Here is a 220,134-nt window from a genome sequence, read left to right on the forward strand (position 1 = left end):
CACTTGAGGTCAGGAGTTCTAGACCAGACTGGCCAACATGGTGAAGAACTGCCACTACTAAAAATGCAAAAATTAGCCGGGCATCATGGTGGGCACCTGTAATCCCAATTACTTGGGAGGTTGAGGCGGGAGAATTGCTTGAACCTGAGAGGCGGAGGTTGCAGTGAGCTGAGATTGCACCACTGCACTCCAGCCTGGGAGACAGAGCGAGACTCCATCTCAAACAAACAAACAAACAAAAAATAGCTACAAAGGCCTTGGAAAAAGCGATGTTGAAAAAAGTTTTGAGTACATAAAAGTTTAACGTAAAAAGCACCCTGCATCCTGCCATATATTCAATAAACATCGAGTAAATCCTCACCGGAGGGTGGTTATGACCAGTCAGTGGCATTCACATTCAAAGGGAGGGACAGGCATTAGGTTAGCAATTTCCATTGTGCTGAAAGTTACACAAGGGTGAGTACAGGGTGTTCTGAGAGTCTTCTCCTTCCCAACTGGGTTAAGCCCTTCCAAGGAGGCCTGTATTTTCAGTCCCACATTCAGACCTGGGCAAGCCTTCGGACCCTTGCTGTTTGGAGTGACTTCTCAACATTTTCAAAGTCCCTCTCTACTGCCTGGGACAAGTTGGGGCTGGCAGTACTGTTCCCAGACCAAACCCAGGCCAGGTCTGGCTGCGTGTTCTCGTGGCTCAGTAACGAGAAGCAGATAAACTAGGAAAGGAAGTTTATTGCTGTCACCAGATACAGAGAGAAGGTCGGAGATAGTTTCACCAGACCAACTCAAAGTGTTACAATTTTCTCAGTGCTTACATGTGTGGGGGTTATATGGCTATGTGTGGTATCGCATTCGGCTAAGTCTATAGGTGACTAATTTTGTTCTAACTAGAAGGTTAGGAGCCAAAAATGCCTTCTAAGTTTAATGAATCTATGAGGACCCCAGTATCATCAAGGCCTGTCTCCCAAATTCTAATTAATGAGGACTGTGGTACTGAAGTGATTATTTCTATCTTCTCTCTTTTACGGTTTGGTTCGGAGAGCTGCCTTAGACCCTCCGATAAATCTGTTCACACAGCTGCCTTTTTTACCTTGACGCGTCCCAGATTTCATTGACCTGAGACGGGTCCTGGCACAAGGAATGTAAGGCCGTCTCCATTATCTTGACTTGCTCCAGGTTTGGGAGAAGCCTGTGCAAAGCTTCTCCTGAACGTGTTTCATTTCTGGCTTTGAGATCTGGGCATCGATTTCTCTGGGTTTAATTATTAGCTCAATGTTAAGGCAGTGCTGTGGAAATTTGTCTGTGTAACTGGGGTGCTTTGCAGGCCCGTCTGTGTTACTGTCAGGGAGAATTGGCCTGGCCCAGTACCTTCCTTGGGCAGAGCCTAGAGCAGGACTTTGAGGTCCTCAGCTCCAATTCTCCCTGTTGGGGGCACCCTCCAACTCTCTACCCCTACCCCCTGCACGTGGGGTGGACCAGATGCTCCCAGGAGCTTGGGGAAACTTGTACTGAGGGGCTTCTTTCAGAGCTGTGTGTCTGGCTCTGGTTCTAGGAAGGTAGGGTGGTGGGCTAATTCAGCTGACCAGTGAGCTATTTCTTTCTTTTGCAGAATTGCCTGAGATTGGACCACCAGCATGGTGTCTAGAAAATGACTTTGGGGTGTCTCAGGTTGCTTATATAGACAGGAATCCTGGCTCCCCCTCCTCCAAATTGCCAGTCACCCCTTCCCCTTCCCCTTCCCCTTCCCCGCAAGTATAGCCCTGCCTATAATTCTTTGTAGCATTCAACATGATTGTGACTGTTGTCTTCCTGCCTGGCTGCTTTCCTTCCTCTTTTCCTCCTTCCCCCACTATTCCCTTCCTTCCATTCATTCATTCAACCCAGACACCATTCAAGGTACTGGGGATGTGGGAATAAATGCATTTCTGCCTCAGAATATTCTGAGGCAGGAGCTGGGCAGTAAACAAGTAATTCAAAAAGCAGGATAAAGATAAATGCTATACACATAACACCAGAATGAGGTAAATTCATGGGGGTCTACTTGGCACCAGGGGGAGGTCAGATAATGTCTTCTCTCTGAGGAAACCACATTTGAGTGGAAACCTAAATGAGGAGTCAGCCTTGCAAAAATGAACCTTCCATTCTTTTCCATTGAGTAGAAAATTAAATGAGGAGTCAGCCTTGCGAAGTTTTGTTTCATTGTTCTAGCGAAGAAACGGTACCTGCAAAGGCCATGGGGTGTTTCCTGCTATTCATTCATTCATTCATTCATTCAACAGCAGGTTCCTGGAGTGTGGTGGGTGAGAGGAATAAGAGCCTGAGACAGGGCTGAAGAGATCAGCAACAGCAGATTGTGCAGAGCCCCGTAGACATGGCGACACAGAGTTTGAATATTATCTAAAAGCATGGGGGAAGCCATTTCAAGGTTTCTTTCTCTCTCTCTCTTTCCTTCTCTCTCTCTCTCTTTCTTTTCTTTCTTTTTTGACAGAGTCTCGCTCTGTCACCCAGGCTGGAGGGTAATGGCGTGATCTCGGTTCACTGCAACCTCTGCCTCCTGGGTTCAAGCAATTCTCCTGCCTCAGCCTCCCAAGTAGCTGGGATTGCAGGTGCCCACCACCACACCTGGCTAACTTTTGTATTTTTAGTAGAGACAGGGTTTCACCATGTTGGCCAGGCTGGTCTCGAACTCCTGACCTCAGGTGATCCCCCTGCCTCAGCCTCCCAAAATGCTGGGATTACAGGCGTGAGCCACCAGCCCCGGCCCCATTTCAAGGTTCTCAACAGGGTGGTGCAGTATCAGTTTTGCAGATGTGGGGACTACAGATTGGAGAAGGGCTGGTAGGGGAAGCAGGGAGATCAGTGTAACTCAGAGAATGAAGTTTGAGATCACGGCAGGTGGCAGTGGAGGTGGCTAGAGTCCAGGTGGGCTTGGAGACAAATGTGGTGGGGTGGGGTTTGCTCTTAGGTTGGATGTGGAGGTCCTGGAGGAAAGGATGGAAACAGGATGACTTCTAGGTTTCTGACTTGAACAAACAGAATGACAATACTGTTAGGTGGTTAGATGGACATTAGCAGCTGGGAGAGGGAGAGAGAAGAAAGCAGGAGGGCTGTCACTAAGACCAGCCCTAGCCCACCTAAGTTCAGCCCGAGACCGTCCTAACTCCACCCTAATGGATGGAATTTGTGGTAAAATCTGGGGCCAGCACATCCTGGAGAAAGAAAAACTGGGGCACAGATAATGATGGCCTAAAGCCACACGTGCCCAGTCCATGTAGGCCATAACCCCGGGAAAACCCATCCTCCTTATACAGTTATTATAATAAAATTTACATGTGGTTTTGCCTATCTGAGTGGGCTTTTCTTAATGAATTATGGGTAAAAACATGCGCAGTTTAACTTCAGGGATATAACCATAAACTGCCAATCAAATGATATCATCCTGTCACTCAAACACAGCCCAAGCCTCAACTCCTCCAACAAACCCCATAAAAGCACCTTGAGTTTTATAAAGAGGGGCTGATTTTACTTCCCAGAAATGAGCCTGCTTTCCCTCAGAGTGTTTTACTGTGTTGCAATAAATCTTGCTTTAAGCTTGCATTTCAGTTGTTAGTTTGCCTTTTTTTTTTTTTTTTGAGATGGAGTCTCGCTCTGTCGCGCAGGCTATTGTGCAGTGGCACAGTCTTGGCTCACTGCAAGCTCCACCCCCTGGGTTCATGCCATTCTCCTGCCTTAGCCTCCCGAGTAGCTGGGACTACAGGCACCCGCCACCATGCCCGGCTAATTTTTTTGTATTTTTAGTAGAGATGGGGTTTCACCGTGTTCGCCAGGATGGTCTCGATCTCCTGACCTCGTGATCCATCTGCCTTGGCCTCCCAAGGTGCTGGGATTACAGGTGTGAGCCTGGCCTAGTTTGTAATTCTTTGCTCACTATCACAAGAACTGAGATTGCTGATCCAGAGCTCCAGCTCTGTTGATCTTGGTTAAAGAATCCATTCCAACACAGGATGCCCAGTAATAATACCACTGGCAGAGATGAGGAAGCCTGGGGGCCAAGTGACAGATTTTGAGATGGGTGTCAGCAATTAGAAAGTTATTTGTGCTGGGCGCGGTGGCTCACGCCTGTAACCCCAGCACTTTGGGAGGCCGAGGCAGGCGGATGACCTGAGGTCGGGAGTTCGAGACCAGCCTGACCAACATGGAGAAACCCCGTCTCTACTGAAAATACAGAATTAGCCAGGCGTGGTGGCACATGCCTGTAATCCCAGCTACTTGAGAGGCTGAGGCAGGAGAATTGCTTGAACCCGGGAGGCAGATGTTGCGGTGAGCCAAGATCACGTCATTGCACTCTAGCCTGGGCAACAAGAGCAAAACTCCATCTCAAAAAAGAAAGAAAGAAAGTTATTTGTAATATGATAATAGATTTCAGGTGTAATACCTGAGTGGAGATAGTGAGTAGGCAGATGAATTTTTTTATCCTGGAGTTCTGGGTAGAATCTGACCTGTAACTACATACTTGGGAGGAGGGATCAGCATATACACATTATTCCAAGGCATGGAGAGAATGTGAAGAAGCCCAAAATTGAGCTCTGAGGAACACTAACTTTTCAATGTTGAGTGCAGGGGGAGGAATGTAGCAGAAACTAATTGAGTCCATATATATATACATATATACACACATATTTTAAATTAAGATGAGTTATACTAGAGCCTGTTTGTATGGTGTTAATGGTCCAGAACAGAAGGCTGACAATTTAGGAGAAGGATCAACAAAATATCAAAATTTCAGAAAATGCAGGTGGTAGCCAGGCGCTCACACCTTGTAATCTCAACACTTTGGGAGGCAGAGGTGGGAGGATCACTTGAGCCCGGGAGTTCAAGACCAGCCTGGGCAACATACGGAGACCATGTCGCTACACAAAAATAAAAAATAAAAATTAGCTGGTGTGGTAGCACATGCCTGCTGTGGTCCCAGCTACATGGGAGGCTGAGGTGGGAGGATTGCTTGAGGCCGGGAGGTCAAAGTTGCAATGAGTCGTGATGGTGAACTCCAACCCGGGCAACACAGCAAGACCCTGTCTCTTTAAAAAAACAAAAAAGAAAAAAAGCAGGGGGATGGGCTGCAGGAGCTTAGGTGTAGGGATCGGCCTAAGTGTGGCTGGAGGTAGGTTTGTCTGCTTGGTGGAGGGAGGAGGGAGCTTATGTCTTACGGCTTCACTTTCCTAAGTGGATTATACATGAGGCGGAAAGGGAGTGTGAGAGGGCTGACTGTGGACATGAGCTGATGTGGGGAAAAGCAAAGCAAGCCTACTAGAGATTCAGAGTAGGATCCTTTGGTAACATTGTGTCCATTTGAGCTTTATCATCATTAAAGTGAAATCTGCCAGCTCAGTTGTAGTTTTCTTCTGGGAATATTCAGCTCTTCAGTTGCAGGGAACAGGCAAAGGGAAGGGCTCACCCAGATCTGGTGTCTTAAACAAGGAAGCGCCTCAGGGGGAGAGAATGCCAGGATGGAGGGTGTTCAGGAAGCAGTGATTGTGGCAAGGGACCATGTGACAGCCTGGATAAGCTGGGAGTGAGCTGATGGCACCGAGGGAGGCTGAAGAATGCCTGCTCATGTATTTCAGGAAATAAACAGGAAATGGTGTTCAGGAAGTGCTCGACTGTGTAGCTTCCAAGAAAGCAGGCCCCAAGGCTGTACTGTCAATGCTTGTTTTTTTTTTTTTGAGATGGAGTCTCTGCCGCCCAGGCTGGAGTGCAGTGGCGGGATCTTGGCTCACTGCAACCTCTGCCTCCTGGGTTCAAGTGATTCTCCTGCTTCAGCCTCCCGAGTAGCTGGGATTACAGGCACACACCACCACGCCCAGCTAATTTTTGTATTTTTAGTAGAGACAGGGTTTCACCATGTTGGTCAGGCTCGTCTCGAACTCCTGACCTCCCGATCCTCCCACCTCGGCCTCCCAAAGTGCTGGGATTACAGGCGTGAGCCACCATGGTTGGCCTGTCAACGCTCGTCTTTTTAGCTCCTAACAGTACCTGGCTCACTGCAGGTGTTCACCAATGTTTGTTGAGCTGCACTTGTCAAAGTGAAGGTGGTGCTATGAAGTCAGTGGATGTCTTGGTCTGGCTAAGACACTAATTTCTGACCTACTTGATATCTGCCGTGCTGGGCCACTTTGTTGGGTAATGAAGTCCATCAGTGAAGACAAACAGCTGAAACACATGCCTAGGGACAAGGACAAAATGACCAAGAACTGAGCCAAGAACTCAAATAACGCATAGTCAAGCCTGTTTAAAAACAATTTTATGGGCCAGGCGCTGTGTGGCTCACACCTGTAATCCCAGCTACTCTCAGGAGGCTGAGGCAGGAGAATTGCTTGAACCCAGGAGGCGGAGGTTGTAGTGAGCCGAGATCACACCAATGCACTCCCGCCTGGGTGACAGAGTGAGACTCTGTCTCCAAAAAACAAACAAAAACAAAACCAATTGTACATGTTCCTCAGCCTTAGTTCTTGTGAGGTGGGTATTGTCTTTCTCTTTTTACCTTTGTTCGCTTTCTGAGTCACTTTCTTTAGTAAAAGGTGAGATTTATAGGATCTGAAACCAGAACATTGACTCACTTATGTTTTTTTTTTTTTTTGAGACAGAGTCTCACTCTGTCTCCAGGCTGGAGTGCAGTGGCATGATCTCAGCTCACTGGAACCTCCGCCTCCCAGGTTCAAGTGATTCTCCCACCTCAGCCTCCTGAGTAGCTGAGACTACAGGTGCAGACCACCATACCCGGCTAATTTTTGGTAGAGATGAGATTTCACTATGTTGGCCAGGCTGGTCTCCTGGCCTTGAGTGATCCACCCACCTCAGCCTCCCAAAGTGCTGGGATTACAGGCATGAGCCACCATGCCCAGCATCTGTTAATTTTGTTTTTTTTTTTTTGAGACAGGGTCTTACTCTGTCACCCAGGCTGGAGTGCAGTGGTGTGAGCTCACTGCAACCTCTGCCTCCCAGGTTCAAGCGATTCTTTTGCCTCAGCCTCCCAAGTAGCTGGAATTACAGACACACGCCACCATGCCCAGCTAATTTTTTTTTTTTTTTGTATTTTTTTTGGTAGAGATGGAGTTTCATCATGTTGGCCAGGCTGGTCTCGAACTCCTAACCTCAAGTCATCTGCCTGCCTTGGCCTCACAAAGTGCTAGGATTACAGGTGTGAGCCACCATGCCTGGCCTCTTCAGGCTTTGATGTATCTTACCAAATTGCCCTCCAAAAGGAACATAAAATTTATATTACGTTCTTCTCCATTTGAAATATCTCGGGTGGTTTTGCTTTCCTGATTGATGGAATAGCCCACCATTGAAATTATCTTTGAATATCCAACAGGAGTTGTGCATTGACACTGACACATTTTTTTTTCTTTCTTTTCTTTTTTTTTAGGAGTCTGGTCTGTCTCTGTTGCCCAGGCTGGAGTACATGGTACCATCATAGCTCACTGCAGCCTCAAACTCCTGAGCTCAAGTGACCCTCCCACCTCAGCCTCCTAAGTAGCTGAGACTATAGGCTGCACTACCACACCTGGCTAGCACCTTTCGATAAGTATAACAGAGTGTCCCCTCCCCTCCTCTCCCCCCACCCCTCCCTCCTTCCCTTCCTTCCTTTTTATAGAGACAAGGTCTCACCATGTTGCCAGGCTGGTCTCGAACTCCTGGGCTCAAGTGATACTCCTGCCTTGGCCTCCCAAAGTGCTGGGATTATAGACGTGAGCCACTGTGCCTGGCCTAAGTCAGTTTTTCTACAAGCAATGGAAGAGATTGCTGTTTTTTGTTTGTTTTCAGTTAAATACCAGGTAAGTTCAGTGACTTGCTTTGACAGGACATCTTATATGAAAAATACCTATCTTTGAACACTAGAATCAAACTCAGGAAGATGAGCTATGTACACTATGATAGGTACAAGGGAAAGAGACCAGTTTGAGAGAACAGCGGATTCACAACTTCATCTAACACGAATGTGATCCATATATACATGGAGAGCAGACATCTAAACAACTGGAAACACAGCAGAAGGGCATGCTTTTTCGAAATTGTTAACTTTCTCATTTTCGCTTAGTACCCATATAGCTGAACTCACGTAATGAAATGTTCATAGAATGTGACCCTATTCTCTGCTACAATTAGAGGGATTTGTGAAACTTTTGTCGTTTAATAAAACCATTAGTTGTAATTATTTATTAAATCAATTCATATGTTCCTCTTTCTTTTCACATTCAAATACATTTTAATATGAATGGCAATACATTTTAATGTTCCAGAGGAAAGAGTAGAACTCCGGCCATTGTACATTCTTTATTAAACATCAATACTGAAAACAGATTTACTGACATATGTATGTAAATATAATCAAACTGAGAAAAAGGGACAAGAAATAGTAATCTCTCTCTCTCATGCGGTGGTGCGATCTCGCTCACTGCAACCTCTGCCTCCTGGGTTCAAGCGATTCTCCTGCCTCAGCCTCCCAAGTAGTTGAAATTACAGGTGTGCACTACCACACCCGGCTAATTTTCGCATTTTTAATAGTGACATGTCTTCACCATGTTGGTCAGGCTGGTCTAGAACTCCTGACCTCAGATGATCCACCGGCCTTGGCCTCCCAAAGTGCTGGAATTACAGGCGTGAGCCATGGCGCCTGGCCTTCGCTTTCTTTTTCTATGTCCTCTCCTTCACTATCGTCTTCATAATAAAAGATGTCTCGAAACGGAAAAACTTGCTTGGGTGCTGCAGGAGTCTGGATTTTAGTGCCTTTTTTCTCCATCATTTTTTCTAACTTTTCCTTCAGCAAAGGTAGAGTCGTCTCATAAAGGTAGTCGATGATCTCTACAGAAAAGAAATTTAATTGTGCAGTTATCTGTCTGTACAAGGCCTCTTATCAAGGTCGAGGCGTACAGGAGACTGGTAATGAATATGAACTGCTCTTGTTATTGCTGTGTGTAAGGTCTGGTTCCAATTGGTTTACCCACATTCACTTCTTCAATCCTTGCAGAAATCCTATGAGGTAGGCCCTGTTTTTAACTTGTTTTTCAACCAAGGAAACCAAGGCATAAAGACATGAAGAGACTTGCCCAAGGCCATGGAGGTCATAAGGATTCAAACCCGGGTAGTGATGTCTGCTGAACGCAAAGACGCATTTCATCACAGCCCAGGGTACGATATCATCCAAATGGTGGGTCCAGGAGAAATACCAGTGCCGGGCAGACTGCATGAGGGAGTGCAGGCCTGCAAGCTCGTTAGTGAAAATCCAGGTTCTGGACTCGGTCTAGAGACTAGGAATTGGTACGTAGGTCTGAAATGAGGCCCAGAAATCTGTATCCTTCTTTTTTTTTGAAATTGGGTCTCGCTCTGTCACCCCAGCTGGAGTGCAGTGGTGCAATCACACTCACTGAAGCCTGGAACTCCCAGGCCCAAGCAATCCTCCCACCTCAGCCTCCCCCTCCCACCTCAGCCTCCCAAGTAGCTGGGAACACAGACAAGCACCACCATGCCTGGATACTTTTTGTATTTTTTGTAGAGATAGGTATGTGTGTGTGGGAGGGTCTCTCTATGCTGCCCAGAATGGTCTTGAACTCCTCGTCTTAGGTGATCCTCCCACCCTGGCCTCTCAGTGTTGGGATTGCAGGCATGAGCCACTGCATCTGGCCAGAAATGTGTGTTTTTAACAAGTTCCTCACATGGCTCTGATGATCTGAGTTTGGGACTTACATATCGAAACCAGCCATAAATGGCTACAAAGAAGGAACTGGGTGTCTTTTATTCTTTCTGGAATGTGTGTATGCTTCTGTGTGTGTATGTGTGTGCATGCATGTGTGTGTGCACGTGGTGTGTGTGAGAGCATGTGTGTGAGTGCATGTGGTGTGAGTGCATGTGGTGTGTGTGTGTGCATGTGGTGTGTGTGAGTGCATGTGGTATGAGTGCATGTGGTGTGTGTGACTGCATGCATGTGGTGTGGTGCACGGGCATGTCATGTGTGCATGTGCTGTGTGCACATGAGTGTGTGTGTGTGATGGCAACACCAGCAGGACTCAGTTATTTACAGAGTGGTCGCTAAGTGTCAAGCACTGGGATGACCACACCTTACACGTTCATGACCTCATTTAGGACTTCTGAAAGTCCTGTCAGATAGGGATTATAATCTGCCTGTTTCCACCATTTTGCAGCTGATGAAGCTGAGGCTCTAAGTCCACTCACCTGCCTAGGTGACTTTCATTACCAGCATGTGGCACCAAACGCCATGTTCTTAGCCATATAAATATTAAGAATACTAACCTGGAAAAGTCTTTTTCTGCCAAAATGGAACATAGACAGCTTTCAGCCTAGAAAATTTAGTTTGAACATAAGATGGAGGAACATCACTTTAGAAAAGGAAAGAAAAGATAAAAAGCAAGTTAGTTTAAAAATCTATCATTTCAATACAGTGTAGTAAGTACATTTATTCAGGTGAGGTTTATAGCTTTTTTATCATAAACATAAGATCGTCATACATGTGTGATACAAATATGACACAATTTTTGTGGAATATGGAAAGCTATTGTTTATTTGGTTTAAAAAACGTAAAGAGGAAAAAGAATCAGTAGTACAGAATGGATTCTGTTTAAATTAAAATAACTTATATCACTAGTCGAGAAGGCAAAGTATAATGCCGGCTAACGGGCTAACGCTTACCTTGTGCTCAGCCCTGCCCTAAGCACCTTAACTGCAGCAAAGATAGTCCTCACGACAACTCAAGGAGGGAGTTACCACTCTCTCCCTCGTGCTGGAGAGATGAGGAAACTGAGGCACAGAGAAGTTGCCCAAGCTCACTCGGCTAATCAGGGATAGAGCTGGGACTTCAGCAAGTAGTGTGACTCCAGACCCTACCCTCTTAACCATTACACTCAGGACACATACATATTGGTCACAATTCAAAGACAGATGTTCCCTGATGTTTATTTCACAAAGCTAAAAAAAGCAGATGCTTATGAGGTTTTGCTACGTTTTCAATTTACAATACATTTCAATTTACAATAAGTGGGTCAGAAATTATTCTTAAATTGTTTTTTAAAGTAAAAACCACTAACTTAACTTTTTGGGCACTTTTTCCTAATAAAAGGGGAACACTAAAAAACAATTAACTAATCCAGTTGTTAAAATGATTAGCATGAAGAATTTGATCTGCTAAGTATGTAGAGGTAAAAGATGATCAGATTCTTCCGACCTCTTCATCACAGCAACCACTAGCTGAGGACATATGTGCCAGGTACCAGACAATGTCTCTTTCTTGCATTATCTTCTTTTTTTTTTTGGATGGAGTCTTGCTCTGTCACTCAGGCTGGGGTGCAGAGGCACATTCTCAGTTCACTGCAACTTCTGCCTCCAGGGTTCAAGTTGTTCTCCTGGCTCAGCCTCCTGAGTAGGTGGGATTACAGGTGCCCGCCACCACGCCTGGCTAAATTTTTGTATTTTTGTATTTTTAGTAGAGATAGGGTTTCACCATGCTGGCCAGACTGGTCTTGAACTCCTGACTTCAGGTGACCCACCTGCTTTGGCCTCCCAAAGTGCTGGGACTACAGGCGTGAGCCACTGCACCTGGCCCATTATCTCCTTTAGCCTTCCTAACAGCCTATTAAACCATAATGCAGATGAGGAAACAAAGGCTCAGACAAATAGGGAACAATTGCCCACAGACTTTAAGTGGAGTCCCTGGACTCTATGCCAAATCTGTCTCACTCTGAAACCCCAGCTCTAAGGCAGCCTGTGCCTTTTCCCTTCCCACAATGCTGTGCGCCCAACATGCTGCAGACCCAAGCCCATGCTTCAAGAAGTAACAATAACTGATCTGAACATTTTAAAACTAAGCGAGTGTTACATCTCAGTAGGTGGAGATGCTATCCTTAAATCCTGCTTATATAATTCCCAAAGTCTTTAAGAATCTGAGAAGACTGAACCTTCAATATAATTTTTACCATTTTGTTATTAAAACTTTGAGAGTACGTAGTATTTCAAACAGTATTTGACTAGATGCCATAATCTCTATCTTAGAGTTTTCAGATTTGTAAATCTGAAATAGATAATCAGTTCATCAGTTACCCCCTACCTGGATTTTGTGGGGCCCGTTTATTTATTTTTATTTAATTTATTTTCTTGAGACAGGGTCTCACTCTGTCACCCAGGCTGGAATGCAGGGGCGTAATCTCGGGTCACTGCAGCTTCTGTCTCCCAGGCTCAAGCGATCCTCCCACTTCAGCCTCCAGAGTTGCTGGGACAACAGGCATGTGTCACCACATCCAGCTTAATAATCAGTTTTTAAACACGTAATTTTATTTAAAACCATAAAAACCCATTTTAATTTTAAAAATCATGTGATCTGAAGAAATGTCACAAAGTATACACAAATTTAATGGAAAAGTTGAATTTTTTTTTTTTGAGATGGAGTCTGGCTCTGTGGCCCAGGCTGGAGTGCAGTGACGCAATCTCGGCTCACTGCAACCTCCTCCTCCCGGGTTCAAGCAATTCTGCCTCAGCCTCCCCAGTAGCTGGGATTACAGGTGCCTGCCACCACGCCCAGCTAATTTTTGTGTTTTAGCAGAGATGGGGTTTCACCATGTTGGGCAGGTTGGTCTCAAACTCCTGACCTCAAGCAATCCACCTGCCTTGGCCTCCCAAAGTGCTGGGATTACAGGCGTGAACCACCACGCCCGGCCAAAAAGCTGAATTTTTAAAAAGTGGTTTGACATTATAAAGGGCTTTGTCAATGTAAGTCGTTCACAAGATGGGAGCTGATGGGGTGCACATCAGCATCACCTCCTTCAAAGCACCTGGCACCCTCCCTGCTTGGGGCCTACGATGCTGAAGAGTGGGCGCCCTGCCCCTCAGATGAGCTAGAAAAGAAAAGGCTTTGGGACCACGGCATGTATCTGTGAGTCCTGGCAGGGCCTGGACTAAGAGTTTCCAATTCTCCACATTCAAGAAGGAAGAGACGGATTGTCCTTTCTTGTTTGGTTATAATCCCAAACCATAAATAACTAACCACCAGAACCAGTTTAAACCCTCCCTAATGGTTCCGCAGAATATTGACTAGAAACAAAACAAAACCTTTCCTAATGGACCAATGGCGACCTCACACCAGTAGCCACACTTCTGGAAGTCAGCCAGGCTGCAGCAGCCTCACCCCACTGTCTACCTTCCAAAACCAAAGGCCAAACAATCCCTCAACATCCCTGCATCTGAAAGTCACTGATCCCCGAGCCCCATGATGCTTGGCAACACGTAGAGGGCCTGTGCTCTGCAGCCCAGCTCTCCCTTGCTTAGCAAGCAGTAAGTTCAGATATCGAGAGTGGTGGGCCTCTCCAATCGCAGGAACTGATTAAAATGCAAGAGCTATGTGCAGTGAAGGCTCACAGTGCAGGTAAAGAGAGACAGCTTATAAACACAAGAGCCATGTCCAATCTCACTTCTCACATGAGAAATGCAAATGAAAACCACAAGGAAACTGACAGAAGCTTAAAGAGGAACAGGATCTTTATATAGTCTTAAAATGTCTCCCCACAGCCATTTCTTACCACCAAAGGAAGAACCAGTATTTTTATACAGTGGGGAAAAGAGGCAGATGCTGCCTTAGCCAAATGATAAAAAAATAATCAAAAAGAGAATCATGTGCCTTGTGACGTAATGCAGTGATAGGAAACATCAGGAATATGCTGTATTCCTGCCCGAAGGACACAGCCTGAATCTCCTCAAGAGGAAATACCAGACAAGTGCCAACTAAGGACATTCTACAAAACACTTAGCCTGTATTCCTCCAAAATTTCACTACCATCAACAGCAAAGATGGACGATCTTCATAGATTAAAAGACAGTAAAGAAGGCCGGGCATGGTGGCTCATATCTGTAATCCCAGCACTTCGAGAGGGAGTAAGGCCAGGAGTTCGAGACTAGCCTGGACAACATGGCAAAACCCCCCATCTCTTCACTTAAGGCCAGGAGTTCAAGCCTAGCCTGGGCAACATGGCAAAACCCCATCTCTACTAAAAATACCAAAAAAAAAAAAAAAAAAAAAAAAAAAAAAGTCGGGTGTGGTGGCTCACGCCTGTAATCTCAGCAATTTGGGAGGCTGAGGTGGGTGGATCACTTGAGGTAAGGAGTTTGAGACCAGCCTGGCCAACATGGTGAAACCTTGTTTCTATTAAAAATACAAAAATTAGCCAGGTGTGGTGGCGGGTACCTGTAATCCCAGCTATTCAGAGGCTGAGACAGGAGAACTGCTAGAACCCGGAAGGTGGAGGTTGCAGGGAACCAAGATCACACTGTTGCACTCCAGCCTGGGTAACAAGAGTGAAAATCTGTCTCAAAAAAAAAAAAAAAAAAAAAAAAAAAAAAAAAAAAAACTAATTAAAAAAAAAAATTAGCCAGGCAGGGTGGTGCATGCCTCTAATTCCAGCTATTTAGGTGGCTGAGGCACAAGAACTGCTTGAACCTGGGAGGCAGAGGGTGCAGTGAGCTGAGATCACGCCATTGTAACTCCAGCCTGGGCAACAGAGTTAAGACTCCTGTCTTCAAAAAAAAAAAAAAAAAAAAGAACACTAAGGAAATGGAACAATTATTAAAGGGGGAAAATGCTATCAAGGACATCACTGGGACAACTCGTGAAATCTGAATGTGGACTATGTTTTAGAGGGTGTACTCTATCAATGTGAAGCTTCCTGATTCTCGATTGTATTATGGTTATGTAAAAAAACATCCTTGCTTGGGAAGTGGTATCTGCCACTAACTCTTGAATGGTTATGGGAAAAACCGTATTCCCTTGGAGGAGGGAGAGAGGGATGATAAAGTTGAATGTAGCAGAATGTTCAGAAGAGGCAACTATGGGTGAAGGGGATGCGGGGTTCTTTCTGTTATTCTTGCAACTTGTTTAGCTTTTTGAAGCCTTTAAGAGACTTTGCATACATTTCATTTGCCTTTCTTGGGTGTCTTCGGTGGCAGGTGGGCTGGAGGGAGGGCTGGTCTGATTTATTTGGTCCAGAGCACAGAGACTGGAAGTCTCGAATAAACACACACGGCAGCTTTCCTGTTCTGTGGCGCAGGCACGCCACCCTGCAACCCACACAGTGTTTCCTCGCCCAACACTGTATCTTGGCGCTCTCTGTGCCCCACGACCGAGGGGCTTTCTCATTATTTTTTGTAGCTATAAAGAATGTCACTATATGGGTAAAATACATATATGGCCAGTCCCCTATTAACAGGCATTTCGCAGTCAGTTACTCTGTATACAAGTCATTTCATGTATGTGTGAAGTTGTTTTGTAGAATGTATTTCTAGAAATGGAATTATTTGATTCCAAATGGAATTACTAGAATTATTTGAATTTTGAAAGGTACTAAGGCTGCAAAGTATGTAAAATTTACCAAAAAAGATAACAATAATTGGAGGGAGTGAATGTAGATGTTTAATAAGGATGGCTGGATTTTGACAGTTGCTGAACTGGGGTGATAGGTACATGAAGGTTCATTTATTTTGTATCTGTCTAAAATTTTCCTAATAAAGTTTCTGAAAAAAATAATTGGGCTTTGCTAATAAAGCAGTACTTAGAAGAAAACATATGGCCTTAAATGTACATTACAAAGAAAGAAAAATGGAAAATGAGCTAAGAACCCATCTCAAGAAGTTGAAAAACAACAGCGAAATAAACTCAAAGAGAGCTGAAGGGAGGGTATGATAAAGAGCTGACATTAGAATAATCACAAGATAGGGTCAACGCAATCAAAGCTGGTGCTTTGAAAAGACAATCTCTGGTAACTCCTATTCAAGGAGTGAAAAAACAGAGTAGGTATAAATAGCCAACGTTAGCCATCAGAACATCACTCAGATCCTGCAGACATTTTGCATAAACCATCTATGGAAAATAGACACTGGTTTCCTGCAGAGCTACGCGTGGCTGGTGAGTGGTAAGGGGACACTTTTCACTGTGTTTCCTTTCAGGTTTCTTTCTTTCTTTTCTTTTTTTTTTGAGATGCAGTCTTGCTCTGTTGCCCAGGCTGGAGCGCAATGGCACAATCTCAGCTTACTGCAACCTCCGCCTCCTGGGTTCAGGCGATTCTCCTGCCTCAGCCTCCTGAGTAGCTGGGACTACAGGCACCTGCCATCATGCCCGGCTAATTTTTGTATTTTTGTAGAGATGGAGTTGAACCATGTTGGCCAGGCTGGTCTTGAACTCCTGACCTCAGGTGATCTGCCCACCTCGGCCTCCCAAAGTGCTGGGATTACAGGCAAGAGCCACCGTGCCCAGCCTACGTTTCTTTAATTCTGGACTACGTAATCTATTACCTATTCCAAAAAAACGGCAAAATCAAACTGAACAGTCAAGTCCTTTTTCCTTATGGGTGGGGCGTGATATTCAGTTCTGTATTTGAATTGTTACAACTAAAACATTCTAACTGGGAACCGACCAAGTCATTTAACCAGCGCTAAAGCACGGGGTCTCGGCAGGGTAGCACATCAGAGTCACCTGGAGCTCTGAACAACCCTGACAGCCAGACCCCCCACCAGACCAATCCCATTCATGCGAAGCCAGACCCCGCACCAGACCAATCCCATTCATGCGGCACTGGTATTTTTTAAAAGTTCCCCAGATGATTTTGAAGTGAGAGCTGGGCTGAAAACCAGAGAATTGCTAGTGTTTACGAAGTTCCAAATTGGGTACACAAAGGTAACTGGAACTCCTGGATGTCTGTAACGTGTGCTGTGTTGTCAACTGTCTGAAGTCCCCTGAGGCATGGGAGTCTGGCCTGCAGACCCACCCAGCCCATCGCTGCCATCATTTTACTCAATGTCCTGGGCCACCTGGTCCCTTTTCAGTCCCTTGAATGTGCCCAGCCAGTGCCAGCTCAAGGTGTCTGTATTCACTACTCTGTGTCCGAACACCTTCAGTCTCATCCCCGCATGGCTACCCTGCCACCGCTTCTGTTTCCAAAGTCTTCCCTAACCACCCTATCTGATTGCCCCCCAGTCCCTTCTACTCTATTTTTGTTTTCTATTTGGTACCATGCTGTCTGAAATGAGCTTATTTGTTTACAGTCTCTTCCCAGAACTAAATGTGAGTTCCTAAAGTCCTTATTCATCACCACGTTTTGTGCCTGGCATACACAAGGTAGTCAATAATTATGAGTTTGCTATCATTATCATCAATGTAGTTTTTAGGTTAATTCTATACTATACAAAACTTGGTATTTGTGTCAGCAGAATGGACGCTCTACCAGGCAAGGAACTTGTCTTTTGTTCAATGCTGTATCCCCAGAGCCTAGAAAGATGCCTGGCATATAGGCACTCCTATTTGGTGGGTGAAGAGTAATTCTGAGCCTTTGATTTTTCATAATTGGAATTGATAAAATGTATGTACTGGGAAAATTCGCTCCATTATTACTAAAGTAGCTATAATATCACCTCCATTGCCTGCCAAGGTCAACTCGATTGTATGGTAATACTTCCTTACACAATTATTTTTCCACTGGAAAACTGAAATAGGAGGGAGGTGGGTGGGCCATAGGTACTAGCTAAAATCTGTAATCACAAAACACCTGAGGTGTGATGATCTATGTGACTCTGAAAAAAGGGAAGAAAAATGAAAAACATATCCAACTAATGACGTATTTAGTGTCATGAAAACCTGATCTACCTAGGAGCTCAGAGCCTTTACATATACACTGCTCCTAAAATTACTGTTTCCTCTGCACTAACAAATTGGTTTCCTAGCAAATACACTGAATTTTAACCACCACTTACACAAAATTCCAAATGCAGCATCATTATCAGCCCTGTAAGATGACAGGGAGTTATTATATTTATTAAGTCATCTCTATATTTTAATTAGTTTAATATTAAACAAATCGTCTTACCCTATGGCACTAGCAAGATCTTCCCAGTCTATTTCATTAGTATCTTCCACATTTATTTCATACAACCTGTGAGAAAAAATAAAAATTAAATTTTCAAGCCAAGTAATCATGATAGCCATCTTCATGGACGCGTGGAGTGTTGAGAGCTGGAAGGTATCTGTGCTTTCGCCCCATTCCAGCTCCCTCATTAAACATGCACAGTGAGGTCAGCATCCCAGCCCAAGGTTAATCCAGCTCAGTGAGTTGGTGGGCTACAGAGATGGGCTGAAAAAACCTCTCTCCTCCCTTTGAGCTCTTTGTGTCTCTCACCAAACCGTGTTGCTTTCTCACAGTAAAAAACACCACCTCATCATTCAACATAGACACACAGTAAGAGGACATCTGTACTATGTGACAGACACTGTGAAGGTCTTTTTTTCGATACAGGGTCTCGCTCTGTCACCCTGGCTGGACTGCAGTGGCATGATCGTGGCTCACTGGAGCCTCGACCACCTGGACTCAGCCAACTCTCCCACCTCAACCCCTCAAGAAGCTGGAACCATAAGCACGTGGCACCATGCCCGGCTAATTTTTTAGATTTTTTGTAGGGATGGAGTCTTGACATGTTGCTCAGGCTGGTCTCAAACTCCTGGGCTCCTCCTGCATTGGCCTCCCAGTGTTGGGATTATGGGCGTCAGGCACCACGCCGAGCCAGTTAAGACCTTAAAGTGCACAAATTCATTTATAGTAACCCTCCCCCCATCTACAGACAGGGAAATGGTGCCAACAGACTCAGTCACGGGCTCCAGATTGCATGACTAATAGGTGGGGTCAACACTGGAACCCAGGCCTGCTTGACTTGACATGCCCTTCTTGGATCTGGTAATCTATGCAGTCTCTCTAGCAGGGAAGACTGGACGGGGGCATAACTACCCCCCGATCCACCCCTAGGAAAGAGGATCAGGAAACCCACAGTGAGCCTTAGGCAGGGCTCACGTGTGAGGCAGAGGGAATGAAGGCGGACAGCAGGGCCAGAACCCACAGGCTTCTGCTGCTCTTTGCTGTTCCTCAGTTGACACGGGCCAGGTCCACTAGTCTCACAGGCATCACAAAAAGGGCCCATGTCTCCCTTTTCCTCGTCACCCTTTAACACTTTAGGGGGGACCCTGCATGGACCAGGAACTCAAAGACAAGCAAGGGTGACACCAACAAGCTCATGCTGGAGCACAGGAGGGCTCTGTCTGAGTCATTTACCCCCATTTTCCAATGGATGTAAATAATTTATATCCATATGAAATGCTTCAAAGACTAAAATAACTATATGGAGTACACAGTACGTTTCACATGTTATTTTCTTTTATCCTCCTGAAAGCACTAAGAGCTAGGTACGATTATCGTCATCCTCAGTAGATGAGTTAAGATGAGTAAACTGAGACTTAGAAGGGTAGGTCATATGCCCACAATACATGCGGAAAGTGCTGGAACAGGGATTTGGACCTTGGCAATCTCACTGCAGACTCTGCTGGGTTAACAACTTCTCTTTGGCTAGAGACAGAAACAGTTAAGAGGCATACGTTTCTATTTTTCGTACCTTTCAATAAGGCTGACCTTGGCCCGCAGGGCATTCATGCCATAGTATATGCGCTGACCATTAGTCATCCTCTTGGTTAGAATTTCTGTCCTACATTAAAAGGAAGAAAAACATAGTTTACTTTCAAGGGTAGAGTTTTCATTAAAATTTCCTATATTTTTCTCATCTAAATTGCTCTCATTCAGAACCAACTTCTAACTTTTCTTTTGAGACAGTCTCATTTTGTCACCTAGGCTGGAGTGCAGTGGCAGGTCTCAGCTCACTGCAACCTCCACCTTCTGGGTTCAAGCGATTCTCCTGCCTCAGCCTCCCCAGTAGCTGGGATTCCTTACAGGTGCGCACCACCACGCCCAGCTAATTTTTGTATTTTCAGTAGAGACACGGTTTCACCATGTTGGCCAGGCTGGTCTCAAACTCCTGGCCTCAAGTGATCCACCTGCCTAGGCCTCCCAAAGTGCTGGGATTACAGACATGAGCCACAGTACCTGGACCTCAATGTATTTTGACTATTTATGCACAGACAGGCATTGCTCTTATTACCACTACCAGCCTCGGAAACATCAAATAAGACAAATTTAGTAAAGTGAGAAATGATTTGATGATTCCTCTAATGCCAAAGCTAGTGGCTGCAGGCTGACTGAAGGTTCTAGCAAAGGCAGTGACCCAATTAAAAAGATTTTAAAAGTACTTATCTTGAATAGCAAAATTTGTCACAATCTGATAGACAGATCATTAGCTGTTATATTTACATTCTTGGCAACGGAGATACATGACACACACGCTGATCAACAACACTGTTGCTCTTAATGAGAGCCATCCATGTTTACAGGGTTGAAATGTACCAGTGGAGGTCATTTCAATGTTACACAAGGTAAATATACGTTCAGAGTTTAAGTTTCCTATTTTTATCTCAAATTAATAGCTAAATCTTGCATGTTATCTTAATTATGTTGATCCCGAACCAGTACTACCCTTAATGATCACCATGTCCTCTTTTTAACATTGGTATGTCATCCACTTGAGGCTTATAACTCACTCTTCCTTTTTCTTTTTTTTTTTTTTTTTTTGAGACAGAGTCTGGCACTGTTGCCGGGGCTGGAGTGCAATGGCATGATCTCGGCTCACTGCAACCTCTGCCTCTTGGGTTCAAGCGATTCTCCTGCCTCAGCCTACTGAGTAGCTGGTATTACAGATGCCCACCATCCCGCCGGCTAATTTTTTGTATTTTTAGTTGAGATGGGGTTTCACTATGTTGGCCAGGCTGGTCTTGAACTCCTGACCTTGTGATCCACCTGCCTCAGCCTCCCAAAGTGCTGGGATTACAGGTATGAGCCACCGTGCCCGGCCCTCACTCTTCCTTCTTTTAGCTAAAAATAGAGGTAAAAAGAGCTCTGGTTCCTCCAACATTCCCTGTTCTTTGGAGTTTATTCCCCTGGAGTTGTAAGGTATATAAGCAGTGTGATCTAGGAGTCTGCTTTTAACACAAAATATGTCTACTCTGGTTTTCACTCCTATTTATTAGTCAAGAGCCACTGAGTGCCCTTCATGTGCAAGGTTGGGGGGTCATGAGCATGCGGAACCACTGGTTTGAGGAGTTCGCTGCAGCTGGACATCCAGCTCCACGACTCTCCAGGTCTTGGAAAAGCTTTATCCAGCAAAGAATGTGTGGCAGAAGCAGGACTGAAACTGTCTCTATGTGACTGATGCAGCCAGGAGCATGCCCACCTCACTTCATCTGAGGAACCGCAGAAGCAGAAAGCACATTAGAAGGGTGGAGCTGCTACTGATCACTACACTTGTGATTTCTCTCTGTATGTTAGTTTTCTATCTTTTTTCTCTCTCTCTATATTTTTATTTTTATTTTGAGACAGAGCCTCACTCTGTTGCCCAGGCTGGAGTGCAATGGGGCGATCTCAGCTCACTGCAATCTCCACTTCCTGGGTTCAAGCGATTCTCCTGCCTCAGCCTCCTGAGTAGCTGGGACTAGTGGTGGCTGTGAGCCACCACACTTGGCTAATTTTCGTATTTTTGGTAGAGACAGGGTTTTGCCACATTGGCCAGGCTGGTCTTGAACTCCTGCCCTCAAGTGATCTGCCTGCCTCAGCCTCCCAAAGTGTTGGGATTACAGGCATGAGCCACTGCGCGCGGCCCCTTTTTTTCTGATGCTGCCAACAGATTGCTACCTTGTTTTATTAAAGACTTAGAAAGAGAGTAAAGAAATCAGAAGTCAATATTCAGTTTTAAAAAGGTTCAAGTTCTTTAGGAGGAAAGCATACACTCTTCAATGCATCAGGGCTAGTTACGTGCTAATTTAAATCAGACAGTGATATGGAAGCAGCGGGGGCAGCAGACTAGACACGATTGTTCTTGACACGTCAGCTTCCCCACAGCAGTTACACAGATATTCTTGGTAACCTCACCTCTCCACAGAAGCTGGAGAGATAGGGAAAGAGAGAGGGAAGAACTTACCACTTACTTTTACACTGCATCCAATTTCTGGTTTGCACTTTAGCTTCTACTTCTACCCAAGATATGCCCTTGTAGAGTTTTTCCCGAACAATTGATAGGCAACTTTCAGGATTTTCTTGGAGTTCGGAATCCACCTCTTTTAACTCCTGGGGAGACATTTTCTTTAGAATCACTTCTTCAACAGCCTTGATTAGTTTCTGGGTTTCAGACTTACTCCAAGCACCACGATTTCTTTCTGTAGATATAAAAAGATGGTCTTATAGTTGCTAATCTATTTGCTTTCAAACTCAATATTAAAAATGAAATGATAAATCAGGTACTTTTCAGAAAATAATGGGCATCTCAATTATATAGACATAAAACAAACATAATTATGTGCATATTAAAATGAAATTACTAACATGGTCATGGATTCTTTTTAAGAACTAAAGCCAGAAATTATTAAATAAGTCCTTTCTTAAAGCAATGTTTTATTTATTTATTTCAAAACAGCTGTTCATCCTGTTTCTGAGAACAATGTCTCCCGCATGAAACTGTGAGGTTCCCAAACATTTAACGGGGGAAAAAAAAGCCAGCCAAATGGCTTGTATGTTATGTACATGTCTCTTGGCCAAGAGTTCCTAGTGTAACAATAATAGCTACACTGATACCAACACAGTACTTGATGAAGGCACCTGAGAATTTCTGAAGCCAATTATCTATGGCGGATGCCCCAAAGTATCGACGGTTCACCCTTCTTCACTAGAGACATTCACGGTCATGCTAAGTAAGGAGCCTCACACTGGCAGCTGTTTGGCCGTACTTTTGGTCTGGCCCACAGAATGTTCCATTTTCCCCTCAATTACAATTTGGATGAATATTTAAAAATCAAGAGATTTCCAAGAAAGAAAAAAAGATATCTAGAGTTCACAAAATTAAAAAAAAAAACAAAACAATTCAAGATTTTCCTTTACTTCTTGGAAACTTGAAGAACTGGCTGCAAGGCACTACCTGTGTGGCCGGAGCATGTGAGCCCCTGTGCTAAACAGAAACCCGATAAGGACTGTCTTCTGAAAGGAAACCTTTTAGGAAAGAGGAGATAGAGACAGGAGGTCACCAACACTGGTTCTGAGAAAAGTCCCCGCCTGACAGGCACGAACTGCGTGCCTGCCTCCCTCCCAAGGTGTCCCGTGCCACCACGGGGAAGTGACCCTCCGCCCAGGTTCTCCCACCACCAGTTTATTGGGGTCCTGGTCCACTTGGCGGTTATATTTGCACGGACAGTTACTGAAGTGTGGTAAAAATCAGCCTAGTGGGTAAAGGTTACATAGCTTCACTGAATACACGAGGAAACCAAATAAATTAGTATAGAGAACAGCTTAAGAAACAAAGCTCTCGTGGAAGACAGGTCCGCGGTGATTTCTGGGCATTGGATCGGTTATGGCTGAACCAGGCCTGTCAGGGCTTATTTCTTCAGCGAGGTGGGCACTGGGGGCTGCCACTTACGACTGCTGATCTGTGAGAACTTGAGGGCCACAGAAAGGCTACTTCGGGCCACCATCTCACCAATCGTCTTCCAGTCATTCCCAAGGAGAGAATGGTACATCTTTAACTTCTCAGTATCTCTTTCGCTATACCTAGGAGAAAGGGAAAATGTTTTACAAGTTTAAACTAACTATCAGATTAAAAATGGTATTCTCATCCCAGTACGCAGCAATCGTGGGGAAAGCTAAATGGGGCAGGCTGTCAGGGAACCCGGTCACAGCTCTCTTCACTTCCTGTTGGCGTCTCAATGGTGGTCATCCTATCAATCAATCACTGAAGTCGAGACCAGAGGCCTGGCTCAACTGAACAGCAGCCAGAGCAATCACTTAGCCCTTCTTCAGCTCAGAGCCTCTGTCCCCGCATGCTTGCCAGTGCAGTTGAAAGGGTGCGTTTTCAGGGAGCGCCTCCCTGACCCCCTTAGCCTGAAGTCCCCCTGTTGATTGCTCCTGGAGAACACCGTGCTTCTCTTTCATAGCACTGGTCACAACCTGCACTCACACGTGCACAGTCTCCCTTATTCACGCCTCTTCCTCTAGACCAGCACTGCCCAACAGAAACATAATACGAGCCTCTTACGGAGTTTAAGTTTCCTAGCAGTCATAGGAAAATTCACTTTACCTAGTTTTAATAAAAGGAACTTTAAGAATATATTTCTTACATGGACATGTTGCGTGATGAAAAACAAAAACAAAAAATAATATATTTCATTGAACTCAATACATTCAAAATGCCTATCATTTCAACACGTCATCAATATCAAAAAATATCAACGATGTATTTCACATTCGGTTCTTCATCTTGAGCCTTCAAAACCCAGCATGTGTTTTACTCTGACAGCACATCTCAATGTGGACTAACTACATTTCAAATGTTCCACAGGCCCAGGAGGCTGCTGGTAACCATACTGGAAGACACAGCTCTAGAAGGGAAGTTCCATGAGGGCAGAGATCTTGTCAGTTTCGTATACTATGGTATCCATAATGCTTGACAGACAACAGACATTCCATAAACATGCAACAAATGGCTTTACTGTAAATATGTAACTACTTAAGAAATGTAAAGTGCATTCATCCTACATAAAAATTGGGAGCAAGCCCCCCAAAACTGGCCATAAACAGAATCTCTGCAGCACTGTGACACGTTCATGATGGCCGTGACGCCCACGCTGGAAGGTTGTGGGTTTAAGGGAATGAGGGCAAGGACACCCGGCCCGCCCAGGGCGGAAAACCGCTTAAAGGCATTCTTAAGCCACAAACAATAGCATGAGCGATCTGTGCCTTAAGGACCTGCTCCTGCTGCAGGTAACTAGCCCAACCTATTCCTTTAATCCGGCCCATCCCTTCGTTTCCCATAAGGGATACTTTTAGTTAATTTAATATCTATAGAAACAATGCTAATGACTGGCTTGCTGTTAATAAACACGTGGGTAAATCTCTGTTCAGGGCTCTCAGCTCTGAAGACTGTGAGACCCCTGATTTCCCACTTCACACCTCTATATTTCTGTGTGTGTGTCTTTAATTCCTCTAGCGCCGCTGGGTTAGGGTCTCCCTGACCGAGCTGGTCTCGGCAAATACATACATTAAAGTACTAAGAAAAGCACTATAATATTATAAATGGATTTTAAGATTAAACACCTAAATATTTAAGTAAATAAAAAGCAATCTTTATAACATCTTCAGATTCCTATCTGAGTAGGAATGGTGGTTTATGTCATCACTAAGAAGTCCTAAAAAATACAATTTCTTTTTTTTTTTTTTTTTTTCTTTGAGACAGGGTCTGGCTCTGTCACCCAGGCTGGAGCACAGTGGCATGATCATGGCTCACTGCAACCTCCACCTCCTGGGATCGAGCGATCCTCCCACCTCAGCCTCCCAAGTAGCTGGGACATGCCACCATACCAGGCTAATTTTTGTATTTTTTGTAGAGCCACGTTGCCCAAGCTGGTCTCAAACTCCTAATCCAGTGATCCGCCTGCCTCAGCCTCCCAAAGTGGTGGGATTACAGGCATGAGCCACTGCACCCAGCCAAAAACAAACAATAACATTGGAGCATTTTCAGACATTTGTCTGTAAATGCAGCATATGGTGAATAGAAACTGGTTATTCTTCACTATTTTTTTTGAGACGGAGTCTTGCTGTGTTTCCCAGGCTGGAGTGCACTGGCGCAATCTCGGTTAACAGCAACCTCTTCCTCACAGGTTCAAGCAATCTTCCTGCCTCAGCCTCCCAGGTAGCTGGGATTATAAGCGTTTGCCACCATGCCCAGCTAATTTTTGTATTTTTAGTAGAGATAAGGTTTCACTATGTTGGCCAGTCTGGTCTCGAACTTCTGACCTCAAGTGATCTGCCCACCTCAGCCTCTCAAAGTGCTGGGAATTACAGGCGTCAGCCACCATGCCTGGCCTATTTTTCACTATTAAGAATCATGGCTGTAAGCCATGTGTGGTGGCTCAAGCCTCTAATCCCAGCACTTTGGGAGGCCGAGGCAGGAGGATCACTTGAGGTCAGGAATTTGAGACTAGCCTGGTCAACATGGTGAAACCTCGTCTCCACTAAAAATATAAAAATCAGCTGGGTGTGGTGGCACATGCCTGTAGTCCCAGCCTCTTGGGAGGCTGAGGCAGGATAATCGCTTGAACCCAGGAGGTGGAGGTTCCATTGAGCCGAGTTCGCACCACTGCACTCCAGTCTGGGTGACCGAGTGAGACCCTGTTCCAAAACAAAACAAAACAAAAAAAATTGCCAGACACGGTATCTCACACCTGTAATCCCAGCACTGTGGGAGGCTGAGGCGGGTGGATCACCTGAGGTCAGGAGTTCCAGACCAGTCTGACCAATATGGTGAAACCCCGTCTCTACTAAAAACACAAAAATTAGCCAGGCGTGGTGGTGGGTGCCTGTAGTCCCAGCTACTCGGGAGGCTGAGGCAGGAGAATTGCTTGAATCTGGGAGGTGGAGGTTGCAGTGAGCCAAGATCGCACCATTGCACTCCAGCCTGAGGCAACAGACTGAGACTCCATTTCAAAAAAAAAAAAAACACAACAACAACAAATCAACAACAAAAATTAAAAATTAAAATAATAATAATTCTTTGATTTTTTACTTTCTGTTTTTTTCAGTCAGGAATTGCTTACGATAAAAATATTCTAAGGGTAAATGATCACCACAACACAAATAATATAGCACAAATAGATGAACTGTTAGATTATTAGAATGACTCTAAAAATTACTCTAAAAATTTCATTCCTCTATGTGTGTCACAGGTGGAAATATATTACCTCAGCTGCCACCATTAACCTGCCAAAAGCATTCTTGTAAGTCCCATTTAAAATGTTACCTTTAGTGGATTTTCTTAAAAGTTCTGTTCACAACTGTCTAACCTCAGGGTTGGGGAAAAACAGGCAGGGCAGATCTCAGTCTGTGTGTGAACTTTCCTCACTTAAGGCTGATTTCTTTCTGTAAAAATTTTAAAAAGGAAACTGAGGTCACATCAACGTTGAAAGTTTAGGTAATGACGTATGTCTCAGTTTACAATCACAGAGCTAAGCAGAACTCAACTGCCGCTGCCAGAAGATTTATGAAAGCTGCCTCTCACAGAGAGGTCAAGCAGCTGAGTAGAAGGTAGTTTTCGGGGGTCCTTGGAATCCGAGCTAACACCTTCCTGTTTCTCCTTCTGTCCTTGAGCAGAGTGCTAACGTGCTAACCTAAAAACTCGGTCTACGTTTGGTTTGTTTTTAAATGTGGAATGTTGGAAACAAATTATAATCGGATATTGTATTTGAGGAAAAGGAAGGAGAGAATGACAACCGGGTTAAGCACCCTGGGTTGATACCACTGAACTGCATTTAAGGGACCTAATCCCAGCACTTACCTCTACCTTCAAATAGTTACTAAAAACCCACAGCACTCTGCTAAGTGCTGAAGGGAACATGTGTCGAGATGGGATGTTTGGGTTCACAAGGAGCTTACGACGTAAGCAGAGAGCAGAGCAAACAGGAGTCACAGCACATGAGGCAGCGTCTGGGGAGTGCTAAAGAAAAAGTGGAGAGAAAGCTGCAGATGCAGGAAACAGAAGGCCACCACGGCTTCACTAAAGAGGTGGGAAAGGAAAAGGCCATGAAGACACACATTTGACAACAAATACGCCATCTGGTTTCACACACACAAATCTTCGTTATTCTTCCTGCTAATCCACTGCTGTGAATATTTTGATTTATGGTATCAGCAAAGACTAGAGAAATGTTCTGTCTCAAGCTGCCAAGACTTTTTTCTTACCTGCCTTTGTAATTGTTGACATCGAACATCTTCTTTGCTCGATAGTATATAAGTTTCCAGGGCCGGGCAATGTTCCTCCCTAAAGTCAGAAGAAAGGTGATCAGAGGGACTCACGTGAAATGAAGTCGCAATTGTAAAAGGAACCCAGAACAGCCCTCATAACAACATGAACTATTCTAAGCCCCGTGTTAAGGCTGGGATTTCCTATGTCCTGAAGAAAGCTGTCTTGTTTTTTTTGTTTTTTTTTTTTTTTTTGAGAGAGTCTCACTCTGTCGCTGAGGCTGGAGTGCAGTGGCACTGTGTCGGCTCACTGCAACCTCCGTCTCTTGGGTTCAAGCAATTCTCCTGCCTCAGCCTCCTGAGTAGCTGGGATTACAGGTGTCCACCACCACGCCTGGCTAGTTTTTATATTTTTAGTAGAGACAGGGTTTCACCATGTTGGCCAGGCTGGTCTTGAACTCCTGACCTCAGGTGATGCGCCCGCCTCGGCCTCCCAAAGTGCTGGGATTACAGGCATGAGCCACCGCGCCCGGCCTAAGAAAGCTGCCTTGAAGAGCAGATACACACAATCATCAGTTTCCTTGGAGATCTCCGAAAACTAAATGCTTAGTACCCTGAGGCTCCAGCTTCCAGTCTATGCAATTTGTGGAAAGAATCCTTAAGAGGCAAAGTAGTTTTAAGATAATTTGAATTAAGAGGAAGAGAACACTGCGGTGGAGAATACAGGGTTAACAGTTTTCCAGAAGATGACCAACAATCTTTCCCAAATCAGCTTTTCTCACTTTCCCACTCTAAGGTGAAATAATCCCTCAAATGGGGCGTACTAGCCTGTTTTTCTTCGTGGATTCCATAGAACACCTAAGAAATTATCCTCTTCAAATTCAAGAGATTTGCTTTCGCTCTGATCCTATATGACAGCATGACCTTCTAACTTCACAGGCAGCACCTCCAGTCGGAGGGTTCCAGTTACAAAGCACACATATGGCAACACTTAAAAAACATGGGAGACCACGGTGTGTATAAGGATGTGCTTTGTGCAGCGTACACAAAATATAAATAAGGAACAGGAGGAGAAACCAAAACCATAACTATTGCCAAGGAAGAAAGGTAAAAGTTGATCATTTAATTTTTCACACTGAACTTGGGAGACATGAACACATTCCAAATCCCAGAAAGTACAGACTGGCAATAAGAATACCATCAGGGCCGGGCGCGGTGGCTCATGCCTGTAATCCCAGCACTTTGGGAGGCCGAGGCGGGCGGATCATGAGGTCAGGAGATCGAGACCACCCTGGCTAACAAGGTGAAACCCCATCTCTACCAAAAATACAAAAAATTAGCCTGGTGTGGTGGCGGGTGCCTGTAGTCCCAGCTACTCAGGAGGCTGAGGCAGGAGAATCACTTGAACCCCAGAGGTGGAGGTTGCAGTGAGCCCAGATTGCACCACTGCACTCCAGCCTGGGCAACAGAACAAGACTCTGTCTCAAAAAAAAAAAAAAGAATATCAGCCATCACCGCAGTTAATGTGCGCCGCCTGCAAGCAATGGGCCAGGTACCATGCTAACGCTTACCATGGGTTATCTTGTTTATGGCTGGAAGGCTGTGGATGGTCAAAGAGTGATTGTTTCTAAACTTACCAATGTGTAATCTAAACGAGTATCTCCTTTTTAAGTTGGTGATCGCAGATTTTTCCTCAGGATATCTGTCTGTGTACAGCAGCTTGTCTGCACTCTCAATGCCTGTCAGGGCTAGAAAGTCTTCCACATTTTTCTCTAACTGCTTATTTTCCTTTACAGAAAACTTGCCAAATTTAATAGTGACACCTAGGATTGGGAAGGAATAGGGAGAAAGTGTGTATTGTTAATAATGAACAAAAGCAAACCTATGACTTGGTTTTTCATTAGCAACGACAGTACCTTGGGCCAACAGTCCCAACACCTGACATTCACCCTCCTGCCCGCACTTGCAGATTTGGCGTTTCCTTCAGGGTTCAGCCCAGGCCACACCTCTTCTGTCAGTGTCTTCCCGGGTCATCCTATTCCAAAGTGACCTTTCCTGTTTCATCTATCTTTTTTAAAATAGTTTTCAAATTTATTTATGCATTCTTTAGAGATAGGGTCTTGCTTTTTCACCCAGGCTGGAGTGCAGTGGCATGATCAAAGTTCACTGCAACCTTCAACTCCTGGGCTCAAGTGATTCTCCCGCCTCAGACTCCTGAGTAGCTGGGACTACAGGTGTGTGTGACACCTGGCTAATTTTTTATTTTTTGTAAGACGGGGTCTTGCTGTTTTGCCCAGACTGGTCTTAAACTCCAGGCCTCAAGCAATTCTCCTGCCTTGGCCTCCTAAAGTGCTGGGATTACAGGTGTGAGGCACCTCACTTGGCCTAGGTTTACTTTAAAAATATCTTATGGGCAAGGCACAGTGGCTCATGCCTGTAATCCCAGCACTTTGGGAGGCCGAGACAGGCGAATCATGAGGTCAGGAGTTTGAGACCAGCCTAGTCAATAATATGGTGAAACGCCATCTCTACTAAAAATATAAAAATTAGCTGGGCATGGTGGCAGGCGCCTGTAGTTCCAGCTACCTGGGAGGCTGAGGCAGGAGAACCACTTGAACCCGGGAAGCGTAGGTTGCAGTGAGCCGAGATCACGCCACTGCACTCCAGCCTGGGCTACAGAGCGAGACTCTCTCAAAAAAAAAAAAAAGGAAAAAAAAGGATTTTATAAAATACATACTCATAAAAATTTCAACACAATACACCAAAATGGGATTCTCTACCACTCTATAATTGTGTGTAAGTGGGTAGTGCTGTCTTTTTTGCTTAATTTGTTTTGTCTATTTTTCTGAATCTCTTCAATCCCATTAATTCTGGAAGGTTATGACTCCTCTTTTTACTTTTTTCAATGACCAGTTGTATTGGGTGTCACACAGCAGATACTCAGTAAATATTGCTCATTTGTAGTATACAGCCTTAAATTTGCAGTTTATTCTTAAGTCCAATAAGCTTTATTATTGGATTTAAGAATAATAAAGGTTATTTATTATTCTTAATAATAATAATTCTTAATAAGGGAGGTTCAGAAACAGTGAAATCAAGAAGGTGATCAAGTCTACTACAACTGGCTCACCATCAATTTAATATCTGGAGAAAGAAACGATCCCTCATTAAAGTTTATTTTGACAGCATTTTAATTTTATATAACTGTTGTATCATTTCCAGTGTCTCAACCAATTAATCTCTCGTCCCTTCTCTTCTTAGTGGGAATTAATTATCTGGTCTCTTTAGCCCCATTCTTCGTGGCCACCTTTACCAGAAACTGGGCAAGAAGAGGAAAAGCAAGTGCACTTCATTTTGCTAATTTTACAGCTTGGACAATTCTGGTAGGAGACAGAAGTGAAGGCAGAGAAAGAATGCTTCTTGTCGATCTATAAATCTGAATCATCCATAAAAGAAAGGCAGGTACTAGCTCTGCATACAGGAAGTTCAACAAACACTAAGGCCCCACAAGCTCACCTTGTGCTTTAAATTCCTTAAACCGTTCCAAGTCGTCCCGGTACATCCGCTTGATTGTGCTGGTGGCCCTATCCTTGATGTTAGGAATGAACTCCTGAAGCTGTCTCACGGCAGTACCCAAATCCGCATCTGAATCATCGGCATCTCCTGAATCTGCAGATAAACATCTTGTTTCGGAATCTTCAGCTGTTTCCACATTGTGTTCTTCATTGGCAGGTTCTAACCTAAGGGGTTAGAAAATTAGGTTGACTAACATTAACACATCACTTGACCTCATAACTTTTAAACTTTTCCTTCTTTTTTTTGGTGAGACAGAGTCTTCCTCTGTCGCCAGGCTGGAGTGCAATGGTGCGATCTCAGCTCACTGCAACTTCTGCCTCCGGTTCAAGCGATTCTCCTGCCTCGGCCTCCCGAGTAGCTGGGACTACAGGCACGCGCCACCATGCCCGGCTAACTTTTTATTTTTAGTAAAGACAGGGTTTCGCCATGTTGGCTTAGGCTGGTCTCGAACTCCTGGCCTCAAGTGACTCACCCACCTTGGCCTCCCAAAGTGCTGGGATTACAGGCATGAGCCACCACGCCTGGCCTTAAACTGCTCTTAAAATGGCTCTCACTTAGGCTACTAGAATATTAAAGCAAGATGAGATCTTGGAGTTGACTCAGTCCGTGATTTTCAAACTTTTTACTGGAACTTGAATTACTTGGATATATCTCAGAGGCAGCCTAGAAGCTAAACGTGCAGCCCTAAGCCCTATTTCCACTGGTTATTTGCTCAGACTATTTTTCAAAGGTAATTTGGGCTTTTAAATTTACTCAGGTTTTCTAGGGCTGGAATAGTTCTTAGTGAAAATCGAATCTGTCTTATTTCACACATGAAGAAATTAAACTACCTGCCAAGTTTACACTTGGCAGGTAGTTTAAAGATGTACGATATTCTGTATGTTGAGGGTCTACCTCTTGATGATTTTTGCCATTTAATATGTATGTGCTAAGGCCAGGCACGGTGGTTCATGCCTGTAATCCCAGCACTTTGGGAGGCTGAGGCAGGCAGATCACCTGAGGTCGGGAGTTCGAGACCAGCCTGACTAACAAGGACAAACCTCGTCTCTACTAAAAATACAAAATTAGCCAGGCATGGTGCATGCCTGTAATCTCAGCTACTCTGGAGGCTGAGGCTGGAGAATCTCTTGAACCCGGGAGGTGGAGGGTGTGGTGAGCCGAGATCACACCATTGCATTCCAGCCTGGGCAACAAGAGCAAATCTCCATTTCAAAAACAAAAACAAACAAATAAAAAAAAGTCTGTGCTAAATAAAGAGGCATGGGCAGCATCCATACAAAAGAAATATACCAGCAGCTGGAATACCACTCCCTCGTTACCTTGGCGCCTCTTGCACATGCTTGTTTGCTGAACAGGCCTGGGTTTTCTTTTGTCGGCGCCCGGGTTTCACACTTTCTTCCATCATGGTGCCATCACCTTCTACTGAATCAAAGAGTGTGCTCTCAGAGTTCTTACTGGGCACTGAAAAATCATCACCAGACGCTATGGCCCTTTTGACAGACGTAAGCTTCCTTTTCTTAGACTTCTTCTTTGTACTGTTGGATTCCTTGAACCCTTTAAGAGCCGTACTGCCTTCCACAGTCCCAACCTCACTGTCCACCTGTGATCCTTCAGGGTATGCACTCTCGAGGCTCTCAGGCATGGCCACTGCCTCAAATTCCTGGTGATTGGACTTTTTCTTTTTTTTCTTAGACTTGTTTTTATAAGCAGGTGCTGGTAGTTCTGCAGTTTCACCATGTACGCCCACAGCAGGCCGGGATTCCTGCATATCAGCCCCAACCTCACTGCCCACTTGTGATCCTTCAGGCATGGCCACTGCCTCAAATTCGTGGTGACTGGACTTTTTCTTCTTTTTTTTCTTAGACTTTTTTTTGTGAGCAGGTCCTAGCAGTTCTGGAGTTTCATCATCCAAGCCCACAGTAGGCCAAGATCCCTGCATATCAGTCCCAGCCTCTCTGCCTGCTTGCGATCCATCAGGCATGGCCAGTGTCTCATATTCCTGGTTACTGGACTTTTTCTTTTTTTTCTTAGACTTGTTTTTATGAGCAGATGCTGGTAGTTCTGTAATTTCACCCCCTGGACCCACAGAAAGCCAGGACTCCTCCTGGTGGGATTCTGACTGAGGCAGGGCGTCCCTTGCCCACTGGCTCTCCCAGGATGCAGCTTTCCTCTGATGCTTTTTATTCTTTTTCTCCCTAACTTTACTGTGCAGTGCTTCTGATTTATGTGTATGTGACTTAGCAAGTACCTGAAATTTGTCTGTTTTAGGCTTTCTTGGTAACTCCTGTTCCATGCTCATATCAACACAAACGACATCAACATCCTTTCTAAAATGCTTTGGTGTGTTGTTAATATTTTCTTTATCCACAAGGACAACTGTAACACCTGCTTCCTCGTCCACCTCCAAAGCACTATATCTTCTCTTTTTTCTCTTTTTGAGTGTAGAAGTGGCATTTTCAGTCTCATCACAGATTCTGGATTTTTTCAAAGGAGAAGAAATGAGATGCTGGAAATCTTTTTTCCTCTTTTTCCTCCTAGTTATTTGAGACTGTTCATTCGCCAGGGAGGAGTCTCTGAAAATTTTGTGGGAATGTTTCTGAGGTCTTTCCTTATGCATAGAACACTTTTTCTTTTTCTTGGCAGAAACTGGAGTGTGGATTTCAAATCTGCTTGATTCTCCTTCCATTTTATTCCTATACGGAAATGTGACAACAATGGTTTATTTTTGCTTTTTTTTTTGAGACGGAGTCTCACTCTGTCGCCCAGGCTGGAGTGCAGTGGCGCGATCTCGGCTCACTGCAAGCTCCGCCTCCTGGGTTCATGACATTTTCCTGCCTCAGCCTCCCGAATAGCTGGGACTACAGGCGCCCACCACCACGCCCGGCTAATTTTGTTTTTGTATTTTCAGTAGAGATGGGGTTTCACTGTGTTAGCCAGGATGGTCTAGATCTCTTGACCTTGTGATCCGCCCACCTCGGCCTCCCAAAGTGCTGGGATTACAGGCGTCAGCCATCGTGCCCGGCCTATTTTTGCATTTTAAACATAGCCTCAGCAGAAAAAATCACAGGAAAATGAAACTGTATGACAAATGACAAGCCTGTAGTCATGATTACAAATTTTAGATTATTCTAGATACACAGGGGGCTCACTGGAATTCTCTCTGTCTGGTCCCACTGCCTTTATGATGGAGAAAAAAATAGTTAACAGAGAACAACAGTGCCCTGCACCATAAGGCCCCTGTCCCCCGCAGCCTCACCTCTGAGCTCATCTTTCCAACTCTGCGTTTAAGCCACAAGCAGCTTCTTTTGCTTCCTCAAACGTGCCACAACCTTTCCCTCCCAGCTCTCCATGAAATTCTCCCCACAGCCTCCCCACCCTCCTTGCCTCCTGCCATCCTTCAGAGCTTGGTTTGAAGATCAGTTCTTCAAGAAAGTTTTCCCTGATTCCTTGGGCTTGGCCTGATTCCCAAGTAATATACTTTCATATTTAAAAAAGAAACACTTATTTAGTCATTTACAGGCTGTCTTCTCTGCTTTAAAAAAAAAAAAAAAAAGACAAAGAAAAAAGAAAACAAGGAAGAAACAGATGGTTTATCTGTCTTGTTCCCCTCTGTGTTTCTACCATGGAGAAGCCATTAGACTCCATTCGAGTGCAGGATCCACAAAAGGGCTTTGCAGTGGGGTATCAGGTATCCACTGACCTCAAACCAGAAGTCGGCCTCTTTGTGAAAGAAGTTGGATATGCCTTGTTAGTGTCCAACAAAGAGCGGACATTCTGCAATACACTGGAATAAATTTCACAAGCCACTAACGTTAATACTCACATATAGGGTGTGTGCACTTGGAATTAAAATACAGAAATATAAATGCACTTTCCAAAAGAGATGTTTAAAAATATAATTTTGCAAACATGTCTTATTGTTCTCTTTGCTCTGTATTGCTTCTGGGTTTCATTTTTTTTAGATTTATCTTTGGCTAAATAACACATTTATGTGGTACAAAAATAAAAATGATCTTCATACTTCCTCTCCTTTCTTACACAGAAGGTAACATCTATATATTGCGATCTGCATTTGCTATTTTCACCTAACAATAGATCCTGGAGCTCTCTCTGTATCAGCGGTCTTTAAAGTCTGAATGCTAAGCACATTTTCTACAGAAGCTACCTAATTTATCCTGGGTAGTAAATATCAGCTGTATTAGACAAGAAATATGTTACTCCCCCAAGTCTAACACACCTGCTTGCACTGCCACATCCTCTCTCTCTCTCTCGCTGCAACAAAGGAAGTGTCCCTTCTGTCAAAGGCTATTTCCTTCCGTTATAGGAAGGAAAATGTGTGCTGGCTCCCAACCCTCTCCTGCCTTCTCAGAGAGATGGTGGTCCCCCAGGTACCCCATCTCTCTCCTGTATCTTCAGCCTGTGTTTTCTAGCAAAACACCAACAATATTTAATCTCCTCTAACTTAAAAAAAAATGCAACTGTCGTCTAACCCTAAAGTCTCATCCAGCTGTTCTCTTTCTTCCCCTTCACAGCAACATTTCTTGATAGAGAAATCACTCTTTCCATTACCTCACCTTTCATCCACTTATTAACCCACATCCTTGTAGCTCCCACCCCACTACTCCACTGAGACCGTTCCAGCAAGAGTGCCTTTGTCCTTAAAGCCACTAACTTCAACAGACGCTTTTCAGGCCCATCTTTTAGGACCTCTTAATAAATCACGAACAGAGCAAAGCAGATTATTTCTTTTTTTTTCTTTTTCTTTTGAGACGGAGTCTCGCTCTGTCGTCCAGGCTGGAGTGCAGTGGCGCGATCTCGGCTCACTGCTAAGCTCCGCCTCCCGGGTTCACGCCATTCTCCTGCCTCAGCCTCCAGAATAGCTGGGACTACAGGCGCCCGCCACCACGCCTGGCTAATTTTTTTGTATTTTTTAGTAGAGACGGAGTTTCACCGTGTTAGCCAGGATGGTCTCGATCTCCTGACCTCGTGATCCGCCCGCCTCAGCCTCCCAAAGTGCTGGGATTACAGGCGTGAGCCACCGGCTTATTTCTTTTCTTTCTTTTTTTTTTTTTTTTTTGAAGACAGAATCTCGTTCTGTCACCCAGGCTGGAGTGCACTGGCGCGACCTCGGCTCACTGCAACCTCCGCCTCCTGGGTTCAAGCGATTCTCCTGCCTCAGCCTCCGGAGTAGCAGCTGGGATTACAGGAGCGCGCCACTAAGCCTGGCTAATCTTTGTATTTTTAGTAGAGACGGGGTTTTGCCATGTTGGCCAGGCTGGTCTTGAACTCCTGACCTCAGGTGACCCACCTGCCTCGGCCTCCCAAAGCGCTGGGATGACAGGCGTAAGCCACAGCGCCTGGCCTTGATTTCTTTAAATAACATTTCCCCTTCCAACAGTTCCTTTCCTTCTTTTTTGTAAATACTTCCTAGGCTGCTCTCTGGTCTCTGGAGCCCAGTACAACCTTCTAAATATATAGTCTCTCCCTGCTAAAAACTTTTTAGGGTTCCCCTGTTATTCTTTAGATAAAGTCAAAATCCTCACAGACCTGCAAGAGTCTTCATTTCTTCATAATCTAGCCTAGAGATGGAGAGAGGTAAGTCCATGCCTACCTCTCTACCTCTCACTTCTCTCTAGGTTTCAGAAACCCTGCTATTTTCAGTTCCTAGAATACACTACCTTCCTTTTCGTCTCAGGAAGTTTGCAAAAACAGCCCATTCCATCAGGAAAGCTCTTCCTCCGCATTACCATTCTGCCCTTTAACTCGTTCAAAGAATGAAAGCCACTTTCTCAAGAGGACCTCTCTAACTCCTTAGCAGGTCTCATCTTCCTGGTGAACAGTGTTTCCCAACAACCAGCTGCTTCCCATCGCACTTTTGGCAGTTATAATATGATCGGCTTCTTGAGGGCTGGAATCCTGGCCATCTTGCTCCCAAATGGCTCCCCAGTCAGTGCTCGATACATATCGAAAGAACCGATATGCATTTATCCCCCCTTACTCAGAACACACACTTCCCGCCCTGCAGGTACGTGCCCAAACCTGGTCCCGGATTCTCTCACCGCCTTTAGGGTGCGAGAGAGACCCCGCTCTGATCCCGGGTGGGCGCTCCGGGCCTGAGACGGGAGGAACTAACTAGATGTGAATTCTGTATCTTCTCACTCCCAAAGACCCAAGCCTCGGCCGGGCGCGGTGGCTCATGCCTGTAATCCTAGCACTTTGGGAGGCCGAGGCGGGTGGATCACCTGAGGTCAGGAGTTCGAGACCAGCCCGGCCAACATGATGAAACCCTGTCTCTACTAAAAATACAAAAATTAGCTAGGCGTGGTGGCCGGCGCCTATAATCCCAGCTACTCGGGAGGCTGAGATAGGAGAATCGCTTGAACCTAGGAGGCGGAGGTTGCAGTAAGCCGAGATAGCGCTACCGCACTCCAGCCTGGGCGACAAGGGCAAGACTCCATCTTTAAAAAAAAAATTAAAAAAAAAAGACCCGAGCCTCAGTTTCCCCGAGATAAGGCGTGGGGCGAACACCGCGGCCTGGAGACCTCTGGCCAAAAGGCGGGTCTCCCAGAAGAAGGGGAAACCCACCACCCCACGCTGGGTTTTTACGTGCGCATTTTGAAAAACAGAAACAACAAAGACGCTTTCAACTTACCCTCCGAAAGCGCTGCCACCTTTCTCCCAACCCGGAAGTACTGCTGTTGAGGAAGCGGAAGTAGTAATGCGTCGCCTTCCGGCCCCCTCGGCGTCACGCTGCCATGGTAACAAGGCCGCTGCTAGGCCATGGAGGCGCGCACAGTTGCCTACCCATTTTCCTTCTGGGTCCTTTAGAGGTCAGATGGGGTAGAGCGTGCTCCTAAAACGAAGAAAGTAGGACAGAATCGCCCTCCGTTGACGTACTAATGCATGCTTGCATTCCATTTATTCCAGTTTTTGGTGAACTACAGGAACAAATTGGGAAGACAGATGACAAATCAACTAAGATAATTTCAGATTATCTTGTAAGGAAAATAAAATAGGGTAACGTGATGGAGAGTGACTAGGGGACAGTGGGTGCTACTTTAGATGTAAGAGAGGGCTCACTGAGGAGTGACATTTGAACTGAGTTCTAAATGGAAAGGGCAGGCAAAAAATCTAGGCAGAAGAGTGTTCCAGGCTGGAAGTGAGTGCAAAAGTCCTGAACTTGGTTGCTGGAGGACCTGGGACCAGGCCAGAGCAGCTGGAGCACAGAGTGAAACCACACAGTGAACCCACACGGTGACAGACAGGTCGCACACGCCCAGCCTAAGTGAATGCATGTGACTGCAGGGGAGGGGGTGGGAGATGAAGTCAGAGGTCTGCAGGGGCTATCTGGTGCAGAGGCTGATGGATGTTAAGCTTGGATGAAGTCTCAGAAGCTTAGAGTTAGCAGGAGCTTTGGAGATCTATCCCAGTCTTCCCATTTCAACGGAGTCCTGAAGAGACTTAGCTAAAAGGGCAGCTTTAACCTGGCCATCAGTTCGAGGCCATTATATTTACCAACCAAACGTTTAACCTTTTTGGATAGTGAACATATACGATATAGGCAACAAGTTTTCTCACTTAATCCTTGTAATGAGGTATTATTAGCCCCACCTTGTGGATGAGAAACCTGGGTTTACAGTAACTTGTCCAAGGTGACTTAAATGGGCCAGCCGGAAATCAGACCTATGCTCTTTCTACTACTCCACTATCTTGCTCTTCACTGTTCCACCTGACTTCTGTGTGATCTGCCAAGTGGCTTTGATTAAAAAATGCACAACCTATGCTTCCGTGAAAGTCTGGAAGGGAAGCAGATTGGAGAAACGATGAGCCTATATATGCACTCATGTTGCCATGCAAGGGCTGCTCTGGGATGTGGATGTGCAGTTGGAGCTCCATCTGGAGAAGTCTGTAAATGTGGTGTTGTCCACTGTTGATATGTAAGGCCTTGAAGTCCAGGTTCATCATTGGTGTCATGTGTTCTGTGGTGACCCCACTTACCCAGAGCCTTGTGGTGCTAGTGATGCATAAATGAACCCACAAAAGGCTGGCGCTAGAGGAGAGATTAGATATCATCCAGGTTAGTGGTTTCCAATCCTCCTCCAACTGCACCAATCACCTGGGAAGCTTTTCTTTTTTAAAATGCAGATTCTCAACTTTGCAATGGATTTTATATTAAACACTATTGATCACATTAAAATCTTCGGACATGATAATGACATTGTAGTTATACATGGGAATGTCCTTGCTACATGATGAAGTACCTAGGGTTAAATATGGTGTTGACAGATATTTTTCAGGTGATTCTGTAATGTGTGTATGTGCATGCTCACACACTCACAGAGAGAGAGCAAGAAAATGTGGCCAGTGCTGGGGACGGGTGAATCTGTTAGTCCAAACTGCACCATTTTGTAGGCCCCCTGCCATTTTGCAGACCTTGGTTAAAGTGAAACATTCCACGGGGGTTCAGGCAGTGAGAAACAGCCTGCCTCCTATCATATTCTGCTGGGAGAAAGTGACAGGAACATCACATTCCACCAGAACAAGGGCCAAACTGCCTCATCATGGGAATACCTTATCAACATCTTCCCGGGCAGCAGGCCATACCCGCGGGCCCCTCCCCGCCCAGGCCTATAATTTCCCCAGCCTGTAAGCAGCGGTAGGCACTGGCATTAAGCTGGTCTTCCACCTCTGTAGGTCTCATACTGGACATAAAGTCTGAATTTGCTGTAGAGCCGCCACTCTTTCTTTAACCCTCCCCTTCCCTTCAAAATCTAACCGAATCTAGGTGAAGCCTATATGTATTTTCATTGTATTCTTCTTTTGACTTTCAACTTTTCTGTAGGTTTGAACTTTTTCACCAAGTTGGGGGTGGGTGGGTAAGGGGATTTTAAAAAATGCAGCATCTGGCCTGGTGAGGTGGCTCATGTCATTATCAGAGCAAGACTCTGTCTCTTAAAAAAAAAAAAAAAAAGGAGAGCCTCAGATGCCATTTCCGGATATTCTGATTCAGTGAGTCTGGGGTGAGTCCTGTGAATCTTCTTTATTCTTTTTTTGGCACATGGTCTCATTCTGTCGTCCAGACTGGAATGTAGTTGCCGAAACACGGCTCATTGTAGTCTCAACCTCCTCAAGCGATCCTCCTGCCTCAGCCTCCCCCATAGCTGGGACCACAGGTATGTGCCACCACACCTGGCTAATTTTTTTAAATTTTTGGTAGAGATGAGACCTCACCATGTTGCCCATGCTGGTCTCAAACTCCTGGGCTCAGGCCATCCTCCCTCCTAGGCTTCCCAAAGCAATGGGATTACATGGGTGAGCCACTGAGCCCAGCCCAAATCTATATTTTTCAATTTCCCTTCATTCCGTTGCTTAAATTTGGGAACCATTGATCTAATCCAACTCTAGCTTTTCCTTGTCACCCATCTCACAGGAAAAAAAGAAAAAAAGCCCTTAGGATCCAAGAGGGTGACTCACCCGAGTCCTCCCAGTGGGTCAGCATCAGCATCAGGCTTGGAATGCATTTCGTGCTCTGTCTCAGGTGTGTGTGTGGCGCAAAGAGCAGAGGTGGGGAGGGGTTGTGAGTGGAATGGGGGTGAGCGGAGGATGGAGTCTTCGACTTGGAAGACAAGTGTAAATGACCCTCTAAGAGCCACGCCGCTTTGAACGCAACCCACTGGAGATTCTCGGTTCTCCTGCATCGATTCAGGAAAACTCCAGACAAGTCCACACTGGTAGCCACCAAGAGTTTCTTGAAAGAAAAGTACAAGCCGAGCCGGGCTCTGTTGGCGTCCCGTCGCCAAGGAGACGGGCCGTTGCATTCGTCCTCCAGGGGTGGTCTTGGTTTTCTTTCCTCTCCCAGTCCGCAACGCGGGGCCCAGGAGACGCCCTGAGGATCCCGCGGGGCTCCTGCAGGGCTCCGGGGCTCTTTGCAATGAGGTGCCGGCACGAGCGGGGCGCGCCTGGCTCCAGAGGGGTCCTGGCATCTGAGTTTCCCCCTCAGGATCCCAGTGGTGCGGCCCGGGCCGCCCGGCAGGCACTTCGGAGATCCCGGCTGTGCCCGACTTGGGGAAGCGCGCCCAACCCAGCCCGCCGGCCGGCTCCCCGGCAACCCCAAGGATGCCAGAGGCCAGGAGCTCCGGCCCGGACCTCGCGCGATGGAGGAAGCAGCAGCAGCCTGTGCGCCGCACGGTCAGCCAGGTCTGCCCGCCCCCGCGGCGGCCCCTGACCGTGGCGGACATCCGTCCCGGCATGGAGAACGAGCGGCTGGGGGTCGTGCGGGACTCCATGTTTCAGAACCCGCTCATCGTCAAGGTGAGCACCCCACGCCCACCGCGCTTTCGCTGTCGCCGGCTCCGGGCACCCGCGCCGCCTGGGGTCCCCACCCGCAGCGCCCTGGCCCCGCGGCCCGGGGTCCGAGCGCAGCGTGAGAAGCTCCTGCTCTGGTCCAGACAGGCCTGGACCCCCGTGCAGGTCGCGTCGCCTCTCTGAGCCTCGGTTTCCCCATCCTCGCAGTGGGATGATAATGGCACCACTAAAGGGACTGATTGGGAAGATTGAATAGGGTAATTTCTGCGGGACCCCGGGACAGCGCCTGACATGGGGTAAGGCTGCAATGGGGGCTGCTGTGGTTTCCCACAGAGTGAACCCACAGGGTGACAGATAGGTCGCACACGCCCAGCCTAAGTCGTGGCTGCCAGCCCTCGCAGGGTAAAGGCCTCCTCTCCCGTTCCCCTGCACGCCTGGGGTACGTCTATGCAGCGGTAGCTCCGTGTCTGTCCTGGAAGCATCACGTCGAATGTTCATTTCCATCCGATCATACTAATTTCATACCCAAATTACAACCCTAAGAGAAAAAAAGCACAATCTTTGGCCTAGGAGGCTCCGCAGACAAGAATGAGGGAGCTGCGGTTTCGGGCTGATCACTTTCCCTTCCATTGCACTTCCCTCCTTCCCACCTTTAGCCTCGCTTCCCGCTGATGGGAAACCAACACTGCTGTGGCGGCCACACCTTCCCGGGGGCCGCTGGAGAAGTCAGGCTGAGGCTTGGGGTCGGGGAGCAAGCCTCGAGGCGAATTTATCTTGCGCCGCTGGAGGGCAGTGCGCCTTTAAAAATGCGCCCCGCGTCCCAAGTGCGGGAGTGGAAGGCGCAGGTGGTAACCATGGATTCAACAACAATTATTTGTGTGACCGCCAGGCGCTGAGTAGAGCCCAGAGGTGGTGGTGGCGGTTTGTTTTTGTTTTGGGGAAAAGGGAACCCGTACTAGAATTAACTGAGTTAATTGGCTCCTGGCAAAACATTGACTCCCTCCTCTTGCCTTCCCTAAACTCGGTCCTGCAGAGGAGGAAGGATACTGCCCAGGCGCAGGCTGCACCTGGGGGAGGCTGGCTTACCACACTCGTGCCTTTCCATCGAATAGGCCCCTTTCTTAGTCCTCTCAAAGTGGAACAAGGTCCTTCACTTACTTCTAGGTGAGAAGAGCCACTCTGAGTGGACAGGCAGGACAGGCAGGTGGGGCTCATTATTCTTGGTTGAAGGAGAGAATCACGTCCGCCACCTCTGACTACCTGCGTTAAGGTTAGGTCGTTGCTTTTGTTCCAGTAGTTAGTAGTGAGCCAACTTCTTCCTACTGAAGTGTAAAGTGAGGGCATATGGAGTTATTCTCCATGGTGAGTTAGTGTGTGGTGCCCACGCTGAGCAATATGTACATACACACACATACATGCATATGCATTTGTGTATGCACCCATATACATACAGTTTACATCTATCATGCATACATGTATGCATATGTATAATATACAGGTACATATGTGTAAAATGTATGTACATATATGTAAATTTCCCCCTTCTTTTCCTTTTTCCTTTTGCTTCCCCCACCCCACCCAGCTATATCAAGGACAACATTTGGCCTCTGGATGGCACTAGCTGAACAGCTTCTAGGACCAATTCAATCCCTGATTTCTGAACCCAAGCTTAGGGTCAGAAAATGTACAGGAGGTGACTCACCCACGACTGGGGTTCTGTCTTCAGGGCACGAGATGCAGAGCAGGTCTGCCCTGGCCCCTGGTGACCATGCTGGAGCAGCAGGGCCCCACGTCCAGGCTCGTGCTCTCTGATGACGGAGCTTGGGGTTCTCTTCTTCCATCAGGGACAGCCAGGGGGCAGCCTTTACCTCTGGCTTTCCTTCGTGGGTTCTTCAGGGTCTGTAAGGCCTTTTCTGGAGCAGTTAAGATGACGTCCTTTTCAGTATTTACCATATATAATATTAGAATATCTTATAACTTTAGAGGTCAAAACCTGACATAAATAAAAGTTGGCAGAGAAACGCCACAAAAGGGAACCTTGAGTGTTATCTTTTCCGGACCCTTTTTGCAAATGAGCACACTGAAGCCACCTCTGTTGTTTTTGTGTGTGTGTGTGTGTTTTTTTTTTGTTTTTTTTTTTTTGCTCAAGGTTTTGGCAGAGATTGGGTTTGCAGCTTCGTTTGCTAACTCCTAGCCCAGCATTATTTTTACCACTCCAAACAGCTTCCTGTATTAGTTTTTTTAAAAAAAAATATGAAACAACTTTGGTGTTTTTGACTAAAGAAAAAGAGAAAATGGAAAATATGTGAGGTTGTGGAGCTTTAAGTTTTTTTTCTTTTCATGTTATGGAAATGTCTGCTGAGCTTGGCTTGTGGATTTCTTCACTGTGGCATGTCAGTTTCACCATCATAGATTTTCAGCTTCCCATAATAGTGTATGCCTTCCTGCTATGTATGGTAGAGGCTGGAAGTGCACTCTGCCGTGGTGTCTTTAGGAGGGTGATTAGAACTAAAGTATATTTTGGTTTTGTCTAAGTCTGAACCTGAAAGTGTGCATCTATATTGGAAGACTATAGCACCTTAGAAATAGGCATTTATTCTACCGTATTGGAGGGTTGTTTCATGGGTTGTTTTCTCCAATGAACAGAATCAGAATTTTTTTTTCATTTAAAATGTAGAAACACTGACTGAACAAACTCAACAGTGTTATTTCACATCCATAAAATTTACCAAGATGTATACACATCAGTTATTCAAGAATACGTCTGCAAGATGCCACTGTAACCAAGTGAAAAGTGAAAAACTGAGACATCCAAGCAGGTATTTTATCTACAAATGCTCAACAACCATTTACCTCATTTAAAACCAAGTCAACTGGTTATTTAATAGGAGTGATTGAATCAAGTCAGTGTCTTACGTGGCCACAAAAGATGTAAATATTTTCCATTAGAAAGGGTTTCAACTCTAGTGTAGACAGTGATGTGCAGTTAGCCAGTTTTCCTTCAAATGTGACTCTCTGGGAAGAATAAAATTAAATAGAGAAAGAACCAAGCTTCTCCCTGCTTGGTTCTCATTTCCCCAGAATTCTGTGACTCCACATAGAATCCTGCTACAACAGCCTTCAAGACTCCTTCACAAAACCTGTCAGGGTTGCACCTTTCCTGCCGTCGGAACTCAGCTGATAACCTGTCAATACAATATAGGGATAGACTGCTTGGTTTGCTCCCCTGACAGCCTTGGATCTTCCGTCGCCCTGGAGAGGCTGCCTATGTACGGGGGTGGAATTTATGGAATCGAGCACCCTTAGAAAGTGCAAATGATCGTAGCCCCCGATTTTTTCATAATTTATTATTGACGTTGTTTTTCTGTGGGGTTTTATGTAACCAATAAGAAGTGCATGCATTTGTAAAATAGAGTCATAGAGCAGACACAACACTTGGGGCTGGAAGGCATGTTACAGACATCAAGTCCACCTCCTTTTTTGAGGAGATCAAGGCCCAGTGAGGGGAACAGACTCATCCGAAGTGCTATCCTCACCTGGTGGCAGAAGTGGGATGAGACTCAGGTCTCCTGGCTGCCAGCCCCACATTCTTTTGGCTACAACATATGATTAATTAACCAATGACAATCCAGATTGGTAACATCATGTATAGCAGGCAGTCAAAAAGTGTTCACAGATGAATCAGATTCCAATATCATTTCATTCAATGTTCCTTCCAAAGTGAGCTCTACTGATTTCTTAGGACTTGTTGACAGCCAAGAAATATTTGTTGAAGGTTTACCAAGTGCCCAGTGCCATCCTAAGCTTTCCTGGGGGCATAGAAACAAGTTTAGAATTCAGCATTGCTGAATTTCACAGGAGTTAACCATTTACTATTTAGCTGGGGAGATGGGATACATGCACACATTTATAAATGTACAGATAGAGATGAACGCGAAGAGGCAGGCAGCTTAGCACAGCACCTGCCGTAAGGAAAGCTCTTGGGAAATGTTAGCTCGTATTCTCTCTCTCTCTCTCTCTCACATACACACACACACACACACACACACACACACGCATGTATGCACAAATAAGACAGGCATTGTGATGGGTCCCCACCCCCATAAATTTTCAAGTGAGCTGCATTGCCCAGAAGAGTTCAGATTCGTGGGAAGGAAGCTCTGGGCAGGTCTCGGGGACCTGGAACCGGAACTTGAAAAGTGAAAAAGCAGATTTGGGAAAGTCATTCAGCTCCATTCCACCCTCCTCAGCTCCTAAATGCTTGTAGGTTTTCATCCCAAGTTGAGTCCTAGTTTACAAGACCCGGTGCTGCCGCTGGGATCATTATCATTATCATCACGAGGAAGCGTTTATTTAGAGCCAGTGTGTTCAAATTGGATGCTCTACAAAATTAGGCAAACACACCATGCCCACTAATAGCTTAACATCTCTAATAAATATTGATGCTGGCAAACATAAAGGCACGGAGAGAGACCAACACAAAGAAGGCAGGCAGACAAAAGCCCAGTTGTACAAATATCCCGGCGTGGGTCAGTATTTTTATTACATTTGAGTACAATCTGAAAATGTTACACGCAGCTTTATTGTTGAAGAGAATATACCCCTGATTGCTCCAGTCCGTTTACATTCAATTACAATGTAATAGGAGAAAATAAAACCTTGGGAAGGGATTAAAAAATGAGCTGCCCATCCTAATGGCCCCGTCTTGGAGGGCCAGTGGGTCAGTTTCATTTTTCTAGAGAGTGCCGTGGGTTGATCCATCCTTGCAACTCTCTCCATCATGGCCCTTTTTTCCTTTTTTCTTCTTTTTAAACCAAAGTCTCCCACTTCTGGGTGCCCAGGTACATCCTTCAGTGAGTCGGGCTGAGGCAGGAAACTAACCCCCCTGCCCAGCCCCGTGGCCATTTCAGAAAGCCGAGCTGCCCCCTTCACTGGCTCGTCACCACCCTGGGGCAGCTGCTGCCCTGCCGGAGGAGCCTGCTGTCCTCTTTGTCCCTCTGAAGAAGGTGTGCTTTGGCTTTGAAGCGTTAATTATAATTAAGCACAGACCTCAACACTCAGGTTCCTCCTGTTGAACTCAGCACTTTCCTATTAGGTGGCTCTCAGAACACTGCGGGGGCATGGCAGGAAGGCTGTTCCTCCAGGAAAAATTCTGAGGCTGGGGTGAACTAATCAGAGGTCTCTTCTCACACCTTCCAGAGCGTTCCAGGCTCAAGCGTTGCTCACTGTATAATCCTGCCTGCTTGTTCTTTATTTTGAAAGACAAAGTTTTCTTCATTTACAACTGACCCTGCGGACGAAATTTCAAAACCCCGTTTTCTATTGCAGTGCTTTGCAAACTGTTCTGTGGTCTTCAGGAGCATTGGAGGTCTCGTGAAATGTCTGATTCAAACAGCCTTTTAAGAAAATGCATCTTTATATTTAAAGTTTAATAAAAACATCAAGATAATTAAATGTATTTTATATCAAATGCTAACAATGGAGACCACCAACATGTTAGCTATGCTTGGAGTTTGCTAGCTTTGGGGTGTTAATTCTCTCTGTGTGTGTGTGTAATGCTTGTAAATGTGTCACAGACAATGAACATTGTAACCAGGCATAGGACTTTGGGCTGAGTGAATCCCTTTGAGTAGGACAGTGTGCTGAGGGCTTTGCAGTGGTCCCTGAGACCTGGGCTGTGTTAAACCTTAGACTCGTCTGCTGGGCTCTCACTCTTGCCTCAAGAATCTCAGGTTGGCTGGGCAAAAACAAGGGAGGCACACAGTCACACTCATCCAGTGTCTGGTTGATTTTTGGCATATGCTATAACTGTTGATATGCTGTAACTGTTGAGTGCTTCTTATCTGATATTTGTTTTTTTTTTTTTTTTTTTTGAGACAAAGTTTGGCTCTTGTTGCCCAGGCTGGAGTGCAATGGCACGATCTTGGCTCACCACAACCTCCATCTCCCCGGTTCAAGGGATTCTCCTGCCTCAGCCTCCCTAGTAGCTGGGATTACAGGCATGTGCCATCACGCCCAGCTAATTTTGTATTTTTTTAAATAGAGACAGGGTTTCTCCATTTTGGTCAGGCTGGTCTCGAACTCCCGACCTCAGGTGATCTGCCTGCCTCAGGCTCCCAAAGTGCTGGGATTACAGGCATGAACCACCACACCCAGCCTTTTTTTTTTTTTTTTTGAGACAGAATCTCACTCTGTTGCCCAGGCTGGAGTGCGGTGGTGCAATCTTGCTCACAGCAGCCTCCACCTCCGGGGTTCAAGTGATTCTCCTGCCTCAGCCACCCAAGTAGCTGGGATTACAGGTGTACACCACCATTTCTGGCTACTTTTTGTATTTTTAGTAGAGACAGGGTTTCACCATGTTGGCCAGGCTGGTCCGAACTCCTGACCTCAAGTGATCTGTCCGCTTCAGCCTCCCAAAGTTCTGGGATTACAGGTGTGAGCCACCGTGCCCGGCTGATCTTTTGTATTAGTTTTTTAAAATGCCAGCATTTGATGGTCATTGGTAATGATTCAACTTTAAATAAAATTGTCCTTGGAATCTTCCTTGAAGCTCCTGCATCAGTATGTGAAGACCACAGTATAAATGAGGAGGGCTGTTAAAATGATTCCAGACTGCAGCTTTTGTTTTCTCTTTTCTTTTCTTTTTTTTTTTTTTTTGAGACGGAGTCTCACTCTTTCGCCCAGGCTGGAGTGCACTGGCGCAGTCTTGGCTCACTGCAGCCTCCGCCTCCCAGGTTTAAGCAATTCTCTTGCCTCAGCCTCCCGAGTAGCTGGGATTACAGGTGCCCGCCACCATGCCCAGCTAATTTTTGTATTTTTAGTAGAAACGAGCTTTCACCATGTTGGCCAGGCTGGTCTCGAACCCCTGACCTCGTGATCCGCCCGCCTCGGCCTCCCAAATTGCTGGGATTACAGGCGTGAGCCACCATGCCTGGCCGCAGTTTTTCTTTTCACACAACCACAAAAGATATCGAAATAGGTTGGTTGCCCAGGCAGATAGAAAATTGCACCTACTTCAGCAGAGAGGAAGGCCAGCAGTGTGGTATAGATGCCAGGTTGGAGCCAGCAGATCTTAGAGTGAGTTCTGTCTCAGCCACTTACTGGCTCTGCCACCCATGAGACTACTTACCCTTTAATCCTCAGTTTCCCCTACTTTAAAATGGAATGGTAATAGCACCCCAGCATGGGAGAGTTTTGAGGATTCAGTGCCCAGGAAAGAGCTTAATAAGTGAGCATTTTGTTATTTTCCATTATCCCGAGTCCAAATATTTATGTTTCTCAAAGCTACCTTATTGTTCTCAGCAACTGACTTTAAGTCAACGTTAAATGTCTGAACTTATGAAGAAATGGAGAATGAGACAAATCCACCTAAGTGCTTACATTTTTCCCCCTTTCTGCTCTCACTGAAAAATACTGTCACCCACCTCATCTCGTGTTTCCTGTGGCCATGTGCCCTGGGGCAGATGGGTGTGCCCTAGTTGTGAGTGAAACCATCCAATTTCTAGCACTCATGCCGAGCTTACCCTTGAGGGTTCTTGGGCAAGTGGCTTAATTTCTCAGCCTGGGTTTCCTTATTTAGAGAGTTTGGGTACTAAGACCTACCCTTCCTACATCTCAAGGTTGTAACGTGGTTGGATTCAAATGAGATACTATATGATGGAAGAGATTATGGCAAAGTGGAACGAGGCCAGGAGTTCTTAATTGAGGGGGGCAGTTGTGCTCCCCAGGGAACACTGGGCCATGTCTGGAGACATTTTTGGTTATTACAGCTGGGGAGGGGGTGCTGGGGGCATCTGGTGGGCAGAGGACAGAGATGCTGCTCAGCATCCTGCTATACACAGGACAGCACCCCCCACCCCAAAACAAGGAATCCTCTGGCCCCAAATTTCAATAGTGCCAAGGCTGAGAAGCCCCAAAAACCAGGAGACATGAAGGAGACGGGGGAACTTCGTTGTCCTTCACCCGTGGTTCATGGTCTCTTGAAACCTAACGCAAAGACTCTAGAAATGAGCTGGTTTGGTTTCAATTGCTTCTCTATCCCTTGTTTGCTTCCGATTGTCTTCCTCTTATACATTTTATGGCTATTTAAAATCCCCCCCATTAAATCCGTTTCCTTTCCCGAGTGATGTAGCTTACATGAGTTTGCTCGCTTTTGTCTGAGACTTGTCAATCTCTAGCCTCACCCATGTTGTCGTTTAAAAAAATAAAAAGCATTTCCATCAATCCATACAGTGTGGCTCAATAATTCATTAGATAAACTAATTAGCAAAGGGGCTGATTGTTGAGTAATCACTGACCAGTAGACAAGCTTTGTTTCCCTGGTGCACCAACTTCCAAGGATTTTGTTTGGTTTGGTTTTGTTTTCCTCAGCGTGAACTAATCTAAGATTTAAAACAAAATTGATTTAGTACACCAGAAATTAAGCTCACAGTGGGCCAGGGCCCCATCACAGTCTCTATGCTCTCATTGTGGCACTAAATACAGCATTTCAGGGAAGCAAATAAATGTGCTTTATAAAGAAAACAGCTGTATTTTTCCACCCAATCATTTAAAGGCACATCAGGGTTCGGGCAAGAAACTGACAGACATGGGTCAATGAACAGAAAGGTCAACATGAGTAGCACACAGGAGGGAGAATGGCCACCAAAAGGATTGTGGAAAACACATAATGAGCCAAAAAGAGGGATTTTTGATCTTTTATATGGACCAAACAATACATATTTGGGAGACCAGCGAACTCAGAAGCATACAAGATAAATTTCTTTGTGTGGATCGAAATCTTTTGTGTTTGTGCAGAAGAATGAAAGTGGAGGCTCAGAACTCTTTGATTTCAAAGTATGTATGGCATTAGTGAGAGGCCACACCGCTGCCAGGTGGCTGGCTGTTTGTAACCAATAGCACAGCGTCTAAGCCGTGCCGTGGCATCAGAGAAGCAGCCCCAGGGAGCCAAAGCTCGGATGCCACAGCTTCCCACAAAGATGGGACACCCAAAAAGGCAACGAGAGAGGTGATCTTTCAGCCACAGCATTTCTGTTGAGGGAATTAGAAAATTTACTGGCAGCTTTATTCGTTAATTTTACTGGACAATAGTGAATTTGGCCATGCCACCCCATTAAAATGCCATCATAATATCCCCATTATGTAGAATCGCATTTATATTCTCCATCTGCTTCCCAGGAGATCTTTAAGAGCCAAGATATTGGCTTTTTTTTCCCTTCGTATGCATTTAAGACTGCTAACGAACCCATCAGCCAATGAGCAAATATTTATCGAACACCTACAATGTGCAAGGGACCGGAGGAAACACAAGAGGTTGAAGACTTTGTGTCCAAGAAGTTGTAGTCTGATCAGAGAGAACCAGACTTTGCACATTAAAACTCATAAGTTATTAAAAGTGGGTGGCTGGGGGCAGTGACTCACACCTGTAATCCCAGTATTTTGGGAGGCTGAGGCAGGAGGATTGCTTGAGCCCAGGAGTTCGAAACCAGCCTGGGCAACATCATGGGACCTGGCATCCACAAAATTTAAAAAAATTAGGCGGGTGTGATAGTGCGCACCTGTAGTCTCAGCTACTCAGGAAACTGAGGCAGAAGGATCACCTGAGGCCAGGAGGTTGAGGCTACAGTGAGCTATGATCACACCACTGCACTCTAGCCTGTATGACAGAGCAAGACCTTGACAAAAAAAAAAAAAAAAGGTGGAAGGAGAGGTGATGAGAGGCCAGAATGCCACGTTTAAGGATTGAGGCAGGAGCAGTATCGGGGCTTTCCAGGCAGCGCAGACAGCTGATGAGGTTGGGCTGGGCCTGTAGGATGGACTAGATTCCACTAGGGGAACAGGACAGGAAGGGGACACCTAGAGCAAAGGCACATCACCTGGAATGTGCAAGGTGTTTTCAGCAAGAATGGACATGCCTGTAATCCCAGCACTTTGGGAGGCCGAGGTGGGCGAATCACCTGAAGGTCAGGAGTTCGAGACCAGCCTGGCCAACATGGTAAAACCCTGTCTCTACTAAAAATACAAAAAAAAAAAAAAAATTATCTGGGCATGGTGGTGCACACCTGTAATCCTAGGTACTCGGGAGGCTGAGGCAGGAGAATTGCTTATTGCTTGAACCCAGGAGGTGGAGGTTGCAGTGAGCCGAGATCATGCCATTGCACTCCAGCCTGTAGCCTGGGTGACAGAGCGAGACTCCGTCTCAAAAAAAAAAAAGAACAGAACAACAACTCTATGATTCTATCATTCATTCACTCACTGCTTTAATTAACACTTTTTGAGCACATAATGTGTACCAGGCACAGTACCAGGCACCAAGGATACAGGGGTAAACCCACCTGGATATAGGCTTTGTCCTTGAAGAGCTTACAATCTAGCAGGCAGAAGCAGACATAGATGAAAATCAACAGCAAAGTGGTACAGATGTGGCCACAGCCATCTGGACGGGATCCATGCCAGCACTGAGGGCAGCTCCATCTTCACCTGGACGAAAGGAGATGAGGAAAGCTCTCATAGGCTGATGGCTTGGCTTGTGTCTTTTTTTTTTTTTTTTTTTTTTTGAGACAAGAGTCTTGCTTTGTCACCCAGGCTGGAGTGCAGTGGCGTGATCTCGGCTCACTGCAACCTCCACCTCCTGGGTTCAAGTGAATCTCCTGCCTCAGCCTCCCAAGTAGCTGGAATCACAGGCGCCTGCCACCATACCCAGCTGATTTTTGTATTTTTAGTAGAGACGGGGCTTGTTTCACCATTTTGGCCAAGCTGGCCTCAAACTCCTGACCTTAGGTGATCCACCTGGCTTAGCCTCCCAAAGTGACGGGATTACAGGCGTGAGCCACTGTGCCCGGCCTTGGGCTGAGTCTTGACACAAAGATTAGCAAGTATGTGGGGGGGAACTGAAGAGGTGGGGGCAGGGGGAGATCCAGGTTTTGCCGGGCTTAAAGTTTATGCAATTTTGGGATCCCCCTTTAAGAAACAGAATACAGAATTACAAATAATTTTGAAAATTAAGTCCAAGGCCTTGGAATGTGCTGGAGAGTGACCCTGAAGCTAAACTTCACTAGTTTCATGGTAAATCAACTTTGGAAAGAGAAAAAGCTTCCCAGGAAAAGGGATAGCGTGTTCAGCAGGGCTGGAGTTTGGAGGGATGCACACTAGACTATTAGACTTGAGAATCCTGGGTTCTTCTCCAGGCTTCGTGGCATTCAGTCATTCATTCATTTCTTCACTAAGCATTGCACAGTTCCCCTGGACCAGGCACACCGGGCGCTGGCACCGCCGTGAGGAGTTCACAGTCTACTGCACACTCTCATTGGCTCTGAAACCTTGAATGAGTCACTAGGTGTCTCTAAGCCTTGATTCTGTACACCTGAATGGCTTCTCTCCCATCCTTCATTTGCTCATTTGACCATTTGCAAAATGTTTATTGAGGAGCTGTTATGTGTGCTGGGCCTTGGGCACACCTCAGTGGATAAGACAGCCTTAGTCCCTGCCAGCAGGTGGCTTCTTTTTTTTTTTTTTTTGAGACGGAGTTTCACTCTTGTTGCCCAGGCTGGAGTGCAATGGCACAATCTCAGCTCATTGCAACCTCCGCCACCCAGGTTCAAGTGATTCTCCTGCCTCAGCCTCCCCAGTAGCTGGGATTACAGGCTCGCACGACCATGCCCAGCTAATTTTTGTATTTTTAGTAGAGAGGAGGTTTCACCATGTTGGCCAGACTGGTCTTGAACTCCCAACCTCAGGTGATCCGCCTGCCTCGGCCTCCCAAAGTGCTGGGATTACAGCCGTGAGCTACTGTGCCCAGCCCAGCAGGTGGCTTTCAAGGCCCTGCAGAAGACAGACAGTAAGCCAAGGACTCCTCACTCAGGGATACACATTGCGGAGGAGTGCAGGGTGCTCAGAGGCTAGGGAAGCCCCACCTGGAGGATACCACGGATGCTACATTTTAGCCCAGCCCTTCGAGCTGAGGGGTCCTGGTCAATGAAGAGGTACTGGAAGTAGAGTGTGTATGTGTCCGTGTTCAGGTGAGCAATGGGACGAGACTATTCCAGGCAAAATAAGAGATTTTACGAGAAGACCCAAAGCAAGGAGGAACCTGGAGCTTTGGGGAAAGAGGGCCGGGGGCTGCAGTGAAACAGCAGGGAAAGGCAGCACTGAGGTGAGGCTGGGCAGGAAGTCAGAGGCCAGGGACACCTGCAGGGGTCAAAGCAGGGGGAATACACAAAGGGCTGAGAGACAGGTCCAGAAACCAACAAGAGGCTGCAGCAACCACACCTCCTTCCCTCCACTGAAGGTGACAACAGGCCGACAAAGGGATACACTCCCAGCGGTAGCGTGCTGCGATGTGACAGCTGGGATGGACATGTTAGTTACATCCTGGTCCCCAACCAGGCCGGGCACAGATGGCAGGACGTGTGCCTCCAGGCTGGTTTAGGGTTAGTGACTATGATTTGTTTACTTTTTGTAAGTTACATAAGCCCAAGTCCTCCGCGCTCTGTATTTTCACCAAGTCGTTCGAGGGAACCTGCTGGAGCAATTCCGGGGGGACCCTTAGGGCTGAGTGTTGGGCTTCGCGCTGCCTCCAAAACCTTTACAAACCATCACTGAAGATTTTGCTGTCTCTGTAGGCACCCAGGGGGCATAAATTCGGAGGTTTAAGCAAGTCTTTTAAAAACTCCTCTTCTAAAAGGAAAGCGCCTGTTGGGCGAACCTGAAAGCTCTGTCTTTTCTTAGGCAGCAGCTTGCTTCTTGGGGAGATCTTCCCAGGATCACCTCGCGGGTTGCTCACGGGCCTGACTTCTCCTGGAGTGGGAGGATGAGGAGGAGGCTGAGCCTGGAGTCTGGGTTTCCAGGAGGCTCCTGGCTGTAGACCATTTGATCAGCTGACACTCCAGTGTGTCCACTGACAGCAGCTGCCCTCTGTGCAATGTGCTCACTGTGTGCCGGGCACTGTGCCTCTCCCTTACATCTTTGCAACAATCCTGAGACAGGATGACTATCATTCCCATTTTACAGATGGGGAAGCCGAGGCTTATAGAGGTCACACAAATTGCCCAGAGTCAGCCAGCTCATGCCTAGAGGAGCCAGGCTTCCAACCAGGTCTGTCATCCCAAAGCCTGAGGTTGTAACCGCTGTGCAGATCCAAAGAACTTAGTGACATCAGTGGCCATCACTTGTTGAGTACCTGGCCAAGTGCCAGATCTTTTACATATATTATCTCAACTCTGGAAGCTCCGTGTCTTGAGCCCAGAAAGGCTCAGAAACATGCCCAACGCCACATGAAGAGTAAATGGCAGGATTGGGGCTGGCAGTGTGTCCTGAGTGAGTCCATAGCTTGTCATGCTTCCTACGTGTTACGCCACACTGCCCGTTACCCTGGGAGACCCCTTTGTCCTGATGGGAGAGAAGAATCCAGTTAATCCATGTCCTTATCACCTGCGTCTGTATCTATCTGAAGGGTCAAGCTCATCTGGGGATGTGTTTTCTGTTCTCCAAGGACCTTACAGTCTAGTTGAGCAGAAAAGTCGCATCACACACGTGCACCTACGGCCAGAAGTTGACTGCACAAGGCTGAAACCAACGCAGCCAAGACATCCATGGCTGTTAAAAAAAGAGTTAGGAGGTCGGGCGCAGTGGCTCACGCCTGTAATCCCAGCACTTTGGGAGGCAGAGGCAGGCAGGTCATGAGGTCAGGAGATAGAGACCATCTTGGCTAACATGGTGAAACCCTGTCTCTACTAAAAATACAAAAATTAGCCGGCATGGTGGCGGGTGCCTGTAGTCCCAGCTACTCAGGAGGCTGAGGCAGGAGAATTGCTTGAACCCAGGGAGGCAGAAGTTGCAGTGAGCCGAGATCGTCGTGCACTGCACTCCAGCCTGGGCAACAGAGCGAGACTCCATCTCAAAAAAAAAAAGTTAGGAAGAGGGAGCAGCCCTAGCCTGGCCTGGTCCAGAAAGACCTGTGGAATTGCTGGAGGGCTGAGAAGAGGAGGGACAGGTGTAGACAATGGCTAGATGAGGTGAGAAATTGGCGGCCATGAGCTTGGGTACATCTTCAGGGGAAGTCTGGAGGGAGCACGCTACCAAGAAGGCGGCAGAGGGAGGTTCCTGGGAAAGGGACGCTGGGATCAGGTGAGGACCGCTCAAGGAGCCTTCACTTTGGGTGTCACCACTTGAAAGTTTAAAGAAGAGACTCAGGATAAAGACGCATAGATACCGGGTTTCCCACGGATGTCGGATTTCAGGTTATTCCAAACGTGCGCATCTGCCGGCCAGGGAGCCAGTATGGCTGGGGGCAAAACCTCCATCAAGGCTGAGCAGAGCGGCCTCCCCCTTTTCAAAGGAAAGGCGTCCCCTCCTCCTCTCCCAGCCACGGCTCCCTTCTTCTCCCCACCTCCCTAATCAGAGAGAGCAAATTGTTATCAGATTAGCGCCAGCAATGAAAAGCACAGTCCCGCTCACCCTCACAGTTAGTTAGCATTTAGATAGACTGGGACTGGGGCCCACACAATAGGCATCAAAGCCCGTCTCAGGGCGGCGGGAGGGATTAATTTCTTTAACCAACAGGCCTGATCTGGCCTAACTCATTACCCTGCCTTGTCAGTGTGGATGTTAGGTTCGATTGAAGATTATACCATTTAGGCCTTTCCCTTGTTTTCTGCCGAAATCTGGGCTATTGAATTGCACATTCTTGCTTCGCCCCCATCAATACTCAGCGGCCTGAGGTTCTAATTCTGCTTCATTTAAACTTCATCAACTTTTCCAATCAAGTGGAAGGATCCGAAATAGGCTCTGTGAGCAGAAAGGCCCGATTCCCTTTGTCAGATAATTTATTCTGTTTTCTCCTCCCCCACTCCTTTGCTCTCTTTCTCTCTCCAGCCTTGCTCCCCAATCCCCTCTCTCAATGCTCCCCCCTCCTTATCCCCATGCTGAAAATGAGATTACAGTATTTAAATGACTATGGTAATCAATCTAGGGACCCCGAGCTGAGATTGAGGTTAATTTTTCTTAGCAGAACAAAGAAGCGTGATGCCTTTGGGGATGTGAAGGTGCAATCTGGGTTTCTTGCTTGTGTTTCCCCCCGCCCCCGAAATTGCAGTTTTAGGAGTCTTTTCTTGTTACTAACTAGGCGCCGAGTGTGATTTTTAAAGGCAGCAGCCCCTAAGAGAGCAGAAATGTAATTTTGAGCTGATAAACAGCTAACGGCCTTCAATCAACAATTTTAATAGGAAAAAAAAGTCACTTACATGATATGGGTACAGATCTAATGAAAGGGTGATCATTTACCTTATTTATTTTTAAGCACACACGGAATAATTTCCCACTGTGTTAGAACTAGTAATTACAGCCACACGGTGTGCCCATAAACTTTTGAATGAAGAGCCTTGTCACTCAGACGGCCCTCTCCCTGGCAGCTTTTGCTGCTATAAAAGTTGAGATTTTGTCATGTTTTGGCTAATTGGAAACCGGGTCATTATACCATTGAAAATCTACATGAAAGTGACTTGTTCAATTGTTACCTGAAGCATTCACAAGCCGGCCAGTCATTCTGCTGAGAACCCCGCCCGCCTCCCCCAGCTTCTAAAACAGAGAGAATCAAAATATGTATATTTCTTTGTCTCCCTTTGCTATCTTGTCAGAGCTGTTTTACATGCTGCCACCCAATGTTATCTTTTATTTGTGTCAGGAGAAAGGATTTGACAAGTTCAGTATACAATGTTCATTTGGCAAGGCAAATTTTTCATACCAATTTTGAGTTAAGAAATGAAACTATCTTTCAACAGAATGAGCAACATCATTTTTGGACAGACTTATTATGAGAGAGAGGATTGCAGAACTTTATTTCCTTGCATGATCCCGAAAAGTCTAATACATTTTTTTAAAAGTAGGATCCTGTTTCCACTTGCAACCCAAGTTGGGGGAAATGAGAAACAACAGTAACGTCTTCAAACAGGGAGGCCTAATGTCACATTCCCCCCCCAACCCCCCCCCACCCCGTTCCCCGCCAGTTATTAAAAGGCTGGAATAAATTGTTCCTCTTCTATATTATAATGACTTTGCTTCAGACCCTTTAAACTGTGGGTGAGTTTCTGACAGTCATCCACATTTGCAAAGCAAAATATTTATTAACCATCATCGTCTAAAGCAGCAGTGGAACCTGAGGCAACCTTGTTTGTGCAGAGTGAGATTCCGCTGCCCCCGTACCCACTTTCCATCACTGTTTGCCTAAAAAAGAAGACTCTCTCACCCTCTGTGCTACCGAATTCATTTGGGGCAGTGGTTTATGGTGACATTTTTCTTTCTTAAAGCAAATATTGACTCACCATGGGGAAATTAAAACTCCATTAGGCATCGCTACATTGTCGAGCAGCCTGCATTACAGCAGTCAAGCTACTATTAATTGGTTTCTTCCTCAGGAATAATTCAGGGAGGGCAGAGGGAATGGAGAAAGAGAAGATGGATCTCAACCGTAATTCCTTAAAATGACACCATCTAAATCAGCAAAGATGATCATTATGTGGTTATTAATCTAAATATAAAGAAGACACTGCCTAATAACAGGATGAATTTATCCATATAAGAAGCCTGCAGCTGAGTTATTTCTGGGCTGGAGAGAATGCATTTTAAGACACAGGTGGGCCAGCCTTGGCCAGATTTGGGCCAGAACCGGCTTCCCCAGAGCACAAGAAGCCCCGATTCTTCTCTCCTGTATCTGGGTGAAGAAGTTTTTGTTTCCTGCAATAAGGTAATTAGCTGTTCCTGCAGCCCACTCACGACTTCTTTCTCAGCACCAACACTCTGCTTTTTCACCCTGACCATTCCCTCCTTGGCCATCCAGCAATTCCCGCCGTGCCCAGCCCATCCTATGTCCCACCCACCCCACTAAGACTTCTCCAGTCCTTCTCGGGTCTAGCGGCTTTGCCCTCTGTATTAGGGCCGCCTAATGAATGACCACACATCAAGTGGCTTAAAAACAGATATTTTGGCTGGGTACGGTGCAATCCCAGCTACGTGGGAGGCTGAGGCACGATAATCGCTTGAACCCGGGAGGCGGAGGTTGCAGTGAGCCGAGATCACGCAACTGCACTCCAGCCTGAGCAACAGAGTGAGACTCTATCTTAAAAAACAAAAAAAAACCAAAACAAACAAACAAAAAAAACCAACAACCAGGTATTTATTCTCTCAGAGTTCTGGAGGCCAAAGGCCTGGTTCCTCCTGAGAGCCGTGAGGGAAGGATCTATTCCAGGCCTCTCTCCTGGTTTGTAGATGGCCTCATGTTCCCATGACATTCTGCCTGTAAAGGTGTCTATGTCCAAATTTCCTCCTTTTATAGGGACAACTATCTCCTGCAGTATCACCTCATAATTAACAAATTATCTTGCCAATGACCCTATTACCAAATGAAGCCACATTCTCAGGTACTAGGAGTTAGGACTTCAGCGTATGAATTTTGAAGAGACAGAGTTCAACCTCTAACATTGTCCATTGACCCCATGGCTCAAGTTTGTTGAGCATTAGATTCTTTTTTTTTTTTTTTTTTCTTCAGAGACAGGGTCTTGCTTTGTCACCCAGGCTGGAGTTCAGTGGTACAATCATAGCTCACTGCAGCCTTGACCTCCTGGCTCAAGTGATTCTCCCACCTCAGCCTCTTGCATAGCTGGGACCACTGGGGCATGTGTCATCATGCCCAGCTAATTTTTAAGTTTTTTTTTTTTTTTTTTGTAGAGACGTGGGTCTCCCAGTGTTACCCAGTCTGGTCTCAAACTCCTGGGCTCAAGCAATCCTCCCGCATTGGCTTCTCAAAGCGCTGGGATTACAGGTGTAAGCCACTGCACCTGGCCAGAGCATTAGATTCTTAATAACTGCAAGGAGCCGGGCACAGTGGCTCACACCTGTAATCCCAGCACTTTGGGAGGCCGAGGCAGGCGGATCGCTTGAGGTCAGGAGTTCCAAATCAACCTGGCCAACATGGCAAAACCTCGTCTCTACTAAAAATACAAAAAATTAGCTGGGCATGGTGGTGGACACCTGTAATCCCAGCTACTTGGGAGGCTGAGACAGGAGAATCACTTGAACCCGGGAGGCAGAGGTTGTAGTGAGCCAAGATTGCACCATTGCACTCCAGCCTGAGCAACAGAGCGAGACTCCGTCTCAAAAAACAAACAAACAAACAAACACCCTGCAAGGGAAAAACACACCTAGATTACCCTGGAAATGAGGTTCCTTCCAAACAGCTGGGGAGATGCAGAGGTAGGGGCCATTCTCTTGCCATCCATAGTCTGGGTTTTGAGACTAGGGAACACACCCAGGTCCCAAGGCCTTCAGGGCACAGTCAGCACTTTGAAGACTCCCCTGCTCTGTTTACATTGGCATCACCAGGCTGCGATGGTGTTGGTCAGGGTCCCACCAGGCCCTCTCTGACCATTGGCTTCTGTCATATCTCATTCACATGTGACTGCTTTGGGCTTGGGTCCTGGTCTCTGGTCCCTGAGTTTTGGTAAGAGTAACAAGGTAATCACTAGAGTGTCACCCTGCATGTTGAACTGGGGACCTCTGTCTTGTTTTCTTTCTTTCATGATAATGGTTTTTCTCAAATGTTTGCCTATTCTTGGTTGGGTATTATATTTTTATTTGCCATTCCCTAAATATTTGCCTGTGGATGTTTTTTCTCTCACTGCTAGAGATTGCGGGGAGAGGCAGGCTAGATTGGAAAGTGAGATAAACTAGTGGTTTTTCTTCCGAGTATGGGAATAAAGAGCTACATGAGGGTACCTTTAATCTCTCCTTTCCGGCCAGGCACGGTGGCTCACACCTGTAATCCCAGCACTTTGGGAGGCCAAGGTGGGCAGATCACGAGGTCAGGAATTTGAGACCAGCCTGGCCAACATGGTGAAACCCTGTCTCTACTAAAAATACAAAAATTAGCCAGGGGTGGTGGCGGTGCCTGTAGTCCCAGCTACTTGGGAGGCTGAGGCAGGAGAATCGCTTGAACTCAGGAGGCAGAGGTTGCAGTGAGCCAAGATCGCACCACTGCACTCTAGCCCAGGTGACAGAACCAGACTTCAACTCAAAAAAAAAAAAAAAAAAAAAAGCCGGGTGCGGTGGCTCATGCCTGTAATCCCAGCACTTTGGGAGGCCAAGGCGGGTGGATCACAAGGTCAGGAGATCGAGACCATCCTGGCTAACACGGCGAAACGCCGTCTCTACTAACTAAATACAAAAAAAAAAAAAAAAAAATTAGCCGGGCGTGGTCGTGGGCGCCTGTAGTCCCAGCTACTTAGGAGGCTGAGGCAGGAGAATGGCGTGAACCCGGGAGGCGGACAGTGAGCCGAGATCGCGTCACTGCACTCCAGCCTGGGCGACAGAGCAAGACTCTGTCTCAAAAAAAAAAGTCTCTGCTTTTCATGATCATTGCTTTAGTCTGAATGCAAATGCCACCATTGCTTTCTGCTTGGTGAGAGGCTCAGTTAACCTTGGAGGGGAAGAGGTTCAGTTAACCCAACTGCTTCCAAAGCAGCTCCCCAGATAGTCCACGACTGCTGCCCCAGAGCCTTCTTTTCTCTGGTACAGGGGGTCTGCACTTGGCGGTCTCCTGGGCACTCCCTGGCTCCATGGCCGTCATCTCCTACACTTATTTCTGGTGGTGGTTTCCTCTGGTTTTGCTTTTCTGTTTGTCTGATTCTGTCTAATTTCTATCATTCATAAATTTTTTTAAATTTCTGGTTCAGTGATAGAGCTCTCTTTCTTATTTTCTACACTATTTTGGATATTTTGCCTTTTGGAAAATACTTTCTCTGTCCTTTCGTGGCATTTGTGGGATGGGGGGAGAAAAAGTAGACGAATAGCTTCAGTCCTCTGTTTTGATCCAATCTCCTCATTTCTCCTTCCTAAGATTTTTGCAAGCATTAGATCTCATAATAAACTAGTAAGGAACATTCCAAATCGTAGCCTGAAGATAGTTACGTTTATCCCCTACAAAAAGAGTTTTAGAAACTACCTTAGCATCTACTTATACTGCAGCCAAGAATGTTTCCATTTTTCCCAATGACCAGAGCTACCCTGTGAACTAGAAAACCACTTCTTTGTTGTGATCTGAAGAAAAGCCCTCCTGTCCCAGTCGTTCCTACCAGATTGCCAAGGTACCAGGAAATCTCAGCAGAATCCCTGTCTTATCTGACGCCTCTGGGACCTCAGTCAATATGTCGGAAGGAAGAAGCAGCACTTCAAGCTATTTTTACCCAGTAACAGAAAACTTGTTCCTCTTCTGTTCATGGCCAAGTAACCTCCTATCATATCAGCCCTCCCAGAGATAACATTTATATACTCCAGATAAAATGTAAAAAAAAAAAGAAGATACTAGGAAGTGAACAAATGCAGGCAGATACAGCAGGCAGATGAGGGAGTCAACACGTGGAGGAAGACAACAGCAGGAAATGACTTTCCTATTTTAAAAATGACCTTTATCCAAAGGCCAGGCTACAGTCAATGCTGCACAGCATGTCTACAGTTTGGATGGAAACCTGTGATTCTATTCAGCCTGCGGTCGAAGAACCAGAAGACAGAATTGGAGCAACCACTGTCACTGGAAGGTGAGGGAAGAATCCAGGAAAGGAGAGAGCCAGAGAAGGGAAGTCCAAATTCAGGGTCTCTGGATAATCCCTGAGCCCATACAAAACGGACAGATACTACAAAGCCCACATAAGGCTAAAATAACAGAACTTAGACATGAACTTCCGTCCACTGCAGAAGAGGCAAAGTTTGCACTTTGAGTTCAATCAAGTTAGCTTCTTGCAAACAAAACAAACAAACAAAAAATGTTTAAAAAGAACATAAATAATCCAGAGTCTCTACAATGGGTCAGTCACAATGTCCAAGGCACACCTCAGAAGTATATTTGACACACAAAGAAATAGGAAAATATGACTCATTCTCAAGTGAAAACATATAGAGTTGAGATAATTATCCAGAGTTAGAATCAGCAATCCTGAATTTAAAGTGGGTGCTCTGACTGCGCTCAAGATGTAAAGAAAAATATGTTCTCAATTAATGAAAAGATGGGACAAAAAGTAACCCACATGAATCTAGAAGTGAAAATACAATGTCTGAAGTAAAAATTCACTTAATGAGCCCAACAGCAGAATCTAGATAACAGATGACTCAGTGATCCTGAAGATATACCAATAAAAGTTATCCAATTGAGGAACAGAGAAAAAAGATTGAAAAAAGTGGGCAGATCCTCAGGGACCTGTGAGACGGTATCAAAAGGTCTAACATGTGTACCTGAAGGAATAGTAGCCCAAATTTCCCCAAATTTACCCAAAGACATATTAGGTTGGTGCAAAAGTAATTGCAGTTTTTGCCATTACTTTTGCACCAACCTAATACATCTCAGTGAATCCCAGAAAGATTTATTGAACTCCTGGCCTCAAGCAATTCTTCTGTCTTATCCTCCCGAGTAGCTGGGATTCCAGGTGTGAGCCACCACTCCTGGCTATTCAAACAAGATTCCTAAAAAATAACAAAACCACCCGTGTGCACATCATAGGCACATTGTGAAGAACCAAAAATAAAGAGAAAATCTTGAAATCAGACAGGGAAAAATAACACATTGCATATCAGGGAGCAACAGTTCAAATAATTACAGATGTCTCGCTGGAAACACGGAACCCAGGAACAGAGACCTTGGCCCAGAGTCTTCTTTTAGAACTTCTAGTTCTGTAAAAGGACATCAGGAAGCAGGACACAATATAACTGAGCCTGGATTTGGGGAAGGGCAAAAGGGTATTTTGTGGAAGAAATGTGTGGTTTCGGGGACAAAGTGGAGCAGAATCCCTAGCAAGATGTGAACAGAGTCTGAGGGCTTACATGGGAGGAGTTGGGTGGCTAGGAACCCATATTTGAGAATGTCAGCTTGACAGTCTTGTTGGGAGCCAGACCCATCCATAGACTGTAGCAAGGACTTTGGACTTGGACAGGTCTGCAGTTTACCCCTCCTTCTGCTGCTTGCTAGCTGCATAACCTCAGATAGCAAGAGGGTCCCTTCTTAGTCCTTGGTTCCTTTTTTTTTTTTTTTTTTTTTTAAGATGGAGCTCGCTTTCTCGCCCAAGCTGGAGTGCAGTGGTGCGATCTTAGCTCACTGCAACCTCTGCCTCCCAGGTTCAAGCAATTCTCCTGCCTCAGCCACCTGAGTAGCTGGGACTACAGGCATGCACTACCACGCCCAGCTAATTTTCATTTTTTGTTTCGTTTTGTTTTGTTTTTGAGACAGTCTCACTCTGTCACCCAGGCTGGAGTGCAGTGGCGCGATCTCGGCTCACTTCAAGCTCCGCCTCCTGGGTTCACACCATTCTCCTGCCTCAGCCTCCCAAATAGCTGGGACGACAGGCACCCGCCACCACGCCCGGCTAATTTTTTTTTGTATTTTTAGTAGAGATGGGGTTTCGCTATGTTGCCCAGGCTGGTCTCAAACCCCTGACTTCAAGTGACCCACCCCACCTTGGCCTCCCAAAGTGCTGGGATTACAGGCGTGAACCACCATGCCAGGCCCCTTGGTTCCTTTTCTATAAATGAGGGCTGATAATAGCACCTACTTCATGGGGCTGTTGCAAAGATGAAATGAGACAGATGTGTGTAAAGCTAAGTGCAGAGCTTGCTCAACGGTAAGGGCCTGAGAAATGGCACTTGCTCTGAGGGCTGCTGCTGTTCTGTTTGCCAGCCGTCCTCGTGTGTGAGCTCTTCTAGCCTTTTATGGCCCTTCTTCCCTCACCACTCTCTGTGAGTCGTGATTGCGCCAGGCAGTACACACCTTCTCACCTCTATGACAAAGGACAGCCCAGATGGCATAAACTAGCCACCTGCCTGTGGGCAGACTGTCCTCCACCCCGACCTGAGATGCCACTTCACTGCGCTCCCCACACTTCCCCTGTCCTCACGTGGCTATTCATTCATTTTTTTTTTTTTTGAGTCAGAGTCTCACTCTGTCACCCAGGCTGGAGTGCAGTGGCACAATCTTGGCTCACTGCAACCTCCACCTCCTGGGTTCAAGCAGTTCTCCTGCCTCAGCCTCCTGAGTAGCTGGGATTACAGGTGCGTGCCACCATGCCCAGCTAATTTTTGTATTTTTAGTAGAGACGGGGTTTCACCATGTCGGCCAGGCTGGTCTGGAACTCCTGACCTCGTGATCCACCCACCTCGGCCTCCCAAAGTGCTGTGATTACAGGTGTGAGCCACCTCTCCCGGCCTATTCATTCATCTTTTAAAACCCAGCTTTGGTCAGGTGCTCATGCCTGTAATTACAGTACTTTGGGATCACTTGAGTCCAGGAGTTAGAGACCAGCCTGGGCAACATAGGGAGACCCCATGTGTAAAAAAAGAAAACAAAAAATTAGCTGGGCATGGTGGCATGTGCCTGTAGTCCCAGCTACTTGGGAGGCTCAGGTGGGAGGATTGCTTGAGCCAAGGAGGCTGAGACTGCAGTGAGCCATGATTACACCACTGCACTCCAGCCTGGGTGATGGAGCAAGACCTTATCTCGAAAAAATAAAAATAAAATAAAATAAATAAGGCCCAGCTCTGGGTCCTCTCTTCTGGAAGTCTTTCCAGACCCCATCCCCGCTCTGAGATGTTTTACGTGGCCCCGCTCTTTGCCGCCTTTGTATCCTGTGTGTATTTCTGTCATTGTTCTTACCATGTATATGAAAATGTCTGTCCTTGTGGGTTCCTTGTGGCCAGGAACCAGGTCTTTTTAAATTTTTTCTATCCCCAGTGCCTGCAGTACTTGGCATAAAGTAGGTGTTCAATAAATGTTTGTCAAATGAGCAAATAAACAGTTTAATGAGGACCTGGGAGACTGTCTCCTAGTGAATAGTAACCTTGGCATTTCTACAAACATCTGATCTATTTTCGATCCAAACTTAAGACACTTTCATTTTAAGATTCAAAGACAGGCTTTTCTCCATGAAGGAAGGCACAGCTATATGCACAGGTGGGTGGAAGCTATGAATTTGCTATTTGGTTTCACCGAGAAGCAAAATATCTGTGCGTACAACTTTGTGTAATTGAAACACGACTCATATCACAACAACCTGTGTGTTATCAAGCCCCCAAGCGCCCACGAGCAGTGCAAACGGATATAGGAACCTGTAGGGGGGCAGAGGAATTGCTTCTGGTCTGGCTTTTGATTTGAGCATTTAACAAGTAAATCCAAATGGGCACTTTGAAACCGTGATCCCTTCCAGCATGGCCACTCTATTAGATGCACGCTCTGCCTGGGCCGCCCAGAGCACAAAAGCAAAAAGGAAGGAACACATGGCCAGTCCCAAGCCAGAAAGGGCCTTTCTGTGGCAGGATATTGAGCTGTTTGATAAAGCCCAATATTACGCTTGAATTATACTTGAATGCTTAGAGAAAGAACATTGTTCAAAGACGCTTAACATGGACTCAAGTGGATCCCTTTCTTCCGCCGCCTTGGAGGTGGCGTTGTGGGCTGTAATGATTTGGTATTGTATTTATAAGCTGACAGGGTAATCCTAGGAACAGCAGGAGGGAATGCAACCCAGGCAAGACTTTTCCACCCTGCTAATTAAAACAATCCTTCCTCTCCCCATGAAGGCTAATGAGACAGAAAGCGAGTGGACTAATGAAAATGTCACCACGAGATCGCCCACTTATTTTATTTATTTACTGAATGTTATAACTTCCATTTTGGGGTTCTAAGAGAGAGAAAAAGAGAGAGAGATTTTTAAAACTTTGCTAGAAAGCCCTCTCTCATTCATCACTGCTCTGCCCAGGATGAGATATCACCACGCGTAACTTTAGTGATCTGAGATTTTATCTCCAGTTATCAATAATAACGACATGCTAGGAAAAGACTGTGTTCACTTCAAACTAAATAAAAGTGAAGGAATCTGAATGCTTTTCAGAGTATTTCCTCCTGAATCCAAGAGGCCAGTTTTTTTATGAAAGGCTTGGCCCCTGGGGTGGCCGGTCGAGTTAAAGAAGCTTCATCGATACCGAGTGGTGTTTGGTAGACTGGAGCAGTGTGTCCAAGCAGACTTAATGTCTACACCAACAGTGTTTGGCACTGCCAAGATAGCAGGAACTCAATTAACACGGTATCAAATGGCATCCAGCATGACCTCACCCTTCAATACCATGAGGGCACCCCAGGGCCCTCCTTCATTTCAAACCCTTGCATTTTTCTAGAATGTTTGGTGATGTCAGCTTGTGACTTTATTGGCACCCACTGTACACTGGACCAGTGAAAGAAACACAGGGTTTACCTTTATGTAGATTCTGCTAAGTGGGATTTTTATGCTAATGAGTCTGAATGTTTGGTCACCAGAGTGCATTTGCTCAGTGAGTGAACTGAGATTGGCAGCAGGTGCGCATTCCCCAGGAGAACCCAGGGAATGAAGAGAGGATGATGGTCTGGTTATGGACTTGGCAGGTGTATTCATTTCCATGGCTGCCATCGCAAGTCACAACTTGGTGGCTTGAAATAATAAGAAATGTATTCTGTCACAGCTTCAGAGGTCAGAAGTCTGAAATCACAGGTGCTACCTGGGCCAAGCTCTCTCCAAATTCTCCAAGGGAGGGTCTTTCCTGGCCTCTCCCAGTTTCCAGTGGCTCCAGGTGTTCTTGACTTGTGGCCGCATCACTCTGATCGCTGCCTCTGTGGTCACGTGGCCTCTCTCCTGTGTCTTCTCATATTCTCTCTTACGAGGGCACTCTTCGTTGGATTTAGGACCCTCAAGGATCATCCAGGATGATCTCATCTCAAGATTCTTAATTGCATTTGCAATGATCCTTTTTCCAAATAAGGTCACATTCACAGGTTCTGGGAACATATCTTTTGCAACCCACTATAGTAGGGTTTGAAAAAAGTTGAGTTGGTCACTTGATCCAAGTCGGTTACACAAGCATTTTTCACTCTTGCTTCAATAAAGAATTTCTCTTCCTAGTTTTTCATGGCATGAAGATATATGCAGAGTGATCTTTAGGAAAAGAGCAGTCAGGAAAAAAAATACAACCTTTTGAAGACATTTAAGTGATATCTAGTGGCCATTCCACCATTCCACATTTGAAGTTGGAGACTTTAATGCTATGGCAATTCAAAGTGATAATTATGAATACTTCAAGTGAGATTCCTGATGGGGAAAATGCCCATGATAGGTTGATGAGTGGGGCAGTGAGGAGGAGGTGGAACACAAAATTATATATCTAGTGTGATTGCAGTTTTGCAAAAATTATCCTTGTCTGGATAGTGAACTTCTCTGGATAGTGCCAGGAAGTGAACTCTGGAAAATGAAAAGTGGTAAGTTATAGATAGGGGCTGGATTTTCCCCCCACCCCTACTTTACAATTTGTTATGAGGATCATTTTTAAAGTTACAGTAGAGCTTGCCTCTGTGGGGAGACAGGAACAGGAGGGAGACCTGCTCTTCATTTCACACCCTGTGTATCATCTGACTTCTGTGTCATGTGCATGTAATACCTATTGACCATGCCCGGCAGTCAATATTCTTAAATTAAGGCTTAGGAAGCAGTAGAACATGATGTTTCACTCTGCACTGCACCCAGCCCTGCGTCCTAAAGAACAAGACCTGGCTCATGTGGATAGAAGCTGCTAAGCCAGAGAGGAATTTCCTGGTAGGGGCGTGCAGGACCAGGGTTTCTTGTTCTTTCACCTGCTTAAATCACTGGCTTTGGCTTCCTTCCTCTGTGAGGCTCTGTGATTAAGCCAACCCAGGCAGCTGAAGCATCTTTCTGGTCACTCCCCGCTCTGAGCCCTGAGCCAATAGATCCAGCTCTCTGTGGTCTGATTTAGTCTTCCTGATTCATCTTCAGATAAATCAGCTACTGTTATAGTTTCAGCTCTTACTCTGGGTAAGATGCTCTAATCTGGCCGGGAGTGGTGGCTCACGCCTGTAATCCCAGCACTTTGGGAGGCCAAGGCAGGCAGATCGCGAGGTCAGGAGATCGAGACCATCCTGGCTAACATGGTGAAACCCTGTCTTTACTAAAAAATACAACAAAAATTAGCCGGGCATGGTGGTGGGTGCCTGTAGTCCCAGCTACTGGGAAGGCTGAGGCAGGAGAATGGCGTGAACCCGGGAGGCGGAGCTTGTAGTGAGCCGAGATTGTGCCACTGCACTCCAGCCTGGGAGACAGAGCGAGACTCCGTCTCAAAAAAAAAAAAAGATGCTCTAATCTACTTGTCCAGAGCAAACATCTCTCTTATTCCTCGATCCTATGGTGCAGTGATATAGATCACCACTCAGGGAGGAATGGAGGATATCACTCTTATCATAGATCATCATCATCAACATCAGCATAATGGCATCATCATCATTATCAACATCATAACATCATCCTCAGCGGCAGCAGCAGCAGCAGCAATAACAATAATAACTGCTCTGGGAGGCCGAGGCGAGGGGATCACTTGAACTCAGGAGTTTGAGACAGGCCTGGGCAACATCGCGAAGCCCCCTCTCTACAAAAATAAAAAATAAAAAAATTAGCTGGGCATTGTTGCACATGCCTGTAGTCCCAGCTACTTGAGAGGTCGAGGAGAGAAGATCGCTTGAACCCAGGAGGTCGTGGCTACAGTGAGCCATGATCACACCACTGCACTCCAGCCTGGGTGATAGAGTGAGACCCTGTCTCAAAATAATAATAATAATAGTAATAATAATAATAAACAACTCACATTGACCGAACAGTTTCTATGGGCCAAGGACTTGTTTAACAATGCATTCTCTCATCAAATCCTCTTAACAACCTGACCAGAGTAGATACTATTGGTATTCCCATTTTACAGATCAGAAAACCAAGGCTCAGAGAAATACAGAAACTTGCCTGAAGTCACACTGCTAGTGAGTGGTGAAACCAAGATCTGAACCTCCACTAGGCTGAATCCATAGCCCGTCCTCTTGTTAGTAACTCTGCTACAATGCCATTGACTAGCTATTGACAATTATGATTAACATCTAGATCATGTTTGAGGGTTTACAAAGTATCCTTGAATCTATCATCTCATCTGCTACCACCCTGGGAGGGCCATCATTATTTCTGTCGTCATTTGAGAGTCCAGGGAGCCGAGGCTCAGAGAGGTGTAGGGACTTTAAGAACCCATCAATGGTAGACAATGGTTCTGAACCTGGGTTGGACGCTGCAAGCTGTGCAGGCTACCCTATTTTACATAAACACTTTCTGGGGTCTGGACCATTCTTCTTCAGCAAACACCTCCCACATACAGGACTTTCGGATGCAACCTGTGTGTGTGTTCCCAAAATAGCTGTTGAGTGACAGTCTAGCCTCCTTGATTTGAAGCTTGCAAATACTACTATTTTCACCATCACCCCTCTCTCCTTGCCTCTTACTCTCTTTTCCTCCTTACTCCCTTTTCCTCCTCTCTGCATCCTAAACACACAATACCAGGGTCGGTGGGACCCGCAGCCTTTGTTTTCAAAGTAAAGTGTTGAGAATTTCACCCCACAAATCTGTCATTTGCATACTGTTTCTTTGGGAGTAGGGGGAAAAGGAGACTGTGGGCCAGATATTTTCATGCAATTCTACTCATTATTTACGCAGACAAGGAGATATTTCAGTAAAACTGCACTCAACTCTGAGTGACAAGGTATCTTTCTGCAGTGCAAGGTTCAGGGAAATTGTAGTGAAGTTGACAGCTTTTTAATGTACAGTTGCTATTCCACTGAAATACGGCATGTTTTTATTTTGAAAGTACAAGATGACCTATTTATTAGCTGTGATTCAAGCTGAGTTTACATGCTGGGAAACACAAAGGGAGAAGAATAGCATATTTCTTTTGAGGGCCACAGACACCCTTCCCGCTCCCCGCCAACCACACATAAGAAAACATTGAAACCGAGTGTTCTGAATTGGAGTGGACGTATTTTCCTTGAAATGACAGCCTACCTTGGAATCACGGGAAAAAGTTGCCAATTACCTTAATCATCCTCCTCAGGGTAACAACAACGAAGTGCTTAGGCTGCCTCGGTGCGAGGAGGCAGAGTGAGCAGTGAGTTCTGGGGAGACAAACAGCCCCAGGTTCAAATACCAGGAACCCGATCTTCTTCAGTGGCAAGGCTCGGGTCAGGCACGCCTGAGCTCCTGTTCCTCCAAGGGTGGCCGGCGTGTCTGCAGCATTCACAGCCCTGGGCACTTGCTGGAGACGCAGAGTCTCAGTCCCCACCCCAGACCTTCCTAATCATCAGAACCTACATTTCAACAAGGTCCCAGGTAATCTGTGTGCATATTCCAGTTTGAGAAGTGCTGGGCCAGCCCAGAGTATCTTCTACCCTTTGTGCAGCTTAGGGAGGTTCAGTTGTGCACTGTTCAGTTGTTCACTTATTTGGCACCTACTACTATGTGCCAGGAGCTGATCTAGGTACTAGGAATACAGGCAGTAAGACAGATATAGCCCCTGCCCTCCCTTGGGAGTTTCCAAGACAAGCAGCGATATGGAGCAAGGAATTGCAGTGGGGATGGATTATAAGACCATTTTCTCCTGGATAGAATGGCATTCGCGTCTTGATGGGATTGTAACTGGCAAAATTTATTCAATAAGAAAAACAGCCTGGGCACAGTGGCTCATACCTATAATCCCAGCACTTTGGGAGGCCAAGGCATGCAAATCGCTTGAGCACAGAAGTTCGAGACCAGCCTGAGTGACATGGCGAAAACCTGTCTCTACCCAAAATACAAAAAGATTAGCCAGGTATGGTGGTGTGCACCTGTGGTCCCTGCTACTCAGGAGGCTGAGGTGGGAGGATCGCTTGAGCCCCAGAGGCAGAGGGTGCAGTGAGCTGAGATCGAGCCGCTGCACTCCAGCCTGGGCAACACAGTGAGACCCCATCTCAAAAAAAAAATCTCTGTGTTATAATTTATGCTGCATCATTTTACATAATCTTATAAACCTTTTCTTATAGGTTATTTTGTACTCAGAGATAATCATGCCCATCTTTTTTTTTCATCGAGGCAAAATTCACATGATATTCAATCATTTTTATATATGTACTTATTTTTTGTAGAGATGGGATCTTGCTATTGCCCAGTCTGGTCTTAAACTCCTGGGCTCAAGTGATCCTCCCACTTCGGCCTCCCAAAGTTCTGGGATTACAGGTGTGAGCCACCACACACAGCCAAACCATTTTAGAGTGTACATTTCACTGGCAGTTGATGCATTCACAAAGTTGTACAACTAGCACCTCTGTTTTGAAAGTTTTTTCATCACCCCAGAAGAACACCCCAAAACCTTCCAGTAATCACTTTCCATTCCCCTCTGCCAACCCCTGCTAACCACTAACCTGCCTCTTGTCTCTATGGATTTGCCTATTTTGGATATTGTATATAAAAGGAATCATAACATGTGACTTTTTGTGTTAGGATTTTTAACATGTTTTCAAGGTTCATCCATGTTGTAGCAAGTATCAGTACTTCATTCCTTTTAATGGCTAAATAATATTCAATTGTATAGATATGCTGCAATGTATTTACCCATTCATTCATTGTTGGGCATTCATGCTCATTAAAATAAAAAAGTTTTGTTGTTGTTGTTGTTGTTTTTTTTGAGATGGAGTTTCGCTCTTGTTGCCCAGGCTGGAGTGCAATGGCGTGATCTCGGCTCACTGCAATCTCCGCCTCCCGGGTTCAAGTGATTCTCCTGCCTCAGCCTCCCTAGTAGCTGGGATTACAGGCATGTGCTACCACACCTGGCTAATTTTGTATTTTTAGTAGAGATGCGGTTTCTCCATGTTGGTCAGGCTGGTCTTGAACTCCCGAACTCAGATGATCCGCCTGCCTCAGCTTCCCAAAGTGCTGGGATTACAGGGGTGAGCCACTGCACCCAGCCAAAAAAGTATTTTAATTTAAAATAGGCCTGTGTTTATCTTAGGTAAAATGGACCATCTTGGTAAATGGCCCTTCGTGAAGCAACAATGCTCAGTTTGGATTATGTCAGTTATTGTCACTTACATATGTAGTAGCAGTTTTTCAAGATATTAACCCTAGACGTAGGAAGCATTCTTCCTGAGAAGGACAACACTATGGTCTGTAAGGCTAAAATTGGAGCATGACGTTGAAAATAGGATTCCAGATTCCATGCACGGGGCTTCTGGCCACGCTTGAATAGTAGACACTGGACTTGAAAATCACTTGTTTGGTTCTGCAAAGCATGCATTTTGCACCCACAACACTGCCCGGAATCAGTGTCAGTTCTGGGCCATTTTCCCATTTTATTCAATCAACCGTTGAGTTCACACCCCAGCCATTCCTTGAGTGTCAACTCTGAGCTGGGCCCTGGATAGATGACAGTGGCCCTCCGGGGCCCACAGGCCAGGCTTCTGGACATGCCCAAGATGAGAGCTGAGCAGCCACCAGGGCGAAGGCTCCACCTCGTCCTTCATTGGATTCTGAGAACACCCTTTCCTCTTCCACTTCCCGTTTCCTACAGAGGTGGCTTTGCAGCTCCGAGGGAAATCAGCGTGCACATGGAAGCCCTGGGCATTAGCAGAAGCAACGGAAGAAGGTATTTGTGAGGATAAGGCACTCAGATGGGGTTTTCCAGCCAAGCAAACCTAGAGCCACCTGCAGCATTGCCAGGGAGACAAATGCCACATCTGGAAAGATATCTGCATAATCCACAGCTTGTCATTTGGGCAGGAAGTATGCTCTCTCCTTTGAGGATCTGCCTTATTATGGGCTGGATCCATGCCAGGAAAGAGGAACGAAAAGGGAATGAAGCAGGAGCACATACACTCAGCACATTCATGCCATGGTTTGTCCTCTTGGCTCATGGCCCGCCTACAGGGCCCCACAGGTTCAGGAGGTGCTTGTGGTTAGATTTAAGAGAGACGGCCGCAGCAAGGCAGGAAGGCTGACCTGAGTCCTTCCGGCAGGCTGGCTGGGTCTTGGCTGTGGTCTCCCAAAATCGTGCAGTGTTTGGATCCATAGCGAGGGTGTTGTAAATCATTTGTCGCTACTGGTAAAATACTGACTTTTGCAGGTTATTGATCTTTTTTCTTTAAAATTTTTTTTAAAAAATTGTAGTAAAATATGTGTGACCTAAAATTTGCCATCTTACCCATTTTTAATTGTAGAGTTACGTGGCATTAAATGCTGAACTGCATTAGATACTGTGTCATTGTGCCACCATCACCACCATCCAGCTCCAGAACTCTTTTCATCTTGCAAAACTGAAACTCTGTCCCCATTAAACAACTCCTCATTCCCCCTCCACCAGCCCCTAGCAACACTGTCCTATTTTCTTTTCTTTCTTTTTTTTTTTTTTTATAAGACAGAGTCTCACTCTGTTGCCCAGGCTGGAGTGCAGTGGTGCAATCTTGGCTCACTGCAATCTCCGCCTCCTGGGTTCCAGCAATTCTCCTGCCTCAGTCTCCCAAGTAGCTGGGATAACAGGCACCCACCACCACGCCTGGCTAATTTTTGTATTTTTAGTAGACACAGGGTTTTGCCATGTTGGCCAGGCTGGTCTCAAACTCCCAACCTCAGATGATCTGCCCGCCTCGGCCTCCCAAAGTTCTGGGATTGCAGGTGTGAGCCACCGTGCCTGGCCTTACTGTTCTATTTTCTGTCTCTATGAATTTGACTACTCTAAGTACATCATAAAAGCAGAAGCCTACCATGTTTCTGTTTTCGTGTCTGGCCTATTTCACTTAGCCTCATCTTCATCCGTGTTGTAGCTTGTGTCAGAACTTTATTCCTTTTTAGGGATAAATACTATTCCACTGTATGGATAGACCACACTTTGTGTATTCATTCCTCTGTCGAAGGACACTGGAGTTGCTTCTACCTTTAGGCTATTGTGAATAGTGCTGCTATGAAGATGGGGGCACAGGTTATTGGCTTTTGAAAAACAAAATAAATATGCTGGGCGTGGTGGCTCACGCCTGTAATCCCAGCAATTTAGGAGGCCAAGGCAGGCAGATCACTTGAGGTCAGGAGTTCAAGACCAGCCTGGTCAACATGGTGAAGACCTGTCACTACCAAAAGTGCAAAAACTGGCCAGGTGTCATGGTGGGTGCCTGTAATCCCAGCTATTCAGGAGGCTGAGGCAGGAGAATCACTTGAACCTGGGAAGTGGAGGTTGCAGTGAGCCGAGATTGCACCACTGCACTCCAGCCTGGGCGACAGAGTGAGACTCAATCTCAAAAAATAAAAAAGAAAGAAAGAAAGAAAAAGAAAAACAAAACAAGAGAATTTCTCTGCTCTTGTGTTCTCTAGTGCTCTATTAGGGGAGGGGGCTTCCCACTGGGCAGGGTGCATTGGGTGCCGCTCTCCACCTGCCTCATCTCAGCCTGTAGTGACAGGCGTTTGCTGTTGACCCTTATGTAGCTGTTCCAATTATGGGTGCTCATTCTAATGTAATTGTCCTACAAATGACGCTGGTGGGGACTTTCCTCAGGATCTAGGTTTGCTCACAGGCATGGTGAGCACATGAGAACTGATCCATAAGATATTTTTCACTATGGAAAAAAAGTTCAGAAGAGCTTCCTTAAAATCTAGGAAATTAAAGAGTCTGCTCGGTCGCGCCAGAGAGCAGGGCTGAACCCTGATCCTGGAGCCCGAGGCTGTGGCCCTCAGACCTGGATCTCTGAGTCGTCTGGTCATGCGTGGTCCTGGTTTCTGTTTTCACCAAGAACACCAGCTTGAATGAAGCCCCGACAGATCGCATATAGTGCTTCACTCTTCACCTAATTACCGAGGGTGCCTGCCGAAGATATGGCTCTCAAGGTCGGGCGCGGTGGCTCACGCCTGTAATCCCAGCACTTTGGGAGGCCGAGGTGGGTGGATCACGAGGTCAGGAGTTCGAGATCAGCCTGGCCAACATGGTGAAACCCTGTCTCTACTAAAAATACAAAAATTAGCTGGGCATGGTGGCAAGTGCCTGTAGTCCCAGCTACTCAGGAGGTAGTCCCAGCTACTTGGGAGGCTAAGGCAGGAGAATCGCTCGAACCCGGGAGGTGGAGGTTGCAGTGAGCCGAGATCGCACCATTGCACTCCAGCCTGGATGATAGGGCAAGACTCCGTCTCAAAAAAAAAAAAAATATATGGCTCTCTGGGCCCCATATCTGGAGAGTCTGACTCAGAAGGGGGCCTAGGAATCTGCACTTTGCTGAGCTCCCAGGTGATTCCCATGTGGGCTGCCTCTGGGCCACACTGATCAGAGCCAGTCTGTGCAGTTGTGCTGTTGCTGGAAGGAGGAGAAGCTAACCCAGGCTCCCCTCCCCCCAGGCCTCCTGCCTGCTGCAGGGTGACTCATGCCAGGGATGAGTGGGGTGAGGGGAAGGAGAGGCATCATGAGCAGTCAGTGCCTTACCAGCAAATTTGGGGGTGGGGGAGTTGCTTACCTTGACTTCAGAATTTTTTTTCAGCTTTATTGAGGTACAATTAACAAATAAAAACAGTATATGTATGGTGTACAAGGTGATGTTTTAATATGTGTATATGTTGTGAAATGATGATCACAATCAGGCTAAGTAACACGCCCATTGCCGCACATAGTTTTTTCATTTCTTTTCATTTATTATTATTATTATTTTTTTTTTAGATGGAGTCTCACTCTGTCACCCAGGCTGGAGTGCAGTGGCACAATCTCAGCTCACTGTAACCTCTGCCTCCTGGGTTCAAGCTATTCTCCTGCCTTAGCCTCCCAAGTAGCTGAGATTATAGGCACCTGCCACCACACCCAGCTAATTTTTTGTATTTTTAGTAGAGATGGGGTTTTGCCATGTTGGCCAGGCTGGTCTCGAACTCCTGACCTTCAGGTGATCTGCCCCCCTTGGCCTCCCAAAGTGATGGGATTATAGGCATGGGCCACTGTGCCCAGCCACATAGTTGTTGTTGTTTTTTTAAATGGTGAGAACATTTGGCCGGGCGTGGTGGCTCACGCCTGTAATCCCAGCACTTTGGGAGGCTGAGGTGGGCAGATCATGAGGTCGGGAGATCGAGACCATCCTGGCTAACACCGTGAAACCCCGTCTCTACTAAAAAATACAAAAAATTAGCTGGGCATGGTGGTGGGTGCCTGTAGTCCCAGCTACTCAGGAGGCTGAGGCAGGAAAATAGTGTGAACCCAGGAGGCGGAGCTTGCAGTGAGCAGAGATCACACCACTGCACTCCAGCCTGGGCGACAGAGCAAGACTCCTCCGTCTCAAAAAAAAAAAGAGATAACATGTGGTTGGCTGACTGAGGGCTCTACTGTGTGGGAAAGCATGCCAAATGCTTTCAACATCATCTTATTTAAGTTAATCTTCCCAGCAGCCCTGTGAGATAGGAATCAGTTTCCCATTTTATTTTTACTTTTTAAAATTAATTTTAAAAACAAATACAGGTGTGGGGAGCGGGGGTCTCCCTATGTTGCCCAGGTTGGTCTCAAACTCCTGGACTCAATTTCTCCTCCCGCTTCGGCCTTCCAGAGTGCTGGGATTACAGGTGTGAGCCACTGGGCCTGCCCATTTCTCCCATTTTCCAGAGGTGAAGACTGAGGCTCAAGGAGGTTAGATGATTTGCCCCAAAGTCTTAGGGTAAAGCAGGACAGCCAGGATTCAGACCCCAGTCTGACTCTCTCCAGATTCTACACTCTGCCACTGATTCTGCATTTTATGTTTTCCCCCCTTAAAATCAACTAATGAGCAGAAGAAACTTGGTGCAGAATGCAGCTTCAGGTGCTGGGCTTCCATCTGTCAATTAGAAACTGCCTCTTTCTGGGGATGCAGAGAGTGAACTAGGTCAAATTAATTGATCATTGTTGGTGTTAGAGGACCCCTTCCAAGAAAAGAAAAGTCATATTATTCAAATTCCAGTTTCATTTGAAGCCTAGCAAATAATTGAAAGCAGACTTCAGACTAGTGTAAGGTGGCCCGCCCTGACTAGGCTGCCTGGGGTCTTGTCTTCACTCACCAGCTTGGACGTGATCCCTGCTCCTGCCACCAGGAGTGCGTGGCCTTTTCTTGGCCATCCCCATCCACAAAGCAGCATGCAGAGTGGCTGCGGTCCGCATAGATCAGCATGTCGGTTACACGCAGGGTGTCCGCTGTGTGTTCGGACCTAACACTCCTCTCAAATACACACTAAGCTGCTGACAGCGGCAAACGCGCAGACTTCAAACACCCAGCGCAATGTATATGTTGAAAGAGTGGTTTTCTAGAATACTAAAAGGTAGAACATACCAGAAAATTGGGCTGATTAAAGAACCAACCTGCTACTTCCTCTCTGTACTCAGCCCTAGAATATTTCTTAATATAACCACCCAACATTCAAAGGATATCCACTGGAGGAAAGACCTACTTAGGAGTGCAGTTTACAAGGCAGTGAGATTATTTGTTTTACAGCAGCCGCTGTATTATGCAGTTAGGGGCTGCCAGGGGAGGTACCCGTTGGTAATGTGGTGACAATGTTATGTGCTTTGTTTGGGAGTGTGGCTTAATTAGATGACAACTTGGAGGTGCTAGCTGTTTGCAAGGTAATACTGGTCTCCTGGGCTGAGGACTAATTTAGCTTTTTTGTTTAATTCAGAAATGGGGAGAGGGAAGAAGCTCAGGTTGTACTGGATCAAGACACACACACACACATGCACACACACACACACTGATACTATATGTACATCACAAAACTTTGGTTGCATGACCCTGGGAAGGATTGTGGCCTCAGACAGAGTAGGAGAAGAATGGAATGGCTCTCACATTCAATAAGGTTGATTAAAACACATCACTGCTGAGGCCTTTCTCGTCCCTCATGCACCATAGCAGGCAGTGTAATGTTGTGTTAAGGCACAGCTTTGGCTCAGGCAGACCAGACATTGGGCAGGTATTTACTGAACCTCTCTGAGCCTCCATTTCTTTATAAAACAGGGATGGTAACATTCACCTCCTGGGCTGGTTGTGAGGATCCAGCACTTGGCAGAGTTCTTAGAACACAGGAAATGCTCCCCAAATGAAGCCTCTGTTTTATTTGTTTGTTTGTTTTTGTTTTTTGAGACAGAGTTTCGCTCTTGTTGCCCAGGCTGGAGTGCAATGGCGCGATCTCGGCTCACTGCAACCTCCACTTCCTGGGTTCAAGTGATTCTCCTGCCTCAGCCTCCCGAGTAGCTGGGATTACAGGCACACGCCACCACGGCCAGCTAATTTTTGTATTTTTAGTAGAGACGGGGTTTCACCATGTTGGCCAGGCTGGTCTTGAACTCTTGACCTCAGGTGATCCATCCACCTCGGCCTCCCAAAGTGGTGAGACTATAGGATTGAGCCACCGTGCCTGCCTGAAGCCTCTGTTTATTATGAGTAGTCGGGGAGCAGAGATACATGAAGAGACCAAGGACCCTGCCTCTAGAATAATCGAGAGATTGGCACCTAAGACGTGGAGATGAGGTTATGGGAAAAGCCCAACAACTGGGCTGTGGACAAGGATAGGGCACCATGGAGGTGGGAAGTCAGAGAAAGCTTCACAGAGGGGGCCAGTCTGGAGGTCAGTTTACAAATGTCCTTTATGGTTCATGAAACTATGATATTTATGCCATAAAGCTGATCCATTTTAAGCATCCAGTTTGGTTGATTTGGCAGTTGTGTGCAATCACGTAACCTCCATCACAGTAGAAATAAAGAACAATTTCCCCACCCAAAGAAGCTCCCTTTTGCTCCCTTGCACTCACCTTCCTCTCCTACTCCTGGCCGCAGCAACCACTGATTGCTTTTTGTTGCTACAGTTTTGTTCTTCCTAGAATTTGATATAAATGGAGCCATAAAGTACACAGTTTGTTTGTTTTTTTATGTTTTACTTCTTTCATTAGCATAAGGCACCTGAGATTCATCCATGTTGTGGCCTATAGCAGTACTTCATTCCTTTTAATTGCCAAGAAGTTTTCCATCATATGGGCTACCACAATTCACTTATCCATTTGTTCAGTTGTTGAACATCTGGGTTGCTCTCAGTTTAAGGCTGCTATGAATAACCTGTGATTTCCAGACAGACACTTTTGTGGGCATATATTTTCATTCATCTTGGGCAAATACCCAGGAACAGGACTGTGGAGTTACATAGTAAACGTATGTTTAACTTTGCAAGGTTCTGTGCTATCATTTTCCAAAGTGGCTGGACATTTCACATTCCTACCAGCAGGGTATGAGCATCTCAGTTGCTCCCCATTCTCACCAATACTTGGTATTGTCAGTCTTTTTAAATTTAATGGTTGAATTTCCAGGGATGATTAAGAGTTTTTTTTGTTTGTTTGTTTTGTTTGTTTTTTTTTTGAGATGGAGTCTCGCTCTGTTGCCCAAGCTGGAGTGCAGTGGCACTATCTCAGCTTACTGCAAGCTCTGCCTCCCAGGTTCATGCCATTCTCCTGCTTCAGCCTCCTGAGTAGCTGGGACTACTGGTGCCCACCACCATGCCCAGCGAATTTTTTGTATTTTTTAGTAGAGACAGGGTTTCATCATGTTAGCTAGGATGGTCTCGATCTCCTGACCTCGTGATCCGCCCGCCTCGGCCTCCCAAAGTGCTGGGATTAGAGACGTGAGCCACCACGCCCGGCCGATTAAGAGTTCTGTAGGCAAATGAGGTAGGGAAGATATTCCAGGCCAAAAAAAAAAAGCATTTGGAGACAGGGAGAAGGATGCGATGTGTGAGAACTACAGGTCAGTCAGTGTTCCTGGGGCAAAAAGTGGGGGCCTGGCAGTGGAGAAGTTGGGAGAGCAATAGATGGCCTCAGGATGTGGACAGAGGCTGGACATGGGTCTAGACCGTTAATAATAAAAACAATGACTTCAAACATTCATTAAATTCTGCATATCAGCCACCAAACTTCTATGAGATAGGTCCTCCTATTATCCCTTTTCACAGATGAGGAAACTGAGGCATGGTTCATTAATGTGCCTACCTACATATAGCTGGTAAGCAGAAGAGCAGAGATTTGAACTCTGGTGGTCTGCCTAGACAGGCCATGAGCTTACGCATGGCACCACACTGCCCACCAGGAAATTGTGGTTCTGATACTGTAGGCCATGAGATGCTTTTAAAGATGTTAAATGGGGCAGTGAAATGAACAGACCTGTCTTTATGCAAGACCACGTGGCTGCAGAGTGAGCCTGGATTGGAGGGGGTAAGCCAGGAGGCTCAGAGACCCAGGAGGAGGCTATGGCAGTTGTGTGAGTGAGAGGTAAGCAGCAGAGGTCAAGAAACAAATGAATGGGTTGGAGAGCTACTTAGGAGACAGCCTGATTGAGTATGGAAGATGAGGAAGAGAAGCTAAGGATGGATGTCAGGATTTTGGCTTGAGCAATGGCAGTGCCTCCAATCAAGATGGAAAATTCCAGAATGGAAGCAGGTCTGTGGAAAGATCATGAATTGGACCGGGCGCGGTGCCTCACACCTGTAATCTCAGCACTCTGGGAGGCCGAGGCAGGTGGATCACTAGAGGTCAGGAGTTCAAGACCAGCCTGGCCAACATGGTGAAACCCCATCTCTACTATAAATACAAAAAATTAGCCGGGCATGGTGGCACGCACCTGTAATCCCAGCTACTTGGGAGGCTGAGACAGGAGAATTGCTTGAACCTGGGATCTGGAGGTTGCAGTGAGCTGAGATGGCGCCATTGCACTCCAGCCTGAGCAACAAGAACGAAACTCCATCTTAAAAAAAAAAAAAAAAAGAGAAAGATCATGAATTGGATGTGGGTAGTCGGTCTGCCACAAACAGTGGTCTTTTAATGCTGGTGGTTTTAACACTCAAGTGAGGGCCCCGAAGACCCATGATATTCGATGATTCATAGTTTTGCGAAGATTCAAATTTGAATATCCTGCACTGTGAGTTGTGTCTGTGTGTACAGGAGTCATTTGAACTAGTGAGTGTACGTCGTCAGCCACCCAGCATCTACACTGCCACCCTACTCCATAATTCTCTCCTCTTCACTGTGTGACACTCATGAAGATTCTTTGTCCCTTTCTCGATCCCCGCCACGCCCTCTAAGTTCAGGGCCATCACTGTTTGCTCCCCGAGCCAATCCCAGTTGCCTTCATTATGGCATCTCTCTACCAGCCCTCACCCCCTCCACTCTGCCTCCCACCCCGAGTCAAGGAGATTTTCTTTTTTCTTTTTCTTTTTCTTTTTTTTTTTTTTTTTAGGAGTCTCACTCTGTCGCCCAGGCTGGAGTGCAGTGGTGTGATCTCGGCTCACTGCAACCTCCGCCTCCTGGATTCAAGCGATTCTCCTGCCTTAGCCTCCTGAGTCGCTGGGACTACAGGTGCGTGCCACTGTGCCCGACTAATTTTTTGTATTTTTAGTAGAGACGGGGTTTCACTGTTAGCCAGGGTGGTCTCGATCTCCTTGACCTCATGATCTGCCCGTCTCGGTCTCCCAAAGTGCTGGGATTATAGGCGTGAGCCACCACGCCCAGCCTGAGATTTTCAAAAGAACAAATCTGGTCCCATCGCTCCCCCATTTCGAGCCCATTAGGGTTCCCCTTGCTGTCTGCAGGGTGGGTCACAATGCATGTGTCTTCTCCCAGTTGGTGTGCCCTTGCGGGGAAAGTCCAGGGCAGACAGAGCTCTTCTGCAGTTCGTGCCTTGACCAGAGCATCCACTGCCTTCTCCTAAGCGGAAAGTCAAGCCTGTTGAGAAGAACATTCTTACAGCAGCCAGGTGGTGTTGGTTTGGGCACTGATGTTATAAATAGGCAAGACCCCTTCCTGTGCCCCTGCTTTGCAAAGAGCACCTGGGCTCAGCTCTGATTACCTTGGGTACTGCGGCCTGAAGAGGAGGGGGCCAGGTTGGTGAGCAGTCTGGAAACCACAGGAGGACCAGTTGAAGGAGAAGAAAAGGCCAAAATAGAATTGGATCATGATTTTCAAGTCTCTGAAGAAGGTGGCTTTTCTGTTTTACTCCAGAGAGAACTACTGAACTGCCACTAACATTGGATCCTGCACCAGGAGTCAGGCCTGTGCCCAGCAACTAAGACTCAGGACTAGGACCTCAGTGGAAGCTCCAGGGAGGCAGACTCCAGTTGGATATAAAGAAGAGGTGCCCGAGAGTGTGACGGATCTGTCGTTGAGATGGGGTGCCTCAAGCAGCAGGGGTGCTCTGTCCCAGAAGGAACTAAACAGCCTGGAGACCCACTGATTCTGCAAGGAACATTTATTGGACCTGAGCAGGAGGGTGGACCAGATGACCCTTTCTGACTCTCAAATTCTTTGACTCTGAGAAGGAGTTCCATTCCTAATATACCTGAAAAGCTCTTAGTGGCGCTGCCATTAAGCAGAGTTAATGGCAATGAACTCTGCCATTGTATTTCTTGGCTAAGCAGAGAAAAACATTAGACTCATGGTGTGTGCTCAGTCAACGTGAACCACTTGGCTTTTCTTTTGCCAGGCATCAAGATAGTGAAGCTGGATGAACCTGGGGCATGGACCTGACACTCAGCCTTCACTCTTCCCCTCATGCCCTCAGTGAATCTCCATTTCCTCTTCTGTAAAAGGAAGGGAGTAACAGTGATTCCTAAAATCCTTCCCAAATTTAACGTTCAGCTTTTTAAAAAGCCAATATAGGCCGGGCGCAGTGGCTCACACCTGTAATCCTAGCACTTTGGGAGGCTGAGGCAGGTGGATTGCCTGAGCTCCGGAGTTCGAGACCAGCCTAGGCAACACAGTGAAACTCCATCTCTGCTAAAATACAGAAAAATTAGCTGGGCAAGACGGCATGCGCCTGTAATCCCAGTTACTTGGGAGGCTGAGGCAGGAGAATTGCTTGAACCCGGGAGGCAGAGGTTGCAGTGAGCTGAGATCACACCATTGCACTCCAGCCTGGGTGACAGAGTGAGACTCCGTCTCAAAAAATAAAATAAAATAAAATAAAATAAAGCCAATATAATTCATATATCTGGTAGAAGGAAATATATATAATGTTGGTTCCAATTGAAGCCAAAAGATTCATTAAAAAACCTCACAGAAACCGTTTGTTTTCATAAAAAGGGCTTCAGTGTTGGGGGCTGGAGCCAGGGGCACCAGGTAATGAACCCCAACCCTGTATCTTGCTGCCCACTCTTGTAGCGATTCCTGGATTCTTGGGTAGGATTCAGAAAGCTTGGATCATTCTGGATGTTTTCTCCCTTAATCATCTTTTGGTCTCTCACTTCTGAGTACGTAAGAGCCATTTGCTTTTCACATTTGCAATACTTTCTTTTGGAATGTTGTCCCTTACTGATTCAGAGAAAGGAGGACATTTGTTTTAATAGATTTGAATTTTATCAGCCTGTGTATTTGCACCAAAGCATAATAATAATAAATTACAGTCCTAATAAGTAGGTTGCCCAGAAGGAGGGCGGTGGCACCCCCAATAATTGATGTACATTCTTTGGAATTTAGGGGCATCATAATTTATCGGGTTTCATTTTTTTGTATCCAATTTGAAGAAAGGCAGCTGTGTTTTGTATGCAATAAACTCTGCCATTGTATTTCTTGGCTAAGCAGAGAAAAGCATTATAATTTTTTGCCTATTTCCCAGTTATTACTGCAGTATCTAGTAGCTTCTTTATGGGAAAGAGTTTATCAATATTTCAATTATAAACTCCAATTTTCAGGAGGGTTGTAACTCATCTATTTAAAAATCAGATCAGGCTGAAAACACAGCAAGTAGCTTGTCATCCCAGGAAACCGAGGGCTTTCTAAAATATTAAATAACCAGTGTAAGTCAGTTCGATTTCTTTGAACTTTTAGGGTAAAACTTTGGTTTTTCTTCCCCACATGAATAAAGTGGAACTAAGCTTCTTTTTCCATAAAATATGTTGAGGTGTTACTGAGGTTTCCATTTGCAAGTAAAGGGAACAGATGCTGAAATCGGCATCTCTGATATTGTTCATTGATTGGTGTGTTCTGGAAAAGCTGCCCACACATCACATCTTTTACCAATTGAGTGATAGTTTGATACAATGCCCTTTTGAATGGAACCACATGGTGAATCCTTCTCTAGAAGTGAAGACTACTTCAGGAAAGCAAGTAAGCACTCCTAATTATGCAACAGTATCCTAGCTTTGAGAAAGCAGACATACCTATAATGTAGCCAGGGGCCAGCATTGCCCTTGTCATTGAGTGGATGGGGACAGGCCAGCCGCCTAGTGGCCCAGCCCTCCTGGTAGACATGTGGACCTCAGGCACCTAAGGCCATCTGTTGACTTCAGTCAGTGACTTGAGCCAATTCTCCCCACCCAAACCACACACTGAGGCACTTCTTTCAAAGTCCCCTTAAGTCAGAGAGAGTAATCACTTAGAGCATCCCAGGATTACCTGAAGTGAGGACATCACAAAATGTTATAACATCCTACAAAAAAAAGAAAGAAAAGGCAATAAATTAGCCTACACAAAGAACTCCAGTCCATGGGAAGGCCCAGTGATATCTTGTGAAGTTTGTTCTACTCGCAGATCCTAGCTGGCCCTTTCCTAGGCCTTGTCAGGCCTGGGACCTTGTTGATGGCAATACCATCTGTCATTACAGCAGAGCCCAGTAGTGTGGGGTTCTTACCTTAAAAAGTGGAACTGGCTGGGCGCTGTGGCTCACACCTGTAATCCCAGCACTTTGGGAGGCCGAGGCGGGCGGATCACCTGAGGTCAGGAGTTCGAGATCAGCCTGGCCAACATGGCGAAACCTCATCTCTACTAAAAATACAAAAATTAGCCAGATGTGGTGGCGGGCACCTGATATCCCAGCTACTCAGGAGGCTGAGGCAGGGAGAACTGCTTGAAACCAGGAGGCGGAGGTTGCAGTGAGCTGAGATCGTGCCACTGTACTCTAGCCTGGGTGGCAGAGTGAGACTCCTGAAAAAAAAAAAAAAAAAAGCAAAACTTTGAGACCAGCCTGGGCAACATGGCGAGACCCTGTCTCTACTAAAAATACAAAAAAATAGCTATGTATGATGGTACATGCCTGTGGTCCCAGCTACTCAGGAGGCTGAGGTGGGAGGATCGCTTGAGCCTGGGAGGCGGAGGTTATAGTGAGCTGAGATCGCACTACTGCACTCTGGCCTGGGTGACAGAGCAAGACTGTCTCAAAAACAAAACAAAACAAAAAAGCAAAACGAACCCCAAATCTCTCTCCACTCAGCTCCCAACAGGAAGCAATTGTCAAGGAAAGGCTGTAACTCCTGACTGTGGGGTTTGGGGAGGCACAGAGTGTAGTGGCCAGGATGTGGGCTTTCAGGTCCACAGATACAGACCCAAGTTCTCATCCAGCGTCAGCCACTTATTAGCTATATAACCTTGAGCAAGTTATTTATCCACTCTTAGTTTTCCCTTCTCTAAAATGAGGACAATCACACATTCCTGGTGGCACTGCCGTGGCGATTCAATGAGGAAATGTGAGTGCTGGGCCTGGCACTCGTCCATCCATGAATATTTTATGAAGCGCCTGCCGAGTGTCGGGTACTATCCTAGGCTCCGTCGAATGAGATAGGTGAGCTGCCTGTCTCGTGCTTACATTTGAATGGGGAAAGACAGACAATAAATACACAGCCGAAAATTAGCACCGCTTATAGTAAGTGGCTGGGCGGGGAAGGCAGCTCGGAGTGGGTGACTGAGGAGGGGCTCTGTCCACAGTAGCTGTTGTCCTGCCCCCCATCTTGACATTTGCTGCCCCTCTCTCAGCCTCATGTGCCTTGTCACGTGCCTGTGCCTGTTCCCATTTGTACCCCATCTTCAGCCAGCGCTTGACTCATTCATCTTCATATTCCCTACAGCGCCTCCTTGGTATGGCACCAGGCATGTGGTCAGACTCCAGAAATGTGTTCAAATGAACCTTCTGAAAATACTAGACAGGGGCAGTGCCTTCTAGCCCTGAGGGTGCACAGAGTCCTGGCCCTGGAGCCATCTCTTATTCAGTCATGGACTTGAGTGCCCGTGCAGAATCCCATTAAGATTTCCATAGCCTGGCCCCACTCAGCTCCCTCAGTCCTAAGTCTGTTTCCTCTTCCTCTGGTCTCCATGGAAAACAGCATCTCAAAGAAACCATTCAGTTTGGGCAATAACCACCTGGGAGTTGGGAAGAGGCCACTGATCCAACTGGAGATTTAAAAAAAAATTTTTTTTTTTTTTTTTTTTGAGACAGGGTCATACTCTGTCACCCAGGCTGGAGTGCAGTGGTGCAATCTCAGCTCACCGCAACCTCCACCTCCTGGGCTCAAGCGATTCTCGTGCCTCAGCCTCCTGAGTAGCTGGGACTACAAGTGTGCACCACCATGTCTGGCTAATGTATGTAAAGATGGGGTCTCACCATGTTGTTGCCCAGGTTGGTCTTGAACTCCTGAGCTCAAGTGATCCACCCGCCTCAGCCTCCCAAAGTGCTGGGATTACAGGCATAAGCCACAGCACCTGGCCCCGGGCAGATCTTTAAAAAGACCCATGACTGGCCCCTACTGGGACAGCAACTCAGGGCAATCCTTCTTATGTGCCGCAGGAGCTGACTGAGCCCCCTAAACTGGTCACCCCCACCCCTGAAGATGAGGAAGATGAGGCCAAGGTTTGTGTATTCTCTGGATGAAGCCCTCGGCCCGGGTCCAGTTGTGTGATCCTGAGGACTCGCTCCCACGAAGGTCTGCCACACTCAGAGCCCTAGGAACTGACAGGCGGCCGCATCTTATGAGGGGGTGGGGGTGGGGTGGGGGGAGAAAGGATTAAAATCGAGATTTCGCTATTATTTTTCTCTGATAAAAGTGCAGCGAGGAATAGCTCGACTGTGTCACTGCCTAGTTTTTCATTTGTGTTTTTTGTTTCCTGCTTCAATATCTTCCTCCAGCTGCTCGTGTCTCCTTTTCTTTTCTCCTCACTTTGATCTATTCGTTTTCCCCAGAAATGGGGTTTATAAATCATTGTAATGCAGCCTTGGGAAAGATGGTGCTTAGTGCAGGGAGAAATACATCGCCGCTAACAGCCCCGGCAGGGAGAAAAACTCTCGCCTTGTTGCTGGGTTCTGGCGACAGGTTACTGATGGTATTTGCTTTTTATGTCTGCACGCGTGCCATCGGGGCAGGGCCGTGGGGAGCGTTCCGCACGCCACCTTGGTAATATTTCAAGTCTCCTCCGGCAGTCGAAAACAAACTGCTCCTGCCTGCTCTCAAGGAGGCAGAGAGAGAAAGGGAAGGGAGACGCGAAGGCAGGGAAGGAGCATAAAGACGCGTGCCTGCGATTCTCTGGATCCCACCCCAGATAAAATCAGCTCCTAAAACACCCCTTTCCCACCCTGAAACCCTCTGCACATTTGGATTGACTTAATTAATCTGGTGTCCCGGATCGTCAGGTCCGACTCTCCCAGCCACAGTTAGGAGCCTAACAGCCCCGATCCCTTATTTCCGAAGGCCCTAGGCCTCCCTCCCTCGTCATATTTTATGATCCTATTTTCTCTGCAGCTCAGAGCAGCAGAGAAGCGTGGGGCTTGAGATGTGGGCCTCCTTCTGACTCAGAGCGGCCTTGCGGTGCGTGTGAGATCCGGGGCGAAGCAATGAAAATCTTGCGAGGCCTTAAATCAGAACATAAAGAGGGACCCCGTTATCGTGGAGCCAGGCGCGCTTGCACAGATCCGGGCCCCTGGGCGGGCCTGAGATGCTCGGAAGTGCAGCTTACAGTCGCAGCGACAAGCTTTTGATTTCTTCTTCACCGACAGGCCTCTCCACCTTTGTCTCCCTGGCGTGGGGGGGGGGGGGTGGGGGGGGTGGAAGGCCCAGCTCATCCCCACTTTCCCGCATCTTCTTTTCTCCACTTACGGAATTTCGACTGAATTTTCCCATCGTTGCTGCATCTGTCCACTTCATCTTGCCTGTGTGGGCTACGTTTCGTCCTAACAATGATCAGCAGAAGAAAATGTTTATTCCTCTTCATAGGTCAGGTCCGCACAGGACAGAGTGAAATGGAGACAGTGAGTTGGGGAATTAACATTGGGTAGCTCAGCACTGTCCGGTGGAATTTTCTGGAGGGAGCTCTCTCTGCTGTGTCCAGTAGGGTCACTACAAGTCGCATGGCTAGTGAGACTGAAGACTAAATATCTAACTTGACTTAATTATAATTAATTTAAATCTAAATAGCACTTGCGGCTGGCAGGTGTCGTATTAGGCGGCACAGATGCAGCCAGGCACGCTGGAAAATTCAGAGGGGACGCTTCTTTTGGTGATGTCTTGTTATACCTGGAACCACTGTTTCCAGCAGGCTAACACTAAAACACTGAGGCATGTGCAAGGAAATAAAAGGGTGAAAGAAGCATGAAATGGTTGAATCCTTTTGAAGTCACACTCTTCCTCCAAGTACACCCAGGGGTGGGGATAGTCACAGACTTGATAACCAGACCAGATTGTGGGAGAAAATTTCCTTCGGGGTAAAAATGAAAAGATAGTCCGGGTAAATTGTGACTTGCCTTTCTGGTGGAAGCCCAGTCTACAGCCCTGAAACTAATTTTTTTTTTTTTTTTTGAGACAGAGTCTTGCTCTGTTGCCCAGGCTGGAGTGCAGTGGCGTTATCTCGGCTCACTGCAAGCTCCGCCTCCCAGGTTCATGCCATTCTCCTGCCTTAGCCTCCCGAGTAGCTGGGACTACAGGCGCCCGCCACCAAGCCTGGCTAATTTTTTGTATTTTTAGTAGAGACAGGATTTCACCGTGTTAGCCAGGATGGTCTCGATCTCCTGACCTCGTGATCCGCCCGCCTCGGCCTCCAAAAGTGCTGGGATTACAGGCGTGAGCCACTGCGCCCGGCCACCCTGGAACTAATTTATCCCATGCATCTAATGTGGCCTGGATGAATAGGGTGTGTGTGTGTGTGTATGTGTGAGTGTATGTATATGTATTTGTCAGTATATATGTGTGTATATGTATGCCTCTGTTTAGGTGTGTGTATGTGTAAGTGTGTGTAGGTGTGTGTGTATGTGTGTGAGCATGTGTGCATGTATATGTATGTATATATGCCTGTATATGTGTGAGTGCGTGTATGTATATGTGTGTTTATACATGTGTATGTGTGTATGTATGCGTGTATGTCTGTCTCATGTGTGCATATTTATGTGTATATGTGTGCGTATGTGTATGTGTTTGTGTATGTGTGTTTACCTGTATGTATGTGTATATGTGTGTGAGTGTATGTGTGTGTATGTGAGTGTGTGTATGAGTGTGTGTGTGTGTGCATGTGTGTATGTGTTTGTGTATGTGTGGGAGTATGTGTGAGTCTATGTGTGTGAGTGTGTGTATGTGTGTATGTGTGAGTGTATGTGGGTGTGAGTGTGCTAGTGTGTGAGTGTGAGTTCGTATGAGTGTGTGCGTGTGTGTGAGTCTGAGTGCGTGAGTGTGTGCATGTATACTTCTTAAAGACCTTCAAGACACTTCTCCTGACATCCCGGTCTTCATGCCTCCTTCCATGCAGGGCGTCGCACCCTGAGGACTTTGTAAGCAGGAGGGCTTCCTGACCAGCCCCTTTGGAGTGAATGGAAGAGTGTTTATGGATGTACCAGGGGATGGTTCAGAAAAGCTACTCCATCCGTTTCCTGCTGCTGCTCCCTCTGCCTTTGCTCTTGCTCCAGCCCTTCCCCAGTTCCCGGGCAGTTCAGCGGTCAGACTGCCTGGCCACCTCCCACCTCCTCCGCTTTATGAGGCACAGGGCCTTGGGTAAGTGACTTGACTTCCCAAAGCCACTGTGTCCTCCTCTGCGGAGTGGAAATGATAATAGCACCCACCTCAAAAATGTTTGAACGTCCATCAGATGATGAATGGATATAAAATATGGCCTATCCATATGGTGGAATATTACTTGGCCATTAAAAAGGAATGAAGTACTGATCCATGCTGCAACATGGACAAAGCTTGAAAACATTATACTAAGGGAAAGAAGCCAGACCCAAAGGACACATGTTAGATGATTCCATTTACAGGAAATATCTAGAATAGGCAAATCCATAGAAAATGGATCAAATAGACCAGTGGCTGCTAAGACTGGGGAGATGGGGGTGTGAGGAGTGGCTGCTCAATGGGTATGAGATAACCTTTTGGGGTGATGAAAAAGTGTTGGCACTAGATAGAGGTGATGGTTGTGCGACATTGTGAATCTACTAAATACCACTGGATTGTGCACTTTAAAAGGGTCAATTTTTTTTTTTTTTTTTTTTTTTTTGGTGATACCTTGCTCTGTCGTCCAGGCTGGAGTGCAGTGGTGCAATCTCGGCTCACTGCAACCTCCGCCTCCTGGGTTCAAACGATCCTCCTGCCTTAGCCTCCTGAGTAGCTGGGATTACTACTCAGCCCGCCACCACGCCTGACTAATTTTTGTATTTTAAGTAGAGACAGGGTTTCACCATGTTGGCCAGGCTGGCCTCAAACTCCTGACCTCAGGTGAGCCACCTGCCTCAGTTTCCCAAAGTGCTGGGATTACAGGTGTGAGCCAGTGTGCCTGGCCAAAAGGGTCAATTTTATATTATGTAATTTTCACCTAAATTAAAAAAATAGTAATGTAAAAAATGTATGCTCATTTATTTACTCAAAGCCCTCCACACAGTGCCTGGCACGATAGCAAGTGCTGAATGAAGGTTGGCTCTTAAGAACAGTAACAGTGACACAACTCACCTCCAATCTCTGGAAATCACACTTCTTACAGATGGAACATGAGAGGAGGAACTGGGCAAAGCGCCCCTCGTTTTGGGGTTAGACAAAACCCACGCATTGGATGAGGTGTGTGGCCAAGGGTGTGCCCGGGTTCCGGGACTGCTTTTGCAGGTCTCTCTGTCTTACGCCAGAATGAGTTAAAGACCCCTGGTACAGCCCAGTGCTGCCAACTACAATTTGGCTAATGCGTTAATTGCATCTGCTTCAGCAGCCTTCCTTCCGGTTCGGGGACCATGTCTATTTCCCTGCTCCCTGGTCCCCAGCAGCCAACTAGGGCAGGCCCCAGCAGCAGAGCAGCTTGATTCCTTGAGCCCAAGGAAGCTATAAATCTAGAGCCTTAATCACGTCTTCATGATCATTCAGCAAAGAGTGACCGAGGATTTATTCTACTGGGACGGCCAAGGGAAGACTGCGGGGGTTTGTCGTGGGGGATATTGGTTTAGCAAAGGCAGAACTGCTCCCCTGGGCCCTTCCCAGGCCTGGCCGATGAACGATGACACCAATGGCCATAACAAGGCAATTACAGTGTGTGCGGGCAATGCTTTGTTAAAGACAGACAGGCTTCCCAGCCAAGGCCTTTGGTGTGCCACTTCATCCGCCTCACAGAGTGGCTGCGATTTCCCCCCGTTTCTGCTCTAGAGCCTGAGTCCTTGAGAATGCAGTAAGCATTTTTTAAAAGCCCCAAGGGCCCTTTCCAGTTTTCTCTGCAAATGTTAAGGAGGAGGAGAAATCAAGGAAATCCAGAGAGGACTCTGTGGTCCCTTGCACACGGCAGGCACTTAATATCTACCTATTGAACATCTCCGCTCCTTCATTTTATGGGCGAGAAGAAAGAGGCCCAGAGAGGTAGCGATTAGTAACTGTCACACAGCTGGTCCCCCAATTCCCAGTGTGAGGTGGCTGCTTCAGTGCGTGGCCTTGTTTACAAACTGCAGTCTTGGAGTCGCAGAAAGGGAGTGGGTTCCCCTGGGATGGAGGGAAGAAAGCCAGCCCCAGTGCCTGCGGCTGATCTCTAGGACGTGTTTCTTCTGAGTTACTCTGGAATAATTCTAAGTACGTGCAAGTGGTCCTGCTCCTCCGTTTGTTTGCTTGTTTTGTTTTTCCACGATGAGATGCTGCTTCACTCATTTATCTGCCAGGCACAGATTGGGACATTTTCTTAGCAGAAGGTGTTGGTTTCCCTCCTTTTTAAAATGGCTATGACTCGTTCCATTCAATAGATGTCCCATAAATATAGGCTTCTGTGCCCCCACCCCAACAGCACCTCCAGCAATGGCCATTTCTATCATCTCCAGGTTTTCAACATCATAAAACTCCACTGCAAGAACACGTTTGTCTTTGGGAGGCCGAGGTGGGTGGATCACCTGAGGTCAGGAGTTTGAGACCAGCCTGGCCAACATGGTGAAACCCTGTCTCTACTAAAAATACAAAACAATTAGCCAGGCATGGTGGCAGGCGCCTGTAATCCCAGCTACTCAGGAGGCTGAGCCAAGAGAATTGCTTGAACCTGGGAGGCAGAGGTTGCAGTGAGCCAAGGTCGTGCCACTGCACTCCAGCTTGGGCAACAAGAGCAAAACTCCATCTCAGAATAAAAAATAAATAAATAAAGAACACGTTTGTATATACATGCACTTTGTATATAAGTTTATATATATTTTTTAGTTTATATATATTTTACAGAGTGAACTCCATGAAGATAGGCCTGGGTCTGTCTCCCCAGCACCAGATCCAAGGCCTGGCACATAGTGGATGCTCTGGGATTCATAGACGTGTGTGTTATTGCGGAGCACCTAGCTGCTATCCAGCAGTCCAGTGTGGGCTGGATAGCAGGACGGGGAGAGGCAATGAGTCAGGAGCATACAGAAAAAGTATATAAGCCAAATAGAGGAGGAAAGGGTGGCTGGGCAGGCTGGGAACGAATGGAAGGTGGCCACTCTCGGGTGCTGTGGATGACATCGCAAGTCAGCCAATCTTTGCGAAAGGCACTTTTCAGCACCAATGACATTTTAAAATGTGAGTACCCTTTGGCCCAGAAACTCCCCAGTTAAGATTTAAGCTCCAGAATTATGTGCACATATATACAAACATGTTCTTGCAGTGTGGTTTTAGAGTGTAGAAAACCCAGAAACAAGAGAAATGGCCATTGCCTAGGATGCTATCTGGGGGCAGAAGCTTATTTTACGGTACATCTGGGTAATGGAAAGAGTTGCAGGCATTTAAAAAGTCAGGAAGCTGGGACGAATTGCTGAATGAGATCGGAAGCTTGCTGTCCCCTGGGCCACCCACCTGGATACCTGAATGAAGTGGTCTTTCCCCAGGTGTCCACCACACAACAGAGGTTACTCACACTAGAGGAGGGAGCCTGGCCCCGGTGGAAGACCCCCAGTGACACAGCAGGAAAGGGGGCACCAGGCTAATGACACTAAGGGGGAGGGGATGCTGCCATACCTGGGGACCAGCAGAGATGGTGGAGAGTGGTGACCCCAGCGGGCACCGTCTCCTCCCATTCAGCCCAAACACCCAGGGCTTCAGAAGCAGGCCTGGGCCTGGAGGCAAGGGGGAAGCCAGGCCCAAGGACAGCAGTGGAGGCCCCTGGTGTCCCTGCTGTCTGTGCATGGGGCTGCTGACAGGAAGGATGCAAACACTCACCTGGCTTGGCCTGGAAGGGCCCTGAACTCGGCCCAGGTTGCACAAGTGAAAGTGGATTCCACTCCAAAGATACCTGGGCTGGGATCCGCCTGATGGTTTTAGTTCCTGGTTGTGGCTGGGTGGCAGGCAAAGGGGTCGGGTGGGAATCACAGAAAGAGGCTGGTTTCCCTCATTCTGCATCACAACCTGCTGTGCTTACAGTGAACGTCTCCATAGAGAAAACCGGTTTCTTAGTAACTGACAACAAAGTTCAGGTATTTCCCAGCAAATGGCACCTAAAACCACTGCAAGCACTGTATCCTTTCATATTTTAGGGAAACATGCAAATCTTCCCATCAGTAGCGAGTGTATTGACAGCCCTGATAACTGAGTGTGCCCTAGGCCAGATACAGGGCTCAGTCTCTGCCGCCTCCTCCCAGAACTCTCCCAGCATCTGCCATTTTACAAGCGAGGATACCAAGGCTTGGAGAGGTAAAATTGTTCACCCCAATTTAAAAAAAAAACAGGACAAGGCAGAACTGTGCTGTCTTCAGAGCCTGTTCCTGCAGGCCACACAGCTGTGGAACAGCATAGGCCCAAAGGGTAACAATGCAAGCCTTGTGCAAGCCCCCTAGGTGGTTAAGTGTTCTGGAAGCCACATTCAATATATAAAAAATAAACAAGGGAAATTAATTTTAATGACATATTATTTAACCCACTATGTCCAAAATATTATCAGTGCAATGTGTAATCAATATAAAATTATTAATGAGTCCGTTTTCCATTCCTTTTTTGGCCTGACATCTTGGAAGCCTGGAGTGTACTTTACACTCACTGCATATCTCGATTCCGGCCTGCCGTGTTTCAAGTGCTTAGTGGCCACACTTGGGCTGTGGCTATTGTATTGAAGAGCATCACTCAAGAGAAAGAATGGTGACTGTTTAATTGACTTGGAAATGCTGGGCCGGGCGCAGTGACTCATGCCTGTAATCCTAGCACTTTGGGAGGCCGAGGTGGGTGGATCACCTGAGGTCAGGAGTTCGAGACCACCCTGGCCAACTAAAAATACAAAAATTAGCCGGGTGTGCTGGTGCATGCCTATAATAATCCCAGCTACTCGGGAGGTTGAGGCAGGAGAATTACTTGAACCTGGGAGGTGGAGGTTGCAGTGAGCCAAGATTGTGCCACTACACTCCAGCCTGGGCGACAGAGCGAGACTCTGTCTCAAAAAAAACTCGGGAGGTTGAGGCAGGAGAATTACTTGAACCTGGGAGGTGGAGGTTGCAGTGAGCCAAGATTGTGCCACTACACTCCAGCCTGGGCGACAGAGCGAGACTCTGTCTCAAAAAAAAAAAAAAAAAAAAAAGAAAGAAAGAAAAAGAAAAGAAAATGCTGGCTAGACAGTTCCCTTCACTTCCCAGTGCTTTTGTGGCAAGTTGTCTGAAGGACTCTCTTAAAAGTCGAATTCACATATTCTTGTGCTTAATTCTCCAGCTTTTGGGGATCTTTACTATGGAGTTCTATTTTGGGTACTCTTTTCTACTGAAATTCATTAGTCATGGAATTAAGTGTAAGAGTGTTTCCTGAAGTCTTGTTTGCATTGCAGCAGCAAAAAACAAAAATAAAAAACAAGAAACACCCGGTCATGAATGTGGTGTTGGGGGAACAGTAAATCTACCCTGTGGAGTATGATACAGCCAGGAAAAAGCACAAGTTAGACCTAGACGTGGGCCCTTGATCTATGTTTGAGGGAGTGGCAAGGTGCAGATCCCACGTGTGCAGGGGAAATGCCTGCACTTGCAGCCATTGGTATGTGTGCACAAGTTCAGGTGAGGGAGGCACAGAAAGACACACCCTGGTGTTCACTTGGGGGACCTCAGTGGGTGAGATGGAAAAAAAGGGGTTGTTTATTTTGCCTTTATACACATCTGATTGACTTGTACAACAAGCATGAATTAACTTAAAATAGACTACCCATAACGTTTTCTAAAAAGTCTCTTAGTTCTGCCAAACTCTGCCTGAGTCCTCAAAGCAGAACAGGCAATTCTCTGCTCCTTGTCCCCAACACTTCGTGGGAGCTGTTAGCTTTTAGAAACAAACAGGTTGAGCTGGGCTGATGGCACGAGGAGACATAAAAACTTAACGGAGGCAAGTGGTTCAAAATAAGGCAGCGATGAACTGGCAGGAGGAAGGGCCTGCACCAGAAACCTGAGAACATTTTGGTCTGCCTTTACCTGTGGATAGCTGACAGTAATACCATTTGAACTTGAAAATCCATGGCGGGGAGCTTAAGCTATGTCACAGAGGATTCTTGACTGCAGAATGTCTAGGGGTGGGATGCAGACATGAGCACTTTTTTTTTAAGACGTGGTCTTGCTCTGTTGCCCAGGCTGGGGTGCAGTGGCTCCCTGCAGCCTCGATCTTCCAGGCTCAAGCAATCCTCACTCCTAAGCCTCCTGAGTAGTTGGGTTTATATACGTAAGCCTGGCTGACATGAGCATTTTTTAAATGCCCCTTCATGATTCTAGAGAGCAGCTGGGGTTGAGAATGTCCACTTTACTCTCACGACAGGACCCATCCCAGGATGCCTTTAGACAATGCTTTGATTGACACACATTCAAGTCAGCTGCAGTTAGCAGGACTATGTCTCCACTGCATGAAGCCAGGCACCCTTGTACACCAAGCCCCAGGAGGAACACAGTTCCTGGAACTTGTGGTCAGGGGATGGGGACATTCTGCAAAGCCAGATGCCGGAGAACAAATGTCGCATTGCCCTCTGCACTGTATCGGCAGTTGGTACTCTCTTCACAAGGACCTGATGTCAGGTAATTTCCTGCACCTCCAGTCCTTGGGAAAGAAAGACTAGATCGGCATGGGGACACCTGGCAGAGATGCCCCAAAGAACTATTTTTCCTCTTCAAGAAAATAGCTCTGGGTTAGTTCTCCCGACCTCCCAGCTTCCTCCAGAAGCCTGTCTGGCTCCTCCTCACCACATCCCAAGGACTTGCCCAGTAGAAGGGGCTGGCAGAGATGACCTCTGGGCTCCTCCAGCTGCTCTAATTCTTTGATTCAGATCAATCAATGACATTGGTCACAGCCAGGTGTCCTGGGGCTGGGAATAGCCTTTGTTTTCATTTGAAATTGTAAAATACAGGCCGGGTGCGGTGGCTCACACCTGTAATCCCAGCACTTTGGGAGGCCGAGGTGGGTGGATCACCTGAGGTCAGGAGTTTGAGACCAGCTCGGACAACATGGTGAAACCCCGTCTCTATTAAAAATACAAAAATTAGGCAGGCGCGGTGGCATACGCCTGTAATCCCAGCTTTTGGGGAGGCTGAAGCGGGAGAATCGTTTGAATCTGGGAGCTGGAAGTTGAAGTGAGCCAAGATCGCAGTACTGCACTCCAGCCTGGGCAACAGAGTGAGACTCCATCTCCATAAATAAATAAATAAATAAATCATAAAATATACATAACAAAATTTACCATCTTAACTATTTTAGGGTGTGCCGTTCCACAGTGTTAAGTGCCTTCACATCGTTTGTGTAATCGATCTCTAAAACTCTTTTTCATCTTGCAAAACTGAAACCTTGTCCCCATTAAACAACATCTCCCCATCCCCCTCCTCCCCCTCAGCCCCTGGCAATCACCATTCTCCTTTCTGTCTCTGTGAATTTGACTGTTTTAGGTACTTCATATAAGTGGAATCATACTTTGTCCTTTTGTGACTGGCTTCTTTCACTTAGCACACTGCCCTGAAGGTTCATCCACATTGTAGTGTGTGTCAGAATTTCCTTCCTTTTTAAGGCTGAGTAATATTCCCTTGTATGGAGGGACTATATTTTGTTTGTTCATTCTTCCATCGATGGACACTTGGGTTGTTTCCACCTTTTGGCTATTGTGAATTATTCTGCCATGAACATGAAGATGAAAATATCTTTTTGAGTTTCTACTGTCACTTCTTTTTGGTATCTACCCAAAAATGGAATGGTAGAATCACACGGTAACTCTATATTTAATTTTTTGGGGAACGACCATTCTGTTTTCCACAGCAGCTGTATCATTTGGCCTTCCCACCAATGGTGCACAAGGGTTCCAATTTCTCCACATCCTTGCCAGCACTTGTTATTTTCTGGGTTTGGTGTTTTTTTTTTTTTAATAGTCACCATCCTAACAGGTGTGAGATGGGGGGAACATCCTTGTCAAAGCTCTGTTCATGAAGTGTGCTGGGATAAGGGGCACACAAGCAGATGTGGATCTGATGAGCTCACTTCCCCTCCTGCATCCAACCCTTCAAAGGTCCCTTGCCTTAGAACGGTAGATTAGGGCCGGGTGCGGTGGCTCACACCTGTAATCTCAGCACTTTGGGAGGCCGAGGCAGGTGGGTCACTTGGGGTCAGGAGTTCGAGACCAGCCTGGTCAACATGGCGAAACCCCGTCTCTACTAAAAAATACAAAAAAATTAGCAGGGCGTGGTGGTGCACACCAGTAGTCCTAGCTACTCAGGAGGCTGAGCAGGGAGGATTGCTTGAGCCAAGGAGGCCGAGGTTGCAGGGAGCTGAGATTGCGCCACTGCCTCCAGCCTGGGCAACAGAGTGAGACTCCATCTCAAAAAACAAAAAACCACAGATTAGAACCCTTCAAACAGGCCACAGTCCTCCCTTTTCCACTCCAGCACTTTCTACTCCAGCCTCATTCCAGGATGCTTTCTCTGGAACAGGGAACCTCCCATGCCCCACCTTGCCAGCCCCTGCCCTGGGCCCACCTCGTACTCACCCAGCACTTCCTTACTCTCCATTTAGTTCTCAACTCAAATGCCCCTCCCTCCAGGAAGCCTTCCCTGACCACTCAAGAGCAGGCCACAGCCCTTGCTACGCATTTTCTAACAATTGTCACAGGGGTCATTCAATGCTTCGTCCTGTGATATCTGTGTTTCCAGATGGGATGTAAGCATCATGAAGGACTATGATGTCTCTTTTGCTCACTGTTATATCCCAGGGCCTTTCACATTGTAGGTGCTCAGTTGATATCTTTTGAAAGAATAAGTACACACACACGCGCGCACACACACACACGCACACACACACGGCACCCATGTGGTCAAGTTTAACTCTCAGCCTATGTATACAAACCAGGACAGCCCTTTTCAAATGGGAAGAATCAAAATAACTATGACATGTGTCCTATTAAAAGAACATTTTCCAGCCCCCAGACCTGGAAAATGATCTGGAGAAAGAGACCTGAAGAAAGAGAAGAAAGTCTCTTTTCTTTCTCCAATAGGTATAAATGCACTCATCTTGGCCACTTCCATCTTTGTAATGGAGCCAAGGAGCTCTCTAAGAAGAAAAAAAAAAAGCATGCTCCCTTGTTAGCAAAAGGGGTGGTGGTGGGGGAACACAGCACTTGCCAGGGTAGAACGAGCTCTCTGTGAGAAGCCGGAGTACCAGGGGCAGAGACCCAGCCATGAGAAGGGCTGGAGGACCAGCTTGTGCAATCACAGAGATATTTTCCCCCAAGCGCCTTAGAAAAGCAGATAAAGGCATGATAAAGATACCTTCCATTTCCCCCCTAATTTGTAGTTTTCTGGTGTTAGCAAGGCTTATAAGACACATGCTCCCAATTAGCTGCTCCTCTTAATTTAAATGCTTCATAAATTATCTCCTGCGCGTGTGGATTATCACTTCATAATGCGAGTTAGCATTTAAATAAATAGCTGTGGTGCAGAAAATTAGAGAGGTTTACTTCTGAGGCGCTGGCATAATGAAGGAAAATACCACGGCAGCTGAACAGGGGCAGAGGGAGGAGGCGAGGGGACATAGAGGCACATCCGTGCTTCCCAGAAAAGGGGAGTTATCTGCAAAGTCCATGCATCACTTATGGGCTTCAACATTCTCTTTCAAAAAAAGTATTTCATTTGCTCACCTTTTTAAAAAAACTTTCAATTTTGAAATAATTACAGACTCACAGAGAGGTCTCACTTACCCCGACCCCTGTGCCCCACCCCGGTGGTGACATCTTAAACATCTAAGAAATAGTGAAACTGGGAAATGGACAACAGTCCATCCGCAGGCCTTATTCAGACTCTGCCAGTTGCTCCGTGACTTTTTTTTTTTTGAGATGGAGTTTTGCTCTTGTTGCCCAGGCTGGAGTGCAATGTTGCGACCTCGGCTCACCACAACCTCTGCCTCCCGGGTTCAAGCGATTCTCCTGCCTCAGCCTCCCAAGTAGCTGGGATTACAGGCACGTGCCACCACACCCGGCTAATTTTGTGTTTTTAGTAGAGACGGGGTTTCTCCATGTTGGTCAGGCTGGTCTTGAACGCCCGACCTCAAGTGATCCGCCCGCCTCAGCCTCCCAAAGTGCTGGGATTACAGGCCTGAGCCACCACACCTGGTCTTTGCTCCATGATCTTTTAAAGAGTGGTCTTTTCGAAGCCATCTCTGTGTGCAGCAGTGACAATCACAACAGTCATTGGGTGAACACTTATGCGCCAAGTCCAGGTAACTCCCAACCAGTGTCTCGCTGAGTCATTACAGCAATGCTAGGAGGGAAGTACCCTGGTTATTCCCATTTTACACATGAGGGAGCTGAGGCTCAGCAGGTTGCCCCTTAGTGGAGACCCACAGCTTGCAAGTGATGAAGGCAGGATGAGGACCCAAGTGACAGTCATTGTGGATCCTGAGTCCTCAGCCCTCAGTGGCTACTGAGGTGGTGGTGACAGTGGTGGGAAAAGGTGGAGTCCAGTTGGCCTCGCATCCCAGTGTTCTCTCTGCTGGCATGTGTGGTGCCCCCTGGGCAGTAGGGTCCTGAAATCTGGATGGTTATTCTTTTTTTGAGAAAGACATGTGGGCTGTTTCCCAAGCGAGTCCAATGCTTGGAATATTTGCTGATGTGTGATGGACACAGCAGCAGGCCCACAGTAGAGCCATTACAGGCTCTGGGCACTTCTGCCTTTGTGCGCCTGTTTAAAAGATTTTTTAATGTGGCCGGGCACGGTGGCTCACGCCTGTGATCCTAGCACTTTGGGATGCCAAGGTGGGTGGATCACTTGAGGCCAGGAGTTCCAGACCAGCCTGGCCAACATAAACATAGTGAAACCCCATCTCTACTGAAAGTACAAAAATTAGCTTACTCTGGAGGCTAAGGCACGAGAATCACTTGAATCCAGGAGGTGGAGGTTGCAGTGAGCCAAGATCACACCACTGCACTCCAGCCTGAGCGACAGAGTGAGACTCTGTCTCAAAAATTTTTTTAAATGATATTTTATAAATGGATATGTTTATTTTTTTTCCTTATGCTTGGAAAATAAATTAAAACACTCATGTGGGCCCCTGTAAGGACGGTGGGCCCGGGGCACTGTGTCCCACTGCCTGATGGATGAGTTGGCCTCACATGCAAGGCGTATGATCCAGAGGTTCAGAGAAGCAGTTAGAGCAATGTAATCAGTCCGGAGAACCACAGACCTCAGAGGATTCAGCCCTGGAAGCTGTGACCCAAAGCCCACTGGGAAGTGATGCTGAATGAGAGGCAGAAGTTGAGAAGGTCCCATAGAATAATCTGGAGAAGGTAGCTATGAACCCAGCTCCCCAGAACTCCGTTGCAGGAGCCCCAGAGCCTCAGAGTCATCTTGGGGCACCCTGCCTGCCCACAACTCTCCGGTGGGAGAGAACTGGGGTCCACCCACTTCTTCCTATTCCTTATGGACCCCCGCCCGCACACACACATCAAGTGAATGGCCACACACTCAGGTCCTGCACAGACTTCTAAAGCCACTTCTCAGAGTTTCACGTTTCTTTCATTTTGGGATCTTTTTATGTTGTGCTATAAACATAATCAGGTAGGTTGGTGATAGGAGAGACTTGGCCAGCCCCAGGTTACAGCTAACCCAGCTGTTACAGGATTTTTCTGTGCAGGAGCATTGTGAGGGAGGAGGGTTGTTTGTTTTGTTTTGTTTTGTTTTGTTTTGTAGAGACAGGGTCTCACTCTGTTGCCCAAGCTGGAGTGCAGTGGTGCTATCATGACTCACTGCAGCCTCGAACCCCTGGGCTCAAGCTATCCTCCCACCTCAGCCTCTGGAATAGATAGGACTATAGGCATGTGCCTGCTACCACGCCTGGTGAATTTTTGTATTATTATTATTATTATTATTATTATTTTTGTAGACACAGGATTTCACCATGTTGCCCAGGCTAGTCTCAAACTCCTGGACTCAAACAATCTGCCTGCCTTAGGCTCCCAAAGTGCTTGGATTACAGGTGTGAGCCGCTGCACCTGGCTTCACTGGGCATTTTTATTTGCGAAATCTGGCAGACTAGCTGGCAGCCCAGCACCTGTGCAGACCTTTGCAGATCCCCCCACCGCCCCCATGACTCCATCCCACGACCACATGTTTTCTCCTGTTACTCAGAAAACGTCAAGTTTTAGGGACCAGGAATTGTGTCTCTCACTTCAATATTCCCAGCACCGGGCAAAATCTCTGGCACACATCTGACACTGGATATCATCTGTCAAATATGTGTTGAGTGCTGGCACTCAGAGAGGTCTTTGTGAAGAGATGGACCGGTCGTTTAGGAAGTAATTTGCAAGACTCTTTATTGTAGAATGCAAAAGCCATTCTATAATTAGCTGCATTGTCAAGGCTGCAGTGAGCCATGACTGCACCACTGCACTCCAGCCTGGGTGACAAAGTGAGATCCTGTCTCTAAAAGAAACAAACACATGACTGTTTCCGCTGTCTACTGAGGCATAGCACAGTGATAAGTGCGCTCATGGTGCAGGTAGGTGTGAACACAAACATAACCACAATCGTTGGACAGGTGCATTGGCTTACGCCTGTAATCCCAATGCTTTGAGAGGCCGAGGTGGGAGGATGGATTGAGGCCAGGATTTCAAAACCAGCCTGGGCAGCATAGTGAGACCCCCATCTCTACAAACAAAATTTAAAAATTAGCTGGGCGTGGTGCAGCTATAGTGGTGCCTGTAGTCCCAGCTATGCAGGAGGCTGTGGCAGGAGGATCACTTGAATCAAGGAGGTCAAGGCTGCAGTGAGCCATGACGGCACCACTGCACTCCAGCCTGGGTGACAAAGTGAGATCCTGTCTCTAAAACAAACAAACAAACAAACAAAAAACAATGGCTCGGATTAACTCAGTGTTTGCCGTGTGCCCGGCTCTGGGAAAGCGTTTTGTATTGAACCGTATGAAATTGCTTCTTTTTCCAGTCAGGGCCATGTCTTAGTCCATTTTGTGTTGCTGTAAGTTAACACCTGAGGCAGAGTGACTGATAAAGAAAAGAGGTTTATTTGGCTCTGCAGGCTGTACAAGAAGCATGGCACCGGCATCTGCTCAGCTTCTGGTGAGAACCTCAGGCTGCTTCCACTCACAGCGGGAAGCAAAGGGGAGCTGGGCTGTGCAGGGACTCCTCCGTGAGAGGGAGTCAGGGGTTGGGGGAGGGAGGTGCCAGGCTATTTTTAAGAAACAGCTTCCAAGAAACTAACAGAGTGAGAATTCATTCACCCCTAAGGGACGCATTAATCTATTCGTGAGGGATCTGCCCTCTACCCAAACACCTCCAATGTCATTCAGGATCAACTTTTAACATGAGGCTTGGGGAAGCAACCATCCAAACTATAGCAACCCACAAAGTGGGCACTGTGGTATGGATGCCAGGCATTCCCTCATCTGATCCCCAGACACACCTTCAGAGGCACTTACTATTTGGCCTCCCTATTTTACAGCTGGGGAGACTGAGGCAAAGAACAGTGATGTAACTTGATCCAGATCGTCCTGATGATGAGTAACAGAGCTTGGATTTCAACCCAGGCAGTTGTAGTTCTCAAGTCTGGACACGGATTCCCTTACAGACTGTATACTCATCAGGATACCTTCCTGTCTGTGGAGAGGGTGTTTCCAGGCCAAACCAGATGTGTGAAAGCCAGACGATCCCTAATTGTATCCCTGGAGCCTTCCCCAGTGTAGGCGAAGGGCAGCTCCTAGTCTCAACCAGAGCTGTCGCTGACCTTGGAGTTCTATTTTTTTTTTTTGAGACAGAGTTTCACTCTTGTCACCCAGACTGGAGTGCTATGGTGCGATCTCAGCTCACTACAACCTCTGCCTCCCAGGTTCAAATGATTCTCCTGCCTCAGCCTCCCAAGTAGCTGGGATTACAGGCATGCACCACCACGCCCGGCTAATTTTGTATTTTTAGTAGAGACGGGGTTTCACCATGTTGGCCAGGCTGGTCTCAAACTCCTGACTTCAGGTGATCCACCTGCCTCGGCCTCCCAAAGTGCCGGGATTACAGGCGTGAGCCACCGCGCCCGGCCTGATCTTGGCGTTCTGAACACAGACTTCCCATTGATCACGTTGCGTCCTCTCCTCACATACCCAAGAGTCTATTGCCAGCCCTGGAGATGTAGCTGGGGTGCCCTGCATGTGTCAAAAACTGCTTTATAGATTTTGGGTTGTCTCTTGTAAGGGTTTGCATCTAGAAAAAAATCTTGCTTGATTAAAAACAAAGCTGTCTTGTAAGGGTTTGCATCTAGAAAAAATCTTGCTTGATTAAAAACAAAGCTCATTGTGCATTTTCACATCTGTATCTTTTTGCTTTGAGTAGAGAATACACGTGGTCTGGTGGGTGTCTTGCTCTGGAAGAGTGTGGTTTTCCAAGCCTCTGTTCTGTTTGGCTTTCTGTTGGATAGTCATACACTTACGAACGCCTCAGGACATCATTCATTTATTGACTCACTCACTCATTCACCCAAACACGTAATTATCAAACTGCGACTCCAGATCCCTTCATCCCAGGAAGGAGCGTGACTCAAGTGAAATGGGATAAATGCGGGGGCTGGCGGGGTGCAGGGATGCGGCTGGTTCACATTGCTCAAGTATGCAGGGATCAAAGGCCACCGTTGGAATGTTCCAAGACCTTTGAAGCTTGCAACAAAGGGATTTCTAAGAAAGTTCAGTCCTTAGGACCAGGGGGGCAGTGCACAGATGGAGCTGCTGGGGGTTGGTGACAGGGCAACTCAGGTTGGGTGGCGGCGGTAGAGAATGATTAGGGAATTACCAAGTTATTGACCACCAGGCACACAGGGCAAAAGGTTGAGAAGAAGGCAGGCAAAATGGTGCACGTGACTCAGGGCAGGTTGTTTGGGGGGTATCAGAAATGCCTGGAGGAAGTTTTCTCTGAAATAGTCAAAATTGGATCCGACGGCTTATGTCTTTCCAACTGATCTACTAATCATATTTCTTCAAATTTTATATCCCTGACCCTTGTAAAAGGATTGCATTGAAGGCGTGTTTTAAGCTGCATTTTAATAAGTCAATAAGAAAGCTCAAAATTATTTAAAGCTTCTTAAAGAGGATTATATTTGATTTCTTGTGGGAATTCTGGGTTGTGGAAGAGAAAGAGGCTCAGTCCTTCTGAGGTTGTTTAACGTGAAGGAAATGCACCATTTCAGACAAAAACTTTTAACTGTTTTGTTGTTCCAATAGAGACGATTTAGGACAAGGAGACTTTCATTATCTGCTGGCGGCATTAACCGAACCTGAGGTCTTCCAGCGAGAAGAAATTGCATTTTAAACTTTCCAGCAAATGTGAGGCCCTCCTTTGCAGTTTATTCCCTAACCTTTAAAATGAGAGTTTTCTGATATTCTGAAAAGGGCAGTCGGATTCCCCAGGTATCTGGAAGAGCCCAGCCTGGGTATCATGCATCTTGGGAAATAGACACTGGGCCCGAGCAGATGTTGAATTCCTGCTTTCCATGGCTGCGTCTACCACTAGGCCCCTTCGCTGAGGCTGGTCTGCAGCTGGGAGCATTATAGAACCCAGGCTGGTTCCAGGCCACAGTCTCCCTGCTAAGGGGATGCGGAGCCCACTTTGGGACTGAGCAGATAATCCTCTCTGAATTGCCTCCGTTTTTGCCAGTCTTGAATGCGTCAGTCAAGGGAGAAATCCACAGGAGTTAGGCAGGGAGAAGTGACTCGGTTACAGGAAGAACAAGGAAGCCACATGAAATTGGGCTGGCAGCTTTCTCTACATCCAATCAGCTTTGAAGATATTTGGGTCTGAAGAGCTCAAGCATCTTGCATTTGCCACAGAGGCCTGAGAATTGCTCTCCTAGTTCAGACTCTTGTCACCTCCACCTGGAGTGCAGAACCAGACTTCTGTGTACCCCCACCCTCTGCTTTCTCCTCTACCCCCTCCTGTGCCGACTACCAGTCCAGCTTTCCCAAACTGCAGTGCTGATCCTACCATGGCCATGGAACCACAGCCATCCATGGCTCCCTATTACCTCTCAAAGAAGATAGCCTGGCACAGACTGGCCCCATGACTCACCTTCCCTCTGGTCTGCTGGATCATTGGCCACTGCCTGCATTTCTGTCCAGGCTTTTCTGCCATCTTGGCCTGCGCTGTGAAATGTTGCACCATAGCACTGCGCTCAGCATTCCAAGTCTTTCTCGAATGCCACCTCTTCTGGGAGGTCTGCCCCGAGCCTGGCAGGCAGATGAGCTTGCTTCTCAGAGTTCTCGTGGCCTGTAAGACTTCCCTTGTGGCATTCCTCTATGCCCAGCTGTTCTGTAAGTGTCTATCCTCTGCTTGGTCCTGGGGTTGGATGCTTCCAGGAACACCCTCATGATTGACTATCAGAAAAGTCTAACTCGACTCTCACTCACTGCGTCCCATACCACACGCTCTGAGAAACCTTCCCCAAGTGACCCACCCTCCTCCTGGCGGGCTGGATGGTGAGCTGTCTTCAGTCTCTGGGTTCCCAGAACCTTGCTTATGTGTGTCTTCAAGCTCTGATCTTCCATCTCCCCACAAGCGGTAACAGGGGCACACACGTGGTGTCTGTCCAAGCAGATGGGTGTGGCTCATCTAGATGCAGCGTTTGGTACTGGGATGGTTCCCACAAGGTGCTGGCTAATGAGTGCTGTGACCTTACTTGGAAATAGGGTCTTTGCAGAGGTGATCAAGTTAAGGCTTTCAAGATGATACCATACTGGATGTAGGGTGGGCCCTAAAACCAGTGACTGGTGTTTCTGACAAGAGAAAGGGGAGGGAGATTTGAGGCACAGAGACACACAGGGGCGAAGGCCATTTGGAAACAGAGGCAGAGATCGGAGTGATACAGCCATGAGCCAAGGAGCACCACAGACCGCCAGCAGCCACCAGCAGCCGGGAGAGAGGCCTGGAATGAGTCCCCCCTCGGAGCCCCAGAAGGAACCACTGCTACTAACACCTTCATTTCAGACTTCTGGCTTCCGGAGCTGTGAGATTTCTGCTGCCTTCAGCCACTAAGTTGGTGGCGATTTGTTGTAGCAGCCACAAGAAATGGATACAGAGGCGATGGTTTGGGGCCAGGAGTGCATGATCAGGTCTTCCCAGCCGCCGGTGCTGTGACGCCAACCTCCTCTGGTCTTGGGGCCGCCGGAGCTGCAAGCAGCCTCGTACATCTGCCTCCGTGTCTCGTGCCAGGCTGACTGGTTTCTCTGTGTGCCAGGATGCTCAGAAGGCTGGGAGGCACCAACAGTGGGGCCAGCATGAGGGACACCTAGTTGATTACTGAGCTCTGCCTCTGGCTATTAGCGAGGTGACCCTGGGCACATGTCACCTCTCTGACTAATCTGTAAACTCGGCACAAGAGTAGACCTGCTTCACAGGTCATGATGACGAGCCTTCTGTTCATTCATTCAGCAAAGATGCATTGAGCACCTACAACGTGCCAAGAACTACTCCAGGCCCTGGAGACAGCGCAGTGAGCAAACCAGCCACCAAACCCCATCCCACAGAGCTTGCTTTAGGGAGAAGAGAACGATGATGACCCAAATTCATCAGTAGAATACATAGTGAGTTGTTGATTGGTGCTGCAAAGAAACACAAAGCCAGGCAGGGGTGCAGTTCCCAGTGGGAGGTCGGGTCAGGAAGGGTCAGGGGTCAGCAGGGGTCAAGCGCCTAGCCCTGGGCAAGGCATTGGGTACATAGTAATTGCTCAGCGCACATGAGCTGTCTGCACTCCAGGCTGGAGGCCTCTTCCATTTCTCTCCACAGGATGCTCTTGCCTTCTCTTGCCCTGCATTGGGTTCCGGTGCTGCCTCCTGGCTCCCTTTCTTGAGCATCTGAATGCCAAGCAGGTGTCTGGGGGGTGAGTAGGGAACTGGGCCAAACTCTGATGGAGACGTGGGAGGCCGTAGGCTCAGACGGGCAGCCTAGGAGTCCAGACCGTCTGAGTCTGGACCAGCATTCAAGAGGGAGGAGCCACTGAGACAACCAATCTGGGGGCAGCCGGGCCCTGCCACAGCTGCCTGCTCTCTCAGTCATTCTACTTGCTTTTGTTTAGAAGATGAGAAAGTCCAAATGTTTGCAATTTCTTTGAAAACTAAGACAGGAGATTAAGGAGTCAGTGTGGTGGAATTTTTTTTCCTTCTCGTCTACCCAACCTAACCAGGTGATACGGTTTGGCTCTGTGTCCCCACCCAAATCTCATGTGGAATTGTAATCCCCACATGTTGAAGATGGGGCCTGGTGGGCGGTGACTGGATCATGGGGGTGGTTTCTGTCCCACGCACCTCTTCGCTTTGCTGATTTTAGCAGCTTTTTACTATCATAAACCGTATCTGTGAGTGTAGTGGCTTTTCTGAGTTCTGTGGATCCTTCTGGCAAATTCCTGAAGCTCAGGGTGGTGTTGGGGAGTCCTGAATGGCAGCCAAGCCTCAGCCTCTGCTTACCCTGCACGAGGCTCACAGGTGAAGACGCGGCACTGGTTTCCCCCCTTTTTGTTCTGTCAGTGCCAATGGCTCCGGGTGTGCATTCAACCCTCCAGACTTCAGAGGCTGTACTCGCCGAGGACGGGAGCGAGTTCCTCTAATAATCAGCCTCCCCTTGGCTTTTATTACTTTGGGCAAAATAAAATTTGCTCCCGAATAAGCAAAAGCTCCCTGACAGCCCTGTCGGCGCGAGGTGTCCTATTTGAAAAGATATGAGAGGCCAGGGACAAAAAACACGAGGCTCCTCCAAGGCAGATGGGGCCCGGCGTGGGCTGGAGGTGACGAGGAGGGGACTCAGAATCTAATGAAGAGGAGAGGGCTGGGCCGGAGACGCTCATCTCAGCCTAGCCCTTTAAAACCAAAATGATGGAGTTCATTTGCATTTAGATCTCCTTGGCTCCCTGTTTTCATCTAAAGACAAATCCTCACAAAAGGCTGCTTAATTAGACCAAATTAGATTTCCGCACTGCAGCTTGTCATTCATTACAAAATGCTGTTCTTTTTCTATTTTGGTAATTATAGGCTGGTCTATAACCAGTTTGTAAGCATTCACTCCAGCCATTGAATATGACTAGCATTCCTGATTTTGTGCAGAGAGGAGGAAAATTATTCAGTTGCACCAAATCTGTCTATTTTATAAGTTGGATCAAGACCATCGCTGGAATCTTTTACAATAATGGGTATTCTCACTCCTAATTCTTTAATGATTAATTATAGGAGCAGCACAGGGCTTGGTAATTTTCAAGACTAAAAGCTAAGTACAAATAGATTTTCACATGTAGCAATTATGCCACATACTCAGAATCTTTACCTTAGTGATGCAACCCCATTGCATCTAAGAAGCCACCCATTAAAGCATTTGTAGCACAACCCCTCATGCTCAGCTCACAGTGCTCAGCCATCTTTTGCCCTGGGCACCCTCAGGGAGCTCAGACCTTTTCCCCCATAGTTCATCCCACCATCGTTCATCCCATCCTCCCAACCACAGAGCCACAGAGTTTCCAGTTTTCAGTTTCAGACACAGACACAGCTGGGTGGGTGCATGGGGGAAGGCCTTGGGGGGATGGGCCTGGTTTGGTTGAGCCAAGGTCCTCCTTGTGGCATTCTTGAAATACTCTTCATTCATCGAAACTGCTGCAGCGAATCGAACCTGCTGATCCAATCACCTCCCACCAGTGATGCTCCTCCAAGTGGCTGGAGGGATGTGCTGCAGAGCCACGGCCTGAGTTCCCTCCAAGGGTGGCCCCGTTGGCTTTGCTCAGGCCATTCTGGTTGAAAGCATGTGGGCAGGTGGGCCGAGCTGGCCACCAGGGACAGATGTTGCCGATGGAGTTTGGACACGTAGCATCAACTCCCTCTAATAATAGTGGCCACACTTTCCTGCTGCAGATATTTAGGATGGCCTACTACATGAGATGCAGTGAATATTCTCATCTGACACCAAGCCTATGAATTGGGTGGTGTCTAGAGACAGGCTCAAGGGTGAGGTCCTTGGCGAAAGTGACGCAGCTATCAAGCAGGAGAGTGGCAGTGGAACCCAGGTGAGGCTGGCTCTGGGCTCTCCACTGTGCGCCTCTGCCTCCCTGAGCAAGAGAAGCAGATGATGCGGATCTGGACGACACGGATGGAGACGCGCTCCAGATAGGAAATGGCAGGGCTGCTGGGGGTGACCCTGGAAATCAACCAGCTCAGCCCCCTCATTTTGCAGATGGGACCACTGAGGCCAGAGAAGAGGAGAGTGGGCCTCCTCGGCTGCTCTCCTGGACCGCCCTCCCCAGGAGCCACCAGACTCCCTCTCGCTCCTGGTCCCTGCCCACCTGCCAGAGTCATAAGGTGGGAAACTGCTCAGCTCCACTGCCCACCCGCCCTGCTCTGGGTCCAGAGACTCCAGTTCTGTGGGGTCAACAGCAGGGCAGGACAGGGCTTTCCCACTTTTCGCGCTCATAGCTCAACTCCCTAGATAGTTTGAGAACAGATTCCAGACCCTGTTCTGGAAGACCTGCCCCAGATGGCCCAGGCCTGGGAGGAGTAAGCTTCCATAGCATCGCGTGTGTGCCCCACCCCTTGGTGCTCAGTCACGTGAGCATCCCAGAGCATGTGCTGAAGACCTACTGTGTGCCGGGCACGGGAGACGCCGCAGTAAATGAGACAGGTCTGCCCTGTGCTCACCCAGCTGATCTGCCGCGGAGTGAGACGTGGCAGAAACCACCATTTGAATGATCCATTCATCTCAAAGACGTGGGTCCGGGAAGGAAAATGTGTGAGATCCTGTGGCTGGGGTTTCCCACGGAGGCTACAGAGTCTGGGGGCTTCTCCAAGGAGGTGACATTTCAGCTAGGAGTTAGCGGGGCCAAGAGCCGGTGAGGAGAGGGAGGTGTCAGCCTGAGCACAGACTTCATGCGGGAAGGAGCCTGAAAGCTCCAGGCGCCGAAAGAAGGCCCAGGGCAGAAAGTGGAGAGTGAGCGAGAGGGCACAAGATGAGGCCAAGGCTAGGAGCAGAGGTGCCCCCCTTGTGGTCCAGGGGCCCCTGTTATCGAAACAAGCCACAGACAGTCCCCATGTATCCACCTCGGGTTGCTTATCTCTTCACAGCAGGCTGAGACCTGTTAGCTCGAAAGCGCACTAGCACCAAACAAAATCTTACACATCCAGTTGTTTTAAAACATCTCCAACAAGCAGAATTTTAGCCATTTAGAGCCCACCTGCTTTGCACATCCACAAAGCTACGCTCGTGTCTGCCTGCCATGGATACGACAGAGCCTGGTGACTGTAAGACCCCAAGCTGCTGCTGCCCTTGGGAGCTCTCTGGGCCCGAGACTCCCTGCCGCGCTGCTAGACGCTTCAGCCCTGTCCCCCCAGAGAGGCCTCGCCCTCCTCCTTTCTGGATAGTGGCCCCTCACTGTCACCTCTGGACAGTCTCACAGACATCCCTCCTTGGGGACTTCTCCTCTCCTGAAACCCCATCCAAGCCCTGCCCACTAAAGCTTTTGTATTCCTACTTTTTTTCCCTTTGACTAGCCCCCTAATCCTTGAACTCACTCTTTACACTCCTCCCTCCCCAGCAAGATTGCATCCATCTTTGTGTGCTCAAGGTACCCAGCACAATGGCTTGCACCCCGTCGGTCGCTGCTGCCTCCGCTCCTTCTAGAGGAGGAGAAGCATTGCTGCTGAGGTCTCTGCATCATCTGCCCTAGGAAATGTCAACCCAGAACCAGTCATAAAGCAACCCCAGAGGCTGTGAAGAGGAGGGGGTGGGAGGACCCTGTCCTCCAGCCTCCCAGCTTTGTGCTGAAATCAAGAGCCGCCGCTTCCTCTCCCAGCCGACCCCAGCCTTATTAACAGGCTTCGTTTTAGGGACACCTCCTCCGCCTCTGCTATCTGCTATGCTAACAGGTCAGCTGCCATTTTGTGTTAAACTCCTTCTCATTTATTACAATACCACTTTTTATTGACATGGAAATAAAACTTACAATCAATAAGGTATTATGAAATATACATCAAAACAAAAGTCACTGGAGCGGGCGTTTTCATCTGTTCTCAGGAAGGAACAAGGGTTTATGGTGGAGGGGGCGGAACACTGAACATTTTTCTTCCCTATTACATGATGCGATTTTCAATGAATCTATAAAGAAAATGAAAACATAAATAGAGTAACCAAACAGAATGATCCCTGCAGCTGTCAAAACTTAAAACAGTTCAGTTTTCCTTTGATTTCTGTTTTAAGTTTTGAAAAGTACATAGATCATTCTCTGCTTTTTCCTTTTCTCTCTTTCTTTCTTTTTTTTCTTTTCATAGGGAGCCTTTTTCTTAAATCTGCTCACTCAGGGTCTGCTGGCTGTGACCCTTGACAGCTAAACTGACCAAATGATCAAGTGGACTCTGCATTTCTTTCTTAGGCCGCCGACCCTGCCTCAGGGGAACCTCTTATTCTGTTTATGACTCCTTAGCGGTGCAGAAAGTTATTCCTTCCCTTGCTGGACACCACATCAAAGGAGGCCCACAGGTGTTTCTTCCTTCTGCTAAAATAGTGTCACCCTGGAGAAAAAGGGGAAAAGAGGGGCCTCTCCTGGCTTCCGCACACCTACTGCGTGCTGGGCACCCGTGGCGCTTCACCTCCGTGGTCTCGTCTAAATCTTGTCATTACGCCATGGGGTGGGGACAGTTATTCCCTGTTTAATGAGTGATGAGAAACTGAGACTCCAAGAGGCCAAGTAACTTGCTCAAAGTCACACAGCAAAGAAGGATCAGAGTGTGGTTCCAATCCTGTCTGTCGACATTGGGTGGGCGCTGGCGAGGGCTGCCAAGGCAGCCTAGTTGGATTCTCATTTTTTTTTTCTTAAGAACTTACCCTTCCAGGCTGGGTGAGGTGGTTCACGCCTATAATCCCAGCACTTTGGGAGGCCAAGGCAGGCGGATCACTTGAGGTCAGGAGTTCGAGACCAGCCTGACCAACGTGGAGAAACTCCATCTCTACTAAAAATACAAAATTAACCGGGCGTGGTGGTGCGTGCCTGTAATCCCAGCTACTCAGGAGGCTGAGGCAGGACAATCGCTTGAACCCAGGAGACGGAGGCTGCAGTGAGCCAAGGTCACGCCATTGCACTCCAGCCTGGGCAACAACAACAAAACTCCGTCTCAAAACAAAAAAACAAAACAACAACAACAGAAAAAACTCACCCTTCCAAAGAGGCCTGACTTGGAGACCCCCATACATAAAGCATATATTAGAGTGGCCACCCAGCTGGTTCAGGACAAGGGGCGTCGAGCCCCTGAGCTCCTCTGACCCACAAGGGGTTGTGGGGACCTGCAGCAGCCACCCATCTTCTCCCGTGTCCCCGGTGCAGACGAGGCTGACGCGGACTGACACCTGGGTCTCCAGACTCACAGTCCAGCACGCTCCTCCTTCCCCCACCGCAGCCTTTCAACAGTGAGGCCACGGCAAGCAAAGGGGGCCACACTGTGAAATGGGATCCATCCAGTTTCATGATTTCAGACGTGCTTCCCCAGCTCCCACCATACCGACTGTCAGAACAGCGAGACTCGGGTGGAAACGGCCTTCACTATCCTTCCCAGCCCAGGGCCCACTCCCCACCCCAAGCCCACCTCAGTACGGTCTCAGAAGAGAGCACAGTCTCCTCAGGACTAAGCCATGTTTTCGAAGCACGTGTCCTACTGTGAGCAGTGGCCACTTTGTCTGCATGTCTTTCCTCTCCCGTCCTCCCATCCTTAAGGGAGAAAGAGTTTCCTAAATTGCTCGACAGGAACCATGGCATCTCCTTCCTGTGGAGGTAGTGTCTTTTTTTTTTTTTTTTTTTTTTTGAGACAGATTCTCACTCTGTTGCCCAGGCTGGAGTGCAGTGGAGGGATCTCGGCTCACTACAACCCCCATCTCCCGGGTTCAAGAGATTCTCCTGCCTCAGCCTCCTGAGTAGCTGGAATTACAAGTTTCCACCACCACACCCGGCTAATTTTTTTGTATTTTAATAGAGACAGGGATTCTCCATGTTGGCCAGGCTAGTCTCAAACTCCTGATCTCAAGTGATCTGCCCGCCTCAGCCTCCCAAAGTGTTGGGATTACAGGCGTGAGCCACTGCACCCGGCCTAATTTTTCTTTTTATATGAGATTCACATAAAATCAACCATCAGCCATTTTTAAGTGTGCAGTTCAGTGGCATTGACTATATTCGCAATTTCATACAACCATCACCCCTCTCTAGTTCCAAGACATTTCATCACCCCAACAGGAAGCTCTGTACCCACGAGCAGTCACTTCCCCTTCTCTCCCTCCAGCTGCAGGCAACCACCAATCTGCTTTCTGTCTCTTCGGATTGACCTATTTGGACATTTTAAATGGGTTCATACACGTGGCCTTTTGTGCCTGTGTGGATTCTTTTCCTTAGCATAATGCTTTCAGGATCCATCCACATTGTAACATGGATCAGTGCTTCATTCCCAGCTATGGCTGAATAATATTCCATTGTGCGGATGTGCCAGGCTTGGTTTATTCATTCATCAGGACATTGTGTGGTTTCCGTCTGTTGGCTATTGTGAATAACGCTGCTATGAACATGCAGGTACATGTGTTTGAATGCCTGTTTTCTTTTTTTTTTTTTAATTTTTGTGGGTACATAGTAGCTGTAAATATGAACACCTGTTTTCAATTCCCTTGGTATATCACTAGAAGTGGCATTGCTGGGTCATGTAGGGTAATTTCATCTTTAACTTTCTTTCTTTCTTTTTTTTTTTTTAGATGGAGTCTCGCTCTGTCACCCAGGCTGGAGTGCAGTGGCATGCTTTTGGGTCACTGCAACCTCTGCCTCCCGGGTTCAAGCGATTATCCTGCCTCAACCTCCCCTGTAGCTGGGACTACAGGCATGCGCCAGCACACCCAGTTAATTTTTTTATTTTTAGTAGAGACAGGGTTTCACCATTTTGGCCGGGCTAGTCTCGAACTGAGAGCCACGGCACCCGGCCCTCATCTTTAACTTTTTGAGGAACCATCAAGCAGATGTGTTAATTGTATAACTAGTTCTCTATTCATACAAATGGAGATGGAGCTGCTGATAATTCAAAATAGCAGAGTCTAAGAGTGGCCAGTAGCTGGTATGACTACTTTTTATTAAGAAGCTTCCAGGCCCTCTGCTGAGAACTTTGCCTACATTGTGAAATGCTCTGCCACCTTCCAAGCTGGAGGCTCTCATGATACCTATTTTCTAGGTAAGAAAACTGAGACTCGGAGGTTAAGCATTATAAGTTGCCCAAGGTCACGCAGAGTTGAGAAGCCAGAGTTCCAACTCGGGTGGCTTGGCCCCCAAGCTCATGTTCTTAATCACTAAACTGTCATGTCCCAATCATGCGCCAAATGGTTTCTGTTTGGATTGCAGTGTGACACGGTAGAGGCTGGCAGCGGCAGATCTCTGCTCCTAATTATGCCAGGCTCGGACTGTTATGAAAATGAGTTTGCCTTCCTTGAGCACGCCCCAGCTGTGAGCAGCGGGAGCTGGCCGGCAGGTGGCTGGAATGAAACCCCACGCAGTGGATAACCCACCAAACAGACAAGTGACACTTCACTGCAAAGTACGACGTCAAGTGATTGCACTCCATCGCGGTGGTGAGCTTCATCCCTCCGTTCCTTCAGAAAACAGCCTATTGTCCCCATAACAGTTCCCATTTATTGGGCACTTACTCCATGTCCACCAAAGTGCAGAGTCATCTGACCACAGACCGAAGAGGGGGTATTGTTTTCCCATTTTACAGACAAGGAATCGGGGCCCAGGTAATTTTGGTAAACAGGTGACGAGCATACAAGTGTCATTCACCGAGCTGGTGTCAATCCAGGTGCTGGGATTTGAGAACACACACATGTGTATACATATATATATATATATATATATATATATATATATTTTTTTTTTTTTTTTTTTTTTTTTTGAGACGGAGTCTTGCTCTGTCGCCCAGGCTGGAGTGCGGTGGCGCAATCTCGGCTCACTGCAACCTCGGCCTCCCGGGTTCGTGCCATTCTCCTGCCTCAGCCTCCCGAGTAGCTGGGACTATAAGCGCCCGCCACCGCGCCTGGCTAATTTTTTGTATTTTTAGTAGAGACGGCGTTTCACCGTGTTAGCCAGGATGGTCTCGATCTCCTGACCTCGTGATCCGCCCGCCTCGGCCTCCCAAAGTGCTGGGATTACAGGTGTGAGCCACCGCGCCCGGCCGACACACCTCCTCTTAATCAGAGGCATCATCGCTTTTAGGGACTTCAGATTTTGCCCGGGAGGAAAACTTTCTAGGAGTTCCTTCCCCAAGACGATGAGCTGCTTCCTGCGAGTGACTTGGCTTTGTTCGTAATCTCAGATGATACCTAGCTAGTTTTTATTGCTCTTTAAAAAAATATATCCAATCAAGGTATTAGTTCCTTCCAACCTCTGACGTTCGCCTTTTGTCAAAACGCTGCGCGTTTCCCCCTCATTCCCCTAAACCTGCTGTTGAGTTACCGGCCCCCAGAGGCCGTGGACTCTGAACGGATGCATCCCCACACCTCGCTGCTCGCTGCCTTCTCCGAGTGTAATCAAACATCAAGCTAAGTAGCAAATAAATCTCTCGATCTCATAAGCTGCACAGCGAGATCATGTAAATGCAAATGAAGGACCTGATTTCAAGCTGTCGAGGGGGAGGGGAGGGAACAGTGGGGCCCTGTCACCGTGACCGCCTCACACGGCAAGGGCCATACGTCAGCCGCCAGAACAGAGCAGGCCGCGGGAAGGGAGGCCGGGCTGCCCCGGGGAGCGGGGACCAGGCAGGCGGCAGAGCGCAGGCAGCCCCGGGCCGTGGGAACCAGACAGGGCTGGACTGGGTGGCGGGGCAGGCCTGAGGACGCCTGGAGGGGCTCCCCACGGTCAGCGGCTCCCTTTGGACCCGAGCTGGGAGCTGCTATGGCAGTCTTAACAATAAGACAGCAGTAATAGAAGCCATTGTTTACTGAGCAACCTCCTGGGCCAGGTGCCAGGAAACACTCTACATACAACCTCGGGAGGTTTTGCAGGGGAGGAAAGAGAAGGCCAGATGAGGTGAGGGACTTACCCAAGGTCACACGGGAAGTGGCAGAGCTGGGAGTCCAACTCAGCTCTGAGTGAATTAGTACGCCAGCTACCAAACTCTCCTCCGTGACCCCCCGCCCCCCAGCCACCAGCCGTCATCTTAGTCCCCATGATAAACCAGAGCAGAATTGCAATGACACAGAAGAGACTTTTTCATAGATAAAGTAGAAACATATAACTTAACTCTGTTGTGTGGCTTTTTAAATTATAAAAGTAAAACCTCAATATCGAAAAAAGGGCCCCCATCAGTAACCACACATCCTCACACATCACAGTTATGGGGCTGGGTTTCCTTCCAGTATTTTTTTCAATGCATTTTTTTTTTTAACTTGGTCGTAACAGTAGTCTATGTAGAATTTTGAATCCGGCTGTGTTTTTTTTTTTTCACTTGACATTATTTTATATGCCTTTGATCACACATGGATGTGGTCTTCTCATGCATGGCTTTTTCGTATCATTATGCGATGTTCAACTGACACACACAATGCACAGGGTTCAAAGCATCGGGCTTCTAAGAGGATGCCTGAGCCCTTTGATGCATAATGCACCTTATTTTACATGATTGTTTATCTGAGGTTCTCATTATGGAAATAAATAAATATCCTCTATGCTAATAATGATCACAATTTGCATTTATATTGTGCTTTTCATTCGAGGATCTTAAGTTGTTTTACAATAATGAACTACCCCTCCATGAGCAAAATGGTATGCATGTGCATATGTATGCATGGGTCTAGCTATATACAGATATTTATTTAATAACTACCAGGCAACGGGATTTCACATAACTGCGCTTTAACAGAATGCAGGAGGGTGAGTGGAGGCTTTTCAGCTGTCGAACAAACATTCATTTAGTTTAGACGCAGGGCTAGAGGGTTAATGAGCTACGCTATATGTGGTTGTCAGGAAGTGGAGAGTGATTGATTCCTTTGAGGGGCTAGCTCGTGATGGAATGAACGTCTTTGGTGGGTCTGAAACTCAGGCATTGAGCCCCCTGACAGAAAACCTGCCACTTTGGAAGTGACCACTGGCCCGTTTGTCTGGACTAAGTTCAAGGCTGTCTCAGCAACAAAGCCAGCTGGCTTCCCCCCCTTTCACCTCTTCATTTCTTATGTCTGGATTTTTAAGATATCTCATGCAAAATCCACAAGGTCTTTTAAGAGGTACACCTGTTTTGCAATAAGAAACGAGGGCTAGTTAAGGGAAAAAAAAAGTAGATTGGGTGGGAAATGATTAGACTTGAGTTGCAAAGCTGAGTCACTTGTTTTGAAGAGGTTGTGCCATGCAAACGGGCTTTGGTGAAGCTCCAGGTCTAGAGACCTTCGTTCCTGGGTCCCAGGTAGCTTCAGATCAAAGCAACAGCCTGTGGGAAATGCTACCTGCACCAGCCTCTAGCTAGCCCCAGTAGTTCTCACGGCGACGGGCTGCTCCAAGGGGGCTTCCAGGCACTGCGGCTGCCAGCCTGGCTTGGTTCCCAGCATGGGTTTCCAGGGCCTGGTCCTTCATGATGGGGAGTGGAGGGAGCTGATATTGCAGGAGGAGCCCAGAGAATCCCAGGACCCCCTGGGACGGGGAGAGAGATGGTTTTAATTAGAGCTGAGAGATGGGAAATAAGGCAGAGAGGGATGACATCTTAATGAGGTTTAATGAAGCTGTCTGCTGATGGGGACAGCTGTCACCCAGAGCTGTATTCCAGCCAAGCCACTTTGTGATGGAGGAAACTCGGAAAAAGGCAGTTTGAGGGCAGCTGAGGAGGGAGGGGTGGTCAGACTCGGAGCTGGGATTTTTCTCCATTTGCCTCTTAATTCCAACACCTCATTGACAAGGGATTCCAGCTAGTGCCATATTAAAATAGCCTCCAACATTTCAAAATTCCTTGTTGTGCAAAACTAAGGTGTGCCTCTTAAAAGACCTTGTGGATTTTGCATGAGATGTCTTAAAAATTCAGACACAAGAAATGAGAAGCGCAAGGATTTTGAGGGCTGAAAGGCGTCTCTTCCTTTTTTGAGCCTTGACTCCTTGCTTGTTCAGTGGGGATACCATGGCCTCCCTTGTAGAGTTGTTGTGAGAATTGGGGGGTGGCTGGGAGTTAAGCTCAGAGGTGTGATGTCCAGGAGAGGTGAGTTTAACCCCAGCTCTTCTATTGACTACCTGGGTGGCATTGGACAAGTGTGAACCTCTTTAAGCTTCAGTTTTCCCATCTGTAAAATGGGAAAACCTACTTGACAGTGAAGTTGGCAGAGTTCAGGGAGAAGCAAAAACACTCTCAGCACATGCTCAGCACATAGTAAGCGCTCAATAAATAGGGCACAGGACATCCCATGTGCCCTGCACGGAGGAGGTGCAAAACAAACGTTGATCCTCTTCCTTGTTTCTTTCTTCGGTGCATGGTGGTTCTAAGGGATCCCTGTGCGGGGAGGGTGATCTCAGCCTCAACATGGCCCAATAGCCAGGCCACGCCAGCTGTCCCAGGACCTTTGCACATTCCAGTTTGAGACCTGTCTGGGATACCCCTTTTGTCTCTGCAAATGGCCACCTCTCATCCTGGCCTGGGCTGGTGGGGCAGGCTGATGGGGCCCCGGGTGGCTGATCAGAGCTGAGATTTGGGACCAAGTCTCGTCAATTTCACGGATGTCAGAGTGAGGTTACCAAACGTCCTAGTGTGTTTTTGCTGCTGTAACAGAATACCTGACATGGGGCAATATAGAAAGCATAGAAATTTGTTTCTCACTGTTCTAGGGGCTGGGAGTTCCAGATCAATGTGCCGGTCGTTTCTGTCTGGTGAGAGCCTAGTCTTTGCTTCCAAGATGGTGCCTTGGTGCTGTATCCCCCGGGATGGGGACGAATGCCGTATCCTCGCCTGACAGACCGACAGAAGGGGATAAAAAGGGCGAACTCCCTCCATCAAGGCCTTTTATAAGGGCACCTATTCCCCCATGAGTGCAGAGCCCTCATGACTCAACCACCCCCTAAAGGCCACACCCCTGAATACTGTTGCATTGGGATTAAGTTTCAGCATGAGTTTGGAGGCGATAAAAACATTCAGACCATAGCACCATGGAAAAGCAGGTGACCGTCAAGCCTCAGGTGGCCCCTGTGTTTTGATGGCAGCTGAACTCAGATGTCTATCACAACCTGCTTGCCTGTGTCTGAAAGTTTGGGGTCAGGAGCTCCTCTGAGTGCCTCTCTCTGTAGGTTCTTAACAGGCTTCACACAGCCCTCCTGAGGTGCCCAGAGACCGCCACCCCTCTGTCAAACAGCTTTTCTCTGTAGGCTTCTAGAAGGCCCCACTGGACAAGCTGGGGAAGGAGGCCAAGGGTCAGCGCTGGGCCCTCCCACCTCTGGCTCCATGCCGCTCCCTGCTCTAAGTCCCCTTGGCTCTCTTGCCCTCCCTGGCTACTCCTGGAACCTTCCTCAGGTCAGTTCTTCCCAAAATGCCAATTCAAGATCTGTATGTGTCCTTCTTTTCCTCACTATCCCCCAATGCAGTCAAGCCAGCTGTCCTGGGTCCCAGTCGCTTTAGTCCTGAACAGCAGCTCTTCCGTCATTTTGTTCAACATTGTTATAATGTTGATGAGAAAAGAAATCAATGTCCAGGCGGGGCCACTGTCTACGTGGCATCTGCATGTCCTCCCCACGTCTGCGTGGGTTTTTCTCCTGGCACTCTGGTTTCCGTCCACATCCCAGAGATGTGCACATTAGGTAAACTGGCGTGTCTAATGGTCCCAGTGTGAGTGAGCATGGGTGTGTGTGTGGGTGCGCCCTGCGAGGGTGTGTGTTGGTGCTATCCTGTCCAGGGTCGGTGCCTGCCTGGTGCCCTGAGCTGCTGGGACAGGTTCCCGCCACTCAGAACTCTGAACTGAAGTAAGTGGATTGGAAAAATGAATGAACGAATAAGTACAAAGTATTAAAAATAAAAATCTGTGGCTGGACATGATGGCTCACTCCTGTAATCCCAGCACTTTGGGAGGCCGAGGCGGGCAGATCACTTGAGGTCAGGAGTTCCAAACCAGCCTGACCAACATGGAGAAACCCCATCTCTACCAAAAATACAAAATTAGCTGGGTGTGGTGGTGCACGCCTGTATTCCCAGCTACTCGGGAGGCCGAGGCAAGAGAATCGCTTGAACTTGGGAGGTGGAGTTTGCAGTGAGCCGAGATTGTGCCATCGCACTCCAGCCTGGGCAACAAGAGCGAAACTCCATCTCAAAATCTGTAAAGTTCCTTATGTGATCATTATACAAATGCATGACTGTGGACAAAGCGTAGAAAAGTGCTCAGCAAGCCCTTCGGATTGATGATGTTTGTTTCTTACCTGCACAGTCGGAGGACGGGCTCTTGGCAATTTTGGCTTTGCAAACATTTATTCCTTGATTTAACCCATTACCACTCTGACTGCTGTCACTCATAGATTCCCCCCAAATTGGGTAAATAATGATCTTATTTGTTTTTATTAATCTTTCTTAAATGTATGGATAACTCACATTTACATCAATATTTAATATTAGAAGTATTTTGGTGTTTATCGAGAAGTTTGGTGATGTTTTTGTGACCAGACTGTGCCATAGGAACTGAATTCTTGTTATCTATTAGCCTATGGTAAAATTGGTTTTCTTATATGTTGTTTTGCTTAAAGTTGCAATTTCCAAAAACATACTCGTGATGTTCAGTGAGGACTTACTGTTATGTTTTCTGAAGTGATAGCTCTTCCCATAAACCTCAGTCTATATATTGAACAGTAGACTTTTGCCAGGCACAGTGGCTCACTCCCATAATCTCAGCACTTTGGGAGGCCAAGGCAGGAGGATTGCTTGAGGCCAGGAGTTTGAGACCTGCCTGGGCAACATAGTGAGACCCCATCTCTACAAATAATTTAAACATTATCTGGGAGTGGTGATTCAGGCCTGTAGTTCTAGATACTCTGGAGGCTGAGGTGGGAGGATCACTTGAGCCTGGAATGTCGAGGCTGTAGCAAGCTGTGATCGTGCCCTTGCACTCCAGCCTAGGCAATGGAGCAAGACTCTGTCTCAAAAAAGAACCCCCCCAAAACAAAAAACAAAACAACAACAAAAACAGCAGACTTTACCTGGGGTTCTCCTGTGTGTAAGGCACTGTGCTGTGCACCATTGTGTGGGGCAGAGAAGGCCAGGAAGTCAAGACTCACCTGTTCCATAAGAGCCAAACCCCACCTGTAGAGATGAGGTCTGTGCACATGAAAATACAATCCAGCCCAGGCCATCTATGCTAAATGCCAGCTCGTGAAGTAGGAGGCAGCAAAGACCGTGGAGTCAGATGTGGGTTCAGACCCACCTTGGCCACTCAGCCGTGCAGCTTTGGGCAATCAGGACCCTCCGGCTGTCCATGCCTTCTTTTCCATACCTGTGAAATCGGCACAGTGGTTACACCACGTTACAGGATTGTTTTATAAATTGGCAGTAACAGGGGAGCCAGGCATGTGGATGCCAGGATTATAGATGTTTGATGAGCACATGGGCAGGTGGGTGTCCAGTTAGCCTGTCTTGTGGGGCAGATGAGCTGGTAATGGGTGGATGTGCTGCTCCTCTTGGGCATTTGCACGTGAACAAAGGGACTCTGAGACACACCGTACTTGCACCTAAAGGGCTGGATGGTGGACAGTGGGATTTCAGGCCTTGGAGGTATCCGGGGCCAGGTGGAATACAGGGGAAGGTTGCCGAGGACTCCCGCGGCTCCAGCCTGGGCGGACACAGCCATGCTCATTTGATCGTGCTTTGCTTTATTGCGCTTTGCATGTAGGAGTCCTCACAAAGCCCCATGGGTGGCCTCTGGCTGCGCCCAAGTGAGGCCCAGGAACCCCTGGGGTTTCCTACCCATGACCCTCTCTGACACTGTGGTGTAGTGTAGCCTGCCCAAGAAGGAAGGAAGTCCAGGTGCCAGGGCGGAAGATTGAGGAGTTGACGGGGCTTCTCTGAGTGTCCAAATCTGCTTCTTGGCTGAATTCCTGGGAAGTTCTGCTTCATCCTTCCAGGTGATGCTACGGTCAGGAAAAGTCCTGAGAAATGAGAAAGCCACTGCTATGGGCATTCTTGGGGATTTCAGGATGAGACTGTCTAGTCTAAGAAACATAGACCAGAGAATCCATTTGGAAAAAAAAAAGTCACTGTGTTGTTGTTGCTGTGGTTTATCTGGTGCCTGTGTTCATGCAGTTCTCATGTGAAGCTGGGTCTCCGGTGTGGACAGAGAGCACGTTGCTCCATCAGCAGGGAGTTGGGGGAAAGGGCTGACAGACACAGTCATGGATGAATGGCTCCTGGGGGAGGGCAGCAGGCTGCAGGTACAGTGTGAAGGGCACACATTGGGTCAACAACATCATGACCCCTAAAGCCCCTGGTGCTATCTTCGGTTACTGCCCCCACCCAGGGGTCCTGCACTCCTGACTTCTAAACCCAGAGACAAGTTCTGCTGGTGTGTGGCTACATCCGTGTGGAGCAGCGCACCCCTTGTGTGTCTGGCTTCTTTCACTCCACACTTTGTGTGAGGACCACACATGTGGTTGCCCACAGTAAATGTTCTTTCATTCTCAGAGTTTTTTTCTTTCCATTCTTTTCTTTTCTTTCCTTTCTTCCTTCCTTCCTTCCTTCCTTCCTTCCTTTCTCTCTCTCTTTCTTTCTTTTTTTTAACAGGGTTTCTCTCTGTCACCCAGGCTGGAGTACAGTGGTTCAATCACGGCTCACTGCAGCCTCCACCTCCCGGGTTCAAGTGGTTCTCCCACCTCAGCCTCCCAAGTAGCTGGAACCACAGGCACTCGTCACCATACCCAGCTAATTTTAACATTTTTTGTAGAGATGGGGTTTTGCCATATTGCCCAGGCTGGTCTCAAATTCCTGGGCTCAAATTATCTGCTTGTCTTGGCCTCCCAAAGGGCTGGGATTACAGGGGTGAGCCACCACACCTGGCTCATTCTGAGTTTCTTAATCTCTGTGGGCACTGTTGGCATCAAGGGACAGATAGCTCCTTGATGTAGTGGGGTTGTCTGGTGCATTGTAGGATGCCTGGCAGCATTCTTGGCCTTTACCCACTAGATGGAGGATAGCGCCCCTTCCCAAGCCATGACGACCAAAAATATGTCCAGACATGGCCAGATGTCCTCTAGGGCACATTATCACCCCTGATTGAGGACCACTACTGTAGGGCATTCTGTGTTATGAATATGTCACGAATTTTTTATCCACCTATGATGGCCACTTGGGTTGTTTCTAGCAGTTGGCTATCATGAATTGAGCTGCTATGTGCATTCTTAGACATGTTCTTGGGTGGATGTACATACTCATTTCTGCTGGATGTCCAGGATAGAATTGTTGGGTTATGGGGCAGGCATATATTTAGCTTTAAGAGATACTGCCAAACAGCTTTCCACAGTGGTTGTAGCAGTTTATACCTTCACCAAGTGCATGAGTATACCAGTTGCCCCACATCCTTACCAGTAACATTGAATTTTTTCTTTGCATTTCCCAGAGGTTGACACCTTGACATATGGGTCTTGGCCACTGGGACATCCTCTTCAATAAGTTCCTATTCAAGTATTTTGCTCATTTTTTTCTGTAGGACTATCTGCCTCTTTCTTATTGATTTGTAGTAACTCTTTATATATGATGGATAAGACTCCTTTGTTATATATATATATATATATACAGATATCTTCTCTCACTCTTTAAACTCACAAACTTTTAGAACCAAGGGCACTCTGCTTCCCACATCAAATACCCTGGTGAACATGACTGCCGTTGCTTAACTGTACTTTTTGCAAGACAGTGAATTTCGTAAGAGCAGGGCTGTGTGTCTGATCTGTTCACCCTAGAACTCCCAGCACAGAGGGCTTAGCGCCGAGTGGGTACAAAATAAATATTTGTGGAATGAAAGTATGAGCAAACCTCCCATTGGGATTTTTTTTTTTTGTAGTCTAAAGCTTCCACGTTTCAGCAGTTATTGATTCCCAGGCAACCACACTAAAAAGCAGAGATTGAGGCACATGCCTGCTCCTTGCTCCCTGCCTGAGGGTGGCAGCCAGCTCCTGAGTCTGTCTGTCGTTCCCCTGCCAGCTGGAAATCTGCCCACCTGCACCTGCCCTGAGGGAGGCGGGGTCTCTCCCGGAGAAGTCACATTTTAATTAACTTATCCAGCAGTCACTGGAGAGGCCGGATCATTTTCATAAACAAATGGGAGGCCAGAGCTTTGTCTGTAACTCAGAGAGCATATTATGGAAGGAATTCAAAACAAGCCACCCTGCAGGGTCCCCATGCACCTGCCTGAAACTCAGAGCTCCATCACTCTTGAGGGACATTGGGGTCTGGGATTTGAGATGGAAAAGAAGAGGGAGAAAAATGATCAACTGCTGTGTAGAGAAGAGTCAATGTTCTCAAAGTAGGCTGTATGAACTGCATGTCTGTGTACCCCTAAAATTCAAAACCTAACTTTGGATGGGATGGCGTTAGCAGGTGGGTCTTTTAGGAGATGCTTAGGTCATGAAAACAGAGCCCTCATGATGGAATTTGTGCCCTTAGACGAAGAGGAAGAAAGCTAACTCTATCTCTGCTCTCTGCCATGTGAAGATACAACAAGAAGGCGGCCATCTGCAAACCAAGAAGAGAGTCCTCACCAAGACACTGGGTCTGTTGGTGTCTAGATCTTGGACTTCCCAGACTCCAGAACTTTGAGAAATAAATGTCTATTGTTGAAGCCACCCAGTCAATGATAATTTGCTATGGCAGCCTAAGCTGACTAAGACAGTATTTTACCCACTCATTTATTCAACCCCTATTTATTAGCATCTATTCTACACTGAGGCCTGGGAAAAGAAGAGTGAGAATAAAGATTCATGGAGTATACAAAAAAGTCTCCATACCTTCTGCTCACTTTTGTTGTGAACCTAAAACTGCTATAAAATATAAAGTCTATTTTAAAAAAAAAAACCTTAAAAAATAAAGATTGGATCCCTTTCCTTGCGGGGCACACAGGCTCATGAGGGAAGACAGATATTAAACTGATTGTTATGCAATGAATGACTTAAGTATACTACTTTGTAATTTTATTTGAGATGTAATTCACATTCCCTACAATTCACCCATTTAAAATGTAGAATTCAATGGCTTTTAATATATTCACAGAGTTGTGCAACCATCACCACAATCAATTTTAAAACATTTTCATCACTCCCCAAAGAACGCCCCTTAGCCATCACGGCTACAATCATTCCATCTGACCTGTCCCCAGCCCTGGCAACCACGAAGCTACTTTCTGTCTCTGGATTTGCCTGTTCTGGACATTTCATGTAGATGGAATCATGCAGGATGCGGCAGCCCTCTGTGTCTGGCTTCTCAGCATGATGTTGCCAACTCCATCCATGCTACCGCGGGTACAACCCTGTCATTTTGTAAGTGCCATGAAGGCAGGCTGAGGCTGCTGTGGTGCCACCATATAATAAGGAGGCTTGTCTAGGACTGATGCCAATCCAGGAAGGCTTCCCAGAGGAAGTGGCTTTTAATATCAGGCATTTATTGTGCACCTGCTCTGTGCCAACAGGAAAAAGAAGGTAATAGGAGCCATGGCTCCGGCTGGATAGGAGTGTGTAATCCAGGCAGGGGGGTCTGCATGTGCATTCATGGAAATCATGAGGGTGGCAAGTTTTAAGCCCCAAATGAGCAGAACAGATAGTAAGAGTCACTGGCTTTCAGACGAGGGTAAGCCATGGTGAACCCAGGGGTCCTGAGAGCTTCTGGCAGAGACAGGGCTTGAAGAATAAGGACCAGTAAGGGTGGGCCTTGAGCAAAGAGCAATGGAGGTGGCTGGGATGCCTGCGGTCCTTCAGACAAGGGGGAGTGTGTTCGTCTGTCTCAACAGGGGGGCTGTGGGGGAGCCTGGGAGGCAAAGCTGCAGGGCTGGGTGGGGTTGGAGGGTGCAGGGCCTGACCTGCCAGCAGAGGGAAGGGTTTATTCCAGAGGCAGTGACGAGCCACGCTGGGTGGTCCTTGACCATCTGTCTACCTCTCAGCACCCAACCTGTGGGAGCTGGAGAGACGGGGATATAGATGAGATGGCAGGAGACAGCGAGGCCAGAGCCCACCAGACCCTCTGGACAGTCTTTGGTGCAGCCAGAGTGGAGAGATCCCGGGAAATGTAACACCCTGTGATTTCGAATCCACGGGCTGTGGCCTGTGGCCTGTGGCCTGTGGATAGTGGAAGGAGCAGCTGCACCCACTGTTCTCAGTAATGGCCCCGGGGACTGCTGGCACCAGGGAGCCACAAGAAGCTGGGGCTGTGGGGATTTCTTTGGCTTGTGGATCTGAGCATGAGCTGGGGGCAGCCAGCCTGGGTTCCAGTCCCAGCTCTGCTACTTCCTACTGCTTGACCTGAGGCAACCTGTTGGACCTCTCTGTGCCTCAGCTTCCCCCTGAGAAACGGGGATGGTAATGAGACCTGCCTCACTGGGCAGCTGTGCAGACGGCATGAGGGAAGGCCAGGGAGCCCCAGACATTGTGCCTGGGATGCAGTCAGAACCCAGCAAGTGCCCACTGATGCAGCAGATGCGATGGTGTTCGAAGCACTGTCCAGGACAGGGCCTCTGACCTCGAGGAGCTGCTGTGCTAAAGGGAGACCGCGTGGCAGGATGATCAAGAGCGCCAGCCAAGAGGACAGGCACACCTCCATGCGATGCCCTGCCCGGCCCTTGGGGGCCAGGAATATCGACCCTGCCTCTCTAGGCCTCAGTTTCTATAGCTATAAATGGGTGGTGGCGGCAGGGTGGGGGCAGCTAATGTGGTTGATGACAGGGCAATTTCATTTGTACAAACCACCTCTGAGAGGCCAAGGAGTTCCCTAGAGTCCCAGGGAGTAAGGACATCTGGCCAGGTGCGGATGGGTGGCAGTGGCCCTGTCACTGTGTCTTCCCCAGGTGAGGATTCGAGGAAGTAACTCCCTTGTGTGCTACAGTGACGATGGTTTGAGTGGTCCCTGGTGTGAGAAAGGTGGGAATGAAGGTAGGAGAGATGTCTCCTTCCCTCGACGGGGCCTCCGGATGAGGCCTCCTGAACTGGCTCTTTCATTTCCAGCTTGAGCCAGCCAGGTCTAGGCTCCACCCCAAACACAGCTGCTCAGCTCGGGGACTGTGCCTCCCCACTCCAACAATACAGATGTGCCGAGAGGCCTCCCATCTCTGATGTCCTCATTTGCCTTCAACACAGATATGTGGACCCGCTTCTGCTGTGTGACCCTGTGCCAGCTGCAGCCTGCGCTCCTCTCAGGGAGGGCTCTGCCACCCACTCCTGTGCCGCCCTGAAGGCCGTGGCAGGGCCTGGGGCAACGCAGGCATCTGGTGCCTCCCTGCTGCTGGATTACAATACAGTTGGTCTGAGACTCCACTCCTCACCTCTGCTCTCTGTCCTTCCCCCGACAGGCTGAACTCGGCAAGCCCCGGGAAAGAAGCTACAGTCTGCCCGGCATTAATTTTAATTATGGACTGTACATCCGAGGGCTTGATGGAGGAGTCCCTGAAGGTGAGCTTTGGAGCATGAGGGCAGAGGAGTGGGCGGGAGGCTCACCTCTCTTCACAGAGCCCTTGACCTAGCTTGCTGCTTGGCAGCTGGTTGGGTGCTGGAGAAAGACCCAGGGACCGCCAGCCTGGGCAGCTGAGTGGTAAAACCCAGGAAGTGGCCCAGACGGGAAGGGCCAAGCAGAGCCCCGGTGTGCGGTGTCAGGGAACTAGCACGGGCACCCCCCCACCGGCCGGGACTGTGTGCGCTGTGCTGCTCAGGTTACAAGCACAGAATGAGCCCAGGACCAACCCTCTGCCTGCCCAGAGGAAGTCAAGGGCCAGGCCAGCCCAGCTCCAGGGAAGATCCTTGGCTTGGGTACCCTCGGGATCTCTGGGAGCCCTGATCCCGCCCTTTTGGGCTACCATGCTTTCTGGGGGCCAGGCAGGGTTGTCACCCAGCAGGCTCAGGTAAATGGGAAGGCCGAGGACCCGCGTGCCCCTGTTTCTTCTCGATCAGCTGCCTCAGGGTGCTTACTCCCAAGCTGACCACTGCCCCGTGGGTCTCTCCCTGCCCTCAGCCATCGGACGCTGGAACGTGTTTAAGCAGCAGCCCACCTGCCCCCACGAGCTGACTCGGAATTATATCGCAATGAACCGCGGGGCGGTAAAAGCTGGCTTGGTAACTGCCCGGGAGAACTTGCTCTACCGTCGGCTCAACGACATCCGCATCAGTGACCAGGATGACCGGCGCATGAAGAAGGAGCCACCCCCTCTCCCTCCAAACATGACATTTGGGATCCGGGCACGGTAAGGTGGCTGGCAGCCAGGGCTTCATCCCTTGAGGGGGTGGGGGTACCAACTGAATCAGGGACAAGGTCGGAGGGTGACAGGGAAGTGGAGCATCCTCCCAGCCCCACTGTCCTCTCTCCAATGACTCTCTCTTGTGTGACTTCTGTAGCCACACCCTGAATCCTGCTGAGCTGGGTCCTGGCCTTATAGCAGGGTACCCTGTAGGGCTGTGCACAGGTCACCCACTTTCCCTTGATCAACAAACAGTGAATGAGACCTGTCCCTGGGCCAGGCCCAGTGACTTATCTCTGTAATCCTAGAACTTTGGGAGGCCCATGTGGGAGGATCGCTTGAGTCCAGGAATTCGAGGCCAGGCTGGGCAATGTGGCAAAACCCCGTCTCTACAAAAAAATTTTAAAAATTAGCTGGGCATTGTGACATGTGCTTATAGTACCAGTTACTTGAGGACTGAGGCGGGAGGATTGCTTGAGCCCAGGAGGTCGAGGCTGCAGTGAATGGTGATCGCACCACTGCACTCCAGCCTGGGCAACAGAGTGAGACCCTGTCTCAAAAAACAAACAAACAAACAAAACCTGTCTCTGTCTTCATGGAGTGAGAGACGGAAGAGCCTGCCAAGTTACCCAGGCTCTAGAGCCTGGGCTCAAACCTGGACTCTGGCCATAACTGGCCATGGGATCTTTGCCCCAGCTTCCACATCTGCAGAAGGGAGATAAGAGTAGCACCTGTTTCACCGTATGCTGAGGTTTCGGTGATGTAATGCATACAAAAACCTGAGCACAGGGCCTGGCCTACAGAGGGCGCTCAACAAATGTTAGCTACTGTTCATGTTAAGATATGATGTAATGTGAGTTGTAGATCCAAGAGCTATGAAATTTTTTAAATTTTTTATTGAGGTTTCACTTATACATAGTAAAATGCACAAATCGTGAAGTGTTCAGCTTAATGCAATTTTACAAATGGACACACTCAAGTAACTACCACTGAGATAAAGATATAGAATAAGTCTTGCATCCCAGAAACCTCCCACACTCCCCCTGAGAAATAGCAGTTCTATTCTATTCTTCCATCCCCTGAGAAATGACTGCCCAGTGGCCCCACTGTCACCACAGTTTAGATGACTGTCATGCACGTCCCAATGGGTCCACATCCTCACCATTGTCAACAAGGGCACGACCGGCCTGGTGCTTAGATCAGCCCCCTGGTGCTAATGAGGGTCCACAGGCCACACATAAGTAGGGAGGGAGGTGGGGGGACACCAACAGAAGAGCCATGCATCCCATCCAGTCAACGCCCCATCTTCTTCTGACTGTCCTTCTACGGAAACCAGCTAACTGCTCTCTCTTCTTCCAGAATTGGCCCTTGCCAAGCCACCTTCCACATTACTCCAGAGTTATCTTGCTAACACACAGATGAAATGAGCCAGACGTGACCCATGTCCCAACCCTGGCACACATGACATTCTATAAAAGCAGAATGTAGTTGCGTTTAATCGAAACTCACTCATGGCTCACATGATTGGAAAGTGCGGGGATAGCTTCAGGCATAGCAGGATCTAGGCAGTCAGGCAAAGCCATCAGCATCAGGTCTCTCTGTTTCTTGGCTGTGCTTCCTGATTTTGGCTCCATTCTCTGAGAAGCTTCTTCCTCACCTGCAAATGGCCAGCAGCAGTTCTATTCTGTTTTTCTCTTAACAGCCCAGTGCAAAGGGCGTTGGTGCTACAGACACCTTGAGTTCAAGACTCTTTGGGCCAGCTCAGGTTATATGACTATCTTCTTTTTTTTTTTTTTTTTTTTGGACAGTGTCTCTGTCTGTCCCCCAGGCTGGAGTGCAGTGGCGCAGTCTCAGCTCACTGCAACCTCTGTCTCCCTTCCAGGTTCCAGCGATTCTCCTGCCTCAGCCTCCCAAGGAGCTGGGACTACAGGTGTGCACCACCACACCTGGCTAATTTTTGTATTTATAGTAGAGATGGGGTTTCACCATGTTGGCCAGGCTGGTCTTGAACTCCTGGCCTCAGGTGATCCACCCGCCTTGGCCTCCCAAAGTGCTGGGATGACAGGTGTGAGCCACTGCACCTGGTTCATGACTATCTTCTACTCAGCCGCTGTGGTCAGGGCTGAGATGCCAGGCCTGGGTCATGTGTCTGCCTCTGAGCCAATGGCTGAGGCCAGGGGAATCTGAAGCCTGGCTGGCCTGGTCTGATGATGCGCCCTTCCCTGGAGTCAGGGGTGAAATCAGTCCCTGCAATATACGTGGGCTGATGGTGGAAAAGACGTACAGACTAGGGTTGTGTTCCAGGAGGGGAATGGACGCCAGGCAGGCAGCAGGACTTCCCAGCCCTTTCTACCTCACTGCACAAGCTGGTCATTAGTACAAAAATGACCAATATTTGTGCATTGCACTGAACAAATAAATAGAAGCGGCTGCTCCCAGACAGTAGTGGACTTCTTGCTATCTGGAGCCCCGTTCAGTGACCTGTGACTGACAAAGCCAATATCTCAGCCCATCTGCGTGGCAGCATCCTGCCCGGCCCTCATTCAAGGCCATTGACATTCCATCCCTAGCTTATCTTTCCAATCTCCCCTCTTGCCTCTTCTGGACTAGGTGCCTTCCTTTGACTGTGCCCTCATATATATATATATATATATATTTTTTTTTTTTGGGGTAGTCGTTCCTTCTTTATTTTTTATTTTTTTCTAATTTTTTATTGTGGTAAAATATACATAAGATTTATCATCTGCACCATTTTTAAGTATACAACTCAGTGGGAATCATTACATTCACGTTGTTGTGTGACCATCACCACCATCCATCTCAAGAATTTTTTCATCATCCCAAACCGAAACTCTTTCCCTATTAAACACCAACCCCCCAGCCCCTGGCACCCACCATTCTACTTTCTGTTCCTATGAATTTGACTACTCTAGAGATCTCATATGCATGGAATCATACAATGTTTGGCTTTTTGTGTCTGGCTTATTTCATGTATGTAATATCCTCGTGGTTCATCCATGTTATAGCATGCATGCGAATTTCATTCCTTTTCAGGGCTGAGTAATGTTCCCTGTATGTGTAGACCACATTTGGTTGACTCGTTCATCTGCTGATGGACATTTAAGTTGTCTCCACCTTCTGGCTATTGTGAATAATGCTGCTGTGGATGTGGATGGACACGTATCTGTTCTAGTCTTGCTTTCAGTTCTTTTGGGTGTAGACCCCATAGTGGGATTGCGGGATCAGGTGGTAATTGTGTTTTAAGTTTTTGGGAACCCGCCACACTGCTGTCCACAGCATGTGCTGTGTATGCTTTTGTATACTTTTCCCACCATCCTACTCATGGGAAAGAACCCTGAGGAATTAGTCGGTGGGAAAACCTACTCATTCTTCAAAGTTCAGCTCAGCATTGCCTCTTTGGTAAGTTTTCCCACCTCTCATGGCCTCAAATACCAGGCACATCTCTCCCCAGAAATGCATTTCTATTCACCAGCCCTGAAACCAGGAAGGTGACACTAGAGACATCTTGGAAAGTCACTTCGGGGCTGGATTAATGAATTCCTGTACATCATCCTGCCTGTACCTTTGAAATCATCCCCCAAGTGGGTCCCCCAAGGCATCCCCTGTGACTTTTGCTGCTGATCCAGCTCCTCTTCTCAGCTCCCAACACATGTGCCCTCCTTTGCCCTGTTCTCACAGGCTGCCTGGGGCAGAGAGGAGCCCCTGTTCCTGGTCTGTGCTGTGCACTAGGTCACTAGATCAGTCCATGCTGGTGACCAAGTGTCTCAAAGACAGCGTTGTGGCAGGAGAGGGGCCCTGGGTCAGGAGTTGGCCTGGGATGCTAGTTCCAGCTTTGTCCCCAGCTCTCCATGTCACATTCCCCCCAGGGCTTCTGTTTCCCCATCTGTAGATAGGGGGCTGAACTAGTAACACATATACTAATCACAGCACTCTGTGATTCTCAGGCTATGTTTTGCCTCCTCAGCTTGGCTCTAAACCTTCATGCCAATTTATTTTCATGGTCATAAAAACCTTGTGCCAGAGGTGGGCAGGATTACTATCCAACTGAGGCAGGCAGAGGTTAATTGACCTCCCCAAGTTTACACAACCTCTCCATGGCAGGGCTTGGCCTGGATTCTCAACCCTTAGTATGTTTATATTTAAAAATGGAGCCGGGCGCAGTGGCTCACACCTGTAATCCCAGCAGTTTGGGAGGCTGAGGCGGGTGGATCATCTGAGGTCAGGAGTTCGAGACCAGCCTGGCCAATATGGTGAAACCTCATCTCTACTAAAAATACAAAAATGAGTCCGGCGTGGTGGCATGCATCTGTAATCAGTAGGCTGAGGCATGAGAATTGCTTGAACCTGGGCAGTGGAGGTTGCAGCGAACCAAGATCGCACCACTGCACTGCAGCCTGGGTGACAGAGTGAGACTCCATCTCAAAAAAAAAAAAAAAAAAAAAGAAAAGATTAGAACACAAAGGACACTTGTGATCACCTGGTTCAAAGCCCTTATTTAAAACAGGAGAAAATAGAAAGAAGTTCAGAGAGATGAAGAGAGCTTCCCAAGGTTGCACAGCAATTTGTTAACTGAGCCAGTTCTGGACTCCAGTTGTCAGGCTCCCCATCCAGTGCTCCTCACTCTGTGTGCTACTTCCTTGGAACCGATGTGCAGCCGGAACACCCACAGCTTCTCATCCTAGTGCCGGGGTTTTCCACGGCATCACTGAAGTCAACTGGGCTCAGAAAGGACAAGCATTATCATCCAGCTTTCAATATAGAATCTTAAATTGCTATAAAACCAAGTGGCCACAATTCCAGGGAAAGGACGTGATGAAATGCTGGCTGTATCTTCTGTGATGGTAAATGGGCTTTGCATATGCAAATTGAATGGATTTTAAAATGGTATTTAATGACAATTTTCGTAGCAGACATTAACATTAATTGCACAAAAATGAAAATGCTGCATTAGGTTGCTGTTAGCAGCAAATATCGTGGCCATAAAGCTTTATCTTTATCAACAGCAGCCCTTTCTGATGTGACGGGCAGCTCCACAAATTGCAGGCAAAAGGGCTTTTATGGAGCAGAAATATCCCCCAAAGCAGGCCCAAATCAGCATCAGTTTCGCTTTATTTCTTCGTAAATGGAGGTTAAATGGCTGCTGGAAAAGCTTTTACTGAGATGCCCAACCTGCGTGGGAAACCTCCACCTTGCAGCACAAATGTGGAGGAAACAGTGACAAAATCATTGCCCCGCTCCCTAATGGGGCTATTACTTTAAAGTTATGGGGCCAAGGCCCATTATCTAATGATCACCTTTTACAAGCCTCAACTGTATTTATTTCTTTACTTTAAAAGCATGTTAAAACACCAAATCCGTTTACACCCGACAGAGGAGGTGTTGGGGCGGTTTGGTCCAATAAATAAATAAACAAAACAAAACAAAAACAAAATGAGTGTTATTTACTCACAATTACGCACGTGTTAAAAAATAAATAAAGTCCCACCTCAGACTGAATCCACTAACGCTCCCTCTAAGCTAGGATGCTAATGAGCAGAGGGGTTGTGACTGCCACCCTGTGAGCTACAATTCTGACCACAGCCAGCCCCCCAACCCCCATCCATGTCTAGATTTGCAGTGGGCAAATGAATTGTGGTGAGGGGTGCACCCCCTCTTCTCCACACGTCTCTGAATCTGCCCATTCAGCCTCAATACCAGATGGGATGCAAAGCCGAATTTAGATTATTCAATTACTTCCTTCCCAGTTATCCTATTTGGTTCCCAATCCACATCGATTTGCTGCGGGTTGTCACTAAATCGGACAGGTGCATTTCAATCCAAAAGCCTGTGTGGCTCGCAGGAAGTGGAGACCTAAGGAGTTATCTGGAAAATGGGGGTCGTGTAGACATGGGGGCAGACTGGGGGCCGTGTAGACATAGGGTCAGTCCTGGGGCTGTGGCTAAATCAACCCACAGAGGAGTTTGGCTGGTACAGTAATTAAAGAAAAAAAAAAAGATTGAGTTGCCACATGTTAAAAAAGTCAGGAGATTTCATATAAATACCTGAATTTTCCATTTCCCTTGAACAAACAGAAGCCTGGGCAAGTGGATCCGCGCTCTGCCTGGCTCCTGGGGCTGGGGCTGAGGGACAGCGTCCCTTTGGACAGAATCCATGGGCTGTTTATCCCAGTCCTCACCCAGACTGGCTTCTCTCATTTTTGTTACCTGCCTAGTCCAGGTAGGCACTGAGTTTGGAACCACTGGTATAGGCGGATGGTCTCGATCCCTCAGCTAACTGTGGCCTCCTTTTGTCCTCTGATAACAGTATGAGCCACCACTAACAAAAGCTGCTCTGCATCGATCTTAAACATGGCAGGCATTTTGCACACATAATTGCTAACCCTTATGTCCTTCCTATGAGACAGGTATCATTCTGCACACTTCACAGGCCGAGGTGTTACGGTGCAGAGCCTGGATTTCTACCCAGTCTGGCGGCTGGCTTTGAAGACCACACCTCTGGGATCAGGCAGCTGGAAAGAGCCCCAGCATTCTCTCACTGCTGTTTCACTGTCAAATCCCAGAATTCAAGTCAGGGAAGAATTGTAAATTCTCATTACCAGTGCGCAGGGCCCTAACACAGATCTTAAAGCATGCCGCCACCCAAGGTCCGGAAACAGATATGTCTGGAGGCCAGAAATGTAACTATTAAAGACACGCTTAATTATTGATGCATTTTAATAAGTGTTTGCAAATGTTCGCATGCCCTCGGCACATCTTAATTGTTACTGCTCCTAATTGGCCCAGCGTTGTCCATTATGATGAGTCAGGGATGGTGGAGAGGGGAGGAGCAGGGAGGGCCCGGCGGCAGCTGGTGCTCTTGGTGGACTCTGGGCACCCTGGGCTCTGCCGCTGTTCTGCTCGGGAGCCTGTGCCACACTCAAGACACAGATGCCAGCAGGAACATCCATCACTCAGTCAACCAGCAAGCAGCCCCTCGTGCATCAGTGTCTGACATGGCCAGATGGAAGGTGAGAAGACCCCACTTTGCACTAACAATGGCAACTATGTGTTATTTTTACTACCTCAGGTCAGACACTGCCGAGGTCCTCGGGAGCATCCTCATTAACTAACTCTGAATAGCTCAGTGAGTACGAAGTTAGCTCAAGTGAGTACAAGGTTGGAATGCTTCTATCCCCATTTTACAGAAGAAGAGACAGAGGGTCTGAGAGGTCAAGTCATTTGGCTGCTCTGCAGTGCGAGGAGGATTAGTGTGGCCTAAATGCCTATGACAGTGACCAAGGGTGTGATCTGCCTCCCTAACAAACATAGGGGTGGAGGTGACATGGGCAGGGATTCTGCTTATGTTTTTCCAGCACTAGAAGGGGGATGAGACAGGATTCTGTGTAAGGCCATCCTGTCTGGATTTTTCTTAAAGCTTTAGAACTTAATCTGAACAGACCCAAAGAGCCTGTTGAGCTTTCCCTTTCTGCGTCACTTCCTTCCCTTTCACATTCAGCGGCAACCACTTCCTGATAAACTCAAACTTCTTGTCAGGGCATCCAGAACCTTTGCCACACTGGATGCTCCGGGCCTGCTTTTCTCATCCCAGGATCTCTGGTGCTGACCACAGTGCCTTTGCGGAAGAGGCCCTCGTGGAGTTGCTGAATGAGTGCGTGAACAAATGGCCACATTGGGGTCCAGATATAAAGCCAGTTGCCACGTGCAACCTCAGTAGCATCCTTAGATCAGCACTAATTAGCCTGGTTTACACCCCCAATCCTGGTGCTAAAAGCCTTCAGACCCTGGAAACATAAGAAACATCAGATAAGCGGGAAATGCAGCTGGCCCAGCCTTCTGTCTGCAGCCGCTGCTGGTCCTGCTATCAGATGCATCATCAGCCTGACGCTGACAAATGTGAAGGATGCAGGAAATTTTACAGGCTGTTAAAAAAATGTTTGCTGCCTGACAGGTTTTTTGAATCTCTCTGCCAAGCTGATTTATTTTACAAATTTACAATGGGCCCATCAATCACTCTGGGTTATTTTGTTTCTCCTGGATCCGATGGCCAAAAAAATCCAAGCCACCCACCCAAGCTCCTATAAAATAATAATAAGCCCTTTCCCCAGCAGCCATCCCAGAAATCCGAGGCAGTTTCTGAAGGGCGAGACCACGTCTACATTTATTGGTGTCCTGAAACCCGGCTGAATGAAACCTGGTCTGACCACAAGGGGGAGCATGTGGCTCTCGCAAAGATCCTCGGGCCTCGGAGAGGGCCTGAAATGTACATTGCCCCCTGCAAAGCCAGGTTTTTCCTGTCCCCCGCATAATCTGCTCCCTGGCACGGACTGCGACTGTCGTTAATACTCCTCTGCTGTATGCCAGGTCCCAGAGCGCAGGAAGAATGTCAGTTTCATCCATCACTGCATCTTCAGCGTCCAACACAATGCCTGGCACATAGTGAGCACTCGAATATGGTCTGGGGCCCTTTAAGACTTTGAGACAGTTATCAGAAGCAAAGAGAGAGTCCATCTGAGACCCAGAGAGGGGACGTTAAAGCCAGAGATGACACTTAATAGACTCCGCTGTGTTTCCCCCCCCCGACCCCGACTGATGTCATGAGTCTGCAGTGCAGTGATGCTGCCTCAAAGAATGAATGTGTCCTCTGTGTTTCCCCCCCCGACCCCGACTGATGTCATGAGTCTGCAGTGCAGTGATGCTGCCTCAAAGAATGAATGTGTCCGCTGTGTTTCCCCCCCCCGACCCCGACTGATGTCATGAGTCTGCAGTGCAGTGATGCTGCCTCAAAGAATGAATGTGTCCGCTGTGTTTCCCCCCCCGACCCCGACTGATGTCATGAGTCTGCAGTGCAGTGACGCTGCCTCAAAGAATGAATGTGTCCGCTGTGTTTCCCCCCCCGACCCCGACTGATGTCATGAGTCTGCAGTGCAGTGACGCTGCCTCAAAGAATGAATGTGTTCCTCGGCCATGTTAATAGACGTAGCAAGTTCAGAACAAAGGAGGTGACCTCCTTGCTCTTTTCTGCTGCTCAGGCCATACTTGTAGTATCAAGCTGAAGAATGCAGGACATCATACATTCAAGGGAAGGTTCATAAACAGGAAGTCGTCTAGAAGGGAGCCATCAGGATGATGGGTGGGAGAGGGGGAGGGTGTCCACTGTGTACAAAGAACAGGAGAAGAGATGAGGTCCTCCTAGCTGGACGTGAAAAGATGCGGCAGAGACACAGCAGCTGTCCATAACCATCTGAAGCCCTGGGATTAGGACAGTGGAGGGGTTTTGCTCTCAGAGGCTTCAGAGAACAAAATGAGGACCAGAGTGTGTGTTGGAAGGGGGCAGTCCTCATAGCTGACAGTTTCCGGGCCCCCACTGAGTGACTGCTGCACGCAACACTGAGCCCCTGTACCTCATCTCATTAAATACAACTCTATCAAGTAGAGACTATCATCCCTATTCTACAGATGGGGAAACTGAGGCTCAGAGAGAGTCACTTGCCCAAAGTCTCCGGGCTAGTTGGAGGCAGCACCAGGATTTGAGCCGACTCTCCTTCCAGGGCGGCTGTTCATATCCACAGGCCGCATGCTTCCAGGAGGCAGAGCAAGGCCCTGGGCGAGGAAGTCATTTCTCATCCTGAGCTCCGTCCACGTTGATGCCAGTGGCCTGGTGCGGAGGCAAGTCCTCAGCAGCGAGATGGCGGCTATGAACAACAGTTACAGCAATGAACGGCCAATGCTGATGAGCACCTACTGGGGCCTGGCTTTCCACAGAGCAACTGGATTAATCCTCACTGTAGCCCTGTGCAGTGGACGCCCATCACCTCTATTTATCCATGAGAAAAGGGAGGCATGGTGAGGTTCTGTCCCTCAGCAAGAGGTCGCAGGTGGTGAATGGAGGTGTGGGGACTCTGTCCAGGCAGCTGACACCAGGACCCTAGCCCTTAGCGGCCTGAACAGGTTCTTTTGGGAGGTGGAGGCATTGGCTGGCTGCCCAGCCCGGGCTACCTCTGCCAGGGCTTTGGGAGCCCCCTGCACTGAGTCCAACAGGGGTCCCCTCCTCCTCAAGGCCTGCCTGCTTCCATGGGCCTGGATCTCCAAGGAATTTTGTTAAAAGGGGCCCAGGCTGAGGGCCAGGCTTGCTCGGTGGCTCACACCTGTAATCCCAGCACTTTGGGAGGCCAAGGCAAGTAGATCACTTGAGGTCAGGAGTTTGAGACCAGCCTGGGCAACATGATGAAACCTCGTCTCTACTAAAAATACAAAAATTAGCCAGGCATGGTGGTGGGTGCCTGTAATCCCAGCTACTTGGGAGGCTGAGGCACGAGAATCACTTGATCCCGGGAGATGGAAGTTGCAGTGAGTCAAGATTGCACCACTACACCCCAGCCTGGGCGACAGAGCAAAACTTTGTCTCAAAAAACAAACAAACAAAAAAGGTAGGGGACAGGCAGGGAGCCATAACTGGGAGGAGGTAGCAGCCTGAGGCCCCCATCTTTTCCCCCTTCCACTCCCAGGAAGCCCAGCCTCCCCGGGGCCCCAGCCTGGCTGCTCCTGATCCACCCTTTCTCCCTCCCCAAACTCCTGCTGCTCCTTCCTCCTTCGTGGGGGCTTTGTCGCCAGAGCCAGAACAGAGACATTTTTCATGCTTTGCCTTGTTTCCCTTTCGGCTCTCCTGTGGCCCGGACAGAGATTTATTCGCGGCCTGACACTCGTGGCATCCCAAGCAGGGAGGGCTCAGGGAGGCACTGATGGGCCCATAATGGATGGGGCCGCCACTCCCCCGGGGCCTGGCCAGGCCCGAACCCCATCCATCAGGAGCAGCTCGGTGCCAAGGTCAGCGCTAACGAGGCTGGCCCGGCTGGTCCCCCTCGGGGCCTCCCAGGTTGCATCGCACATGCTCCGTTCTGCCTTTGATTTTTCCAGAGCTGGGCCTCGCCTGTGTCGGGAGAGGGGCACAGCGAAAGCCCTTCTGGGAGCCAACGCTGGAGTCCAGAGTCAGGAGTCCGGCTCGGTGCCTGGCCCGGCCGTGGGCCTCTTATCGCTTCCACAGCCTCCAGCTCATGACACAGAGGGGTTGCTGGGGTGAGGTTGGTTTAGCTCTTTCCGGGACACAGAGGAGATGGTGCTGCTGTGAGCCAGCCGGCACCTCCCTGGCACTGCATGAAGAACCAGGAGTCAAGCCCAACACATCAGCCCACATCCCACTGTGGCAAGGGACCCGCAAGCAAAAGTAGACACAGAATGAGCGCGTCATGCAGAGCAGCGGTGAGCCCAGCCAGGACGAGCTGCAGGCAGGCCCCGATCAAACCCGTCAGAGGCCAGATCATCTCATCGTGCGGAGGAGCAGTGAGCTCACATGACGGAGCTGCAGGCTGGGCCCCATCAGTCCCGTCGGAGGCCAGATGGGAGTGGCTGTTCGGGCTAGAAACCGCTGGAGCCTTGCATTCATTTTGATGAATAATAGTGCCAGCTTCCGGGGCCAGACACCATGCTGGGTGCCTCATACACATCAACTCAAGAGATCCCCAGACGGGCCCTAAGGTAGCAACTGACTCTCTTATCCCCATTTTATAGACAAGGAAACCAAGGCCCAGAGACACTTGTACACAATCATGTGGTTGCAAAGGGGTCACGCTGGGATCTGATCTCAGAACCCACATTCGTTCCGTCTGGCCTATGCTGAGAGTTCATTTAGTGCCCACCTGTGCTGGGCATTGTGGTGCTGGGTGTTTGGGATACAGAGAAAATAAAACACAAAACAAACCAATATGCAACCAACAGGTATGACAGCAAGGCAGTGCACACTGCTTCTAGTGGGCAGAGGACCCAGGAGAGAGGGCACAAGGGTACCTTTGGGTCTGCTGAGACTTGACTCTGACTCCCCCAAGCTAAACCTCCTTCAGTCCGAACTCCCTCCCTCCCCAAGTTTCTCTGGACTTACAGGTGCTTTTCCCTCTGCCAGGGATGCTCGTCCCTACCTTGCCTGGCTGAGGCCTCACCGTCCTTCAGACACTCCTGTGTCTCTTGCCTAGACAGGCCACCCTGTGTGGCCACTGCCTGCAGACCTGACCATCTCCCCCACCAGACTCAGTGGGGCAAGTTTGGTGTTGCTCACTCCTCCTTCCCCAGTGCCTAGCATGTGCCTGCCTGGAATGTTGTAGGTGCTCAGTAAACGCTTGTTGACTGACTGCACGAGAGGGAACAGATTGCTCAAATGCAGTGCATCCTGGATATTGGGAACAGGCAATATTCTAGTGCCAAGAGCACATGAGACGGCTAACTCTTTCCCGGGCACGACTCTTGCAGGGCACTGAGCTTCAGCTACAGGAGCTGTTGAAAATCATCTTTTGTTAATTTCCTGGGGTTTCTGAAACAAATTACCACACACCTGATGGCTTAAAATAACAAAAATGAAACGGCCAGGTGCAGTGGCTCACGCCTGTAATCCCAGCACTCCGGGAGGCTGAGGCGGGCAGATCACCTGAGGTCAGGAGTTCGACACCAGCCTGACCAACATTATGAAATCCCGTCTCTACCAAAAATACAAAAATTAGCTGGGTGTGGTGGCTTGAACCTGGGAGGCGGAGGTTGCAGTGAGCCGAGATCATGCCACTGCACTCCAGCCTGGGCAACAAGAGCAAAACTGTTTAAAAAAAAAAAAAAAGTAACAAAAATGGATCCTTTCCTAGCTCTGGAAGCCAGAAGTCTGAAATCAAGGAGTTGGCAGGGCCACGCTCCCTCTGCAGGCTCTAGGGGAGGGTCTCCCGCCTCCTCCAGCTCCTGGTGGCCCCAGGTGTTCCTTGGCATTCCTTCAGCTCCTGCTGCCTCAAACTTCACGTGGCTGTCTCTCCTGCATCTCTGTCTTCTCCTCTTCTGTCTCTTACAAAGATATTTATCATTGGGTTTAGGGCTCAGCCGAATATCCCCAGATGATCTTATCTCAAGATCTTTAATGTAATTACATCTGCAAAGACCTCTTTTCCAAATAAGGTCAAATTTACAGGCTGGAGAGGGGTTAGGATATGGACACATCTTTTGGTGGTGGAGGGGGGACCATTCAGCCCACTCTAATCTTCGAAGCATCTTAACACAAATCAAGTCAGAGTGTCCTGCATTTTAGGTGTCATTGGGTTTTGAGAAAACAATCTTTAGAATTATAATTTTACAATGGCTTCCCCCGGAGTCTTGCTACCTGTTGGCCCCTTACATTTTTGTGAAAAATACAGAAGGGGTTTGTAATCAGTCAAAAGATGATAGGTATAGGCCGAGTGCGGTGGCTTATACCTGTAATCCCAGCACTTTGGGAGGCCGAGGCGGGCAGATCACATGATGTCAGGAGTTTGAAACCAGCCTGGCCAACATGGCGAAACCTTGTCTCTACTAAAAATATAAAAATTAGCCGAGCGTGGTGGCAGGTGCCTGCAATCCCAGCTACTTGGGAGGCTGAGGCAGGAGAATCACTTGAACCTGGGAGGTAGACGTTGCAGTGAGCTGAGATAGTGCCTCTGCACTCCAGCCTTGATGACAAGGGTGAAACTCCATTTCAAATAAATAAATAAATAAATAGAGATGATAGATATAAATGCTTTTATGAGGAGCAAGTATTTTATTTTTTTAATTTAAAAAAAATTTAATTTTTGTGGGTACATAGTAGGTGTATATGTTTATGGGGTACATGGGATGTTTCGATACTGGCATGTAATGCATAATAATCACATGGTGGAGAATGGGGTCTCCAGCTCCTCAAGCACACAATCCAATTCTACTCTTTTAGTTATTTTTAAATGTGCAATTAAGTTATTATTGACTCTAGTCACCCTGTGGTGCTATCAAGGGAGCAAAACATTTTAACCAATCCTTTCTTTTGTGTTTATTAGAAAACTTTCCAAACAAATAGAAAAGTTCAGAAGCAACATGACTAACTCCTGTGAACCCACTACCTGGATTTAGCACGTTAACCATCTGGCCGCTTTCGCTTCTGATCCTTTCCTTTAATATTAAAGAAATAAAACGTGTCAAACACAATCTGAAGCCCCTGGGCGCACCTTCCTAGCCTCAGCCCCTCCCCGTCTTCCCTGAGGACCCTCCCGAGGTTGGAGCACGCATGCTTTCCACCCAGTGTGCACAGTTTTGCTCTGTCGTTAGCGATCCATAAATCATAGGGACTACTGAGTGGGGTCCTGTGCCCTGGAAGTCACTCTGCACATGACTCGCTCATCTCATGACACACGTTTGCAACATCACCGTGTCCCACTGTCTGAATAGTCTGCCACAGGTGTACCCATCTCTCTACTGCTAAGGGGTTTCTCGTGTCCCCCCATGACAAGGCCCCCACAAGCACCCTGGCACACCTGGTGCCCCTGTGCGAGGGTCCTCGGGGTTGATGTCCACGAGCAGAGCTGCTGGCTGGAGGGAGACCTCCTCTGCCTGTGCCGACAACCCTAGTTGTCCTTCCAGGTGCTGGCCCCATCTGCCCTCCCATCTTCTCAACTTTTTCTGCCTCCTCTGTGTCATTGACCACGGGTGACGGTGAGGAGATGACCCTTCCCCTGTATCCCTGACCACGGGTGACAGTGAGGAGATCCCCCTCCCCTGTGTCCCTGACCATGGGTGACAGTGAGGAGACGCCCCCTCCCCTGTGTCACTGACCACGGGTGACAGTGAGGAGACGACCCTTCCCCTGTGTCATTGATCATGGGTGACAGTGAGGAGACACCCCCTCCCCTGTGTCACTGACCACGGGTGACAGTGAGGAGATGACCCTTCCCCTGTGTCATTGACCAAGGGTGACAGTGAGGAGACGCCCCTCCCCTGTGTCCCTGACCACGGGTGACAGTGAGGAGACGCCCCCTTCCCTGTGTTATTGACCACGGTGACAGTGAGGAGATGCCCCTCCCCTGTGTCCCTGACCACAGGTGACAGTGAGGAGACGCCCCCTTCCCTGTGTTATTGACCACGGTGACAGTGAGGAGACGCCCCTCCCCTGGGTCCCTGACCCCGGGTGACAGTGAGGAGACGCCCCCTTCCCTGTGTCCCTGACCACGGGTGACAGTGAGGAGACGCCCCCTTCCCTGTGTTATTGACCACGGTGACAGTGAGGAGACGCCCCCTCCCCTGTGTCACTGACCACGGGTGACAGTGAGGAGATCCCCCTCCCCTGTGTCCCTGACCACGGGTGACAGTGAGGAGATGACTCTTCTCCTGTGTCATTGACCACGGGTGACAGTGAGGAGACGCCCCTCCCCTGTGTCCCTGACCACGGGTGACAGTGAGGAGACGCCCCCTTCCCTGTGTTATTGACCATGGTGACAGTGAGGAGACGCCCCCTCCCCTGTGTCCCTGACCACGGGTAACAGTGAGGAGATGACCCTTCCCCTGTGTCCCTGACTACGGGTGACAGTGAGGAGACGCCCCTCCCCTGTGTCATTGACCACGGGTGACAGTGAGGAGACGCCCCTCCCCTGTGTCATTGACCACAGGTGACAGGAGATGCCCCTTCCCTGTGTCATTGGTAGTGAGGAGATGCTCTCTGTCCTCCTGGTCAGGCAAAGGATGGGTATCAATGATCACCTTGGAAAAGGGGTAACTGAGGCCCACAGGTGAGGCTGTCCGCTGAGTTACACACACTTGTTGAGAATCCAGTCTCCTAACACCCGGTCCGTGGCCTCTGCCATCCTCCCTACCTCCCGGCAGAGGTGCCCACCTGGGACTCACCTTTCCCCCCGGTCCAGGATCCCCCTGCCCAGTCAGTTTCTGAGTGGCCTGGTGGATCTCTCGTTCTCAGCCCTTTCCATTTTGGCTTCACAGAGCGCTGCCTTCCTTGCCGCCTGCTGCCTGCACCGGTGCCGGAACTGCTAATTGAATTCATCCTTGTGAAAAATGTTAGCACATTGCAAATGACCTCTCATTCAGATTTAGAAGTCAGGTGTGTGCTGCTAACCAAGCCTCCCGGCGTCATTAGCTTTTATGTTGGATCCACAAACAATTAAAAAGTAGCCACAAGCCCAGAGGTCCTCTTCTCTAATTAGTTCTAAGAGTCCTGCTAGGGAGACAGGCAGGGCCTCAGTTCCACCCCTGTTCCTAGAAGAAAGAGGCCCTGGCACCAAGGGGTCAATTAAGAAAAAGGCAATGAGGGGATGAGGGTGGGCCAAGGGGTGCAGCAGCCCCCAGGGGGCCAGAGCTCAGCCCCCAGCCCTCCCCAGCTCTCTGCTGGGAGGACAGAAGTGCTGGTGGCCGGCAAGTGGAGGGTCCCCTGCCCGGGAAGGGCTCAGAGTTGGGACCCTCAAAGGGTGCCAGGGAACACGTGTGCCAGAACCACTTGGTGGGGGTGGGGGAGGCACCCTTGTTAAAATGCAGATTCCTTGCCACCACCCCACCCCCAGGCCCAGAGAGCCAGAATGTTTGGGGGTGGAAGGTGACATCTCTACTTTTACTAAGCTCTCTAGGTGACTGTTATTCACTCTTCAGACACAGAACCCCAGCTCGACATTATGAGGGAAGGAGAGACTGTGTCAAATGCAACTTCTTATTCAGGTGGAGGCCTGTGTCTTTGGGTCCAGAGCAGCTGGACCTGAGGGCTGGCACCTCCCTCCCAGGGCTGCAGGAGGACTCTGGCACCCCTGGGCACAATTGCCTTCCTGTGTCCCTTCCTCTATTTAAAAAAATCTATTTTATGGTTATGTTAGTATAAAGATGAATATAATCCAGGCTGAATTATTTTTATTTTTTTCTGATTTTAAAAGAAATTTAAATATTTTATGAGTCCCTAACAGTGTCTTGGGCCCAGGCACGGGGCCTTCTGGGCCTAATGGGTGGGCTGGTCCTAGTTCTGCCTTTCAGGCCTCATTACTCTCTTCCCTCCTGGAAAGGAGGAATTCTCTCTTCTCTCTCCCCTCCTTGCCTCTCCTGGCACCCCTTTCTGCAGCGAGCAGAGATGAAGGCAGAGAGAGGATAGAGAACTTGCCTTGAAGCCTGAAGACTCGAGACTCAACACAGACCTCTCCCATTTCCATGATGAGGAACTTTGAGCAGGCCACACACTCTCCATGGGCCTCCGTTTCTCCCTCGATCAGTGGGATTAACACTCCTTCCACTACAGGAAAAAAATTGTGTCCAATCCATCAGTGAATAGTTCCTTGGGCTCTTGGGAAGAGAGAGAGGCACCAAGTATTTTTGTTGTTTAATTGGCATAGAACCAATTAAACAAATTCATGAGCCTGCAGAGGCCTGGCAGGTAAAAGGGGAAGCTGGCCCTGTGTAAGGCTATAGGGGGTGGTGGGGACTGCGGCAAACTGGGGCACATACCTGGTCTAAAGTTGGCAGCTCCAGCCAGTTGTGGACACATAGGAATGTGTACCAGTGTTACCAGATCATCTAACATCTCAGTAAACAAAGCCAGGCATTTGGACTTTTATGTGAATCTTCTGATTTTTTTAAAAAAAATATATTGGTTACTTAAGATTTCAAAATGCTACAGGCCAAACTAAGCATGTCTGCAGGCCAGACATGGCCTAGAGTCTGCTATTTGCAACCGTTTTAGGGCAGTAGTCACCCAACGCTGACCCTGAGTGAGTTATTTAATCTTGTTGAACTCCAGTTTGTTTATACATAAAGTGGGGCTGACATAATAGTAGTTTCCTGTCTAGTAGGTTTCTTGTCGGGATGAAATGACGCGGTCTCTGGAACATGAGCGCAGTGTGGAAGGGAGGTGCGTGTGGTTCCAAAGGACAAGAGGAGGGAGTCTTGTGGGGATGGAATGTTCTGTGTCTTGACTATGGTTGTGGATACATAAAACAACACAGGATGAAACCACACAGAAATACACGCACACACACACACACACACACACACACGAGTATGGGCGAAATCAGGGAACTCTGAATGACGTTGTTGGACTGTATCAATGACATTATCCTGGCTGTGATTTTATTCTACAGTTACCATTGGGGGAAACTGGGTAAGGGGCACGTGGGATCTCTCTGCATCATTTCGTACAAGTGAATCTACAATGATCTCCATAAAAGTTTCAGTTTTAAAAAAAATGGATTTAGCGGTAGCTTTGGTACCCACGGGCAATGTTATAATCACTTGTTAGAAAAAAACCGCGGTGAAACTGTAGGCACAAGCAAAGTGCTCAGTAAACAGCCATGCAAGTCACTTGACACTCGGACAGCCAAGCCATTCAGGAAGCCCTGGGTGCCAAGGAAAAAGGGAGACACCCCAGCCCTGCAGCATGCAGCTCGGGGCTGTGCGAGAACACGAGGGCAGTCTTCGGAAACCCCACCCGGCCGGTGGAGAAGGTGGGGCTCCCTAGACGGCTCCACTTCTGGGTGTCCCTCATGGATCAGGTGTCGATTTTGTATCGTGGAGAGAAGCCCAGCCCTCCAGCCTTCTCCCTCCTCCCAAACCAGCCATCCACGGTCTCAGGCCCAGCCTCAGAGGCCACCATCCGCCCCTCCGTCCCTTCTCAGCTGCGAGGGTGCCAGCACCTCTCCGGCCCCCAGGAGCAGCAGACTGCTGGCATATTAGAGATGGATTTTAATTTTATTTTAACAAAATAGCTGTCTCCACTGGAAGAAGCATCAAGAGCCAAATAAGGACCCGTCTTGAGCAGAATCACGTTGAACAGACCTCCGCGCTGTCATTGATTTTCCAGGAAGAAAAAAATCGCCTCTGGCTACTAAACCGAATTAGTAGTCACTGATGACCAATTATTTTAGCCCGCTGTGAACGGAGAGCCGTACTAAAATCCAGTTTGTCAGACCCAAGTCTCCCTTCTGAAACACCTTTCAACAAATGTGTACCTAAAGTCCCTCAGAAGGCTCCTCCAGCTTCCTCTCTTCCGCCAAGTTCTCCAGCTCCACAAAGTTTTAATGAGCAGCGAAGATGAAGATGGGTTGCCATGAAAGGGCCCCTCTAATCCACAGAGCACTCCTGGCAGAGCAGAGCCGCACCGGCAAATCAGAGCTGTCAGCCCTCATCCCCCGCACACACAAAGTGTCAGCCTAATGTTTGCAAATGATAGTTTCCATTTCCCCTGCACATCCCCTGTGCCTGCATCGGAGATCAACCCCTGGTCTGGGGTATCAATTGCGGAGCAGTCAGGATGGGTTTGATGGAACTAATTTGAAGTTTCTGGGAGGCCTACCCCAAGTAGGAGCTGATTTCATTTCATTCCCCCTTTTCTGCTTTATGGGACTGAGTTTTGAGACGGTTTTGTTGCCAGTGGGCGTGTCCGGTGGTGAGAAACTTTTCTGGGGGGTTCCTGCCAGGTTATCAGCAAATAATTTGTCGAAGCTCTTAGCAGGGGCCCTGTCATCACGACACAGGCTGTTCAGGAGTCCACAGGCAAGCCCAAAGCCCGGCTTTCCAAACAGTAGAAACAGCAGCTTGGAAGCCCTCACAACCCGAGTGTGAGGGCCTGAGACCCCTGGATGGGGCCCAGCGTGGAAGTCAGGACAAATCAGACTCCTTTGTGTAGGGGAAACACTCGCTCGGGAGTCCAGGCAAGCAAATTGCCAACAAGCACAACTTGACCAAGCCACCTCCACCTGGACGAGATGACTGGATCATTCAGACGCGCCTTGGAGCCGCTCAGCACACAGCTTAACCATTACGGGCAAAAAGCCTCAGGACCGGGGGAGCCTGGATTCAGATCCTGGCTCTCCTGCCTGGCTACTCTGCATCCCTGAGCATCACACGGGCAACTTGCTCCATTTCTCTGAGCCTCAATTTCCCCTTCTGAAAGCCAGGAGTCTCCATCCGCCCTTCCAGAATTGTGAGGACTCAGTGAGCTTTGCACATGGAGGGCTTGGTATAGAAAGTGCTCATTAGGATGGGAGGCATTTTGAATCGCTGTTATTCTTCAGGGCGGATCAGGCCCATCTCCAGCTGGGAGTCCTGCCTGTATTCACCCTGTTCCCTGTCTGGAGCTCCCCTGCCCGGTCACCTTCCGCCCATCCCCAGAGATCTGTCCAAAGCCTCAGAGGAGATGTCCCTCATCCCACGCCCTTGCTGGATTAACCTTTCTCTCCTCTGAGCTCCAGCCACCCTGCAGGTGGCTGTCTACACTGGCATTGGCCCTTGGCACTGCAGGGTGATAGGGCTGCAGCGTGGCTGCCCCCACAGGCTTACGATTCGAACGACTACTGCGTGGTCTTGAGCAAGGCAGTGGCATTCCCTGGGCCTCAGATTTCTCATCTGTAAAGTGAGGATATCGATATCAGTCTCTCGAGTTGTTGTCCCAAGGATTGAGGAGGCAGGCAGGGAGTGTGAGCTGTGAGGATGGTTATTTCTGCTGCATGCTCTGTGACCCCCGAGGGCAGGGAGCCACCCCCATGTTCAGACATACCATTAATGCTCCTAGATGGGCCAGATGGGTGGATGGATAGGTGGGTGGGTGGGTGAATGAATGGATGGATGGGTGGGTGGGTAGGTGAGTGGGTGGATGGTCGGGTGGATGGATGGATAGGTGGATGGATGAGTGAGTGGGTGGGTGGATGGATGAACGGATGGATGGGTGGGTGAATGAATGGATGGATGGATGGGTGGGTAGGTAAGTGGGTGGATGGTTGGGTGGATGGATGGATAGGTGGATGGATGGGTAGGCGGGTGGGTAGATTGATGGATGGATGAGTGGGTGGGTGGATGCATGGATGGATGGGTGGGTGGGTAGATGGATGGATGGATGAGTGGGTGGATGCATGGATGGATGGGTGGATGGATGGGTGGGTCGGTGGATGGATGGATGGATGGATGAATGGATGGATGGGTGGGTGAATGGATGGATGGATGGGTGCGTGGGCAAGTGGGTGGATGGTTGGGTGGATGGATGGTTAGGTGGACGGATGGGTGGGTGGATGGGTAGATGGATGGATGGATGAGTGGGTGGGTGGATGCATGGATGGATGAGTGGATGGATGGGTGGGTGGGTGGGTGGGTAGATGGATGGATGGATGGATGGATGGATGGATGAGTGGGTGGGTGAGTGGGTGGGTGGATGAATGGATGGATGGATGGATGGATAGATGGATGGATGGATGGACAGATGGATGGATGGATGGATGGATGGATGGTTGGGTGGGTGGGTAGGTGGATGGGTGGATGGATGGATAGATGGATGGATGGATGGATGGATGGATGAGTGGGTGGGTGGATGGATGGGTGGGTGGATGGGTGGGTGGGTAGATGGATGAATGGATGGATGGATGGATGGATGAATGGATGGGTGGGTGGATGGATGGATGGATGGATGGATGGATGGATGGATGGATGGATGGATGGATGAGTGGGTGGGTGAGTGGGTGGGTGGATGAATGGATGGATGGATGGATAGGTGGATGGATGGGTGGGTGGATGGGAGGATGGGTGGATAGATGGATGAACGGGTGGGTGGATGGGTGGATGGATGGACTAACGAGCGAGTGAACGTAGAGTTGAGATCTCATTCACAAGGTGCACCGCCCTTCTGCTGTCTCCTTCCTCCCCCTGAAATGTCCTTGGGCCCTCAAATCCTGTACCATTCCCCCTCCCCCATGTTAATCCACTCTGCTACACCGCAACAGTGTCTGGCATCGTGCCCCCTCCCCTCTCCTCTCACTCAGAAACCATCTCTAGTACAGTCATAAAGCCTTTCTTCTGCTATAACTCCTGCCTCAGCCATTTACTCCTCAATCTCGTCTTTTTAGTTTTTCTTTTGAAACAGCCTTATTGAGGTGTAATTTTCAGACAATACAATGATCCATGCACAATTCGATGAGTTTTGACAAATTTATACACCTGGGTATCCAATGAAGATATAGTACATTTCCAGGCCAGGCACAGCGGCTCACACCTGTAATCCCAGGACTTCAGGAGGCCAAAGTGGGAAGATTGCTTGAGGCCAGGTGTTCAATATCAGCCTGGGCAACATAGTGAGACTCCCACCTCTACAAAAATTTAAAAATTAGCCAGTTATGGTGGTGAGCGTTGTAGTCCCAGCTACTCAGGAGGCTGAGGCGAGAGGATTGCTTGAGCCTGGAAGATTAAAGCTGTAGTGAGCTAGGATCGCACCACCGCACACCAGCCAGTTTCTAAGTAAATTAATTAATTAAAAGATACAGCACATTTCCATATCCCAGAAGTCCCTCATGTCCCTTCTCAGTCAGTGCCTTCCCCTGCCTCCAGGAGGATCCCCAGCCCTCACCAAGCTCCCGGCCTCAGGTCTGGTGTGGACCTGACCCAATTTCTTCTGCCCCCCAGCCCAGGAGCCCCTCCCCAGACACTGGCTCAGGGCCAGCCCTCCATTCCTCTGTCTCTGGGCTCTGAAGAGCCTCGAAGGCCAGGAGGGCCGTCCTGCCTCGGAGCAGCCCGCAGTCCTGCATCCCCACCCCAGTGCCCGGGCAGACCCTTTCAGTATCACACAGAAGCACAGACGTTCTCAAGCCTGAATTACTTCTGAACACAGTCCTGAAGATTCATAAGGAACAGGTCTGAGAGCAGCAGATCTCCCTGGCTCCTCCAGCCCGTTCCTCGGCTTCAGGAACCTCCTCTCATTCGTCTTCAGGAAAGGGTTGCTTCCACGGCGTCTGCCGGCCTGGCTGGGCTCTCTGTTCTCCAGGGCTGTGAGGATCCAGGATCGGCTCTGACATGCCGACTTAACGGCTGATCTTCCCATGAGAGAGAGAGAAGGGAATCAAGAGGCCACGTGTCCTCGGTGCTTGCACCCGTTCTGAAGGATATTGGGGCCACCCCACCCTTCACTAGGTTCCCCAAGGAAAAGCCCATTTCTTCCAAAGATCTCTTCCTGGGCATTGCAGTTGAGGCCACAGGTCCTCAGGAAAGGAGTTTCCAAAGGCTTACAGAGTCACTCGGCTTCTCTACTGAGTGCAGACAGTCCAGGCCTGGAGATTTGGAGAGGACAACACAGCACTATCCCTGCTAGGTGGAGCTCAGACCCTGGTGGGAAAGGTGGACCCTGAGCCAACTATTACAAAGAACTTCAAACACCTTCGCATGTGCAAAGTGCAGGCATGGCAGAGTGGGCAGAGCTAAGGGAGGTCTCGAGAGGGGTCCGCCAGGTGAAGGAGAGGAGTCCAGGAGGAGGTGTGGGAGGACTCTACATTTGGGAGGGGGTAGGAGAGGGACTGAGCTGGAGACCCTCGAGAATCATGCACTCCCAGGGGCAATGGGAAGCCACCAGTTGTGCTAAGAAAGACAGAAACAGACATGCTTTTTTTTTTTTTTTTTTTTTTTGAGATGAAGTCTCACTCTGTCACCCAGGCTGGAGTATAGTGGCAAAATCTCAGCTCGCTGCAACCTCCGCCTCCCGGGTTCAAGCGACTCCCCTGCCTCAGCCTCCCAAGTAGACTACAGGTGCACGCCACCATGCCGAGCTAATTTTTGCATTTTTAGTAGACACAGGGTTTCACCTTTTTGGCTAGGCTGGTCTTGAACTCCTGACCTCAAGTGATCCACCTGCCTCGGCCTCCCAAAGTGGTGGGATTACAGGAGTGAGTCACTGCACCTGGCCCCAGACTTGCATTTTTTTAAAAAGCCCTGGCTCCTATGAGGAGCAGGGGGCCAGGGGATGGGGGCTGTTGCAGGGTACAGGGACAAAGGATGGTGTCTGGGAAAGTCTGGGGTCCTATATGAAAATAGCCAGGGCCCCTGGACTTGGCTTCTATCTGCAGCTGGCTTGCTGGCAGTGTTGTTCAGCCTTAACTGCCCTCTCTTTTGTGAAAATTGATTCGAATTCTCTTGGCTGGAGACACGGCAGCCAGAAGGGTGGGAGTCCAGGCTTTGCTACTGGAGTGTGCTGTGTGACCCTGGGCAAGCCATTTGACCTCTCTGGGCCTCGCTTCCCATTTCCACCTTTTCCGTGCTCATTTAGTGAGGATAAATAATTAAGATCCTCCATGTGAACCCCTTCAGTGCCTCAAAAGAAAGCTGCAGAAAGGACGGCTGTAATTGTTACCACAGGGGCTCTCCGCCTGGGGCAAAAATCGTTCATTCTGGGGGTGGGAAAAATGCCTATATTTTACCGTAAAGAACTACATTTACTTAAAAAACTGAACGTGTTGTAAGGTAACATCAAAAAATGGTTATGGAAGACAACAGGAAAAACGACTCCTAAAGCTGCATTCTAGAAAGGTCAAGTACACAGGGAAATGCTAGATGTCCCCAGTGCATGGTGGGGTAGGGCTGGGCTCTCCCCATGGCTCCAGGAAGGCAGGATCACCCCCGGGTGCTTTGTGGTGGAAAACAAGCGGCCTGGAGAGTTCTAATCTGATGTTCGGTGTGGACCTGTGCATGGCAGGTGGAGCTGGGAATGCGTCCTGACCCCGAGTCTGGAGACTGGAATCCATCACCCTCACCACCGGCCACACAGCCTCAGCCGACTCTCAGGAGTCTTTTTTTTTTCCGTTTTTTCCTCTATTCTTTGCAGAAGGATCATATACAACCACTAAGTAAGCTGAAAGATGAAAGTCTCCCTTACCCCATCCCTAGTTCTGCTCCCCTGCCTCGGGCCTCGCTGTGGACATCACTGGTAGGCTTCTTTCTTCTTTCTTTTTTTTTCTTTTTTTTGAGACAGGGTTTCACTCTGTTGTCCAGGCTGGAGTGCCGTGGCATGATCTCAGTTCACTGTAACCTCCGTCTCCCGGGTTCAAGCGATTCTCCTGCCTCAGCCTCCCGAATAGCTCGGATTACAGGCACCTGCCACCATGCCCGGTTAATTTTTGTATTTTTTAGTAGAGACAGGGTTTCACCACATTGGCCAGGCTGGTCTGGAACTCCTGACCTCAAGTGATCCACCCACCTCGGCCTCCCAAAGTGCTGGGATTACAGATATGAGCCACTGCGCCTGGCCTCTCAGTCTTTTTTTCCTATCCACCCACGTTTGTGCAGAGGCACCTGTACTGTATGTCTCCTCCCCTGACTTCTTGTTTTACGCATGACATGTCTCAGGGATCTCTCTGGCTCATTACACACAGAGCCACTTCATTCTTTTTGGCAGCTGCATAATATTTCATCATGAAGGCCGTCACTTTTACAAATGTGACCAGCTCAGTGAACAACTGGGAGGCACAGGGGGGTCCGAGAACACCTGAGCCCTTGACTGAGGGGCCTGTTCACACCTGCTCTAAGGGTCGACTTCTTTCCCGGTCCCTTAGGTGAAACCTCAGGCTTCCTTGGCTTCTCTGGTCACTTCTAATTACAAAAGGCAATCTCCATGCTCTAATTAATATGCCCAGGCTCAGGTAGCATCAATACTCCCAATTTCATTGGAAGATGAATTTCTTTCCTCCCCTGGCTGGCTGCTTGGTGAGAAGTGGCAGGGAGTGAGCTGTGTCCATGTGTCTGGTTTCTGCGCCGCCACCCCCACTCCCAGGCTCCAGGATGAATGCAAGATATTACAAGGGGCCTTTGCTGTTAATGCATTAGCCTATTTGATTTGGTGCTATTTTACATAGCATCCTTTTTTATATTTTCTAATTTTTTTTAGAGACAAGGTCTTGCCATGTTGCCCAGGCTGGTCTTGAACTCCTGAGCTCAAGAGATCCACACACCTTGGCCTCCCAAAGTGCTGGGATTATAGGCATGAGCCACTGCACCCACCCTACTTTACTTTTTATTCTTTGATTTGTGTTTATAATTGAGGCTGACCAGTAGCGTGTATATTCTCCTTGTCTCGGTTTGTGATCATAAATGATTTGGGAAGCTGTTTTGGAAAAAGTTCTGCAAAGTTCTGGAATAGTTTCTATAGCACAATTGGGAGAGCTTGTGTGTAAAAGTACCTGGAGTCAGGCACTGTGGTTCATGCCTGCAATCCCAGCACTTTGGGAGGCCAAGAGGGGCAGATCACTTGAGGTCAGGAGTTTGGATCAGCCTGGCCAACATGGCGAAACCCTGTCTCTACTTAAAAAATAAATAAATAAATACAAAAATGAGCCGGGCGTGGCAGCGTGAGCCTGTAATCTCAGCTACTCAGGAGGCTGAGGCAGGAGAATCACTGGAGCTGGGGAGTTGGAGGTTATAGTGAGCAGAGATCATGCCACTGCACTCCAGCCTAGGCGACAGAGCAAGACTCCGTCTCAAAAATAAATAAATAAAAGTACCCAGGCCTGGTTTCCAAGGCTCTACTAAAGTTTTGTATAAGCACTTCAGTCAACTTTGATCTTTTATATTTTCCTGGAAGAATTGCCTAATTTATTTCATTTATTGGCACAAAATTGTACATGATATTCTCTCAGGCTAATTAAAAAATCAAAATCTTCCCTGCATTCAGGACAGCTCCAGGTTTTGTGGGATAATAAGCCTGGAGCTTATTCAAGCTTGGGGGCCCTCTTTCAGAAAAAAAATTCAAAATCATGAATACAAATTCAGGCACAAAACTGAATAATTAATTAGGACGAGAAAAGAAATCAGAACAAATTGCAAATTGAAATTAGCTGACCAATACCACAAACCACAAAAATCCGGGAAAATAACATACTTAAAAAAATTAAAGACGGGCGCGGTAGCTCATGCCTGTAATCCCAGCACTTTGGGAGGCCAAGATGGGCAGATCACTTGAGGCCAGGAGTTGGAGACTAGCCTGGCCAATATGGTAAAACCCCGTCTCTACTAAAAATACAAAAATTAGCCAACACGGTGGTGCACACCTGTAATACCATCTACTCAGGGGGCTGAGGCACGAGAATTGAACCTGGGAGGCGGATGTTGCAGTGAGCAGGGATTGTGCCACTGCACTTCAGCCTGGGCAACAGAGCAAGACTGTCTCAAAAAAAAAAAAAAATTAATCGACACACGCCATATTTATTTATTTATTTATTCATTTTTTGAGGTGGAGTCTTGCTCTGTCGCCCAGGCTGGAGTGCAGTGGCGAGATCTCGGCTCACTTCGAGCTCCGCCTTCCGGGTTCACACCATTCTCCTGCCTCAGCTTCCCGAGTAGCTGGGACTACAGGCGCCCGCCACCACGCCCAGCTAATTTTTTGTATTTTTAGTAGAGACAGGGTTTCACCGAGTTAGCCAAGATGGTCTCTATCTCCTGACCTCATGATCCACCCGCCTCGGCCTCCCAAAGTGCTGAGATTACAGGCGTGAGCCACTGCGCCTGACCGATACACCCCATATTTATTTTTACCCTATATTTTTTGGCCCTATACTCTTTGATTACCTCTTTATATGATAGTAATTTTTTTTTTGAGATGGAGCCTCATTGTGATGCCCAGGTTGGAGTGCAATGGCACAATCTCGGCTCACTGCAACCTCTGCTTCCTGAGTTCAAGTGATTCTCCTGCATCAGTCTCCTGAGTAGCCGGGACTACAGGCATGCGCCACCACGCCTGGCTAATTTTTGTGTTTTTAGTAGAGACCAGGTTTCACCATATTGGCCAGGCTTGTCTCAGACTCCTGACATCAAATGATCCACCTGCGATGGCCTCCCAAATTGCTGGGATTACAGGTGTGAGCCACCATGTTTGGCCCCCATATATGATAGTAATTTTTAAATATTTTTCTATAAAAGTATAAAGCTATTTCAGTCTTTCTGCTAGCATGCTTGATTGCATTTAAAAAATATTTTACTTTGAAATGATTGTAAATCCACAGAAAGTTTTAAAGAGAAAGTTTGTACAGAGAAAGCCCACGTCCTCTTCACCCAGTTCCCCACAATGACAAAATTTCACATAACTAGATTGCAAAATGAAAACCAAACACTTGACATTGGTACTATGCACAGATTCCATTCAGCTGCCAGTTTTATATGCCCTCATCTGCATGTGTGCATGTGTGTATGTGTGTGTGTGTGATGTATTTAGTTCTTGCCGTTTTATCACATGTGTAGATTTGTGTGACACAATCAAGACACAAAACTGTTCTTTCATCCAAAGATCTTCCTCACACCCCCTATAGTGAACCCTGCTTCCCTCTATTTCTCAATGCCTGGAAAATTTCAAGAATGTTAAATATATGGAATCACACAGCGTGTAACCTTTTGAGGTTGGCCTTTTTTGCTCAGCATAAGGCCTAGAGTTCATCCAAGATGTTGCATGTAGGGAGAGTTCATTCTTTTTCATTGCTGAGTGGTATTCCATGGTATGGATGGAACTGGATGTTCTCCTGGTCTATAGCTTGTCTTTTCATCCTCTCCTTTTCATTCATTCATTGAAGGACGTTTTTGTTTTCCAGTTTTGCGCTGTTACAGCTAAAGCCACTATGTATTCTTCAATTACATCTTTAAAGAAAAAAAAATTAAACAAACAAATAATAAAGTAAAGCTGCTATGAACATTTGTGAATAAGTTTTTAGGTCAACCTAAGCTTTCATTTCTCTGGAATAAATGCCCAGGAGAGCAATTGCCGGGCCATCTGGTAAGTATGTGTTTAGTATTTTTTTTGTTTTTTTGGTTTTTTTTTTTGAGACGGAGTCTCACTCTGTCACCCAGGCTGGAGTGCAATGGTGCGATCTCAGCTCACTGCAACCTCCACCTCCCGGGTTCATGCCATTCTCCTGCCTCAGCCTCCCGAGTAGCTGGGACTACAGGTGCCCGCCACCACGCCTGGCTAATTTTTTTGTATTTTTAGTAGAGACGGGGTTTCACCGTGTTAGCCAGGATGGTCTCGATCTTCTGACCTCATGATCCGTCCGCTTCGGCTTCCCAAAATGCTGGGATTACAGACATGAACCACCGCGTCCGGCCGGCAGTTTCTTAAAAAACTAAACATGTACTTGGCCGGGCGCGGTGGCTCACGCCTGTAATCCCAGCATTTTGGGAGGCCGAGGCGGACGGATCACGAGGTCAGGAGATCGAGACCATCCTGGCTAACACGGTGAAACCCCGTCTCTACTAAAAATGCAAAATATTAGCTGGGTGTGGTGGCAGGCACCTGTAATCCCAGCTACTCGGGAGGCTGACGCAGGAGAGTTGCTTGAACCTGGGAGGCGGAGGTTGCAGTGAGCTGAGATCGCACCACTGCACTCCAGCCTGGCGACAGAGCAAGACTCTGTCTCAAAAAAAAAAAAAAAAAGAAAAGAAAAAGAAAAGAAAAGAAAAAGAAACTGCCAAACAGTTTTCTGGAGTGGCTGTGCCATTTTCCATCCTCACCAGCAGTGCATGGGAGCTGTAGTTTCTGTGCATCCTCATTTGGTAGTGTCATTATGCCCTCTTATTTTAGCTGTACTAATGGGGGCATAGTGATATCATAGTCTTCATTTGCATTTCTCTAATGGCTACAGATGTTGACTATTCTTTCATGTGTTTGTTTGCCATCCATATATTCTCTTTGATGAAATGTTTCTTCATGTCTTTTGCCTATTTTCTTTCTTTCTTTCTTTTCTTTCTTTTTTTTTTTTTTTTTTTTTTTTTTTGGTTTTTGTAGAGAGGGTTTTGCCATGTTTCCCAGGCTGGTCTCAAACTCTTGGGCTCAAGGAATCCTCCCACCTTGGACTCCCAACATGGGGGGATTACAGGCCTGAGCCACCGGGCTAGGCTTTGCCAATTTTCTTTTTTTTTTTTGAGACAGAGTCTCTCTCTCTCTGTCACCCATCCTGGAGTGCAGTGGTGCAATCTCGGCTCACTGCAACTTCCATCTGCCAGGTTCAAGCGATTCTTGTGTCTCAGCCTCTTGATTAGCTGGGATTACAAGCACCCACCACCATGCCCGGCTAATTTTTGTATTTTTAGTAGAGACAAGGTTTCACCATGTTGGCCAGGCTGGTCTCGAACTCCTGACCTCAGGTGATCTGCCCCCCCTCGGCCTCCCAAACTGCTGGGATTACAGCGTGAGCCATCATGCCTGGCCATCAATTTTCTAATGGGATTGTTTGGGGGTTTTTTTGGTTTTGATTTGTGTTGAGTTTTGGGAGTTTTTTATTCTAGATACGAGTCCTTTGCCAGATATATGGTTTACAGATGTGTTCTCCCTGTCTATAGCTTGTCTCTCCATCCTCTGAACCAGATCTCCCACGGAGCAAACATTTTTAATTCTGAGGAAGCCCAGTAGTTTTTTTCTTTCATGGGTTATATTTTTGGTGTTGAGTCTAAGAAACTCTTTACGTAGCCTTAGATCCCAAACATTTTCTCCTGTGTTTTCTTCTAGAAGTTGTATAGTTTAGTGTTTTGTATTTAAATCTGTGATCCATTTGAGTTAATTCTTGTATCAGGTGTGAGACTTAGGTTGAGTTTGTTATGTTTGTTTGCTTCGTTGTTTGTTTTGTCCAAGATGTCCAAGGCTCCAGCACCATTTGTTGAAAAGACTATCCTTCCTCCATTGAGTTGCAATTTCCCTCCATTCGCTTCTTTTGGTTTATTATAACTCATATATAGCCGAATTTACAATATCCTGAATTATGAAAAGTGTATCTCCTAAAATTCTGCCTAGTCTTTCTCTCTGTCTCCTTCCCCCCCTTCCCTCCCCCGTGTGTCCTCTCTTTCTCTCTCAGTCTTTTTCAACAAGAAATAATTACTGAGAGCAGCACTGTGCCAGTTCACACCAGATATAAACCATCCCCGCCCTCGTGATGTTGGTGGCCAATGGCCAAGACCTGCTGTAAATCAGCAAACAAACGAATGAATGAGCGCCCCGCGTGGGAGGGCGCCAGACCAGGGCTGTCCTGGGATGGGCTGGTTGGGGAGGTGGCCTCACTACTGGGACCTGAAAGCAAAGGGGAAGCTGAGTGTGTGCTGAGCGAGAGAAAGAGGATTCCAGGGCTTGGAAGATGAGGTGAGGGGTGGCATGAATGTCAGGAAGGAGCTGGAGAAGGAGGCAGGAGCCGCTGGAAGGGCCCTGTGGCCCGGGCAATGAGTCTGGGCTTAGGCTAAGACATGGGGGGGCCACAGAAGGCATTTTAAACAAGGGGCGATATGATCTGACTTATATCCTAGGTTCTTCCCATGTCAGACCAGCTTCTCCACCTTTGTATCCAAGGTAATGAGCCAGAGCAGAAGCGAGCACAGCCTGCTGGTCTCCTTCAGAGAACCGAGGCTGGGGCTGTTGGGACTCCCAGGGTTTGTCGGTTACTCTCATGCCCCAAGCCCCTTTCCCGATAATAAGAGCTGCTGGCCGGAGCAAGACACGAGGATGTCAGCCGAGCCCGCAGGAGGGCTGAGGGTGCCTTTGTGGTGGCGATGGATGTGCCGGAGACTGCTGAGAAGAGAGCTTTTCTGTTGAGAACGGCCTCTTGGGGTAGATATTTTCAGATTACGAGTCTAGTGTCATTAGAAAACACAGCGATAAATTAGGCTGCTCAGAAGCATGGGGTGTGTAATAATTAAGTAATAAAAGTCACCGCAGGGGTAAAAGAACTGGAAAACAAAGAAGCACCGTTTGTAGCTGCACCACGGGCTGCTGTCTGAAGGACCTCTGAGCAGGGGCGGCAGCTTGAAGCTGCTGAACCTTTGCTCAGACAGAATCCCAGCTCAGCCCCGGCCCAAAGAGAGCTGCGTGGAGGGGAGGCAGACTGGCCTAGGAGCATGGTCAGGGCCCAGGGAGTGGATATTTAGGGTCTGGTTTAGCTCTACAGCTGTCTCTGGGCCATAAGCTGAAACACGTGGAGGAGCCCGGCAGAGAGTGGAGCCAGCCTGGTTGGGCGACACGGCAGGGTGAGGCCTGGGGCGGAAGGGGAGCTTTTACTCAGCGCCGGCCAATTGCTGCAGCCAGGAGTGCAGTCCAGCACGGGCAGAACTTACAAAATGTCAAGACACTCCAGGAAGCTGTTTTTTGAATGGAAAAAATTTTAATTTTTAAGTGTTGACAATGATTTCAAAGTTGAAGACCACCATGCAGGCCACCTAAAACGCAGAGTGAGAGGCTCGAGGTCTGCCATCTCCGGTCCTGAGCTGTGTGACCCTGGGAGACGCTTCCCCTCTCAGCACCTCCATTTCCTCATTCTTTTTTTCTGTGAAATTAAGTCACGGGGTAAGTTCTGAGGTTCTGACCCCTTCCTGGGGCATTTGCATCTTTGAAAAACACATAAACCAGGCGCGGTGGCTCACGCCTGTAATCCCAACATTTTGGGAGGCAGAGGCAGGAGGATCACTTCAACTCAGGAGTTGGAGACCAGCCTGGGCAACATAGTGAGACCCCTATCTCTACAAAAAATAAACAAAAATTAGCCAGATATGGTGGCACACGCCTGAGGTCCCAGCCACTTGGGAGGCCGAGAATATCGGATAAAAACTGCGGATTCTCTCCCTAGACGAAAGTCTTTCCATAGCTGCACAGAAATAATCACCTGCACCTTCATAGGACTTTGGGAGGCTCACAGCCTGGGGTTAGATCATCTCCAGGTCCTTAAGCCTTGAAGCATGAGGCCTGGATGCAGCGCCTCTAGCTGCCCCACGTGACTGAACCAGAGGTGCCCTGACCGAGATCCCAAGGTGACCCAGGTGCATAGTTTGAGAAACGCTGCTCAAAGGGCCCTTCAGCTGCCGAAGACTCTTCATGTTCCAGTCACTGGCCGTGTTCTGGATACCGCTCATGGGAAAGGTGGTTCCCATCGATGTTTCCCAGCGTGTAGGCTGAGGAACCCCTGTGTATGAGTGCCCTGTGGCCGGTGTCACAAATTACCACGAGGTTGGTGGCTTACACAATAGGAAATGATTCTCTCACAATTCTGGAGGCCAGAAGCATGAAACAGGAGTCAGCAGGCCCCGCTCCCTCCCAGGGCTCTAGCCGAGGACCCTTCCTGCCTCTTCCAGCTGCTGGTGGCTCCAGGCGTTCCTTGGTTTGGGGTGGGTTACAGGGTAGCTCACGTTATATTAGGTTGGTACAAAAGTAATTGCAGTTTTTTTCTATTGAAAGTAATTTGATGCCAGGTGCAGTGGCTCACGCTTGTAATACCAGCACTTTGGGAGGCCAAGGTGGGTGGATCACCTGAGGTCAACAGTTCGAGACCAGCCTGGCCAAATGGCCAAACTCCATCTCTTCTAAAAATGCAAAAATTAGCTGGGCATGGTGGTGGGTGCCTGTAGTCCCAGCTACTCAGGAGGTTGAGGCAGGAGAGTCACTTGAACCCAGGAGGTGGAGGTTGCAGTGAGCCGAGATCCTGCCACTACACTCCAGCCTGGGCAGCAGAGTGAGACTCTGTCTCAAAAAGAAAAAAAAAAGGAAAAGAAAAAGAGGTAATTTGACAACGCTGGTCTAGAGGCTTGACTACCTTCCAGTTTACTTTGGGTTTTTCCCCCCGAACATATTTGGTAGGCAGCCCAGCATCCCTCCTAGCATATCACTTCTGGCAGAGTATCTATATGTCACTGTCAGTGATGTCAAGATTGATAACTGGGGTCAATTTTATGTTGTGTATATTTACCACAATAATAAAATGATGATCATATAAAGCGCTGGTCATTCAGTTCAGCTGCTGCAGCATGACCCATCTGCTGGGAAGCTCCCCATCAGCCTCCACCTAATCATTTTAGCAGCCACAGATGAATGTTCCCTAGATCCATTATTTCATTAGGAGTCGCAAAACACTGATTTCCCCACTAATTCTGTCATTCCTCCTGCATTTATGAGCTCTGGTTTTTCTATAAAGAACTTTTCCGGCCAGGCGCGGTGGCTCATGCCTGTAATCCCAGCACTTTGGCAGGCCAAGGCGGGCGGATCACGAGGTCAGGAGATCGAGACCATCCTGGCTAACACGGTGAAACCCCATCTCTACTAAAAATACAAAAAATTAGCTGGGCATGGTGGCGGGCACCTGTAGTCCCAGCTACCCGGGAGGCCGAGGCAGGAGAATGGCGTGAACCCAGGAGGCGGAGCTTGCAGTGACCTGAGATAGCACCACTGGCTATCCAACATGGGCGACAGAGCGAGACTCCATCTCAAAAAAAAAGAACTTTCCCTTATCACCTATTTGGTTACCCCAAGATGCAGTTTTTACAGGAAAGGCAGGGAAATGCTCTGTTATTTATTTTCAGAATAATGGTTTTGTGGCCTAGCAACCTCCAAACTGCACAACGAGGTTTTCCTTTTTTCCCCACCAGAATTATACATATATCTCCACATGTCATATAGAGAGTGCTATATGATGGATTTCAACTCACGGCCATTGTTATTCTGTCTAATGCTCAAATCGTCCTGTCTTTGGCCAATTTGGGCTGGCCCCTGTGGTCCATTACCATGTCTCCTAGTAGCCTCTAACAGCTTTCTTGCTTCTGGCATGGGGACCTCCTGGGCACAGAGATCAGCCATTTCTCCAGTGATCCCTGGTTCTTTTGAGCGGAGAACGGCACTTAGAGACCACAGTCTGGGCACTAGGGGTGCTCACTGCTACTGAGTTGTTGTCACTTCTAGACTTTTACAGTGGACAGAGATAGGGATAGGAAACATGTTACTTTTTATCAAGAGGAAAACTAACCAGTTCATAATGATATTTACAATTCAAATTTAAAATTACAGAGGTTTTTTTTCTACTTCTTTGATTTTATATAGGTATTTGTTTTCTCCTAATGGCATGTATATAATTACTAATTTGCTTTATCCTGGAATGTATACATAATAGTTTCAAACTGACAATATCAACATTATTATTAGCAACAAGGACATGGCTTCAGATTTCCTCATGGTTCTTTTTATCCTCAGGATATCTTACACTAGGGATATTCTACTCAAATCTCTTTTAAAGTCACTTGAAGCAGGGTGAGGTGGCTCACGCCTGTAATCCCAGCACTTTAGGAAGCCAAGGTGGGCAGATCACTTGAGGTCAGGAGTTTGAGACCAGCCTGGTCAACACAGCAAAACTCTGTCTCTACTAAAAATACAAAAAATTAGCTGGGCGTGGTGGCTGGTGCCTATGATCCCAGCTGCTCAGTAGGCTGAGGTGGGAGAATCACTTGAACCTGGGAGGCAAGGTTGCAGTGAGCTGAGATTGCATCACTGTACTCCAGCCTGGGTGACAGCATGAGACTCCACCTCAATAAATAAAGTCACTTGAAATCATCTGTGGTTATGCCACAACTTGACATACAATTAGGTTCATTTGCTTTCTCCTATTGTTATTTGGGGTAAATGCTAATCCTTTCTCTTTAATTTTTTCATAATTAGCAAAAACCCATTTTTTATGTTTCCAAAGTCAAAACTAGAACACAAAATCTATTCAAAAAGTTCCAGCTTTCCTTTCTGTCATTTCCTTCCTGTTCTCTCCCTCATTCTACAGGTGGCTTCTTAGTTAATAAGTTTGGTTTATCTTCTCATTTTCTTCCTCATGAAAATAGAAATATATGTATATGCATCATATATGTGATATACATCATAAATTCTAGATATCTATCTTATATATATGGGGGCATCCTATGGGACTGGTTAGGGGTGCTCATTTAGTTTTCTCTGGTTAGTTCTAAGCTACAAGTGGATACAAAACTTAGGGGAGCCGGGAGTTATTAACCAAGTCCTGGACATTCTGGGTTGGCTGTTTCAAGGTTATTGTTTGGCTTCCTGGCCTGCTGGTAGAGACCACAGTCTGACTTCCTACAAGTCTGGCATAGCAGGTGGCTTCCTGGGCTGGTTACTGTACAAAACGGGCTGGTTTCCTGGCCTAGATGCTGCAGATTGTGGCTCATAGTTCTTTTTTTTTTGAGACAGAGTCTTGCTATGTTGCCCAGGCTGGAGTGCAGTGACATGATCTTGGCTCACTGCAACCTTCATCTCCCAGGTGCAAGCAATTCTCCTGCCTCAGCCTTCCTAGTAGTTGGGATTACAGGTACACGCCACCACACCCAGCTAATGTTTGTATTTTTAGTAGAGACAGGGCTTCACCATGTTGGCCAGGCTGGTGGCAAACTCCTGACCTCAGGTGATCCACCTGCCTCGGCCTCCCAAAGTGCTGGGATTACAGGCGTGAGCCACCACGCCCAGCCCATAGTTCTACTTTTATATGTGGTTTGGCCATTGTCCATTTGGATATTCCATCTCTCAACCTGTTTAGAGATTAGGTCCCACCTGGGAGCAGTTGGCCATTCGCTGCTTGTGGCACAGAGGCTTGTGGCTGAGTGGGTCTGCCTTGCGGTGCTTCCATGCTGCTCTGGGATCTTACCCTTCTCATCTATAAGATGGGAATAATACTAGTATCCATTTTCGTGTTGGGAAGGGGTGGAGCATACAAAACGCCTAGGGTAAGTGCTCCTTGGCTGGAAATCATTGTCAAAGAGAACCAGAGCGAGACACTGATTAAAGGTGGTAAAGACATTTTATTCAATACTATTGCAAAAGGGGAGAGGCTTCAGTATAGAACTGAGTTCAATTCCAGATACAACAGAAGTGGGAATGTTTAGCGGAGGGGCGGGGTCAGTGGATGGAAAATTACTAAGAGGAGACGTCAAGGCAGGAAGATCCTTGCTAAAGGCAGGCCAAGGTCATCAGATATCAGGGGTGCGGGTGAGGAACTTAATCAGCTGTCAAGTGTAATCAGATGTGAAAGGGTGGGGAAATCAACGTAGCGGGACTCTTGGCTAAAACTGGCTTCAGCAGATCAAGGGCCCAGGGATGAGGCCTAGTGAGAAAGAGAGCTCAGAGGACCAGACCTCTAACGTCTGGTCAAGGAGGGAGTCTTACCACCATCCCAGGTCCAGCACTCATAAGCCATGTGAGGGACCTGTTTCGTGGCTTTTGAGCGCTGGGAGAGAGGTTTTCACAGCGGTGGGAGTGATGTGCCCCACAGCCCCTGACGTTTAGGAGGCTCCCGGGGGCGGGGAGTGTGGAGCGGGTGCCTCTGGTCTTTCCGGGGCCTCAAACTCTGTCTGGACTTCTTCCCTCCAGGCCTTCCACACCCTTCTTTGATCTGCTGCAGCACCGGTACCTGCAGCTGTGGGTACAGGAACAAAAGGCCGCCCAGAAAGCCATCAAACTGGAGAAGAAGCAGAAGGTAAATGCAGCCCTCGCTCCCAAGTTGCCAGCTGATGGGGTGGAGAAGAGAGAAGGGCTGGCCAGGGCCAAGCATCGAGATGACACTTGTGTATGTTTGTCATTGGGGGTGAGTGGGAAATCAGGTTGCATCTTCTGACCAGCATCAGAGAATCTAGCGCTGAAAGCATCTTGGTGATTATCCAGTTCAGACCCTACCTAAGCTCAGAGTGTAGAGGAGATGGGTCCGGGGCATCAGTCAGTACGCCCCGTGTGACCCTGAGCGGGGATGAGAACCCAGCTGTCCTGACTCCTACCTGGGGACCCTTCCCACCAAACCTCTGCACAACTTCACACACCCAAAATCAGATTTTAGACTAATCCAACCTGGCCCACACAGAAGTATGTCCTGTACAATCTATAGAGAAAAGGCCAATAAGGCAAAGTTGAAAAGGAAACCACTTCTGAAAGGGTGCCTTAAAGAACACATTATATTAAACTTTGTAACATTTTATTACAAATTAACCAGGAAGCAGCATTCCAAACACCTCCCGTGCATGATGTGCATCCTCTCATCTATGCTACCAAAGCCGCAAGGCAGGCATTGTAATCCCTGCTTCCCATGAGTGGAAGTCGAGGCTTGGGGAGGCAGTGCCTGCACAGGGAAGTTTGAGCTGAGGTCCCAAGGATGTCCAGACACTGCCGATTGCTGGTGATAGGAGTCCCTAGCAACGAGCAGGACGTCAGGTTAGTGAGGTTTTTAGCAGGAAGGAAAACCATCTTTAACTGTTCGTTTGTGTTGTCATACACATGTGAAAATACTCAAGGCTGGGCGCGGTGGCTCACACCTGTAATCCCAGCACTTTGGGAGGCCGAGGTGGGTGGATCACCTGGTTTGAGACCAGCCTGGCCAACATGGTGAAACTCCTGTCTCTCCTAAAAATACAAAAATTAGCTGGGCATGGTAGTGGGCACCTGTAATCCTGAGGCAGGAGAATCGCTTGAACCCGGGAGGCAGAGGTTGCAGTGAGCTGAGACTGCACCACTTCACTCCAGCCTGGGCGACAAAGTGAGACTCTCTCAAAATAAAAGATACTAAAATGGTACTTCCTGGCTGGGCGCGGTGACTCACGCCTGTAATCCCAGCACTTTGAGAGGTCAAGGCGGGCGGATCACGATGTCCAGAGATCGAGACCATCCTGGCTAACACGGTGAAACCCCGTCTCTACTAAAAATACAAAAAATTAGCTGGGCGTGGTGGCATGTGCCTGTAGTCCCAGCTACTCGGGAGGCTGAGGCAGGAGAGTTGCTTGAACCCAGGAGGTGGAGGTTGCAGTGAGCCAAGATCGTGCCACCGCACTCCAGCCTGGGCAACAGAGCAAGACTCCATCTCGATAAAAAAAAATAATAATAAATAAATAAATAAAATAGTACTTCCTTTAAAATATTCTGAAACTCGAGCTTTCAGAGAGATCAGATTGGCCTCCTCCGCAGTAGGTCCAGACTGATGATGGTAAAATCAGAATCACTCTATGTTCACACGGTACTTTATAGACTTCATCAAGGGCATGGCTCCAGTGTGGCTAGTTGTCATGACAATCACAACCAGCACCCTCCCCAAGCCTCTGAGCTGAGGGCTGGGCTGAGTATGCACCCTGAGTTTCTGCATTTAGTTCTCTGAGAATGCCCTGAGGTCAGTCTCTCCTCCTATCATCTCAGTTTGGTTTATTTCACGGGGAAACTAGGGCTCCGAGAGATGAAGTGATTTGCCAACAGTGTCAGACCTAGGTGTGTCCAGCCTGAGAGTCCAGGCTCTTCCTGAAGAAGAGGTCCCACTCCTGCTGTTTACGGAAAAGCCTGGGGCTCAGTGACAGCGCCTGTGATGTTCTAGGGCCAACCAGGGGATCGGAGGAGTCTTTCTAGAAATCCTGGTACCCTCAGGAGGGGCCAGGAGGGGTGCACGAGGTGGGAGGCTGAGGATTTCCAGGCGTGGTGGGTGCCAGGGCCTCTCCTGGCTCTTCTCAGCAGTCTGCAGAATGCCAGACACCTCATTAAAGAGTTCAGCGTTGTAATAACATTTTAAGAGCAACCCATGACTAGTTTATTTGTTAATGGCTCAAGCAAGAGTCCACTTGCTGTGGTAATGGCTGGTTTCAGAGGGAGCATTACCAGCACAAACTGCTTTCTAGCCCCGCATTAGAGCTGGGAGTTTTTTTGTTTGTTTGTTTGTTTGTTTTTGAGACAGAGTTTCGCTCTTGTTGCCCAGGCTGGAGTGCAATGGGGCAATCTCAACTCACTGCAACCTCCACCTCCTGGGTTCAAGTGATTCTCCAGCCTTGCCTCCTGAGTAGCTGGGATTACAGGCGCCTGTCACCAGGCCCAGCTAATTTTGTATTTTTAGTAGAGACGGGGGTCTCACCATGTTAGCCAGGCTGGTCTCAAACTCCTGACCTCAGGTGATCCACCCACCTCAGCCTCCCAAAGTGCTGGGATTACAGGCATGAGCCACTGTGCCCAGCTTAGAGCTGGGAGTTTTAATTAGCAGGTATTTCACGCAACCCAGAGTGTTGGTAAACCCACCCCATCTTCCTGCTCTAGGAGAGAGCCCCTCTTTTTCAAGCAGAGCCTCCTGAAACAGCTTGTGTGGTTTGGAGCAGGTACCAGCTCTGCATGTGTGGCTGAGTGAGTCTCTCTTTGTTGGGGTCTTGGTTTCTGCATTGGGTGCGGAAAGGGGTCTGATTAAATGAGGGCCCACCATACTGTGCCTGTGGGGGGAGGAAAATGTCTTTCCTTCTACCCATTCTAGACTTATGGCTGAGGGCCCTATCTCAAAAGACAGATTTGCAAGAGAAAAGCATTCAAATGTCTTTCAGTTTTATGTGACACATGAGGCTCCGTAAGGAAATGAAGGCCCAAAGAAATGGTTAAATGCATGTATTTTTATGCTGGATTTGGTGAAGAAGGGGACAGTTGTGGAGAAACAGGATTGGATGAATAGTGTGATCTTTTGGTGATAAACTGGGGGAAACTTCACAAGTCCTGTTTGTTCAGATTATCAGGATGTTCTTTACCTGTAGGTTTTGGGGGGCACCTCTCGAATGAGGGTCTCATAACCTGCTTGAGGGGAGAAGGGCAGGGGATGTGAGAGAGACGTCCTACTTCTGCCTTTTTCAGTATGCCAAGGGGGCATATTTGGAGGTATTGTGAACTCCATCACTTAGCGTGTAGCAGGCACTCAGAAAACACTTGTACCAACCTCGTAATCTTGCTCCAAGATTCTCTGTGGCTGCTATATTGTCCTACAAATGGCTACAAACCCACCAAACATGGGAGGCTGTGGTCTGGGGTTGATAGACAATTTACCAGACTTGCTTAGATGGTCAGTTTGCAAGGCCCCATCCCCACCACCACAGACCTCAGTGTCCTCCTTAAGCCTGTAAGCATCGGGGTATGTCCTGATTTGGATGGTGATGACCCCAGATGAAATTCGTGGCAACAGCTACCAATAAGTGAGCTATCATCTTGGCCAGCCACCCTGCTCAGAGCTCAATTCAGCAAACCCTGCAAGAACCCTGCTCAGTGGGCGTTGGCACCCTATTTCCAGCAGAGGGAACCGAGGCTCAGACAGGTGACATGACTGCTTGCCTCTAATTCCAAAGCCTGGCTCCATAACCCCCAACTAGACAGCCTCCCTGCTTTGGTTCAAAGATAGTTTCAAAACCTTCTAGATATGACCAGGTGCGGTGGCTCACGCCTGAAATCCCAGCACTTTGGGAGGCCTACGCCATTGAATCACTTGAGGCCAGGAATTTGAGACCAGACTGGCCAACACGGCAAAACCCTGTCTCTACTAAAAACACAAAAATTAGCTGGGCGTGGTGGCGGTTGCCTGTAATCCCAGCTACTCGGGAGGCTGAGGCAGGAGAATTGCTTGAATCCGGGAGCCTAGATCACGGCACTGCACTTCAGCCTGGGCAACAGTGACACTCCGTCTCAAAAAAAAAAAAAAAAAAAAAAGGGTAGAGGGGCTTGTAAGTGATCCACAGATACTTTCAGTAATATTAATACAATAAAATCAGTAAAGGGGGTTTACTGGGGTGGTAGCATCTTGGATTAAACTCAGTTCAGTCTTTATTTGTCAACTGTGCTGTCTGTATGCTTCACACCATGCGAGGAGACGCCGAAGGTTTACTGGGCCCCGCCCTTGGAAGACAGTTGCCTTTAGGGAAAGAGGAAACATAAGCCTGGTGAACCCCAGGGCAGATCCATGTTCTGTAGGGCTTGAAAGGTCCACAGTTTGGAATCCCAATTTAAGAGAAAATACACAAAGGAAACCTGAGACCCTGTGAGCTCATGCACAGGGCCCCTCCTAACTGAGCCCTGAGATAAAGGACTTGGCAGCATTGATGGCTTCAGGGCTATTCCGCCAGGCCTCTGTCCCCAACACTCCCCGGGGGCTGCCCTGAGCCAGGTCTGTGGCTCTGGCCACAGCCAGTACTGACGACTCCCAGACCAGGGCCTCCAGCCCATCCCCAGCTGCCTACGCCCCATCCCCTCGCACATCTTAGGACATGACACAGTCGAAGCCAAGTGCCAAGTCTGTTGGGTCAGTCCAGAACAGACCTTTTGAGCTACGTGGCTCTAACAGTGGACTTGCTGGCACCTGTTAGTGGGCACAGGCACGCAGGTCAGGAGCAGAGGGGCTTCCACTGTATCTCTGAAATCACACCTGCAGAGACACCGTGGTGGGGGATCCCTGGGTCCCCTGAAGAAGCTCTCACTCCTGCATGAGCAGGCCATGGAGGACCTGCTCTAAGAGACTCTAACCCCTGGAATCATGCACTTCTTCATCCAAACACCATGGAGTCCTGGGGACCCACTGGGGCTGCGTGAGCCACGGAGGACAAGTTCAAGGATGACTGAGACACTATGCATGCCCTGAGGGTGGCTGCACGCTGGAATCCCACATGTTCCAGAGACTGGAATGCTCCGGGTGTCCTGGGGTCCCACCCCCCCAGTCTCCTGAGCTGTGGCCAGAGACAGGACCATGGAGGCAGGTGGTGTGAAACAGCCTTGGAGAAGGGCTGGGGCCAGAAGGAAAGTGACCGAGGATCTTGCTACGCCAAGAATCCCAGCCCTCTGTCTCTATATCCCTTCAGTACGGCCTTCTCCAAGTAGCCGGGCAACCGTCTCACCTTTGCCTTTCCCTGGCCTGCAGGTGGTCCTTGGGAAGCTGTATGAGACCCGGAGCAGTCAGCTGAGGAAGTACAAGCCGCCTGTGAAGCTGGACACCCTCTGGCACATGCCTCACTTCCAGAAGGTCAGTGTCACCTTCATCCACACCCCTCCCTGCACCTTGCTGGCTGCCACTCACCTTGCCAGGTCCTTACCTGCTGTCTCTAAGTTCTGTGGGCTTCTCACCATCTAATAGCACAACAGCAGCAGCAGCAATCGTAACAGCTAATGTTTCTTGAGCACTTCCTAAGGCCCGGAGCTGAGGCCTTGTGACTTTTTACATTCACTGAAGGGGGCAGCTGCTGCTACCAGGCCTATTTTCCAGACAGGAAACATGGTGGATGCTGCGGAGTGGCAGAGTCTTGGACTGAACCCAGACCATCTGGGTGCAGAGGCTGGGTGGCTGTCCACCTAAGGCAGAGGTGGTCTACCTGTAGAGGAGGCTGTCCACCCGAGGCAGAGACTGTCCACCCGAGGCAGGGGCTGTCTACCTAAAGGAGGCTGTCATCTGTAGAGGAGGCTGTCCACCTGGGGCGGAGGCTGTCCACCTGTAGAGGAGGCTGTCCACCTGGAGGAGGCTGTCTACCTGGGGAAGGAGGCTGTCCACCTGGGGAGAGGGCTGTCCCCCTTGAGGAAGGAGGCTGTCCACCTGAGGCAGAGGCTGTTCACCAGGGGAGAAGGCTGTCTCCCTGGGGTGGAGACTGTCTCCCTGGGGCAGGGGCTGTCTGGGCCAAACCTCCCTCCAGGGAAGGGGTAGTTGACGCATGACATCCTGCGCTGGGAATTTTGAGGTACAAGACAGATGTATGCCAACCAGCATGAACTTCCCACAGAGTGATGTCCCTGGGGAGAGAGGAGCAAAGGTCTACCAAGGACTGGGGCAAGTGTGCAACGTGTACCCAGACTGACCTAGATAAAGACCCAGGGAACGTGCCACGTTCTGGCCTCAGAACTCAACTGGTGTTTGCTCAGCCATGTAGCCCTGTAGCACCCAGACAGGGATTCATCTTCAACAGCTTTTGGCAGGGAAAGAACAATGTAAGAGCCGGGGGCGCTGTATGGAGAAAGGGAAGTGAGAGATTTGGGAACGGTGGCTTCAGGATGGGGCCGGGGGAGCTGCGTGTGCCCAGCTCGGCAGAGGTAGCCTTTCTAGGAGGCCACAAGGCAGTCGCCTGGCCCCGAGAAGACAGCTGCACAAAGCAATGTTCCTGGGCGCTAGGCCCGGCTGCTGTGCCGCATTAAACTGCAATTTAAACAATGAAGGGGCCGGTGCCTTTCTGAGCCTAATGCACTGGAACAGGCTGTAGAGCTTCACGGGAGAAACCTGCTCTGCCCCCCTTGACGCGGCCTCTCATGTCCTGCCCAAGTGGCCTCTGCCAGCATATGTCAATGACCACGCGCCCCGCCGCCCATCAGCGCGCTGCCTCCGTGCACAGCAGACGTCAAGGGAGGAACAGGGCGGAGCACGTTTGGGAGGTGGTGAGAGTCAGTGCAGCTCCGCAGCTCCTCTCACCGCTCCTGCCCTCGACAGCTCGGCTCATCTCTAGCTTCTCTGCCTTTTCCAGCCATGTCGCTTCCTCTGCTTCTCCTGCTCTCTCACTCACTCAGCGGATTCTGTCCACAGCCTCCATCCTGGCCGTGGCTGTGGTCTTTCCTCACTGCCTATTTTTTTTTTTTTTTTAAGGCAGGGTCTCACTCTGTCACCCAGGCTGGAGTGCAGTGGTGCAATCGCCTTCACTGCAGCCTCAACTTCCCAGGCTCAGGTGTTCCTCCTGCCTCAGCTTCTTGAGTAGCTGGAACCACAGGTTTGCACCACCATGCCCAGCTAATTTTTGTATTTTTTGCAGAGATGAGGTTTCACCATGTTGGACAGGCTGGTCTCCAACTCCTGGGCTCAAGTGATCCTCCTGCCTGGGCCTCCCAAAGTGCTGGGATTACAGGCGTGAGTTACCACGCCCAGCCACCTCCCTGCTCTTTTCTCTGTAAGAATCCCTGTGGTCCGTGGGGACGCTGCCTGAGGAGGGACTGGGACCCAGCGTTCTACTGGCATGGGCTGCCCTCTGCAACACTCTGCTTTAGGCCTTGACTCCTAGCCCCACTCAGCCCCCTCCTCTCTGATTTAGAGCTCAAGACCATGGACACAGGAGGCTCAGGTGTTCTCCCCTCAGCAGAGCAAGGAAAGGGCTCCAGTAACAGTGCTGCACCTGTGCTGGGAGCTCCGGTCTTACTCACCTGTGTCCCATGGCGCCTGGCCCAGAGAAGGAGCTAAATGCATATAGAATGAGTTTCCATTTTCAAAAGAGGGGATTTGACTCAGCTGACCACGGGTCTGCCAGTCTTGAGACTGTTGTTCTGAAATATGATTATGAACAATAGCAAACCAGGAATGATGGCCTCCTGTTCCGTGCCAGGCACTGTGTGAGGTCCTGTGTGCATAGTACTTCATTTGAGCCTCAGAACAAGAGTCCTGACCAGGTGGTGCAGATGAGAGGCAGAGGGGGAGCACCTTCCTTGCCCAGAGAGTGGTGGGGCTGGGAACCCAGGTGTGTCTGATGGCAGGGCCCAAGCCGAGACACATGACCTATTGGGCCATAAAACTCATGAGAAAGAAAATCAACATGCAAGCCACAGTATCTACTGAGTATTCTCCTTTCCGAGGATATTCGCAGGATGCTGGGAGTTAAAGCTGCAGGCTGTCTCCCTATCCTCCTGGCCGGAAACTGGGGCCAAGGGAAATGGGGAATTGTGCTGGGTTCATCCCTGGATGCCGCCCTGTCCGACCCAGCAGAGACCCTTAGACCCACAGAGTGCTGCCGTTATGGGTGTCACATGCAGTCCCCTCCTTGTCAGGAAGTAACACCAACAAAAAGTATTTACTGAGCCCTTAGAATACACCTGGGGCTGAGCATGCCTCATCTCATAGATATCATGCCGCATTCTACTGACATGGAAACTGAGGCTTGGAGAGGTGAGAAGTGGAGTCTGGGTCCAATCCGGGGTTTCCTAGCCCCAGGGCCTCCCGAGGACCCCTTCCCTCACCTCCAGGCCCCACCCACAGGTCCCCATTCTCACCACCAACGGATCCTTTCTTCCCCTTCACGGCACTTAACTCTGCATTTAATTAACTGGGCAGTTTTTTTCATCTTGCTCAGTAAAATGTGAGCCCCCCAGGACCGTGCCTATCAGTTCCACACCTTGTCCCCAGAGGGCAGCAGGGTGCCTGGCACAGAGTAGGGGGTCAGTAAACATCTGTGGAATGAATGAATGAGGGGATGAAAGACTTAACCGCCAGTACAGCCCAGAGTGACAGAATTTAAAAGCCTGTTACAGACCTGCTGAGCCTCCCCTTTCTCCCCTTCCCAAACCAAGCACCCACCATCCTGGCAGCCACCAACTGGGCCTGGACTCAGGGGTCCGGGCGGGCGGCCAGGGCCACTCCCCCCTCCCCCGGCGGAGCTGCTGTCTGTGGTGTCTGTCTCGTGTGAAGCCCCGGGAGGGCCTTTGTCTGCGCCTGGCGTTGCCGCTGATCTGCTGCCCCCACCCCAGCCCCATTATGAAGGGAAAAGCGCTTCCAAAAAAGTTGAACCTGTCACGGTGATGGATAACCTAAATGGACTCTCCCCGCTCACGAACAGATGTTGACGCTGAACTCTGTCAGAAATAATTAAACACCTTTCACACTGAAAAGCAGCAGGCAGGGCGCGGCTGCTGCACCGACCCCGCCAGCCACGAGGGGGCTGCCCTGCCAGAGGGGCTGCCGAGACCCCCGCCCTGGATGACCCGGGCCACTTACAGGGTCGAGAGAGGAGAGGGAACAAAGAGGGAAAAGGACACATCCCCCACTGTGCATTCCCTCCAGGCAGGGCAGTACAGAGATGTCTTCTTTCTGGTCTGTGCCACCAGCAACTGCCCCCGGTGGCCGGGGCCCAGAAGGGGGTTCAGCCAGCAGCTGGCGAGGGGCCCTCATACCAGGACAGTTATGCCTGGGCTCTCCAGACCTCTGTTTCCTCATCTGACAATAAGTGGGTGGAACTAGTTCTTGAGGGTTCCTGCCAATCCAAGATTCTGTGATCCCCAGTTCACTGGCCCAGGAGCCATGCGGGAGGGGATGGGGGTCCCTTGGAGGTGCAGACCCCAAACCCAGGGTGAGCCAGCAGGGGGAGCAGCTCAGATCCTTCTCAGGTGTCCATTTTGGGGATGGGACATGAACTCATTGTCTCCCATCCCTGAATGGAGGAGCTGCTGGGCTGGGGCTGATGCCCTCTGTGCCCTGGGGGGGATAGAGACGCTCCTCTGCCCTTTGGCCGGGTGTTCTAGGTCTCCAGGGCAGACAGCGAGGCCAACAGGGAGTAATGTGGTACATCTGTGTGCACGCATGACTCCAGGGAGAGCCAGACGGGGTCAAGTGGTGACCCTGCCACACCCACCTGTCAGGTGGCTTTACCTGTCTGTCACCCACTTCCTCTTCCATAAAATGGGCTAACAAATGCTCCCCTGGCCAGGCTGCTGGGAGGATCCAGAGAGAACATGTGTGCACCATGCTCAGCAGAACGCCTGACCCATGTTAACTGCCTATAAGTGGCAGCTGCCATGAGGATGGTTGTGGAGAACATTCATTCATTCATTCATTCACCCGCTTATTCACAAATCTTTTCCACCTGCGCCTTTGTGCCGGGCCCTGTTCCCCACACTGATGCTATGCTGGTGAACAGGCCAGACTCGGGTGTGACTGCCACCGTTGGGCTGCTGGCCGCTGGCTTGGGGTGACATGGACAGACAGACCGACACACAGGCAGCTGCACAGCTGGGCTCCTGGGCCGGGAAGTCTGGAGAAGTTCTGCCCTAGGTGTCCTCGGGTGTCCCCAGGTGCGCTGTGTCTGCAGCCTGAAATGGTCCAGAGACACCAACCTTGCTTGAAGGGTGGAGGCCACTCCCATAACAATAGCCCCGTTAAACATAGCCCTGCGTGGGCCAGCCCACCCCACTTCCGTGCCTTTTGCAGAAACCTCCTCAGGGCTCTCCAGGCAGGGTCCAGACACCACCACTTGCCTAGGCAGCCCTCCCTGGGGCCCTGGCTAACAGTGCTTCCTCCGGTTCTCAACCAGCCACTCGTGCACGGCCACACAAAGCAGACGGTACATCCTTCTACCCAAAGACGGGAAGCGAGTGCCCCCAAAAGCTTATGGCCGATGACAATGGTGAAAGACTGGATGCCACTGATGAAGAGATGGCTCAAGTACACGTTAGGAGACCTTGAAAACCATGGCTTTGATCTGTACTTATTGACACTTTAATAACATATTGTTGGGCAAAACAGTCCATGCCACAGGACCCCGTCTGGAGAGAAGCACCCGAGCATCTCTGAGTGTCTGCACAATGCCTACAGACGTTCAGCAGGAGGGCCCCCCAAATGGTAGCAGTGGTGATCTTTGGGGTGGGGGGGTGGGGGGTGAAGCTGATTTTCCTTTCTCGGATGCTCTTTTGTATATGTTTTGCATTTTTTTCAATGAGTAGATGTAGCTTTTCCAAAACCAGTAAGGCTATTTTTCTAAATGTTTTTAAAAGATGGAGATTCTGAGTTCTTCCCCAGGTGTTCATCCCAGTGTTCGACCCCCAGCTTTGAGCTCAGTTCTTCCTGATGTCACACCAAACGCTCGCATGCTGCTGGCCAAGTCTGGTTTTGCATATTCGGCTTCCCTCAGGCATGAAGGTCAGGGCTGTGCCCCAGCAGCGAAGCCTGCTGACTTCCGGAGCCTGGATCTTTATTACAAAGTCTATGGTATAATTAGAGACCCAACATCTATTTTAGAAGGGGGCTTGCCCAAGCATCTGGGGGGGGTCTTCACGTTCCCCTCCCGCCCCCACCCCCGAACACCCGCCCCTCCCCCCACAGTCCTTGTCTCTCTGCACCGCCAATACCCACCAACATTACATAGTCGTTCAGTCACTAAAGTATGAACAAATTGACTATATTTTCATTTGGCTTTTGGTTTCAGCCCCACTGCTTTAGAATAATGGCCCAAGCTATTAAGCTAACAGTTTGATTTACAAGCTTTTGTGCTCTGAACGCTGGGATCAGACTCCTCTGTTCGTGGAAGACTAACCCTGCCTCGGGTCTCCTGGGCCCCTGGCTCCCTAATAGAACAGGAGATGGAGAGAAAAAAATATATCTCAGCAGCCAGCCAAGCAGTGACACCCAGAGATGCAGCTGATTAGTGAAAGCTGCTGAATCTAAGAAAAGGATTTTCTTTCCCACCTTTAAGCTCTTTTACAAATCATAGCTGGCTGGAAAGTTAACTCGCTGCTAAACCCCTCAAGCGGGCTCCTAGTCTGTCCACCCTGCCGCCTCTGCCTCTCCACAAGGCTTGCCGGTTAAAATGAAGACGGGCCGACCTCCACAAAGGTGTATCCGACCCCAGGAAGGACAGATGCCAGATCTACAGCCCCTCCCAAGGGTCTCTGCACCAGTGATGTATTTTAAGAATCCTGTCGCTTCCTTGCATCGGAATAAGAATCATCTTATGTCACTGTGTAGGGCACCAAGTGCAGGAATGGAATGTGTCACATGCAGAAACAGGGCAATGGGAAGAATGATTCAGAGGCCCTGATGGAGTTGACACTTCCTCTGTAAATGCAGATACCCCCCATTCTACATGGATCAGTATGCCAACGAGCTGACTTGCTACAGGGATGAAAGCAGGAGCTTGGCCGGGTGCAGTGGCTCATGCCTGCAATCCCAGCACTTTGGGAGGCTGAGGCGGGTGGATCACCTGAGGTCAGGAGTTTGAGACCAGCCTGGTCAACATGGTGAAACTCTGTTTCTACTAAAAATGCAAAAATTAGCCAGGCGTGATGGCCGGCACCTGTAATCACCGCTACTCGGTGGGGCTGAGGCAGAAGAATCGCTTGAGCCCCGGAGGTGGAGGTTGCAGTGAGCAGAGATTGTGCCACTACACTCCAGCCTGGGTGACAGAGCAAGACTCTGTCTCAAAAAACAAACAGAAAAGCAGGAGCTTAATTGGTTTTACATAATCTGGCACCTCAGAGGTGTAGAATTTTTAGGCACCTGCTCGTGAGGTGGCATTGCTGCTCAAATACTGGCAAGCCACAAATAGCCAGAGCTGAAGTTCTGGGGCAGAGACAAGAGGAATGGAGGTGTTCGTGTATGTGGGGAGTGATGGGGGAATAGTGGCCAAGCTCCTAGAGCAGCACTCAGAGTCTGGGAGTGTCTGTGGTGGGGCCTGGAGAGGCCAACAGTGAAGGGATGACCGAAGCTGACACTTCCAACAGGATCAGTCCTGCAACCTGGGAACCCCCAGTCTGGCTGCCCCCTTCATCCTAGAGCTCCAGAGCCTTTTCTGTCTAATCCAGAAAGTTTTTTTCCCTGATTATATGCAAAAATATTTTACTTTTTTGTTGAAAATCACCAGAATCAATGAGTAAGACAGCTGGCTTGGGCATCAGTTACATCTTTCTAATTTCTAGAGGCAGCAAGAGTCTCATGTTGAATTTTGGGAGTTGATGGAATTTGGGGGGGTCCCTAATTTCTTCTTCTGACTTCTAGCTCATCTCCAGAATAATAAGTCTCCAATGATCTAGAGAGAATCCCACTAGCTTGGGAAGGATTTGGGGAGCAGCATCTTCCTCAACGTCTCCCTTGAAGCTTTTTTTCTTTTGAGACAGGGTCTCACTCTGTTGCCCAGGCTGGGGTGCAATGGTACAATTATGGCTCAATGCAGCCTCTACCTCCCAGTCTCAAGTGATTCTCCTACCCCAGCCTCCTAAGTAGCTGGGACTACAGGTGCACAGCTAATTTTTAATTTTTTTTGTAGAGACAGAGTCTCACTATGTTGCCCAGGTTCCTTCTGGTTTCTGAGTGTCCCCACTTGTCAGCCTCCATCCCCTGGCCCCAGCGATGTTGGTGGGGTGGGGACCCAAAGCCACCTAACTTGGTGCCATCTGATATGGGGCTGGCAGCAGGTTCTTGCCCATAAATGGCATCAGATGATTTCCTGGGATAAACTCAGGGTTCATTCAAACTGAACTCTGGCAAAAGTGCAGGTGAAATGGATTAAGATGCTGCAAACGCAGCCTGACTGGCTACCCTCAGAGATGCAAAGCGCATGGCGTCAGTGAACACATTTGGGGTAGGGGGAAAGTAAGACAATGGGGAGGTTTTATGAAGACCGACTCTGTCTTCTTCCCCTCCTCTCCTCAAAGAAGTCCTAGGAAATGATGCCTTAGGGTGGTGCAAAAAAAAAAAAAAAAAAAAAAAATGTGGGCAGTTTGACCAAAGTCCAGTGGCTGGGAGAGTGGAGGGGAGAAGTTATGCTAAAGATAAGAGTTCCCAGACAGCAGCAATGATAACATCAACAGCTCACACATCCTGACTCCTTCTTGGGTGCCAGCCTGGGTGCCCTTTTTCTTTTTATAACGTGTTTTATTTTTTTAAGATGGAGTCTCACTCTGTTGCCCAGGCTGGAGTGCAGTGGCACAATCTTGGCTCACTGCATCCTCCGCCTCCTGGGTTCAAGCAATTCTTCTGCCTCAGCCTTCTGAGTAGCTGGGATTACAGGCATCTGCCACCACGCCCGGCTAATTTTTGTATTTTTAGTAGAGACAGGGTTTTGCCATGTTGGCCAGGCTGGTCTCGAACTCCTGGCCTCAAGTGATCCGCCCTCCTTGGCCTCCCAAAGTGCTGGGATTACAGGCATGAGCCACCACGCCTGGCCCAAGCCTGGGTGCTTTTGTGAGTTATCCCATTTCATGTCAATACTCTCAATAACCCCACATGGTAGAGATGAGTCGCCCTGTCTCTGAGGCAAGGCGGCTAAGGCTCGGAAGCTTAAAGTCACGTGCCCAAGGTTAATAGCTAGCATGTGGCCAGGTGGGGACTTGGACTCTGGCTGGCTGCCTCCAAGCCTCAGGCCCTGAAAGAGCTGATAAATACTAAAGACCTGCAACTGAGGTCGGGGGCCAGTGCGGGGCTAAATGCGGGGCCCGGGAAGGAAAGTGCAGGGCGGTCAGGAATGAGGGATTTTATGAGTGTCCAGAGTGTCGTGGCCGGGCCTGCTCTGGCTGATTTAAGCCCTGGCAATAAACCAAACTTCCCACTGCCCCAAAAGCCTCTAGACCTTGATAAAACCTCGGGCATCTTTTAAATTGCAGTTTGGCCCCAAGGCTAAAAAGGAAAGAGGCGGCTGATCCCGGATTCAGGCTTACTGCATTAAAAGTGGGAGGCTAAGGCCGAGCCCAGCAGGAGGGCTGTGTCTGTCTGTGGGCTGGGCAGCCATGCAGAGCGGCTCCAGGTCCCAGCCTGCCTCATGCCCGCCCCAGGTCTGCATCTGTGAAGTGCGGACGGCAACAGAGAGGACCAAGTGCAATCACGCACGTGAAGCGCGTGGCACAGGCCTGGCTAGGGGAGGGTCATGGGGTAACAAAGCCTCTGGGAGGGACGAGGCCCTGGAAGCTGCTCCTTTAGATGAGTTATTCGAAAACTTGGCTATGCCTGGGATCCTCTGAGGAGATGTTTAAAATGCAGAGTCTAAGGCCCAGTGCGGTGGCTCATGCCTGTAATCTCCCAGCACTTTGGGAGGCCAAGGCGGGAGGATCACTTCAGCTCAGGAGTTTGAGACCAGCCTGGCCAATATGGTGAAACCCTGTCTCTAGCAAAAATACAAAACTTGGCTGGGCATGGTGGTGTGCTCCTGTAATCCCAGCTACCCGGCAGGCTGAGGCAGGAGAATTGCTTGAACCTGGGAGGTCGAGGTTGCTGTGAGCCGAGATCGCGCCACTGCACTCCAGCCCAGGTGACAGGGTGAGACTCCATCTCAAAAAAAAAAAAAAAAAAAGCAGAGTCCAGGGCCCCTCCAGGACTCTGATCCAGTGGGTCTGGGACAGCCACCAAACCTGTATTTTCAGCAAGCCAGCTGCCCCAGTTCTCAGGGTCGGTGTCAACTCCACTCTTACAGTTACATTCAAATATGTGTTTACTGTGGCAGGCGGATGTATTTTCATATATTTGACATGAAGCATGATGGAGCTTTCAAAGGGAAATGTGCAGTTGGAGACCGCCTCTGTCTGTTAAACAGCCCTAAAGCTTATGAACTTCTGTCTTAGTCAGGCTGCTCTAACAAAATTCCATAGACTGGGGAGCTTAAACAACAGATGTTTATTTCTCCTAGATCTGGAGACTATAAGTCCAAGGCCAGGGTGCCAGCATGATCAGGTTCTGGTGAGGGTCCTCTTCCTGGCTTATAGCCAAGGCACCTTCTCACCGAGTCCTCACTTGCTGGAGAGAGAGATTGGAAGCACACACTCTGGTGTCTCTTCTTATAAGGATGCTAATCCTATCATGGGGGCCCCACCCTCACGACCCCATTTAAACCTAATCAACTCCCCAAGAGCCTCATCTCCAATGCCATCACACTGGGGGTCAGGGATTCACATATGCATTTTGTTGGCTGAGCATGATGGCTCCCACTTGTAATCCCAGCACTTTGCGAGGCTGAGGTGGGAGGATCATTTGAGGCCAGGAGTTCAAGACCAGCCTGGGCAACTAAGTGAGACTCTGTCTCTACAAACAAACAAGCAAACAAACAAACACCATATGCGAATTTTGGGTGGACACATTCAGTCCATAGCAAGCTCTTTTTCAAGTGCAGTGGAAATCTGCCTTCTACCTTCCACCTCCTTGTTGTGTTTCTTGCTTCTGGATCCCCATGGAATCACCTTCTCTCCCTTCTACATGACAGCCCTGCAAATTCCCAAAGTCAGATACCATTTCTTCATAGACAACCAGGGCCTCGACTGCACCCCAGGGCAGAGTTCTGAATGTTGGAAGGGGGAACCCTGCGTTGCAACAACAGTGGACGGCCCAGGCTCCACGGTCTCCACCAGTCCATGCTGCATTCTCTACCTTTAGCCACATGCATGGAAGATTTGTCAAGCTGCACTGCATTTCTATATATTTTTAAATAAAATTGTGGCTGAAGCTGTCTATCAACGCCACTTGAGTCACTTAATACAAGAACCTCCATGAAAATTCCCTGCTGGAGGGCAATTTCAAGAAGAAGCTTAGTCGGATTCGTGTACTACTAATAATAGTAATAACAGTACAAGCCACTGTATCTTCAGTGCCTACACCGTGTGCCAGGCACCATTCCAGGGGCTTGGCAATGACCCCACGGGATGGGTAGTATGACCCTTACTTTGCAGGTGAGAAACTGAGGCCCCTGGTCACACAGCTGGAAAGCGATAGGACCAGGATTGAAACTCAGATCTGTGGAACTCAAAGCCCTATGTCCCTAATCATCGAGTGCACTGTCATCCCTTCTGTTGTGGATAAAACATGCTCGACATGATGGAATGTGCTCCATTTGGCTTCATGTGGCAGAAATTGAGCAAGAGTTAGAGTCTGTTTAAACCAGGGGCCTGAGAGTTGCTACACTTTTCTTCAGACTATGCTTTATGCAACCCTTAATTTTTTATTTATTTATTTTTTTTGAGACAGGCTCTCACTCTGTCACTCAGGCTGGAGTGCAGTGGCACAATCATAGCCTCGACTTCCTAGGCTCAGGTGATCCCCCACCTCAGCCTCCCAAGTAGTTGGGACTACAGGTGCACACTACCATGCCCGGCTAATTTTTTTGTATGTTTTGTAGAGATGGGGTTTTACCATGTTGCCTAGGCTGGTCTTGAACTCCTGGGCTCAAGAGATCTGCCCGCCTTGGCCTCCCAAAGTGTTAGGATCACAGGCATGAGCCACTGTGCCCAGCCCTTAAATACCTTGTTTCACCTTGCATGCAATCCGCCAGATACCTTCAAATCACTTGGAAGGAGACAGGGTACAAATATTGAAGAAAGTAAAACACTTCTTCCACTTAGAGTTTAAGCTGAGCAAAGCAGAGATCTTCAGGGTGCCTGAATCTTGGATGCATTCCTAAGGGCTATGTTGCCTCATCCCCAGGCTCCTGATCTCATCTGTCCATCCATCCATCCATCCATCCATCCATCTGTCCATTCATTCATCTATCCAACCATCTATCTATCCATCCATCTATGCATGCGTGCATGCATCCATCCATCCATCCATCCATCCATCCACCCATCCATCCATCCACCCATCCATCCATCCATCCATCCATCCATCCATCCATCCATCCATCCTCAGCCATCTGTCCATCTGTTTGTTCATCCAACCATCCAGCCAAGATTTGTTTGTGTCTACTGGGTGCCTCTAAAAGTAGAGTTACCCCGAGACCTTTGAAGGCCTCCTGTCTGCTGACATTTCCCTAGAACCATGCCCACAATGTGGCATTAACATCTTTGCTATCTAGCTGAGGACACTTAGCTCTAATAGTCCTATTTGTGACTTGTCAGGCTTAGCCTCGTCAACCACAGAAAGGTTCTGCTCCTTCTTAAAAGATACCAGAAAAAAATCCTTCCTGGTCATTATTCCAATAAGATAAAAGGGGAATAACAACACCAAACCTCGCTGCAGTACACTCCACCCCCATGGGTCGAGGACACCAAACATCTGAGTATGTCCCCAGCTTCCCTGGCAGTAACGCAGAAGTTGTTCAACAGCCTATATTAATGAGCAATAAAGTCCTGATGGGCACTGCATGGACGGCTCAGCAAAGGACTTAATTTGCAACCGAGCACAAAATCAAAGACTGTCAACCGAGGAACCATGTGGCTGCATAAGCACCTTGTGCTACCTGAGAAAGCACTGTCAGGTAAATTTCCAGAGAAAGTAATTAAGGAATCCCCATTGTCTAAATTCAGCAGTAAAATTTGGAGCTCTGGAATTTGATGCTCACCAGGGAGCTGGTGTCTCCTCCCAGCACAATCCTTCATCAGAATGAACAGTGGAGGCTTAGGAAGGGATCAGCTGGCGTGCCTCCCGCCCTTTCCCTAACACGCCCCCCAGCCCTGTGTGGTCCTGCGTGTGTTGTCTTGTCAGAGAAGCAGAAAGCAGCAAATGAGATCTCCGCGTTGTGAGATGGGGGTGAGATTAATATACAAACATATAGACCTGAGATCTGGCAAGTGCCAATTAATATTTATCAAGCACCCACGGCGTACATGATACCGAGAATCAACATGCAAAACATACAGTCCCTGGCATCAGGCAATCTCCACTCCGAGTCACACTCAGGTTCCGCGCACAGATAGATGATCCGTGTGCTTGGAGGCACCTGCCCCGGTGGGAGAACCCAGCAGGAGTTTAAGTTAATATTGATAGAAGCGCCCTCTTCATACAGAGACAATGAAGGATTCTCAAGCAGGCATCGTCAGCACCCTGGCCTCCACTGGGGGAACCCTGGTGAGACACCACCCCAGATCTGTAGGGGCTGTCCCGTTCACAAAGACACCTCAGCAGGGTCTCCGTCAACACAGTCCCTTCACTAACTTCTTCTTAGTCCTCATGATAAAAGAAAAAGTCCTCCTCCCCACTGAAGATGAGGCTGTGCTGTGACCTCCCCGTCCTGATATTTCTAAGCAGGGGTGGGCAGGTTGTGGCAGGACCCCTCCAGAAGAGAGAGCTGAGCAGCCTCCCATCATCTGGGTTCTGCAAAGAAAAGGGAGGACCCCCTCCCCGGTGGCTCAGCTTGTCACGGCCTTTGTTGACAACCCCATTGAAAGCGGCCTCACTGTCGCTGTGAAGCTCCCTCCGTCTCCCATTCACTCCTTTCTCAGACAGTTGTTGAAAGGCGAAAAGTCTGGAAAACACACACACACTCTCCCACCCCACCCCCCGAGCCCCATCACACAGAGGGAGAGGGGGCCGCAGCTTGGGGGAGCCGGGCTGACGAGCCTCTCACCTGGCCCCGCGGTGCACCGCCTCCAATTAAATCAAAATGGTTTGTTTTTAATGGTCTTTTACACTGACAAGTGGGCGATCATTTTGGGCCCACGAGCTGTCAGGCAACTGAGGCAAATCCTCCGTTGATAATGCCCAATGCTTCCAATTAGGAGCCGAGGCCGCTCCTGGCGCGCTAACGATTCCCCAGCCAGCCCCCAGGCCCCTTTGGCGCTGGCTGTTTCTTCTGCCTCCTCCACCGCAAATTACTGACACAAAACGGAAGGCCCCGCGTCTCCTCCGCCACGCCAGGCCCGGGCCCTGTTGGGTTTAATGAGCCGATGGAAGTTTCGTGGCTCCGGCGCTAAATTCTTTTCTTGTTTGACAGCTGCTCGGCTAAGGCAAGTGTTGACCTTATAAAAGATTTAGTGTTTCTCATTATTTTCTGTCAAGCTTCACAAGCGATGGTGCGGTGGTTATCATTTGCATCCTGGGGTGTGTGTGTGCAGGGTGTGTGTTGGGTGCGTGTGTTGGACAGGGGCTCCAAGGTGCAGATGGGAAACGGGAAGGGGTCTTTCCCTCTCCCCAAGTTGTCCCTGGCCCCTGCACAGCAGCTGCCAATGTGAGGTTCTTGCTGGGCCCCAGCACAGCCAGGGATGAGTGCTGGGCAGCAGGACAGTCCCAGCCAGACTTAAGGCTGAGGACGGTTTTAGGGTCATGCTCAAGATTTAATCAGGGACCTCACTCTTGCCTCACAGGCCCTGGTTAAGGCAGTTTCCCAAAAGCTTCCTCCTTCTGCTCTACACCCAGAGAACTGATTTTTTCATAGTGGCTGGCATTCTCCCCAAGCTGACTATGGGAACTTTGTTAGTCCTTACTTTGTTCCGGCACCCCATGCAAATTGAGGCCACTCAGTAACTCACAAGGCTGCAGGGAGTCCATGGGTCACCTTCCCCAGCCCCTACTGGCCTCCTCATTTCTTTTCTTTCCATCTCTCCATCCTCCCCTTGCTCCAACCTACCCGCTGGCTACCCCAGGAACGGGTGACCTGAGGTTGCATAAAGAGTGAGAGAGTTAAGGGCAGAGGAACGTGTAGATGTCTCCTCCCCCGGTTCTGAGTTTATAAGCATCACTGTTACCATGGGAGACTCCACGTTGATCTTTTAGAGTGAAAACATGGCACTCTACCTCCCGCCTGTGCCCATGGCAGACCTTACTAATCAATCGTTGTGTACTTTTTTCACCTACCTAGGTTCAGCCTTAGAATATTTTGTAACAAAGGATGGCTATCAGCTACCACCAGTCTATTAGAGCTAAGTGAAATGAAACAGTACTGCCATCCCTGCCTTAGAGAGGTCATGAAAATAAATTGCTATAGGTATTCCTAAAATTGCTTATCTTTTTATGCTACATTAAGATGATATTTATAGAAAAGGAAATAAAATATATAGCCCACTACATAAAAATAAATAAATTAGACTTCACCAAACTTTGAAAGCTTTTGTGCTTCAAACGATACTATCAAGAAAATAAAAAGACAACCAGCAGAATGGGAGAAAATATTTGTAAATCATTTGTCTGACAAGAGACTTGTGTTGATGAATATATAAATTACTCTTATAAGCCAGTAATAAAATCCAGGTGCGGTGGCTCATGCCTGTAATCCCAGCACTTTGGAAGGCAGAGGTGGGAGGATCACCTGAGGTCAGGAGTTCGAGACTAGCCTGGCCAACATGGTGAAACCCCATCTCTACTAAAAATATAAAAATCAACCAGGTGTGGTGGCGGGCACCTGTAATCCCAGCTACTCAGGAGGCTGAGGCAGGAGAATCACTTGAACCCAGGAGGCAGAGGTTGCAGTGAGCCGAGATTGCACCATTGTACTCCAGCCTGGGTGACAAGAGTGAAACTCTGTCTGAAAATAAATAAATAAATAAATAAAAATAAGGACGGTGTGGTGGCTCACGCCTGTAATCCCAGCATTTTGGGAGGCCGAGGTGGGCAGATCACCTGAGGTCAGGAGTTCGAGACCAGCCTGACTAACATGGTGAAACCCCGTCTCAACTAAAAATATAAAAATTAGCCAGGCGTGATGGCATGCACCTGTAATCCCAGCTACTCAGGAGGCTGAGGCAGGAGAATCACTTGAACCCAGGAGGCAGAGGTTGCAGTGAGCTGAGATTGTGCCATTGCACTCCAGCCTAGGTGACAGAACAAGACTCTGTCTCAAAAAAAAAAATCAGTAATAAAAAGATAAATAACTCAATTCAAAAATGGGTGGCCGGGCGCAGTGGTTCACGCCTGTAATCTAAGCACTTTGGGAGGCTGAGGTGGGTGGATCATGAGGTCAGGAGATTGAGACCATCCTGGCTAACACGGTGAAACCCCATTTCTACTAAAAATACAAAAAAATTAGCCGGGTATGGTGGCGGGCGTCTGTAGTCCCAGCTACTCAGGAGGCTGAGGCAGGAGAATGGCATGAACCCGGGAGGCGGAGGTTGAAGTGAGCTGAGATTGTGCCACTGCACTCCAGCCTGGGTGACAGAGTGAGACTCTGTCTCAAAAAAAAAAAAAAAAAAAAAAGGCAAAAGATAGGAACAGACATTTCTCCAAAGGAGATAAACAAATAAACACATGAAAAGATGCTCAACAACATCATGAACCATCACGGAAACACAAATCAAAATCACAATGAGATGGGACTTCACATCCCCTAGGTTGGCTAGAATAAAAATGACAGACAACAACAAGTGTTGGTGAGGATATGGAGAAATTGGAACACCCATACGTGCTGGTGGGAATCAAAAATGGTGCAGCCAAGTTGGAAACACTTTGGCAGTTCTCCAAAAGGCTAAACATAGAGCTCCCGTATCACCCAGAAATTCTACTCTAAGGTATACACCCAAGAGAAATAAAAACATATATCCACACAAAAACTGTACATGAATGTTCTAGCAGCATTACTCATAATAGTCAAAAATGGAAACAACCCAAGGTCCATCAACTGATGAATGGGTAACAAAAATGTGGTCCGTCCATACAAAGGAATACTATTCCCTGGAAAGGAATGAAGCGGTCCTCTGTGCTGTAACGTAGATGAATCTTGAAAACATGATGCTAAGGGAATGAAAGCAGCCAGTCACAAAAGACCTCACATTGTATAATTCCATTTATGTGAAGAGTCCAAAATAGGGAAAGCCACACCAACAGGAAATAGATTAGTGGTTGCCAGAGGCTAAGGAAGAGGAATAGGAGTGACTTCTAATGGCTATAAAGTTTCTTTTGGGGGTGATGAAATGTTCTAAACTTAGAGTGTGGAGGTGGTTTGTACAATCCTAAGAACAGGTTAAAATTGGTGAAGTTTATGGTATGTGAATTATATCTCAATAAAGCTGTTTTTAAAGAGTCACTTTAAAAAATAGCCCAGTTGGATCAGATGAGTGATCATCGCCTAGATTCTGACTTTATGGGCCAGAACAGGGTGATAATTGGCCACCAAGGTCTGGCCTCAGACGAGGGGAGTCTGCTGTGTCATCTACTACAACTCTCATTCACCTGCAGCCTATTGAACTTACAAGCTGAAGAAGCTTAGGAGCTGACCCGAGGTTTATGGAAAGTTCACACACACACCCCACCTTGGGACTGGCATTGCCCAATTATTTTGCTCCTAGCGTCGAGCAAACAGCTTCATTGTTCAATTTTGATTTCAACTGCTGCTGACTGGCCTTCGCTAATCCTTGCGAATGACCTGGAGCCATTGGTATGGCTTCTCGAAGGAGCAAATCAATTCTCATTTTCAAAGGCACAAATGCCTAGCTTTCCTTCTGCTCCGGTAAGTCCCACAGTCCTGCAATCAGTCCATGGAGCACAGCTCTGGATTCCAGTTGGGGCTCTGTCACTTAGTAGCTGAGTGTCCTTGGGCCGGTGTCCTACCCCTCCCGAGCTTCAGTCTCCTCCTTTGTCAAACGAATGGTCCCCCGCCCCATCCCCTCAAGGTCGCTGCTCCTCCCCATTCCCCGGGCATGGTTCACCCAGACCTTGCAGGAAGGCAGGAGGTTTGTTTTCCAAGCGGAGCTTGGCTGTTCTTTGAAATCGCAGCATGTGTCAGCAGGGAGGGTCGGGTCCTGTGTCCTTGCTCATCTATTTTTGGACCACAGAGAAATGAGAGCCAGTGGCAGAATAACAATCTAGGGGACCAGATGTCTCAGGAGAGATTGTTACCCTTGTTAATTACTTAAACGACAACCTGCTACATCAGAGCTGAGGACCCAGCCTGCTCTCCCACGATGTCCTACATGAATCTGTGTTCTACCGGGGCCTCTGACCTCCAGCTGCCCCGAACTTGACAGGAATTACTGACCTGGGACTGATCCATAATTTTCAAGTGCCTCTCATTAGAGGAGACAGCCTCTCAATCTTTTAAAGCAAAATCTCTCTCCCAGTCACCTGAGCAGTTGTCACTTAAAAACTAATCTAAAATCTCTATGCCTGTCATTATTTTTTTTTTAGCTCTTTGGCAGATTTTATTTTTTTTAATCTGTTTTTTCCCCCCAAATCCTCCCTTTTGCCTTGTTAGTCTCCAGACCTGGCACTGGAAGCTTGGTGTCTAGTTAGGGCACCTTCGTGTGGCCAGTGCATGGGGAGGGGGCATCTGCTGGCTCAGCTGCCCTGGCAGTGGGACTGGGTCGGGGACCTGGACTCAGAAAGTGCTGTGGAAAAGCTGATTGACCTGTAAATTTGTACAGCGCCGGATTTGGTTTCTTCTGGCCATTGTGGTGCATGTACACATACACACACACACACACACACACACACACACACACACACACACACACACACACACACACCTTCCATGTGTCTCTGGGATGGCTTCGCAAGCAACAGCAAGGCATAACACTGGACAGGAGGCTCAAGACAAAACACACAGCTCCTGCCCTGCCAACATGAAAAGCCCCAGGGCTGTGGCTGCCTGAACCCCCCACCTGTGGCAGAGGCGTCGGGTGGACAGAGTAAGAAGGCAAAGAAAGAGGGAAGGGGAAGAAGGCAAAGGCAGCCCGCTTTTCAGCTTGTGGACCGGAGCCATTCAACCCAGCAGAAGGCTGGTGCTGCCCCGCAAGGAGGAACGGCCACCGCCTCATCTCCAGGTAGAGCCTCTGCATCTTGGATATTTTCTCAGGCATGGAGGTGAATTTAAGCCCCCATGAAGCTGGATAAGCCCAACAGGAAGGGCCATTGGGAAGTCACATATGTAAGCCAACGTCACCCACCACTGGTGGCTACGGTTCCTATGGCAAAACTTTGTATCCAAATTTGGAATCCTACCCATATCTCCAATAAGTGAAACTCATAAAACAGAGTTACTCTTTCTAAACTGTGTGTGGCACGGGGAGGCCCTCCCTCACCCCAGGTCACCTCCCACAAACGCAGTTTGAACCCACATTTGTGTTTTCATATGAAAAAGAGGAAAAGGCAATAGTCCCACAGAAATAAAACTGAAATCCTCTCTGCTTCCCTCCCTGGGCTCACTCCCCTCCCTCCCAGAGGCAGAGCCTGGCGTAACCTCTGAGAACATTCTTTTCCTTCCACCCCTTTCTGTCTAAGCAGATTCACGCATATGCTGGAACGAAACAGGGAAGCGTTTTGTATGTTTTTTATTTTTTTCATATCAAGGAAATCATGCTTAGGTTTCATTCTGTAAATTTTTTTTCATGCAATGTTGGGTTTTTGAGATTTATGCACATTGGTTCTGATAGACCTGGAACAACACTGTCTAATATAACTTTCTGATAAAAATGTTCTACATCCACTTGTCCACTGCAGTAGCCACTGGCCACTCAGGGCCATTGACCACTTGTTTTTGTTGTTGTTGTTGTTGTTGTTTTATTTTTTTTTTTTGGAGACGGAGTCTCGCTCAGTCTCCCAGGCTGGAGTGCAGTGGCGCAATCTCGGCTCACTGCAACCTCCGCCTCCCAGGTTCAAGCGATTCTCCTGCCTCAGCCTCCTGAGTAGCTGGGATTGCAGACACGCACCACCACACCCAGCTAATTTTTGTATTTTTAGTAGAGACAGGGTTTCATCATGTTGGTCAGGATGGTCTCAAACTCCTGACCTCGTGATCTGCCTGCCTCAGCCTCCCAAAGTGCTGGGATTACAGGTGTGAGCCACCCCACCTGGCCGCAGTTGGGGTTTTTTTGGCTTTTTGTTTGTTTGTTTTTAGAGATAGCGCCTCACTCTGTCACCTAGGCTGGAGTGCAGGGGTGAGATCGTGGATCACTGCAGCCTCCACCTCCTGGGCTCAAGCAATCCTCCCCGTCAATCTCCTGAGTACCTGGGACCACAGGTGGGTGCAACCATGCCCTGCTAAAATTTTTTTTGTAGAGACGGGGTCTTGCTATGTTGTCCAGGCTGGTCTCGAACTTCGAGCTTAAGCGATCCTCCTGCCTCAGCCTCCCAAAAAGCTGAAGTTACAAGTGTGAGCCGCTGCACCTGGCCTATTGAGCACTTGGTATGTGGTTAGTGCAACTGAGGAACTAAGTTTTAGATTTTGTTTAATTTTAGTCCATTGACATTGAAATAGCTGCATGTGGCTGGGGGCTGCCATGTTGGGCAGGGCCTCTCTGGAGTGTCCACTGTAGTGGATACAAGGTGTTCCACCGTCTGAATTCACCACCCTTCATCCGAGCAGGCCCCACTGATGGACATGCAATTGTTTCCGGCATTTATTGACATGGTACTACAGTGAGGATTCCTTATGCACATCTCTTAGTGGACATTTTTGAGAATTTCTGCAGGGCATGTATGTAAACATGGACTCGTTGGTTTGTAGGGTGTGCACGTGGCCAGCCATTCTGGCTATGCCAAGTCCCTCTAAAGAGGTTGTACGGATGAACACACTTGCTAGTAGTGCATGCAAGTTCCCGTTTCTCATGTCAGACTCATTCCCATTATTACCAATCCGATGTGTGTGGAATGCTTATTCTCTTGCTTAATGTGCTATTCCCTGATGATGCACTGGGTTGAGCATACTGTCCTGTTTTTTGGCCACTCACATTTCCCCTCTGGAAACCACGTGTTCCTTTCTTCTGCCCTTTCTTCAGCTGTGGGACCCCATCACGAGCTACTCTTTCTCTTTGAGTATCTGCTTGTGTGCTATTTCCTCAGGGAAGCCTTCTCTGGCCTCAATCAGAGTTGGAGTCTCTGTATCATAAGCTCTTACAGAACCTGGAACTTCTTTTAATGCTGAACACAATTCTAATTGAAGAATTCATTGTGTGATTTTATTTTTATTAGTGGTTTCTCACTGTATCTCGGGGACTAACCCCATCTCTGACACACAGTGGATGGTCAATAAATAAGCATTGAATAAAATCATGAATACATAAATACAAGGACAAGGGCCACATCTTAGTCCCAACCCAGGTCCCATGGATATCTTCTCTAGGATAGCACCAGTTCATTCCACATGGGGATTTTTTCATTGAAAGTAGAACAGATTTTTCAAGCAAGAATACAAAACCTCAATAAATACCAAAGGGTCTGACTTGTGAGGATTACTTTAGCAACAAAGAAATTGAATTAGAAATCAGTAACAAACCTAACTGATAAAATTGCCTGGAAATGTAAAATCACGCTTATAAATAACTTAGCGATCAAAGGAGAAATCCAAACAGAAATTAGATAGAAATTAGATTAAAAGAGAACTGAGCAAAAACAAATATACTCAAAACTTGTGAGATGAGCTAAAAGAGAATTTAGAGGGAACACAGTTGCTAATGCTGTGTTATATAGATGTTAATATTGGAGAAAAAAAGAAAGATGAAAGGTAATTAGCTAAGCCAACGACTCTAGATGCTAGAAAAAGAACAACAGAGTAAACATTAGTGAAATGTCAAAGGTACAATTAAGGATATCAATCAAATGAAAAGTTGGTTCATTGCAAGTGGATTGGAAAAGCACAGATGCTTTCAAATGAGTTAGAAAATGGGGCCCAGCGCTCTAGATGCGGGAGGCAAAGTGAGACCTCGGTTCAGGGACTGCGGTGCTGAGGAAGGGGCCTGCTGTCTGGCGGCTGGTCTCAGCTCTGCCCAGGACTCACGGGAGACCTGGGAGGGTCACTTCTCACCTTCGGGCCTTGGGTTTTCCATCTGTAGTACGGGACAGTTAGATTCAATATCACTAAGGTCTCTTCCAAACCTAACTCTCTGGGAATATTTTATTCTGATCCAGTAGCAGAGAGGAAAAGGATGTTATCCCAGGAGGGAACTATGATTCCTAGGCACATGGAGTAGAAATCTCTTCTAGGATCTAGTAGCTGCTCATCTCCCCCACCACATCCTGCTGCCCATAACAGCAATGGCTCACTTTTATTTCCTGGAATTCACCCCCATTCCTCCTTTGCCCCTTCCTTTGCCCCTGGCTTGCTCCTTCATCCTTCCCAGAGAGCTCTTCCTGAGCCCCAGATGGAGGTAGATCTCCCCAGTCCGCAATCTTATTAAATAGCTCTTGTCGGCCGGGCGCCGTGGCTCACGCCTGTAATCCCAGCACTTTGGGAGGCTGAGGCGAGTGGATCACCTGAGGTCAGGAGTTCGAGACCAGCCTGGCTAACATGGTAAAACCTCGTCTCTACTAAAAATATAAAAAATTAGTTGGGCGTGGTGGCAGACACCTGTAATCCCAGCTACTCAGGAGGCTGAGGAAGGAGAATCGCTTGAACCCGGGAGGCAGAGTTTGCAGTGAGCTGAGGTCGCACCACTGCACTCCAGCCTGGGCAACAAGAACGAAACCCCTTCTTAAAAGAAAAAAGAAAAAAAAAAGCTGTTGTCTAAATGTCACAAACAATCACATGTACAGTGTGTTTAGTGACCGCTTCCCAAGATGTCTCCCTGGGTCCATGTGGGCTCTGCCTTCCTCACCGGTGTGTTTCCAGGGCACTGCATGGCAGCACTCCGTCCTTATTTCTGCGATGCTATTTAGATTTGTGCAATGCTCCCCATTTGAACAGGACCAGCTCTTTCACCAATCGGGATAAAGCCTCCCGCCCGCCTGGCTCCCAGGGCTGCTGGCGGCTATGGCACTTGCCTCTTATTTACCTGCGTTGACCTTAGAGCGGCTCAGAGCTCCATTCAGCAAAGCTGTCTCCTGCCAAAGCCGTTACAATTTCTTAGCTCCAGGCAGAGACAGACCGCAGATGGCTTAATTTAGAAGCATCTCAGAAGGAATTCCTTGCTCCATAGCTCTTCATCCTTTGACTCCAGGGGTCCACAGGGTCGTGACCACACAAGGGCTTGAGGCCTGACTTGTAATCAGGCTCCTCATGTGTGGCTGGGCTGCTTGGAGAGCGGGGAGTGTGCATGTGGGGCAGAGCCATGACCTTGCAGCCAGCGACTTTTGTTTCATGGACTCCATGAGCATTTAATAAGAGGCAATGGAGCTCATGACGAAGGGCTTGGGGCCTTGAGTCTTGCAGCCCTGGGTTCAATCGCTGAAATTAGGCAAATGACTTAACCTTCTGGGACCTCCACTTTCCCATCTGTAAAATGGAGACAACGATGGTGCCGGCCTCCTCCGAGCGTTCCAAGGCTTGTGTGAAATAAATGCACAGCTCCCAGCAAATAGCAGGTCTGTTCTTGTTCTAGCATTGCTGTTGACAAGGGGCTGAACATGCCAGTTCTGGCCTCCAGGACAAATTTTGCAGAGAGGCACCCAGCTACGAGGCCCGTTGAGGACTGGAACTCCCCTCTCCACAGACAACTGTTTTTTTGGTTAGGGATTTGGAGACTTCGTGGATACAGAATAGGCCCCATCTCCCTTCTCTTTCTAAAGGGCCCATCCCACCTGAGGTGGATACTTTCGCTTGAGTTCGCTTTCAGTAGTGTCTGCCAGGCCCAGGCACTAAGCATCTCCTTTGGTTTTCGCCTCCAGACTCCACCTTGCTGGGCCCCCTCTGGCCTCTGTGGATCTGTTTCCCTTCTGTTCTCTCCCTTCCCACCTCCCTCATCACAGTCCTTCCAGGGCACGTTCAAGTTCCTCCTGGCATGAGAAGCCCTTGCTGGCCGCCAGAGGCCAGACAGAGTCTCTCGATTTCCTTCACTCATCATTCATTCATACATTTGGGCGCCCACCCGACCTTGTTTAAACACTTCTCAAATGCCAGGTTCTGTGCCAGGCACTGGGGGTCCCTCAGGGAACAGGCCAGGAGCAGACCCTGCTTCGTAGAGGATGAGCCCTTCCTTGAGCTCCCTTCTGGGATAAATTCACTGCGTGAGATTCCAGTTGGAATGGGAAGTCATCCACATCAGACACCACAGGTGACATGCGCTCTGCCTCTCCCAATGTCAGCGCGCAGCAGGTGCCAAAATGTGTGTGGTTAGTCATCGGGAGGAGCCTCTTGTGCCCAAACACCCCTTTAGAAAACAAAGGGGAGTATGGAACTTGGAACTGTGAAGTGCAAGGGGTGTGTGCTTAGCAGCTGCTGGCACACAGTAGGTACTTAATAAATATTTTTTAGACGTATGGATGGGTGAATGCTTCTGCTTCAGCGAAGTTTCTAAGTAAATGGCGATTGCGAAAAAGAAAATTTCTCATCAGGGTTCTCCTTTTGTCCTTGTGTGGTTAGACTGAGCAGCTCCTTAGGGCTTCAATCCTCCAGCCACCTTCTTGGGGTATGAGATGAGTGGGTGCTGGTGAGCCTCCTGCCACCAGCAGGGCCAGCCACAGCCCCGCCCACCATCGCTGCATGCTGATTTGCCCAGAGAATGGCTTGAGGGCTGTATTAGCTTCTAGAGGCTGCTATAACAAATTGTCACAAACCTTGGTGGCTTAAAACCATAGAAATGTTTGTTTTCACAGTTCTGGAGTCCAGACCAACAAAATAAAAGTGTCGTCAGGGCCACATTCCCTGGGAGGCTCTAGGGACAATCCTCCCTACCTCCTCCAGCTCCAGTGGGCTCCTGATGCTCCTTGATTGTGGCCACATCGCTCTCATCTCTGCCTCTGTCTTCACATGTCTCCTCTGTGTCTTCTGTTGCTATTAAGATGCTTGTGATTGGATTTAGGGCCCACCTGAATAATCTAGGATGGTCTCATCTCGAGATCTTTAATTATATCTGCAAAGACCCTGTTTCCAAATAAGGCCACATTCTCAAGTTCTGGGGGTTAGTACATGGACCTATCTTTCTGGGAGTCATGGTTCAGCTCACTACAAGGGCCAAGGAGGAAGGAATGGACATGGCCAAGAGGTGGTCTGCAGAGCTGTGCTCCCCTGTGAAGAGCCATGGGCACCCAGAGAAGCAGAGAGAAGAAAGGTGGCTGCCAGGGACTTGGAAATGGGAGCTGCTATTCAAAGGGTATAGTTTCATTTATGCAAAATGAATACTCTCTAGAGACCTGCTGTACAACACTGTGCCTAGAGTTAACAATAGTGCATACACAGCCGGGCGCTGTGGCTAACGCCTGTAATCCCAGCACTTTGGGAGGCCGAGGCGGGTGGATCACATGAGGTCAGGAGTTCCAGACCAGCCTGGCCAACATGGAGAAACCCCGTTTCTACTAAAAATACAAAAAATTAGCTGGTCGTGGTGGCAGGAGCCTGTAATCCCAGCTACTTGGGAGGCTGAGGCAGAAGAATCGCTTGAACCTGGGAGGTGGAGGTTGCAGTGAGCCGAGATCACACCATTGCACTCCAGCCTGCAACAAGAGTGAAACTCCGTCTCAAAAAAAAAATATATATATATATGTGTATATATATATATATATATAGTGCATATACTAAACTGTGCACTTGAAAATGCTGCTAAGAGATCAGATCTCATGTTAAGGGTTCTCACCAAAAAAATCTCCAAAAAACAAAACAACAAAAAACCAACTGGGCATGAGGAAGCTTTGGAATTGATTTTTTTTTTTTGGAGACAGAGTCTCTGTCCCATAGTCTGGAGTGCAGTGGCATGACAGTGCTCACTGCAGCCTTGACCTCCCAGGCTCAATCAATCCTCCCATCTCAGCCTCCCAAGTAGCTGGGACTATAGGCATATGCCACCATGCCTGGCTAATTTTTGTATTATTTGTAGAGACAGTTTCGCCATGTTGCCTAGGCTGGTCTCTAACTCCTGGGCTCAAGCAATCCACTTACCTTGGCCTCCCAAAGTGCTTGGATTTCAGGTGTGAGTCACCTTGTCTGGCCATTGATGGCTATTTTTTATTGTAGTGATGCTATTCAGGGCTATTTGCATATGCCCAAACTCATCAAATTTTACACATTAAATGCAGGTTTTGCAGGTTAGGTAGATCAATCATACCTCAACAAGGCTGTTACAAATATCTTTCAAAAAAGTAAAATTAACTTTGGGAGGCCAAGGGAGGAGGATCACTTGAGGCTAGGGGTTCCAGACCACCCTGGTCAACATATTGAGTCCCCCCCATCTCTACAAAAAATTACAGAAATTAGCTGGGCATGGTGGCGCACAGCTGTAGTCCTAGCTACTTGGAGGCAAGGCAGGAAGATCCCTTGAGCCCAAGAGTTTGAGGCTGCAGTGAGCTGTGGTTGTGCCACTGCACTCCAGCCTGGGTGACAGAGTGAGAACCTGATGGGGGGGTGGTAGGGGGGAAAAGGAGAATTCTTATAGTGACATTGTAACAACATGGATAGTTGTTTTCACATGCTAGACATTTTGCAAAGCCGAATATAAATAGTTATTATTACTGTTTGAAAAATATGCCTGTGTTCTAAAAAACAAACAAAAAGACACCATTGGTGACTGGCCACCAGAGACAGCACGATTGCCAATCTGGATGCCACTGAAGGCCAGGGATGCCTCAGGTCCAAGCCGGCTGGACACCAGGGTGGCTGCATGCCGCCAAGGTCTGATGCACCTGTCTTCCTAAGGGTCTCTAGCTGCCTTTTTTTTTTTTTTGAGACAGAATCTCGCTCTGTTGTCCAGGCTGGAGTGCAGTGGCACAATCTCAGCTCACTGCAACCTCCGCCTCCCGGGTTCAGGTGATTCTCCTGCCTTAGCCTTTCCAGTAGCTGAGACTACAGGCACCCACCACCACACCCAGCCAATTTTTGTATTTTTAGTAGAGATGGGGTCTCACCATGTTGGCCAGGCTGGTCTCAAACTCCTGACAAGTGATCCGCCTGCCTTGGCCTCCCAAAGCACTGGGAGTACACGTGTGAGCCACTGCGCCCAGCCTCTAGCTATCTTTTAGGAGCCACTGGTCTCAGGAAGATCATGTCACAGTGTAAACATCAGGCCACCGCTTGCCAGAAGGTCACAAAGGTGTTACTAGAAGCCCTTTGTCCACGGACTATTTTCCTCCTGCACACTGTGCAAGGCCTTCTCTCTTCTCAGTGTGTCTTGTGAGGCTACTTGGAAATTTTTCTGAAACATTGAGATTGAGGTGAGGACACAATCATGGTTTGATTGATGGAGATCAGTTGCACAGCAGACATGCAGCCCTGGGTCCAGGTGGGCACTGGGTGACTGTGCTACGTGCCCTGACCTGAGGGGCTCAGTAGCTTTTGGGCTGGGCTCAGGCCTCTCCCTTGGTTGCAAGAGCCCCAAGGTGATTCTGAGGCAAAACCAAAAAATCTGAAACCCAAGGCTGGGGCTGGGACTAGGACTGGTGCTGTGGCTGGGCTGAGGCTGGACAGCTCTGAGAAATGCTGCCATGGAGGGTCCCTAGAGGGACTTGCAAAGGGCCCTGAAACCTCCTAAATTGCCTGCACGGTTTTTTATGTAAGCACTTGTGGGCATTTTTTTTTTTCCCAGAGGAAGAGGGCCCATGGCTTTCCAAAGAGCATCCCCAAGGGGTCCACATCCACTAGAAGGTGAAGAACATGGTTATTCCTGGAAGAATGGAGTCTCCAGTCACCATTTGATTTTTATGGGTTTCTAACAACCCTCCACAGCCCCCTGCCTCCTTTCACCTCGCAAGTGAGGTGTAGGGAGCACCCTAGACACAGTACGAGTGGCAGCTGTGACACAATATTCTAGAAAGAATCCAGAACTTAGAGTCCAGAGGTTGGAGGTCACCAATTCCCTGTGGGGGCAGCCCTGAACCACACTCTGCCCTGGGCCTCTGTTCCCTCATCTGTGAAATGATAAACACAGTCCGAGGGGGATTCCACCGGGCCCCGAGCACACAGACGTTCCCCACAAGCCCCTCCTTATCTTCCCTCTACCCCCTTTTAATATTTCATCCTCTCTCCCCACATTTTTCTTTTTCTGTCACCTTTCTTCGCCCTAACCTGCAGCACTGTGGGCTTAGCTAACCACTCCGGGGTGGTCAACCCTGGCCTGGATTCTTGACAAGCACCCTGTGGCTGTCCTAGGCATGGGTCCTGCTTTATCCTGAACCCACTGCAGAGCCTTTGGCTGCTCCTGCAAATCCAAACAGGACCTGCCCTGCCCACCCTCCACCAGGCCGCCGCATCCCCTCACAAACTTGAGCTCTCTTGGACGCTAGGGCCAGCATGCACGCTACCCCCTTTGCCCTGGAATCCCAACCCATCCTTCAAGACCCCCTGTATGCATCTCTTCCCCAGGACCCACCCAATTTGTTCTCACTGCGCACTCCCCAGCCCTTTGTCCATTGTAATGAAATAGCTGTGTAGTTACTGCTGGATGTCTGCTCTCCCTCTAGATTAAAAGCTCCATGAGGGTAGAGCCGAGTCTCTGGTTTACTGCCATATCCCCCACATCTGACACAGAGTTGTATACAATAAACATGCATTTCATGAATTAACAGATGGATAGAAGCCCAGATGCAGGAATGACTACGTGAGCCCAAACCCTTTCTGCCCTGTGCTGCCCTTAGGTTATGCCAAAGGAGAAATGCCGAGGCAGGAGGATGTTGTGCTCAGTTAATGGGATGGATTTTGTGGCACTTGGAGGTGATGTAACAAACACAGTGGACACCAGGAGACGAGGTGGGGTCTTCACCCACCACCATTTCTTGAGAAGAAAGGGCGGGCTGAGATACCGATTGCACAAAATCTTAACTGAAGAGGCTCCCACTCCTTGAATCTGTCCCCCTTGCATTTTTTTTTTTTTCTGATTTATTCTTGAGCTCTGGTTCTAGTGATGTTGAAGTTCAGCTCTTGACTCCTATGGTGGCTGCCACCGGACAGGAGGGAAGTGATCTAATTCCCAGCAAGGGAGTGCAGACAGGGTCAGGTGGTCCCCCTTGGAGAGGGTGGCTTGTTTGGGGCTTTTAATGGTGGAAAAGTAGTGTGTGAAGGACACTGGCTACTAGGTCCCATTGCACAGTCGTCTGCTCATGGCCTGGCAACTTTTGTTCTGCCTGCATCTTCCCCAGCAGGGAGGCGGACAGAAGGATGAACAGTTCCCCCAGGCAGCCCCTGCTCTCTGCCTCACAGCTCAGTACCAGGAGGCTCACAGCACTTACTGTGACTTCCTCCCTCTTACAGCTATTTTTATCATTACTCTAAGATTAAAGTGGGGGGGGGGCAAGGGGAGCAACTGGAATGAGCTGCACCGACGTCTCCCCTCACCCACCCACTCTTCCCTTCTATCCACAGGTGGGCCGCCACCTTGATACATTCCCCACTGAGGCCGATCGCCAGAGAGCATTAAAAGCCCACCAGGAAGAGTGTGCCGTGCGCCAGGGGACCCTGCGGATGGGCAACTACACCCACCCTTAGCCCCTCCCTCCCCTGCCACGAGAAGTCATCTTGACATAGTGGAAAATTCCCAGAAGGACTCCCTATCTTGCCCCAACCCTGACATTCCCCCATTTTTATGCAGATTCTGCTTCAGGGAGCTCAGATTCGTCTTAGGTTAATTGTTTTTGGTAAAAGTCCCCCCTTTTAGGTTAGCCAACATTAGTCTCCACTTAGCCCTAGTGACCCTCTACCTGGAGCCTCCTCCTCCTCCTCCTCCTCCTTCTCCTCCTCCTCCTCCTCCTTCTCCTCCTCCTCCTCCTCCTTCTCCTCCTCCTCCTCCTTCTCCTCCAGGGCAGGCTCACCCTGCCTCTTCTCAAGCCCTCACCTGCCAAGACAAGCCCAAATTACAAGACAATTTTTTAGACTCCAGGCTAAGGGTCGATTCCATGGCTCTGCCCATTAAGTGTTAAGAACGACCTGTGTATTTGCTGCAGAAAGCATGACAGTGACGTGCTTTGAAAGCCCTCATTTTCTATTCCAAACATGAGTTTTAATTGCTCTTTTTGGGATGCCTGATGTCTCATCACGGCAGTATTATCTCTCTGGGACCTCTGACAGCAGGAAGAGCCAATGGTTCATTACTCTAGCCTGCCCCCACCTCCTCAGTGCTGGGGTCCCGTCAATCAAGCAGGCCAAGATGGACTCCTCCCCCAGGACTGACTTTGGAAGGTCAACCCCCTCTGGAAAAAGAGCCTTCCGGGCCAGGGGGTAGACTGCCGAACACAGGCTGCTGAGCTTCTCAACCGAATTCCTGGGCACTTCCTCACTCGGTCTTTCCGTGTATTCTTTGGATTCTCTCTACAAATTTTATGCTGATCTATTTTAAATTAAAAATGCTATTTGTCATCCTCCTTTTGTGTCTCCATTTGAAAACCAGTGAGCAAACCAGCCTTAGAGCCATCAAATGAGGGTGCTGCCACATAGAGACCTCTCAGGGTAAGCTAACCTCCAAAACATTCCAGCCACACCTTTTTTGAGGGAGGCAAATTTTCAAGTTTTAAATATCATTTCTAATCTGAGGATTTTTTTTTTTTTTTGAGACAGAGTCTCGCTCTATCGCCAGGCTGGAGTGCAATGGCGCAATCTCAACTCACTGCAACCTCTGCCTCCCAGGTTCAAGCGATTCTCCTGCCTCAGCCTCCCGAGTTGCTGGAACTACAGGCACGCACTACCACACCCAGCTAATTTTTGTATTTTTAGTAGAGACGGGGTTTCACCATGTTGGCCAGGATGGTCTTGATCTCTTGACCTCGTGATCTGCCCGCCTCGGCCTCCCAAAATGCTGGGATTACAGGCATGAGCCACTGCACCCAGCCGAGGATTTCTTTTCTTTTCTTTTCTTTTTAAACAGAGTCTTGCTCTGCCGCCCAGGCTGGAGTGCAGTGGTGTGATCTCGGCTCACTGCAAGCTCCACCTCCCAGGTTCACACAATTCTCCTGCCTCAGCCTCCCGAGTAGCTGGGACTACAGGTGCCTGCCACCATGCCCAGCTAATTTTTAAAAATATTTTTAGCAGAGACGGGGTTTCACCATGTTAGCCAGGATGGTCTTGATCTCCTGACCTTGTGATCCACCCGCCTCAGCCTCCCAAAGTGCTGGGATTACAGGCATGAACCACCGTACCCGGCCCCAGCCGAGGATTTAATGTTGATCTTCAACCTGGGAACCCCAGACTCTTTTTATTTATTTTCATTTATTTTTTGAGATGGAGCCTTGCTCTGTCGCCCAGGCTGGAGTGCAGTGGTACAATCTCAGCTCATTGCAGCCTCCGCCTCCCAGGTTCAAACAATTCTCCTGCCTCAGCCTCCTGAGTAGCTGGGATTACAGGCGCATGCCACCATGCCCAGCTAATTTTTGTATTTTTAGTAGAGATGGGGGTTTCACCATGTTGGGCAGGCTGGTCTCGAACTCCTAACCTCAGGTGATCCACCCGCTTCAGCCTCCCAAAGTGCTGGAATAACAGGCATGAGCCACCACGCCCAAACCCCAGACTCATTTATCCAACTGCCCACTCAGCGTCTCCCCTTGAGTGTCTGGCATTCATTGTTAACCACCATGGCCAAGGCAGACACTTGATTTTTTTCTGCCAAACTTACTTCTCCCTCTGTCTTTCCCATCTCATAAGTGAGACCACCATCTACTCAGCTGTGGAAGCCAAAAGTCTTCAATACTCATTTTCCTTCATCCCTCCAATCTCCCAAGCAGGCAGAGTCGGAGTGGGCTGGCCCTGAGCAGGCGGTAGCACGCCATACTGCAGAAGAGTGCGAAGCCCAGCTCTGCCCAGCAATTTCCGTGTGATCTTGAGCAACAGTCCTATCCTCTCTGTGCCTCATCTCAGAGACAGGACCCCACACATCACAGACTGTGTCTTCAAGCTAAATTAGATGACCATTACATTAAAGAATGTGTATGATGTGATTAGCACAGGAACTGGCACTTTTAAGCAATAGATTAATATGAATTATTATTTTTTTCTTATCACTGACGCACACTGCAGAGGCATAGACCAGAGCCCTGTGGGTGACTGAGGTACTGGGCAGGCCAGGACGCTCACGGAGACAGAGGGCTTTCATCCAGATACATCCAGAAGCTGAAGGATATTTTGAATCGAGCCCACTCTTTCGCTCTGAAATCCCCTACGGAAAGGGGAGGGGGCACATCAGGAGGCAAAAGAGTTTCCTGAAGAACCCAAAATTGGCCCCACTGTGGCAACAGAGAGAGATGCCCTCCCAGGCCTGCTTTTCCCGAGGACCTGGGCCGAGGCAGGCAGGACAGGCTCAGCTAGGAAATCTCTTTTGTTTCTCCAATCACTCCTTGCCCCATTTGCTGTGGGACCCGCTAGGGCAGTGGCAGATGCCCTGGGAGCATCACCTTGGGTGCTCTCCGGAGTCCTCTGGGTGCTCCCCGCCCAGGCCGGAAGCAGTGCTCACTGGAGAGACCCTCAGCTCCTTGTCCTACAGCGCCACCCGCTGGCGAGTCTGAGTCAGAGGCGGCGGAGATTCCCGGCCCTTCCCTCTCTCCTGGCGTCCTTCCCCCACCAAGCCTGGTTCTTCCCGCCTCATTGATTATCTGTGACTGCACAAAGCCCCGAGCCTGATTCTGGCCTGATTCTACCTTCTTGGGTATCCTGTCACCTCGGCCAAACCCCTGTCCTCACCTGAGCTGACCCTGGCTGGGGCAACTACCTGCCCTTTATGACCCGGATAGAGTCCCCACAGCGTCCAGCCTGGAAGGGCCTTGGGGATCATCTTTTTCGTCTCCCTCCACTGCCATTTCCTCAACTTCATAGGTGGAAAGTGGACGTGAAAGGAATCCTGAGTCCACCCAGGAAGCCAGGGCAGTGAACTCTCCCAGGCCAGTGACGTCCACGACACGTTCCAGAGCCTGCCCCCCAAAACCCCTTCCCAATGAAAGATGGATAGAAATGGGGATAGCCTAGCTTTCCATCCCAAGTCCTCCCAATCACACACCAACAAATGCCGGGTGAGCGTGAGTGTCGTTGGAGGTATGACTTTGGGCCTCCGTTTTGGCTAATTTCCTCACTGGTTGGCAGTTAGGAACATTATACCTCCTGGTTGACCTTCTTGGCAACACCTCATAGGAGGTTTAACCACAGAGGTCCACAGGCACTGTTTCCACAGGCCTAGGGAGGCAGCTGGTCTGGGCCCTCACCTGGCCTGCTTGAAATTCTCTGAAGTCCCCTCCAAGGTGAGAGGGAGGCAGCACCACACTTACATGCACCTGGCAAGGTGGACGGGGCAAGTGCAGGACTGGGTGCCAGAGCGTGGAGATGGAGCCGTTGGGAAGAGGACTCATGAAGATGGACAGGCTTAAGGACACCTGGAGACGAGGCAGAGTCTTCACCCACCACCATTTCTTGAGAAGAAAGGGCAGGCTGAGATACCGATTGCACAAAATCTTAACTGAAGAGGCTCCCACTCCTTGGATCTGTCTCCCTTGCATTTTTTTTTTCTGATTTGTTCTTGAACTCTGGTTCTGGTGCTGTTGAGGTTCAGCTCTTGACTCCTATGGTGGCTGCCACTGGGCAGGAGGGAAGTGATCTACTTCCCAGCAAGGGCATGCAGACAGGGCCAGGAGGTCCCCCTTGGAACATCCAGGAGAAGACAAAGGGTGGTAGAGCTACTTAGCATCCATACGGGGGCAGGACAGACTTCCGGGATGAAAGGTCCAGCTCTCCTCCCACACTGACCCCCGCTGGCTTCAGTCCATGGCCAGATTTTTAGAGCCCAAACTTCATTCATTCTGTCTCTCTCTCTAAGATATAACCATATAATTAACAATTTCCCTGGCCAGAAGAAAGAAGGTGGTTCTGGAGTCTCACTGTTGTGGAGGAATGGTAGCCATGAGCTACCGTGAGGCCAGCGATGTCTGCTGCCTGCCTAGCAGGGGGCTCCTGGAAGCACTGCTCATAGGCCACAGATCCAATTCTAGTCCCCAGGGAGGTCCCTGGATCCACACAGATTTGGTTTGGCTTTTAATTCATCTACCCCAGTGCCCCAACTAAACCACAGATTTAGAAGTCCAGGGAAGGCACGTCTCTGCAGCAGCAAGCTGATCCCAGCCTAGGTGCTGAGGTGTGCCCCCAATGGCAGCCAGACAGGTCTGTGTCTCCAACCAAGCACCTTCTCTTGCATTTATCCGTAGGAACCCAATCATTCTTTTTGCTGTACTTATTTTTACTTGGGAAACCCTTTGATGCTTAAAATCATCATTAAGGAAAAATAAAACTAGTTTGGCTTTTTATGCAGGTTCCTAGAATTGAATGCAGGTAACTTATAAACTTGAATCTACAATGGGAGATTATCTATGAAGGGGATTTAGATCCATGGGCACCAATGCATTCTGTGTGCTCCATTCAAGTGGGTCAGCTCTGTCCCACTCTCCATGACTCACCAGTATCTGGCATGATGCACAGGATGGAGGGTATGCTAGGAAGGAAGGAAGGAGGGAAGGAAAGAAGGAAGGAAGGAACGAAGGAAGGAAGGAAGGAAGGACGGAAGGAAGGAAGGAAGGAAGGAAGGGGAGGGGAGGGATGGAGAGAGGAAGGGAAAGAAGAAGGAAAGAATGGAGGGAGAAAAAAAGGAAGGGAGAGAAGAAGAAAGGAAAGAAGAAACAGGGAGGGAGGGAGTGGGGAAGGAAAGAGGAAGAAAAGGAGGGTGAGAGGAAGAAGAGAGAGGAAGACAGGAAGGAAGAAAGGGAGGGAAGGGGCAGGAAGGCGGGGAGGAGGAACCAATGGGAAGGAAGGGAGAAAGGGAGGAGGGGAGGAAGACAGGAAGGAAGGGAGGGAGGAGAGGAGAAAGGAAGGGAGGGAGGGAGGAAGAGAGGGAAGGATGAAAAGAGGAAAAGAAAAAATATGTTCTTTTCCTGGTTTCAAGAGCTCTATGAGGTTTTAAGCTAAAACAAAACAAAACAACAACAACAACAAAACACATAAGAACAGCATGACCTTGAAGCCCACAAATTGACCAAATCCTTGTCCAACTCAACTGTTTGCAGAGCAGAGAGATGGCACCCAGGCCTGGCCTGTATCATTCGAATCGAATCCTCTGCTCACTTCGCCTTAAAAACTGGTTTTGGTAGGAAGACCCTGGGTAAAGGTGGGTGCTGACTTTTCTAGAGAGGGCTGAGGAGACAAGCCTGAGGGCTCAAACCTGCCAGAGGAAAAAGGCTCTAGCTATTATTAACAGCAGTTGTACTGTGAATTACATAATTGCTATTCTTCAAGCCTGCAGCCAAGTGCCAAGATTCCTCATACGAACCATGTGAAGAGGGCAACAATAGCCCCACCTTACAACGGGAAGAAAAAACAGCTCAGAAAGTGACTTGCTTTAAAAAAAGAAAGACAGCGATTTGCTGAAGGTCACAGAGTGCATCCTGGACTAGGATGAGACGGGAGAGGCACTCACATAAGGGGCAAAATCTAAGAGGTGCCAAAAAAACTCAGGAACCAAAACCAATGATATTTTAATACATTTTAAAAATCAAAATGTAAAAATTCATGATGGATAAAATATCAACATTTTAAATAACATCTTATGTGACCTGCCTCATCTCCTTCACCTTAGTCCCAGCCCTGGATTCTAGAGTCTAGAGAATTTGAACTCAAGTCTAACCAATTTTGAGTCTGTCCTCAACACCCCCAGCCCATATGCTACCACTAGACCCAGCTATTCAGAAGCTTGAACAGCTCTAGTAGGAGCCCTGCGTTTAAGCCACCATTCATAAGGGAGGAAAGACCACTTCGGGATCATTCTCAAAAAGCTTTGGGCAGATTGCTCTGTGTGATTCTGCCTGGGGACCTCGGTGAGCAAAACCGGCAGAAACAACCCATTCGCTAGCTCCAGGGCTGAGAGGTGTTACATGGAGAAGGAGGTGGGGCTAGGAGAAAGCTGCTAAGAGCCATGACCTAGCCAGGGTCTCAGGCTCACCCAAGTCATTCCTGACCCAAAGCCAAACCCAAGCCAAGAGCCCCAGGTGGCGAAGAAGGACATGGATTCTACAGCCAGGTGGCTTCTGAAAGAGAAGGGGGACTCTCCCACCCTCATCTCTCACTGCCATATTCCGATGTTAATGCCTTTGTACCCAAGGGAAAGCCGAGGTCTGGGCAAGAGAGATGAGTTGTCCAGAGTGTGGGCAGCGCCAGAGCCTTCTGGGGGCTTCTTCATGCACCTGCCTGCCCTGCCCCTGGAGAAGAGCAACGGTGGTCGGTTCTGTGGGTATGGGTGGGAGGTCTTGGACCTGCTAGGGCTCTGAGTCCATCAAGAGGCTAAAGGTCTAAAAGAAAGCAACACCAAAGGACTGGGCAGGCAAGGACTGGAATTGGAAGCAAGAGATTTCAAGAGGAAGTGGGAAGCTGGGGGATGGGAGGAGTTGGGGTCCTGAAAAGAGAGCACAGAGAACACAGAACTTGGACACTGGGGTGGCAGTTCTGGCTCTTGGTTAAGACTGAGTGATCCTGGGGACCCCGGCCCTTGATGCACCTTCATCACACTGATTTTCTTTTTCTTTTCTTTTTTTTTTTTTTTTTTTGAGGCCCCCAATGCACCCCTGCCAGGCCCTTGGGGAGGGGAACAAGAATTGCTCAGGGCGGGGACCTGGGGCTGGGGAGAGGGGCCTGCCTCCTGCTGTGTGAACAGGGGCTCAGAGAAGTTGGGCATATTGCCGAGGCTCACCCCCAGCTCCTTTGGACCTGGAAGCCCTGATACCCCACGCAACCAACCAGGCCTCTTTCCCAAAGGTGGGAAAGTAGGGTGGACTCAGGGCCCCCTGGACGCTGAGTAAATCCCCAGCTAAATGAGAGCTCAGGTGAGTGCCCAAAAATCTTCCGCAGTGGACAGGGTGAGATGCAAGACCCACACCGATAATGGGAAAATCAGAGGAGGAGGCACCTGCATGGAGCTGGAAATCCCCAAATCGGAATTAAACGATGCTATTGAGAGAGGACTAAATCCCAGAGTAAATTTCAAACGAAATAAATCGCACAGCACATTTTAGATGATAAGAGACGGCGGTAACTCAATACTAATGATAGTGTACTGACAACCCGCTAATATTCTTGGGCTCCAAGAAGCCCGGCAAAACCGGCTGGGGCGGCAGGAGGTCCGGCTTTTCTGTTCTTTCCCACCGGGAGAGGTTGGAGCCACCCTCACTCCCAGCCGCTCTCAATCGATCGCAGCTCCCTTCGCTCCCAAGCTTCGCTTTCGCTGGGTCCGGGATCCAAACCCCAACCCAAGAGCCAAAGGCCAGAAAAGGCCCTGGCGTTGCCAGCTGCTTGTCGCCCTGGGGAGGGGCGTCTCGGGACCTGCCCGGGGCAGAGGAGGACAGAGGAGGATGCGGACGCTCTAGGGACCAGGCGGTCCCGCGGATGCTTGGCCAGGGGCATCGCCGTGGCTAACAGGCGGGTTGTGGGGTGGAGGGGGCTCGCCGTCGATCTAAATGAGGATCTCGGTGCTCCGAGGAAGATGAGATTCCTCAGGGGATGCGGGCTCAGGCCTGGAAGGAGTGGGTGATGGGGAAGGAAGTGGGGTCTCCAGAGACGCCCAGAGCAGGAGGAAGGCCAGGCTGGGGACTGGACTGGAAGAGCCAGGGCAGCCGGCTCTCCTCGTGATTTATGGGCCCCTCCCCATCCACCAAACTGAAATGAGCTGCCGGCCCGGCCCGCTGCGGGAGGTGCCCACTGCAGTGGCCGCCGCCGATCCAGAGCCTGGGCCCCCGCCCTCCCGCCTCCCCGACAGCTTGCAGCCGAGCCGGGCCACTGTCCCCCGGGAGCCGCCCGTCCTCACCCCCAGCCCGGCCGGCGGCGGGGCCGCTTCCAATCTGCCGGCGGGCACAGGGGGAGAGCGCCGGGAGCCGGGCGCGGGGCCACCGCCGACCTAGCCCGAGGGAGGAGAAAGTTTTTGCTCCTCCCGACCACGCCAGGCTGCCCCCGGGAGAATTTTGCGTTTGGAGGGCATGCGGGTGCCTTACGATTTGCTGCGGTCTCGGTCGCTGAGCCCGACGTAGGAGCCGGGGTAGTTTCCTGGGGGCTGGGGGTGGTGGCAGGGGCGTGCAGGCCGGGCTGGAAAGGCCTGCTTTCCCGAGCCTGCGGGGGGTAAAAGGACGCCTCTGACCCGCCCGGCCTCGATGAAGGCGTTTGCGCTCCGCTCTGTCCGCCCTTTCCGCCGCAGACCCGGGTTGCGATCCCTGGGGCTGTGCAGAGAGGATCCAGGCCCGGGACACACTTCGGATCTGCCCGCGGTCCTGGGCCCAAACGCCGGGAGCTGACCCTAAAAAGGCGCTGGACTGGAGCCCGTGACGGGGTGGGAAGGGCGAGGGGGCGCATGATTCACAATTAAAAGGCCACGTTTCCAGAGTTGCCTTGAAAATGCATCCCTGGACGAGCTCTGGCTCTGCGTGGAATAAGAAGCCGTTAGCAGGCATCTACACTCGCATTCGGAAGCTCTTGCGTGGGTCCTGTTCAAAGGTACAACAGCACCGGCCCCCCAGGAGGTGCCCATGGGAGAGGCCATCAGCGGGGGGTGGGCGGGTTACTGCCTTCTTTGTCCCTTGAACTTCCTCCCTTGAGCCACACGGATTTCTCGAGGTCTCCCTAACGCCCCAGACAAGATCTTCCCAAGTCCTCCAACCTCGCCCTGAAGTGAAGCCATCGGTCTCTTCACTTCCCGGGAAGACACCTGGCTTTCCCCACCCCCGCCAGGCCCACAGGGTCCCAAGAGGCTAGAGAGACAGGACTGCAAATTGTCCTACATGGGAAACACCGAGAGCCCAACAGAAATGCCACAAACAACATAACTTGAATTTTCTTCCCCACACTAGAAAAGGGGTTCTCGACGCGCGCGCGCGCGCACACACACACACACTACTTCTTTCTCCGCTGGGTTTAGTCCCTTTCTGCTGCTGGAGGAAGAAAAGCGGGGGAAGAAAAAGGATCTACGACAGACCTGCGGACGAATAATTTGAATAACTGTGGGAAAGGGTCGGGGAACGCTAAAAAAAAAAAGCCCAGCGCACATCCCAGCCCACCGCAGCGGCAGTCGGCTCGGCCCCCTCCCCTCCAGGCGTACCCCCCTTGGCTAATCACCCTCATTAGGAGCTTCGTCACCGGCCTAATGAAAGCAAACCGTGTGGAAATCGCCGGTAAACAGTTGGGTCTGTGCTGTAATTAATTCAGTGTCTCTTTTAATCAAACTGAAAGGGAATCGGGCAGCGGCTTGCGGAGCCGTGACATCACCCCCAAAATCGGCCAGAGCCAATCAGCGTCATCACTCCCGGGACACGTGGGCGAGTCCTCTTAAAAAAAACACACACAACACAACGAAAAAAAAGAAACAAAAAAAAAAAACCCAGACCCAAAGTAAAAGTGACACAAGTTCATTTTTTAAAGGAAGGGGGGGAGGAGAAGGCGCGCGCGGACGGGCAGAGAGCTGCCGCCGAGGAGCAGGGAGGCGCTGTCCACGGTGCTGACGGGCCCCCGGAGCGGCGAGGGCGCGGAGAGAGGACCTCCCCGGCCAGGTGGAGAGCCATGAGCCGCCGGCAGCCGCCGCCGCTCTCCGCGGTGCTGATGCCGCCAGGTGCGCTCCTTTCCGCCCGCAGCTATCCGCGGTGCTGACCTGGCCACCCTCAGCCACCACTTGCCTGGAAGAAGCGTGCGGTTTGGATTTTTAAAACGCCATTCTTTATTTAGATTCCAACATCCTCGCGTTTCTTCTGTGCCAAGGGGGCCCTCGGGCCGTCCGTCTCCCCCTTTGCTCTCCCCAACTTGGCGCGCCCTCCCTCCCATTCCTCCCCGACACTCCCACCACCCCCCCTCGGCTCGGCGGCTCGGCGCGATGCTGCAGAAGACGCACTGAGCCCTTTTGGATCTAATGCGCAGAGGAGGTTGGCCCAGAGCTCCCAGGCTCCCCCAAGGCTGAACTCCGTCCAAGGTGCCCGCAGGCTCCCTGCCCGCCTTCCCCATGCCAGCCCGCAGCTAGGGGCAGGGGCAGCGGCGGCTGGGGTTGGGGGTGGGTGGGGAGCTTTTGGGGAGGACAGGTCGCAGCTTGGCTATGGAAGGCTCCAATGGCTTTGGGATCGACTCCATTCTCTCCCACCGCGCGGGCAGCCCCGCCCTTCCCAAGGGGGACCCCTTGCTCGGGGACTGCCGTTCGCCCCTGGAGCTGAGTCCACGCTCAGAGAGCAGCAGCGACTGCTCTTCGCCAGCCTCTCCAGGAAGGGACTGTCTGGAGACGGGCACCCCACGGCCTGGCGGGGCATCCGGCCCAGGTTTGGACTCCCACCTGCAGCCCGGGCAGCTCTCAGCACCGGCCCAGTCGCGCACCGTCACCTCCTCCTTTCTGATCAGGGACATCCTTGCCGACTGCAAACCACTCGCGGCCTGTGCACCCTACTCTAGCAGCGGGCAGCCGGCAGCCCCTGAGCCTGGGGGCCGCCTTGCGGCCAAGGCCGGGGAGGACTTTAGAGACAAGCTGGACAAAAGTGGCAGCAACGCCTCATCGGACTCTGAGTATAAAGGTAAGAAAGCAGGAGGTGAAAACTTGGGGGGATGCTATGTATCTAAAAACTGACATTTAAAAGGGAGTACACATGGCGGGACATGCCCTCGCTCACCTGGGGGCTCCCCCAGGGCTCAGGTTGAGCAGTGGTTCTCCTCAGAACATTTCAGCCAGTCCTGTGTTTATGCCTTTGAGCAACAAAGAGTCTGGTGGAGACAGTGTGGGCAGGGGAGGGATACTGTGTGCCTGAGGGGAGATTTCCCCAAAATGCACAAAGCAAACTTTCTAAACTTCGACTGGGACCCCTGCCCTTCCAGCAGTGCTGGTGGACAGGAGCAGGTCCCAATCAGGCCAGTGGCTGTCTAGGAAGAAACCGTGGAGAAGCAATGGAAGACTCAAAGAGTTCTGCTTTATAGAGTGAAAATATGGCAGAAAAATTTCAGCTGGAGCCCTGAGAACAGTCAGAATCTTCTGCCTTTTAATCTACATTTCCAGACAGGAAGAGAAACAGGGCTTTTCCTCCCAATGGGCCCAGTGTGATCCGGGTTCTGTGAGTCACGAAAAGAGGCACTCACTTCAAAGCAGAAACCTCAGCCAGGAAGCTGCCTGGGAGCAGGTCAGGGGGCTAGTGGAGAGGGCCGTACCCTGCACCCACCCCGCAACGGCTCTCATTGAATTTGATGTTAAGTGCCTTGAGCAACCAACTCCAGGTTTTATGCAAGTTCCGGGGATTCCTGAGTAACCAGCCTTTTCTCCCGCTATACTGGGGTTGTTGCCACTACACTTTTCTTTTTACCTCTATGAATCTTCGTTGTTGTTTGTTCCATTTTCATCCCATCTTAACCAAGGAGATGAGATCAGGGTTAAAAGGAAAGGGAGAAGGAAGGAAGGAAGGAAGGAAGGAAGGAAGGAAGGAAGGAAGGAAAAGGGAAGAAGAAAAAAAAAGAATTCCCTAATTTTGTTTCTGACCCCCAGCCACTACCTCGACTTTAGCTGTTTTTCAAAGCCAGAGGCACAAAGTTCTTTCTAAGGAAGATGTCAAGGGGCAGAAGGTGAAGAGGAGTACGAGGGCTTCATGGGAGACAGCCCCATGTCCCCATCTAGCAGAACACTGGGAGCCGGCAGAGGCTGTTCAGAGCTCTTTCAAGCACATAATTGATTCCCAGAAATCTTTTCAAGAGACAAAATTTCCCTGTAAGGGCAACTTCTTTATTGTCTTGCCCCCTCCCCCAACACCCCCACCCCGCCCCCCCATACCTCCTGGTCCCTATTTGGACCAAGTCTTCCCAAAATTTTAGGAAGGCTCATTTAACACTCTCCTCGCAACCAAGAATTCGTTTGTGGATATGTCTCGACTCCAACCGAAATTCATCGGTCCGACTGCACATCCCATTTTCTTGATTTCCCCCACACAAACGGCCGAGCCTCCTTCAGCCAAGCTGTGCCGACCATGCCTGGAAAGTAGGCAGGTTTAACGGAGCGGCCAGGAGGACATCCAGCGGCATGTGTGTGCCCCCAGGCCGGCACCTGGGCCCAGTGGCCCTTGCTCCTCCCCCCGGGGGGCCTGCTTAGAGAGGCAAAGAAAACTTGTGCTAGAGAGAGACTGGCATGGAGAAGAGGGAGGAGGAAGGAGGGGCAAGTCAATGGAAATATATATTCATAACATCATGGTTATTATTTACCATTTGCAACTAGAACGGCCGCGCTTTAGTTAGAGCAAAGAGCACGAATCTTCCACCGCCCATGCTAATGGCTGGAACTAGAGACGGTGACACAGTTAGGCCCTTGCCTCCTTTTATTTCTTTGCCCCCAGGAAGGATTTTGAGGACAGGTTTCGTTTAAGATAATTAGAATATCAATTTTCTTCTCCTGTCTCTGAGGATATCTGATCGGGAGGTGACGAGGGCCGGCTGTCTACATATCGCTTAAATAGGTTTGGAGCGAGGGGGGTAGAAGGTCTTGCCCAACCCCCACCCCAGGTGTTGCTGCCTTTGCCCCTAGTGAAAAAAGGAGCAGGGCCAGGCAGCGAGGCCTTGTCTGGAGCGTTTCTCAAACGTGGAGGGGACTTTCTCAGAGCTGAGAAACAGACACCCTGAGCCAGTCCGTGGAGCATTTAAGCTGGTCTACTCTCCAGCCGCCTTCCAAGCTGAGTCATTTCCTCCAAGGAGGGCATGCGGGAAGGTCAGCCTCATCCCAAGTTTCTGCTATCAAAGGCTCTTCAAACAATATTTATTTGATAATATTTAAAGAAGCCAAAACTCGGCTTTGAAGTAAGGCGGACGGCGACACTAGCGGCTGGATCCAAGGTCCAGGGAGAACGCAAACCAGAGTTTTGTTCCCAGCAGGCAGGGTCGGTGAATGCGCCTGGAACTCGGGGACACTGAGATGTAGCTTCTAGAACCAGAGTCTTGGAAGCCAGTACCCCCTGGGCTGAGCCTATCCGAGAGGAGGCCAAAGCAGAGCGGGCACAGAACCTGCATTCAAAGGCTCCAGCCCACGCTGGAGGGGGAACAGAAGAAAAGCCCCAGTAGCTGATCCATTCTTCCTGACACCACAAACTCAACACCTCCCGACCTCCAACGCAGACCTCGTCCCTGAGAAGCGGGGATTTTCATTAAGTAGCCCAGGCAATTTGGTCAAAAAGTAAGAGTTCTACGATATCAAGTTTGAGATTTGGATGATCGTTTCCTCAAACTTATTTAAACTATCTGTCTGCACAGACAGAACTCAAGTCCCCCCATCCCAACACATCCCCTTCTCCTGATGGTGGCCATGCCCAAATATGGGGCGCCCACAGGGCAGGGAGAGCCTGGTGCCCAGCCTGGAGGAGGCAGGTGGAAAGCCTTAGCCGGCTGCCGTTTCTCCTCTGCGCTCTCCTGGCTCACCAGGCTGGATGCCAGGCCCTCCTTACAGCGAAGCGCTGCCTTTTCAGTTGAAAAGTCTCGATCCCTAGCGGCTCAATTAACCGGATTATTGTTTCCTACAGACAGAAATCACCTTGCATTCAGCTGAACCCTGTCACTGCAAACGCCACGCACAATGAAACTCCACCATAAAAGAAAACAGAGAAAAAAGGGAGTAGGTTGGGGGAAAGCCCCAGTCTGAGCCGCCAATTTTGGGGAAGTGGTCTAGTTGGTTACATAATCGCTTTAGAGGGAGAAGGAGAGTGAGCATTGAGCTTGTTCGATTAAGTGTTTTCTGTGCAGTCAAAGCAGAACGGAAGTGTCTGGGATAAAGAAACTACCTGTGCCAGGTCTATCCTTCGACCTCAGGAGCTGGGCCCCCGGTGCAATTCTGTCCCGACCGTCGGGTGTAAACACACGATGCCACGCAGGTGTAGCAGGAGCCATCGTTAGCGGGCAATGTAATGACAACGAAACACAGACCTGGGCAATGCGCGCTGCGCCCAAGGGGCAAGCGAGTGGCAGGGTCGCTTATTCTCCAAGTGCTCGGCGCTCGCAGACCCGGCGCCTTCCGCTCAACGCCCTGTGTAGGTAGCGAGTGTCGGGAGAAATCATCACTACGAATTCGTTTCCATATAGGGGCAACGCCAGGCGGGGCACAATGATCTGTCCTTCAGGACAAAGAGTGGCTCCGGGGAGAGCAGGTTTTTGTCCCTCCACGCAGGTTTCTCTCCCCAGACCCCAGCCTTCGGCTTCTTCCCTTCCTGTCACGGACGCAGCCGGAGAAATTGGGGCCCGGACGCGGAGCTCACTCCGCCAGAAACCCTGGGTCCCCTCCCCTACTCTGGCAGGCTGGGTCCGGTTCCATCGTCGCGGCTCCGTTTATCCCTCCAGGGAGCGCGGGCAGAGCGCCGAGCGCGGCGCAGGGACTGGAGTTCTCGCCAGCTTCGGGTTCTTTCTCCCCAGAGCTGCCCGGGGTGGGGGGTCTCGGCGTCGGGCTCTCCCGCCGCCGTCCTGTTCCCCTCAGGGTTCATGTCCTGTTCCCGGGACCCCAGATGTCCGGTCTGAGAGCGGCCCCCGCGAGCTTGGGTGTCGCAGAACCACCGCTGTCGGAAGCCGAGGTTACACAAACGCCACGGGCAGGAGCGGGAGGGCACCGGCGGCGGCTGCGAGGCCGGGCCCTGACATGCCGCTGTGTCCGCAGTGAAGGAGGAGGGCGACCGCGAGATCTCCAGCTCCAGGGACAGTCCCCCGGTGCGCCTGAAAAAGCCACGCAAGGCGCGCACGGCCTTCACCGACCATCAGCTGGCGCAGCTGGAGCGCAGCTTCGAGCGGCAGAAGTACCTGAGCGTGCAGGACCGCATGGAGCTCGCTGCCTCGCTCAACCTCACCGACACGCAGGTCAAGACCTGGTACCAGAACCGCAGGTGAGGCCCGGCTGCGGGGGTAGAGGCAGAAAGGGAACTTCCCGTTTCCTCACAGCTCCTGAAGGGGACCAGGAGTCTACAGGTTGGTGCTAAGGGAGGGCCCCAGAGCCTCCCTCATTCTGTAAAAGTGGGAAACTGAGTTCCTAAGGGGAGAAGGCCTTGCCCAAAGTCCCCGCAGTGAGGGACAGAGATGAGACTAGACTTGGTGTCCAGCGTCCAGTCAGCCCTCCCCCGGATGGGTGGACAGACATATAGGCCACTGAAGATCCAAGTCCTGCCCTAGCTCAGCCGCAGTGGGGGGAGGTCTGCCTGGAACCCCCACCTGAACTAGCGTGGGTCTTGGAAGCCCCAGGCCCTTGGAGGGGTGACAGTCTTGATGCCCAGGAAGCCTGTGAAGAGGACAGCCAGGCAGTGGCCCTTGGGGTGTTGAAGCCTGGCCCAGACCAGGCAGCTGCCGCAGGGCCCTCTGAGTTTCCGTGAGGCTCTTCAGGCCTCCCCAGCCTTTCTGGTCCGGAAACCTGAGGGGTGAACTGGCCAAGCCCTTGCTCCTTGGGGACAGGGTGACTGGAAAGTTGGTGTTGGGGCACCAGACTTGAACCTGTTTCCTAGTTTCCCTCCCGAACACATTCACCAGACTTAGATGCACATGTACAAAACACACAGGCATCCACACACTCAACCCAAATAGCGACACACTGACACACACATCGATACAACTTGCAGTCACACACACACTCACACTCTGCCCCACAGTCACTCGCACGCTCTTAGCAGAGGCAGGAATGGTGCTTTTCATAAACAAGCCTCAGAACACATCGCCCCATCAATAATAAATACTGATTACTGCTCCGGGCATCAATAATTAAGGCCTGTTACAGTAATTACACAATTATGATGATGATGAATAATTCAGGGAGGGAAACAGGGCTGGTGTGGCTGAGCCCACCTTAGTGGGACCCTGGCTGGTCCACCTAGCCTCACCTGGCAGGTGAGGTTCAGGCCTGCCCTCTCCAAACGCCAGGCCGCTGGCTGGCCAAGGCCTCTGGACTTTGGGGCCAGACAGTGCGCAGGGCTCGCACAGGTGCAGCCTGCTCCAGCCGGCAGGGCGTGCGAGCCAGGAGCGGGCCCTCTCCCGTTGCCATTTCAGGCCTGCTCGCTTCTGCTAGCTTGCAGCCCGGCCAGCCTGCAGAGGAATCAATCGCATTCCCTTCCCTGACCAGAGCACCCCCCAATCCCCTCAGGCCTCTCCAGGGTGATCCTACCTTCATAAAGAGGCACGCGCAGGGAGGAGCCCCCCTACCCAGCTCCAAGGGTTCGTTCTGCGATCTCCTGGGCAGGGTAAGGCGCAGTTAGAGCCGGGCTTTGGGGTCAGACAGCAGGGCTTAAAACCCGGGCTCCTTTTTGAAAACTGGCCCAGACCTCAGTTTTCCTCTCTGTAAAGTGGGGTAAGAGCCACGGAAGGCCGATGGAAGATAAAAGGAGAGGGTGCATGTAAGGCGTGCGATGGTGCCTGGCACTCGGTTATTTATTAACAAATGAGTACAATCCCTCTTGGCCTCCCTGCAGGCTCTCTGGGCCAAGCAGTGGGGAGGGGCCGGGGTCGCTGGATGCCCTAGCCCTGATCCCGCCATACGCGTTTATTTCGGCCCCCAGGACTAAATGGAAGCGACAGACGGCCGTCGGGTTGGAGCTGCTGGCGGAGGCAGGCAATTACTCAGCGCTCCAGCGGATGTTCCCGTCGCCCTATTTCTACCCGCAGAGTCTGGTTTCCAACCTGGACCCCGGCGCGGCGCTCTACCTGTACCGCGGCCCCAGCGCGCCGCCGCCTGCTCTCCAGAGACCTCTGGTGCCCCGCATCCTCATCCACGGACTCCAGGGCGCCAGCGAGCCGCCCCCGCCGCTGCCCCCCCTGGCTGGCGTCCTCCCGCGCGCCGCGCAGCCTCGGTGAGGCGCCCGCCGGCTCCGGGGCCTCCTCCCGCGGGCTCGGCGTGGCCCCTTCCGCCCGCCTTTCTGAGGGCGCAGGTTCGACGCCCTTTCCCGGGAGGGGGCCCTGCCCGGCCCTCCCTGGCGCCCCAGCCCAGTGCCCCTCGAAGGGCCAAATGCCAAGTCCACTGAGGCCCGGACCCCGGACTGCGTCTCCCCAGCCCCCCTCGGTGTCCTCTCTCGCGGCCGCTCTGTCCGGGAGCCATCCCCACCCGCCGGGTGTACATATGCGTCTCTGCCACTCCCCACCCCCAGCCTCTGCCGGCTCCCCTAGGCGCCCCTTTCTCCCCAGGAGCGGGTGCGGCTGATTCCCAGGCTTGGCTCTCTCCCACGCCCCTTCTACGCTCCAGGTGGGGAACAGCCCCTCACCCCGCGCCCCTGCCAGGGAGAAAAGGGGAGTGCGGAGCCCCGTCTCCCTACCCCTTGAGCACCTGGGCCAGCGGCTGAGCTGTACATACCGTGTGCAAAGTGTATATGAAGTTATTTATTCGTGACCCATGAGCCCGTGACCGTGTCCGTGGATTAGTGAGTCTGTGGCCTGTGCCCTCCCCACTCCCAGGCGGGGCAGGAAGGGGCCGAGGGGGCTTGCCCACCCACCCCGACCCCAGCCCCCAGCCTCAGCCTCGGTCCGGGGGCAGCCAGGCCTCTCGGGTTCTCTCTTTTTTAAATGTCGAAATAAACTTCTTACAAACGACCAGGCGCCGGTCCGCGCTCGCGTCGCTCAGTCCGCACTCAACCCGTCTCCCATCCCTCTCCTGGGGACTCAGTTTCCTTCCATCCTCAATAACGAAACATTTTTGTCCCCCTTCTCTTCCCCGGTGCTGTGGACGTGCGCGGGGGCCCCGACGGGACTCGCTGGGGCCGGGATCTCCCCTCCCTGGCCTCAGTCTTCCCATCTCTACAGCGAGGCCAGCCCGTTGTTCCCCTCCTCCTCCTCTGTCTCCATCTGGTTCCTAGCGGCTCCCAGACGGTCCCGAGGGCCGAGACAGGGGGTCCGTGCCGGAACAGGCGGGGGTCAGCGCGGGGCCTCGGTCGGCTGCGGGCAGGGCTGCGGGGCCCTCGCCGAGCCGACTCATCTGGCCGCAACAAGGGCCCCGGCAGCTGGTGACCGGCCCGCCGAGCGCGGGCCGACAGATGGGCTCCGAGGCTGCTCCCCCCATCACTCCCACCCTCCGCCCAGCGTCCGGCCGCGCTCGGGCTCCCGACGCTCGCGGGCGCCAAGGCGGCCCCGGCCTCCGGGCCTCCCGCACCAGGCAAGACTCCGCTCGCCTTCGCTGCGAACCAGACGCCACATCGGGTAAACCCCCACTCCCACATCTTCTCACCTCCCCTTTACCCCGGGAGGAGGTTGGAAATGAGACCCAGAGGGGAGCCAAATCCCAGCGTCTGCCCCATCTCTTCTGGTTGCCCCAGATCGCAGCTCTAGCATCTCAGGGGAGAGGGGTTTAAGTCCCGAGTCAGACTCGAGGCTTGCAGTTCACGTTCAAAGGGCCACGGTCACCTGAGACTGCTCCCTCTCTGGGGAGGTGGGCGCAGGTGCTCCCTTCCCACACACCACCTGCAGCTCGCTAACCCTCAGCGCCGGGAAGTTTTAGGGGCCGGCAAGCCATGTCCCCTCTAGTTTGGGGGCAGGGTTTCTCTGAAGACGGGGGCTGTGTTTAGACTATAACCCCTCTCGAAAACCAGACCCACAGCCAGGTCCGC

General features: G+C 49.0%; 3 protein-coding genes across 4 annotated transcripts; 2 read left to right on the forward strand and 1 right to left on the reverse strand.

Moving 5' to 3' along the window:
* Positions 1–8,312: 8,312 nt before the first annotated feature.
* Positions 8,313–38,032, reverse strand: TTF1 (transcription termination factor 1). The gene is given in 12 exon segments (XM_054502285.2): positions 8,313–8,662; positions 8,665–8,856; positions 10,303–10,388; positions 17,904–17,969; positions 19,474–19,563; positions 21,943–22,177; positions 23,428–23,558; positions 27,741–27,819; positions 29,378–29,563; positions 31,257–31,480; positions 32,636–34,009; positions 37,969–38,032. Coding segments are annotated over 11 exon segments (2,712 nt in total). The 5' UTR covers positions 34,003–34,009; positions 37,969–38,032; the 3' UTR covers positions 8,313–8,606.
* A 3,309-nt stretch (positions 38,033–41,341) lies between these two features.
* Positions 41,342–201,957, forward strand: CFAP77 (cilia and flagella associated protein 77). 2 transcript variants are annotated; one of them, XM_054502286.1, is made up of 6 exons: positions 41,342–41,627; positions 128,670–128,769; positions 129,326–129,554; positions 166,299–166,404; positions 171,601–171,702; positions 200,963–201,957. In XM_054502286.1, exons 1-6 carry the CDS (start codon positions 41,433–41,435, stop codon positions 201,083–201,085), a joined length of 855 nt encoding a protein of 284 aa, XP_054358261.1. In that variant the 5' UTR covers positions 41,342–41,432; the 3' UTR covers positions 201,086–201,957. The 2 variants fall into 2 exon arrangements, with proteins under 2 accessions (XP_054358261.1, XP_054358262.1); XM_054502287.1 differs by lacking the exons at positions 166,299–166,404; positions 171,601–171,702; positions 200,963–201,957 and adding an exon at positions 135,973–136,281 and having other exon boundaries at positions 41,364–41,627.
* Positions 201,958–211,478: 9,521 nt separating this feature from the next.
* BARHL1 (BarH like homeobox 1) lies at positions 211,479–219,199 on the forward strand. The gene is made up of 3 exons (XM_054502288.1): positions 211,479–212,136; positions 216,225–216,447; positions 218,101–219,199. Exons 1-3 carry the CDS (start codon positions 211,671–211,673, stop codon positions 218,393–218,395), a joined length of 984 nt encoding a protein of 327 aa, XP_054358263.1. The 5' UTR covers positions 211,479–211,670; the 3' UTR covers positions 218,396–219,199.
* The last annotated feature ends 935 nt before the right edge of the window (positions 219,200–220,134 follow it).

This window comes from Pongo pygmaeus, chromosome 13 (genome assembly GCF_028885625.2).
Source record: "Pongo pygmaeus isolate AG05252 chromosome 13, NHGRI_mPonPyg2-v2.0_pri, whole genome shotgun sequence".
Taxonomy (NCBI): Eukaryota; Metazoa; Chordata; class Mammalia; order Primates; family Hominidae; genus Pongo; species Pongo pygmaeus.

Bases quoted from the DNA above. Each gene is read 5' to 3' on its own strand.
- CFAP77 (XM_054502286.1), top strand. From the start codon at position 41,433: ATGCCAGAGGCCAGGAGCTCCGGCCCGGACCTCGCGCGATGGAGGAAG. The intron at 41,628-128,669 runs GTGAGCACCCCA...TTCCCCCGACAG, and splicing joins AGAACCCGCTCATCGTCAAG to GCTGAACTCGGCAAGCCCCG. The intron at 128,770-129,325 runs GTGAGCTTTGGA...CCCTGCCCTCAG, and splicing joins TGATGGAGGAGTCCCTGAAG to CCATCGGACGCTGGAACGTG.
- BARHL1 (XM_054502288.1), top strand. From the start codon at position 211,671: ATGGAAGGCTCCAATGGCTTTGGGATCGACTCCATTCTCTCCCACCGC. The intron at 212,137-216,224 runs GTAAGAAAGCAG...CTGTGTCCGCAG, and splicing joins ATCGGACTCTGAGTATAAAG to TGAAGGAGGAGGGCGACCGC. The intron at 216,448-218,100 runs GTGAGGCCCGGC...TTCGGCCCCCAG, and splicing joins ACCTGGTACCAGAACCGCAG to GACTAAATGGAAGCGACAGA.